The sequence below is a fragment of the Canis lupus genome, chromosome 15 (genome assembly GCF_011100685.1).
Source record: "Canis lupus familiaris isolate Mischka breed German Shepherd chromosome 15, alternate assembly UU_Cfam_GSD_1.0, whole genome shotgun sequence".
In the NCBI taxonomy this organism is placed as follows: Eukaryota; Metazoa; Chordata; class Mammalia; order Carnivora; family Canidae; genus Canis; species Canis lupus.
In genome coordinates this window covers 9,793,572-10,081,929 of record NC_049236.1, presented here as the reverse complement: position 1 = coordinate 10,081,929, position 288,358 = coordinate 9,793,572, and the positions used below count along the sequence as shown (strand labels likewise).

The following is a 288,358-nucleotide window of genomic DNA, read 5'->3' as shown; positions in this document are numbered from 1 at the left end:
ATTTATTTATTCATGAGACAGAGAGAGAGGCGGAGAGACAGGCAGAGGGAGAAGCAGGCTCCCTGAAGGGAGCCCTATATGGGACTCTCCCAGGACCCCAGGATCACGACCTGAGCCAAAGGCAGATGTTCAACAACTGAGCCACCCAGGTGTCCCCCACACCAGCAATTTTAATGCACAGTATGCAGTGAATGAAAAAGACTTACTAAAACCAGTAATACATATATAAGCACTAGTGGTTTTTAATCTCCCCACAGATAACATTATTCCTCTAAGCTGATGAAATACTAAAACTCAGCAATATTGATGTGTGTATACACACATATGTATGTGTATGTAAACTATTTTATTTCTTTTTTTGTATTTTTTTTTATTGGAGTTCGATTTTAGGCATATAACATATCCATTTCATGTAAGTCTCTTGCTGTGGTTTGGTCTTCTTCTTTCATTTGGGACATATTCGTCTGTCTCCTCATTTTGTCTAACATTCTGTGTTTCTCTTTGTTAGAAAAGTCAGGTATCTCTTGCTATTGAAAGTAATGGGCTTATAAAGAAAAGGTCCTTTGGTGTCCTACAGTGCAGTATCCTCTGTTCACCAGGACCTGGTTCTTCAGAATGTCCCCTCTGTGTGTTGCATGTGCCCTACTGTTGAGTCCTGGCCACTTTTTCCTTCAGTCCAGTCATCCTCCTCCAGTCCAGCCTTCTGTGGCTGGTAGGGGGGAGTGTTTGATCCACAGCCAGAGTAGTGTACCATTTTAACAAGGTACACTCAGGTCTACTTTTGAAATGAGACTTTCTGAAGCTCTTGGGAGCAGGGCTGTATGGATAGGGCACACAATTTTAACAAAATAGGTCTCAGTCATCCACAAGGCCCACTGACCTGGGAACTGCAGTCTTGGCAAGGTTTGCTCCAATCTTCTGAGGGAGGGGTGCAGCTGCAGGACCTGGATTGAAGCAAATATGACTGAAAAGGGTACATCTGCCATAGCTTGGGGTGGGGGGACATGCTGGGGAGAGGAGGAGTTTGTTGTCAGAAATTCAGATAGTGAATGTTGGCACTTTGCTGGTCCTTGCAGTGGCTACGTGTTTACACTGGGGATTGGGAGAGGGAAATGGTGCCTGTTCCTGGGGAAGTCCCTCAGGGAACCCTGCCCCTCAGGCTGAGCTTTTAAGTGTGTAAATAATTCTACCTCCCATGTGCCCCAGGTGGTTTTCAAACTGCTACTTCTATGTTGTATCTCTGAGGGCTGTTTAATCATGCTATCTCTTTAAGGGCAGGGACTCATCTTTCTATATCCTTCTGGGCTCTCCTGGAGGTTAGCCCTCTGATTTTTAAAATTCCAGGCTTTAAAGTCTCCCTGGTTGTAAGCACTCATGAGATTTGACCCTTCTAATTTTCTTTTTCTTAAAGATTTATTTATTCATCCGAGAGAGAGAGAGAGAGAGAGTAAGGGGAGAGACAGAGGGAACAAATCTCAAGCAGACTCCATGCTGAGTGCAGAGCCCAATGTAGGACTCAACCTCACAACCCATGAGAATATGACCTAAGTCGAAACCAAGAGTTGGACATTTAATCTACTGAGCCACCCAGGTGCCCCCACCCTTCTAATTTTGAAAGCCAAAAGTTTTAGGGAGTTGTCTTCCCCTCTTCTCAGTGTGATAACTTGTTTCTCTTCCTTCTCCACATTACAGCTTCCTCCTGCCTTGGGTCCATTTGGCTCTCTGTCCAGTTCACTACCTACTGCGTCTGCCCTTCCTATCCTCTTCAATGTGGCTTCTTCACTATCTTTAGTTGTGGAGGTGTTCTGGCAGTTCAGGTCAGTTTCTGGGCTGTTTACACTGATGTGTTACCTAGTTGTATCCATGGAATGAGGTGAGTTTAGGGTCTTCTTATTCAGCCATCTTGGTCCCCCTCCTCTCTGATTTGGCATTTTAAAGGGTATTTTGAATACTTTCAACTTTTGGCTCAAGTCTACCTTTAAATACAATTATTTCCTCTCCCATCCACCATTAAGATAGAATTCAATGGTATCTTTACCTCCTCCCTTCTAAGAGTTTTTATTTAATTTGTTAATTTTTTGTGTGTGAAACATTTTTTTTTCTCCTAAGGCATTATTTTCTAAACAGAACTCACAGTATTCATTTATTAATGTAATAGTAGTATTTGTTTAAAGTGCTTACCAATTGGAACTGGAAATGTGTATTATTTTTTAGATACTCATTGTGTTCACTTTTGGCATGACTCTGGTGGTATGTAGACGCTATCTTCATTCAGGTTAATATGAATAATAATGAACAAATGAATGTTAAAATAATAGTTATTTTAATTAATACCTATCAGATAATACATATTAAAATGCTTCCAGGTAAAAGACTATGAGACATGATTGCTATACTCAAGAGACATAGAAATAATATTTAAAATGAATGTGCACAAGCTAATAAAACTTTTGCAAAAGAAACTACTATTTTGCTGCTGTTGTCATTAAGAGGAAAAAAAATACATTTTATATTTCCCAGGATTATCCTTATACAAACACAGTATATAAAGACTTGAAGGGAATAGGAAGGAAAGGAAAATATTTGTTGAGTTAGGGTTTACTGATTGTTTTTATTTAATAACATTTTAGAGTTTAATTAGAAGTAAACATTATTAAACTCTATTTATAAGTCAAGTCAAAAATCAATCTTTATTTTGCCATATCAAAGAGAGGAAAACTTCAAGACTTTTAAGAATATTGAAAATAACAGAAAACAAAATCCTAGAGTGCGTAGGTGGCTCAGTCAGTTAAGCATCTACCTTCAGCTCAGATCATGATCCCAGAGTCTTGGGATTGAGTCTCACATCAGGCTCCCTGGAGCCTGCTTCTCCATCCCCAACTGCTCACGCTCTCTCTCTTGCACTCTCTCTCTCAAATAAATTAATTAAATCTTTATTTAAAAAAACAAAAATCTTAAAAATATTCTTAAAAAAACATTTCAAACTGTTATTTTAATCAAAGAAACTGTTGATCTTCCTTAGGAGTGGGAAGGAAGCAAAGGATTTGAATAAAAGCACTCTGATTAGTCCAAAAAGGATTTAGATATTTAAAAATTCTATATGTTTTTATGACCTTTTGATTTATTTAGTCTTATGTTTCTTGGCATCATTGAAACTTCCATAGCTGGTCTTCATAAGAGGCATGTGTCTACATTAATAGAAGAAAGAAACATGTGTTAGAGAGCTGTCTCATTAATTTTCTATTTTTATTTTTTTATAAAGTTTTTTTTAAGAATTTATTTATTTATTCATGAAAGACACAGAGAGAGAGAGTCAGAGACACAGGCAGAGGGAGAAGCAGTCTCCCTGCGGGGGAGCCTGATGTGGGACTTGATCCCGGGACTCTGGGATCGCGCCCTGGGCCGAAAGTGGGCGCTAAACCACTGAGCCACCCTGGTTGCCCAATTTTCTATTTTTTAAAAAAGATTTATTTATTTATTTTTAGAGAGAGAGCATGAGAGCATGGGAGTGGCAGAGGGAGAGGGAGAGAGAGAGAACCCAAAGCAGACTCCCCACTGAGCACAGAGTCTGACTTGGGGCCTGATCCCACAACCCCAAGATTATGATGCAAGCCAAAACCAAGAGTTAGACACTTAATCAACTGAGTCATTCAAGCACCCCTTAATTTTTTATTTTGAATACTTTTTAAGAATGCTATTAATCCTTTTTTTCTTTATTCAACAACTTTTGAGAGAAATTTTGCAATTTCTCAGGTTAAAATAGTGTCTTGGAACTAGGGAAGTTTAAATTGTGTAACAATGGGATCCCTGGGTGGCGCAGCGGTTTAGCGCCTGCCTTTGGCCCAGGGTGCGATCCTGGAGACCCGGGATCGAATCCCACATCGGGCTCCTGGTGCATGGAGCCTGCTTCTCCCTCTGCCTGTGTCTCTGCCTCTCTCTCTCTCTCTCTCTCTCTCTCTCTATCATAAATAAATAAATAAATAAATTTTAAAAAATAAATAAAAAAATAAATTGTGTAACAATGTCAGGTTTTCAGAATCTTATTCAAAAACCTTCTGCTGAGACCCAAGGAAGAAAGGGACAAGAGTGACAAACTCAAACACAGAGGAGAATCAGCTACTGTTGAATCTCCTAAGATCTTTATTGACCCAGAAACTTGGTCACTGTCCTTAGTCACAAAAACTGACGGAGATGCCCCTTTCATTTTGGCATTCCTTTGCCTCAGGTGGGAACTTCCAGGACTACCCCTGCTGTGCATTTAAGGAAGTAAGGAGGGAAAGAGTTTGGCAGGGGTTGGGAGATGGAGACATGGATTATACTGTTCTAGTTTCTCCTGGTATGATGCTGCAGTGAGGACCTACCTGGAAAGGGAGATGAAAATCCCCTTGCTCAAATAAGGAGGAATGTAGATATAGTAAATGTGTTTCTATGTGACTGCCAAGCCCTTTGCCTTTTCTTTGAAATCACTTTCTTCCAGCTTCAACCCTTACTGTAGGAATACATGACTGTACTAGGTGGCCCCACCCTCAGCAGCTTTTGACTACAGCAGAATGGCTCAGAGTTCACACCTGGTCCAAGTTGAGTCAATTCTTTTCCTCTTAGAAATTTCAAATTGGTATTCAAAGGTGATGGGATTCAACTGGGGACACCAGGGGGTTGTCTGAATGCACTCCAGAATGGGAGGGTTGCTGGGCATTTTCAGGATGTTTGTATGACGGTGAGGGCTGATCATGACCATTTAAAGCCAGGCATTCTGAGTTTGAATTCTATCTCTGTCTGTTACTCAATGTGTAACATCAGGTACATTAATCTCCCCAAGGTTACATTTCTAAATAAGAAGATTCAGTTAAGAGTACTTACCTTGCAGCACTGATATGAAGGTTAAATGAGATAAATGGTGTAAAATCAATATGGCTGGTTGTGGGCAATGTTTTTGTAATGAAATTGAATAAAATAGAAAATAGCAGGCTATGATTTGACACATAGGTAGGACACATGGTAAGGGTCAGTATTATTTTATGAAATTTTTCTTTCAGATATGTATGTATATAAGCATGTGTGTGAACTGGATCACACTGTGGAAGGTATTTCTTACTATAGGTTGTGGTAATCTTTTTCAATTTAAAACTAGTGTTGCTCAATATGTGATCTAGAGACACCTAATTCGGAATTAACTGAATGTCTGTTAAAAATATAGATTCTTGAATTCCACTTCCCAGAATCAGAATTTCTGAGGGCAGAGTCCAAGAATCTACGTTTCAGCTACTTTCCCAGGTATGTTTTATACATACTAAAATTTGAGTACCAGAGCTTTAAATCTATAGAAAGTATTCAAATGCTAGAGATTATTATATAATTAAGCTCATTCATTCATTCAAACACTATTTATAAAACCTAACTGTGCTGGGAACTCTATGAGGGGCCTCAAGGAGAAGGCAGTTAATCTCTTTTAAGTAATGTTGCATCTGTCAACATAGGGTTCTAGTATTTTGGTTGTTTAGATATATATTGTTGCGTTTGACTTCTTGTTTACAAAAGACAACTAACTCTAAGGCAGGAACTTCAACCACTACACCTCAGAAAGGTGATGAGACATTTCCTCTATTTCCCCAGCGTGTATTTGGGGAAGCACTACCAAAGCCACAGTATGGTTGAAAAAATTGTAATCGAGGGGGTCCCTGGGTGGCTCAGTGGTTTGGTGCCTGCCTTTGGCCCAGAGCGGGATCCTGAAGTCCCGGGATTGAGTCCCGCGTCAGGCTCCTGACATCCATGTCAGGAGCCTGATTCTCCTTCTGCCTGTGTCTCTGCCTCTCTCTCTATCATGAATAAATAAATAAATCTTTTTAAAAAATTGTAATCGATAGTCAAACGTGGATTAGAATTCACATACACTAAAACCTGCTACCCAAAATGTTGTCAATGGACCAGAGGCACTGGCATCACCTGAAAGTTTGTTAGAAATGCAGAATCAGGGGTGCTTGGGTGGCTCAGTTGATTGAGTTCCTTTCTCTGGCTCAGGTTATGGTCCTGGGTTCCTGGGATCAAGCCTCGCATCAGGCTCCCTGATCTTCAGAAGAGACATACTTTTCCCTCTGCCTTCTGTGTGGCTTGTGTTCATGCACTCTCTCTGCCTCTGTCAAATAAATAAATCTTTTAAAAAAAGGAAATGCGGGGATCCCTGGGTGGCGCAGTGGTTTGGCACCTGCCTTCGGCCCAGGGCACGATCCTGGGGACCCGGGATTGAATCCCACGTCGGGCTCCCGGTGCATGGAGCCTGCTTCTCCCTCTGCCTATGTCTCTGCCTCTCTCTCTCTCTCTCTCTGTGACTATCATAAATAAATAAATAAATAAATAAATAAATAAATAAATAAATAAATAAATAATAAATAAAAATAAAAGGAAATGCAGAATCACAGGCCCAACCCAGACTTACATTAATAATTGGGAAGCATAGTTAAAGGAAACATGTAATCAGTTAGCTAACTTTTGTTAGTAACTTCATGCAAAGGGAACAATTTCCTAAATAATTATTTAAGGGACACCCACTGCCACATCAGCACAAACATTGGTATTTTGTAGGTATTGTTAACTGACTATAAAATCATATAATCATTGTAGAAATTTTTAAAAATTCAGGAAGCGGGGAATTTATCAACAAAAGACATATTCATAATTCCATTCTCTTTTCTTAAATAAAACATAAAATATACATATTTTACAAAGTTAGAATTATACCATATATACAAGATTTATATTTTATTCTTCATTTGATAGCTACATCTGTGGAGAACATAGCATAACATATAAAGTTGTCAAACAACTCATTCAGCTGTTCACCTGAAACTAATGGAACATTATGTTTAATTGACTACAGGTCAATTAAAATAAAATCTTTTGAGGCACCTGGGTGGCACATTCAGCTTGATTCTGGGTTTCAGCTCAGGTCGAGATCTCAAGAGTCCTGAGATCGAACCTTGTGGTGGGCTCTGTGCTCAGCTTAGAATCTGCTTGAGATTCTCTCTCTCTCCCTCCCTCTGTTCTCACTCTCTCTCCAAAATAAATAAATATTTTTAAGAATCATTTTAATTTAAAAAATCAGGATGTTAATATAGTTAGAATTCCCTTGCTATAGACAAAATGATGAAGGTAGGCTGGACATAAATGTGACATCCAATTTTTTTTAAAGACTTTATTTATTCATGATAGACATAGGGAGAGAGAGAGAGGCAGGGGCACAGGCAGAGGGAGAAGCAGGCTCCATGCAGGGAGCCCGACATGGGACTTGATACCGGGACTCCAGGATCGTGCCCTGGGCCAAAGGTAGGCGCTAAACCGCTGTGCCACCCAGGGATCCCCCATGACATCCAATTCTAAAATACCTCTTCTTTTTTTTTTAAGATTTATTTATTTATTTGTGATAGACATAGAGAAAGAGAGAGAGAGAGAGAGAGAGAGGCAGAGACACAGGAGGAGGGAGAAGCAGGCTCCACGCCGGGAGCCCGATGCGGGACTCGATTCCGGGACCCCAGGATTGCGCCCTGGGCCAAAGGCAGGCGCCAAACCACTGAGCCACCCAGGGATCCCCTAAAATACTTCTTTAAAAGGGCCTTAGATATTATTTTGTTTAAAATTATTAGTTATAATCGGAGAAATTTAAACCCATGAAGCAAAAGTGAGTCACCAAAGATAATTTGCCTAGGAAAACAAATTTATTGAGTTTTTTTTTTTGGGGGGGGGGCCAAGGCCAGATGGAGGAGGAGTGGGGTGACAACCCACCCACCCCACCAACTTACCCGGATTACTTTTTTTTTTTTTTTTCCGGATTACTTTCAAACCATCCCAAAAACCTACGAATCTGACCCGAGATTTTTTTTTTTAATTTTTATTTATTTATGATAGTCACACACACACAGAGAGAGAGGCAGAGACACAGGCAGAGGGAGAAGCAGGCTCCATACACCGGGAGCCCGATGTGGGATTCGATCCCGGGTCTCCAGGATCGCGCCCTGGGCCAAAGGCAGGCGCCAAACCGCTGCGCCACCCAGGGATCCCCTGACCCGAGATTTAAAGAGAGAACAGCTAGACGCTCCAGAGGGAAGGGTGTTGGCTTCTAACAAGGTAGGAAGGCAGAAACAAGGTAGGAAGGCAGAAAAAAATACAACAATATAACTGGGGATCCCTGGGTGGCGCAGCGGTTTGGTGCCTGCCTTTGGTCCAGGGCGCGATCCTGGAGACCCGGGATCGAATCCCACATCGGGCTCCCGGTGCATGGAGCCTGCTTCTCCCTCTGCCTGTGTCTCTGCCTCTCTGTGACTATCATGAATGAATAAATAAATAAAATCTTAAAAAAATATATGTATATAACGGAACGGAATCGAGTGGGGGAGGGAGTGGGGGAGGGGCCGCTCGGAGCCCGGCTGAGGGGGCGGAGCCCCGGGACAGGAGAGCCCCGCCCCCGAGAAGCTGGAACTTTCAAAACCCGCACCGGATTCCCCACCCCTCCCCGCCCCCCGGGAAGGGCGCTCAGCAGGGAACCCGGCAGCACGGGAGGGGGGGGGGGCTCCGTCTCCCGGGGTCACTAGGAGAGGAGGGGCGCTGGGGCAGAGCCTCCCACACCTCGGCCGAGCTCCGTAAAGGGCTGAGAGCCCCGGCGGGGCCTCGGGGAAAAGCCCCAAAGTGGGTCGGGGGGCTCCGGGCAGAGGGGGCTGCGCCCTGCTGCCTTCAGAGCCGCGGCCCCGAGAGCGCAATTCCAGTGGCGCAGGCCCGGGACCCCAGGGGCACACAGCCCCGGACCCTGCGCTCCCCCTGGGACGGGGACGGGCGGGGCGGGGAGGGCCCAGGACAGCGAGGACGCTCCTGCCCCCGGGCACCCCCAGCTGTGCAGGTCAGCGCCCCCGCCGCGAGCACCCAGGGCAGTGCGGACTGGGAGCTACGGTGGTTACTGGGGGAGCTGACTCACGGCCGGAGACCTGCCCCGGCCAGTGGTGGTGTTTCTCCTGGTGTCACCCTGTGCCTGGGAGAGGTGGGGCCACCAGGGAACAGGGGCCTCAGGGGGTCAACAGCCCCCACTGAGACCGGCACCCGGCGGTGGCGGGGGGGGGGGGGGAAGCTCCCCCAGGTGCACACGCCTGAGAATCAGCACAGCAGCCCCCCACACACACACACACACCAGCTGGAAGGACAGGGGAAGAGCAAGCACCTGACCAAGCAGCACTGGAAAGCTCCAGGGGAAGTCGAGGGATTTACAGTATATTGAACCAGAGGGTCCACTCCTGTATTTTTTTCCCTTTTTCCAGTACAACTCGTTTTTATATCAGACTGTAAATTTCCAATTTTTTTTCTTTTCTATACCTTAACTATATCTTACCACCTCTTCATTTTTAATATTCTTCCTTTTTGACTTTCATGTTTCTACAATTACAGGCCCTAGATATATTTTCCACTTCTAGATTCCCTTCAGCATACTCAACTTAATTTGGGGAGATATACAAGATCTGTTTTTCTTGTTTTGTGTTGTTTTCTCTGCCTCATTTTGTTTTACAATGGTGGAAGTTTAATACATGACCAGCATGCACCCAGAACCAAATGATATACTGTGCTGGTTCATTCTGTGAGACTCCTCATTCCCATTCTTCCCCCCTCTTCTATCTCATTATGTTTTGGTGGTCAATGTTGGGGCCCTCTACAAGTATTCTCGTTTTTGTTTTTTTTTTTTTAATTTCTGGTTTACATAAATTTCAGACTGAGCATCATCTAACACACAGAACTTAGTATACTCAAAAACAAGAGGATCAGCCTCTAGGACCCCTCAGGAGGACTACATTTTCCCTCCACTACAACTTCATCACTACCACCATCTCCCAGTCCCCCCCCTTTTTTTTTCTTTCATTTTTTTCTATCTTCTTTGGGATTCTTGACTTTTATTTTTTACTACTTTGTTTTAAAACTTGTTTTTCAGTTTTCAGCTCCTTTTGTTTTATTTCGTTCTGATCTTTGTTTTCAATTTCTGGTCGCTAACCTCATCAGAATCATCTAGGGTGAAATTGAAATTTTTAGGTCATGGTTGATATTCTTAACTCAACCCACTCATACAGCCACTCTGCACTGAGAAAAATGACTAGAAAGAACTCACCACAAAAGAAAGAATCAGAAACAGTACTCTCTGCCACAGAGTTACAGAATTTGGATTACAATTCCATGTCAGAAAGCCAATTCAGAAGCACAGTTATAAAGCTACTGGTGGCTCTGGAAAAAAAAAAGCATTAAGGAATCAAGAGACTTCATGACTGCAGAATTTAGATCTAATCAGGCAGAAATTAAAAATCAATTAAATGAGATGCAATCCAAACTGTAGGTCCTAACAATGAGGGTTAATGAGGTAGAAGAAAGAGTGAGTGACATAGAAGACAAGTTGATGGCAAGGAAGGAAGCTGAGGAAAAAAGAGAAAAACAATTAAAAGACCATGAAGAAATTTTAAGGGAAATAAATGACCGCCTCAAAAGGAAAAATCTATGTTTAATTGGGGTTCCAGAGAGCATTGACAGGGATAGAGGGCCAGAAAGCATATTTGAACAAATCGTAGCTGAGAACTTCCCTAATTTGGGGAGGGAAATAGGCATTCAGATCAGGAGATAGAGAGATCCCCTCCTAAAATCAATAAAAACTGTTCAACACCTCAACATTTAATAGTGAAACTTTCAAATTCCAAAGATAAAGAGAAGATCCTTAAAGCAGCAAGAGACAAGAGATCCCTAACTTATATGGGGAGAAATATTAGATTAACAGCAGATCTATCCACAAAGACCTGGCAGGCCAGAAAGGGGTAGCAGGATATATTCAGGGTCCTAAAGGAGAAGAACATACAGCCAAGAATACTCTATCCAGCAAGGCTCTCATTCAGAATAGAAGGAGAGATAAAGAGCTTCCAAGATAGGCAGAAACTGAAAGAGTATGTGATCACCAAACCAGCTCTGCAAGAAATATTAAGGGGACCCTGTAAAAGAAAGAGGAAGCCCAAAGAAATAATCTACAAAAACAGGGTCTGAGTAGGTATTATGATGACACTACATTCGTATCTTTCAATAGTAATTCTGAACATGAATGGGTTAAATGATCCCATCAAAAGATGCAGGGCTTCAGACTGGATAAAAAAGTGAGACCCATCTATTTGCTGTCTACAAGAGACTCATTTGAGACCTAAGGACACCTACAGCCTGAAAATGAAAGGTTGAAGAACCATTTACCATTCAAATGGCCCTCAAAAGAAAGCTGGGGTAGCAATCCACATATCAGATAAATTAAAGTTTATGCCAAAGACTGTAGTAAGAGATGAAGAGGGTCACTATATCATACTTAAAGGGTCTATCCAACAAGAGGACCTAACAATCATGAATATTTATGCCCCTAATGTGGGACCTGCCAAGTATATCAATCAATTAATAACCAAAGTAAAGACATACTTAGATAGTAATACACTAATAGTAGGAGACGTCAACACCGCACTTTCTGCAAATGATAGATGTTCTAAGCACAACATCTCCAAAGAAACAAGAGCTTTAAATGATACACTGGAACAGATGGATTTTACAGATATATTCAGAACTTTGCATCCAATTGCAACTAAAAACACATTCTTCTCAAGTGCACATGGAACTTTCTCCAGAATGGACCACCTACTGGGTCACAAATCAGATCTCAACTGATACCAAAAGATTGAGATTGTCAGTTTATAGCAGTAATGTCCACAATAGCCAAACTGTGGAAGGAGTCTTGGTGTCCATCAAAAGATGAATGGATAAAGAAGATGTGATCTATGTATACAATAGAATATTACTCAGCCATTAGAAACGACAAATACCCATCATTTGCTTTGATGTGGATGGAACTGGAGGGTATTATGCTGAGTGAAATAAGTCAATTGGAGAAGGACAAACATTATATGGTCTCATTTTTGAAATATAAAAATAAATGAAAGGGAAAGGAGAGAAAATGAGTGCAAATACCAGTGAGGATGACAAAACATGACAGACACCTAACTCTGGGAAGCGAAGAAGGGGTAGTGGAAAGGGAGGTGGGCGGGAAGTTGGGGTGACTGGGTGATTGGCACTGAGGGGGGCACTTGGTGGGAATGAGCAGTGGGTGTTATGCTACATGTTGGCAAATTGAACTCCAATTAAAAAAATTTTTAAAAAAGATTGGGATTGTCCCCTGCATATTTTCAGACCATAATGCTTTGAAACTTGAATTCAATCATAAGAAGAAATTTTGAAGAAATTCAAACATGTGGAGGTTAAAGAGCATCCTGCTAAAAGATGAATGGGTCAACCAGGAAATTAGAGAAGAATTAGATTCATGAAAACTAATGAAAATGAAGATACAACCATTCAAAATCTTTGGGATACAGCAAAAGCAGGCCTAAGAGGGAAATATATTGCAATACAAGCATCCCTCAAAATATCGGAAAAAAACCCTCAAATACACAAGCTAATCTCACACCTAAAGAAACTGGAGAAAGAACAGCAAATAAAACCTACACCAAGAAGAATAAGAGAGTTAATAAAGATCCGAGCAGAACTTAATGAAATAGAGACCAGAAGAACTGTAGAACAGGTCAACAAAACCAGGAGTTGGTTCTTTGAAGAATTAATAAGATAGATAAACCATTAGCCAGCCTTATTAAAAAGAAAAAAGACTCAAATTAATAAAATCACGAATGCAAATGGAGAGATCACACAAATGCCAAGGAAATACAAGTGATTTTAAAAACCTATTATGAGCAGCTATATGCCAATAAATTAGGCAATCTAGAAGAAATGGACGCAGTTCTGGAAAACCACAAAGTACCAAAACTGGAACAGGAAGAAGTAGAAAACCTGAACAGGCCAATAACCAGGGAGGAAATTGAAGCAGTCATCAAAAACCTACCAAGACACAAAGTCCAGGGCCAGATGGCTACCCAGGGGAATTCTATCAAACGTTTAAACAAGAAACAATACCTAGTCTACTAAAGCTGTTCCAAAAGATAGAAAGGGACGGGATACTTCCAAACTCCTTTTATGAGGCCAGCATCACCTTAATTCCAAAACCAGACAAAGACCCCACCAAAAAGGAGAATAATGGACCAATATCCCTGATGAACACTGATGCAAAAATTCTCAAAAGATATTAGCCAATAGGATCCAATAGTACATTAAGGAGATGATTCACCATGACCAAGTGGGATTTATCCCTGGGATGCAAGGCTGCTTCAACACTCGTAAAACAATCAATGTGATAGATCATATCAACAAGAGAAAAAACAAGAACCATATGATCCACTCAATAGATGCAGAGAAAGCATTTGACAAAATATAGCATCCATTCCTGATCAAAACTCTTGAGAGTGTAGGGATAGAGGGAACATTCCTCAGCATCTTAAAAAGCCATGTACGAAAAGCCCACAGCAAATATCATTCTCAATGGGGAAACACTGAGCCTTTCCCCTAAGATCAGGAACACGACAGGAATGTCCACTGTCACCACTGCTATTCAGCATAGTACTAGAAGTCCTAGCCTCAGCAATCAGGCAACAAAAAGAAATAAAAGGCATTCAAATGGGCAAAGAAGTCAAACTCTCCCTCTTTGCAAATGACATGATATCGTACATAGAAAACCCAAAGGACTCCACTCCAATATTGCTAGAACTCATACAGCAATTCGGCAGTGTGGCAGGATACAAAATCAATCCCATTTACAACTGCACCCAAAAGCATAAGATACCTAGGAATAAACCTAACCAAAGAGGTAAAGGATCTATACCCTAAAAACTACAGAACACTTTTGAAAGAAATTGAGGAAGACACAAAGAAATGGAAAAATATTCCATGCTCATGGATTGGAAGAATTAATATTGTGAAAATGTCAATGCTACCCAGGCAAATTACACATTTAATGGAATCCGTATCAAAGTACCATGGACTTTCTTCAGAGAGTTGGAACAAATTCTTAAGATTTGTGTGGAATCAAAAAAGACCCCAAATAGCCAGGGGAATATTGAGAAAATAAAACCAGAGCCGGGGCCATCACAATGTCAGATTTCAAGTTGTACTACAAAGCTGTGATCATCAAGCCAGTGTGGTACGGGCACAAACAGAGACACATAGATCAACGGAACAGAATAGCGAATCCAGAAATGGGCCCTCAACTCCATGGTCAACTAATATTCGACAAAGCAGCAAAGACTATCCACTGGATAAGGACAGTCTGTTCAATAAATGGAGCTGGGAACATTGGACAGCCACATGCAGAAAAATGAAACTAGACCATTCTCTTACACCAGACACAAAGATAAACTCAAAATGGATGAAAGATCTAAATGTGAGACAAGAATCCATCAAAATCCTAGAGGAGAACACAGGCAACACCCTTTTCGAACTTGGCCACAGCAACTTCTTGCAAGATACATCTACAAAGGCAAGGGAAACAAAAGCAAAAATGAACTATTGGGACTTCATCAAGATAAAAAGCTTCTGCACAGCAAAGGATACAGTCAACAAAACTAAAAGACAACCTACAGAATGGGAGAAGATATTTGCAAATGACGTATCAGATCAAGGGCTAGTATCCAAGATCTATAAAGAACTTATTAAACTCAACAGCAAAGAAACAAACAATCCAAGCACGAAATGGGCAAAAGTCATGAACAGAAATGTCACCAAAGAAGACATAGGCATGGCCAACAACATGAGAAAATGCTCCGTGTCACTTGGCATCAGGGAAATACAATCAAAACCACAGTGAGATACCACCTCACACCAGTGAGAATGGGGAAAATTAACAAGACAGGAAACAACAAATGTTGGAGAGGATGTGGAGAAAGGGGACCCCTCTTGTACTGTTGGTGGGAATGTGAACTGGTGCAGCCACTCTGGAAAACTGTGTGGAGGTTCCTCAAAGAGTTAAAAATAGATCTGCCCTACCACTCAGGAATTGCACTGCTGGGGATTTACCCCAAAGATACAGATGCAGTGAAAGACCGAGACACCTGCACCCCAATGTTTATAGCAGCAATGTCCACAATAGCCAAACTGTGGAAGGAGCCTCGGTGTCCATCGAAAGATGAATGGATAGAGAAGCTGTGGTCTATATATACAGTGGAATATTACTCAGTCACTAGAAACGATGAATACCCACCATTTGCTTCGAAGTGGATGGAACTGGAGGGTATTATGCTGAGTGAAGTAAGTCAATCAGAGAAGGACAAACATATGGTTTCATTCATTCAGGGAATATAAGAAATAGTGAAAGAGACTACAGGGGAAAGGAGAGAAAATGAGTGGGAAATATCAGTGAGGGTGACAAAACATGAGAGACTCCTAACCTGGGAAATGAACAAGGGCTAGTGGAAGGGGAGGTGGTCAGGGGGATGGGGTGACTGGGTGATGGGCACTGAGGGGGGCACTTGATGGGATGAGCGCTGGGTGTTATATGTTGGTAAATCAAACTCTAATTAAAAAATATACAAAAAAAGGAAAACAAATTTATTGACTGAACTATTATGTATCAAGATCTTTGGGAGGGTGGCCAACTAACTGGTTTGCCTGGAACTGTGGGGTTTTAAGAGGCATGGAACTTTTAGTGCTAACACTGTAATGGTCCCAGGCAAACCTGGATGTTTGGTCACCTAAGTGCTATACATTAGAGACATAACAGTTTATGGGATCTGGCCTCTGCTCAAGTTGGAGACACCTTTTTGAACATATCACTACAATATGGTATGTTAAGCACCAGAAGAGCATCCAGACTGAATGAAGCAAAACTCTGAAGCCTCTAGTATAAGAAAGGAGTCAACCAGATAAGAGTACTAGGAATGAGGCAGTTTGGAAAGCATTCTAGTCTGAAGAATCACTACAATAAAAGATACAGTAGTGAAAAATAACACTAACAATTTACTGACAATTTACTGTGCCAGGCACTATGCTATTGATTATGTCCTTCAATACAACCCCATAAGGTTGGATTTGTCATATGAGTGATGAAGGGTTTCAAGCAGGAGACTGTGTACTTTAAAGATAAAGGATCCCCCTGGTAGTATGTAAAGTGATTTAAAAATAGGTCCACTACATGTATGCTATTTTGAAATACCTTTAACTTTACATCATCTCTCAAATTCAGTCTTGTAAGAGGGATTCCAGTTTCCCAGTACAGTTTAAAATCAAATATGTCCAATACCTTAGCTCTTCTATTCCACTTCTTCTATTCCTTTATCTTTTATTGGCTTTCTACCATGTACAAAATTCAGTAAGAAAAAAAAATTCAGTAAGGAAATTCTATTAGGTTTTGTAACATGGGCTCCCTCTGTTGACTGTGTAGCAATAAAACAGCAACCCTTTGACATCCAGAAGAAACAAATGCTTTGGATCTTTACAGTAATTCTTTTTTGTTTTTAGGAAAACCAGAGGTCTTTGCTCCTAAATTAAAATAATTTATAAAAGTGCATATGTGACCCAGCTTTTGAGTACTTTAAGTTTTAACCAAAGAAATATTTTTATACTTGTAGACATCATTTTCATTGCTATGTTCCATTTCTTCATCAAAGAGCCATTTACATTCATTAAGCTGGACAGCTGTTTGAATTTCATAATACAATTATCCAGACTTTCCTTTCCTATCATGCCCACAGTCATACAAATGAACTTTATTATTATAAAGTTCCCTTTGGTCTAGTGAGAGAGACCTCTGAGGCAATACCTCTCAGTTGAAGCACAGATCACAAGTATAATTACAATAGTACAACATGCCAGAAAGCAGAAGGATATATTAAATATGAATGAGAAAGGGACCCTGGGTGACTCAGTTGGTTGATTCTGACTCCTGATTTCAGCTCAAGTCATGATCTTAGTGTAGTTAGATTGGGCCCCTCGTGGGCACCGTGCTCTCTCTCCCTCTGTCCAACCCCCCACTCTAAATAAATAAACAAATAAGCAAACAAATAAATAAATAAATACATTTTAAAATAGTGAATATGATAGAATTCAAGCAGATATTTTGGAAAGGATACTGTTTGACCTGAAAAGGACCTAAGCTCCATGACGGCAGGATTTTTCCTGGTTTGTTCACTGCTGTATCCTAAGCTCCTACAACTGTGACTGGCTTAATAGATAGCTACTGAATACATCAGTTGATTTTGAAGTCAGTAAGGATTTTATTGAAAGAAAAAGACAGGGGAAAAGATTATTTTTTGAAAAGGCTTATACTCAAAACCATGGAAATTGTTACCTTTTGCTTAACCTGTCTAAACCCTTCCCCTGGCTCTCCATTATCTCTAAATACTGTCCCCATCCACTTCCCCCATTTTATCTATGTATCCCATCTCAAGCCATTAGAGTAGACAGGTGTCTGGTGTGGAACCAGACATTCTGCATGTCATCTATGTGTTTAAGAAATTAAAGATACAAAATATTATGTTATGTATGAATTGCTCATATACCGGCTAATATAAAATATAATGTAGGTTACTAATGAACATACTGATCTCTATATATGTGTTTCAAATTGGGACCATTCAGTTTAAAGTAATAGAAAATCCAATTCAAATGGGCTTAACTAATGAAAGGATTTATTGGTAATTACAACTGAAATCAAGTAATTGGGCAGGCTTCAGTGCAGTTCAATCAGGCCTTCTCCTCAAATGTTCTTCAGTTGTTTCATTCCCAACTTCCTATGTATGTAGCTTGTGAAGTCCTTGGACTGGGATCCCCCCATGGACACAAGTCCCGCAGCTAGCAGAAAGATTATATGCTTTTTGTATTTACATGCAGGGAGAGAGAGCATGGTTTCTCAAAACCAGTGAGTAAAAGTCCCAAACTTGACTATACTATTCCTGAAGTATCTTCTGTAGCCAGAGGACTGCCAGATTTGATTGATTTGTACCTCATTTACCAGAACAAATTGCCATGTCAAGGGGCATAAGGCTATTCTACTTGGTTACTGCCAGTCAGAGGCTACCTCTAGAGCTGGGGTTGGAGTCAATCACACCAGGTGAGAGGAATAGCTCTCAAAGGAAAATATATATATACATATAGTTAGGAAGGGAGAGAGAAGGTAAATGCTAGATAGGCAACTAACGAACCCCTAATAAATATGACTTTTTCAATTGGCAAATATATTTCAAATGTTAGTATTTTTGTTGAGGTCACCAGAATTCCTGCTAGCTGTAAAATTATGAAGTTTTGAGTTTCTTTTACCATTGGCTCATCACCTATTCAGCTCTCTTTCCCTGGGAACCCCCTTTTGCCTTCCAAATTCTTATTGACCTTTAGGGACTACTCTTACCTGGGAAGGCTTCCTTGACTCTCAATCTGGTTAAGCACCTGCACAGGGATCTCACAGCCCCCTGGTTTTCCCCCAGGGCAGCATGTGACATACTTAGATGTGTTTATCTGTTTCCATGTTGGCTTTCCCACAGGCAAGGGGCTCCTGAAGGACAGGTGATCAGATGCTTTGGCTGGAATAACGAAACCTAATGCAAACTGACTTACACAATAACTTACTATTTCTCAAAATAGAAGTATTGCTCTATGAGTAGGGCAATCTCCAGGATTGGTTGATACAATGGCTCAACAGTGTCATCAACAGCCCATGTTCTTTCCATCTCTCTGACATCTTCAGTGTTGACTTTATCCTTAGGCTGCTAACAAAGTGGCTACAAAAGTTTCAGGCATCACATAATCCAGAGAAAAAAGAGGAACTATCCTATTCTTTGGAATAAGAAAACAGTTTCCATAAGCTTCCCTGAAGGCTTTCCCTCATCTACTTGGTCATCTCTAAACTGGTCAGTGGTAAGAGGAATAAATAGTATTACCACAAAGAGTTTTAGGATAATCAAAGTAGAGTAGAAATTGATAATTGTTTATGCTAGTTACTTCAATAAGGTTTCTGACATTCTTTGGCTCTGTGCATCTGTCTTTGTGACTCCATTTCCCACCGTGCCCTGAAATTCAATACCATAGTCATAGGGCCCTATCCTTACCCTGACCTCCTATATTTCCATCTCACTGTCTTTAGTACTTCAACACCAACAATCCTTCAGTCCCACAGGGATATATATTCCACTGATGATGCTACCACCTTTTTACTGTCTCTTGCCCCCTTCATGTCCTTACTTCCCTTCCTACTCAGCTTAAATGTCATGGTAAATCATTATAAGCACTCCTTTGCTCATATTCGACTCCTTTGCCACCCTTCATTTCATGATACTCTTTTTTAAATTTTTTTATTTTTTAATTTTTTTTTAAATTTTTATTTAAGTAATCTCTACACCCTATGTGGGGCTCAAACCCATGACCCAAGATCAAGAGTCGCAGGCTCCTCTGACTCAGCCAGGCACCCATATAAGATTTTTTGGTAAGAATGCAACCCTGTTCGTGTCCAACTCTGAGTTTATTCTGTGCACCAAGACCCCTGAGTATGACTGGAAGAAAAAATACACACAACAATGTTAATTAGTCTTACTCTACTCTTTTTTTTTTTAAGATTTTATTTATTTATTCATGAGAGACACACAGAGAGAGGCAGAGACATAGGCAGAGGGAGAAGCAGGCTCCCTGCAGGATCATGCCCTGAGCACAAGGCAGATGCTCAACCACTCAGCCACCCAGATGTCCCAGTCTTCCTCTACTCTTAATGGATCTTTACCGCTGAATAGTAAAGCTGCTCAGCAATCACAATACATCTCATTAGTCCAAGTTGTCTTTCATTCTTCTAGATGATTTCCTGTTAGATCTCCCATCTTCTAAAACCTCCAGTACCTCCTTTCAGTGCTTGCTTTTGGCTGCTTACTCTGCTTCTCATTTTACTGAGAAAACAAAGGCAACTAGAAGAGGACCTCGTTAGGTTCCTACCAGCCCACCTAGCTGCCTAGTTGCATTTGTGCCCATACCCTCTGTTTTCTCTGTTAACGTAGTCACAATCCATGAAACTAGCAGACCAATCCCTCTTTTTGGACAGTAGATCCCATCCCTTTTCACTAACTCAGGATATTGCCCCAGAAATTCTCCCATTCTCTATCCTGCATCACCAATATTTTTCATTTCTACTAAATCAGTGGTTCTCAATCACAGGTGGTTTTTGCCTGCTCCCCTCCCTCTACCTTCCAGGGAACATTCAGTGATATTTAGACACCCTTATAGTTACCACAACTTGGAAGGTTGGGCAGGGAGCCCTGTCATCTAGTGGATAAAATGTCAGGGATGTTTCTAAACATCTTATACTGTGAAGGACAGCACAAAACATTCTGCCAAAAATATCAATGGTGCCCAAATTGAGAAATCCTGAACTAGATCATCCTACCAGCACACACACAAATGCTAGTATTGCTCCCTTAAAAACTACTCTCTCCTGACTTCATATTCCCTTCCAACTTCACCCCTATTTCCTGCTCCCCTTTACTGCAAATGGTTCCAGAAACACTTCCTTCATTTGGTTCCTAGAAACTACATTCTTCTGATTTCATTTCTAATTTTAATAATTCATTCTAGTCTCCTTTTCTAGTGTCTCATGTTCTAACTTCTAAATGTTGGAGTGCCCAGATCTCAGTCCTTGGACTTTTTTCTTCTATATACTCACTTCCTTAGTTGCATCATGTGGCTTCAAATACCTATATGTTGATGAATCCCAAATTTTTATCTCTAGCCTGGACCTCTCCCCTAAACTCCAGATTCATATATCCAATTACCTATTCATCATCTCTACCTGAATATTTAATATGTATATAAAGCTTGGCATGTCTGAACTGAGCTCTAGATCTTTCACTGAAAGCCTGCTTCTTAGTCTTATTCATCAAAGTAAGGTAAAATTCCATTCTTCCATTTCCTTAGGGTAAAACCTTGGCGTCATCCTTGACTCCACTCTTTCACACTCCAATATGATCCATTATCAAACTTACCAAGTGTACCTTTAAAACAGTATATCCAGAATCAGACCACTTACTACCTCTGCTGCTCTCTTCGTGATCCTACCCTTCATCGTCTCTCCCTTGGATTACTGCAATAACCTCCTAGTTGGTCTCCCTACTTCCACTCTTCCACCTTATCATCAACACTGCAACCAGAATGAAAATTTGAAATCATAGATTATATCACTTCTTCGTTAGAAACCCTCCAATGGCTACCCATCTTTCTCAGAATAAAAGTCAAAATTCTTATAATCCTTACTCTGCCCCAGTTACACTGGCCTCTTTGCTGTTCCTGGATCATATCAAACAACACTCTAGCCTCACAGCCTTTGTACTTGCTCTACTCTTTACCTAGAATGCTCTCGTTTTTGTGAAAATGCAAGGTCTTTGCTCAAAATCATCTTCCTAGAGGGGACTTTCCTGACTTCTCCATCTCACTGATACTTCCTGTCTCCCTTCCCTGCTTTATTTTTCTTCCTGGTTCTTATCCATCTAAAATATATTTTTTACATATTTATTTGTCTGTCTCCCCTTACAAGAATGTAAGCTCCAAAACATAAGACATGTCTGTTTTGTTTACTGTCATATCTGTCAATATCTGTCATATTGCCTAAAACAATGTCTCACACATAGTAGGTTCCCCATACCTATTTGTAGAAAGAATGAAGCATCCACATTGAGCAGGGATAGACTGTGTCTGACTCTTACCTGAATCCCAGATGCCCAATAGAGGGACAGAATAGGAACTAGTAAAATAAGTGAATTTTCATTGTTGCTTGAATAGCTGTGACTGTCATGTATCCCAGTGCTTTCTTGATTCAAGTGATAACAGTTTCTGTTCTCTCTTCATCCTCAAATTTTCCTGTGAGGAGACAATCAATGATCTCCCTGGGCACTCTTCTTAAGTTACTTAGTACCTCGGATCTCTCTGTTCCCTTTTTCCTTTTCTTGGAACTTTTACCTTGAGACTCTATACCCCAGCCAAGCCCTAGGTATATATAACACCATCATTTCTGTGGGCTCCATTTCTGTAACATCTGCAAGTTTCCACCTAATTGTACTTGCCTGGCATCTTTATCAGACTGATTTCTCCTTCAGGGCAAAGATGATATTCAACTTTTCTGTGTGCCTAGTGCTTGGTAGGGGGTCCAGAACATTGTAGGCACTTTACAAATGGCACTTGGACCAAACCCCTATCTATTTTCTGTCATTTTATAGTCCTTATTCTCTCCATACTTCGATGTAGCCACCATAGTACCTTAATAAATTTATTAGTAGACATGTCTCTGTGGTGTTGTGATGAAGAGGATAGGCTTTGGAATTCAGAGTCTTGGCTCCATATCTTACAGGTTATATAACTTTGGGCAAGACAATCTCTCTAGCTCCTCTTTCACTATTGGTAAAATGAAATAATAATGCTATAGAAATTGTGGTGAAGATTAAATTCAATAGTGTACACTAAGCCCTACTACTCTGGTTCATAATAGCTCAATGAATGATAACACTAATATTTTCTAGTCAACCACAACAATAAGAATAATACCACTATGAATATCTTGATAATCAGGGACTATATTTCCAGCAATCTAGAGGATATGGACCTTGTGATGGAGGAAAATGATGAGAGATGGGGCTGGGGATGCAGTTGGAGCCACATTGGGAAGGGTTAAGGAGGTTAGCCTTTATTCTACAGAAAGTGAAGAATAATGAAAGAGTCATATAACATCTAAAATAAAGAGCAAGCTACTGATGATGATATTTATGAGTACCAAATGAGGAGGGCCAAGAGAGCTACATGGGACCGTGCTAACAACTCATTGAACTTTGTGGTGACTGACATCAGAAATACATTCAGGCTATAGTTACATGATGTCAGATTTTCAGATGAAAACAGAAAACTTTACTCAAACATCTGATTGTTTAGTCTACCCAACATCAAAAACCTGGCTGTTCTGAGACTTTCAGATGTTTGGCTGAATGGCTTAGTTTTTCTCTTCATCTAAGGGGTCTGGTAGACACAATCACTATGATTTTTGTCAGCTTCAGGCTTGTGGGTTTTTTATTTTTAATTATAAAACAGCTTTATGACAACATAAAAGGAATTTAAAAAATTTTTCCCTAATTCTACCTCTCTAAAACAACTGGTTTTATTTTTGCATATTCTCTGTAAAATCTCTATAAAATATAAAGTTTACATTGCTTACCAACAATGAACATATGTTTGTGTCCTTTTCTTTGCACTCAGTGTTATAACATTTAAATTTTAACAAAAGTTGTATTTTAAAATAATTACTATATAATATTATCAACTGTGTGTTAGATGTGTAAGACATACTAAATTTTAATATCCTAAGATTGTTGGAAATTTTTGTTGCCTCTAATTTTCATTAAAATGAATAACATTTTGTTTATTGATTATTTCCCTCTAAATAATTCATAGGATAGCCAGTTACAGGTCAAAGTGTTTTTTGTTCCAATATAGATTTCTATATTCTAAATGAATTATATGAATTCATATTGATAATAATGAATGAATTCCCTGTTTCAGCACAATCTTATCAACATTGATGTTATGATTTCAGTGTTTTTATTTTGGTCAGTTGAACAGTTCTAGTATAATAATATATAATAATATATAGTATGTTACATATATGTAATATATATGTTTTATACATATTATATGTATATATTATACTCCAGATATATGCTTATCTTCCCTCTTCTCCAAAAACATCAATGAAATGAGAACAAATGATTATTTTAACACTATCAACTCATGAGAAAAGAGAATGCAGGAGAAGTCAGTAGACACATTTTTAGAAGATAGAAAAGTTGGTAGAGTTGAGAAAGCTGAAGTATATGCTGAGGGGAGATTCTAGTTGAAAGCTATAGAAACTAATAAGGATAATAATAATATATTATTCTATATCTTAGTAGCCATCAGGCATTGTACTAAGCATTTTACATTTATAAACTCATTTAAGGGATCCCTGGGTGGCGCAGCGGTTTGGCGCCTGCCTTTGGCCTAGGGCACGATCCTGGAGACCCAGGATCGAATCCCATGTCGGGCTCCCCGTGCATGGAGCCTGCTTCTCCCTCTGCCTGTGTCTCTGCCTCTCTCTCTCTCACTGTGTGCCTATCATAAATAAATTTTAAAAAAAAATTTAAAAAAAATAAAAAATAAACTCATTTAATTTTCACAACATCCTTTGAGGAAGGTACTATTATTTTCACCATTTTACAAATGAGGAAATTGAAGAATGAGGTCAAATAATTTGGGCAAGGTCAAAAAGCCAAGTTTCAAGCCCAGGCTATCTGGGTTAAAAGTCCATTCCCTTAATGACTATGCTTTACTGCCATTTGAGAAAGGCTCAGTAATTTGAAGCACAGGGTATTGTGGAAGACAAGAACGAGGTGTAGATATTAGTTGAATGTCTGTGTAGAAAGAACTTAGACTTGGAACCAACTCATCCAACCATAGTGTATCTCCCTATCCTGGCAGGTGACCAGAGATTTGATCTATGGAAAAATTGCATGGGTAAAGCCAAAGAGAAATTAGGCACTTAGCAGGGGGAGAGAAATGCCAACAGAAGACATTAAGTGAATGCACACTCACTTAATGGTAAGACTTTGGGCCTCTTGTCCTCTCAACTTAGAATACTTGGTCGCCAGGCAGCCATACCTGCCTCTGCTACTCAAGGGAAGAATCTGGAGAAACTGACCAGCTTCAGAAGAAAGAACTCCAAATACCGATATTTTGAGGTTCCCATCGAAATACTCAGGTAACCTCCCTATTACCCTATAGTGAAGCCACCAGTTGACAATCCCCATCTACTCACACAGAGCTTCCAATTAATTTTTTTAGTACCTCACTACTAAATATGAAGTGCTACAAAATTTTACCAAATATTTGAAGAAAGCCTTCAAAATGGGAGAAGCCAAAAGAAATCAAGAAATGGAACTCAAAGAAAACAGACAAACTAGGGAGCAGAAGAAAAAATTTTAAACGATCACTATATTTAGAGAGCAAGAATAAATATTATACTCATGAAACAAGAATAGGATGCTTTCTTAAGAAAAAAAGGAATAAAAAGAGAAAAAAGAACTCATGAAAATTAAAAACATGAAAGCAGAAAACTTTAAGAATCAATAGAAGAGTTGATCTTCTCATTCCCCCAAAACAGAACAGAAAGACAAGCAACTCAATAATAAAAGAGATAAGAAAACTGGAAGATAAATTCAGGAGATCCAAAAATCTAAACAATGTAAGTTTCAAAAAGAAAAAGTAGGGGCACCTGGGTGGCTCAGTGGTTGAGTGTCTCCCTTAGGCTCAGGTTGTAATCCCGGGGTCCTAGGATTGGGTCCGCCTATGTCTCTGCTTCCTTCTGCCTATATGTCTGCTTCTCTCTGTGTGCGTCTCATGAATAAATAAATAAAAATAAAATAAAAAAGGAAAAAATAAAGAGACAAAGAAAAAGAAATTATTAAAGAAAGAATACAAGAAAAAATTTCCAGAACTTGAAGAATACATGTTTTTAGTTTGAAAGATATATTAAAGGCTGAGCACAATAAATTTAAAAAAAAAAGTATCAAGGTACATCCTTAAGAAATTTCAGGATACTGGAAGATAAAGTATGCTTAAGCTTCCAGGGCAAAATGATAGTATCCTACAAAGTATATAGAGAGAACCCAAAGGACATTAAATGTCTCAACAACAAAAAATAGAAACCAGAATAGAAAGTAGTAATGCCGTAGAAGTTCTGTGTCAAAATAATTTCCACACTAGAATTCTATATGCTGAGAATTGCCCATCAAGCAGGAAGGTAAAATTAAGGCATACTGAGACTTTCAAAGTTTCCTCTTTTTCAGGAAACTATTAATAGGATATGTGCCACCAAAATGAGGGATAGAAAGAGAAAGAAACATGGAATTGGTTTAAAAAAAAAAAAAAAGTGCATCTACCACAAGAGAGTGGCAAAGAAAATTCTCTGTTGACAGTGAAGGAGAATGCTAGGATGGCAACTGTTTAGTATGTTTGAAGATTGGAACAGGAGAATAGAGGGCTCCAGGATGTGTATCTTCAGGAAAATAAATGGAACAGATAAATTATCTGATATATTTGATAGTGTAGAAAATAGTGACCTAGAGAACAAAGCACAGGAAAAGATAAAATGATTAATATTTCCAGTAAGAAAAGTGTACAAGAAAGGAAACGTAATTATAGTACAGTGCTTAGCTTGGCAGTAAACAATACTTAAAATAATTCAAAGAGTGAATTTTTATTTAGTCAAAAATTATATTTTATCTACATTAGAGAGAGGAAATAAGGGCAGCCCGGGTAGCTCAGCGGTTTAGCGCCACCTTCAGCCCAGAGCGTGATCCTGGAGACCCAGGATCAAGTCCCCGGGATCAAGTCGTGCATCTGGCTCCCTGCATGAGCCTGCTTCTCCCTCTGCCTGTGTCTCTGCTGCTCTCTCTCTCTCTCTCTCAATCTTTGTCTCTCATAAATAAATAAATAAATAAATCTTTAAAAAAAAAGAGAGAGAGAGAGGAAATAAGGGCCTAGAGTGATGAAAGGGGGCTGACTCCTCACTTTTCACAATAGGAATTCAAAAGATAATGTCTAAAGTTGATAAATCAAAAAGAATCAGTATAAGCATATTATCTTTTAGTGGAAGTAAATACCAGAATAAATAGCTAAAAGAGTTTGGGGAAGAGGCTTGAGGTTAAGGATGGGAGGAGATGGAGATCACAGTTTTTCACCATAAGTCTGATAGTATTTTTTGGCTTTATAAATAATGTGAATGCATTATTTTGATTATTTTTTAAGTTTTAAAATAATTTTTTTGATGATATTTCATTTGCATTTGGATTTAACTGAAGATTTTTATCATGTGTTTATGTGCTGACTGCCAGTTACTTAACAAGCATTTATGTGTTAGGTGTTTTGCTTGACCCTGGAGATAAATAAAAGAGCAAAATTAAATCTGTACCTTTAAGAAGTTCATAATACAGGTGAGAGAGAAAGATAAATCACATAGTTATTAAACAGATGACAGGTGCTATAAGAGAGAAATACGGAGGGTAGTAGAGGAGCAAAGAGACATACATATCTGGCTTTGCCGTGGGAGGGGTGGGTCTGAGTCCATCATAGAGGAGAATAATTGAAGGGAGGGCTTTCTAGGCAAGTGGGATTGATGTGAAAAGAGTTGGAGGTGTCAGCAAGTTTCCTTTGTCATGTTTGTTAAGGCAGGACGTGCAGAATGCAGGATTTGCCTCAGCCTTTGTTCAATTTTATTTAGGTCGGGTCAACTTTTGTGGCCTTCTGTGGACATTTTAAAATCCAGGAATATGCCTGTTAAAATGCAGCTGGGGTTCTGTCTTTGAGGTAGAAATAATGCCAATAACTAGATGGAAAGGCCAAAGTGTTCAAACTCTTCTTAGATCTGTGTCCTTTAATGGCCTCAGTGTGTTTGATTCATCTGCCCTGTGTGGGGGACCATTGAAATGTAGGTTATGAAAATAAGCTTTTTATCCAAGCCTCTCCAAGCAAAACACAGGACACATTTAATCAGCTTTCAAAATTATGCCCAGTAGGAACTAGCTATTAGCTATGAAAACAAGCACTAGCCTACCTATTGCTAATTTCCCTTTCCCCCATCCCCACTACCACCATCCTAGCTCAGGCCTCATGTCAGACATTATAACTGAGTCCTGACTACTTTTCTCGATGCCTCCAGTCTCTTCTATTCAATCCATTTCCCCTTGCAACCAGATTGCTCTTTCTAAAATACAAACCTAACTGTGGTACTCCTTTGATTTAAAAAAATTTTTTAAAAGGGACACCTGTTGTGGCTCAGTGGTTGGGTGCCTTTGGCTCAGGGTGTGATCCCCAGGGTCCAGGATTGAGTCCCACATCAGGCTCCCTGCATGGAGCCTGCTTCTCCCTCTGCCTATGTCTCTGCCCCTCTGTGTCTCTCATGAATAAACAAATAAAATCTTTTTTAAAAATTTTAATAAAAATTTTTTAAAAGAGAGAGAGAAAGAAAAGAAAAGCAACTGCAATGCCTCCCCATGGCCTAGAGGATTAAGCCCTTTGTCTAGCATTCCAGGTCTTCTATTACATGACCCCAAACTATATTTCTAGCACCTTCACCTAACCATTCTTTCATTCTCCCTCTACTTCCTACTACACACACACACATAGGCATCTTTCTTTAAATTTCAGCTTCTCTGAAATGTTATTCTTAGAATGCAAGGAACTTTCCTGCCAACAAACATTTGCATCAAGCATTTGCATTTGTTTTCCTCCCTTAAATCCCCTTTGGCCTGAAAATCTCCTTATCTCAAGACCCAGTTTAAAGGCAGCCTGGGTGGCTCAGCGGGTTAGCGCCACCTTCAGCCCAGGGCACAATCTTGGAGACCCAGGATCCTCCAGAATCGAGTCCCACACAGGGCTCCCTGCATGGAGCCTGCTTCTCCCTCTGCCTGTGTCTGTGCCTCTCTCTGTGTGTCTCTCATGAATAAATAAATAAAATCTTAAAAAAAAAAAAAAAAGAACAATGTCAGGAGAATAGTTAGAGCTCAATGAATATTAGGTCTGCTTTAAAATAGCAATAAATGATAGATAAATAAATGGCACCTGGGTGGTTCATTTGGTTAAGTGATCAATTTTTTTTTTTTATTATTTATGATAGTCACAGAGAGAGAGAGAGAGAGAGAGAGAGGCAGAGACACAGGCAGAGGGAGAAGCAGGCTCCATGCACCGGGAGCCCGACGTGAGATTCGATCCCGGGTCTTTAGGATCACGCCGTGGGCCAAAGGCAGGCGCTAAACCACTGCGCCACCCAGGGATCCCAAGTGATCAACTTTTGATTTCGGTTCAGGTCATGATCTCAACCAGCAGGAGTGGGGCTCTGTGGTCAGCATGGAATCTGCTTGAGATTCTTTCCCTCCCCTGCCCTCACTGTTTCTTTCTCTCAAAACAAACAAACAAACAAACAAGATGTCCTCTTTTCTGAGAGGCTTTACTCATTTCTCCAAGGAAAATTGATATTTCTTCTATTTCTCTAGGAAAATATGAATTGCTTATGATATTTACTTTCACATCTCTCCTAATTTATACAATTTCATAGAAAATGTTCAAAGTGATTTTTTAAAAAATAGAGTTATATTCTATTCTCTTCTGAAGTTTTTGAAAATGTAGTTTCAGAGCTATTAGCTATTCCAATCCTGGATCAGCCACCCACTAATTATGTGATCTTGGACAGGTAACAAAACCTCAGTTTCTATATCTATGAAAAGAGGAATAATATCTTTTATCTTACTGAGGATTCTGTGTTAATTTTCCTTTCAAGGTCTCCTAGGGTCTGCAGATAAAGCCTAAAACACCTGGCCAGGCACATAAAGCTCTTTACCACCTGGCCCTGTGTATCTTTCCAGCTTCATCTCCCCTACTGTCTCTTGTACTTGCTACATCAACAATTCTGAATTTCTTGCAATTTCCTACACTGTTCAGATTTTGAGTTTTTGCACATGCTGTTCATTCTGTCTAGAGTGTCCTTCTTTCACTTCTACTTACTCAGTTCTTTTTTCATCCTTCAAAACTCATTAAAATACTTATTGAGTACCTAATTATATATAGTCTATATTCCTCTGATCATTCAACAATGTCTAAATGCCATCTGGAATAGTACAAACACCTTTAGCTACATCAGAACTGAAAATCAGAACCATTAAAAAACAAAAAAACAAAAAAACAAAAAAAAAAACAGAACCATTAAGTCTTTGAGTTCACCTAACCTAGCCCAACATGGCCCAAACTGAAGAAATAGTTCTAGAGAGGAAAATTGACCCAAAGTCATGGAGATCTCAGTTATCAACTATTGTGTAACAAACTATCCCAAAGTTTGGTGGCTTAGATCAACAACTGTTTTATTATTTCTCACAATTTGTGAGTCAGGAATCCAGTCAGGACTAGGTTAGTTGGTTCTTTTGCTCCACATGGAGTCAGTTGAAGTCACTCAAAGGTATTCATTTGGCTTTACAAGCCTTGCCAAGAATGGCTAGAAAGCTGGCTTCATGTGGGCCCTTCTCACCCTAAAGAGAGTCTCTGTGATCTCTCCAGCAGGGTACATTTTGGCTCAGGGCTCAAAGAGACAATGTTCCCTAGAGACAGGAAGTGGAAGTTATCAATCTCCTAAAACTTGGGCTAGGAAACTAGCACAGTGTCATTTCTACAGTATTCTCTTGCTTAGAACAATCTAGAGCCCACCCAGACTCTGGAGGAAGAGACATACCACTTGACAATTGTAAGATGATCAAAGAATTTACCATCTTTAATCTTTCACCATCTGCCCTCTGACTACAAATTACATTCTTCCCACATGCAAAATATATTCATCTCCTCCAAGTCCCCCAACTCCCCCCCCCCCAAAAAAAAAAAAAAAAAAACCAGCCTGTTATAGCATCAGACTCTGGACTAAAGTCTGTGAGTTTATTATCTAAATAAATTCCAGGTGTGGATGAAGTTCCCCAGGTGTAGTTCCTAAACTGTAGCTTCTTGAGCATTGTTCCTTTCAAACTGAAGATCTCTGAACTAAAGAGATAAAGTTATCTTCCCCTTACACACCCAACTACAATGGCGACAGGCATAAAATAAGTGAATGTACACTCCAGTTCAAAAGAGGGTGGTGGTGGTGGTGGGTGGGGGAATGGAAGCACATAGCAGTCACTGGTGCAAAGAAATTCTGAAATCTAGCCAGGCACATGTTGCCAGTTCCTTCACTAAAGCCTGGTTCTGCTCCCTGGGAATGAGAGTGTCTGTGACTTTTGGTCTTGCCCTCTGAGTCATCCCTCTTTTTTTCCATAATAAATAGCCCATTTTTGTAGTTGAGTAGTCTTCTCAGCCTGCTCTCTGCCCACAGCAGATCGAAAGTCCGAAGACCTCTTCATTTTGTGTTGTCTCTGTCAGTTTCAGGCCGCTAATGTAATCCTTTTAAAATTCAGGGAGTTTCCTGTGTATCAAATTATAATCTACTCCATTATCTAGAAAACACACCCACAAATCTCCTTTAGAGAGCCTTTCTTGACCTTGGGTGCTCTGTGAAGCTGCTGTGGAATGATACCCTCAAGACTCAGAAAACCTATTGTTTAACATTGAGGATCAATGAGGCACAGCATTAAGATTCTTAATTAATTCTTAATTCTTTCTTGCCCCTATGAATAATTTCAAAAGGATCTATGAGATCCAGCCTTAAATCTTTCTGAGGTCTTAACAAAAGATTTTACAGTTGCACCCTTGATTTGTTTTTACCCCGTGACCTTATTTTGCTGACAACACCTTAGATTTGACCTGTAACAAGAGGCCATCTATTCCTTTGAGATCCTTGTGCTGGAAATTGGCTAGAAATACTACCCTGGGCACTTCTTTAGTTTACCTCTCTCTTCTCATATGTTATCATAGATAGCTAGAAAAAAAGCTAGTTGATCCTTTGTACATTCTGCCTGACAAATGCCCAGTCAGATCCCTCACATTCATCAACTATCTATTTTCCATGTTACCATAAATGACCATTTGCCAAGCCTTCTTCCAGCTTCTGGTCAGTTTCTAGACTGTTCTGCAAGTCTTTACCAACAGTCTTTTCCAGGCCATTCCAAATTTCATTAACAGACTTCAAGGCCCTTCAAGTCTCCACCTAGTCTCAAAGTCAATATCAAATGTCTTAGGTTTTGTGTTGTACTCCATTTCCAGGTGTCAGCTTCTGTTCTGATTATCAGTTGTTGCACTTAGTAGCTTTTTTTTTTAAATAAAAAGTCATTGTGTATCTTAGTGTTGTGGATCATAAGCTTGGATGACTGATTGATTGATTGATTGATTCTTCTCCACATGGAGTTAAATGGAGTCAGTGTATGGTATTCAGGTGGCAGTTTAGCTAGTCTGGAGGATCCCAGATAGCTTCATTCACATGACTGAGACATTGGCAGGGACAACTGGAAGGCTGGATTCAGCTAAGCCCATTTCCCTCACACAGAAGCTGGGGTCATTCAGGCCCTTCTCTGTGCATTTTAGTCTCAAAGCCTGTCCATGAGGTGCCTCCAGAAGGATGTCAAACATCTCACCTAACATCCAAGGGCTCCAAGGGGCAATATACTAAAGGATAGGAAATGAACACTTCCAGTTTTTTAAGTCCCACGCTTGGAAACTGGCAGTGTCATTTCTGGGATATTTTAATTGTTAAAGCAGTACCAGAGACTGCTCAGATTCAGGAGGAAAGGACATAGACTCCATCTCTTTATAGGAGGAGCTTCAAAATATCTGTGGCCATATTTAATCTGCCACATAAAGAAAGTTAACAGTAAAGCCAAGAGTTGAAACCAGATCTTCTGCCTCAGATGTATGCATGAGTAATTATAGCATTCATTCTATTCATGATTCAACAGACATTTCTGGAATAGCCCTGTCTGCTAGGCATCATGTTAGATGCTAAGACTGGATATAAACATAAAAACATATTCTGGGATAGCCCGTAGTCTAATAAAGTCAGTAGACAGGTTCACAGATCATGCTACATGCTAATATAGAAGTATGCCAAATGCTGGGGGAACACAAAAGAGCGAGGAAATATCTGCACTGGGGAAGAGGGTGTCTCAGGCGGGCTTCCTAAAGAAATGACCTTAGAGCTGAGTTTTAAAAGCTGAAGAGAATTTGCTGAGGAGACAATGAAAGAGTTTCTAGGCATAGGTCAAGGGGAGGCAGGGTGAGAAAGCATGGTATGTTTGGGAAACACTGAGTTCACAAGGTGAAATACAAACCACTCAAATCATTTAATGTCTTTTCCTAAGGCAGTGAGAGAGATATAAGGAGAAAGAGATTGGAGACTTCAACTTAATATTTTTCCAAATGATGAGTCTTAGAGTTGTGATTCCAAAGCTTTTCTTTGTTTCAATATACAAGCCTCCCACCTCCATTTCTTCATTAAATCATGGCAGTAGGTTTAGAAGAAAGTAGGTCAGTTAGTGTTCTATATTTACATCCAGCATTTAAGCTTATTTTAGCATGTGTACAAGTCTGGGTAACAGCCTATATGTGATGAATACTAATCACATGTCTTTTCATGTGGTTATTTGAAAACTATACTTTGAGCCTGACCTTACTACTTGCTTAGAGTAGAATTGATGTGGTACAACTAAGAGGTTATTTGGTCTGGCATCAGACTCCAGCACACTAAGTCAGTGGCCCATTCCACTACCTATCGTTTATGATACCTTTGTGAAAATTAGAAAAAAGTATATCTTCTGGGCAGATACAGTCCTACATCAGGTTTCAGTGGCTCAGAACGTAGAGTAAGGTCTGAATTTTAGTTGCCACTTGTTTCCTGGCCTAAGCTCTATTGTGACATGTACAAGATGTGAAACTCTATATTCCAGCCTTGCTTATTATTGGTGTTCCTTTGTTAAATTCAGAACAGAGACTGTGGACACATAGAGAAGCTAGTTCCTATTTCTTTCTCCCCACATCCCTTGATTCTAATGTATCATGTGACTTTACTATTCAAACACTAAGCAATCATCCTCCTTCTCTGTGCTTATTTTCCTCTCTGAAATCTCTAAGGACTGTTCCTTCCCAGCCTGGAATATATAGCTCCATTTGTCAGGAATAAGTTTGGCAAGTATAATATTTATCCATACTTTCACCTGCTTCAGAAAAAGAATTTTTAAAGTTTTTTTTTTTTTCCTAGCACAAACCATTTTGAAACACAATGCCAGGAATAAAGGGAAAGGGAGAAAATATTGCCTACAACCTTGTCTCCTATCAGAATATCGTTTCCATTTCTCCACATTACCTTGGTGACCATTGTCTCCAAGTTCCTAAATTCCAAACTCTGTCAACATGCATGTCATATTTCATTGTTTTAATGAGAGAAAACATTTAATTTTCAATATTTTTTACTAACTGGTATTTCCAAAGAATTTTTCATGTTTCATTTATGTATATATTCAACAAATATTTACATAGTTCCTATAATTTGCCAGGCTCTATTTTAGATGCTGAGGACTCATTAATGAAAATGACAAAGCCTTTACCCTATGAACTTAATTCTATTGAGAGAGATATACAATGAACAATACATACATAGTAAAATATCAAGTGCTATAAAGAAAAAGTAAGGCAAGGCACTAGAGAATAATGTAGAGAATGACAATTTTAGAGAATATCTCTTGAAGTGAGTATATGATTATTTAATCATTTTCCTATGATTATATATATATATATATATATATATATATATCCTGGTTTTTAATGTAAAGATATTGTAATCACCATAATTTATTTTTTACAGGGCAAACAGTTACCAAGAGAAGATTCTGGAAAGATGGCAGAGTAGGAAGAGCCAAGATTCTGTCTCCTCACTAAGAGACAACTGCATAGCAGAATCTGTCTCATATAACTATGTATTTGGAACTCTACAGTCTATTGATGCCTAGCTTACAACTTCCAGGGAAAGACCTGGAAGATAAATTGTGGCAAATTTCCATCAATTTCAACTCAGCACAGTAGCAGCTATCCATCCCTGTGCACAACTTCTTGGGGCAGCTTGAGCATAGCTTGTGCAAGCCTGGGTGAACAAAAAAGACCCTGTGCTCCAAGTACTGGGGATCTGTGCTCTGATTGCTGTTTACTGCTTCTGATCACAGAGGCACAGACAAAAAGGTAGGCAGCCATTGTGGTTGCACCTTCCAATTGTTGCAAGCCCCTCCAACTAGTGACTTCCAGGCAATTTAAAGGGCTGGTTCTCCTTTTTTGCTTCCCTTCTCTTCAATTCAATTTTCTTCCCCACACCTCTCCACCAGACAGAATTGAAGGGAAAAATAGACAATTCTACAACATAGTTGAAGACTTCAATACCCTACTCATGATAATGGATAGGACAACCATTCCAGAAGATGACAAGGAAGGAAATAACAGACAAGAGATAAATAAGAAAATAAAGGACTTAACACAATAAACCAACTCCATCTAACAAACATACACAGAACACTCTACCCAACAACAACAATTCTTCTTAAATCCATATGGGACATTTTGTAGGGTAGACCAAATATTAGGCCATAAGATAAGTCTTAATAAATTTAAAAAGATAAATATTATGCAAAGTATCTTCTATGGGGTGAAATTAGAAATAAAAATATATAAATATATATAATATATATAAATATATAAAATATAAATTATATTTTATTTAAAAAAATATAAATATATAAATAAAAATAAACCATATACTAAATAATATAATATAATAACATCACAAAGGAAATTAGAAAATACTTAGAGATGAATGATAACACAATATACCAAAACTTATAGGACTCAGCAATAGCAGTGTTAAGGGGGAAATTTATAGCTATAAACACATTAAAAAACAAGAAAGATCTCAAATCAATAATCTAACTTTACAATTTAAGGAAATAGAAAAAGAAGAACAAACAAACCCAAAGATAACAGAAAGAAGGAAATAACACAGACCACAGATAAATTAGAGAATACAAAAACAATAGAATACAATCAATAAAACCAGAAGTTGCAATGAAACCAGAAGATCAACAAAATTGATAAAATTCTCACTAGATGTCTAAGAAAAAAGAGAGAAGACTCAAATTATTAAAATCAAAAATGAAAGTGGCAACATAACTATTGATTCTACAAAAATAACAAGAATTATGAGAGTACTATTAGCAAGCATATTTCAACAAATTGAATAACCTAGATGAAATGAACAAATTACTAGGGGAAAAAAATCTGAATAGATCTATAACTAGTAAGGAGATTGAATTCACAACCAAAAACTCTCCCAACAAAGAAGGCCCTGGCCTGATGACTTCACTGGTGAATTCTACCAAACATTAAAGAACTAATGCCAATCCTTCGCAAACTTTTGCAAAAAATTGAAGAGGCAATAACAATTCCTAATTCATTCTGTAAGACCAGCATTATTACCCTGATACCAAAATCAGAAAAAGACACTACAAGAAAATTATAGGTCAATTTGTCTTATGAACATTGAATCCTCTACAAAATACCAGCAAATCATATTCAGCAGCATATAAAAGGATTGTACACCAAGATTAAGTGCAATTTATTCTTAGAATATAAGGATTTTTCAATATGCAAAAGCAATCAATGTAATATATCACATTAACAGAATGAAGGGGGAAAAAAACACATAATCATCTCAACTGATAAAGAAAAAGCATTTGACAAAATTCAACAAACACTCATGATAAAAGCATTCTGAAAACTAGGAATAGTAGGAAATGACCTCAACATAATAAAAGTCATATGTGGAAAACCCACAACAAATATCATATTCAATAGTAAAAGACTGAAATCTTTTCCTCTGAAGTCAGGAAAAGGTAAGGATGCCCACTTTCACCACTTCTATTCAAAATAGTGCCGGAAGTTCTAGCCAGAGCAATTAGGCAAGAAAAAGAAAGACATCCAAATTAAATAGAATGAAGTAAAATTATTTCTATTTGCAGATGATATAATCTTATATTTCAAAAACCCTAAAGATTCCACACAAAAAAGCCCCTATTAGAACTAATTAATAAATTCAGCAAGGTAGCAGGAAACAAAGTCAACACAAAAATCAGTTGCATTTTTATATACAGTTCATCCTTGAACAACATGGGTTTGAACCGAGTGTGTCCATTTATGTATGGATCTTTTACAGTACAATATTTTCAATATTTATTTTCTCTTCCTTATGATTTTTTAAATAATACTTTGTTTTCTCTAGCTTACTTGATTGTAAAAATACAGTATACAATACATATAGCATACAAAATATGTGTTAATTGACTATTTTATTGGGAAGGCTTCTGATCAGTAGCTACTATTAGTAGTTAAATTTGGAAAGGAGTCAAAGTTATATATGCATTTTCAACTGCACAGGGTCAGCAACCCTAACACCTGTGCTATTCAGAGGTCAACTGCATTAATGATAAAGAAGTTGAAAAAGAAATTGCAAAACCAATTTTTTTTTACAACAGCATAAAAAGAATAAAATACATAGGAATTAACCAGGGAGATGAAAAACTAGTACATGAACCTTTTAAAACATTGCTGAAAAAATTTAAAAAGACATAAACAAATGGAAATATATCATATTTATGGAATGGAAGATTTAGTATTGTTAAAATATCCATATTACCCAAAGCAAACTACAGAGTCAATGCAAACCCTATCAAAATCCCAACTACAGTTTTTTATAGAAATATGAAAAGAAATTTTAAAATTCATATGGAATCACAAGGGACCCCAAATAGCTAAAACAATCTCACAAAAGAGGAACTGGGGATCTCACATTTCCTGGTTTCAATGCTTACTATAAATCTATAAAAATTAAAACAGTGTGGTATTGGCATAAAGACAGACATATAGACGAATGGAATAGAATAGATATCCCAGAAATAAAGCCCTACATAATATGATCAAATGATTTTGACACCATTCAATGGGAATGGACAGTCTTTTCAAGAAATGGTGCTGGGAAAAATGGATATACAAAAGCAAAATAATGTATTTGGACCTTTAGCTGACACCATATTTTTTAAAACTAACTCAAAATGGATCAAAGACCTAAATTAATAAACCTCTTGAAAGAAAACAGGATACAACTTCACAACATTGGGCTCAGCAATGGTATCTTAGCTATGACACTAAGTACAGACAATAAAAGAAAAAATGGACAAGTAGGATTTCATGAAAACTAAAATATTTTTACATCAGAAGACACTATCAACAACATAAAAGGAAAACTATAGAATGGGAAAAATATTTGCAAATCATGTAGCTGATAAGGGATTAATAATCAGAATATATGGAGAACTTCCAAAACTCAACAACAAAAACAAAACAATCTAATATTGAAAAATAGGCAAAGGACTTGGATAGACATTTCTCCAAAGAAAATACAGGAATGGCCAATAAGCACATGAAATGTTCAGCATCACTGATCATTAGGGAAATGCAAATCAAAGCTACAATGAGATATCACAACACTTTTTAGGATGGCTACTATCAGGAAAACAGAAAATAAGTGCTGGCAATGATGAGGAGAAACTGGAACCCTTATGTACAGCAATAACTGGAGAGTTATTGTTTAATAGGTATAGAGTTTTGACTTTACAAGATAAAAGATTTAAGAGGGTGGATTGTGGTGATGGCTGTAAAACAATGTGACTGTGTTGAATACCACTGAAGTGTACACTTAAAAATGGTTAAAATGGTAGATTTCATGTTACATGAATTTTAACATAATTCTAAAAAGAACACAGGAGTTAATGGAAATGGATTGTGTTGGTGATTGCACAGTATCATGAATGTATTTAATAACCACTGAACCGTATACTTAAAAATGGTTAGGATAGTAAATTTTATGTATATTTTACCACAATAAAAAAATTGGAAAAAATATTACAAAGAACCTAGATATGTTCTATCTGCAGTTTCCCAATGTGTCATGACATTTCTGTCTACTGTGCCTTCTTCTAAGCATTCCTTTCTGAGGAATTCCTTTCTTGAGTCCTTGTCTTCAGTCCTCCCCTGCTGCTCCTAGCCATGCTACAAAGCTCAAGTGTCAAGAAGACTTTTTAACCTTCCTTGGCCAAGGTTTCCATAAAATGTAACGTGCATATAAATCTGAGGATCATGGTAAAATGTACATTCTCATATACTCAGTCTTAGGTAGGGGCTGAGACTTTGCATTTCTAATAAGCTCCTAGGTGAATTAGGTAGTGGTGATCCATGGACAAAATTTGAGTAGGAAGGCTTTAGACTAGTAATTCTCAAGCTTCTTGTCTTAGGAGCCTTGCATGCTCTTAAAAATTATTAAAGACTCCAATGAGCTTTCATTTATATAAATTATATCTATCAATATATATCAAGTTAGAAAATAAGCACACCTGGGTGGCTCAGGCAGTTGAGTGTCTGCCTTCAGCTCAGGTCATGAGGTCCAGGATCTGGGATTGAGCCCCATGTAAGTCTCCCAGCTCAGCGGGGAGCCTGTTTCTTCCTTTCCCACTCCCCCTACTTGTGCTCTCTCTGTCTCTCTCTCTCAAATGAATAAATAAAAAATATTTAGAAAAAATAAAAAAGAAAAGAAAACTCAGGGGCACCTGAGTGGCTCAGTGGGTAAGGTGTCTGCCTTCAGTTCAGGTTATGATACTGGGTTCCTGGAATTAGGCCCTGTGTCAGACTCCCTTCTCAACAAGAAGTCTGCTTCTTCCTTTTTTGCTCCCCTTGCTTGTGTTCTCTCTGTGTGTGTGTGTGTCTCTCTCTGTTAATTAAATAAATAAAATCTTTTTAAAAACTGAGAAATATTTTTAAAAATTTCATTTAAAAATAATAATATTGGGGCACCTGAGTGGCTCAGTTGGTTAAGTGTCTGCCTTCAGGTCAGATCATGATCCCAGGTTACTGGGATCAAGCCCACATCGGGCTCCCTGCTGAGCAGGGAGTCTATTTCTCCCTCTCTTACTTCCCCTGCTTGTGCTCTCTCTCTCTCTCCCTGTCAATTAAATAAATAAAATCTTTTTTAAAAATGATAACAATAACAGTATTAAGCCCTTATATGCTAGCATAAATAATATATTTTATGTTTGCCATATCTCCTTAATATCTGGTTCCACTCTATAATAAATGAACAAATCTAGCAGGCTTAAAATCTGTAAGGTTATAAGCTGAACTCAATGGCACCATCAATCAACTGGATATAATGGATATCTATAGACTACTTTATCCAACAACACTAGATTATACACTCTTCTCAAGCTCACAGGAAACATTTACCAAGACAGACCACATTCTGGGCTATAAAACATGTCTTGCCAAATTTAAAACATTAGAAATCATACAATGTCTGCTCTAGGCCACAAGAGAAGTAAACTAGAAATCGATAACAGAAAGATAGCTAGAAAATCCCAAAATACTTAGTGATTAAACAACACACTTCTAACACATGGGTCAAAGAAGACATTTCTAAAGAAATTAAACAATATTTTGTACTAAATGAAAAAGAAAAGAAAATTTAACAAAATTTGTTTGGATACAGCAAAAGCAGTGCTTAGAGGGAAATTTATAGCATTGAATGCCTATATTAGAAAAGAAGAAAGATCTAAAAATCAACCATCTAAACCTCCATTTTAGGAAACTAGAAAAAGAAAGAGCAAATTAAATTCAAAGTAAGCAGAAAAGGAATAATAAAAATTAGAGCAGAAATCAATGAAATTAAAAACAGGAAATCAATAGAGAAAATCAATTAAACCAAAAGCTGGTTCTTTGAAAAGATCAATAAAATCAACAAGCCTCTAGCCAGGCGAAGTTAAAAAAGGAGAAGACACAAATTCCTAACATCAGAAATGAAAGAAAGGACATCACTGCAGATCCCTTTGAACAATTCTATGCCCATGAATTTGATAGTGTAGGTGAAATCAACCAGTTTCTTGACTCCATTTGCCACACAATTCACACCAGAAGAAATAGACAATATGAAAAACCTCATTAAAGAAATTGAATCAAAAAACAATAACGTTCCAAAACAGAAAGCACCAGGACCAGGTAGGCATACTACCAAATTGGTGAAATCTACCAAACATTTAAGGAAGAAATTATGCCAAGTCTCTACAATTTCCTTCAGAACATAGCAGAGGGAATACTTCCTAACCTGATTGTCCATTTTTATGGAGAGGCAAAAGACTCAGAGTAAACAACAGATAATTGAAGAAAAAAAAGTTGGAGGACTGATGCTACCCTACTTCAAGACTTACTACAAGGCTATGGTAATCAAGACAGTATGGTTTTGGCAGAAGAATGGACAAATAGATCAATAGTACAGAATAGAGAGCCCAGATAGTCCCACACAAATATAGTCAACTGATTTTCAACAAAGAAGCAAAGGTAAATAATACAATGGAGAAAAGATAGTCTTTTCAACAAATGTACTAGACTAGAATGGCTACACAGCCACGTGCAAAAAAATGAATCTAGACACAGACCTTATACCCTTCACAAAAGTTAACTCAAAATGGATCACATCTAAATGTAAAATGCAAATATATAAAACCCCTAAAAGATAGCGCAGAAGAAAACCTACATGACTTTTTAGGTTTTGCAATGACTTTAGATACAATGCATGGTACAATACATGAAAGAAAATAGATAAGTTGAATTCATTAAATTAAAAAATTTCTGCTGTATGAAAGACAGTGTCAAGCAGATGAAAAGATAAGCCACAGACTTGAAGGAAATGTTGCAAAAGACATATCTGATAAAGGACTGTTCTCTAAGATGTATAAGGAACTCTAAAAACTCAACAACAATATAAACAACCCTCTTTAAAAAAACAAAAAAAAAATCTCACCAATTAAGACATACAGATGGCAAATAAGCATAGGAAAGGAAAATTTCAGATAAATGGAAATTAAAAAGAATGAGTTACCACTATACACCTGTTAGTATGGCCAAAACCCAGAATACTGATAACACCAAATTCTGGTGAGGATATGGAGAAACAGGAGCTCTCATTCATTGCTGGAGGAGATGCAAAACAGTACAGCCACTTTGGAAGACAACTTGGTAGTTTCTTTACAAAATTAAACATATTCTTAACATACAATCCAGCAGTTGCGCTCTTTGATATTTGCCAAAATTAGTTGAAAACTTATGTCTACAAAACAAAAAAACTTGCAAACACACTTTTGTGGGAATGTACAATGGTATATTTGCTGTGAAAAACACTATGGCAATTCCTCAAAAAATTAAACATAGAATTACCATGTGATCCAGCAGTTCCACTTCCAGGTATATGACTAAAGAATTGAAATCAGAGTCTCAAAGAAATATTTGTATGCCCATGTTCAGAGCAGCACAATTCATAATAGCTAGAACTTGGACGACACTTGTGCCCATCAATGGATGAATGGACAAGTAAAATGTGGTATACACACACACAATGGAATATTATTTGGCTTAAGGAGGGAGGAAATTCTGCAATATGTTACAATATGGATGCACCTTAAAGCCAGTTGCAGAAGGACAAATACTGTGAGATACTTAGTCAAAAATCACAGAGAAGGGATCCCTGGGTGGCTCAGCAGTTTGGCGCTTGCCTTTGGCCCAGGGCGTGATCCTGGAGTCCTGGGATGGAGTCCCATGTCAGGCTCCAGGCATGGAGCCTGCTTCTCCCTCTGCCCCCCTCACCATGTCTATCATGAATAAATAAAAAAAAAAAAAATCACAGAGACAGAAAGAAAATGGTGGTTGCCAGTGGCTGGAGAGAGAGAAGAATGGGCATTATTGTTTATTAATGGATAGTTTGGGTTTTACAAAATGAATAAAAATCTGGAGACAGATGATGGTGATGGTTGCACAATATTATGAATGTTTTTAATTCCACTGAAATGTGAAAATGTTTAAGGTGAGGGACTTGTGGATGGCTCAGTCAGTTAGGCATCTGACTCTTGATCTCAGCTTAGGTCTTGATCTCATGGTCGTGGGTTCAAGCCCTATGTTGGGCCCCATGTTGGGCTCCATGCTGGGCATGGAGCCTACTTTAAAAAATGGTTAAAGTGGCAAATATTATGTTAAGTGTATTTTACCACAGTAAAAAAAATTGGGGGAAAAAACCTCTGTGTGTGGATGTTTATAGCAGTTTTATTCATAATTGCCAAAATTTGGAAGCAATTAAAATGTCCTTCAGTGTAAACTGTGGGACATTCAGAGAATGGAATATTATTTAGTGCTAAAATGAAATGAATTATCAAGTCGTGGACAAACATGAAAGAACCTTAACTGCATATTACTAAGTAAGAGAAGACAATCTGAAAAGGCTCTACCCTGAATGGTTTCAACTACATGACATTTTAAAGAAGGTAAAACTATGGAGACAGTAAAGAATCAGTATCAGTGGTTGCCAGTGGCAAGAGAGGGATGCATAGGTGGAGCACAGATTTTTAGGTCAGTGAAACTATTCTGTATGATGCCAAAATGGTGGATACACTCCATTATAAATTTGTCCAATGGGCAGCCTGGGTGGCTTAGCGGTTTGAGCACTTGCCTTTGGCCCAGGTCGTGACCCTGGAGTCCTGGGATTGAGTCCCACATTAGGTTCCCTGCATGGAGCCTGCTTCTCCCTGCACCTGTGTCTCTGCCTCTCTCTCTCTCTTTCTCTCTCTCTCTATCATGAATAAATAAATATTTTTAAAAAATAAATAAATTTGTCCAAGCCCATAGAATGTACAACAGCAAAAGTGAACCCTAACATAAGCAAGGATTTTGTAGGTTAGTAATGGGTCATTATAGGCTCATCAATTGTAACAAATGTACCACTCTGGTGCAGGATGTTGTTAATGGGGGAGGCTATGCATGCATAGGCGTGGGCTTTATATAGTAAATCTTTGTACCTTCTGCTCAATATTGATGTGAACCTAAAACTTGTCTAAAAAATAAAATATATTTTTAAAAAAATCTAGTCCAATAGAAGATATCAGACTATCATATCTCCTTCTGCATTAGATCTCCTGCTGCTAGAGAAAACCAGAGCCAGACAGAAGAAGTAGTGAAGGCAAATTTTATTCAGGAGCTGTTGCAATAGGGAAAGGGAGAGCTCACTGTAGAACTGGACTCTATTCTGAATACAAAAAAGACAAGCATGGATTTATGGGCAAGGAACAGGGTGGGATAAATGGATAGAAAATTGCTAAGAAGAAACATCAGGGCTAAGGAGAATTCCGGCTAAACCTCCTTGATAGGATTTTTGCTGAAGGCAGGCTAAGGTGGTCAGATGCAAGACAGGGGTTAAAGTGACTCAGATAGATTCTTGCTAAAACTGGAATATGGGGGCCAATGACAGAACCCAAGTTTAGGGCCTTGAGGAATTTAGAGGAGCTTGACTAGAGTTAGGAGTTCTTGTCACTGCAATAGTCCTGGTTACTACTTTCTATTTTAAATTATATTTGTCATTAGGTCACACTCTGGTCTATAGGGCACTACCCAAGGGCTGCTTTCTAAAGCTGGGCTAGGAAGAAGGATCCTCAAATGGCTACTTCCTTACATGTAGACACCAAAGGCATTCAAGATGTCTTCCCTCATTCCCTTGTTTTTAAACACGGAGAAATACCAGGATGAAAAATGTTGTAGTCCTTTCTCACACCTAACAAAGGTGACTGGTATATGATTCAAATCCTGGCTTTAGCCCTAAATAGCTATGTGAATCCATATTTCCATTCTTGCAAAACAGAAATACCAATGTACACCTTTCTGGGCTCTTATATGTCTGGCTCAGGCTAATAAATGTCAGCTATGACTACATATCTAAAATTGTGTTAAACAATTCAAATTAATATATAGTTGTATATAATAATAATAGATCCCATTTATTTTCTACTGTTACATATTTTTCAACGAAGTGAAACCAAGGATAACTACATGAGGAAAAAAAATTTTTTTAAGATTTTACTTATTTATTCATGAGAGAAGACAGAGAGAGGCAAAGACAGAGGCAAAGGGAGAAGCAGGCTCCATGCAGGGAGCCTGATGTGGGACTCGATCCCAGGACTCCAGGATTACACCCTGGGCCAAAGGCAGGCGCTAAACTGCTGTGCCACCCAGGGATCCCTGAGGAAAGTGGTTTTTAAAGAGGGTCCTAAATGATGGCTACAATTCAACAGAAGAGAACAGCATGGCAAAAGATCAGAGGTGGAAGAGCATAGTGAAAATTGAGGGCATAGCAAGCAGCATTAAGATGGCTGGAATGTAGGATGTGGGGTTGGAGTTGGAGTCATATGGGACATAAAGGTGGGACCCAAATGGTGCAAGGCCTTAATGCCATGCTACATCTCTGAACCACAAGTCTATGAATGCTCTCTGGTCACATTTTTCATGGCTGTAGTGTGGAGAATAGATTGATAGTACAGAAGCAAAGGCTTCATTGAGAAGCTATTGCAAGAGTTCAGAGGAGACAGGGAAAATGGAAATGGGGGGGAAAGAGGCAAATGCCTGAAATTTTTTTCCCAGAGAATCCAATGATTTTACTTTTCAAGCTAGAGTATTAAGTAATGATTCTTGGGAATGTATGAAAGATTCCAATACAAACATGGGATTAGGGAATCCCATATTTAGGTGGAGCTATCAATGGGAAGGAAGGTAAGTCTTGAGGAAGACAGGATGCAGCAAAACGGTTCTATTTAATATGGGATATGAGGACATTTAAGTAAGTGATTTTGTAGAATAGGGACTCCAAAGCTAGAGTACTCATGCCCATACTAGTTTAGAATCCTACCTCCAAGAATCATTTCTGATCCTCACCCACATGGTCTAAACAGTCTCCTTAGGGCTCTGCAAAAACTTTTGGTGGTGGAGGGGAGTAGGGACTCACTGTTTACTGGTCTCCCCAGCTGGACTCTGGGCTCCATCCGGGACAAAGCAGATCCGGTAAAAGAGCTTCCCTAGTGCCTAGCATGTGGTCTTGCGAGGGAAGAAAAAGAATCAGTGACTGGTGAATAAAAGAAAGAGAGTCAAGACCCGCTTCTTGTCCTCTGGGAGCATTCTCATCTTTCTTATTTCCTTCCTTTGCACATATTGCTTCTCGGGCTCTTTGTTCACTCAACCAAGAGGGCCTACTGTCCCTTAGGCAGCACCCAGGCCGTGCACAGAGGAGGGACAGATGATTCGGCTCGATCAGGCTGTGATGGGGAGAAGCTCAGGGACGAAGGGCATGGAGAAGGCCACCAGTCCAGACTGGAGGGTTAGAGGAAACGAAGTTGAATTTAGGAAGGACAACTGGGAATAACGGTTAGCCTGATGGGGGGTAGGAGGTCTGGCGTGAAGGCGAAGCGCGCGTAGGTCGGAGAAGCAGTTCGGGTGAAGGCCTCAGCCGGAGGGAACAGTCTTCTAAGAGAACCCGAGGTACTTTAGACAGCCCGCAGTTAGATATCTGAGGGGACAATGCTGCTAATGAGATTGGGGAAGTAGATCTGTAAACCGTTTAAGAATACTCCTAACGGTTTGGGTAAGCCAGTGAAGGTCTTAAATGGGGGGTCAATTTATGTTTTAAAAAGATCGCGCAGCTGTGTGAACGGTGGCCCGGCTCACGGGCGAGCTTGGACTTTATTCTGAAGGGAGAACGGGGAAGAAGCCTCCCTAACATTTCAACCCGGGAGCGACCCGTTGGGAGGAGGGTTTGCGAGCACATCACCCGGCCGGCGGCGGGCAGGAGGCTGCCTGAGGCGCGCCCGAGGGAGCAGGGACCCGCGGGAGGGAGCCCGCAGGGCGGCTTCCGAGGCCCGGCCCCGCCGCCAGGGCCCCGGGAACAGCCGCCGGGCGGGAGGGGGCGCGGCCGCGGCCGGAGACGCCCAGGGCTCGGGCGCCGGGGGCGGGCCCGGGGCACGCACGGCGCGTGACGCACGGCCGCGGCCCGCCTCGTTCTGGCCGCCGCCGCCGCTCTGAGGCGGAGTAGGATGAGGCCCGCGGCCGCGGCTCCGGCGTCGGCGGGGGCAGCAGCCGCTGAGGCAGCAGCTGGGGCAGCCGCGGCAGCCGCGCCCCCCGCCCCTGACCCGCGTTAGGCCCGGCAGCTCGGTGGCCGCCGCCGCCCCGCGGGGGGGCGGGGTGGGGAAGGGCTCCGTCTCCCCGCCCCCCCCCCCCAGTGCCGCCTCGCAGGAGGCGCCCGCCGCGACCCCAGCGGAGCCCAGCCTTGAGCCCCCGGGCCGGGGCCTGGCATGAGCAGCCCTCCGGCGGCGCCGGGGCGCGGGGGAGCCGCCGCCTGAGCCCGGCCTGCCGCCGACCCCGCCTCGCTGGCCCGGCGCGTGCGAACGGCCCGCCGCTGCTTCTGCCTCCTCCGGATCACACCTCGTAGCCTCGGAAGATGGGGAACTGCCTCAAGTCCCCCACCTCGGATGACATCTCCCTGCTTCACGAGTCCCAGTCCGACCGCGCTAGTTTCGGCGAGGGGACGGAACCGGACCAGGAGCCGCCGCCGCCATATCAGGTAGGGGAGGCTGTGTGTTGGGGAGGAGCGGGGCGAGGCGGCCCGAGCGGGGGGTGGGGGGGCGTCGGGGCCGGAGGGGAGCGGGGGAGCCGAGGGGGGCCGAGGGGCCGGGGGGGCGCCGAGGGGCTGTCACCGCCCCGGCCTCGCCGGGCCCGGCCTGGGGGGCGGCGGCCCTAGGGCGGGGACTGAAGGTGATCGCCGCCCCTCCCGGGGTAAGGGGGACCCTTCACCTCCCATCAGGAACGGCGTGGGGACGGCCCTCTCTGTCCTTGAGTTCTGGGATCCGAGTGGTGACAGTATCCTCCTCGCTTGTGGAATTTGGGGATGACCTCGTTCCGCCTTTATGTCTAAAGCGTGGAGTCTGGTATGAGATGTGGGGGACGTTTCCTCATCGCGCCGCCGCCTGGACTGTGGGTTCTGGGTAGGTCGTTGCCCCCCACCTCCTCGTCATGTGTGGCCATCCGCTCCCCCACCCCTCCCTGTACCCTGTGCGTTAATTGGATCTGGTAGGTGCTCATTTCTCCTACATGAGAAAAGATCAAGTGGTGATTTTAGTGCTGGCGACATCAGGAGTTACTTGTTTATACATATGTGTGTGTGTATGTATTAATTTTGATCCCTCCTCCTCTCGCTCCACCCTATGACACACCTTTTAAACGCGCTGATTCAATAAAACTTGAGTATCTTGAACTTTGGAAACCTTTAAACCTGACTTGAATATCTTCTGTTACTCGTGGTTCTCACTTCGTATCAAAGACTTGCTCCTAAACAGTTTCATCGCTTTTTGTACAGCAATCCGTCCTATATATGTTTACAGTTAATAAAAAAGCTAAGATCTCTTGAACTCCAAATAGATAATGTAGATCTTATTTAGAATATATAAAAACCTTTTCTCTACTTTTCAATTTTGAATGATATTGGTTAGCTTTTTTTCCAGAGGGGTTTAAATAGTTAAATGCCTTAATTTTTTAGCTGAAGGGGGTTTAGTTTTCTAACCGGGCAGTCTCCTTTGTTGTTTCATGTGGTGACATCATTATCTAGTGTTATTCTTCTCTCATTCCTGTGTAAACCAGTGTCTCATCACACCAGAAAAACCTGATCACATATCCTGGTTTTGTGAATAAAACCCTCAGGGTCCTTTCATATATATATGCCAATAAAGTCCAGTCTTAATCGTGGCATACAGAAGCCTCCATGGTTTATCTTTCACATTCTGTATTTCAGGCCTGCCAAATACATCAGTTCACATCTCTGCCTTTGCTCCAGTTGCTCCCTCTGCTAGGATCCCTTCCCCCAAGGTCAGCAAGGTGAACATCTAATCCTCTTTAAAGACTCAGCTCTCCTGTCACCACTCTCCCAGGTCTCTACCTTCCCCTCCCTCCCTCTGTGAATCCATCCCTCAGTTGTTTGTGTAGCACCCTCCACCCCCCCACCCCCATTCCATAAGCAGCACAAACAACACTTGGGGTGTTAATATCTTTGTTTTGTTAGATGTAGGTTTCATCCTTATGGCATTTCCTTCTGCCTCCAGTGTAAGCTGCTGGCAGGTAGGGACCCTTATGTCACCTGCTATGCTGTTACATCCCCAGCATCTGGCTCATAGTAAATATTCAGTAACTTGTGGGATAAGTGAAGACTAAGCTCTTAAGAACAAGGACTGTATCCTCAATGTTTCATGAAATTACTGGCACTTAAAAAAAAAAAAGAAATTACTGGCACTTAAGCATTTAAATGTTGAATGAATTAATGAATTTGAATTCAGTACCTTGTGTGGTAAGTTTACACACCTGTTTCTTCCAGAGAGTGTCACAGGGAAGTCTTTTCATCTTTTTGAATCTTTGAAGCAAGTAAATTGTTTATATTTCACTTTTCATTTCCCTCAAATACTATAGGACAATGTGCTTATTTTAGCTTCCTGAGCAAATTTTTGTAGAGGTATGATTTTTATTTCAAAATCTCCTTCCATACTCCCTAATCCCTTTCCAGGCAAATTAAATATCCTGAGTTCATGGCCCTTTTTCTCTTACCCGCACGGTAATACAGTGTTAAGGATAACTTAATTTTTAGGAATTGTATTTGGTTTTTCCAGGAGAACTAGGTGATAGATTTTTTTTTAAATCATGAAGGAACATGTTATTTGTGACAGCAGGAGTTTTTGTGGTTGCCCTTTTTTGAAGTGAGTGACCCAGATACTGATGCAAATTTCGTATCAATTGAAATAAAACTTTAATGGGAGCATAAAGAAACTTTTGTAGAAAAAGCTTTGTCCCCTCCCAAAGGAAATAAGATTTTTAGGAATGGTTAATTTAAATGATCTGAGAAACACCAGTCCAAACACCAGTCCAAGAAATGATTTATATTTTCAGTGGACAGAAGTAACATTTTTTCTTCAAAAATAGTATATAATTAAAAGAGCTACAAGAATAGCATATTTCTTGAAAGAATAGTCTCAGCTGCAATAGGATCTTTAAAAATCTTTAAAGCTGATTATAGAGGAACACAGTATTTTTCTGTAGTGGGTGGTTAAAAGATGTCCTTTTTGTGTTGCACGGTGTAGGCTAATGCTAAGAGCTCTACTTAGTAAATTTCTAGGTTATTTCCTATTAGCAGGACCTGACAGATGTATTTAATTTATGTTTAAAAAGTAAACTCTATGCCATTATAGTGAAAGTTTATAGGAAGTACCTGTTTATTTCCTGTGTTTAGTTAGTATTCTAACTGGTCTCACTGTATTCACCCTTGCCTTCCCTACAGTCTGTTCTTAACCCAGCAGTCAGTTATTCTGGTAAAACAAATCATGTCTCAAAAAAATAACAACTACAAATCATGTCTCTTGGTGCAACCTTATGTGGATCTCCATTTCATTCACAGTAAAAGGCAAATCCCTCTGTGTCCATAAGCCCTACGTTATCTGTATATCCCCAACACATATCTCTCTTGATGCTGACTTCTTACTAGTTTTCCCCCTGCTGACATCCCTTTAGCTTCTTTGGCCTACTTGTTCCTAGGATACTCCAGGACCTTTTCCCTCATTGTTTTTATGCCTGGAGTGCTCTTCTCCAGGTATTTGCATTGCTGATTCCCTCACCTCCTTCAGGTCTTTACTCAAAGGACACCTTCATAAACACTTTCTGAACACCCCATTTAAAATTACAACCTGCTTCAACACCCTGGAATTCATTCTCTCATTCTGTTTTTTTTCCCCGTAACTTTTATCACTTTCTACCACACTGTCTTTATTTTGTTTATTGCTTATCTGTCTTCTCCCACTAAGGCTAAATAAACTCCTTGAGGAAAGGAGGTTTTTTTTAATGGTTGAACAGTGCCTGGCACATATTAGATAATCAATTATTGGTTGAATGAATGGATTTCTTTTAAATGAATTAATATTTTGAGGCCAGTGCTATTTAATATCTTGTAAGAACTGCACATTCCAAGTGCCTTTTTTCCTCTTTGTGGGTCCTTTTTAAGGAATCAATCCTACAAGTCAAATTTTAGCAATCAGGAATTGGTTTAAAATATAAAATAATTTAGGGTATTTAAAATATATACAGTATATATTCTGTAATGTTTATTTTATGGGAAAATAAATCTTTGTCCATAAAGAAATGGGAGGGAAGAGGTTAGAGCTTTTCTTGAATTATAAGGTAAAAACAAAGAAATTGGCATACCCTCTACTCTGTCCTTCCTGAATATTTCAAAAGAATGCAAAGGAAATCTGCCCATCAAGGTCAGTCTTAGGTTGTGAGAGGGTAGGTAAATCATGAAAGGCTGGAGGATGAAGGTGGTCCATAAGAGGAAAGGCCAGCTGGTAGCCCAGTGTTGAAAGGAATATTTGAACAGGTTGAAGTACCTGCATGAAGTACTGTTACTCTAAAACACCAGGCACCCTCATTTGTCGTATGCTAATTCAAGAGTAGCACTTTGTTAAAAAGAAGTTAATATTCACTGAACAACAAAAGCCACTTTACAGTATTTCTGTCTGAATACTGTGATATCTATATAAATACAAAGATTGGTATCAGTTTTGCAGCAGTTACACAGTTTGAGATTGATCTCTTCTGTCCTCTACTTTGAGATTAATTCATTTGGAATTTTTAAATCAGAAGAAAGTAAGTTAATAGAGCAGTAAGTACAAGCGTACCTCTGGTTTTGGGGTCAGATGGATCTGAGTTCAAATCCTAATTGTCACTTACTTGTAAAATATGAAGAGAGTTTATCAGATTATGTTGTGTTTTGAGGAACTTTTCACGAATGACAACATTTTGGATATTTCAAGTGGTGACTGAATAAAGCTTCAAGATACTTTTATAAAAAAGACTTGGTTTCCTATAAGAACTCAGTATTCATCCTCCTTTAAAAATCTAAAAATACTTATTTTTGACTATTTAAGGCTGTAATATATTACCTTGTTTTTCTGATAATGTGAAATTAAATTCAGGTATTTGAAAATTTTTTATGTATTACATTTTCTCTACCTTTTTGGAAATTCAATCTGTATTTCACATATCTTAATTTTATTAAATTTAACTTTAAAAAGTTTCCTTTGTGTGAAATTTTATTTTATTTTATCCCTGCCTCTTCAAGTTGTCTTTTAAGGTGCAGATCAAATCCAAAGTCTTAAAGCATCCCTTGACCATTTTTGTTTGTAATATTTATCTAGAAATCATATATTGCTTGATTAGTTAATTAGCTCTTAGTACTTTAATAATGGTTATTTTTCCAGATTACAGTTTCTTTAAAAATGAAAATGATGTGGGGGCCCTTCGGTAGCACAGTCGCTTGAGCGTCCAGCTCTTCCTACTCAGGTCATGATCTCAGGATCATGGGATGGAGCCCCACAATGGACTATGTACTTGGTGAGGAATCTGCTTCGTTCTCTTCCTCTCCCTTTGCCACCTGCCTCCCCTCCCCGCTCGTGCACATGCACTCTTTCTCTCTCATAAATAAATCTTTCTAAAAAAATGAATGATATGTTAAGATTTTTAAAATCTCTCAGTGGAGTGGAATGGCTTCCTACACATTGTAGTGCCTTAGAACTCTGCGTTCTCCCTCTTATACTGTAACCACCATGATTGAAGTCCTCGCTACCTCTCATGGTAACCTAATTGATGTATCCTCTTCCCCATTCATTTCATTCTTCAATGCTAGATAAATCTCCAGATCATATACCTTGCCTCTTAATCCTTAATGATTCTTAATGACTTATTACTGAAGATCTCGGTGTTAGCAACCAGATTCATGATCTAGCTCCTTATAGTTTTCCAGCTTTTTGTAGTCTCATATACAATTTATACTCTAATCAGACTGAACAGTTTGCTATAATTCTATATATGCCTTCTGCTTTCCAGCCGCTACCTGTGTTCTGTTTCCATTGCCCAGAATTCTCTTCCCTTAGTTGTTCCCAGTATGTTATAGCTTTCAAGGTCCAGCTCATATGCCATGAGTCCTTTACTGATCTCCCTAATGTAAATAACAGCTTTATCTGAACTCCTTTAGCACTTTGTTTACCATTCTTAGGACAGACACTTTACCCTTTTTTGATTTTCAATTATTCATACAATGCCATATCTCCTGCTGGCCTCCTACTCTAGCACTCTTTGCATTGTTAGAACTACGCTTTTCACATAGCAGGCACTCAAATACTTGAATAAATGTGGAAATCAGTTAATTGCATTTTTCTGTAAGAGTATGAAATTTTATGGTTTTACTTCTATCTAAATTATTCTCAGAATCCTGTGCTTTGGCGTTTATAACATAAAGGATTCTATTTTTCTTTCCCACATTAACTGTTTTATCTGACTTCATTTTTGTTCTATCACTTGTAATTTATAAAGTGTGTGAGCTGTTTCATTTGAGTTTGGTTTGTGTTCTGTGTAGTTCAACTTGGTTTGATCTTTTTTTTTGAAGATACTTGCTTATTTGTCACCATTGTTGCAGGCGTTTTATTTATGCCTAAAACCCATTCTAGATGTCCTTTAATTAAGGCTGATTCTTTACCATTAAGAATGTATGTACCTTTAAGAGTAGGGCAGTCTGTGTGTCAGTGTTTAATTCTAGAGCTAATTATAGAGTAACTTGAGAAGATAGGGGTAATGAGTTACTCAGTGCATAAGATCTGAGAAGTTGACTTCCTTAAAATATTTTTTAGATAATACTTTCTAGAAATGTCTATATTATAAAATTTCAATCTATTAAAAGTTTAATATAAAATTATAATATAATAATGATTCTTTTATAAAGATCTTAATTTTATGTCTTCTAAACAGAAAAACTGTCACAGAATGACCAGTATAGGTTCTCTCTGACTTTTCTTCAATTTGTGCCACTTTTTCTCTTTTGTCTTCTGTCTTTACTGTGTCTTAGCCAAGTTAAATTCTATAAGGAGGATAATTGTAAATACAATTAAAATTAGATGTTATATTTGTCATCTTGTGTGGAGCCATTTCTGAATATAATTATCTTCCATGTATAACCTCCCCTAAAGCAAAGAGTTAGGGATGATGTATTTCTGTCCTGTATTCAAATAAGTCATTAAAAAACAGGCTGTAAGAAATAATTTAGAAGTTGATTCTGTACCAGTAACTTAAAAACATTTTTTTTTAATTTTATCTATTCATGAGAGATAGAGACAGAGAGAGAAGCAGAGGGAGAAGCAGGCTCCACGTAGGGAGCCTGACTGAGACTGATATGGGACTCAATCCTGGGTCTCCAGGATCACGCCCTGGATTGAAGGCGGCACTAAACCGCTGAGCCACCCAGGCTGCCCCTTTACCAGTAACTTTTAATGCTGAATATAATGTTTATGATAGTGTGCTCAGAGTTCAGGATTTTTGCAGTTTTGATATAGATGAAATGGTGGTGCTAAAGACTTGGAGTGCAAGTGGAAGTGAAAGATACGAGGAAAAGCTGGCTAATTGACAGCCAAAGTGTGCTTTTAATGGCAAGAGATTGCTACATGCAATCAAAAAGTAAAGTAGTAAGGGAGAACTAAATATGTTCTGCTCCTGGATGACCTGTCTGACCTTGTGACTTGGATACTCAGTTTGGCTTATGGGATGTGGCTTTTGAAGTCTTAGAGTTCCTTATTTTCACTGATCAAAAATACTTTTGAGTTCAACTTAATATGAATACACATATACCTATCTTTTAATTAAATAGCCAACCTGGAGCATGCTCCCAGAGGCCAGTTGAGTAATTATCTTGTTACTTAATCTAGAGAGCTTGCAGTAAAGTAACTAAGGGATAGAGTGTGGGAATGAAGAAAGCAATCCTCCAGATATATTTAATTTATTAAAATTTTTCTGAATTCTTATGAAAATGGCTCTAAGAAGAGTGAGACTTTTATTACTGACGCAACTAGTTCAAATTGCATGTAATTTTGTATAAGTTTAATTCTTATTTGTGGGGAAAAAGCAGTTTATCATAAACTGAGTAAGACTTTAAGGATAGAGACCAGGACACCCCATTACCAGTTTCTTCTCTCAGTCAGCAAATTTATCTTAGGCACCAAGGGGAAAGGAAAATGAACCCTTTACCCCTAAGGAGCTACCATTTTAGTTAAGGAGTTGAGATTCATGTATATACATAGAGTATTCGGTATGAAAGTATATAATAAAAAAAAAAGTATATAAACAAGTATTAAATTGCTGTAGACTTTGAGGTTGGGATCAATTTGTGACAGGACACAGAATCACAAATTTACTTTTTTAGCTTCTGAAGACTTTAAGTGAAGTCTTACATGAATGTGTAAGAAATGGAATAAAAGCAAAAGAGCTGCCATGATTAAACTATGGGTGGGAGAACTTGGAGCCAGTAGGTGATGAACATGAATTTAGAGAGATGTATGATCTGATACATTAAAATGTGTGTTTGTGTGTGTAAATAAACCTTTGAAGGTACAATGAAGAGTGTATCTTTAATAGTATAACTAACAGTATTATAACTAACAGTATTAACTATATATCCCAGTGAACTTTTTTACATATTATAATCACCATCAAGATATGGCTTGTTTCCAGGGATCCCTGGGTGGCGCAGCAGTTTAGTGCCTGCCTTTGGCCCAGGGCACGATCCTGGAGACCCGGGATCGAATCCCACGTCGGGCTCCCTGCATGGAGCCTGCTTCTCCCTCTGCCTGTGTCTCTGCCTCTCTCTCTCTCTCTCTCTCTCTCTCTGTGACTATCATGAATAAATAAACAAAATCTTAAAAAAAAAAAAAAAAGATATGGCTTGTTTCCAACACCCAAAAGTCTCCCTCATATATCCTCCAACCGTCAATACCCCTTCCCCAAAGATAACCACTATTCTGACCTCTTATCAGTATATATTTGTTTTGCCTAGTTTTGAACTTAAATAGAATAGTTCAGTATTGTGAAATTCATTTGTTTTATGTAGTTATATTGATTTCACTGCTGTACAGTATTGTATAAATAGACATTTTTACATTTATTTTTCAGTCTATTCTACTGTTGATATATATTTGGGTTCTGAGCTTTTGGCTGTATTAATCTTTTGTGACCATTCTTTTTATGTACGTAATGTACATGCTTATTTGGGGTACATAGTTTGTCCCACAACATTTTGTTACATAAATTTTTGAAAAGAAAGTTGACAGAAAATCCATATTCCTATGACTTAGATTCTGTACATTTTGTATTTAACACATCTTAATCAGTCCATCTTATTTGTGATGCATTTCAAGATCAAACAGTTTTTTCAGTGATTCCATCAACTTACACTTCTATCAGCTTTGTATGAGAGTTCTGTTTGTTCTGCGTCCATACTAACACCAGGTATTATCCATCTATTTTATTTTAGGTATTTCAATAAGTGTGTAGAAGTCTTTAGTTGGTTTTAACTTGCATTTCCCGAATGAGAAATGCATACCAATATGCATAGTACTATGTGGTCTTTTGGAACGGACCTCTTAACATCACTTAACATCAAGTTTTTAGGATTCATCTATGTTGTAGCGTGTATTAGGACTTCATTCCTTTTTATTGTGAAATATTCCATTGTATGAATCTACCACATTTTATTTAGCTATTGTTCAGTTAACGAACATCTGGGTTTCTATTTTTTGGCTGTTAGAATGCTGCTATAAACATTTGTATATAGGTTTTTATATGGATGTGTTTTCATTTCTCTGTTAATACACCTACCAGTGGAATTGGCATGTTGTATAATTCCACATGTAATCTTTTGAGGAACTACCAGACCATTTCCAAAGCACTTTTACACTCCCACCGAACAGTACACAGTAGTTCCAATTTCTGCACATTGTTACCAGAACTTGTCTTTTTTATTATAGCTGTGTTGTTGGCTGTAAAGTGGTATCTCATTGTGGTTTTGATTGCATTTCCCTAAAGGCTAATAATGTTGAGCATCTTTTCATGTGCTTGATGGCCATTTGTGTATCTTTTGACAAGTATCTATTCAGATCCTTTGCCTATTTTTTATTGGGCTGTCTTTATTATTGAGTTGCATGAGTTCTTTATATATTCTAGTCCCTTGTAAGGTGAATGATTTGCAAAACTTTTCTCCCATTTTGTGGATTGGTTTTTTCACTTTTTCAGTGGTATTTGAAGCACAAAAGTTACTAATTTTATGAAGTCCAATTTTTTCTTTTGTCATTTGAGTTTTGATGTTGTGTCTAAAAGTTTTTCCTGACCCACAAAGATTTACTCTTAGCTTTATTTATGGTTCTCACATTTTATTTATTTTTAAAAAGATTTTATTTATTCATGAGAAGTAGAGAGGCAGAGACACAGGCAGAGGGAGAAGCAAGCTCCCTTTGGGGAGCCTGATGCAGGACTAGATCCCAGAACCCTGGGGTCATGCCCCTAGCCAAAGACAGACACTCAACCACTGAGCCATTCAGGTGCTCCTGGTTCTCATATTTTAGATATAGATCCATTTTGAGTTAATTTTTATGTAAGGAAGGCCTGAATTTATTCTTTTGCGAGTGGCTATCCTGTTACAGGACTATTTGTTAATAAAAGTATTCTTCCCCGTGGCCTATATATACAATGGAATATTACTCAGCCATTAGAAATGACAAATAAAAAAAAAAAAAAAAAAAAGAAAAGAAAAATACCCACCATTTGCTTCACGTAGAGGGACCTGGAGGGTATTATGCTGAGTGAAATAAGTCAATTGGGAAAGGACAAACATTATATGGTCTCATTCATTTGAATATAAAAATTAGTGAAAGGGAATAAAGAGAAAGAGAAAATGAGTGAAAATATCAATGAGGGTGACAAAACATGAGAGACACCTAACTCTGGGAAACGAACAAGGGGTAGTGGAAGGGGAAGTGGGCGGGGGGTTGGGGTGACTGGGTGATGGACAATGAGGGGGGCACTTGGCGGGATGAGCACTGGGTGTTATGCTATATGTTGGCAAATTGAACTCCAATAAAATTTTTTTTAAAAAACTATTCTTCCCCCATTGTCTTGGCATTCTTGCCCAAAATCAATCATAAATGCAAGGGTTTATTTCTGGACTCTTCAGTTTTGTTCCATTAATTTTTATATCTATTCTTAATGCACCAACACTGAAATAAGTTTCGAAATCAGAAGTGTAAATTCTTAGCTCAACAGTGTTTTAGCTATTCTTAGTCCCTTTTAATTCCATATGAATTTTAGGGTCAGCTGTTCACTTCTGTATATAAGCCACCTGGGATTTTGTGACCACTTGAGCTTTTTTTTTTTTTTTTTTTAATGAACCCACATCAAAACATCATCATCCTGAAGTCCGTAGTTTATATTAGGGTACACTGTGAATGAAGATATGAGATAGATCCACCATTATATCATCCATCATTCGGAATAGTTTCCCTGAACTAAAAATCCTCTGCTTTTTACCTATTCATCCCTCCCTCCTAACCCGGGCAACTACTGATCCTTTTATTTTTATTTTTTATTTTTTTTCTACTGATCCTTTTAATGTCACCAGAGCTTTGTCTTTTCCAGAATGTCATATAGTTGGAATCAGATCACATGGGACCTTTACAGATTTTCTTTCAATTAGTAATATACAATTAAGGTTCCTCCATGTCTACCCATGGTGTGAAATGAAAGCTCATTTCTTTTTGGCACTGAATAGTATTCTATTGTCTTATTGTACCACAGTTTATCCTTTCACCTACTAAAGGACCTCTTGGTTGCTTCCAGATTTGGGCACTTACGAATAAAGCTGCCCTGAACATCCACATGTAGGTATTTGGGTGGACATACGGTTTCAAGTCATTTAGGTAAATGCCATGGAACACAATTGCTGGATCGTATGTGGTAAGTGTATGTTTAGTTTTGTAGGAACTGTCAAATTGTCTTGTACTGACACTGCCACATTATATTCCCACTAGCAATAAGATTTCCTGTTGCTCCACATTTGATAATTGTCAGTGTTTTGGATTTTCCCATTCTAATAGGTATATAGTGGTGTTTTTGTTATGTGTTTAAAAAAAAAGATTTTATTTTTTATTTTTTTGTTTTTAAAGATTTTAGTTATTCATGAGAGACAGAGAGGCAGAGACAGAGGCAGAGGGAGAAGCAGGCTCCATGTGGGAAGCCAGATGCAGTACTCGATCCCAGAACCCTGGGATCATGACCTGAGCCAAAGACAGATGACGCTCAACCACTGAGCCACCCAGGTGCTCCTGTTTTGTTTGTGTTAATTTGCAGTGCTTCTCAGTGTCATCCCCCTCACCCTTAGGTGGGACAGGATGGCAAGAGGGAGCTGAGGTTGGATATTTCCCTTCCTCCATGTGGTAGTAGGCTGGAGGCAGCTGGGTTTGAGTATTTTCGTTTGTTCAGATAGTTTAGGCTCTGATAAAACCTGTGCAGGTTGTCTGAGGTTTCTCCTGAGTGCAGGCCTTGTTAAGAAGAATAGAATGCTCTGGTGTATATCAAAATGGTCCTTTTCCCTCCTTCCCCATTAGAAGTGTGAGGGGATTTTTCTCTTGATATTTACTGTGAGGACCTGGTAGAGCTGTTGACATGGAGGTGGAGCAGAGTTGACATGGAGGTGGAGCAGAGTTTCGCTCAGCCTTGTCCACACTGACCCTTCAGCAGTCTGTCAGTTACAGTTCAGATTTTCCTGCCCCAGCCCTGGTTCTGCTCATGGGTTTCAGCTCTGGTAAGTTTTGATTTTCTGTATCCACTTGTCTGTCTCTCCCAGTTTTCAGGTCAGCAGTTTGCCCTGTGGCCTCACCGCTCTGGCAGAAGCGTTGTCGATTTTTAAGTTTGTTCAACTTTTTTTTTGTTAGAGTGGAGTGACAGTTTGTAAGCTCCTTACATGCCAGACCAGAAACTAGAAATTCTTAATTTTCATAATTCTATGAAAGTATTTATATCTTCTAGATGAAGAAACAGCCTTATTAGCAGCAGAGCCAGGCAGCTGTGAGATTCGAGTTTTTAGGCAGAGGCAATTGTACAGCAAAGGAATAGTGGAAGATTGAAAATGTAATATTTTACATTTGTCATATTTTACAAAATGTAACATTTTGGCTCAAAGACAGTCATAGGAACATGGGAGTCCATTTCTAGTGGAGTTAATCTGTTGGGAGAATGGGGTATTGGAATGAAGTGGCTTTAACAGTGATAATTGAAGTGATGAGACTCCTTTATAATGAACTGGGTCTTCTAAAAATATTTCATAAATCATATAAAGGTAGGTTTCATATAGCACAGCAGTGTTCTGCTAAATTGACAGAAATACTCCTGTGCTTAACATCTATTTTGTCATTTAAGGATAAGCAGCCCTGCCACCTCAGTGCAATATTAAAGGTAGCAAAGTGTGTTCTGGTGTTTACATGTCTTTTCTATCAATTGGTGATTTTTCTTCCTGTCTAACTTTTGGTAACCAAATCATTATAAGAAATATTTATCATTAATTGATTTTAAGCCACTAGCTTCTATCTATTAACTAAGCCTATTTTGTTTAGCATTATGTCCATTAGTCATTTGTATCCTGGTTTTTATTGTGGTATTTTTAAAATAGGGAAGTAATAGAAGTAGATTTATAATAGCAAAGTAGGCTCTGAAGCTATAAGAACTGGTAAGTAGTCCATTCAGGATAATGGAGGAGCAAGGAGGTCCAGAAAACAGGTCTCTAAAAAAAAAAAAAAAGTAAAAAAGGAGATGGGGTAGTAAAATCACACAAGGGAATATAATGGATCCAATTGTAGAAAGTATAATTGCAGTTGGATTTAAATGATATTTACCAGTTTAGACAGAGACTTATTTTGGATAAGTTTGGAGTAGAAAACCTTCTAAAATATATTACACATTTTTAGCATTTTTGCCAACATTTTTTGTTCCAATATACTTACCAAAGGTAGTAACAGTGTCTTACCAAGACTAATTCTCAACCCAGTCCTTTTTCAGACTTCACAACCTTCCCCTTTCATTGTCACTACTTCCCCATAAATCACTGAAATACTGACTTCTTAGCAGACTTTCAGCTCATTTTATTGATTCAAAATTATTAGATTAGTTTATTATACCCTGGAAATAATAGAAAGGTACCTCCAAAGTCTTGAATTATGTAGGACTATTTGTTATTGGGTGAAGCTATTCTAATTTTAATTCTTGTACCTGCTTATATCATTTTCTTTTCCCACTGTCAGATTGTTCTTCATCTGCTGTTAATACATCTGACCTTGCTGTGCCTCTCACTCTGCATTTTGGAAAACCAGATAATCAGGCTTGTCATATTTCCTGCCAATACAACCCAAATGCAGTACCTGTGACTAAAGCAACATTTTTGTGAATAAAGTATTTTGGGATTTGGATACATGGCACCTTTTTTAAAAAAAAATTATTTTTAAAGTTTCCTTGGCTCAGATTTGCTTAAGTAAATAAAGTCAATTTTACCATGTATTATGAGAGAAAAACTGAAAAGGAAGAAATCCTTACTATTGAGGTAAGCTTATCAGTGTTTCATTTTTCACATATGCCTCTCTCTTCTCCCCAAAGGTCCTTCATTATCTGGAATTTTCTCTCCCTAGATTTTATTTCTCAATGTTTAGTTTCTAAACTAAATTTTCTTCTAATCTACACTAAACTACATCTAAGCTCAGTGTAATCTTTAAACTGAATACTTACCATTAGGTCCACAGATCCCTATAAGGCCATGGATAGAACTGCATTTTAAGATAACTGATGTCCTTGGTAATTTTATATGTTCATTCAAAAACATTATCTGAGAAGTGGTCCATAAGTTTTACCAGATTGCCAAAGGTTTCTGTGCCACAAAGACCGTTAAGAATCCCTAAGAGGCAGTCTCTAGTTGCAGATCATGAGCTCTATCACTGTTGCCAGAAGCCACAAAGCCTTTGGGGTTTGAGCCACAGAGTTCTGATAGGTGTGTGGTACAGGAGTTCGGTTAAATTTTGTTGTTGCAACACTATTAGGTAAATTGTCACATCTCATTTATGAAATAAGGCCATTTTAAAATGGCTGAAATTCTGAAATCTATTAAATTAACTTGAAGTATAATTTCTTAAGTCATAGATGAAAAAATTTTATATCACAAGGAAAATGGCAGTATCATAATTTCAAAAAAAATTGCCAAGACTATAGGCTTTCAAACATTTCTTGGCACCTCACAAAAAGTACATTTTTACACCACACTTATGTTCATAAAAACAGAGACAAGTTTCATAAAACAGTGTTGACCCTTGCATATATTCTGTATGTTTTATTTTGTAAAAAGTCTTTGGCCATTTAGAAAACATTCCAAGATGTAGAGCCAAAAAGATAAGATTGTGAGATACATTAAAATATTTTGTATGTCCCACATCTCAAGATCTCTTAGGGATTCAAGCTTGCCTGTCTGTAGAGCAGCATTTTAGAGAAATGGGTACATGTTTGCACCCAGGGACTCGACATTAAGCTGCTTGGCGCTGGGTCCTTTACATTTATTCTCTTAAGGATTTTGGACCTTATCCTAGAGAAGTGGAAAGCTAGCTACTAAAGGATTTTAAATGGGGATATGAGTGGGGTGATTATGTAAATTAGAATTGACATTTGAAAGATCTGAGAACAAATTGGAAGGGGATAGTAGTCAAGGGAAGACTAGTAGTTAGGAAGCCCCTGTATTACCTGATTTGTCGGCGATAGAGATGAAGAGATGGCGATAGAGATGAAGAGTTAGAAGCGAATCCTGTTATTAAAAAAAAAAAAAACAATTTAGTAATGGATTATAAGAAAAGAATGTATCTCTAAGATATTAGGATATAGAAAGAGCAAGAATAGGATATATTGGGAGAAGACTGGTTGTGAAGTGGTACAGGAATAGGGCAATGATGGGATATGGAATTGAAGGTGGATGAATTTGTTTTATTTATTTATTTTTTTTAATTTTTTATTTATTTATGATAGGCACACAGTGAGAGAGAGAGAGAGAGGCAGAGACACAGGCAGAGGGAGAAGCAGGCTCCATGCACCGGGAGCCCGACGTGGGATTCGATCCCGGGTCTCCAGGATCGCGCCCTGGGCCAAAGGCAGGCGCCAAACCGCTGCGCCACCCAGGGATCCCGGATGAATTTGTTTTAATGAGAAGGACCTGATCATGTTTATAAGCTGAGAAGGATCTAGTAAAGGTTGAATAGGGAAAGCAGCAAAGTTTTCTGAGAAGGTGGAGGCAGATAGAATCCGTATAAAGATCAAAAAATTGGCCTAGGGACGCCTGGGTGGCTCAGCGGTTAAGCGTCTGCCTTCAGCTCAGGGTGTGATCTTGGAGTCTGGGGATCAAGTCCCGCATCGGGCTCCTTGCATGGAGCCTGCTTCTCCCTCTGCCTCTCTCTCTCTCTGTGTCTCTCATGAATAAATAAGTAAAATCTTAAAAATTAAAAAAAAGAAAGAAAAATTGGCCTATATGAAAGAAAACAATTTTTTTAATTAAAATTTGTAATTATAATCTGTTTTAATAATTAAGTGATCCATTCATGTAGTCTCTATTAGAGTACAGATGAAACATCTTATTTCTGTTTTGTAGCCATTCAACTCAATATCCCATAGGCAACTAATGTTTACATTTTTGTGGATCCAGAAGATTTTATACACAAGCAAGCAAATACAGATAGTCCTTCATGACCCCTTTATACAAAAAGGCCACTACACACAATTCTGTACCTTTTTTCATCTGTCAATAGATGAAAAGCTTTATTCTTCCCTGGGGCTGAATATTATTTAACCAGTTCCCTATTTGATGGGCATTTAGGTGGTTATTGTACTTTTGCTAGCACCTCTATTTAGCAAGATGGAAGACTAACTGGAGATAGGTACACAGGCGGGCAGGGGTGTAAGTTGACTCTGCAACATCTAAGGGACCTGAATGATTTGAGTGAAGAATGAGGTCGTTTTGGGGACCAGCAGTTAGAAATGGAATATTTAGGGTAAAGGAACTGTGTGGAGATTTTTATTCGGTTAAATGAGCAAGAATTCATTTAGGGAAATCTGATCCAGTCATGGAGGTGAGGAGTTACTGGACCAGAGTTGGAGACAACCACCAGGAAAATTTTTGAAACTACATGTTTTGTCAGTTGAAAGTCACTTTCAGAAGTTACCTTTTAATTTTTATTTAAAAATTTTATTTATTCATGAGAGACACAGAGAGAGCCAGAGATATACAAAGAGGGAGAAGCAGGCTCTGGAGCCTGCGAGATCATGCCCTGAGTGCAAGGCAGATGCTCAACCACTGAGCCACCCAGGTGTTCCTAGAAGTTACCTTCTAATAGAGAATTAAGACTACTTTTGGTAGCCTCAAACTGGGAACTCTCCATTCAAAGTTAAATGGATCTAGCCCATCTTGAGGGCAAGAACTGTTTTGGGTTTAGAAACTATAAGACATAGGGGCACTTGGGTGGCTCAGTGGTTGAGCGTCTGCCTTTAGTGGAGGTCATGATCCTGGGGTCAAGTCCCCCATTGGACTTCCGCACGGAGCCTGCTTCTCTCTCTGCCTATGTCTCTTATGAGTAAATAAAATCTTAAAAAATAAGACATTACTGCCTAATTTGCAAAGAATTTCAGTTTTCTACGGTTTTTGAGTTCTAGACTTGTAATTTTTTTTAAGATTTTTTTTTTTTTTTTTTTTTTTTTTTGAGACACACACACACACAGAGAGAGAGAGGCAGAGACACAGGCAGAGGGAGAAGCAGGCCCCACGCAGGGAGCCCGACGTGGGACTCGATCCCAGGTCTCCAGGATCATGGTCTGGGCCAAAGGCGGCGGCGCCAAACCGCTAAGCCCCCGGGGCTGCCCTAGACTTGTAATTTTAATCTAAAATAGAAACATTGATTAAGCCTAAGTTATTTGCAGAGTGACTGAAGCACCTTCAAAGCAGTTAGAATTTTTTAAACAACTTCAAAAAAAAAAAAATAAAAAAAAAATAAACAACTTCAGGGTATCTGTGATGTCACTCACTGGTGGATACCAAGTATAAGATAAAAATATGAAACAGTACAAAATCATAGGCATGGTGCTAGAGAAAGAATTGAAGTGGGAGAGATAACTTGGTTAGAGTTGAGAGGGCTTCCTCAGTGTTCAGTTCTCAAATCAAGACTTCCTTACCCCTCTATTTGATTTTTTCCCTTCTCTTCCTTCAAATAGTTTTTCTATGGCAACCATCCTTAAGTCTGTTTCTTGACCCTTTAATAAGTCTTGAGAAACTGTAAACCACAAATCCTCTGTAGAAAGGTGCACAGAATTTGCATATTAGGGAATGTATTTACTTCCTTAAGCCCTGGATCTCAGATGAACAACCTCTGGTCTGTTACATCAAACTTCTAGCTTCTTTCATTGTCTCTTCAATATATCCTGTCTACTGTCAAAATATAGCCTTTATGTTATACCTCTTGCTTGATTCTCAGTGCCTGCAATTTAATATAAAGACTAAATATTTAAGAACATTGGATGTCCTCTACTTTGGGGATTTGAATGGATGCGGCAAGGTCACAGCTCTTTTATAACACTGAACCAGATTTTCCTGACTTATGGTACACAGCATGTTCTATCATTGGATTTCATTACATAATTCTAAACCAAGAGTGGTTTGTGTACTTTAAAAACATTTTTGAACTTTGTTAACAATCCCTTTTCTTTTGTAGTTTTTTATTTTAAGTGTAAAAACCAAAGTTAATTTGCACTGATTTGTATACCTTTGTATCCCAGGATGCATCGTTGAAACCAAGTATTGTTTAGGTAATAACTAATACCTTACATGCAAGGAATGCTCAAATATATATATTTGACTGATTCACTATTTATATCTTAAAAATGGAGTTAATACATGCTACAATGCAGATGAACATTGACTACATTATACTAAGTGAAGGAAGCCAGAGGTAAAAAAAGGTCACATATTCTATGATTTCATTTATATGAAATAGAGTAGGCAAGTTCATAGTAGCAGATGGTGGCCAGAGGCTGGGGAGAAGGGAGGATGGGTGGTACTACTTAATGGGTACAAAGTTTTATTTGGGAGTGATTATTTTGTATTTTGATAGTAGGTAGTATTTTGGTAGTAGGTAGAGGTAGTGGATGCACAACAGTGTGAATGTACTAACAGTCACTGAATTGTTTTTTTTTTTTAATTGGTTAATTTAAGGTTACGTGAATTCATCTCAATTTATAAAAAGTGGAATTAGACTCTGTATACAAGTCATATTCTTAGCAGAATTAAATATACATTGTGAGTTGTCTGTATTTTGCTTTCATTTTCTTTTCTGCTTAAAAATTGGATTTTTAAAAACTTTAAAAATGTATTTAAATAATCCCTACACCCCAATGCAGGGCTCAAACTCATGACTCTGAGATCAAGAATTGCATGTTCCCCTGACTGAACCAGCTGGGTGCCCCTATAAATTAGATTTTTTAACAATAACTTTTAGCTATTAGTGATACCAACTTTATATAAAGTTTTTATAACTGCAGGTTAAATATTACATAGAAATAAAAACTCATTTTCAGTACTCTAATGCAACCACAGTTAACATTTCAATGTATATTAGTTTTTTTTCAAATGCAGATACTTTTAAATGTACACTTAATGGCACTCTATTTTTGCATCCTTTTACTTTTTTCTTAATATCACTCTATAAGCATTTTCTCATGTTGACACAGTCTTTAGAACTCTGGTATTTATTTATTTATTTATTTATTTATTTATTTATTTATTTATTTAGTGTATTTTTATATTGGAGTTCGATTTGCCAACATATAGCATAACACCCAGTGCTCATCCCGTCAAGTGCCCCCGTCAGTGCCCATCACCCAGTCCCCCCTTTCTACTAACCCTTGTTCGTTTCCCAGAGTTAGGTGTCTCTCGTGTGGTTTTTAAAAGCTATTAAATATTAAGTCTATATTGACCTGTACATTTGGATTCTTTATGAGGTGATTTTCTTGATTCCTGATGATAAAGATGGAGATGGTGGGATGTGTTTCTCATGTAGAAATTATGGAAAATTAATGTGCTGTCAGTTTCAGTTAGAAAATAACTTGTAAATAGCTGGTCATCTCTGTTTATATCGCTGAATAACCTTAGAACGACTTCACATTTGGGTTCTAAGAATAATCTAGTAATCTCTAGTAATCCTAACTTCATATTTCTATTGAGGTCAGGCTAGGAATTTTTTTTTGAGGTACATTACCAAGAAGACTTAAGCACCCTGTATTCCATTTTCCGCTAATCTGTTTCTCTTGCTAGTTAAAGCAATTTCCTGATGGCTTGGTTATGGAATTGAACTTGAAGAATCTAAAGATGAAACCTGCTTTTCCACTGTCAGACTTGTAGATGCTGACACTTGATATTTCATAGTCTCAACATTGAGATCCAGAGCATTCTCTGTAACTGTCTAAAGCAAATAGTTTTAAGACAGCTATGATTGTTCTTGTTTCCTGTGTTAGGATATATTACATGAAACACATATGAACAATTAGAAGGCAAGTATTAGGGATATGATATTGAATAATGCATTAGAAAGTAGAAACCACCTATGTAGAAACTGCAGCAACTGATACAACTAGAGGATGTAGAAAATATGCTTGGTCGGACTAATTTTAGGCATCCTTAAGACACCCTGGTTCCTTCAGATAAACAGTCTTTTAAGATTCTTATTCCTTTCACCCTTGCCCCAGAATACTTCACTAGGCTTCTAGGAAAAATCTCACATTAAAATGTAGGTCTTTTCAAGTTTCAGCAAATGGTGTTGGGACGCCTACATGTCCACATAAAATGTAGTTGACCCCTTTCTCACACCATATACAAATATTAACTTTCTCACACCATATACAAATATTAATATTGTTCATGTACCTAAACATAAGAGCTAAATCTGCACAACTTTTAGAAAACAAAGGAGTATGTCTTCATGACGTTGGCTTAAGTAAAGCCTTCTTACGTGCTTAAAAATGTCTTTGGGTGTGACCCAAAGACACATAAGATGAATATCATCAGAATTTAAAACTTGTGATTCAGAGGATACCATCAGGAAAGTGAAAAGATGGCCCATAGAATGCAAGAAAATATTTGCAAATCATTTATCTGATAAGGGACTGATGTCCAAGATACATAAAGAGCTCCTATAACTCAAACAACCCAATTTCAAAAAGGGTAAAGGATCTGAATTGACATTTCTTCTAAGAAGATAATGGCTGGTCAGCACATGAAAAGATGCTTAACATCATTTGCTATCAAGAAAGTAAAAACCACTAGGGTGGCTATAATAACAACAACGAAAAAACGAAAACAAGATTTAGTAATGATGTGGAGAAATTGGAACTCATACAGTACTGGTGGGAATGTAAAATGGTAGAAGTACTTTGTTTTTTGTTGTTGTTTTTAAGTTTTTAAATCGGAATTCCAGTATAAGTGCTTTGGAAAAAAATTTGGCAGTTCCTCAAAAGATTGAATGTAGATAGTTGTCATGTGGCCCAGCAATTCTCCTAGGTGTATACCCAAGAGACATGAAAACATAACCACACAGAAACTTGTACACAAATGTTCATAGCAGTATATTCGTAGTAGCTAAAAAGTGGGAATAACCCAGATGCTAATAAATGGCCAAATTATATAATTGGTTGAGAGTACATTCGGCAAAATACTGCTCAGTAATAAAAAGGAATGAGGTTCTGATATATGGTACAACATGGGTAAATGTTAAAAACATGCTAAGTTTTAGGCCTCCAAAGACCATGTTAGTAGGATTCCATTTATATGAAATGCCCAGAGTAGGTAAATCTTTAGAGACAGAAAGCAGATTAGTGGTTGCTTAGGGCTGGGGAATTTAGGGGAAAATGATGAATGACTGCTAATAGGTATGCGATTTCATTTGGGGATGATGAAAATGTTCTGAAATTGTGAATTTCACATAACTGAACATACTAAAACCATTTAATTATATGCTTTATATGAGTTCGTTATGTGAATTATAGCTCAGTAAGTGTTATATTAAATGTAGGCCTTTTATCTTGCAGTGGTACTGTATTTCCTCAATGCTGAGACACCTGGCTGGCTTAATTAGAGGAGCATGTGGCTCTTTATCTTGGGGTCATAAGCCCCACGTTGGGTGTAGATTACTTAAATTAAAAAACATTTAAAACTTTTCAATGCTTTTTGAAATCAGAATGTGTATTCTAGTTGATGTATACATTTAATTCTAAGCCTTAAAAACTTAGAATCCAAGAAATATTACCTCTTAAAGAATTCTGCAGCATTCTTACAACTGAAGTTTAGTAGTCTTTGGAGGAAATTCATTTTTATTGATACTAGCCCTGGTCCTTTAAAAAAGAAGGATAAGGGTATCTGTTAGAGAACTTAGTGCAGTAAATGCAATAGCAGACTTCCTGAGCTACAAAGCCAACTTTGGCTGCTACAGACTTACTCTTTTTTGGAATTAATAGATTTTAAAGTTCTCATCTTTTAACTCCTTAAAGGCTATGCATATTCTCTCTTTGTTTCGCAAAGAATTCTTGGGCATATTACTCTTAGCTTTCAAATAGGAGTCTTGTATTTGCACCTGCCACTTAAGAAAGAATGACAGTTACTGAAATGTTTATTCTTATTCATTGAACTGATAAAATTCAAAGGTAGAATGCTTGAATGAGAAATTCTAGTATTTTTTGGTTGTAGCAAAGAAATGGTTCCAACAATAACTTAGGCGCTAAGTCAGGGCAATAGCTCTTGGCCCACAACCTCACTGGATATCTGCCCCACTGGTACAAAATTGTCAATAACTGGGTGTCATTTCCCCTCTAGAAACCAGTTTGCTTGATGAGAAGAAGAAGGTAGCCCTAATCTAGGAAAGAAAATGGTGGTGATTTTACAAGACTCTTATTAGACAATTAGAGGAAAGATGCTGCATTTTAATGATATATAAAATCAAATGGGTTAGAAGCAGAAAGCTTGTCAGGGAACCAAGGCATCCCCTCTCCCATTTCTTTTATCCAGGGATTTCAGGGGTTTTAATTTATAGGCTCTATTAATGTCTGCTTCACTCAGCATTTCTAATCTGGGTTTAATACCATGTCTTCCTATAACTGCAGTTTTTACATGCTTCTTATTTGCTCCTCAGTGACCTTTCAGGTCAGTTGATTGAGTTTTCCAATTCTGACCGAAGAAAGAACTGGATTGGTTCACCCTCTTTTTACCAGTCAGGCAGTGTCTTTAAATGTTGGCTAGCCTATGGGGCCTTTCGAATATATGCCTGTTCCAGAAGTTGCCAGGTCATGGGCAATTGAGAGTGTGGAGCTCTGGTTGAGGTGGCTGTCTTCCTCACTTGTTTACTATCTTGGGATCCCCCTACTATAGGGGTTTTAGGTTTCAGAAGGACAGAGACCTTACCTGGTTACTACCATAATCTCCTTTACCTGAAACAGCATCTGAAAAGTGGTTGGGTGTTAAGAAATACTGACTTGATGCCTGGGCTCAAAATGTGACCTTGGTTTCATTTGTCTTGAGCTTTAAATGAATTATCTAATGATGTAATAATGCTTACCAACCCTCCCCCAATTAGGATATGGTAAATAACCCTGGATAATAAGTGCTCAGTGAATATTTATGTAGTGAATGAAGTCATACTTTTCATTTTAAAAAAAATTAGCAAACATGGGGCGCCAGAGTGTCCAATTCTTGATTTTGGCTCAGGTCATGATCTCAGGTCCTGAGATCAAGCCTCTCATGGGGCTCCATGCTCAGCAGGGAGTCTGCTTCTCCCTCTCCCTTTCCCTCTCAAATCTTTTTTAAAAAAAAATACAAATCCTTAAAAAAGTAAACAAGCAAACAGATGCCATACTACCTCCATGGAAGCAATGTTTTTTTCCCATGCAGACTACTCTAGTTTGTATACTTTCTCAACAAATATGACATCATTTGTCAGTATCAAAGTGGGATGCTGTCTCTTTTCTCCTCTATATGTATAGTTATCTTTTATGGTTCAGGAATTACATTAATGCTAATCTTTGAGGATTTTGTTTATTTGGCTGGTTGGTTGTTTGGTTTGGGGTTTTTTGGGTCATGATTCACTGAACATCAGAGAATGTGCATTGAGACTGTCCATTCCAAATCCTCCATTTTATGGCCTTAAACTTCAGTCTGGCAAATTCAGGGAAAACATTCCCAGTAGGAGACTGCAGCTGGGGAGGGGGTGGTGCCAGCAGCAGCTTGTGAGGCTGTAAGGAGAAAATCAGAAGAGCTGACTCTTACTTCCTACTGGAGGAAAGGATACAGCTTTTGGTGACATTTCTTTAAATGCTCTGCATTTAAAGAATGCGCTGCATTCTTTAGCAGTGACTTTATTTTTCCTTTACCACAAACCAGACTTGTACTATTTCCAGCCTCAGCACATTATTTAGGCACTTACCCACTGCATTGTTTTAGTTTCTGAAAATTATATCATATTCTCTAAATTGGGTCCAAATTTTAATGCACTGCCTTTCAAACAAATAGGTTTACACTTTGGCAGGTTTCTGTCTTTCTTGGTTTGTATTCTAAGATTAGGGCCCTTTATATTTTTCACAGCATTCATCGTTTTATAGATGCTTCATTATATATTAACAAACAACTGGAATGCTTCAGAGTTTTCTCATCAGAAGGTCAGACCTTGCTTTTTTATGTGACTGACCCTGTATTTTCTCCTTGCTCTGCCTCAGCTTATTTTGTAATCCTTTGTTCCTTTTCTGTTCTACTCCCTTCTGTGATGCTGAATTTTTCCTAACACTTTATTTTTCTTTATTGCAAATGTTTTTTGGCTTCTCATTTTGTTTTTGTTTCATGAAGATTTAGAGAATTAAAGCATTAAGAAAGCATATAATGTTTAAGTTTATTTGAAATATACTATGAATTCCTCCTTTCTCAAAATTTAAACTCACAGGGCATGTACATGTGTCTCCTATCAACATTGAGGAAATGGTAATTAAGATTATAAGACATTAGGGATCCCTGGGTGGCGCAGCGGTTTGGCGCCTGCCTTTGGCCTAGGGCGCGATCCTGGAGACCGAGGATCGATTCCCACGTCGGGCTCCCGGTGCATGGAGCCTGCTTCTCTCTGCCTGTGTCTCTGCCTCTCTTTCTCTCTCTGTGACTATCATAAATAAATAAAAATTAAAAAAAAAAAAGATTATAAGACATTAAAGTAGATGATGGAGATAAAGGAAAGGAGGGGAAGTCAGAGGAATCAGGAAGGCCCAGATATTGAGTCCTTGTGTTGGTAGGTACTTTATTTACATTTTCTTAGTTATTCCTTACAGTACTCTTTAAGATAGGTATTCTATTGATTTTTCTGAGGAGAAAATTTAGGCCTACAGGTACTGACTAACTTGCCTAGGGTTGCATACCTGATAAGTGCCAAAGCTGAGATCACATGAGATGTCTATGTTCTTTTCCACTGTACTTCTCTGTCATTAACCTATAGTAGGCATATAAATTCTGAGTTTCAGAATGATTGTGGAAGTAGAGATAATTAGTTTGGTTTTGAACGTATTGAAGTTCCTGAGATAGACAACAAACAGGTATTGTCATTTAGAGAAGGAAGGTTGGTTATAATTTACATTGAGTTTTCTTTTTTACTGTGTAACCCAATCATTGGCAGTTTTTTCATAGCAAGTTTACAAAATCCTGGTATGAATATATGACATGGATTCGTGGATTACAGGAGCATGAGTGCTTTATCATTCAGCTATCCAGTGATGTTTATCCAATCACTGCAATGTATCAAATACTGAATAAATAGTATACACTGCTGAGCAAAATAGACATAGGTCCCTCCTTATCCAGCTTATAGTCTAGTAATGAGGAAATATAATAGTTATGCAGATAATCACACCTTTTTAGGGGAAGCACAGAATACCTCATGAATTGTATCATAGTCAGAGGTGAGGGAAGCCAATTGAACCACCCTTGAAGGTGCCAGTATTTATATTACTTAGTTTAGTGATTTAGATTTTCATAAACTGATTCATAGTATTTTTGTAGTAAGTGTCCTTGTGCACTGGAAATGATTAATTTGCAAACATTTTCAATAGGTATTCAAAATCATATTTAAGTTTCACATTTGGGATTGAAAGTAGGTACTATTGTTATTCTTAATATACTTAGCAAAAAAACCTGTATAATTCCAATAGTATGGCATGTACACTAAATTTATCAAGTATTTAACAATTGGCTAGGGGTTCCAGGAAATGTAAAGAAAAATGGAAAACAAAATCCCCAGAGTAAATTAATGGGTGACAGTTTTTAGCTATTAGTACATACGGTTTTTAATAGACCTTTTATTCATCTGCTGTTTCAATGAGAAACAAAAAATTCTTAATGTGTCTCTTACAGTCTGGTGGGGAAGACAAATTATAACTAAATGTAAAATTACAACTATGACATGCTATGAAGAAAAGTTACCTGGTGTATAAAAGCCTGTAATAAAGGAGAATGGTTAGTTAGGAGAGGTTTCTCAGATACTAGAAAGATGTTGCATTGAGTGCTAAAGGAAGAAAAGGCATTATTTAGCAGAGTGGTGATGGAGGAAAGTGTTTTGTAGATAGTATAGCAGGCACTGTGACTTCCTATAGGAGTGGAGCTAGAAAGCCCGGAGTTGTTAGATACGGAAGGAGGGCAGGTAACCAGATAGTGCTGGGCTTTGGAAGTCTTATTAAGGACTTTGGCCTCCATCCTAACCAATGGAAAGCTATTGAATGAAACGGTTTTAGGTATGTGTGAGGAGGACATAGAATGGAATCTGTTTTGAGAGGAATGTCCTAGAGAACAAATTGAGATTTTGCTAGCTAATATTGTTCACCAGGGATGAAATGGGAGCTTACACTAGATATTGGCAATGAATACAGAAAGAAATAAACAGATTCTGTATTTCAGAGGCAAATTAACTTGCTAGAACTTGGTGGAAGAGTAGGGGGGATGGGGAGGTGCCAAGGATGTCTGTCTTACTGAACTGGAAAGATGGTTCTGTCATTCATAAGGAAGCCAAAAAGAGGACCAGAGTTTGGAGAGGAGTTCATTTTTGGACATGTTGAGTTTGAGGCACTTTGAGGACATCTGAGTTGGAACTGTCAAGTAAAACCTGGAATTTAAAAGGGAGATTTAGACTGGAATATAAATTTGTGAATCATTTATATCTAATTTTTGTTGTCAGTATGGACATAGTTGTGAAGGTGAAGAGTATAGGACAGGAGAAGAGGCCAGGATAAAACCAGTCACGTTAGTGATTCCAAATGCAGTCACATTCTGAGATATTGGGCATTAGGACTTCAACATATGAATTTTAGGGGACACAGTTCAGCCCAAAACATCTTTATCTCAAAAGTATTTTTCTGTATGCTAAGGAATATTCAAAATAATAGTTCCTGTATGCTAAGTAATATTCAAAATAAAAGTTCCTTACAGGGGTCCTTTAAAATTTAAGAAAAGCAATAAAACACAAGTACTGTGTAACCACCATTGTCAAAACACACCTTTTTCACAAAGGAGAATTTTTTTTCTACAAAGAATTTCTAATGTGCATGGCCAAATAAACTGAAAACAAAAGGAGTCAATGTGAGAACTATCCATCACTATGGACATTATCTAGATTATTCTTTGAGTATTAGGAGTACTCATAGCATTTAGCATATAGTTGTAATCATAGCTCTAATTTATTATGGCAAAAGAATACAAATCAAAATCATCCAAGGAAAAAGGTGCATTAGTCCATAGGAAATAGGCACAGCCTTCCAATAATCCTCTAGTGGAGTCACACAGGATACACTTAATTTCCCCAGCATTGAATTGTGCCAGTAGTTGTGAAGGGTTGTCTACTAGGGGAGCCCAAAATACTGAGTAGACACCCACTGCCTAGTACATACCAAAATTCCAGATTCCCAGGAGGGAAGCAGGTGTTTGGCATAAACCATACTGTTTACACAATGTTTAGGTGCAATGATCCATCAATTAGGGAGTGGTGAGAACTGTCCCAGAATCCAAATCTTTTAAAAATTGCTGTTCTTTATATCCATGTCTTGTCTTCTATTCAGTGTCTTCTAGCTGACATTAGAAGATTCCATTTTGCCACCTAGAAAAATACCATTGGATCTCTAGTCTGTAAACAGTAACTCATAAAAGCCATTTTAACAGGTATGATGGAAATTAAAGTTAGGTGTATGTGTTACAAAGGGTGAGGCCATAACCATCTTTAAAATACCAGCAGTTCTTAGTCATTTCCTTCCTTTTGTGGCTTTCTGAAAAGTTGTAGTAAATTGAAATTAGAGTGTTGAATCATTTTAAATATCTCAGTGGTGCTTTGAGAGTTCCTCTGGTTTAACAAAAAATACCAAAGAAAATACATCCATAATATGTATAATTAAAAGATAGTGTTATTTTAATATCTATTGTTTCTTCATAAAGTAGAGCTTGTTTTCTGTTTCTTCTGTATACATATGAACCAGAAGACCAAGGAAATGTAGCCTCTTAAAGTACATGGTTAGAGATTATTTCTAAACAATTTAAAACAATTCTTTGTAGTATGTTCAGGGATTTTGGAGACCCTTATTACTCACAATCTTTTACCAATGTGACTTCATTTGTGTTCTCTTGTGCCAGACTAGTCAACTGGACTGGGACTGAGAATCAGGATAGCTTAGCCTGGAAGTGGTAATCCAAGGGTTGAAAAATTAAGAGCTGGCAGGGGTCCTAACAGAGGTCAAAGAATTTGTATTCAGGGACAAGCCAGAGAGCCAGGACTAAAGCCAGGGATAATAGCTGTTAGCTTAAGTCTGCAAACCAGAGTCATTGGTGGTGGTGGGAAAACAAATGGTTAGAATGACTTAGAAATGTTGACATTTATAAAGCTAAAAGCTATTTGTTATCTTATGATTGGATCATCACCCTCTAAAGTGCTATTACCTTTATTCAAAGATATTGAGACTATTAAATATATTAACAGTCCCCATAGTAACAGATTTTAGTCTTACAATTTTTCAGACAAAATCCATATTCTTGTATAGCAGTGTTTTAAAAACTGTTCCATTGATTTTTCTAAATTAGCAAAACATGCCCCAGGTAGATGATGGAATGAGGATACTCACCCCTGTAGGTCACATTCCATCTCAGCCTCATTCCACTAGAGCAATTAAATAAATTACAATTAAATATTGTAATTATAAATAAGATTACTCAGAACAAGATCTATTGCTCAAAAAAACCCCATTGGATTAGTAGGCCATGCTACCTTTTTAGACTAGTTTAAGAAAGTGACATCAGAGAACAGAAATCCCAAAGTAAGCATATAGAGAAACAGTCCTCTAGTAGCAGCAGAATTTGAACTCTCAACCTTATAGTAAGAACTACCTGAAGTAGCCCTCAGGAGTTTCAGTCAAAGAATAGATGGGCAGCTATGATTAGACTTTGGAGTTTAACTACTAGTAGTAATAGAATCTATTTTACAGGGTCAGTTTAAAGATGGATTTGATATTCTTTGAAATTCTTAAATTCTAGTAGTCACTGAAATTATAAAAGCTTTATTACAGATGAAAAACCCTTAAAGGAACCACATGAGATATATGCCTTGTTTTGTGGCTCTCTTAAAATGTCATTTCAGTGTACTATTCTTCAAAGTAATGTAAGCGGACACAAGCCAAATTAACCCACGGAGTTTTCCTTGCTCTCTGGCAACGAGTAATGCTGTAGTAGAAATTACTGACTTAAAAGGGGAGACCAGAATTCTGATTGTAATATTGTCAGTAATTATGTGACTATAGGCAAGTTTAGGCATATAAGATGAGAGTTGACCTTAGATGAATTCTAAGATTGCTATTTGAAACCTTTTACTTATCTCTGCATAGTCCAATCCATTTCTTCTTTTTCAGAGCTAAATTTTATTTCAATATCAGCTTTGAGGTGTAACTGACATGTTAAGATTATAAATCCAATCCATTTCTTAAATATTGGAATGTTGTTCCATAGTCCTATAATAGTAGAGCTGCACTAGCAATAGCTAACATTTATTTGAGCTTTTTTGAAAGTTTTGTTTGAGAGAGAGAATGATGAGGGCAGGAGTGGGGAGGAGCAAATGGAGAGGGGCAAGCAGACTCCCATAACCCTGAAATCATGACCTGAGCTGAAATCAAGAGTCATTTAACTGACAAGCCACCCAGACATCCCTAAATGATGCTTTTTTATGTGTATCTTGTATTACACCAGGGACAACACTTAGACTTCTCAAGTTATTCTTACATCATGAAGAAACTCAGGCTCAGAGGTTAAAAAAATGTGTTCGGGTTTTTTTTTAATTATTTAAAGTAGGCTCAACATGGGGCTCAAATTCATGACCCTAAGATCAAGAACCACGTGCTCTATGAACTCAGCTAAGTGCCATGTTTACAGGACCTTATAGCTAGTAAGTTGCAGAGTTTTATTTTTAACCATGAAACTTTTCTATATTGAATGTTTGCCTACTAGGTTAAACACTTGGAAGTTTTTTTTTTTTTTTTTTTTTAAACTTGGAAGTATTTAAACCAAAGACGCACCGGTCGTATTTGATCATTATTAACCAAAGGGTTGTAAAACTTTTATATGCAGTATAAAACCTGCCTTTAAATTCAGTTATTAGTTTCAGAGATAGAGTTCAGTGATTTATCAGTCTTATATAATAACCAATGCTCATTACATTACATGCCTTCCTTAATGTCCATCACCCAGATACCTCATCCCTACACCTCCTCCCCTCCAGTGACCCTGTTTGTTTCCTATGATTCTCTTATGGCTTGTTTCCTGCTTTGTTTTGTTTTGTTTTTAATTTAAAGATTTATTTATTCATGAGAGACAGAGAGAGGCAGAGATAGAAGAAGCAGGCCCCATGCAAGGGCTCAATGTGGGACTCAATCCCAGGACTCCAGGATCATGCCCTGAGCCAAAGGCAGATGCTCAACCACTGAGCCACCCAGGCGTCCCACCCTCTTTGTTTATATCTTATTATATTTTCCCCTCCCTTCCTTTATCTTCATTTTTTGTTTCTTAAATTCCATATATGAGTGAGATCATATGAAAATTCTTTGTCTTATTTCACTTAGCATAATACCCTCTAGTTCCATCCACGTCATTGCAAATGCCAAGATTTTTTTTGATGGCTAAGTAGTATTCCTGTGTGTGTGTAATGAATATTTAAAGTCTTATGTTGATCTGCCTTATTATTTTTTTAAAAAGATTTTATTTATTCATGAGACACACACAGAGAGGCAGAGACAGGCAGAGGGAAAAGCAGGCAGTTCTCATGGCAAACCTGATGTAGGATTTGATCCCAGGAACCTGGAATGGCGACCTGAGCTAAAGGCAGATGCTCAACCACTGACCCACCCAGGCGTCCCTATTGATCTCCCTTTAAAGTCTAACTATTGCCAAAGGAGTATTTACAAATAAGGCTATAGTTTAAGGGGACATAGTGGTATGTGGAAAACTCTTTTCTTCCTTGAATATTCAGTATTTAAGACTAACTTATATGTATCTGAGACTTTCCCGTAAAATTTCTCTTCAGAAAGGATATTTATACTTGAGCCCTTAAGTTTCTCATTATGGGTGCTCTTGATTATTTTATTTTTGACCACAAAAGCCATTAGTTCAAAGCAGCCTCAATTGATGTTTTGGATGATTATGGAAGTCATTTCACAGAATTTTTTTTTTTTTTAGCTTAACACAGATTTAGCAGTTATTCCTGGAGGCATAATCTCACAATTGCGAATATTGGCTGTCCTCAAACAAGTGCTTACGTTGCAGAGATGAGGAGTGATCCTACAGGATGAGTGGAAATACCATTTTCTAAAGTAATGTGTGAATTGGTAGTTGTGAAGTTCTTTATATTCAGTAGAGATGTTCTCTGGAACATCATTTTAAGTGGCTCAAAAATTGTGGTTCTAGCCACAATGAAATCATTAGGTTACAGATGCATGATCTTCCTCATAGTTCATTGAGGTCTTTTCTCAAATGTCTCATCAGACGTTTGCTGTGAGCATCCTATCTAAAGTAGCATCCTGGGGCTCCTGGGTGGCTCAGTTGGTTGAGCATCTGACTCTTGGTTTTGTCTTAGGTTGTGATCGCATGGTTGTTGGATTGAGTCCTGTGTCAGGTTCAGTGGACAGTCTGCTTGAGATTCTCTCCCTCCATCCCTCCTCCTACTCATGGGACTTGCATGCACACTTGCTCTCTCTTTCTCTAAAATAAATCCTAGGGATCCCTGGGTGGCGCAACGGTTTAGCGCCTGCCTTTGGCCCAGGGCGCGATCCTGGAGACCCGGGATCGAATCCCACGTCGGGCTCCTGGTGCATGGAGCCTGCTTCTCCTTCTGCCTATGTCTCTGCCTCTCTCTCTCTCTCTGTATGTGTGACTATCATAAATAAATAAAAATTTAAAAAAAAAAAATAAATAAAATAAAATAAAATAAATCCTAAAGTAGCATCCTCCATTACCTGGCACATAAGATATTCAGTATCTGTTAAAAGAATGTATAAATAATATGAATAGAATTATTTCATGAATGTGAATAGATAAAACAATGTTTAAATTAATTTTGTATGTACTAATATATGCAAGTAAATTATAAGTAGATATTTGGCTATTTTACTTACATCTTCTAAACTTAGGTTTTCCATTTGGGAAGAAGGGTAGCCTCGTTTGGCTCAGTTGTCATATCCAAATACTTATTCAAAAGCTTAAGAAATTTCGTGAAAATTTATTGCAATAATAATCCAGCCTTTCTAAATAAATAATAATTTTAAGGTTGCTGTCTATATGGAAAGAATTTACAAATAAGATCTGTAATGACCAGTTTTAATGTAAATAATGGTATACTGAGACTACAAAACTCCATTGAATACAGAATATAGCCTAGAATATTGAAGTCTATTAATTATATATATTGTGTATTGTTCCTGTTGTACAAATAAATATATTTATTTGCACATCAAGAATGATATTAGTTATGTAGCCTTCATGTGGAAATACTTCACAATATTCCAACACAAAATGCGAGTTTTTCAGTAAAGATTTTATCTTTGAAAAGTTAGTCCAAATATGCTAAAGTTAAGGCAGAGTAAAACAATCTCCTACCTCTCCAAGGTCCCCCTCCTACCCACTAAGCCAAAAAATAAGAAACAAGAAAAACATTACCCCCAAAAAACAGATGTTTAAAAAATAATCATTTTCTCTGTGTTTTAAAATTTAGGAACAAGTTCCAGTTCCAGTCTATCATCCAACACCAAGCCAGACTCGCCTAGCAACTCAGCTGACTGAAGAGGAACAAATTAGGATAGCTCAAAGAATAGGCCTTATACAACATCTGCCTAAAGGAGTTTATGACCCTGGAAGGGATGGATCAGAAAAAAAGATCCGGGAGTAAGTTTTAATTTATACATGTTTCAAAGGTCCATCTCCAGAATTTTGCTTTTGAAAAATACTCTCCTGGATTTTAGAAGTTAGATATTTAAGATAATCATTTCAAGCAAGAGAATGTTGAGTTACAGTAATTAAGAATTTTCGGTAAAAAGATAGCTAAGAAATGGTATGAATTCTGACCATATTATATGTTGTCTGTGTCCACTTGGATGACAGTTGATGTCAGTTAAAATGATTCATGTGTGATTGTGCTGGTGGCCTTGTCAGTTAGGAAAGCAATTTGGCAATATGTCAAGGACCTTCTCAGATCTATACTGTTTGAGACCGTCAGCTCTAGAGATCTGTCCTAAAGTGTGTACCTCAGTCCAACTCCTAGTGCTTTATATACAAAGATATTCACCATGGTTTTACTTAAGAGTAGAAGTATAGTTAATCGTGGCATAGGAAAACTTTGGTAGATTATGCAGTATTAAAATTGTTAAGGAGTTTTAGTGACAATGAGGAAAATCTTAAATCCTTTTTTAATTTGAGGAATAATTTTATTAAGCCTGATGAGTTGAATATCAAATTTTACTTCTGGGAAGTTTTTGTCCTCAGATCTCATTACTGTCTAAGAATCCCTAATGAGTACTTCTTATAGGTTGAGAATGATCTTGCCAACAAAGACATACTCTACTATACTATGTTGATGCTTAGTTGTTTTGACTCATAGCACGATTTAGTGCTAGTACTTAAGAACCTGTCTTGAATACGGACTTCTGAAATCCTACAGCACTGGGTTCCTTCTTAAACCTGTAGGAAAAAATGCCGTGAATCTGAAACTAGGGTTAATGAAGAGATCTTTAGCTACAGCAGCTCAGTTAAGTAGGCTAAAATTAGTGATGGTTTTTTACATAGTTATTAAAATGAAAACTGTCTTACTCCTGGGTGTACATTAAAAACTGAGTTCATGTAAACAGAGTTGATCTGATGGCTTCCTACCTGAAGCATCACATTCTTTGGGTGTCTTGTATAATATGTAGCTATTTTACAAGTGCAGTTCTAGGAATGGACCTGATCCCCACGTGGCCCATTTCTCTTTGCTCTGTTGATAGCTCTCAAACCCATGAATTTCCAGCGGATCAAAATGAGAGATTGCTGATGGATTAATGCTTATTAGGAAAAATCAGTTTGCATGCTTTGGTAGGATGACAAGCAAGCCATTTTCATCTGTTCGGATTAACAGTCTTTGTAATGGGATTTTAAAGAGTATTCTAGATACATCACTTCTCTAAAAAATGCTTTCTGATTTCTCTCTCCCTCACCCCCAACAGGTGTGTTATCTGTATGATGGACTTTGTTTATGGGGACCCAATTCGATTTCTGCCGTGCATGCACATCTATCACCTGGACTGTATAGATGACTGGTTGATGAGATCCTTCACGTGCCCCTCTTGCATGGAGCCAGTTGATGCAGCACTGCTTTCGTCCTACGAGACTAATTGAGCCAGGGTCTCTGGTCTGACTTCAAGTGAACCATCATTTTTTGGTGGTTTTGATCTTTTGTCACTGAGCCCAAAGAGTCAGGGATTAGGAATTAAGATCATGCACAAAAGTTTCCTAAAAATTCCTGAATGGCTGCAGATGTTGGGGAAAAAAATATGTGATATTTTAGAAACTTAGGGGGAAAAGTAGGATGGTATTTTTATGTAAAGCCTTGACCCAGTGTTTAAAAATATAATTGTATTTAGATCTTGTTATGCTCCAGTACATAGGAATTGTGTAAAGTGTTACAGCAGCTGTATATGTTTAAATTGTGTGTGTTGAAGATTAGGAAAAAGATAGTGGTTGTTTTTCCTAAATGAAATAACTCTCTTTTTCCCCCCCACCCAAATTCTTTTCTGAAGTTGCTGGCATTTGGGTCAAGGTTTTATTAAAAGCTACATTTTATAACACTGGCACAAAAAAAAAGTAGTTTTAAGCTTGTTTGCACAGTTCTTTTTTTCCATTGGAAATGGAATTCATTGCCTTAGGTCTTTTTAAATAGTGTATTATTATCGTTGGGGCTGGCTCTATGCTTGAAAACCAGTTTATTTATAACCTGTTATAAGTGCTATATCTGTTTGCAGTTAGGAAATGCAGAATTCAAAGTGATCTCCTAGCTTGTAAGCAAACTGAGATGCACTATCCCTTTTCTATAAACACTGAGTTAATGTCAAGAAACCAACTCTAGTAAAGTGGGGTTTACTGTTACCCTTTCCTGTGTGTTTTATCTAATTACTTTGGTTGTTAATATGGTAATAATTAAAAGTCAAGGTAAATTTTAAATATTAAGATTTCTGATTTATGGAGCTTGAATTATGCCACCATGCTTATGTAAAATGAAAGTGGCACCATGGTGAAACTGAGAAAAGTTGCTCAGTTCTAACAGTTTTGATTTATTCTTTCTTGCGACCTCCTTCCCTTATTGTCTTGAACCATAGCAAAAGGATACTGCATCTCTTATTATTGTAGTGCTGAGGTTATTGAAGTTATATAAAACACATCTCAGTCTGTTTCTTTGAAAGGAAAAGTCCTGCTGGCTGACAAGTCTAAGCAGGGAGAATTAAGATAAACGTATTCATGTTTTGCACACAAACGCAGAATTTGTATAACCATATGACTTCATAGTTGTGATCTCAAAGAGGGAATTTCTCCTTTATCTTTCTTGCAGTTAATGTAAGAACACTCTGAATCTCTAAGCTTCTGAAGTGTTAGAGGTGTTAGAGGTATAGATGGTTTAGTAAAGATGTAGTTTGTAATGTTTTATCCATTTAGCATGTGTTTATTTTTCCTTATGTACTCAGAGGTGACTTATTTGTTCAGCTCAGTGATATTATACAGCTAAGTATATCATTCATTAGCAAAAGGAGAAGCAATCTCAATCTAACATCAGAAATGTTTATTTAATATTGAGTTGAATATTTGACTCTAACACTTTTCTACATACAAAACACAAGTATCTTGAGGGTTCTTCAAAATTGCATTGTAGAGGAATTCAGTATGTCATAAATACTTAAAGATTTGACACTAGACTGTAGTATCCATATGTTGGTTAATTTTCTTATGAGCCCCATGATGGAAAGACTTAAAGATGAATTTGAGAAAAACTGAAAATTAGATTATCAGGTTCTGTTAAATTGTTACATGTATCTTGCTTAAGTTTTTGTTCATTAATTTATATCCACTCAATTACATAAAGCAAATTTGGAGGAAACACCTGAAGTTGTGCAATATTTTCATAGATATTACTTTTTTTATCCTTGTGTTTTCTACTTATACATGTCTGACTTTCCTTTTTTCTAGATTGTTAAAATTGGTAAGTGAACTTTTAAAAACTAATGTTGCTGTTAGTCTTTATTGCAAGGCTTCTTTCACAGAAGTTTGGCAGTAATAGTGAAGGAACTAGAATTGAGCTGAAAAAAAATTTTTAAGGTACTTTGTATTCTTTAATTTTGATTTCCATACACCATGTTAAGAACTATCAATTTTGGCTTTTACTAAGTTAAATAAAGTTATAATACAGTTGTAAAGGGCTACAGTTAGAGTTGTTTACGTAAGAATATTCCCCAAATTATCTAATCCTTTCTTTTAAATGGTGTATAATTTTAATCTCTAAGTTTATAAACTTGGGAAGTATTTTTTATGTGGCATTTAATACCATCTAATCATAAATTTAGAAGCTTGATAGCTTCAGATTTTCTGAAGCCAAATAATAGGTGCAACATTTCGATTTAGGGAAGATGCATTCAAGGTTGGCTATAGGATTTGAAATGTCTGAAAAGCCTGACCAGGAAAAAGTAAAAGAAATCTTAAGTGTAAACCTAGAAGTTAGTTGAAATACTTCGGTTCACAAAAACCTTTTCAATTCTGAGTGTTCTTTATAGAGAATGTCTTAAACCAGGAAAAGATTTCCTCCTGTTGGTGTCCCCTACATAAGCCCGTATGATTTTACAGAGTACGGTGAGCATTGGGCTAACTTTCTTTGCACACAAAGCCTGGTCATAAGGAAGCACATATTTTACAAAGGAATAATAGTCAAAAGCAGACCTGCCTAGATTTCTGAGACTGAAATGGTAAGCAGTGAAGAAGGTAAGTTTCTTTGGCATGATTCAGAAATGTAAGCAGTTTGGTGGTTACCTCCGCTCAAAGGCATCGCCTAGCATTGTCTCAGAGCCAGCCGATTGCACGGCAGCCACTATAGTAGCCTCAGCTAATTTCATAAGCCTTTAATTTTGAAATTAGTGAACATGAGAACAGTGGGATTGGGTAGTATCTCAAGTACTTTTAAATTTACTCACTGACTGTAAAGATCATGTGGTCTTTTCCTGGATGGATGAAAGAGAAGCTAGTTTATAATCCATCCTGTACCCTCTCCGCAGCTCCCCTGCTCTAATGCTACACTGCGCTATGCGTTCAGTGTAGCTCCATCATGGGAAGTATGGGCAGAAGAGCCGTCAGCATCCTGAGCTGGCTTTTCCTGACTGTGTTTTTTATTAATCCTTTGAGAACTTAGCTGAATTCCTTCTAATTTCTTCCCTCCTAGTCTCCATTCCTAAATATTTGGCCATTGAGGTCTCGTTTGCATCAATTTCATGCCTCTTCTATTCATGAAGGCTGTGCTGTGTTCCTGCTCTCTTCAGGAATGATCTAATTATAGGCTAGCCTACCTGTTAAGATGGGATCTGCCCATTCATCTCTTTATTTTTTTTTATTTATTTATGATAGACATAGAGAGAGAGAGGCAGAGACACAGGCAGAGGGAGAAGCAGTCTCCATGCTGGGAGCCCAACGCGGGACTCCATCCCGGGACTCCAGGATCGCGCCCTGGGCCAAAGGCAGGCGCGAAACCGCTGAGCCACCCAGGGATCCCCCATTCATCTCTTTAAATACATTGTTTTCCTTAAAGATATACACAAAACATCTTTAGGTGCTCATTAATAAATGCTTGTTATTGAATATAATTACTGATTGACCTATTATTAGATGAGGTTTTCCTGAGAGCCATTACAAGTGGTCTCTGAAAGAATTTTTTTCTCAGTTTTGTGGATGAAAACATGTATTTGCCTATGGCTAGGCAGTGATTTAATACAATCCAGATTTATGGCTTTCGTGTGTGGTAATCAAATGAAACATAAGGATTTAATAGAGTAACGGTAAACGTTTGATTGTATAATATAAACATCTTAAAAATAGTACTTTTTCTAAGTGGTTTGAAAGATATACGAAGTTAATTCTATGTATTTAGGGAAAGTTAAAGCCAACTTAAGTTGGCTATTAATTAGCTCTGCACATAAAGTATTTTTACTAGAGAGAAATACCTTTTTTTCTTCTAAGCTCCTAAGAGCTAAATTACAACACATTAAGGTTTATATTAAAATGACACATTAATAAATGGATGAGGCACATGTATTTTGGCAATGTTAATTTTTAAATATAGTTTGTAATTTGTTTTCTGAGAGCCTGTGGATCTAAAAACATCCCACACAAAAAAGATTAGCCCAGTTAATTCTACCCAGTTTATAAATTTATAATTTTATAAATTACATAGTGGTAGTTTAAAAAATAACAGCATGACTGGGTGCTCCTTGATTCAGAGGTTGATTGTCCAGGTATGAGTATTGCTTTTCTATTTTGGCTATTTCCTTGCTCTTTAGCTTGGAAACAGAATCCATGAGTCCCTTTACAACCCATTTCCTAATCCATAAAATTTTGTTAGGGGCTTCAGCAAAACTGTACAAAAGGGATTTGGATTTATCTATGTTTTAATTGTCCACATTGTTCTTGTCCGTATTAGCACTCTGTGCAATAGTCTTTGGTCAGAGCAACAGCTGGATCCACCTGTTTAATGTTGTTGATCAACTAAAACCATTTACTGTTTTCATAAAGTTTTTAAGACAACTTCAGGAGAGAGAACTTTCTTTTACATTTTTTTTCTTGAGAAAAACTACTTTCCACTGGAAGACGGTCTTCTTTAAATGCCTCCACAGAAAGTTTTTTTCTCTGCATATGAATGAAGCAGCATTATCAAGGTATAGACTCGAAGCATCTAAAACTGATCCTGATCAAAGGAGGAGCAGCATCAGTGCTTGTAGACTCCGGATTTCTTGGCCCTGAGAAAAGTTGAAACAAGGTAGCTGAGGGTTTACCTCCAGAGTCTGGTCCTAGTGGTGAACCCTGTGAGATTCGGTTGCTTTGCAAAAGTAATGAGCCCAGCTTCCTGGGGAAGGCCTCCTAATGGTTCCCCTCGCCATTTAGGATCCAAAGGCAAGTCTTGGACAACGTGTGAATCGGGAAGCCAGGATCATGCGTCAGGGTCAGGATCGGACACCGAGATTGGCCTCCAGCACGGTCCATTCAGGAGGTGTGGAAATAGGTCACATCTGCCAGTTCCAGAGCCATGCCACAGGATTTCTGCTGTGTGAGCTATTAGCCAGCACCTTTCCCATCCGCAGTAGTGGCCCAGAGGTCAGTATAAGTCAGATTCAACTTTAAGTTGATAATTTTACCAGCAGTTCAGCAAAGTGTGGCTTTAGAATTCAGGTGCCCAGCTTTAAATCTCTGCTGCATGATAGCTGTGTGATCTTAGGCAAGTTCTTTACCCTTTGTCTCCATTTCTCATGTGTATTAGTCCCTACTTCATAGAGTGGTTACGAGAATGACATGTAAAGTGCTTACACTAGCAACAGGTAAATAGCGAGCACTTAATATTAGCCATTATTTTTCAAAACACCCAGAGCATATGGAATCTGGTGTTCTGAACAATTTGCTAATGATATGAGGAAAAATAAAACCCAATCCAGTCATTAGTGAGGTGTTACCTGTGATGTGTCTGATTAAACTCGAATGTCAGCTTGTAGAAGTCCATAGCAACCTTTCGTAACTGTCCTCCCAAGGGAACGGCTGTTCTATTTTGTCACTTAACAGTTGGCTTTATAGAGTAAAAGCAATTCATACATTGCTCATTTGGAAATGGATTTTTCAAGCTGCCAAATGGGTTTCCTTGTTTGTGGACCTAACCTGTTCAGCAGTGATGAACTTTGTACTAGATTTCAAGAGCTGTGCTAACCTAAGCAAAAAAGCATTTTCCAACCTTGGAAAAGCTACATCTGAGGTAGGTGTGTATGAGAAGTTCCCATTTTTGCTTGGTTTTCAGAATCCAAGCACCTCTCATTTATTAGTGAATTAGTATGATGGTGCTAACATAAGGAAACAGTTGTTAGGCTTTCAATTTGAAGCAAAGAAAAAGACTGTCTTGTCCTCAGCATCTTAGAATAAACAAACTTGGGAGTAACTCCAGAGAAAAGTCTGATTTTTTTTTTCTTCATGATTCTAACACTCAGCTGGCAGAGGCTTTCTGAAAACCTCCTGGTGCCATTCAGTTGCTGGAACTCCTCCACCTGGGTCTCAGCCAAGTCTTGTGTTGGCATTGGCCTTTTAGGGTCCCGGCTTTGCTGTCAGGTTATGACTTTCTGCCACGAATGACAAAAGCTGTCTTGGAAGCACTCCCATTCCGACTTGAGATAAGGAATTGGGAATCCTGCCAACACACGGGAGAGCTGATAGGGGCCAGCACAGTGCTGGAAGCCGCCCTGCCAGTCCGAGGCCCGTGCCCATGAGAGGCGGAGGTAGACTTTCCATGGCCAGGGCCTGTGTAGATCGTGTTACGTAGTCACTGCTTCCGAACAGCGGAGCTCCTCTGTGTATCAGGATTTAGCCTTTCCCCAAATGAAGATGTTGGCTCTCCCGTGCTGGGCTACTGTCGAGGCCCACGAGAAAGCCTTCTGTTTCTCGCAGAGTCGCTTAGGGATACCAGGCTTTGGCAGCAGGTAGGGAGGTACATAGCCTTACCTCATTTTGGATGTGAAAATCCAGAAACATGGGACCAGAGTCACACTCAGAACCATTGACAGCAGGAAAGAGCCTTAATCTAGTGCAAATTACTAATCTTTTGAGAGTCCATGACTTTTCCAAGGTCACTCTGAAAATTAGTAACAAAATGGGGACTCGAATTCAGGTCTCCTTACTTCGAGGCCAGAATTCTCCACCTGGAAGCTAGCTGCCTCTCCCGGGTACATGTGCTAGAAAGCTCTGCACTATTAGAGACATAACAACTAGAAGTGGCTCAAAGGAGATAGAAGCAGCCCAGGACAGAATATTCACTTTCAAAGTTTCTGAACAAAGATAATGGTGGTAGACACCTGACATTTTCACCCAACTTCATAAACATGTTTTTAATAGATGTCTTCAGCCGCAGGTGGCATAAAGGAGCCCAAACCCACTAACTTCTCTTACCAGCCAGACTGTGGCCACAGCAGCAGACAGAGGTCAGGTGACCTCGGCTCATTAATGAAGCCCAGCAGGAAATCGGTAATAACATTGACAAGGAAACCATCCTGGCATACATTTTTTTTAAGTGCCTAAAATGAATGTTTAAGTTTTTTGTTAACTGCAATTTTACAAACTGTGCTTGGTATCTTGTGACCAGCGTGCTGTTATCTATCTGCAGCGGTAGGTACTAGCGTTCCTGTATGTGAAGGAACCATGAAAGGCCACCCTCCTCCAGTAGCCTGGTTCTAGTCACTGCTGTCACCCTCCCTGCCTGACAACCTAGGCTCAGGCTGCCCTGGAGAGCAAGCTTGCAAAGGACTTGCTCTTGGTGGCGAGCATTCTGTGTCTAGATCTAACAAAATGAGAAATTTTTTTTCATAGCATTTCTGCTCTGACAGTACTAAGTGCAAAACGATCTTGAATGAGGGTTTTGTTTTCCTAATGAGAGTTTGCTTTACTTAAAACCTATGACTTCATTCGGTATTAGTCACAGAAGGCTGCTTGCCTGTGTTAATAGATTAACCTCCCCAGCCCATGGCAGATGTTCATAGGTGTTGGCTAAAAGTCCAGAATTCCAGAAGATTAGGAAGTTGTCTGTGGTTCTTCCCTTACAGAAATTGCATTCATCTCTGAGGAGACACATTTCACAGATGAGTATTTTTACTGTGTACATGATTTTCTTCCTCCAGGGAAATGGTGAAGTTGAAGTATGCCGTCCTTAGCTGGGCATATGGTCACTGAACTGGAGCTCTCACTGTAACAGCCCTGGAGCTTGCAAATTCAGATGCTTTGAGAGCCCAGAAGGAGAATATGGGAGTTTAAAGCAGCCTCTACTCAGCTCTGATTGTTGCCTTGTTCTATAGGGATGTTGCCAGGTTGGATTTTCTTTTTAAATAAGAGGCCAGAAACCAGATTTGTTGCGATCTCCCCATCTTTAAATGTCAGTAACTTATTTTAAAACATTTAAGGCATCATGTTGTCTAAATAAAACATACCTGGGCCATATGGCTTCTGATCCAGACTCTGCCTTGCCCAAGAATTCAAGCAACACATACTCTACTGAAATAGATGTTGCGTGATCTCTTAAGTGTGTGAGTTTTATTACTTAAATATCTTTTCTCTTAACTGAAAAATCTAAAACATACACAACAGGCCAAGAATATAACCATTCTAAGAAAAATGCTGTCAGGAAATAAATGTACCTCATAGTAAAGCACAGAGGATTTTTGTTTTGTGACTTATTCCCAGCTGGTTCCCGTGGGCACAGTGAGGATGCAGACTGGTGTTGAGACCCTCCCCCACGACGTCTTGGCTTTGGTGCAGAAAGAGCCACAAAGCTCCCGTTCCGTCAGGCCTCAGCAACTCTCAGTCCTTATTAATGAAGATTGATTTTTTTTTTCCTGTAGATAGACTCACAGGTCTTTTTAGTGAAATAATACTCATCTGATTTTTTTTTTAATTAGAAAGTTACTAAGGGAGTGAAAATGAAGTGTAAGAAGTAAGGTGTAGGTGCCTGTGCAACCTCTTGCCCAGCACTCAGAAGCCTTGATGGGGTCTTTGGCCTTGGAAGCTGAGACACTGCTGAATTTTGAAAAAGCATCATCTGTAGATTTACCTTCAGATCAGTATGGGTTGAAACAAAGATTTACAGTTTTTCTTTTAAGCCAACTGTGATCCCATTAATATATTTCTAAGGAAAATGTAAACTGTTCATACATTCTCTTAAACATCACAGTGAAAAACAAGTACCCGTATGTGTGACAGGGCAGGCCGAGGGCCCCACCCACTCTCCTTGAAGGCCCTTGGCCGCACTGGTGAGAATGCCGGCTTCCCTTCCGAGTGGATACCTATGTCGCGCTGTCCCGCTGGAGCACCGGTGGGCCCCAAAGGCAGGGCGGGGGGTGGGGGGATCTTTTTGAAATGTTTCCAGGAGCTCTGTCCGTGTCTCTGTCTTCCAGCCTGGGAGGGAGTGCTGTATAAAACTACAAAGACACTGAGCCCGTGGATCTGGTGCCATTCTCTAGGGAAGACTTGGCTTGGAGTACGGCTGCCTGGATTCTAAAATGTGTCCTTGACTCCATGGAGTAATTCTTGTAGTTTTGCCTGGAAAAAAGCAAAGAATCAGACCTGTAAGGCTGCCCTGGGAAGTGTTCTTCCTTCAGTCTGAGCTGCAGGAGGCTACCAGGCCAAGGAGGCTCTCTGTCCGAAGAGGTGGGCCCTGCCCAGTGTGGACTCACAGATCCCACACAGTGCCCTCACCCTGGTAGGTACCCTTGAACTACTCCACGCCTGCTGAGTCCCCAGGCCTGACAGAATTATTTTAAGAGAGAAATCCATGGGGCCAGAAGGTGGCAGACCTGGGTCTTCTACTAGCTCTGCAGTTGGGCCTGTGGTGCGACCCTGGGTAATTCATTCCCTATTTCTGGGATCCCGATCCTTGCGGGGTTCCCAGGGACCAGGCCTGGCCTCTGGACTCCCATAATGCCCTTACCAGCACCCTCCCTGCTGCCTCTGCTCCTGTCTCCTGAGCTTGGGGGGAACAAAGGAGAGACCAGTGCTACCCACGCCTTACTTGGCAGTTTCCAAGAGTTTGACAGCCTCTTCGTTTCTGCCTTGCTCCATAAACAGTAGGGCCAGCTCCAGCAGGGCGTTTGGGATCAAGTAGTGGTCATATTTAATCTTCTTTTCACTGTAGGACAGAGAAGAATATGGCTTATAGGCCCTGCTCTTGGATATCCTTCGGGTTCGTCCTGAGCCCTCTCCGCGTGGAAAGATCTGATCCGGGCCCTCATGCACGTCTCCCTGACAATGAAGCCTAGTTGGGGGAGACTCTTAGCCGTAGAAAGGTTTATGATCGCCAGCAGGGCTTTCCAGTCCTCTGCACCTAGGGCCCCAACAACTTCTGGCTTGTGCCTGTCCTTTGCCCATGCCCACCTTTGTCCCCGACCCCCCTGGTCCAGGGGAAATGGTTTACGAAATTAGGAAGTCTCCTGTCTCCAGGCTGGCTCTTCTGACCCATCCTCCAAGCTGCCCCAGAGGTCACCTTTTAAAACCCAAATCTGCCCTGTGAAGTATTCTTCTCGGATCTTCTGTCTACAGGATAAAGTTCGGCCATATAAGCAAAACATCCATCCCTTCTCCGTCTAGTCCCCCTTACTTCCTCTGTAACCCTGTCCCTCTGTAACTTCACCCAGGCAGGGAAGGACTTAATCACTGTTACCCCGACCTTCCGTGTTTTCCTTGTGCCCAGGTACCTACTCAAAACTCCTGCTTTCCTTTCTCTGCCTAATAAACTTCCCAGTTGAGATGGCCTCCCTGGGAAGCCTTATCTCGCAGTATGTTTAGGTCCCTCCTCAGGGCACTGCTTGCCTCAAGCACAGTCTTGATCATACCAGATGGAGTTCCTAAAGCTTCTGCCTATAATGCTTGTGCTCCTCAAGGGCGGAGTTGAGTTACAAACTCTAGGGGGCACCATTCCCCTGAAAGTTCAGTGTTGGACTCCTGTGGTTGGCCGGGCTGGTGGCCCCAGGGAATGGGATCCGATGATCTTGCCCAGTAAGGACCCTGGCGTAGAACAGACACTAGTACAAGTGCAGTGAGGGGGGTGGGCTAGGGTCAAGCACTGGAGCGCTCGTGAGGGAGGAGAACCCAGCCAGTTCTATCCAGGAGACCCGGGCCCAGCAGTAGGCCGGCCACCCGGGCTGGGAGCAGCCACCTAGGCACTTACTTGGAAGAGATGCTCCTGAAATTCTCCTCAGCTTCCTGGACACGGCCCAGGTATTTCAGGCAGAGGCCTTTCAGCAACTTCACCAAGCACTCATCATCCACTGAGTACTCATTCTCTGAGAATAGGGGAGTGAGGGAAGAAGGCAGGCTCGTTTATTTCTGCGACAGTTACTCGCAGAGCCCCTACTCTGCTGGGCCCTGGGGACAGAGTGGTAACTGACCCATAGTCACTGTCCTCAGGAAGTTCATAACTGGGAAGGAAAAACAGATACTGACACAGTGACAATGTAGTGAGATCAGGATTGACGTGGGAGCCCAGGGGCTGTGGGAGCCCAGAAGAGGCCTTAACCCTACCTGGGGGACAAGGGACAATGAGGAGAAATGCCACTGAAACTCAGTCTAGAAAGGCAAAGGACCATTAACCAGGGTAGAGAAGGACATTTTTGGTAGAGGGAACCTGTAACTGTAAAGACCTGTGATGTGACTCAGCCTGGCAGGTTCAAGGGCCCGGGGGTGGTCACCTGGGCCCTTCTCCAGCATCTCTTCAGCCTTGGTGATAATCCCAAGGATCCTGTCCGTGAGTTCCGGCTGCTTCCCGATCACAGCGTAGCCGTTCCAAATGTACATCATTTCCTGAGGGCAAGGGAGGAAGTCAGTCCAAAGGTTTCCTCCCCAGTAGGGTCTCAGTTTCCCCAGTTGTAAAATGTGTAGCTCAGATCAGAGGATCACTAAAGGCCCTTCTGGCTCTTAAGACTGTGTCACCTTGTCTCTCTTCCCCCGAGGCACTGGGCTTGAAGGGCCATCATGAAAATTGCAACACACATCCTGATACCTTTCTTGGCTTTGGCTGCCAGGAATATCAGAATACTAAGTTGGATGTTTATTTATAATTCCATTAGCATTTCCTAAACTATGGAACCAGGTCATAGATGTGAAAGTGATTTGTATACAAAAAGTTCTAAAAACATGTTACAGCTTTGGTTCTTGTTATGTTCTAGGGAGGAAACTTAAGTTTAGAACCAGTATTCCTCTAATGGTATATATGGTCCCAAGGTAGCAAATGTTCCTGCAAAAAAATAGGTGTCTGTGGCTCAAAAGGTTAGGGGAAAAAATCATTTTCAGCTTATTCTTGGAGACTTACTATACATATTATCATATAAGGCTCCAAAAGATCCACAGTATATCAACTTTGTTTAGGCTGGTCTGTCCCAAATATATTTAATCACAGACTGTTTTAGGCATAAAAAGCATTTTGCAGATTATAGTTTGGGAAATTCTCTCCTGAATTTTTGGTATAGTCACTTGTTGCCCTTTCATCCCCCATATGATAATAGTTTTATTGTACGTTTTATTTTTTTTATTGTACATTTTAAAGTTTCAAAATTGGTTCAGAAATACATAAATTCTATATTAATCAAATTTTTTTATTTATAAATATTTAACATTTTATCAGCTAAGTCTCATACTGCTGTATGAAACAGGCAAGGTATATATTACCCCTGATTTTACATTAAGAGAAGGGGAACCCTATCGAAGGTCATAGTTGGTGAACAGTGGGGCCAGGACCAGAAAAAAACAGTGCCTTTCTACTTTTTTGGCTACCTTAGTATTTGAATAACAGACTTAACAAGCTAGAAACTTCTCTAATTCCTGCTAAAATCATGAGTGGAATTAGCATCATTCAGAATCTGGGCTCTAAAACCATTCTAGGTTTAAAATCTAACAAGTCACTAGCTGTGTGATCCAGAGGAGTTATTTCATCTACTTATATCTTACCTATTTCTTAGATATTTTATCTTCCTGCTTATCTCTTATGCCTTCTTACCCCATCTGTAAAATCAGGATACACCAACATCTACACAGGGTGGTTGTGAGGATCAAATGAAGCAATGGGTATAAAGAACACAGCCCGTGCCCAATAACACTGTTAGCTATTATAGACTTGAACAGAACACGGTCCTGGGCCTTAGGAGAACGTGGTCCAGTGAGGGGGACAGTGTAAACCATTAAAATATGGCAGGACTAAAACAGATGTGTGGGAACATAAACAGCTGAGTGATGCCTTTGCCCGGGCACTTTCACCTCGAAGCATCTGAAGCCTGCCTCCCTGTCTCCCCACCGCCACCGGACCAGTACTTTAATCAAGCAGGGCCTGGCTCAGACTCATTTGTGTGCTTCTGTCACAGTGCTAGGTAAACTGTGAAACCCTTTCCAGAGCCCTGAGGCATGAAGGTCTTTCTCCCCGCAACCACTTCCCCCTGGCCCTCGCAGTATCTCTGGCTTTCAGTAACCCCCACAATCCCAAACAAGCGCAGGGACAGTCTAGACCCTCCTACCCACCAGAGCAGGAATTGGCAAAGAGACTGGTTTGGGAGAGAGGTAGCGTCTGGATTTCCGGATGGCAAACTTCTCTGTGGGTAGAGATTTCCCAGCAATCTTGAGCTTCAGGGCAGGCACTGCTCTGTGAAAGAGATGAGGGGAAGAAAAACCTAGGGAGGCCGGCTCTCCAGCTTGGCTCCTCTCGGGGCCTCAGTTTCCCCAGTTTATATGAGGCACTGTGTTGGACTACAGCATAGCCTGGAGCTCTGGCCTTCCACCGCAGGCCCTGCCTCCAGACGTGACCACTTCTAAGGCTGGGTAAGAGGCCTCCTCCACACCCACTGGCAAAGGTGAGAATGTCAGCAAACGTCGCAGGCCTGCTTTGCTAGTTGTCTTGCTTCCAAGACAAGCCTCATTTCCAGAAGGCTCAGCAGAAGTCTGACCCCAGTTTCATATGGGAGATTAACACCCAGAGGAAGGGAAGGAGCTGCCTAAGACCACACGGCTCAAACCTTTAACTTGCCACGTGAGTTGTGGCCGTCTCAGCTGTTTCCACGGGCAGAGTAAAATGCATGCAGCTAGGCAAGCTCCCACATCTGGAGCCTCACTCACCCAGCTCCATCCCACCCTGAGATCTGCACACACTGGGTGTGGCTGGGACCCTCAGGCCTGAGCCTTCCAGGCCCAGGAAACAGCTGGGTCTGGTTGTGAGGTTCCTTGCCAAACATCTCCCTTGCTTATTCACCGGAACCTCTCTGGACGCCAGTTTTCTCATCTCTGAATTGGATCTGATGATATGAATGGGGGCAGGATTTGTCACCCCAAAATATGCCTCTTTGGCATAAGGATTATTTTAAGCTGATTAAGAAACAGCAGATATAGAAAAAGCTCTGAAAACCTAATAGAAGCTGAGCTTTCCTAAGACAATTATAAGAGACCTCCCATTTATCAGGGTGTCTCCTCTGTGTCTGGAAGAAGATGAGAAGCCCCAGAAACTCTTTTCAAAGGAAAAGGCTGAGACTTAAATCCGCAGAAGCACCTTACCCTCCTTTACCTGCTTTGCCTGAAAACCTCCCGTAACAGGCTCCCCCACCCCAAACATTTTTTATCTTTAGGGATGGTATTTAAGGTGATGGCCTGGGCCATTTCAGTTGCTCAGTTTTCCTGAGTCTCTCCCATGTATACAGGAAGTACACATGTTACTAAACTCTGGTTTATTTTTCTCCTGTTAATCTTTTATTAGGGGTTGGGGAGTGTCTCAGCCAGTCTCTAGCCAAGAAACTAAAAATGTAAAGGGAAAATTATCCTTCCTCCCCCCAGAGACTTAGCCTCCAGGCTTTCTGGAAGAACTGAGATGAAGTAGAGGTGCTTGGTAAATGAGACACACTAGGATGTGACAGCACTAGTGGGAAGCGCAGGGTTCCCAGCTGGGCACAGCCCTCCTGACCAGAAGGCCCAAGGCTCCCCGTGAGCCTGCTGAGGCTGAGCCCTGCCCAGACCCTTCGCCAGAAGGCAAACGGCAGTACAGATAAGAATGAAAACAGCGGTGCCATTTCGTGGCTCCAGGCCCTACACCAGGCTCTTGCAGGTTCTATTTGATTCACAAAACAACCCTGCAAGGCATAGGTGGTTATTCCCATTTCATAGCTGCTGAAATTGCTCACAGAGACACAACTAAGAAATGGCAGAGGCTAGATGTGATCTTGTGGGACTCCATTTGGTTCCCTACAGTGCTTCTCCCGGCTGGTGGGAACTCAGCAGGAGGGACCTCTCTGCACCTCAGTGTCCACATCTATCCCACTGACCAGAAGAAAGGCTCAGTGGGAAGGATGCTGACAAACCACTTTCATGGGGCGGAGGGGCTCTGAACAGCCTGAACGGGCTGGAACAAGCAGCAGGAGGTGGGGTGATGCTAGGGCATGAGGCTGTGGGGCCATCCTGGGGGAGAGTCCCGCAGCTCAGAGCCCGGGGAGTTAAGAAGCCCACCACCTCCCTCCCCGCCCAAAGCTCAGGGTGGCCGTGGGTGGCTGTGGGCAGACGTGGCTGCGGCCTAGGACCCACCTGAACAACTCCACTTCATCATCCCCGAACGGCTTGTAATCCTCCTTTCCAAACATGCTGAGGTAGGCGGCCTTCATGTAGATGTAGGTGGCCTGTGCACGGCAGAGCAACAGCACAATGACAACATGTAAGCCGCCCACCCTCCGGACCTCTCGAGGCCAGCCCCACAGCCGAGCCCCAGGGCAGAGACTGAAGCAGCGGGGCTCCCCGAGGACTTGAGCTGGGAGCCTGCCCACGAGGGGCTCGGGTCGAGGCTCCCCACCTACAGGGCGTGCTCAGCCAGGGGGCGCGGGAGGACCGGGCAGTAAGGGCTTCTGGGACGCACCCCCTTCAGACTAGACCCAATGGGAAGATTCAGAGAGCTGAGGAAGAACTTTCCAGACAAGAAACAGGCTGAGCAAAGCCGGAGGCACCAACGTGGGTCTAAGAAGGTGACAAGCGGGCAGCATAAAGTGCGGACGGCCTGAGAGAGCAGAGGCCAGAAGAGCGGCAGGGCCCTGGGGTGACCCCTCCCCACAAGCCGGGTCGCGGCCAGGGCCAGAAGGACATATGCGTCGCCTGCTTGCAGGAGCAGAGCTGCAGGGGGCCCGGGGTTTGGGGGCTTCAGGGGCCTGGCCCTCGGACCACGGGCAGCGGAGGAGGCGGCGCTTCTCGGACACCTGTCCCCCAGGCACATCACCCCCCTTCCCCCGCGGATGCCGACATGCCATCTGCACGCGGGGCAGCCCTCCCCCCCCACCCCCCCCCCTCGTGCTGGCTGCTGGTCTCCTTCGCCCTCTCCCGCTCCGCTCCTGCCGCGCTCCTGCCCAGCCAGCCACTTCCGCACCATCCTGGGCTTTTTTGAACAGAGGACGGGGAAGGAGCGGCAGAGCCCGCGCTGAGCGCGGCGCCAACGTGCACTCACACCCCCGGGGGCCCTGAGACGGTGACCAGAGCCAAACCCAAGCGTCGGATGCAAGCTGGGGAGCTGCCCAGGGGCCACCCTGATCTCATGTCAGCTCATGTCAGCTCGTGTCTGGAATCCTCGCAGCCTTCACGTTTAGCAACCCAGAGGCCCTGGAGGCGCCGTAGGCCCCGCCTGTCTCCGCGCCACCTGGGCGTCCTGTCGCCCATCACTGCTCCGGGCTGCACTGGCCTCTCAGCTGTTCCCCAAATCCGTGGGATGCGCGGCTTCTGTCCCCCCCAACTGCGGCCTCAGCGTCCTGGGCCTGGAAGGCTCTGCGCTGAGGCAGTGCCCGGTGGCCAAGTGCTACAGGGGAGGATTGAAGGAGGCCCCAGGAGTTGGGGGATACCCCCCACTTCACAGGAAGCACTTCTGAAGAGGTGATGGGGGGGTGACCACCTCCAAGTCACAGTGAGTGGAGGCAGAATGTAGTCACAGGCAGACCTCCTGACACCTGCGAGGCCTGGCCCTGCCCCAGCAGCTGTGAGCTACCCTGTCCTCCCTTCCCAGCTGCCGCTCCAGCTCCCAACCAGGTCCCCTGAGGCCGTGGGCCCCGCTGGGGGTGGGAGGTGAAGAGGGATGAACTCCAGCGCGGGGCTGCCTCTGAGGGAGCACCTTCCACAGCAGGGTGGTCTCAGGGCAAGAGGAGCCTCCTCAGTGGGGCTTATGGGACGAGGGACAAGCAAAGGCCTCTGCCTCTGAGTCACAAGGAAGGGTCTTCAGATCCAGGGTCTGCCACCGACAGCTGCGTGGCCCAGGAAAGCTACATACCCTCTCTTGGCCTCCCTCTTCGGGCGTGGAGGGGAGGCAAGTGCTGGGCCCACAGTAGCCTGCCCCAACCCAAAGAACTCCCCTGCAGCTTGGGCCCCAGGAAGGGTTCTGAAAAGGTGGGGGAGGGGCGAGAAATTGGGACTCAGAGACACCCAGACACTCGCTGTGCACACCGGCCAATACCGCCCTGGACACCCCTGCCAATCTCTCCAATCCTGAGTAGTCTTGGTTCAAATTCTGGGCTATCTCACCACGAAAATGGCCGTTACTCCTCTCACCACTCACCACGAGGTGGGAAGTTTTCACGTACTTTGGGCATCTGCTTTGCTCCACTTTGCCTTCATGGCTTCTCTTTAATGGCTCCCCCACCAACCAACACTTTTTCTGGGAACATCACCTCATTTTTTCCCGGAGAACCACCTCTCTCCTACGCTTGATCCCTGAGGAGTTTTCCTGCCCCTGGTTCCAAGCACTGACATGGGATCTATGCCAGACCAGGCAGCCTCGACTGTGTGACTGTGGCTGAAGCCAAAAGGAAGATGTGAGTCCATGGCCATGTCTGTCACAAGGAGAAAACCTGCCTGCACTGCACAGAGCAGAACACGCCATGATGACACCATTTGAAATTCCTGGATCCAGCCTATCTGAAATCGGTGGGGCCTAGAATTTTTCAGTTCTGTGAACCTTTTGTGTTTTCAACCTGCATAGTCCAGTACCGTGGCCACTACCCCTGTGTGACTTTTTAAATTTAAATCTGAACTAATTAGAATTAAAATTGAAAGTACTGTTTCCAGTTGGACTGGCGCACCGCAGGGCTCCTCACACCCCTGTAGCTGGTGGCCGCCTTCACCAGAACAATGCTCTATGGTCAGCGCTCACCTGGGCACCTGGGCATGTTTCTGTTCCCTGGGATGAAAAACCCTGACTAATACCCTGTAGTTTTAAACTTTGCCCGCTCCTCACGGTCTGTGGTTCCCACCAACCCCAAGTCCTATTAGAACTTAGGGTTTCCTTTCAATTTCAGCTTGAGTCACCTGCTCTCAGTTGGGGGTGTGGCCCTGGGTCTGGGGCTCATGGCCAGGTGGCCCAGCACTAGGTGTCAGCCCACCTTGGACCAGGAGTTCTCCTTGCTGAGCAGGTCCGCGTAGAAGTAGGCCATCTTCCACTGGCCCTTGTAGGTGAAGCACCACATCAGCTCCCAGTAGCACATGTGGTGGAACTGCTTCCAGTGCTGCTGGGCCTCGCAGCACTCCTCGAACCGCCGGATGGCCTGCGGGCACCTGCCAGTCAGCCCCCAGCGCCACCCCCACCCCGCGAGGCACGGAGGGAGGGGGGCAAGGGGACGGGGTCCTGGCTCCGCTCCTGTCCCACCCGCCGCATGCCACTCCTAGGCCCTGCGCCCAGCCCCTGCCCCTCGGTGGGATGCTAGTCTTTGAGCACAAAATGAAAGGGCGGGAGAGGCTGGCGTCAGAGCGACTGGCGTCTGCCTCAGCGCCACCTCCAGAGCCCCAGGAGCTCCCGGGCATCTGTCCTGCCGCCGCGGCCCCGGAACCCCAGCCCACAGGCCCCCCGGGGACGCCGCCGCGCTCTGAACCTCCGGTGGCCCCCGAGCCCAGCAAGGCGCCAACCTCACCGGCGGGCCCCGCCGCTGCGCCCACGGTGCCGGTCCCTGGGCGTCCGCAGCTCGCACTCCCGCGGGGCCTCCACCTGCCTGCCGGCGCGCCCGCCGCAAGCGCCACCTCCTCCCTCCTCCCAGCACACGGTCTCCTTCAGAACGGCTCCCACCTCCCCGAATGTGCCCGCCGGCCCGTCCACTCGGTGGTCCGGGAGGCCCGGGGGCCCCGCACCACTCACTGTGTCAACATTGCCTTTAATGGCTTCAATCCGCCCTGCGAAGAACAGGAAGATGGCGCCCTGCGGAGACACGCGGGCAGGCGGCGGGGCTGGGCTCCGGGGGCGGGGCTCCAGGGGGCGGGGCTAGGGGCGGGGCTCCAGGGGGCGGGGGGCGGGGCTAGGGGCGGGGCTGCGCGCTGGGCAGGGGGCGGAGCGGAGCTCCAGGGGCGGGGCTCGGGCGGGGCTCAGGCGGGGCTCGGGCGGGGCTCACCTTAGGGTACCGCTTCAGGTAGGGCTGCAAGAGCTTCTCCGCTTCTTCCACGTTCACGTGGCCGGTGCCTGAGGGAGGCGAGGCCACGACACACGTCCCACCACTGGCTCCCGTCACCACCCTGGCCGGGGCTCCTCATTTCCTCTCCGTGAAACGGGAGGATGATTCTTCTACGCCCGGGGCCGGGGGGGGGGGGGGGGGGGGGGTTAGGTGGGAGGGTGCGGACGAGGCCCGCCGGGGTGGGGGCTCAATAACCAAGGCCCACACCTGCCGGGGTGGGGCCCAGACCCCCGGGGCCGCCTGCAGGGTCCTCGCTCCCCTACAGGGCGGGCGCGGCCGCCCCCACGTCACCCATGAGGAAACTGAGGCAGGCGGCCGGCACCCGGTGAGGCCGGGCCGAGGAGGGGCAGGCGTGCGGGTGGCCGGGTGGCCGCTCCCCTGGGCCTCCTACCGAGCACGAAGGTGAGGAAAGTGTGGTAGCAGAGCAGCAGCAGGACGCAGAGCACGGCGCGGAAGCTGTGCCCCGACGCGCCCTCCTCCAGCTGCAGCAGCCCGTAGTCCTGGGGGGAGAGGCGCACAGGCTGAGGGGGCGCAGGGGACCCTGCCGCGCGCCCCCATGATGGGGGACGGGGGGACGGAGGCCCGGGGTAGTCCTGGGTCTGGGGGGCAGAAGCAGATAACCCTAACCAGACTTACCTGGGAAGGCTTCCTGGAGGAGAAGGATCCAGAGCCTGGCTCTGGAGAGGCCCCATGCTCCCTGTATCCCTGCCCACGCTCCCTGCCCCAGTCTGTCCTCTGGGGCATTGTCCTTCCTTTTAATGGACAAATCTGACCTACGTCACCCCTGCCTCGAACCCTCCACAGCTTCCTTCGCTTTCAGGACAAAGATGAAGCCAGCGGATTCGCCCACTCGGGCCTTGCCACCGCGGCTCGGCGCCAGGCAGGCCACCCTGTCCCTGTCATCCTCCTGAAATCCTTCTCAGGACTCAAGGGCCTTCTCAAGAAAAAACTAAGAAGGGCCTTCAGAGCCTCTAGCCGGTGTTTCCCTGGACCTGGACCAAGACTGTGCGGGGCGGAGGTGGGGGGAGGGGGGCTTTCATGCTCGGCCCTCGGCTGCCTGGGACCCAGGGGAGGCCCCGGTCCTGCACTGGAGCCCCTTCACCACCACGGCCTAGCCACCTCTGCCCACGGGAAAACGGCCTTGCAGGCCGCCCTGCCTGCTTTCTCGAGCTGATGGCTAGGATTATGTTCTTATCCTGCCAATTAACATGGGTGTTCTAGGTGTTTTCTTTAGATAAACTTAAGTAAAAAATAGGCACCGTTTTGGGGAAAAGTAATACATAAATAATAACATAGAGGTCCGCAGACATAGCAAAAATCAGGAAAAGGCCAGAGGAAGTTTAAGCTTGAGAAACACTGATCAGTCTAAAAAAGTTAGTAAGGCCCTTGTTTCACCCAAAAAAGGTCCAGAGGAGGAGATGAGGCTGGACTGACCCAGGACTCCTGACCCCCAGGCCACTGTTCCCTCCAGCACAGGGGCTGCCTCCCCTGGGGAGCTCTCCCTGACTTGCTACCTAGTACTCAGGGTCCTGCCTTTGGCAAAGCCTCTGGATGCTTGAGTCCTCTGGCTTCTGCCCTCAAGGCCTGATGCTTCTCTTAGGCAACTCCCAGGCAAGAAAATGGTCCCCAGGGAAAGAACCTGCCCAAGGTCTCCTAAAGGGAGGAGGACCAGGTTCCTGACACGTGTGAGGCTCAGAGAACAGGACTCCAGGCTGCTGCTCGAAGCGACCCTTCACAGCCACCCTTACCCTAAGGGCCTCTTCACCCTATGTGGGGGGCTGGGCGGGGATCGATGGCCCGTTTGATTGGAGAGAAGACTGAGTCAGGGAGGCCTGGGCCTTGAGCAGAGCCGCACACTGACACAGGCTCGGCAGCCTCCCATCCCTGAGCCAGTCAGGAGTCCCAGAAGGCAGGTGGTTACCTTGTTCCCTGAAAACCCCACGAACTCCAGCAGCCGCAGAATCCTGGTAGGAAGCATGGACAGCGTCTGCAGGAACAGAGGCAGCAGGGCACGTGGAGGGGTGAGAACTGTCCCTTCCACTCCCCAAACCCCCAGAGTCCCAGGGTAATGCTGGGGGGCAGGACCTATCTCCAGAAAGCCCACAAGGAGGCCTGAGGTTTCCCACAGAGCCAACTTCCCCCAACAGAGAAGCATCTCAGTGTGACGACCAGGAGCAAACTGTATCTAAATCCTAATCTCACTTGTCTGCTGGGTCACGCTGGGCAAGCTACATAGCCTCTCTTTGCCTCAGTTTCCTCATCTGGGAGTAATACTAGCCCCTACCTCCTAGGGGTACTGTGAGGATAGATCAAATCAATACATGTACAGCACATAATAGGTCTGCACACAACAGCTATTGTTGTCACACTGGACCCTTGCTCTGTCATCACACTTGATCCTTAGAACAGTCCTGCAAAGAAAGATTACTGCCCCCTTTGACAGATGAAAAAAGTCGGGCAGAGATAAGTGACAGGACATGTCACTTATTATGAGAGGGGGAGCCAGTTCTGAAACCCAGACAGCCAGGCTCTGACGCTAAAGCACCTGATGACACTTCTGCACTCTGTACCTCTCAGCATTCGGGCCCAGGTCACTGTTCCCATTTTACATACAAGGAAACTGGAACCCAGAATGGGGCATGGACGTGGTTCCAAAGCTCTCAGACAGGCTTTGCCCAGAGAGAAGACTCGGATAGGGCTCTGGGCACCCAGGGCCAGGAGCCTAAATTGTTGATGAGCCACTCCTCCTCCCAGGAATAGGCCTCAGAGCCTCCCCACCTAGCTCACACTCTTCCTTCTGCCTTGAATGCCCTTCCCTGCCTACAGATCCTCCAAGATCCAGCTCAAACATTTCCCACTCCATGAAACCTTCCCCACCTCCCCCAGGAAGGGGTCCTGGCTTTCCATTTCTGTGGGCTGCCCACTGCTTCCAGGCCCTTCCCTCTCCCTGCCACTGGTCACTATTTAACCAACCACCAGTTCTCCAGGGTAGAGAAGGCCCTGATTTATCGTGTTTGTCTTTTTCTGGTCCTATAAATAACACCCCCATGGTACATTTCAAGCTCTCAACTTGACTTGGGAAGAAATGCACAGAGGGACTGTGAAGCCAGTACCCCCCTGCCCCGCAGCCCAGCTCTGAGCATCCTAGGCTGGCAGCCTGTCTGCTTTACTGCTGGGTCCCCGGGCAGCGTGGGGCCCAGCACCACAGGCCAGCAGAGCTCGCACGTTGAGGGATGCCCACTCACCAGGTTGAAGGCTCCCACACCGAGCTTCACGCCTCCTTCGAAGTGTCTGTGGTTCTCTCCCTTGCAGTACTGTGAGGACTGGACAAGATTGTCCAGCTCCCTGTGCAGAGAGGTAGAGTCTTGTTGCAGCCCCAGAGCAGGGGGGCTGGGTCTCATTCCAGCTGGGGCTGAGCTTGCCCCCCACGCCTAGCTGGTCTCAGAAACCCCTAGACTGATAACAGTTCTGGCAATCCAGAGAGCGGATACCCGAGGACTTCTTAGTCCCGTCCACATAACAACCTACTCCTGAATGTCAGCCTTATGAGCCCCAGCACACCTGCCCTGCCCAATGTCTAGGCATTTGCACATGCTCTGCATTCTCTCTAGAACAGTTTCTTTGGCACTACTGACATTTTAGGCTGGATAAATTCTTCATTCAGGTGGAAGTGGGGGGCTGTCTGCATACTGTGGGATGCTTAGGAGCATCTCTGGCCTCCACCCACTAGATGCCAGGAGCAACCTCTCCCAAGGTTGTCACTACCCAATATCTCCCAATATTGCCAAATGTCCCAATGAAAAGCCACTGGGCAAACTCCAACACCCTGTCTTTCAAGAAGTCTACCTGGGGCCTCTTGGTTGAAATCCAACCCTCAAAAAAAAAAAAAAAAAAAAAAAAAGAAAGAAAAAAGAAATCCAACTCTCTTTTTTCCTGGTCATCAGTTGCACAGAATCTGTATTCCAGCCCACCTGGGGCAGAACAGAGGCTTTAAAGATGTGCCTGCCTCCTTCCTGGGGCCATGGGCATCTTGAGGGCTTTCAGTCAGCAAATGCAGACAGGCCTCTCTGTGCCAGGCCTGGAAAGGAGCTTGGGCTCCCATGCTGCTGCCCTCACAGCTCTCCCACTCTAGGGGACAGACCCCCATCAAGTCACTGGGAGGGTAAGAGAGGCCTCAAAGGAGAAGACTCCTGGGGCCTGACCTAGTCTGGGGTTCAGGGAAGATCTCCCTGAGAAGCTGACATTTGAGCTGAGACTCTAGGGATGAGGAGGGTTGGCCTGGCATAGAGAGTGTTCCTGGCAGAGGCACAGCATGTCCCAAAGCAGCATTGAGCTTGGCCTTTTTGAAGAACTGGAAGCAAGACCCAACTGGCTGAGGCAGAGCGGGGTGGAAGATACTGTGAGGAGGGCAGGAGGAGCTCCCAGAATGACTCAGCAATGACCTGGGACTAAGAGCAAGAGGAGCAGTGGGAACTGGTAGGGGGTGACCTGACAAGGTTTGTGCTCCGGCAGCTGGAGGGGGCTGGAGGGGACTGCAGGGGACAGCACGAGGCCAGCACAGACCCACAGGTAATGTGGTGTCCACGGGCCGCGTGCTGGTTCTGCCCCAGCAGTGCCCTGACTCGAACTCACAATATCTCTGGAGGGAAACAGGCACATCAGATGCGGAAAATAAGATGATACATAGTATCAAGTCAATTCAAGTCAACTTTTAACAGAAAATGAGTTTTAATGCCAAACTTGAAGGAAGACACTGGCTTTCAAAGCTTTTGTGATTATTGGAATTGCAGATAAGGACTGTGGTGCCATGTTAAGCAGAAGTGTTCAGACTGAGTCTTATTTCCTTCATCCAAAAACAAGGCCTTTGGCTGGCCCAGTGCTGAGATGGCGGGGAAATGGCGTGGCCCTCGGAGGGTGTAAGCATGTGTGGATGCCATCCCTGTGCGCTGGCCCTTCCCCCAGGGAGCATGTTGTGGGGGATGTGGCATTGGATTGGGCCTTACCAGATGCATGGGGGTCTGCCGCTGTGCCTGCCTCCTAGCCCCCACCACACCAAGCTGACTATGCAGAATGTGCCTTCTTTTCCCCTGTTTGGGGCCCGGCATAGACTCTAGGGAACCAAATGAACAGATAAACCCAGAAAACCAGGGGAGTAATATCCTGGAAAACTGAGGACCTGAAGGTACAGAATCTGCCTGAGGCCGCATGGCATTCTCGGCTTCCAGCCTCCAGTAAGGCTCTCAACCCTCCACAAAGTAGCCTGGGGGGGGGGAGGGCGGGGGGCGGGGCACAGGATGCTAGGTGCTGCGACCCCAGGCCCCCCGAGCCAGGCCCACTCACTTGTAGGTCTGGTAGCTGTTTCGAACTTTGATGCCACCCTTGATGAAGCTCACCATGTTCTCGTCCTGCGGGAGGGAGAGATGCTAAGAGACAGGCCTGGGTGGGGAGCCACAGGCTGGAGAGGGATCATACAAGGCTCCCGGCCTGGCCTGCCCCACCTTGGGCCCAGCTCTAGAAGGAGTCCTGGGTGGGGATGGAGTCAGGGGTTAGACAAACCAGGCCTCCCTAACCCTTGGGACTCGAGATAAGGGTTTCCGTGCCAAATGAGACTTCCAAAATGCCCAGGCCTCGATCCCAGCTTCACAGGTACCTATGCTAAGTCCTTGTAGAAGGGCCTGGAGGAGGTGCTCCCCTAGGTGAAGTAACTGTGCGAAAGCAAGAGGGATGCTCCTGTTTTGGAACTTTTGTGTTTTTTTACAACAAGCAGCTATTTATCACATTTGTAATTTAAAGCACCAATTTCGGGCACCTGGGTGGCTCTGTCGATATCTGCCTTCAGCTCAAGTCCTGATCCCAGAGTCCTGGGATGGAGCGCCACAGCAGGCTCCCTGCTCAGTGGGCATGGAACTACATAGCCCACCTAGGGTTCCATTCCTGGGGCTCTACCCAAGAGAAACGGATGAACACGGGGTGCGGAATCCCCCTCAAGAATGTTCACAGCAAAAAAAAAAAAAAAAAAAATGTTCACAGCACCAGTGTCTATAGCAGCCAACCAGAAACAACCCAAATGCCCTTCTGCAGGAGGATGGATGAATGAACTGCTATATTCATGGAAGGGAATATTATACAACCACATAAGGTTGGGTAAAGAAAGCAAGCCCCACACAGCTCGAGGCTTAAGAAGCTTGAAGCCAACTGACACATAACAATATGCTGCTCAGACGGGACGAGGAAGCTGAGAAAACTATTTTTTAAAAAATAGGGTGATGAGACAACTGGGTGGCTCAGCAGTTGAGTGTCTGCCTTTAGCTCAAGGCATGATCCCGGATTCCCAAGTTCAAGTCCCACATCAGGCTCCCTGCATGCAGCCTGCTTCTCTGTCTGACTGTGTCTCTGCCTCTCTCTCTCTGTCTCTCATGAATAAATAAATAAAATCTTAAAAAAAAAAAAAAAAGGGTGAGGGATGATAGAACTGTAGGCAGTGGGTTCCCCACGAAGGGAGGCAGGGGACAGGGTGGGGAGGAGCCCGGAGGGCCAGGAGACTTGCTAACAATGCTCTGTTCTCTGGTTAGGTGGGGGTACTTGTGGGCGCTGTTCACTATGCGTGCTAGACACGCAGATACATAAAAGGCCACTCACAGTGCAGTTATTAAGAGTGATCCTAATGAGAATTGGGAGTAATCCAATTCTAATTACCCGAGGTACAAAAAGATAAGAACGACAGCTAACAAAAATAAATAGTACCCCAATAATAACATTCAATATGCATATTTACATGATGACTGTATATTATAAGCCAGGCTTGCAGGTGAAACCACGAGGTGATGGTTCCTGGAATTACCACTGTGTGGTGAGGAGCACAGATTCCAAATTGACCTGCGTTCAAATCCCAGCTCTGCCAGCCGCTGATCAGATGACCCTGTGAAAGTGGCTTCTCCTCTCTAATCCTCCCCTTTGCAGGCCTGTGAGGTGAAGCTTTAATAATCTATGTAAATTTATGTAAAACACAAACATGCAAAGTGTGTGAGGTACGTAAAACCACTTAGCCAAATGTACACACAAGGCCTGGGAGGTCGCAGACGCGCATTTGATCCATTCAAACTTGCTTGTTGAATGAATCAAGCGTAGAGCAGGCTTCGTGCTAATGCCTGTCACCCCGCATGCCCTTGGGAGGAAAACGGCGGTCATGCGGGGATGCGCATCCTACTAGCAGACCGGGCATGCGTGGCACACGTGCCCAGCGTGGAGGGGGTAAAGCCCGTCACTGCTGCCACTGAGCTGGGCCAGGGCGGGGAGCGCTGGGGCCACTGAGCCTCAGTCCTCCCTGAACCACAGGGAGCCCTCTGGCTTGGAGATGGGGCCTGATGCGCAATCCCAGCTGCGTCCTGGGAGAGGGGTCCTACCTGCAGGAAGGTCAGAGCTGCTCTCTGCAGCAGGCACTCTGCATAGCACACCTCAGCGTGGATTTCCTCTGCAAGGAGAAAACCAGAGCCTCCTGGGACGCTTGGGCAGGCAGCATGGACCAAATCCTCCCCACCCCACTTCCCAGACGGCAAAGGGAATCAGAATCAGTGGGGTTGAGGGGCCATCAGAGGCCGCACCTTCCGTGAACTGGTCCATAGTGGGGCGGTGCACCAGGTTGCTGAAGGAATCTGTTACAGAGGACTTCTTCCGGTGCCTGAAGAGGAAAGAGGGGGCCTCCAGTCATTGGGTGAGTGTGAGCCAGGAGCCCGGGGTGTGGGTGGGGGAGCGGGTGGGGGTGAGGGTGGGGGGGCGGGTCAGGGTGCAGGTGGGGGTGGGGGTGTGAGAGTGGGTTAGGGTGCAGTGGTGGAGCAGGTTGGGGTGTGGGTGGGGGAGCAGGTCGGGGTGGGGGTGCAGGAGCAAGTGGGGGAGTGGGTCGGGGTATGGGTGGGAATGGGGGTGGGGCAGCGGGTGGGGATGCGAGTGGGGGTGCAGGCTCAGGCGCATCTCCCACCCTTCCCATGGGGCTCCACATGCACGGACCTGGCAAGCACCCCGGGTCAGGGTGGAGCCCCGCCCCACCTTCCCCTGCCCCAGCCAGTGTCCCCTGAGGACCCGCTGCAGCAACGCCTCCTCCAGAAAACCTGTCCTGCTCCTCCGGCAAGACCCCCGCCACCCCCGCAGCCCCGGGGGGCTGGCCTAAGCCCTGGGCCCACCTGCACCCGAACCCCGAGGGCGCACCCATTCATCGCCTCATCTGTGCAGGCGTGCGAGCAGCTTATGTGAGCGGACACCAGTCGGGTGCTGGGCCGCGACCCAGGCTTCCTGCAGCCCCGCGCAGGCCCTGCCCTTACACCCACTTCATATACGAAGAGCGGAGAGTGCAGGGAGACACTTGCCCGAGATCAGAGCATCGTGTGACAGGGCCAGCGCCCGCCGCCACAGAATTAGGCCTGGTCCCTGGAAGTGGCTGAGAGCCTGGCTCAGACAGGGCCCCCGGGGCAGAGCTGACAGGGACAGGTCCTCGCAGCCATCTTTAACATCTTTAACTGGTATTTCAGGCACTGGGATAGGCCGAGGTCACAAGAGGAGGGGCCTTACCCCCTTCACCCCTGCCCAGCGGCCCTGACCTCTGACACAGCGTCTGCGCCTCCTTCATCATGTTGCCAGCCAGCAGGATGTCCTGAGGGTCAAAAGTCATCATGGCCTGCATCTCCAGGATGGTGGCATACGTCAGTGAGTGGTACATGCTCTCCTTGGTTCTGCCGGAGAGAAGGGACGTGAGAGCACCCCCAGTGCCACAGAGGCAGCACCCCCGTAACCTCTCGAGGGGACGGGAAAGGGTCCCCCTCCCAAGCTCTGACCCTTCCACTGCTGCTCCAAAGGCCTCGGACCCCAGCTCTGCTCCTTCCTGCTGAGTGGCACCAAGTGACTTTCCAACTCTGGGCCTCACTCTCTCATCCACTCTGCAGGGATGGCAGCAAGGCTGTCATGAGGCCCCTAGAAGGGCCTTAGCAGGATGTTGGCCTGAGGGGTGCCGCTAGCCCCCTGGGACCGCCTCCTGCCCCACCTCCCGGGGAAGAGCCCAAATCCATCTGTCCTCAAGCTCCCCTTCCCCACCCTGTCCCCGGCCTTGCCCCACCTCCTTCGGTGGCCTCACTGGCCGCACCCCCCCTCCCCCCCTCCCCATCCCACCCTCTGCCTAGGCTACAGTCCTGTATGCCCCCCTCCTATATGCTCCCAGGGGGTTTCACACCCCCTGGGGGAGTGCCTGGGCCCAAGGCTCCACACAGCACAGGTCCCACCCACCTCTCCAGCCCCGCCTGCTTGTCACTTCTGCTTCTGCCCTGACACCTGATCCAGGTCAAGACGGTACCTCTTGTCACACTGAGACACATGCTCTCAAGAAACTCCCATACTTTCCCTCCCCTTGGCCTTTGCCCATGCTGTTCCCCCAACTTGAAATGCCCTTGCCCTGCTCCCACAGCCCCAACATATCTTGTCAAGGCCCGAGCTGCCTCCAAGACACATGTCCTGCTGAAATTGATACCAGCAAAGGCCCCGCGCCCTCCTCGCACTGAGCCACAGGCCCAAGGACCGAGGCCATGTGGGCGCTGCCGTCCTCAGCACCAGCGCCGGAGGCCTGGAGCCAGCCTCACTCGGGAAGCCTCTTGCTCCTGCCATCCTGCTGCTCCCCCATCCAGGCCTCTCAACCGAAAAGTATATGGGTATGTGGTTGGGTGGGGGGAGGTGGGGGGCAGGGGGTGGTGTTCAGTCTAACAAATGGAAAGAGAAGCAGGCAAGGAGGGACAAGAAACATGCAGGTCGTCCTCTGCACTTGGGCAAGTCACGACGTGCCTGGGCCTTGACTTATACTTCTGCAAAGTGGGGACAATAATGCTGACCTGCCCAGGCCCCTGAGGGACTGGCTGGGGATCACTCTTGCTGGTCACACAGTAGGTGCAACAGCAATTTTCACTCCCGCAGGACGGCAGGACACCCCCTCGTTAATTATTTACAAAACTTCTCAGGGCAGGGCTTATGCTGAGCTTCAGGGGAAAGAGATAACTAAGGTTTACAAACTGTCCTATTGTCAAATCATGTGACTTTACCCATTTCCATGCCTTTCTCATTCATAAAACTCTCTGTAAAATTAAAGACCTTTTGTAAATTGTTTTTTAATTTCTGGGTGACCCTCCTCCCTGGTGCTATTATCCTGCGGAGTCAAAGGTTTTAAAGGAAACCAAAGGCTGGTCCACCCTTCATCAGTCCTGGCAGCTGTCAGGACACCTCCTGGGTCTTCATCAAAACTTTGCCTTGTGGAAAGGAGGCCACAGCCTGAAGTGGGGACAGAACTCAGGCGTCAGAGTCCATGAAACAGGCTGAAACCGTGGTTGCCAGTGACCAGCTGTGCGATCCTGGTGAAGGTGAAACCTCTCTGAGCCTCAAGTCCTTCCTCTGTAAAATGGATACAATAATCCTCCTCACCCAGGACTCTGAGTGGCTTAAATAGCACAGCCCGGCCAGGGCCACATGGCTGGTGCTCAATAAATGCAATTCCTTCTGTGTCTGCCAGGGTCAAGGGTCACTGCCCTGAATACACTCTCTCCCTCAGGAGAGGTTCCCTGGCAGTATCCAGACCCCCCCCCCCCAGTCCCCGCACCAGTTAATCACCTCCCGTTCCAGGGTTCCAGGTCTCTCCAGTTCTCAAGCCCCTGCCCCTCTTTTCCTCACACCAGGGAGGCTGGAGGCTCAGCCTCACTCCCCCAGGCTGGTGCTAGGCCCAGGAGGGACAGCCCTGCCTGGGCAGCTGGCAGGCAAAGAGGGATTTCTAGTTTGAGGCCCAATGCCCCAACATGCACCTGCAGCTGGGAATCCTGGCTTCTCCCCAGCCCACCACTGGAAGCCCCTCAACCACGTTCTGGACTGAGACGTGTGGTAAAGCCTGCATCGGAGCTAGCGCCAGTCTGGTTCCAGACCACGGCAATAAAGTGCATATTGCAATGTAGCAAGTCAAGTGAATTTCTGGTCTCCCTATGCACACAGAAGTGAAGTCTAATTAAGTCTGCAATAGCATTATGTCCAGAGTGTACAACAGCATTATGTCTAAAAAACTACATACCTTAATTAAAAGATACTTTACTGCTACAAAATGCTAACCGTCACCTGACATTTCAGGGAGCTGATCTTTTTGCTGGTGAAGGATCCTGCCTTGATGTCCGTGGCTGCTGACTGATGGGGTGGCAGTCACAGGAGGATGGGTTAGCTGTGGCAATTTCTTAATGTAAGACAACAACCAAGTTTTCTCCACTGATGGCCTCCTGCTTTCATAAACAATTTCTCTGTAGCATGTGATGCTGCTTGACAGCATCTTACCCACAGAACTTCTTTCAGAATCGGAGTCAATCTTCTCAAATGCTGCTTCTGCTTTATCAAATAAGTTTATGTAATATGCCAAATCCTTTGTTGTAATTTCAACAATCTTCACAACATCTTCACCAGGAGTAGGTTCCATCTCAAGAAACCACCTTCTTTGGGACGCCTGGGTGGCTTGGTTGGTTAAGCGTCTGCCGTGGGCTCAGGTCCTGATCCCATGCTGGGCTCCCTGCTCAGTGGAGTTTTCTTCTCCCTCTCCCTCTCCCTGTGTCCCGCTCCCTGCTCATGCTCTCTCTCTCTCTCAAATAAATAAAATCTTAAAAAAAAAAAAAAAAAAGAAAAGGAACCACCTTTCTTGCTCATCCATAGATGCAACTTCTCATCCACTCAAGTTTTATCCTGAGATGGCAGCCGTGCAGTCACATCTCCAGGCTCTACTTCTGATTCTCTTGCTCCTTCCACCCCATCTGCAGTTATTTCCTCCCCTGAAGTCTTGTTTTTTGTTTTTTGTTTTTTTAAGATTTATTTATTTATTCATTCAGAGAGAGCGAGAGAGAGGCAGAGACACAGGCAGAGGGAGAAGCAGGCTCCATGCAGGAAGCCCAATGTGGGACTCGATCCCGGGTCTCCAGGATCACACCCCGGGCTGCAGGCGGCACTAAACCGCTGTGCCACCAGGGCTACCCATCTCCTGAAGTCTTGAACCACTCAAAGTCATCCATGAGGGTTGGAATCAATTTCTTCCAAACTTCGGCTGATGTTGATACTGTGACCTCTTCCCATGAATCGCAAAGTTCTTACTAGCATCTAGCATGGTGAGTACCTTCTAGAATTTCAATTTACTTTGCCCAGATCCATCAGAGAAATCACTCTCGATGGCAGCTATAGCTTTATGGAACAGACTTCTTAAGTGACAAGACTTGAAAGTCAAAGTGACTCTTTGAACCCATAGGACACAGAATGGATATTGTGTTGTTAGCAGACATGAAAACAACATTCATCTCACTGCAACTCCATCAGAGCTCTTGGGTGACCAGATGCACTGTCAATGAGCGGGAGTATTTTGAAAGGAATCTTTTTTTCTGAGCAGTGGGTCTTAACACTGGGCTTAAAATATTCAGTAAACCATGTTGTAACAGGCATGCTTTGTTGTTCAACTTAAAGAGCACAGGGAGAAGAGATTTAGCGTAATTCTTAAGAGCCCTAGGATTCTCCGAGTGGTAAAGGAGCACGGGCTTCACCCTGAAGTCCCCAGCTGCATTAGCTCCTGACGAGAGAGCCAGCCTGTCCTTGTAAGCTTTAAGCCAGGCACCGATCCCCCCTCTAGCTGTGAAGTCCTAGATGGCATCTTCTTCTACTATAAGGCCATTTCATCAACGCTGAAAATCTGTTGTTTAGGGCAGCCACCTTCATTAACGATCTGAGCCAGAGTTTCTGGTTAACCTGCTGCAGTTTCTACCAGCACTTGCTGCTTCACCTTCTATGTTATGGAGATGGCTTCTTTCCTTCAACCTCAGGAACCCACCTCTGATAGCTTCCAGCTTTTCTGCTGCAGCTCCTGACCTCTCTCAGCCTCACAGAATTGGAGAGAGCTAGGGCGTTGCTCTGGATTGGGTTTTAGCGTAAGGCAAGGTTGTGGCTGATTTGATCTTCTATCCAGCCCACTCACGCTTTCTCTGTATCAGTAATAAGGCTGTTTTACTTTCTAATCATTTGTGTGTTCACTGGGGTAGCACTCTTAATTTCCTTCAGGAACTTTGCCTTTGCCTTCACAAGTTGGCTGTTTGGTGCAAGAGGCCTACCTTCCAGCCTATCTTGGGTTTTGATTTAAAAGCCTTCCTTGCAGGCAGCCCCGGTGTGGCGCAGTGGTTTAGCACCGCCTACAGCCCAGGGCATGATCCTGGAGTCCCATGTCGGGCTCCCTGAATGGAGCCTGTTTCTCCCTCTTCCTTTGTCTCTGCCTCTCTCTCTCTCTCCTCTCTGTGTATTCTCATGAATAAATAAATAAAATCTTAAAAAAAAAAAAAAAAAGCCTTCCTCACTAAGGTTGGTCATTTCTAGCTTTTGATTTAAAGAGAGAGACGTGCAACTCTTCCTCTCACTTGAACACTCAGGGGCCACAGCAGGGTATTAATTGGCCTAATTTTAATATTGTTGTCTCTCAGGGAATAGGCCCAAGGAGACGGAGAGAGAGGGTGGAACAGCTGGTCAATGGACCAGTCAGAATGCACACATTTACTGATTAAGTTCGTTGCCTTACATGGTGGCAGCCAGAAACAATTACAATAGTAACATCAAAGATCACTGATCACAGATCACCGTAACAAAAATAATACTAATGGGAAAGTTTGAGATATTGCAAGGATTACCAAAATGTGAAACAAAGTGAGTAAAGGTTGGAAAAATGGTGCCAAGAGACTTGCGTGATGCAGGGTTGACATAAACCTTTGATTTATAACAAATGCAGTATCTGTGAAGTGCAATGTGGTAAGCCCGTAGACAGGTAGAACAACTCTCCAAACCTCAGACACCTCAAGGTTAACTTACAACCCACAAGTTCTTGTTTGCTTATACAATCTTGACCCCTGAGAGTAAGAGTCCCCTCACCTCTGAGGCAAACTCAGCTCTGGGACAGGATGCCCACTGGCATCCTACCTTCTAGGCCCAGACCAGCTGTCAAGTTGGGGAGGGCACTGGAAGAGCCATCAGAGGGCAGGGTGTTGGGACTTGGGACTCCTTGGCCATGTGGAGGTCACCTGAGCCTAGTGGCCTCCAGCCCTTCCCTCCTTTACCAGCAGCATAGTAAAATAAACTAGAAGTTACTCAAAGAAGTGACAAAGACAGAAAACAAATGCTCAGGCTGGGGGGATGAGGGGTGGAATTTGATGAGCCCGTTATTCCCTGAGGGCAAAGTATGGAGAACAATGAAATGAGACACTGCATGCACAAGGAGGAATGTGAATGAAACTGGACCTCAACATCTTTTGTAGCTTCGATGGCTATAAATGAGGAGAGGCAGCTATTTTTTAGCAAGAATTATTTCCCCTAGACAAGTGGTTCTTAATAAAGATGGAGAGAGATTTTTCCTGTCCCCCTTCCCCCCAGCATCTGGCAATAACTTGAAAGAATTTTTGGTTGTCAAAATGGGGATGTGGGTGGGGAGTGTGCTAACACCATCTACTGTTTGGAGAGAACTCTCTTAAACTGAAAGACAAAGGAAGGATTCTTTTCTGGAATGGGACAGGGGCTAAGATAAGGAAGGAGCAGCTTCACTGCCTTAAGCATGAAGTTAAAAGGTAGTCTCATGGGAAGACTGGTGTCTTGGTACTGCCTCCTTTGGGGCAAGCATTTCCTCTCTGCCGCCCCCACCCCCACCCCCAGTTGTGGGACTCCTGGTAGAGTGCCCTCTTGAGGTCAGGGAGGGTGAGGCAGCCCCTCAATACAAGGGGACAAGGAGGCTGTGAAGAGAGGGTGTGCAAGAGTGCAGAGAGGTGGCAGGGAGGGGTCTGCTTAGTTATAGGTAATGACCAGAAGGGAAGTGGAGCTGAGGAGCCTTCTAAAAATACTTGGAGGGGAACCCAGATGTTCAGGGATGGAACAGGGTGAAGCATGGCCTACCTCACTCCTGCTGCAGAGCTGCCCCGGCCCCACCTCAAACCCAGACCCCCTAAGAGGCTGAGGATGAGGTTTCAGGCCTGCTGCAGAGGGATCATCATAAGACTCATGCTGGAATCCACACCATCCCCCAGAGGCTGGGCCACTGACCCCAGACAGGAGAAATTGAACAGGTCAGGCTTGGAAACTTGGGGAAAGCAGTTCCCCTGACTCAGCATTTGCTTTCCCGGGGAACCTGAAGGAACCAGATGAGGCAGAGGACAACCACAACCTAGAACTAAAAAGAAGGGGTTAGGCAAGTAGGCACCAGACATGATTAGCCTCTTGGCCCCTCACCCCTATCCCAATCCCAGAATTCAGGCAGCCAGAGGTTCTGTGACCGTGGTGAGGAACAGAGGAATATTCCTTGGAGAAGCTGACATCTGGAGACAGGTCATCCAAAAGCCAATCCCACCAATTACAAGGCCAAGCATCCAGGTGCCTCCCTTCTGCTCATTCTGTCCCTAAGCAGGTTCTTCTGTGCCACCTTTCTTGCCCACCTCCCCCCACATCCAGAAACCAAACCCATCAACTACAAGGCCGAGAACTTGCTCTTAAATATAACCAGACAACCAGGGGCCATCAGGTACTGGAGGAAAGCCCCCACCAGAAGATCCCCCCATTACACAGAAGAAGGGAACCTGGAGAAAGCCAAGAGTAATGCAGGAGAAAAAATGTTTAAGAGACAACATCCTGTGATAATAACAAATATTTACTAGCATGCTTACTGTATGCCAGGCCCTATCCTAAGGACTCCCATATTTCAAAAGTAGACATAAAGAACAGGGTACATCCATAAGCCAAAAATAAGATGTTTTAGGGATAAGAAGAACATTCAGAGAACAAGGAGCATGAGGAAATTAATCATATGATCACAGAGGAAAAGAAAATAGAAGGATCTCTTCTAACTCAATAGAAGGATTTCATGATAAGGTTGAAGAAATTTCCCCCAAATAAGAGAAAACAAAAAGAGAAAGAAATACAAAATTGGAGGTAAGTCAGGAGGCTTAGAAGAGGACTGATCCAGGAGGTCCAGTGTTTGACTTAAAGAAAACCTGGGAAAGGGAGACAGAACATGGAAGGGTCATGCAAGAGAATATCCTAGAACCAAAAGGCACTCTCCAAATAAAAGACCTATATTTCAGCACATCATTGTGAAGTTTCAGATTTGTGAGAACAAAAGAAAGGATTTTAAACATTTCTAGAGAAGAAAAAATGATCACATGCAATGTTAGAAGAAAGTAGGGTTCCCACGGCTACAGTAGATGCTAGAAAACAGGGATGCAATGCCTTTGAAATTCTGAGGGGGAAAATTACATTTATGCAACTCCTTCCTTGGAAGTTTCTGGAGGACATGCTTTGGTAAAATAAGAGAGGATGCCAGAAAAAACCCAGGTCAAGGAAAAAAGAGAGAAGGAAAGGGAGTTCCAGGAGACAGAAGGGAGGTGGCCGGTAGACACATCCGTCTTCCAGAGGAAAGGTTTCCAGGAAAAAGGTTATAAACACTTCAGGATAAATGTATAGCACATTAGGCAAAAGAAGACAATTATTAATTTCAGAAAGGGAATGTAGTCTACAATGTGTGACTTGTCTTTGCAATGAGCATCAGTTATCTAATTATAACAACGTAAATGTTACTGATTTAGCCAGATACTGTGATACAATCGTGAGAGGAAGATGAAGGAAGGGAAGTAGGGCAGGGAGATAAGAAAGCTAAATTCTTGTCTACCAGTAGATGTTTAAAAGTAAAAGGTGGGGATCTCTGGGTGGCTCAGCGGTTTAGCGCCTGCCTTTGGCCCAGGGCATGATCCTGGAGACCCGGGATCGAGTCCCACTTCGGGCCCCCTGCACGGAGCTGCTTCTCCCTCTGCCTGTGTCTCTGCCTCTCTCTCTCCCTCTCTCTGTGTCTCTCATGAATAAATAAATAAAATCTTTAAAAAATAAATAAATAAAAGTAAAAGGTTAAAAAAAATAAAAAGAATTTTGTGGTGTATGAATTCTATTTCATATTGCCTTTAAAAAACTGAAAAAAAATGATAAAGGAAGAGCGGTATAAGAATATTATTTAGAAATAAGGCAGTAAACACTGGAAGCAATGGCTAAATGACTAACCAACACTACTACCCTAAAGGGCTTGAGTAAAGGCAATTCAAATCTTTAGTCTTTTGGGGAAAAATGAGGAAAAGCAGCTGTGTTAGAGCTGACAGGGGAGAAACCCCAACGGATTCAGTGGGAACAAGAAATCAAAGTAGAAAAGGCCACAAGAGCCTAAAAGGAAGGAAGTCACAGTGACCTCGGGGAGGGCCTGGCTTCCCAGGACTATAGAGTGGGGAGCCTGGGCCCCTGCTTTTATGGGACTCTCAGGGGTCACGGCGACCCAGGAGGCTGAGGACAGTCAGTTACATGGGGTTCCTCTTACACAAGACCTCTGGTTCTCCATGACCAGACACCCCCATCCCGACACTCCGGAGTGTGTGTATGTGTGCAGTGAACACACACACGCCCTGGGCCCCACCTCAACCTGGGCTTAAGCCTCACCTGGGCTTGAGGTAGCTGAGTGCTTCCGAGAACTGGTTGGTGAGGAAGAGGTCCAGGGCGATCATGCACTGGTCCAGGGCCTCATGGAGGCTGCTCACAGAAGTCCTGCTGGGAGAGACGCACAGTGACCAGGAGACCTCACGCCCCGCTCAGGGCTGGGACAGAGCCCCACAGGGCCCAGGCGGCCTCCCTGTGGGCCATGGGGGCTTATCATGAGCTTGTCCAGGCTGTACTGGGACACAAAGACAATTTGGTCCCCCTCTCAATGTTCCTAAAGGTGGGAGGAGAGTAGAATGGGGGTGTCATCTGAGATCTGGGGGAGAGGGTTGGGGGGGAGCAGAGGATGGAGGGCGAGGAAGTCTCAGGAACAAACTGATCTTACCTCTCACAAGGATAAAGGGAGTCTTTATGGCCTTTCTGACCCATCGGGCTTCTCTGCCCCCCCAGGGGGGCACAGCCCACCCACTAAATCCCACTTCAGTCCTTTTCCTCCTCCTGCTTCTCCAGGACTTCTCCTGCCCTCCTCGGGCCTGCACTCTAGAACCCCAGAAACCCTGTCACAATGGACTGTAGCGTGCAGCAGAGCCATAAGGGCTGTCCAGGGCCCTTCCTCAACAGTCCCCTTCCCAACAGCACTTCCAGTACACCTGACCCTTATGCCTTAGCACCCTCACGTTCACACACACACACATACTCACACACACAATTTTTTATTTTTATTTTTGCTTATTTTGTGCTTATTGCCTGTCCCCCTCCACTAAACAGGAGCTTCCTGAGGGCAGGAATCCCTGTTTTGTTCCTTGCTGTATCCCCATCATCTAGGATCTGGTACAAAGTGGGCTTTTGATAAGCATCTGTTAGTGAATGGATAAAAAAAAAAATGACTGAAGGAGGAGTCTCAGGTTGGGAGAACAAATCCCTGACCTTTATAGGTCTCAGCTTCCCCATCTGAAAAACTAATCTTTTAAGTTAGGAGACCTCAAAAGTCCTATCTTGAGGATGGTCTCGAGGATGTCTCTTCTCAAGGAGTCTCTTTTGAGTGAGAGAAGGTTCCAAAAGGGGCCTTGACGACCTCACTGGAAGGAGTCCCTTTCCCCCAAACAGTTAAGAGAGAGTCCCTCTCCACCAGGTCAAGGTCTGCACATCCCTTCAGGCCCAGCTCTAATGTGTCATCCATGACGCAGCAGCGCATCTTCCCGGCAGATTGAAATGAGTGTCTTGTTCAAAACCGCACTCTTGTTCCTTCTCCCCCAGTCTTTGCCATCTTAATGAATGACACCCCTCTGCTCAGTTTGTCAGGCCAGAAGTCTGGCAGTCAGCCATGCTCCCTGCCTCTCCGGGCCTCCCCGGCCAGGCCTCACCGAGCCCGAGCGGCTGGGCCTCCTGGGCACCTCTCAACCCTGGCTCTTCTGTGCCCAGCAAGCCCAAGGGCTGGCCGCCATCACCCTCACCCCGGGTCAATGGAAGATGCCCCTCCTGCCCTTGCCCCTCCTACCCCTCCTGTCTCTCTCTCTCTCTCTCTCTCTCTCTCTCTGTTGGACTATTTTGCTCAGTATTTCAAGTCTCTTCCCTCTCTTTGTTGCCATCTCTTTCACCCTGTTAGATTCTGAGTAATTTTTTCGGGTCTTCCATTCCACAAATTCTCTGGAGGCATGTCTGATCTGCCTCTCTTCCCGTCTACTGAGTTTTTAATTTTAAGGATCATATTTTGCATTTTCAGAAATTCCACTTGCTTCCTTTTGAAATCGTCTTGGTTGTTTGGGGCAGCATTTTGTTCCCTGCTTATTTGTTTCAAGTCCATCTTTGATTTTCTTTACATGTTTTTAAGATACTTCTATTCTAGATCCCATAATTCTAGCATCTAAGACTCTCAGAGAAACAAATCCTGTTGTTTCTTAATTTGGGGATCTACTGCTCACAATGACTTCTTTCCTTGTGTGTTTTGTAATTTTACCATGAGCTCCTTTTCGGCTGATCCCAAAGGCATCTTAGGAGAAGGATCTGTTTCTCCAGAGAGGATTTTCCTTTACTTTGGCCAGATTCCCTGGGGCACTACCATTCCATGATACTTAAGTTACTCTTTTAGGTTAGTATTTCCAGGACCACAAAGGGAGTATGTCTTCAAACCCAAAATTTGTGTGACAGCAGATTCATATTTATAATTTTCTCTACCAGACCTGTCATCCCCCTTTGTGGGAGGGTGGCTATTTCTTTCTGGTCAATGACCCTATTCACTCAGGAGGAAGCCCCTTGAAGGTCCTAGATTCACATGGTGGTGGCAGGGGAGCTAGGTTTCAACTCCTCACACTGCCACTGGGTAGGCCCAAGTCCTTACTTCTCATGCCTTGAGTGGTCATTAAAACTCAAGGTTCTAGATTTCTGGAATTTGTCAATACCTTCACATTGCTGTGGCTTCATGTCACTTACCAGCCTGATTTCAGCTTCCTTTTTATTCTTGGCTTGAGAGGATTTCTGTTCAGGAATGTATTTTAAAGGATGTCTAGAGTAACCCATCAGCCTCTAAGTGGTTTTTATAAGGGAGAATGCTGGAAGCTTTATTCCCTCTAACCCATCCTTCTCATAACAGCCAAAGTTTTCTGTTTAAAACCCAAATTTGAGGGGGATCCCTGGGTGGCTCGGCGGTTTAGCGTCGCCTTCAGCCTAGGGCATGATCCTGGAGTCCCAGGATCAAGTCCCGCATCAGGCTCCCTGCATGGAGCCTGCTTCTCCCTCTGCCTGTGTCTCTGCCCCCTCTCTCTCTCTCTCTGTCTCTTGTGAATAAATAAATAAAATCTTAAAAAAAAAAAAAAAAAAAAAACAAATTTGACCATGTCACTTCTGAACTTGAAGTCCTCCACTGGCTTCCCATGACTCTAGGATAAAGACTGAGTTTCTTTCCTGAAAAGGCCCCACCAGACGCAGCCCCCGCCCCTTTCTTCCTGAGACGGGCACAGAAGCCTCCTCGGTGCGCACGGCTTAGCCCAGTGCCTGGTGTTCAGTCCACTCGTGTTGGATGAATCGGGGAAGAGGCAGCGAGCACCTGCCACTCTGGGTGTTCAACTGGTCCTCTCTCCTTGAGCGCTCACGAAGCCTGTGAGGTAGGATTGTTACCCCGACTCTAGACGAGCCACAGAGGACAGGTGACGAGGCCAGGCGTGGGTTCTAACCAAGTGTCTGCCTGAGCCAGTGCCCACCCATCAGCCCCAGGAAGTCAAGCCCACGGTCCTGGCTTATGACCACCTCTGAACAGCTCCGGAGCCGAGAACCTGCCTCCCACTCCTGCATACACCTCACCACCACCACCACCACCTCCCATCAAGAAAGAGTTTCCGTCTGCTTCCTCTACATGGAGAGCTACACAGACAGACGGACATACAGCACAGAGGTGCATTCCCTCCCTGGCAGCTCCAGCACCTCCTCTGCTTCACTGTAGTGAGGGGGCCCTGATGTGACCTCACCAGACTGGGAGCTGCTTTGGGGCAGCTACAAATGCCCATGAGTCTCTGGTTCTGGCCCAGACCTGGCCCTGCCCTTGAAGAGTTCACGGTCTACAGAAGTGACAGCCAAAGTTATCAAGGCAGCGATCATGGGGCTCACTGAAGGCTGTAAGGAGGCCCAGAAGTGGACACGGGCACTCGAGGAAGCTTTCTGGAAAAGATGGCACTGAACCAAGGACAAGATGGAGAAAGAAGCCCAAGAAGGGGAAAAAGCTGAGCAAAGAGCTAGAGTCATGATACCATCGTGACAAGGAGGCTCTGGAAGGCCTGCGAAAGGGAGGGGGGGTGGTGTGTCCCGGCTGACTGGGGAGCTCAGGAAGGCTCAGGACGGTGGCTCCATTTGACTTAATGAAGGCATCAATAAGCACCCCTTCACCACCGCCGCCCCGAGGTATACTTCAAGTTCTCCACTGATGCCTGCCTTATTTCCCTCAGTCCTCCCACCAACCCAGAGGCAGGCCTGCTTATCTGCACCTGCCAGATGAGGAGATAAAGACGGTGAAGACAGGAGCCTCATCTTCTCCACCCAGGAAGCTGGGGAGAAGACAGAAATGCTTTCTAAAAAGGCAACCTCCCCAGACCTTTCTCTTCCCTCAGCTGACTGAGGTCCCCACATCTCTGCAGGCTGTCCCATGTCTTCAAGGCCTTTTTGCTCCAAGCCACATTCCCCAGCTCCTGAGGGGCCGATGGCGGCTTTCCCCTGTACCTTGGAGAACGCAAGGCACAGGGGTGCCGCTGCTGGATGGAGCATGGGGCGCCGCTGCTGGATGGAGCATGGGGCATGCAGCAGGGCCGGTGCCTGAGGCTTTGGCATCCTGGTGGGGGAGGGTTGAGGCCGGAGTGAGAAGGGAGCTGGAGGTGGGGAGGGGGTGTCAGGCGGCCTGGCATTACACCACTCCCCCTTCCCCTGCCCCTTCCCGGCTTAAGTCTGCCCGGAAGCTGCCACCCTGACACCTGAAGCACAGAGCTGGATGGAGCAGGGGACCTCTCCCTCCCTACTGGGGCAAGAGGCAGTGCAAAGTCACTCAGGGAGCCGACTGCAGCCAGAGTTGGCTTTTCTTCCCTGCTTCACCATTCAGGACTTAGTCAGGGGCATGGGGGGGAGCCGTCCATGGGGCCCTATCGCAAAGTGAAGTCTCTAAACTGCACATGTGACTGTGACTCTCCTCCCAGAGAATCCGTTCGCTGTGAATAAAGTCAGTACAATGTGACAGGGCCTCGAGCAGCATGGCCTTCAAGAGTTTTGAAAGCATGTAACCCTGGTCTCAGACTTCAGCTCAGCAATTACTTGTTTGAGAAACTTGGGAGGGTTCTTTAAACTCTATGAGCTTTAGGGTCCTCATCAATAAAATGAGAATGGCAGTCCCTACCTCCGGGGGTTGTTGAGAAGAATGACTGGACCATGTAGAGCCCAGGAAGAAGTACTGGGGAAAGGTCAGCCATTGCTACTTATTTTTCTACCAGTCTGTGTTTCCATCATGTCTGGAGCAACACTGCTTTCATAGAAAAACTAAATAACTTTAAAACATTGAACATACATATCCCATGACCCACCAATTCCACTCCCATGGGGCAACTGGGAAGAAAACTCACATATGCACAAAGGATGACCTTATGAGAATAGTTACTGTTTGAACAGCAAGCCTCTAGGAACCACCTCAATGTCCATCAAGAAGGCCAGAAGCCACTGGTGGCTTAGCAGTTGTGCCGCCTTCAGCCCAGGGTGTGATCCTAGAGACCCGGGATGGAATCCCATGTCAGGCTCCCTGCATGGAGCTTGCTTCTCTCTCTCTCTCTCTCTCTCTCTCTCTCTCTCTATCTCTGTGTCTCTAATAAATAAAAAATCTTAAAAAAAAAAAAAAAGAAGGCCAGTAAATAAATAAACGGGGGACCCTACATCAGGGGCACATCCTACATCAGGGAACGTGGGGACCAGAGCTGTAAGGATCAAGAAGGCTACATCTCAGAAACCTGAAGCTCGGTGAGAAAAAGCAAACTGCGAAATGATTCATGCTGTACGACTCCGTTTATATAAAAATTTTAAAGTGAGAACAAGCTACATTTTTTTAGACTTTTACACACTCCGCAAAAGAATAAAACCGAGAATGACAAAAAGCAATAATATTGTAATAGTGTTGCCAGATGACATATGGCAGCTACACTGGGAGCACAGCTTAACATAGAGAAGTTGAACCACTATGCTGTACACTTGAACCTAAGGTAACTGTTGTGTGTCAACTAGACTCAAATAAAAACATTTTTAAATTAAAATGCAAATGGCAAGATCACAATTCAGGATGGCGATTATCTCTGGAGAGGGATGAGGGGAGGGTCTGCAGAGGCTCCAAAAGTCTCTTTAATTTATTTTTTAACATAAAGAAGAATATGAAATAAGTGGACACAAGATTAACATTTGAAAAAACTGGGCATGGAGTTCATTTTATTATTTGCTATATTTTCCTGAAGGCTTAAAATATTTCATATTTCTTAAAATGGTGGAGATTTAAAGTCTGGTTTGTTTACCACGGACCCTCATATCCTGGGCTGGGCCCAGAGCAGGCCTTGGGAATGTTCACTGAGTGACTGAATGAGTGTCTATGGTGAAGGTGGAACTGCTTTGACTCTCCTCTGCTCAGACCCCACCAGGATGGCACTGACCAGGGACAGGGACAGATGGACCTGTGTGGCATCAAAGAAGAGGGGGGCCTGAAAGGCATGTGGTGGGAGGAGGGATGGTCCTAGGAGGAAGGTCCAGCAGTGCTAGAAGACTGAGCTCACTGCCCCGGAGGCCCACGGAGGAGCCAGAGGGGCCTGGAGTTGTAGAGAAGACTCAGGGGAGGACATGAGCGTGCAAGGAAGAGGGATGCATGTGGCTTCTAGCCTGGGAATTAGGATTCTTTGCTAGGTGCCCTGTTCCTGCCTGCCTTCTCTCCTGGAAGCTTCTTTCCTGGGCCCAATGGGGTGGTGCTTAGTCAGGGCTGGGCAGAAAGGACCTAAGCAGGCTCCGGATTTACAGACTTCAGCTCAGAGCAGGAAGGGAGCAGCCAGGCCTGGCCTCCCTGTGTTTTCCAAAGGAGGGACCAGAAGTCTAGGGAGGATAAAGGGTATGGCCAAAACCACACAACAAACAGGGCAAAACTCACCAGGCGACCCTCCCTCGGGCCAGAGGGTCCCTCAGTGACCCAATTCTAAGCCTTCACCCAGGATGCCCGCCCAGGCCCAGTGGAGGCCTCCATCCAGGCTGGCACCCTGGCAGTCCCGGCTCACGTGCCCGCCCTGAGGCCCTTGGCAAACATTGTCCCTGGTGGTGAGGCCCCAGGTAGGGCGGACACCTGCAGCTCACCTGAGCCGGGAAAGGGCTGGCACTGCTACAGGGCAGCGTAGGGATTCTCCAGGGCTGGGGGGGGGGGGGGGGGGGGCAGGAGGACCATATGGGCGAGACAACACCCACCTTTACCACCACTTCCTGCTGCGCCCACTGGGACAGCTGATCCTATCTCAGCCTCTTAACTCCTTCAGACCCCGGAAGAGGAGGCGGCACGGCCCCGGGGTTGGGATGGGGGGCTCTGGGGTCAGGGAGCGGGTCCTCACCCCGGCCCGGGTAAGGAAAGGAAAGGCAAGTCACCACGGAGGAGCCGTGCCTCCGTTTCCCCGCCTGTGACAGCGGAATCACCGGGCCCACCCACAGGTGCACACGCCACGCGGGGAGGGCGGCGGCTCTGACGTGGCCGCTACTACAGCTCCGTGAGAAAGTTGGGACCCGGGGGTGGGGGGGGGGGGGAGTGACCGCCCCAGGCCCCGGCGCCCCCGCCGCCGCGGCGGCCCGGAGGGGAGGGAGAGGGGGGAGGGGGCCGGAGCCGCAGTGCGGCCGGAGGCGCCGGGGAGGCCGGGCCCGAACCCCCACCCCCCTCCCCGGGGCCGCACCCCGCACCTCCCCTCCCCGGCCCCGGGCCCGCACCCCCTCCCCGGGCCCCACACCCCGCACCTCCTCCCCCCCCCGGGCCGCGCACCCCGCACCTCCCCTCCCCGGCCCCGCACCCCCACCCCCCTCCCCCGGGCCCGCACCCCCTCCCCGGGCCCCACACCCCGCACCTCCTCCCCCCCCCGGGCCGCGCACCCCGCACCTCCCCTCCCCGGCCCCGCACCCCCACCCCCCTCCCTGGCCCCGCACCCCGCTCCTCGGGCCCCCGCATCCCGCGCACTTACCCCGCGGGCAGGGGGTCCTCGGCGCCGGGCGAGCTCATCGCGGGGGGAGGGGGAAGCGCGCCCCTGCCGCTCGTCAGCCGCGGCCCAGGTGCTGCCGGAACCCCGAGCCGGGCGCTGGGCGGGGGAGGGGAGGGAGGGAGGGAGGGAGGGAGGGCAGGGGAGGGGCGCGCCGGGCGGGGAGGCCGGGGGTGGGGGGGGCTCCGGGCGGGGGAGAGGAGGGGAGGGCAGGGGAGGGGCACGCCGGGCGGGGAGGGCGGGGGTGCGGGGGGGGGGCTCCGGGAGGGGGAGGGGAGGGCAGGGGAGGGGCGCGCCAGGCGGGGAGGCGGGGGCGGGGGGTGCGGGGTGGAGCGCAGGGGAGAGGAGGGCAGGGGCGCGCAGGGCGGGGGTGGGCGGGGCCGCGGAGGGCGGGGCGCCCGGGCGGGGGGGGGCGGGCCTCGGCAGGCGCCCCCAGCCCTCGGCTCTCCCCGCCGCGCGCCGCGGGCCGCAGCCGCTCTGCCCTCCAAGCCCCCTGCGCGGCGAGGAGGTTCCTAGAGCTGGGTCCGCGGTGGCCCCGCCGGCCGGGCCCCGACGCCCCGCCCCTTCTCAGTGCTCCCCGCGGCCCCGGGCCACGCTCGCCCTCCCGCCCCCGAGCTGCCATTTCACAGACAGGGCAGGTGAGGCGCGGATGGACGCGACCGGCCCGAGTGCCCTCCCCTCACAGGGGGCGAGGCGTGGCCGTGCCCCCCCGACCCCGTGTGTCCCCCGTGCCCCGCCCGCGTCCCCCCGGCGCAGGGAGCCGCCCCGCCCCGGGCCCCGAGGCGCCGTCCGGCCGGCAGAGCCCACCTGGCCTCCGGGAAGGCGCCGTCGGGCGGCGCAGAGGGAAGCGGCCGCCACCTCCAGGCCCGCTGCCGCGGACCGTGACTCATCAAGCACGTGGCCGCCCTCGGGAGCGTCCCCGCCGCCGGCGGGGCGGAGGGCGGCCGTGGGGAGGAGCGCGGCGGGCGGGCAAGGCGGCGCGGGGCCCTCCGGGGTCCTCCGGGGCCCCCCACGGTCGGGCCCCCGCGGTCGGGCCCCCACGTCAGCGCCCAAGGCCGCCGGGGGCCACACGCAGGCCGCGGAGAGCCGCGGAGAGCCGCGGAGGGCTTCCCGGAGAAGGCGGCGCCGACCTGAGCGGCGGTGGGAGTGGGTCCCGATGGGAGAGCAGCAGGGCCGAGGTCCGCTGGCCTCGGGGAGCCCCGAATGAGGCTGGGCGCCTCTCAAGTCCCCGGGCACTCCCACATACTCGCCCTCCACCTGGGACACACCTTCCTCCCTTGTCACTTACCATTCACCCATTTAGTCAGGGTTCTATCCAGAAGCTTACAATCGGAAGCCTTCTTTTTCCAAAAAAGAATACAAATCTACCAATATAAAAGTGCCAGAGTGCCGCAGGCCCCGCGGGCCCCGGGGCAGCGCGGCTACAGGTAGACCCTTACTGGATTTGGCCTGTATTCAGAGCCTGACCTATGCCAACTACTCACCCTGCAGGGTTCCGTTCAGATGCCACCTCTTCCAGAAAGCCCTCCCTCCCTGGCTGGGTCAGGGGCTTCCTGGACACACACGGACCCCCGACCTACCCTCGTCACCCTGGGCCGACGCCATCCACGTGTGACGGTGGTGGAGTGAGTGTGTACGCGATTGCCTCTGCCCACAGGCTGGGAACTCTCGGGGTCGGGCCTGGTCAGACATCTCTGTGTCTGATTGATCGCCAGACTCCCACACTTGGCCTAGCACTTACCCTTTCCCTCCGAGGTCATGATTATAATGATGACTGATATCCGCTGAAGGCTTATTACAGACAACACATGGCAAGTGTAGGCCATGGACTATCTCATTTAATGCTCGCTTTTAACTACCTCTCCGAGCCTCAGTTTCCTCATCGGTAAAATGGAAATCCTGCCGGCCTCAAAGGATTAAGAATTCCTGTGACTGAAATGCCCGGCATAGCAGCTAGCACGTGGCACGGCGCTGTGCAGTGCCCCGGCGGTGCTGCTGGTGACGTAGGTGCTATTATTCTCCCCTTTTATACTGAAAACTGAAGCTCAGCAAGGTAAGCGGCCCAGCTGCCCCTGGAGCCAGAACTGTCCCCACACAGCAGTGGCAATGATGCTGGCACCACTCACCTGATGAGTCAGAGCAGCAGAGTGGTCCACCCTTCAGGAGGGCGCCACCCAGGCAGCTCCCAGCCCCCAGGAGCTCTGGCCCCAGTCTGACACCAGGGAGCCTAGGAGTCACCATTATTTCTGCCTCCTGACCCAGGTGACTCAGCTCAAGTCACCGGCGCGTTTCCACTGCAAGCTGATAGCCAGGCTTTGGGGACCAGGAGACCATCCTGCGTCCGGGGTTCCCTCCTCCTCTGCTGGAGGAGCTTCCTGGTGCCTCGTGCCTGGAAGTGGCCAGGCCTGCTTCCTCTCATCCTCTCCCCAACCTGCAAGCACAAATCGCTGGGCTCACCACACCCGATGGCCCTGAGAACCTCCCTGGGCTACTTTGACTTGTACCGTCTCTCAGCTTAGCAAGGCCCTCAAGAAATATCTGGTTAGTGAAACCTCTTCAGGGTGGTCCTAAAAGCTCCACAGTGGCTTTATCTCCCATCCAACAGCTTAGAAAACTGAGGCTTGGACCAAGTGTGACTTGGACTCAGGTCTTGACTTCTTATCCTATGGGAAAAGTGTCTGGAAAAGGGGGGTGGGTCACAGAAATGGGGGCATGAGCATGTGAAAAGTGATGTCATTGTTGTAGAAAGAGCTTAGGTTGTGGAGCGAGCTCTGCCTTTACCTCGCTGACCCTGTCTTCCCATCTGTAAACCTGGGGTAACAGTGCCGGCCTCCCAGGGATGCTGTAAGGCTGACTGAGCATTACCCGGGGTGCCCCTTCCCCCTGCACCCCTTCCGACCCCCTGGGTCTTTCCCTGGCAGGAGGCCCCTCCCCCACCCACTAGCTCTCTCTACCAGCCCAGAACTAGGCAGCTGGCCCCAGAGACCCCCACCCCCCCCACCAACCCAGCTGGGCTGCAGACTGTACAGTGAATTTTCTTAAAGTGGGTGAGCCCCACCCAGCAGATTGCAGGCTTGGGCAGGTTAATAATTCACAATCAACAGGCCCATCAACAAAGGGCCCTTGAACAGGCCTGTGACAGTCACAGTTCTGAAATATTCCATGGCAGGGGCTCTTAGGGAAGACCTAGGCCTACTTGTTGGGCCAGCCTCCTCCCTCCCCCCGAACTCTGACCCCCACTAGCTGTGGAACCTTGGGCAAGTTACTGCCTCACTCTGGCCCTTAGTTCCTCCTCCCCATAAAAAGGGGGAGAGAACCTGGTCCAGGAGCTCAAGGCCCTTCCTTACTCCAAAGTGCTTGGTTCTGGGATCTGAGCTCTTCTACCAAAGCCTGGTCTCCCAGAGCTGCTGAGAGTGGATCTAAGGAGGGAGCCCAAGTCAAGCACAAGAGACCAAGAACACTCCTGATTGAATGAAAGAGGCAGAGCTCTAGTGAGGTGTTTCAGGCATTGAGGGGCGTCCTGTCGGGGGTTAGAACTCGGGCTGCAGGGTCAGGAAGACCCGGCCGGGCTCGTGGCCCCTCCACATCCTGACTGTGCAGCCCCAAGCGAATCCCCCGATGAGCTGGAGGCAGGGCAGGCAGTGGTTCGGAGAGCAGGTCAGTGCCCAGCGCTGACACCCTGGATCGGTGACTTCAGCCCTGAGAGGGGATGACGATGGCACCAACATCACCGGGCTGTTGCAGGGATTAGATGAGGTAACGGGGGTAACGCACGTGGCACAGGGCCCCACCATTGGCCTTTGAGCTTTGGTTCCCTCGCCTGTAAAGCTGGGATAACAGGACAGCTGTGGACTTTGAGTAGATGGACCATGCAAGGCTGTCCAGGGAAGAGGGACGCCTCCTGAGAGGTGCGCGCAGACCTGGCTGGGGCCACAAGGACACCCCCAGTCACCTGCCACATACCCTACAGTGGGGTGCTGCCTTCCAGGCTGCCACGGAGAGGGGAAAGCAGCACCAGCTTTCACAAGGGCAACTGGAATTTTGGATTGAAAACCTGAGAAAGGGATCCCTGGGTGGCGCAGCGGTTTGGCGCCTGCCTTTGGCCCAGGGCGCGATCCTGGAGACCCGGGATCGAATCCCACGTCGGGCTCCCGGTTCATGGAGCCTGCTTCTCCCTCTGCCTGTGTCTCTGCCTCTCTCTCTGCCTCTCTCTCTCTCTGTGTGACTATCATAAGTAAATAAAAAAAAAATTAAAAAAAAAAAGAAAAAAGAAAACCTGAGAAAGGGGCAGCCTGGGTGGCTCAGAGGTTTAGCGCCGCCTTCAGCCCAGGGCCTGGTCCTAGAGACCCGGGATCGAGTCCCATGTCGGGGCTCCCTGCATGGGGCCTGCTTCTCCCTCTGCCTGTGTCTCTGCACCCCTCTCTCTCTCTCTGTCTCTCATGAATGAATAAATAAAATCTTAAAAAAAAAAAAGAAAACCCGAGAAAGGTGACCCAGTGACACCAAGGCAACAGATGTGTCTTAAGAAATAGTCTTTATGTCTCAAGAAACAGACATAAAGATTTCTGGTACAAAGATGTTCATCAGTGTTTTCTATGATAAGGATACAGCTGGTAACAACCCTAAATACCAACCAATAAAGATTTCAGTGAATTACAGTAAATTTGTAGGGTAAAATATTCTGCAGATATTTAAATTATGTTTATAGAGAATTTCTTTGCCTTGCCCAAATTACTACATTGTTTCCCGGGTAGTTTCTCTGCCCCAGCCCCTGGCCTCTTATTGTCTTCTCCACACAGAACCAGACCCGTTTGATCTGATCATATCACTTGTCTGTTCAAAACCCCACACTGGCTCCCCATATTGTTCAGTGCAAAAGCTTCAGTCTTCACATGGCCTCAAGGCCCCGAATGACCTGTACCCCTATCTGTCTCTCTGACATCATCTCTCTTCACTCTTTCTCATATTCAGTCACTCTGGCCTCCTTGCTTTTTTTCCAAAAATGCCAGGCACGCTCTCACCTCAGGCCCTTTGCATTTGCTATTCCTTCTACCTGGAATGCTCCTCCTGCAGATATTCACATGATTACTCTTCCAGCAAAGAGCTTCAGATCTCAGCTCAAATGTCACCTTCCCCACGAGGCCTTCCTGACCATTCTATTTAAAATGGAACCTTTCCCCTCATGCTTCCTATTCCTTTATGCTGCATTATTTTTTCCGTAGCATTTGTTATCTTACCTCCTGAATATTTTTTTATTTATTTTCTGTCTCTACCTATTAAATTCTACACTCCACACAGAGGAGGGATTCTTTTTCCAGTTTTGTTCTCTAATATACTTGCAGTGCCCAGAACAGTGCCTGGCACCCAGTTGGCACCCACTCATTAACTGTTGCATAAATGAGTTTTCTGGAAGGTGGGAAAATATTTAAAAAGAACCCCCCCCCCCCCCGTGTGTATGTATTTGAGAAAGCACAAGGAGGCTCCGTTTCCTCATCTGTTAGAATCAGAGACAATAAGACAATACGGGGTCAGAGTCGAGGTGGATGGAAGGTGATGATGCACAGCCAAGGGCAGAGGTCACTGTTATCAGATCACTGGGGCAACAGGGTGGCCAGGGGTGGGAGGTAGAGGCCGGGGCCTCGTTCAGAGGGTCCAGAGAGAGGCTGGGCATGGAGGGAGCAGTGGCAGGCCAAGGAGAAGTGGGTCACTTTGGGTGCTGAGCAGTGCACGGAGCCTGTGGGGAGATCAGCCCTGTCCGACCGGCGGTCCTGTGCTCAGGGACGGTGCCGGGTGTGCCGTTCAGCCACACAGGTGTAAAGGAACCACCTACCCACCCATTTCCCTGGAAAGACAGCAGAGTTGCCTTCAATCTGAGACTCAGATGCTCTGTATGGGGGAGGGTACTTGCCAGGGCAAGCTCTTAGAGGGAGGGAGTAAGAGGGACCCCCTGAGGCTGTGGGAGGGAACGAGTGGGGACAAACCTTATCCCATGGCAGGGGGACGCCACAAGGTATGGAGCATCTGGTCAGGGTTACCTGGATAGGGCACCGATGTCCCCCTCACTGTCCTAATATAATTGTCTTCCTGGGGTGCATGGGGGCAATTCCAGCCACTTAGTAGGGTAGGGGAAGGATTTTACCTAAATACAATAGACTTCTGAACTGCCATTTTCATCTGAACCAGAAAGAAAGGAAGTTGTGGGAAGACATACTCTGGGCCCTCCCAGCTGCAGAAGTTCTGAAGCTAGGCTCCTTCCAGGGGGGCTGACAGGCTCAGCAAGGGGCCACAGAATCCTGTAAATCTGTTGCTCATTCCCTGCTTCCTAAGGTGTTTTAAAAGATCCAGCAATTGCATCAGTGGGTATTTACCCCACAGATACAGACATAGTGAAACGCCAGGACATCTGCACCCCAATGTTTATAGCAACCATGTCCACAGTAGCCAAGCTGTGGAAGGAGCCTCGGTGTCCCCCGGCAGATGACCAGATAGAGAAGATGTGGTCTATGTATACAGTGGAATATCACTCGGCCTTTAGAGAGGACGAACACCCACCATCTGCTCCGACGTGGATGGAATTGGAGGGTATTATGCGGAGTGAAGTAAGTCAATAGGAAAAGGACAATCATCATATGGTTTCACTCATATGGGGAATATAAGAAATAGTGAAACAGACTATGAGGGAAAGGAGGGGAACTGAGAGGGAAAAAATACAGAGGGAGTCAGAACAAGAAAGACTCCTAACTCTGGGAAACGAACAAAGGGTTGTGGAAGGGGAGGTGGGCAGGGGGTTGGGGTGACTGGGTGACAGGGACTGAGGGGGGGGCACTTGATAGGATGAGCACTGGGTATTACACTATATATTGGCAAACTGAATTTAAATTAAATTTTTAAAAAGTTACAGACTGGTTTGGGTCAAGCTGGAGAGGAATTAGAAGAGCCTGTGCCACCCTTGGGATGGGGGATGGGGTGATAAAGTGAAGAGCTTCAGGGACCACTGCCCCATAAGCAACCCCCTCCTCCCAGGCCAGTGTGGTGCTGGTGCTCTGGCTGAGAATGGCTGGCAAAGTCATAACTGCAGGAGGGGGCCTCATGGGACTAGTTCCCGGCTCCCAGGTGTCAAGAGCAATGGAAGACCCTCAGAGGGATGGGCTGGAGTGCTCCAAGTAAATCATATTTTGGGTACTTCGTGAAGCTGTGATTTTAAGTCCTGCTCATTGGCCATATTTACCTTATGACATCACACCGACCCCACAACTTCTTTGTAGGGGTCCCCCTTCTCCTTCTCTCCTGTCCAGCCCCATTGGCTGAATGGTAGGTGTCTCTTATTTGGCTCCGCCTCTCAGGGCACAGTGACTGAAGGAAAGGTCAACTAGAATATTTCCGTGAGCTTTTTCAAGCTAGACTGGTGGAGAAGCCCCTTCCTCTTCTGGCCTGGAGGACTAATGACAATAATCAGTGACACTCCTTGGTTACACCATGTGTTAGGCACTGTCCTCAGTGCTTTGCATAAACGGAGTCACATAATCCTCACCTCAACCCTGGGAGGCAAGTCCTAACGTCACCCTCATTTTACAGGTGAGGAAAACGAGGTATAGAGAAGTTAAATAACCCGTCCGCAGTCACACGGCCAGAAAGTCCCAGAGTCTGGGGCCAGCATCCGCCTGGGGCTCCAGGGCCCTGCTCCAGGTGGAAGCTGCTGGCCGCGGAGCCCCCCGGAGGGGGAGCAGGGCCGCAGGCAGGCGTCAGGCCGGGAGCCCCCCGGCAGGGGGAAGCTGAGTGGAGAAGCAGACCTTCCCAGGGGAAGGCTGAGCGCCTGAGGTCAGGGGTTTGGGGGTAAGTGAGGACCTGGCGGCCAGGGAGCTGCCCCTGCAGCCTGCATAACCGATTCCAGCTGACCTCACGGCAGGGCTATCCCGGGCCTCCGGGCCTCCCACCGGCACCTCTCAGACCCCGCGGCTGCTCAGGGGACGCAGGGAGGGCAGACGCCTGGGACCTGAGCTTCAAGATCTCAGGACCCTGTCTCATGACTCCCCAGTGCCTTCATTCATGGAATCTGAGAATCTTCAAGGCGAACTCAGCACTGGCCTCGGGTCCAGATCCCCTCCCAAGAAAGGGACCCCAGAGCCACCCCAGGATTCCAGTCCCCAAATGTGAGACTGTCGACCTGGAGGCCCTGAGGGCTCCTGGGGCTCGGGGCAGGGATTCTGCTGGGCTGCCCGGGCCCTGGCTCCGGGCTGGGCCCTCCACTCTGAGAGCCCCCCCCGCCGCAGCCCTGCGCCCCGTCCTGTGCCCAAAGCCACCCGGCAGCGGCCTCTGCCGCTGGTGCGCCTCCCCAGGAGCCGTGAGTGGCCGGCGGCAGGAAGGGCTGTCCCGCGGCAAGAGGTGCCATCAGCCCCCTCTCCGGCACTGGCTGCGCGTGCTGCCGCCTGGAACCCCAGCTCCCACCTCGGCGCCCGCACCTTTGAGGCCCCGCTGCTCAAGGGGTCACCTTGGTTACCTGCGACCGCGCCAGGAGGAAGTGAACTCCGGCTCCCTGAGGCCCAGCGGGGTCGCCCGTCCTCATCCAAACCGAAGCCCCCCAGCCGCGCCTCGGCGAAGCCTTTCCTTCCTGGGGCAGCAGGTCATGGCCGCAGACCGTCTCCCGACGCCCCTGTGGGCTGCGACCTGCTGGCCCTGCTGGCCGCCGGCCCAGGCGCCTCAGGGACCCCTCAAGTCACATTTGGACGTGAGCTCCGTCCCTCCGGGAGAGATCGACCTTACGGCCCAGCACGTGGCTCTACCGCGAGCTTCCCGCAGCGCCGCCGCTTTGCCCCCCAGTGTCCGGCCACCGCGCAGGTCCCCAAGCGCCCCAGCGCGGTGCTGCCCACCAGTGCTTGCCGGGGCCCAACGAGCACCACGAGGCCGAGCAAAGGTGCCGAAAGCGCCCCGGGTCTGGCTCAAGGATGGGGTCAGAAAGGCCCTGTAAGGGAGGTCGCCTAAGGTCGCCCCTTAAGGACGGGACTGTCGGAGCAGAGGACGGCGCCCAGGCCGGGCAGCCCGAGCAGCCTGGCCCGTGGTGCGAGCCCTGCAAGCCCTCGACCGTGGGGTGAGGGCCGAGGCTGGTTGCAGCGACTCTCCCCAAGAACCCTGAACTTTAATCTCCAGGCGACAGAGAGCCGTGGAAGTTTTAAAACAGAAAAATGACACTGTCTGGCTTGTGCTTTAGAAAAGATCATCTATGGGTACGTGGAAAGGAGCGGACTGGAGGCGCCGGGAGAGTGGGGGGCTGCTGCGGGCGTCCGCGGGGGAACCAACAGCTTTGGGAGAAAATCGCCAGGACTTGGAGATGAGGGAGGGAGGAGAGAGGGTGACTCCCAGCTCTGGGCTGGAGCAACACGGTGGATGACTGCCGCTCACCGATATGGGAACACAAGAGGAGGAACGGGTTTGGGGCGAAGATGCGAACTGTGATTGGGGCTTGCAGAGGTCGAGGAGCTCAGAGCAGAGTCGTGGGAGCGGGGAGGGCGCTCGGGCTGCTCTTCTCCAGGGACGGACGGCGGGGAACCGTCTGGAGAGGAAGGGAGTGGGGGCGTCTGGGCTCAGAGAGGTAAGGACGGTCACCCGTGCCTCCGGGGAGGCCTCTGGAGATACCGACCCTGGGGAGGCGGGGCGTGCAAGCAACGCACAGGAGCCTCGACATCCCCCGCGGACTGATTTCGGAGGAGCTCGGGCCACACGGCTCAACCCGGACCCCGCCGCCGCCCCAGAGGTGCGCCACCCATGGAGGGGCGGGTGCGGAGCGGCTGCGACTGGGGTGGGGGTGGGGGTGGGGGTGGGGGTCCGCGTCCCCAGGCCCAGCCCCGCCCCGGGCGGCGACACGCGAGCAGCGGGCACGGGGCGCAGGAACGGTACCCCGCGCTGCTCTCCCGCCGGGTGCCTGCGGTCGCTCTTCCCGGAGGCCAACCTCTCCCAGGCGGTCAGGAACGCCACGGACGCGGCCCGGGCTCCGACGGGGTCGCGGGCGGCCCCTCGCGGCGGCCCCTGCACCCGCGGGCTGGCGGGACCGGCGGCTCCTCCCCGCCGCGGCCGGGCGCCTCCCTGCCTGCCGGGGACGCCGGTGTCCCCGGAGCGGACCTGGGGTGCCCAGAGCCGTCAAAACCCTCCAGTAGTCCCCAGGAGCAGCTGAGGCCCAGGACGTCCAGGGATGGGCCCCAAGAGCTCACGGGGAGCGGGGGCAGCCCCAAGATCTCCCCCAGGCCCCTGCAGCCCCTCCTAAAGCCGGTCCTGCGCACCGAGCAGGGCTGGCGGTGTCCCCCCCGCCCCCGCCCCCGTGTCCTCGGCCGGAGTTCAGAACCTGCCCGCGCCCGGAGTGGGGCCCGGGCCGCAGGAAGCAGCGCTGGGGGCAGAGGCTGCTGACAGGCAAGGCCCCCGAGGCAGGAGGCTCCGTAGGAGGCCCAGCCCAGGTCCGGGGGATGGAGGGATTCAGGGGTCCCTGGAGGCTTTGATCAGTAGGGGGAGGGATGGAGAGCGGGGGATCTCCGTCCCCTTTGGGGCTGGCTCTGTGCCTTCCCCTTTGGGGCTGACTCTGTATCCAAGGCACTTGTGCAACACAAACCCGGAGTCTACGAAATGGTGACCGATTCTGACATTCTCGAACGTGCCAAGCCCTAAGCCAGGTGTTTGACCCAGATTCTCCTCACATTCCATCTTATGGAGTATTGGGTGAACCTGGGGCCCTGGGGCGGGGAGGCTGACGTCCCCACACCCAGGCTGCCGCCCTGGGCTGCTCTGCAGGCGGGCTGGGCGCGGAGGGCAGGGGCTTCAAGGGCTTTCTGGGCAGCTTCTCTACAAGCTCCTTGGCAGGCAGCAGAGAAGATAGCACCTTTCCCCCTTTCTCTGCGGACTCACGTCATGGGCTGGGCAGATCAACAAGGGCCAGAGAATGCTGCTGGTCTGACCACAACGCTGGAGCTTCCAGATCTGGAAATTCCAGTTACCTGCACCTAGGGACCCAAATCCCTCAGCCTCAGAGCCCTGTCCAGCTTGGCAGCACTGGGCACTGCCCAAGCCAACTTCTTCCTGGGATCAGGGGCATGACACCACAGGGCCTCAGAAGCCTGGCCTCCTCCAGCCCAGAGCCCAGGCAAGTCCCACCTGGATGTGAAGTCCCATGCAGCCTCTGAACCCACAGCCAACACTACTTCCTCCAAGAATCCCTCTGGTATCTCCCCAGTGGGGGAATCTTTCCTTTTCAGAGATTACATTTGTATCTCTTTCACAGCATTTAGCACTGCACACTTTTTAATCCTTAGTTATCACTGACCAGCCTCACTTCAGATTTCTACCTGTGAATGTGTCGCATCCGTCTTCCATGGAGTCTGGCGCCCCTGCTATCCCAGTAGGTACTCAGGGCAGAGTAAATGAAGAAGGAACTACTATTTATCCTCTTCACGTTTTCCTCCATCATCTTCTTCATCTTGATCGTCACCCCATCGTTTGTCTAGAACTATGTTAGGCATTATTTTAAACTTTTCAGGTGTACCAGCTCATTTCATCCTCAGAACAATCCAATCCGGGCAGCCCCAGTGGCTCAGCAGTTTGGCCCCACCTTCAGCCCTGGGTGTGATCCTGGAGACCCAAGAACAAGTCCCACATCAGGCTCCCTGCATGGAGTCTGCTTCTCTCTCTACCTCTCTCTCTCTCTCTCTCTCTGTGTGTCTCTCATGAATAAATAAATAAAATCTTAAAAAAAAAAAAGAACAATCCAATCTTATCCGGTATTTCCTTTTACAATTCCAATTTTTATAGTTGAGGAAATGAGGCAGAGGACTAAGTAATTTGCACAAGGTCACAAAGGCCAGAAGCAGACTGAGCAACCTACCACAAGCAGTCACCCTCAAGTCTGTATCATAGCTCTAGCCCAGCGTGCCTGCTAGACAAGCTCTTAGAATGCACACGGTATCTCTGAATCACTTTCCCGAAGCTTATCTTTTTTTTGAATCAACCCCAAGGTAGAGCGGGTGTTATTCTTCCCCTTGCTCTCCAGCCAGGCTGCCCAGTTAGAATCTGGGCTTCACCACTTGACAGATGCATGTGACCTCAGACAAGTTACTTAACCTCTCTCTGCTTCAGAGTTCTCATCTGAAATGGGAGTTACATAAAATGGGGAAAAGAAAAACCCCTAGCACAAGGGTTGTTGGGAGGACTAAATGAGTGAATTCAAAACACATGTGATAGTTTTATTCAGAATCCGTGAGGAAGGAAGGCTTATCAATAAACTTTTTCTTTAAATTCAGTTAGCCAACATATGGTACATCACTGGTTTCAGATTAAATTTTTAAGGTGATTGAAGTTTATTCTCTTTAACCATGGTTACACACTTTCCCAAAATGTATTACTACCTTTTCTGTCTTCTAAACACAGACACAACAGCCCTTACTTAGCGATTACCCGCCATGTCACGGTGGATACGAATGAAGACTTCGTATCCACCATCTTTAATCCTCACAACCACCATGTGAAGGAACTGTTCTCTGAGAGGTTAAGAGATGCACTCATAGTCATACGGCAGGTAGGAAGGCCAGAATTTAGATGCATGTTCATAAGACTCTGAAATCTGGGTTCTTTTTACAAGGCCAGGAACCTTCTCAGGAAACTGAGATGAATCAGGGTTTTGAGAACAGCAGTTCCTGCTAAGGGCCCAGGTTTACCACATGTGATCTCCACTGTTACTTAGGCCCAAAGGGCTGCCTTTAAGGCCAGGTATACAAAAGGCAGGCTGCTGGTGGAAGAGCAGGTCTCAGAGCCAGGGCGCCTGGCCTAGAACCTGGCTTGGTCTCTACGGGGGTCGGGGGTGGGATTGGGGATGTCTTTGATAAGTCATTTCCATTTTTCTATAAACTCAAGTTTTCTAACTGTTAAAAGTGTTGTGAGGATTAAATAGGATGATGTATATGAAGAGCCTTAGTGCCAGGCTCAGAGATGCTCCTTAGTGTCCGCTACTTTTCCTCACCTCCTCTTTTCCTTTCCACAAAATAACTCAGTCCTCTCAAGCTGGGACTCCGGAGGAAACAGGAGAGGCTGAAACTAAGCTTGGGCAGGTCTTAGGCAGCTGAATATATTCTATATATACTTATTGGGGTGGGGAAGAAAAATAGGTGGGGTGTTTCTGCAAAGACACAGCTTCTCCTCCATAAGGCAATCTTATATGTTATTAACTTGGATACATAACATTAAGAGCCACCTACATCTCTTATTTGAAAAGGGATATTGGAAAAAAAGTGGCTTTTAAACATTTTATCCTGTGACCCAGTACATGCTCAAAAACAAATTCTATTTCACCATTTTTTACAATGCTGAAAAACTTACAAATGAAGTTTAAGATTAGCTTCAAAATAACATGAGAGGGAAGTTGGCAGGAATATAGATAAAATTAGACCGGATATTAATTGGCAATTACTGAAGGTGATAATTGGGCCATGGGAGTTCTTTCTACTACTGTTTACATTTTTTCCTTGCCAGTTGATTCACTAAACTGATTTCCCAACCCAACTAATGTATTACTGTTTGAAAAACATCAAGTTAGAGAGTATAAAATTAAGCACATTTCAAAAGCATTCCATTACTTCATAATCTAATTGGAGGTACCTTTATTTCCTTCAAGTAGCGTTTTCTCAAGATTTCTTTAAGCGGGTAAAAACAGTTTACACCCTCAAGCCATTACCGAATAAATACCAATCAGAAATTAAGGTTATGAAGGAAAAGCCTTTTAAGGGTTTAAGGTTTTAACCTGAGTGTGGTGGGAATCAATGTCCTGTTATACTGTCGGAATGGTAGGGGCTAGTTTTGATTCTAGATGAATCTGACTGCAACATGGAGAATGGTTTGGAAGCAGAGGGAAAAACAGAGACTGGTGGCAAGGAGATTAGGAAGCTTTGGCAAAGTTTACAAGAGAGATGATGAAGACATGAACCGGGGCAGTGGCACTAGGGATGGAGAGGATAGATTCGAGAGATATTTAAAAGGCAGAATTGTTCGGGCATGTTGATGGTTTGGAGGAGGATGGGTCAGCGAGAAGGCTGGGCATATATACACTCAATAAATAGTATGATCAATGAAAAGGGTGGAATCAAAGCCTGGGGGCTGAGATGCTTCACTAAGAACTCAAATTGGGGAAAGTCAGCCTCAGGAGGAGTTAAACTAGAGAGTCCACAAAGGATGAAAGCAAAGATATACAAAGTCACCCTAAAGAGATGCTGGCTCTAGCTACCCAACCAGCCAAACCAGACTGTAACTTGGTTAAATACATCAATCTAAAGACCATGTTCATCAGAGGGCCAGGCAGCCCTGGCTGCAGAGAGAGAGGAGCTTAAGAGGCAGGAGGCATCCAGACACCACCGGCAAGGGAGGAGTCCAGTTCAACCAACTGTGGGTGTTCTAGGCCCTGTGGCCAATGTTGCTGGAAGTTGACGTTCTGGTCCTTACATCAGTCCCTATAATGGAAGCTCTCAGTTTTACTGATGAAAAGTCAGGTTTCTAAACTTGAAGGGCAGACCTGGGGCCAGGCTGAATTCACTAAGCAATAAATACTCACAGAGGCCTCCTGGGAGGCTGTCTGCTGGCCTCTCCCAGTCAACAGAGCCCTGCCATCAAACGGTGTGGACTTGTGAGAGCTATGCTTTTTCAAAATTTTGAGTGACAATCTATGTTTCTATTAATGCTAGAAGTAGAATACTGTGTCCTGGGGGCACCTCCTCTGGGAAGCCTTCCCCAATCTGGGCTAGAACTATTCTCTCCTTCCTCTGGGTGTCCAGCATTCCTACCATAACCCTCAGCACGCAGTATTGTGGCATTAGCTGAGGGGAGGTGTTTATCCCTCCTACTGTATCACCACCGATGGCAAGGCCCTCATAAAGTCTTCTCTGTCCTTAGCCACGCACAGTGCCTAGAACACAATACATCTGAGCAAATGGGAAATGGAATGACAGTGATTTCCTCACATTTCCAACACTCAGACATATAGGGATTTCTGCCAGTAAGAGGTATACTATAGATCTATGCCTCAAAAGTATCCTAAGTTTTTTCAATATAAGAATTATTGAACATGGATTCTGGAGTCAGAAGGCTTGAATCCTTGGGTTTGAATCCTCCCCTGGATACTCTGTAGTTCTGGATCATGGGCAAGTTATTTAACCTTTTTATACCTCATCTTTAAACTGGAAATAACAGCACCTAACTTAAAGAATTATCGGTTTCACATGGTGCTGGCACACAGTGTTATTAGCTTCCAATTATTATTTTTAAATAACTCTATAAGAAAGATTGGAAGTGCTTTACATTATGAAACAGAATCCACAGGTCAAGCATACAATGACAAGTTGCACGCATGGCAAACTAAATGAGTAGATTTAATAACATTTGCAGAACAGAGACTTGAAAGTTAGCCTCTACTCCAGTGGTTCTTCTGAGTTTAGTTCCAAGCCGGCAGCTTTAGTATCATCTGGGAACTTGTTAGAAATTCAAATTCTTGGGTCCCACTCTAGACCTACTGAAATTAGAAACTCTGGGATGGGGTCCAATCTGTAATTTAACAAGCTCTCCAGGTGATCCTGGTACTTGAAGTTTGCGAGCCACACCTTTCCACCGAACATCAACCTCTAATTGTCCTAAATCAGTTCCGTCTCTCAGACCTCAGCCACAGCCACATTTTTAGCTCCTTACCATCTCACCTGAATGAATCCAACAGCCTTCACCAGCTCTTCCTGCCTGGTTTCCCCTAAAGCAATCCTCTAAATCACTACCATTAAGAACTTTCTTACATACAAACACAAATACTTCACTCTTTTGCCCACAGACCTAAACTCTAGTCACAGAAAATTACTTCCATACTTGCTGCTTGCTAGTACACTGTCCTGTGTCCTAACCCTTTATACATAGTCATGTCCTCTGCCCAGAATGCCGTCCCTTCATCTGTGCAGCAAACTCTTCAACTCTTTGCCTACCTTCTTATTTGCCAGAGCTTTGCCAGCACTGATAAATTATTTTTCATTTTTGTGACCTTTGTGATTTTCAATTTTGTATTTATTTTTAATTTTTTAATAACTTATTATTTTAATTATTATTTTAATAATAAACTTATTTTTTATTGGTGTTCAATTTGCCAACATACAGAATAACACCCAGTGCTCATCCGTCAAGTGCCCCCCTCAGTGCCCGTCACCCATTCACCCCCACCCCCCGCCCTCCTCCCCTTCTACCACCCCTAGTTCATTTCCCAGAGTTAGGAGTCATTATGTTCTGTCTCCCTTTCTGATATTTCCTACCCATTTCTTCTCCCTTCCCTTCTATTCCCTTTCACTATTATTTATATTCCCCAAATGAATGAGACCATATAATGTTTGTCCTTCTCCGACTGACTTATTTCACTCAGCATAATACCCTCCAGTTCCATCCACGTTGAAGCAAATGGTGGGTATTTGTCATTTCTAATGGCTGAGTAATATTCCATTGTATACATAAACCACATCTTCTTTTTTTTTATTTTTTTTATTTTTTAAAGATTTTATTTATTTATTCATGAGAGGTGCACAGAGAGAGGCAGAGTCACAAAGGGAGAAGCAGGCTCCTCACAGGGAGCCCGATGTGGGACTCGATCCCAGGACCTCCGGATCATGCCCCGAGTCAAAGGCAGACACTCAACCGCTGAGCCACCCAGGTGTCCCTTCAAATTTCTATTTAATGAAAGCAACATTGGCCATCTCCCCTATGTACTTACTTATCACTTATGGTAATACTAATAATTAACAATAGTTGAATGCTTTCATGTGTCACAAACTATTCTAAATCCTTGTAAAGATTACATTGGAGAATGAATTAGAAAATGTTTTATAAGATGCCATGTGCTATGTAGAAGTCTGTTTCATTAATCAAAAGCAGAGATTACATGGGTTATTCTATTTATGGTATTTCTCCTCTGGCTTCTCATCTTTAACAGAAATAGCAGGTAGTGGTTAAAACTGGAGTCAGCTTCCTGAATTCAAAGTGGCCAGCTCCGCCCCTTACTAGCTACAGAACTACAGCTTAGTTAGGGCACCTCTTCTGTAAAATGGAGACAATGATGATTATTATTATATATATACTTTAGAGTTACTGCTGTTGTGAGGATTAAATGTACTAATGTATGTAAAGCAAAAGGATCCTGCCTGGAGCTTGACATTATTTGTTATTATTTATCATATCTTATTCCTAACATTTCCCAGGAGCAAATTTTTTTCACACGAGATGAGACAAAGCATGGTAAACTGGAAAGAGTATCATGTTTTAGAATCAGAGAGACCAGAGTTCAATTCCTGGCAAATCTACTTATTAGCCATATGATCTGAAGAACATTAATTTTTTTGAGCTTTAGTTTACCCATTTCAAAATAAAGGCTAATAATAGTATTACTCAGGGTTGTTGTAAAGATTAAACAAGAAAACACACATAAAGTGCTTCGTTTAGTGCCTCACCCATGTATTCAATAACGAGTAGCTTTTTTTCTTTTTTTTTGAGACCTCATTAGTTTATTATAAAAGAGAAATGGAAATTATTTCCATTTCCAGGTGAAAGATTTCAGAATTTCAGTGAAATGGGCAGCTTTCTTCACATGAAAATCAGTTCAATACATACATACAATTTAGTCTACATACTTTCCGAGAATGTCATCATCACTAAAGAGATAATCCTTGTCATGCAGAATTGCTCTGGTGCCTCCATATTCTGGGAGAAGAACTTTATCTCCAACTTTCATACTAACTAGTTGAATCTCTCCACTTTTCCTTTAGAGCCTGATCCAACAGCTACTACTGTTACTTGCAATACTTTTCCTTGAGATTTTTCTGGAAGCATGATACCTCCTTGTGGTTACAGTTTTGGCTGCACTCCTTTCAACTAGAACTTGGTCAAAGAAGGAAAGAAGCTTTCTAAATGGCCTGTCCTGCCATACTCTGCTCTCGCGCTGCCACAAGGAAACCAATAGCTATTTTCACTATTAATAATAACACAGCTGACTTTATTTAATTAAAATAGGTAATATTAAAAAGCTGCCAAAATCAAATCCTTCGAATGATCCTGTTATGATATTCATTAGATGACGACAATAAGGCTTAGGGAAGTTAAGTAAGTTTCTCAAAGTCCTCTTTCTCAAAAATGGTAGACTAGGGATTCTATCCCAGGACTAAAGCATTTTTTATACTGTGGTGCCCTCCTAGGGTCCATGTCACAAATCCTCACTCAACAAATATGTACAAACCATTTATGTTTCAGGCACTGTGGTCACTATGCACATACATTTTCTATTTTTCTTTTACAGAAATGGGACATGAGAACTAAAAATAACAGTTAACATTTATTATTTATTCTACACCAGGCACTGTCTCAAGCACTTTACACATATTAATCTGTGCTGACTGTAGAGGTACCCCTCCTTGGACACAGCACGCACATAACAGAGAACTGCAAAACTCCATTTAAAATAGGATGTATAGATAGTATGCTTTATTATTTAAAGTTTATTGTTCTTATAATTACAGGCTACAGTTAAGAAGTCTAAAACAGAGAAAATTCTATAAAGAGAGCCCAACTAAACTTGAACGAGTCTGTAGAAGATGGTTAAAACTTTGTAAGTACTGCCACTGAGCTCTCGGGAATACTTGTCTGTCCTTTTAAATAAAGCACAGGCTCTGCAGCCAGTCAATGACGTAAAATGTAATCACAGATGACTCTGAAACATTCATCCTACATAAGTGAGCATGGAGAGAGAGTGAGAGAGAGAGCGAGAGAGTGAGAGAGATTTATATAATATATACATACTTTAATATTATATTGGTCCACTGAGTATACATATTTTAACAAAAGATAAGAATCTGTGTAATCCAGTTAAACATACATAAGATTAGGGTACACTTATTACATTGTTTATAAGTTACAGATATTTAATATTTTCCAGAGTGGTTTTTTTAATTAAAAAAAATATTTTAAAAGCATTTCAAACATCTATTCATTTTCCCAGTGCAAAAGAAGTTATTCAAGTCAACTTACCTTTATCCTGAAGTGTAAGGGGAAGGAAACAAAACCCGACACCACTACTACCTATCACAGCTCCCAACACTACCTTCTCGATCAACTTCAGCAGTATATCCTTAGGCCACTGGATTAGTTTATCAAAATTAAAGCCTTATGATTATGATTCAGCCCTTGCTTCACATGTATGACTTTTATGCTGAAATGTTTCAATTTATAAAAATAGAAAAAAGTTAGTTATGCAGGAACGTGGTGGTGTGAGTTTGCTTTAAACTGCAGCAGTCCAATCGTGTGTGGAGAGGAAAAAAAGCACCATTTCAAGATGAAATGAATTCGATATTTTGGAATTTATTCATAGGCTAGGCAGTAAGTTACTTTGATTAACACAGATCAATACCATCTTGACTTGGTGACCACAGAGACTTTTAATTAGTTTGTAGGTGCATTTTTCTTTATCTTGGTATTCAATAATACATTATCTAAGTCAGTAACTGATCTTAAAAGAAAACTAAGGTTATTCCACAACTTATAGCCTATATCACAGTCTACTTCAAATTCAGCTTGTCTGCTAGGTCAGTTTTACAGAAGACAGGCTTTTAATACATGAAGAGCTTTGACAATCTGATAGGTCTCTTCTCTTCCAAATTAAAAAAACCAAGATTTTTTTTATTAGCCTGCCAATTTTATAGGTAAAAATCAGGAAGGGGATAAACTGTTTTATATCATAAAGATGGACAAAAATCAATAATATGATGTAATACATGTCACTTTGCTTATTTGTATTCGGTGAAAGTTTTTACATTTCAAGTAAGTGAGCCTTCATTAAAGAAAACAAAAAAATATATACAAAAGTTTAGAGTACCTTCCAGTTCTCACTTGCTAAAGTTTCTTCTGCAAAGTACAAAAATAAACCTACCATGAACTAAAGGGGATAGACAGTGCCATAGCAATAGTAGAACGGCTGCCATGTTAAGACTTTTGCTTACCTTATACTGATGGATATATGTTAGGTGATATATTTTTTCCACTGTCTAGCACTTAAACTTATGGAGAGGTATCTGTTCATCTAAAATTCTTCAAATCCAGAGAAATTTTTTTAAAAAATATATTTCACATATGAGGCTTTAACATTTTTATTTAGGAAAAGATTGAGTCTGAAGCTATCATGGTTCAACCTTAATGCATCCCTTTTTCAATAGTGGAGTCAGTTTATGCAAAGTATTTTTCCTTGTCTATAAAAAACAAATTGAACAGTATTTTAATTATAAGGAAATATAAACATACATTTTAAACTAGCCAATTTGCAGTATCATAAAAGAAATAGGACGTTCTTTCCCTTCCCCTCCCCCAACCATTCAAATCAGAGAAGAATACTGGCAAACTTTAAGAAACCCACTGGCTATCATCAGAGTAACTACAGAACAAGGGGTAGCACAGGGATGAAACTATTTCTCTATATTCCAGAAGGCAGAAGCTTGGGTACTCTAGCTTTACAAGTAAAAGTAGCACAGGCAGGCAAAAGCTCACAGTAAATGCACATCAGAACAGGAGCCTGGGTGAAGTTGTCTGACTGGGTTACTGCTTTTACGGGTGGAGGGGTGGGGGAAGACAAATCTGAAATGGAGTAAGAAACAAAAACAAAAAAAACAAAAACAAACTTTTGTCACATTTATAGGAATCTCAAACCTTTTATATTCCCATGCTCATAGGTAGTTTTGATACACACTGTAAAGAGCTTCAGTATTCAGGAAGAAGAATATTGTATGGTTGACAAAGGACAGGAAAATTCTTCATGCTTCTGAGATCTCAGATTTGCTGAGTGCAATAGCCAGTTCTAAATCTTCCTGCTCTTGCTGATTTAGTCGGGCAAGCCTCTGCTCTTCCTCTCTCTCACTTTCCCTCTTGGCCCATTCAATCATATCTTCTTCAGAGGGATACTGCCATTTAAAAGATGGATGAACAAAGAAGTAAGTTAAAGAGTAAAACAAATAAAAAAGCAAGTAAGTAGAACTGTTGTTACAAAGGACAGTCACTACTTGTTTCACTAAAGAATGCTGGGAATAGTCTTGTTACCTGTTAAATTTTTTCCCCCTGAAAACACATTTAGTTTTACCAGTTATTAAATGGAGTTTAATTTTTTAAATTATTGTAGTCTACTGATAGAAAGTCTATACATAAATATTGAACCACTTTTTAAAAGTAGAAATGCTTAAGGTGAACTAGGATATTTACAAACAGGAGTGCTAGCCTTTTATTCTAATGCAAAATGTTACTTCAACTTCAGGAAGCATCCTCACATGATCAATCATTTCAACTTAATTCCACTGGTGATTTCCTATCTTATCCTTGCTCTCAGGTACAGAAAAACTAAGGAGCAAAGAATGTGCTGATTTTGTTATACATAAAACCATATGCTTAACATTAACAAAACCTTACATCTTAACATTAGGTCAGGGAAATATTTTTATCTCCCTAAAACAGCAACATTGGCAGATACTAAATTAATAAATTTTACTTGGTTTGAAGCCCTGTCATATGGAGGAATACCATAACAGGATGAAAGGAAAGAAACTGTCAGGCTTTTGAAAATAGTAGTTTTCCCCCCAGTAATTAGAGGGACTTTAAAACTTACAACACTTAACAAAACTTTCATAATGAAAAAAGGGAGGCAGGCATTTTTATTATGAGTTGCTTTATATTACACTATGTTGAAACTTTTACGTATGAAATAAACAAAATGCTTCTGCTTTGTTCAAGACTTACTCCAACAAGATTTTGACTTGCTGAAATTGTATTTAACATATTAAGTACCAGAGACAGACCGTTACTTTATATTAAATATAGAGGATTATAATCTCCTAGAGAGAGCAATTCTGGATTCTTTGCTTGAAACAACTCAAACTCTACCAAAAGCTAAGTCAGTAGAATTCTGACATTCCATTTTCCAGTATTCAAAATATTATTCCTATTCTACTCTGCACATTCAGAAGCTGCCAATGGAACTTACAGTATGGACTCAAAAGTTGGAAAAATAAACAAACAAACAAACAAATAAATAAAGCAAGCCAGCCTCATTTTTATCTGAACGATGGACTATATATATCACTGCTTTAAGTCTCTCTAGAGCGACACCTCCATAGTTGGTTGCCCCATTTCTGTGATCTTTTGGCCCTATCTATGTGTTATCCCAGCACCTTTCCATTGTTTCTACTGGTGTGCCTCTGGAAGAATGCAGAGTAAATACGGAAGGTTAATGAATTAGAACTGTCCAAATAAAGACTGTTTAGCTCTTGACAACTGTATTTATTTCATAAAATCGACATTTATATCTTAAAAACACTACTATATAAAAACCAGAGTTTCGCTTTTCAAAGAATCCCTGGCTTTATCCTCTCATATAATAATAGTTGCTGGCAGGTCTCTAGAAATCGTCAAAACTTTATACACAAACACACATACACAGTTACAAATACACAAGCTCATTATTGCCATTATTTATCCAGTGGGCAGACAGCAAATGATTCTCTAATGGTCCATTATCCATAACAATTTGCAAAACAGTAACTGTCAAGATTTTATTTATATTGTTTACTAAGACTAAAGGGAGGGTTTGCAAAACAAGTGGTATACATCAACAAAGACTAAGACTACTAAAACCCTTTGTGCAATGGAACAATGTTAGAATCCTCAAAACAGAATCAAACAGAAATTTTGGTTGGGGGAGGAATATAGATCATTTTTAGTATGTTGGTAAATTTAGTTAAAATGATGCAAATTTGGCAGACTCCAAAGTAATCACTGAAAACTCTTTAAACTGTAAATGGAAAGATTTTTCCCCCAAACAGCCCATTCACAGTACTTACAGCACTGAAGTTAGCAAAATTGCTTGGGTCAGCCTCTTTATTGGTAGTGGTAGTAGTAGTAGTAGTAGAAGTGAATGAATCGCAAAACATATCAGGATCTTTTTCTTTGGGGCTATCATTGTCTGGGAAAGGCTGAAATGGATCATTCAGTTTAAAAGGATCAGAAGAATCCAATTTGTTGATGGGTCTTTTCCCTGGATCAAAATCATTACAATTAACAAGCAAATATGGCAAACAAACACACAAGACCATGAACACGCAGAGAATTAAAGAACTGGGAGTGGGGGAATGGAGGTAAGGGCCTAAAAGTACGTTCTTAAAGTATGGTCTTAAATGACTACACAAATGGTCTGTCCTCAAATTTTTCACATAATCTCTCAAATACATTGCAGCTCTATGTAGCTAAATGAAAAAATAGCAAAAGGGAATGGAACGGGCCAGGAATCATATTTATACCCAGAGTGTAAACCTTGTCTTCCCCAAAGCAGCATGTTCTCAAAGAGAGAGAGAGAGGAAAGGATGAAACAGGATGAGGATGACAGAAAGACAGAAATGGCCTCTGCTGTTGTAATCTCAGCCTGATAACAACTAACTACTAGAGGCAATAGGAACAAATGACCTTTGAAAAATGACCATATTCTTCTGATTTTTCTCAGAAAAATCTCTGGGTTACTGCTTTTACGGGATCTACATGTGACACCTGGGAACACAATGAAAACTTATCTTGGAAAACCTCACTTACTTTTTTGCCATCTACAATATTTCAAATTGAAGAATAGAGAATGTTTTGAAGCTCGGGGCCTAAATCTTTGTGGTTGTGGATAAACTAATCTTTGACCAAACAACAGTACTGTTGCTGAACTCATTTTGAAACAAGTTCTCCAATTTTAAAGTCTTAAACTTACTTGAAGGAAAATTATAATTACGGGTGTTAAAATATTTTCAAATATGTACTTCTCCTAAAATGTGTTAAACTGGTAATAGCAATCATAACAGAGTCTTTCCATGAGTATAACATCTTACAAAAGATGTTCATATCTCATATCTTACTAGATCCTTCCAACATTCCTGGGAAGGTAGGCAAATTAGTTACTGCCACCATCTAACAGCTCAGACAGCTGAGGCTCAGGCATACGAAATTACACACTGAAGATCACAGAGCTAGTCTGAGGACATCCAGAATTAGCACCCAGATCTTTAAGCTCCCAGTCCACTGCTCTCTCCAACAAACCATCCTTTTTGCCTTGATACTTCGATAGTGATACATGCTTACTTTGCTGAAGATCCTTAGATCTATTTAATACAGTAGTATACTATTTTACTTAGGATTTAAAAAATAACTTTGCTATTGCCATCCTACAGGTATAAAACTTAAATGAGCAAATTGACTCACTTTTTTCTTGTTTTTTTAAAAAAAATTAATTCCAGTACAGTTAACATACAGTGTTATATTAGTTCCTGAGGTGCAATATAGTGATTCAACAATTCTGTACATTACTTATCATAAGTGTACTCTTAATACTCTTCACCTATTTCATCCATCTCCCCACCCACGTCCCTTCTGGTAACCACCATTCTGTTTTCTATGGTCAGTTTGTCTATTTTTTTCCCCTTTATCCATTTGTTTTGTTTCTTAAATTCCACATGAGTGAAATCATATGGTATTCACCTTTCTCTGACTTATTTCACTTAGCATTATACTCTCTAGATCTATCCATGTTATTGTAAATGGCAAGATCTCACTCTTTTTATTTATATTCCACGGTGTGTGTATATATACATACATATATGTATATATATATACAACTGTGTGTGTGTGTATATATATGTATATACACCCATCGTTTATCTTTCTTTGTTCTTCTATTGATGGACACTTACTACGGTTGCTTCCATAATTTGGCTATTATAAATTTTTATTTTATTTTATTTTATTTTATTTTATTTTATTTTATTTTATTTTATTTATTTATGATAGTCTCTCTCTCACACACACACACACACACACACACACAGAGAGAGAGAGAGAGAGAGGCAGAGACACAGGCAGAGGGAGAAGCAGGCTCCATGCACTGGGAGCCCGACGTGGGATTCGATCCCGGGTCTCCAGGATCGCGCCCTGGGCCAAAGGCAGGCGCTAAACCGCTGCGCCACCCAGGGATCCCTGGCTATTATAAATAATGCTGCCATAAACATTGGGTGTGTGTATCCCTTAGTATTTTTGTATTCTTTGGGTAAATATCCAATAGTGAAATTGCTGGATCCTAGAACAGTTCTATTTTTAACTTTCTGAGGAAACTCCATTCTGTTTTCCAGACTGGCCACACCAGTTTGCATTCCCACAAGTGCACGAGGGTTCCTTTTTCCCCACAAACTCACCAATACTTGTTATTTCTTGAGTTTTTAGTTTTAACTATTCTGAGAGTTGTGAGGTGATATCTCATTGTAGTTTGGGATTTGCCGTTCCCTGATATGTAACGTTGACCATCTTTTCATGTGTCTGTTGGCCATCTGTATGCTTTTTCTGAAAAATGTCTGTTCACGTCTTCTGCCCACATTTTAGTTGGATTGCTTGTTGACTCATTTGTTTTTTAATATATTTGACAACCTTAGCCTCTAGCAATATAAGATATAAGCTACTTTTCCTTAAAAGATAGAAATCACTTAATTTGTTTACCTGATTTTTCAACACATAATTGAATATTAAAAACTGTACACTTTAAGTCAAAAAAGACAAAAATAATCAGCCCAAGAAATACCATATGCAGGTTATTGTGAAAGGCAAGCATAAAAATCTGTAACTACTGTGGCTTAAAAGGAATTACCAAGGAATCGTTACCAAGGAATGATACATGATTATTAAAATAAGCATGTACCAGATGCGTCTTCTCATATAACAGCCTAAGAAGCACTACACCTACTTAGGGGATTGCCTTGTTAGCCATTTCTCATCAACTTTATTATCTTTGTTAAAAACAAAACAGTAAAAACATTAAGATTTGTTCCTGGACCAAAAAAAAAATTACTTTTATAAAATAAAGGAGTCTCTTATTGAGTGAAGTAAAATATTATTTTCCTTAAAGAAAAACAATACATTCCTTTAAACCACTATGTTGCTGAATTCTGGATATCAAAAAGGCCATACATTTTCACATAAAAGGATTTAAGGAAGACTTCACATTGAGCAGTAAAAGAAGGAGACTTCAAATTAATCTCTTCTTACAGAAATTAATTTAATTAAAGCACCAAAGTGAAGGAAACTGGTGCAAATGGTAATCAGTGAGTTTCCAAAAAGCAAGCCATTTCACTGATACTGTCCTCTTTCCATTTACTGCCTCTCTAAAATGATTTAAAAAGAAATGAGCTCTTGCCAGAAAAGTAGTTCACATTACAGATGCTGGCTTTCTAGGTACATGTCTGTAATTCTGTACTGAGGTCAGAATAGATGACAATAGCAGGCTTCTGCCATGTTTTCTGACTTGTTTTGTTTAAAGCCCATCATCTACGTCAATAAGGCCCACACCAGTATTTTTCAGGAAGAAAAAAGCATCTCCTAATACACCAAAAAGTTGATACATTAGGAAATATACCAACTCTCATACCAGGTGGTGGTGGACAGGGTCTTGTTGGAGTTCCAATCTTTGGTGGCAGTGCTGGGGGTACATCTTCACCTTTGACCGATACTTCCTCAAGCACATTTTTTTTAATGGCCACATTGTTGACAGAGCTCAATGTGGCTGAATTAAAGGGATCTTCGTTATTGACCTTTGTTTGAAAAGAAATGTTTATACATGGTTATATAAATTATACCAACCAAAATATATATGGTCATGTAACATTTAGAAGAATGATCTTCAGTATTATGCAGCTTTATTTCAATTCTGACAACAATGACATGTTAACCTCTGCATTCAGGGCCAAAAGGGAGAAATTTTTTAAAAAACTGTTCTACATGAATAGTGATTATAACATCACTATTGATGTTTGATATGATCATACCAAACAAAGCTAAAACATACCAAAACAAGCCAACTCTGGATTAAAAGTTTTTCAAACCTCAGGCAATACAAAACCACCTGAGGCCTATTTTAAAGGGATGATATATTTTTCCTCAGACGAGTATCTGATCCAAATGATAAAGGAAAAAATACTGATTCCACACTTCCCAATGCACTTAAATAGAGGAAAGACCTAATAATGGCAAAGAAAGTGGCATCTTGAAAAACATTAAAGACAACGTGAAAGTCAATTTTTAAAAGCAAATTGATCCCATGGAACATCAAGTCTTAATGTGGATCTGAAGGCCCTGCCTTTCTAATAATGAAAGATTCACTTTTGTATAATGAATCAGACATTAATGATTTTAGATCTCTTTAGGCCAACAATTTCTACAGTACTACTTATATTGTGGACTGGACGTAATTCTGTATTGTGGGGAGCTAGACACTGTGTTGTAGGATGTTTAATAGCACCCCTGGTCTCTATCTACTAGATAAGAATAGACCCCTTCCCAGTTGTGACAACCAAAAATGTCTCTAGACAATGCCAAATAATTGAGGATGAGGGGGAGCGAGGGGAATAACATACAGCTGAGAACTGATGATGTAGACAATTTCACATATACTAAAATTTTACTATTTTGGCCTGAATCAATTCTAGAGCGATACTGGAAAATAGACAGTGGACATACAGAGCTGGACTATGTGTATTAATTATCCTAATACTAACCCTAACAGCTTCAAAACATAAAATGAAGTAACCAATGCAGAGAAGGTGGCATGAGTGCCCAAATTTTACAACTATTGACCCAGACAGTCAATAGGGGAAAAATTAGTTCAACTGGAAGAAATACAAAGGCAGAAGACTCTAAAAATGAAGTTGTTGAGCTAACCTGTCAGCAGAAAATTGTAATTACCTGTACCATAGACATAAGTCTTTATGTATAGAAATATGTCTACTTTAATTACAACTTAACTATCATTTCTATCTGAAATCAACATTTACGTTAATTTATTGAAATCAAGTTGCAATGTCTGTGAGGAGGTCACATAATTGGAAGAAAGGATTGCTCCAGTGGTGGAAATACATTTTTTACTTTCCCACTAATCATTGCAGATTACCTTTGACAATGTGCTGAAATCAGCAAATCCATCCTCAAATGATTCACTTCCAAAAACAGAAGCAAAGGGATCTGTGGCTAAAATGAATAAAGAAAATCAATGCAACAGGACAGAAATATATCAAAATTTCATGTCCTTTTTTGGTTATTAACATTCAGACCGATGAAAAGTATCAAACCCTAAATATCAGTTCCTGAATTTATGAGTTAATCCACGAAGACAGTGAACAAATTGATACCTCTCCTGCAACACACATAATACATTCTTTTGTATATATCAACTGATGAATTATTTCACATCAAAAACAAGAAAATTAACTCTAGATTTAAGGCTTTGGAATAAATGTCAAATAATATAGTTACCATGCACTTAAAGTATATCTAATAAAGCCATCAAAAAGTCAGAAAAGCTAGATTCCATTAATTCCACATTAACATACTTATCCTCCAGGGTGCATTTTATTATTTTTTTATTATTATTATTTTTTCAGGGTGCATTTTAAATGTGAATTCATCCATGAGCCTGGGATAATCTCTAATTGTCACAGCAAGAAGTGATTTCTTCTGTGAGGCAGTGACTGCATTCTAGTTTGTACTATGGTTATCTGTGATTGATATATCACCATTATGATAGATCACCATTATGAAATTGTAAAGTCCTTAAAACAGTGAAGAAGGCTTATCTGATGAAGAATAAATGGTCAAAAACATTTCTTGAATATCAGATCTAAGAAAATACAGTTCCTACCCCCAAAACCTCACAGTCTAATGAGAGACATGTAAAAAACAACAAAACAATCTTAAATGAGCTATTAGAGAGGTATGAAAACCCTGTAGTAGGAGTCATTAACTGGGAGAATCAGGAAAAGTATCAAAGAAGCTATTACATTTGGCCTTTGAAATAAGGAATAGATCAAGGTGAGAAAGATAAAGACATTCCAGGCAGAGGGAAGAGTAATTGCAAAAGCAATTATTTATTTAACCTACTCCCAGACATGAGAAGTTATCTGATCCATCACAGAACAAATGGATTAACATTTTTGGCTGGAACGAACGGATCTACTTTGAGATAGGTTTCACCTATTCAGACATAAAGGCTACCAATAAAGCCAAAGAATATTTATAGGAATTGTTACTTGATTTAGGAAAACAGAAACAAAGGAAGAAAGAGAAAGAGAACTGCAAGAGACAGGGTAAGACAGGGCAGACACACTGAAAAATTTTCCTCATTCTCCCTCAAATCTTCATCTTTACATTAAATCGGTTTTATCTTTTTATTTTTATTTTTAAAAATATTTTATTTATTTATTCACGAGAGACACACAGAAAGGAAGCAGAGACACAGGCAGAGGAAGAAGGAGGCTCCACGCAGGGAGCCCAATGTGGGACTCAATCCCCGGACTCCAGGATCAGGCCCTGGGCCAAAGGCAGGCTAAACTGCTGAGCCACCCAGGGATCCCCTCAAATCGGTTTTAAAACAAGTGTGCCCATATAGCCATTTAAATGTGTAAAGTAGGTCTTTACTTCTAAAAATCAGTATACCACGGGCATAAGCTGAAGAGAGGCAAGAAGGTATATATTACTTTTGCTTGCTTTGTTACCAAGACAGTCATGAGTTGGAGGAAGTAAAGAGGGTGGGAAGAAGGATAAAGAAAATTAGTCCTTTAGAGATACACCTGAAGAGAACAACTCTGAGCCTGAAGAGGATGCTGAAAGTACAGAGTTACAGGAAATTCTATAGCTTTAGCCATAAAAGATGCTTTTATATAACTATATATCTAAGTCCCACAGCCTGGGGCCCAGTCTAGTCATGAGTGTTGTTTTTCAGGCTTTCTTTTCTTTCTCCTTCTCTGTTATTCTTGATGCCACAGCAGTTGAGGCACAACCAGGGTGCAGATGCTCTCCTGATTAGTAGAAAGGTGATGAGGGAAAAGGAGTTGGCTCTTTTCACTAGAGGGAACTAAAAAATCTGCTTCATGGTGTTTCTCTGCCACAGCTTTTATAAGAAGTCATAACACATATGTCAACAGTGTGGAGTTAGGTCAAGTTTCACTAAAATATTATGAAGTGTACACTGTGAAAGACATTAATAAAATACACATCTGTATATAAAAAATATGCTGCTTGTGGTTTTACTAGAGTTTTTCTATACTTTATTCATTAGAATAAACAACCTATTCGGCATTGGTCCAAACACTGGTGAATGTGTCCTGGATGAATGACAAAGCACTTTTGTCCAAATTGGAGAATTAAGACTTTGGCAACAATTTCCTCAGATATTGATCATGACTGATATGAAGTAGAGTTCTGTCCAGAAACTGGAAAGACTCACTGAGTATGAACTTATCCAGACCATGTGCTGAGGAGTCCCAGAAATATCTAGAGAGGAATAAGCAGGTGGCTTTCTTCCTCTTGATCACATGGGAGCTATAGACCATCAGAATGAGGCTTTAAATACAAATGTGATGTCACGGACACCTTCTTCTTCCCAAGAATAAAGGTAATTAACACTTTGGAAAATTACATAAAAGTGTAATTTTTAAAATCACCTATAATTTCATTATCAGAAATAACCCTTATCAATTATTTTAGCATGCTTCTTTTAACAGCATTTTTCCTGGTATTTTTTTTCCCTTTAAAGCTACATTTTACACATATCACTTTTTATTCCTACCTTGATTTAATTCATTGCATTCATGAGTACTTTATATATTTGTTTCTTGCCTATCTTTCCCATTTAAGCCCTATAAAGACAAGAACTTTGCTTTGTGCTATACTGTATCTTAAAGGCCTAGAAAAAGGTCTGGTAATAGAAGATGCTCATATTCATTGAAAATGGTGCGAGAAAAGGGGGAAAGAAATTGTCTACTTATTAAGGATCTTCCAAACAGGTATCATAATATTTCTTAGCATAACCAGCTGACCAACAAGGATTAAAGGAAGCCAGTTTTAAGGCTCACAAATAATAACCAACAACAGGTATCTACCAGAGAATCCTGGGAAAAAGAAGAAAATGTTTTTCTCCATGACCCACTCACAAGCCATCAGATAAAGTTCAAACTCACAGAAAACCTTTAAGAGATACTCATGAATAATCTGAGGTATTGGTCATTAATAAAGAATCCATTTTCTCAAGCTAGTCTCCAAATCATTCACTCACTCACTCACTCACTCACCCACTCATCCATCAAATTTACTAATTATCAAGGCTAGGTACTAGAGATTTAAAGGAGAATAAGACACAACACTTACCTTCAAGGAACTCATGATTCAACTGAGTAATATATATATGTATGTATATTTATAAAATATATATACATATATACATATATATAATATATACATATATACATATATATAATATATACTTATATATAACATATACATATATATATATATATGTATACAACTGCTACACAGCAATAAATGTTAAAGTTCAAAGACAGTAAAGGAGAAGCAACAGCTAGTTTATGAGAAAGAGGCCAAGAAGACTTTCCAAAAAAGGTTTTACTTTCTTTTACTTATGGACAGAAAGGAGGTGGAGAAAAAAGAGACATATACACACTACACCAAATATACAAATACACACCCGCTCATGCACACACATTTTTCCGTGCAAAAAATAAGTGGCCTTGAAGAGACAGTCATTGTCTGTGGTTTGTGGAAACAGAGAAAATTAGAGACGAAACATGAAAGAAAGCAGACGCTAAGAATAATAAAACATTTGAACATCCATGTGCTTAGCCTGAGTCATTGCCTGTAAAAAATGAAGACCTACTTGGCATTTTACTACCTTTAGAGTCAAAGATGCTCTGGGGAGACCACAAATTCCATTCTATATCCTCAGGATGCTATAAGGTTTTAAATAAGAGTTGGAAAGATTCTGCACTTCCTCAGTTAGTGGTAAAATAATCCACGCAAAAAATCTTCTGGCACAAGAACTAATCTCATCTATAATGAAGTGGAAAAAACTTTTAAAAGACAAAATAAAATATATGTAGAAACTGAGTAACCTGCATTTGCTTTCTTTAGTATTCTTTTAGTCTACGATGTGTCTACGCACAAGGAGTAAATGCTAGAAAGACCCTACTATGAGTCAAAATATTAGAAATAGCTGAAGTCCATCTCTATCATAATCACTAAATTTTAGTAATAGAAGTGATTTATCATTTAATTTTTAAGAACAAAAACTTAACCTTAGGTTTTTAGTTTATTTTTGAAAGGTTATCTTTTTTCTGTTCTGTGAGATTAATCTTTTTTTTTTTTTTTTTTTTTTTTTTCCTGGCTAACCACTGTATTTCTTGATGAAAAAGAACAGGAATATAGGGGTATGAGTAAAGAGGGCAGAAGTCCTGTTTGTGACCTTAGGAATATAATACCATCTCTCTAAATCTCAGTGATTTCCAGAGGTTGGGATTTTATTTTTATTAAACTAAATAAATACATTAAAAAAACAACATATGTACATAAATCAGTGGGAGGAGGGGAAGGAGACAGATTTACTTAGGTTAAAAAAAAACTTAAAAAAAAAGAGTACAGGGGATCCCTGGGTGGCGCAGCGGTTTGGCGCCTGCCTTTGGCTCAGGGCGTGATCCTGGAGACCCGGGATCGAATCCCACGTCAGGCTCCCGGTGCATGGAGCCTGCTTCTCCCTCTGCCTGTGTCTCTGCCTCTCTCTCTCTCTCTCTCTCTGTGTGTGACTATCATAAATAAATAAAAATTTAAAAAAAAAAAAAAAAAAAAGAGTACATTGTTCATTTCACAAACAAAAGGATTTAAAAACTAAAAATAAGAGAAAATAATCTTAGACTGAAAGAATCCTTTCCAGGAAAAGAGAGCTGGCAACAATTCTCATTCTCATTCTCTCTCTCCCATCCCTATTTGACTTGGAACTATCAAAGAGTATATTATAAGTGACATTAACCAGGATTTAAAACCATTAAACTAAAAAGTAGTAGTGGTAATAGTAATAGCAGCTACCATTTACTGCAATAGGTAACACAATAAATACTTTAACATAGATTATGTCATTTCATCTACCCAACAAACCCATGAAGTATAATTATTAACCTCATTTTATTGTTTAGGAAATGGAGCCTAAGAAAACCTAAGGAATTAGCAATTTTACCTGAGTAAATTCAGGCAGTTGGCCTCAAGCACCGATGTCCTAATAATGACAACCTCCTCTAGGCTGTTTATGTTCCAACCAATTCAAAATCTTATGATAATGTAGTAGTTGGAAACAAATCATTTATTCATTTCTTCAGCATTCAACTAATGAGACTCTGCTATGTCCCAGAAGCTTTGTGGTGGGAAAGTAGGGCTACAACTTAGGATGACTCCCAAATCTATGCTTGGGCAACTGCGTAGATGGTAATATCATTAACAGAGATGGGATATCCAGAAGATGTTTAGTATTGTTTAAACTTCCTAAGGTGGCAACTTTACTTTCAGATATACACCTGTGACACATGAAGTAAAAGACCATTAAATATATATAAATATAATATAGATACTATATTAAACATTATATTAACTAATATAAATAATATATACATAACAAAAGTATACCCACACATATGTGTGGAACACAGGGCTCGCGACTTTGATTTGTGGTTAGTAACATGATCAGATGTTAAGAAAGACAATTCTGACAGTCATGTAGATGATGGATTGGCAGGTAAAGAAATGAAGGCAATTTAACATCACAGTTCAGGTAAAACAAAATGAGGGTCCAAACGAGGCTGAGCAAAAGGAGAAACAATCAGGGTCTGCTTGGGGGTAAAACAACAGGACTTGGCAATGTATTGGAGATGAGGAATGAGAAGTCTAAGATAACTAAGAGTATCATTACTATAGAAAGTAGAAATACTATTACATTACTAATTGTATACTAATACTAATCGGAAAAGATGATTATTTCAATTTTAAGTATTGTTGCACTTGGCACCTAAGGGGAAATATCCAGCAGGTAACTTGAAGGTAATGGAGGCTCAGGAGAGAGTTCCACACTGGAAGACTAAATCTAGGAGCCATTAGGAAACAGGACAGAACTGGACATGACCACCGTAAGAAGTGTGTACTGTGAGAACAGCAGAAGCACCAGGCTCAAACATAACTAAAAAGATAACCTCTACTCTTCAGTTTTTTCTCCAGGACACTGAGATTATTCTCTTGCTCTCATTTTGAATAAAGGAGTCATCTGTCCCAGATACCTTCTGAGAGCAAGCTGTCCCGAGGGAACAGAGATCAGGGCAACAGGAAAATCTTTTAGTTGTATTAGATCAGAAGTTCTTAAGGTGTGGCCCATGGAGCCCAGAGGTCCCCAAGACCTCTTTAGGGAGATCTGTACGGTTAAAACTATTTTCAGAATATGAAGATGTTATTTATATTTGTGTTGATATTTGCAACAACGTAGATAAATCTGCTGGTGTCTTAATGGGTATCAAGGCAGTAGCATCAAACTGGTTGGTAACCATTAAATCTCTCACCATCACAAACTTGGGGGGGGGGGAAGGGCAGTTGTGCTTAAAAATATCTGTCCTTGATGAATAATAAAAATTATTAAGTTTTAATAAATCATGATCCTTAGGTACATATATTCTTTTTTTAAGATTTATTTATTTATTTGAGAGAGAATGAGAATCTCAAGCAGACTGTGCTGAGTGCAGAGCCCCACTCAGGGCTCAGTCTCACGACTCTGAGGATGAAGACCTGAGCCAAAACCAAGAGTTGGATGCTTTACTAATTGAGCCACCCAGGTGCCCTTTGGTATACAGCTTTTTAAAATTCTGAGTAAAGGGGGTCCCAGGGTGGCTCAGTGGTTTAGTGCCTGCCTTCAGCTCTGGAGTGATCCTGGAGTCCCGGGATTGAGTCCCACATCAGGCTCCCTGTGGAGCCTGCTTCTCCCTCTGCCTGTCTCTGTGTCTCTCATGAATAAATAAAATCTTAAAAAATAATAAATAAATAAAATTCTGAGAAACAAGATCAGAAATACACACAAGGCACCTCTGCTGAGTACAAAGTATGATGGTTATCTGGAGGAAAAGCACTTGTATGATGGTGTGAGAAACAAGTTGAACTAGCTGATTTTTTCATGGAATGCCCTTTTCAAAACTTGAAAGAAATAACAGATAAACAGATTTGTGTATTTGGTGGCATTTCTTCCAAAATAAATAGTGAGGATATCACTTTAAGGAAAACAACTGACAGCATTTGTTGCAGATGATAAAAATTCAAGCTTTCAAGTGAAAATGAGAATCTTAGAAAGCTCTATCTGCCCCATAATCTTAACATTATACCAATACTTAAAGACTCTGATAAGATGAATGGTAATATTAATAAGTATAATTTAAAAAATATTTACAATGAAATGTGTCAGCATTTGGAAGATATGTATAACTTAGTGAACCAATATTTCCCAAGTGATCAATGCAAGTTACAAAATCATATATAGGTAAAAAAATTCAAAGTGTAAGAAAAGAGCGCAGCCCCGGTGGCTCAGTGGTTTAGCGCCGCCTTCAGCCCAGGGCATGATCCTAGAGATCCGGAATCGAGTCCCTCATCAGGCTCCCTGCATGGAGCCTGCTTCTCCCTCTGCCTGTGTCTCTGCCTCTCTCTCTCTCTGTCTCTGTGTTCATGAATAAATAAAATCTTTAAAAAACAAAAAAAAAGTATAAGAAAGACCAATGGATTTTAATGTAACAGAGCATGAAAAGGATATTGATATGGTTTCATGTACCACATTGCAACTAACATTAAAGAAACTAAAATATGTTGAAATCTGGTATAGTATCCAAGAAGAATATCCATAATTACCTAAAAAGGTTATTGAAATATCCCTCCTTTTTCCAACTACATATCTGCGTGCAAGCAGATCTTTTTCATCTCACATACTTCAAGCAAAACAATATAGTGCAGCAGATAGAATGCAGAAGTAGATATGAGAATCCAGCTGTCTTCTGTTAAGGCAGACATTTAAAGGGCTTTGCAAAAATGTATGAACAATGATACTTTTGTCACAATTTTCTTTTGGTTTGGAGTTATTTTTCTTAAAGATATATGTTATTTATATTAATATGTAATGGGTTTATTATTATTGCTTTTAAATGACTTAGAATTTTTTTTTTTTTTTTTTTTTATGATAGTCACAGAGAGAGAGAGAGAGGCAGAGACACAGGCAGAGGGAGAAGCAGGCTCCATGCACCGGGAGCCTGATGTGGGATTCGATCCCGGGTCTCCAGGATCGCGCCCTGGGCCAAAGGCAGGCGCCAAACCGCTGCGCCACCCAGGGATCCCGACTTAGAATTTTTTTAATCTCTCAGTTTCAATTTCTAATATAGTAGATACTGATAGATATAACCCATATAAACAAAAGCTCTTTGAGAGTCTTCATTAACTTTTAAAAATGTAAAGGGGTCCTCAGACCAAAAAGCTGCTATACATAATGATTTCTAAAGGTTACTGCTTATGATTATTTCAAATAACCTATTTTTGAAATACTTTTTTTTGTTGTTGTTGAAACAAGGGCATGGAAAGGTTGAAGTCTGGAATTATCTCCATCTACTCCCAAGAATCTTTCATGGATTTTCTACAAGTTTCTTACTAAAATGCTTTAATTTTTTTTAACATTTTTCATCTGATTATATTCCCTGTGTTCCCAGAACCCTTTTATAACATTTGGGTTCCCAAGGATTTCTTTTCTTTTTTTTTTCATTTACATAGTAGATAAGTAAGTAAAGAGGCAGGATAACACAGAGGAAAATCAATGGGCATGGATTGAGAAGCAAACTGATATGTGGCTGGGGCTTAGCTTTTCCTTCCATATATTAGGAAATCAGGCTTGATAATAGTTTTCAAATCTTAAATGAAATTCCAAAATATGAAACAAATAAATGGGGTTTTAAAAATTAACTCTAAAATAATTTTAAGATTTATTTATTAGAGAGACTAGGGGGGAAGGGGCAGAGGGAAAGGAGAGAGAGAGAGAATCCTCAAGCAGATTCCTTCTGCTGAACTCGGGAGCCCAACACACAGAGCTCAATTCCTGGACCCTGATATCATGACCTGAATTGAAACCAAGAGCTAGCTGCCCAAATGACTGAGCCACCTAAGCTCAACTCTAAAATCATTTTAAGTTCAAATCTATAATTTTACTTATCACAATGACAGTGAAAACCAAGAAACAATTTTGATTAACACAAATGTTTAAAGTCAGGAGTTGAACTTATTTCTATAGTTGGTTTTAGTTGCTCTATTTGAAAAACAATTCACCCCCCCAAAAAAAATAGAAAGAAAGAAAGAAAGAAAGAAAGAAAGAAAGAAAGAAAGAAAGAAAAACAAACAATTCACCCAAGAAGTAGTTATATAAATTTTTAAATAAGAGTCTTGCAATCTCAAAGTAATTTAAAATAATTTTTATCCAGAGGTTTGCACAAAAACCACTTAACCTGATAGTACTTTAAAGCACAAATGCACTATGTTAATATGGTTTGTAACATTTATGAATGCATATATTTAATTAACTTGCAGTTCTTAAAAATTAAAGCACTTAAAAATATGAAACAATAATTTGCCAAATCTCTGATGACCTCTTTGGAGGCTAGTTTTGTGAAAAATTCTATGAAAACTCTGGCCCATAGCATGTCTAAGATTCCTACCAGCTGTAACAAAGGCAGCAATGTTAAGTTTGACAGGAAAAAAATCTGTGGCATTACCTCACTACCATTTTAATATTGTCAGGATTGGATATGAAGATAAGGCAGAGGCACCATAATAAAGTGGCTAATAAAATGAGCTCTGAAGTAAGACATGGACTGAACACTGAGCATGGCAACAACTACTGCAGCCTTGGGCAAATTGCTTGATCTAAGCCTCATTTTCCTCATCCTTAAAATGAGAATAGTACCTGTCCCTATAACCACTGCAAAGATTAAATGAGGAAAATGCAAAAAACAAAGTTTAGATGACCTTATGTGTATGGAAAAAAGAAGAAAAGAAAAGAAAAGAAAAGAAAAGAAAAGTTAAGTTCAGATCTCTGGTATTTTGGAGTCTGTGGAAGGTCTATGCAACTGAGTCCAACACAACTAATATGTAGCCCACTCAACTCAAAAGAATTTTGGCGGGGGAGGGGTGCCTGGGTGGCTCAGTTGGTTGAGTGACTGACTCTTGGTTTCAGCTCAGGTCATGATCTCAAGGTCATGAGATCCAGCCCTATATGGGGCTCTGCACTCAGCAGGGAGTCCATTTGAAGAGTCTCTTCCTCTGCTCCTCCCCCCAACCTGTGCTTGTGCAAGCACGCTTTCTAATAAATAAATAAATCTTAAAAAAAAAAGTTTTTGGTTCTAAGATTCTCATTCAAATCAACACATAAGCTAGATGGAAGACCAGAAAGATATAAGTTCTCATTTGTATGTAAGGATGGTTTATTTTTTTTTTTTAATTTTTTAAATTTTTTTTTTAAACTTTTTTTTTTTTTAATTTTTATTTATTTATTCATGATAGTCACAGAGAGAGAGAGAGAGGCAGAGACATAGGCAGCGGGAGAAGCAGGATCCATGCACCGGGAGCCCGACGTGGGACTCGATCCCGGGTCTCCAGGATCGCGCCCTGGGCCAAAGGCAGGCGCCAAACCGCTGCGCCACCCAGGGATCCCCTGTAAGGATGGTTTAACTACAAAAATCATCAATATAATACATCCCATTAAGAATAAAGAAAAAAGGGATCCCTGGGTGGCGCAGTGGTTTGGCGCCTGCCTTTGGCCCAGGGCGCGATCCTGGAGACCCGGGATCGAATCCCACGTCGGGCTCCCGGTGCATGGAGCCTGCTTCTCCCTCTGCCTGTGTCTCTGCTTCTCTCTCTCTCTCTCTCTCTCTGTCTGTCTCTCATGAATAAATAAATAAAATCTTAAAAAAAAAAAAAAAGAATAAAGAAAAAACCCCATATGATCCTCTTAATTGATGCAGAAAAAACATGGGACAAAACTCAACATCCTTTCATGATAAAAAACACTTGGCAAACTAGAAAAAAGAAGAAAACTACTTCAACATAGTAAAGGCCATATATGAAAAGCCAACAGTGAACATCATATTTAATGGTGAGAGATTGAAATTTTTTTTCTATCAGTAACAAGACAAGGACGCCCACTTTTACCACTTCAATTCATCAGAGAAGTCCTAGCCAGAGCAACTAGGCAAGGAAAAAAAAAAGGCATCTAAATTGGAAAGAAAGAAGTAAAATTATCTCTGTTGCATACAACATGATCTCATTGTAGAAAACTATAAAATTCCACAAAAAAGCCTGTTTAGAATAAAATGAATTCAGTAAAGTAACAGGATACAAAAAATCAATGCACAAAAATCCATAGTATTTCTATATACTAATAATGAACAATCTGAAAAGGAAATTAAGAAAACAAATTCACTTACAATACCATGAAAAAAGAATAAAATACTCAGGAATTAACCAAGGAAGGCATGTATGCTGACAACTACAAAACATTCTGAAAGAAATTAAAAAGATACAATTAAATGGGAAGATACCCCACTTATGGATTGGAAAATGTTAAGATGTTAATACTAACCAAAGCAATCTACAGATTCAAAGCAATCCCTATCAAAATCCCAATGGCTTATTTTTTTTTTTTTTTTGCAGAAATAGAAAATTCATCCTAAAATTCATATGTAATCTCAAGGGAACCCCAACAGCCAAAACAATCTTGAAAAAGAGTAACAAGGTTATAGGTATCAAAGTTACTGATTTCAAAATCTATTGTAAAGTTACAGTAACCAAACAGTGTGGTACTGGCATTAAGACAGATATTTACACCAGTGGAATAGAAGAGAGAGTCCAGAAATAAACCCTTGCGTATATAGTCAAATGATTTTCTACAAGGATGCCAAGATCACTCAGTGGGGAAAAGTCAAGTCCTTTCAACAAATGGTGCTGGGAAAACTGAAAATCCACTCTAAAAGATGAAGTTGGATTCTTACTTTACAACAAATACAAATATTAACTCAAAATGCATCACAGACCTAAATGTAAGACCTAAAGCTATAAAATTCTTAGAAGAAGGAAACAGGGAACTTTTATGACATTGGATTTACTTATATTTTTTTGGAATGACTCTAAAAAGCACAGGCAAAAAAAAGAAAAAGTAGATAAGATGGACTCACTGAAATTAAAGTTTTGTGTATCAATGAACAGTATCAACAGAATGAAAAGGCAACAATGGAAGAAAATATTTGCAAATCATACATTTCATAAGGGGTTAATATTCAGAGCAAATAAAGAAACCCTACAACTCAACAACAAAAAAGTAAACAACTGATTGAAAAATGGGCAAAGTATTAAATATTTCTCCAAAGAAGATACATGGCCAGTAAGCATATGAAAAGATGCTCATATGAAACATCACTTAGTCATTAGGGAAATGCAAATCAAATCAGTAAGATGCCACTTCACACCTGTTAAAGTGACTATTATCAAAAAACCAGAAAGTAGTAAGTGCTGGCGATGATATAGAGAAATTAGAACCCTTGTCCAGGGGATCCCTGGGTGGCTCAGCGGTTTGGAGCCTGCCTTCAGCCCAGGGCATGATTCTGGAGTCCCAGGATCGAGTCCCGCGTTGGGCTCCCTGCATGGAGCCTGCTTCTCCCTCTGCCTGTGTCTTTGCCTCTCTCTGTGTGTCTCTCATGAATAAATAAATACAATCTTAAAAAAAAAAAAAAGAACCCTTGTCCACTACTGGTGGGAATGTAAAATGGGATGGCTGCTCTGGAAAACAGTATGGTGGTTTCTCAAAAAATTAAAAATAGAATTGTCATATGATTCAACAATTCCACTTCTGGGTATAGATCCCAAAAGAACTGAAACCAGGGACGTGAACAGGTATCTGTACACTAATATACATTATTCACAAAAGCCAAAAATGTGGAAACAACCTGAACATTTACTGATGGAGAAATAAACAAAATGTGGTATATACATACAACAATAGAGTAATATTCAGTCTTAAAAAGGAAGGATATTCTGATACATGCTACAATATGGATGAATCTTGAGGACATAATTCCATGTAAAATAAGCCAGTCACAAAATCAAAAATACTATACGATTCCACTTATGAGGCATGCAGAGAATTCAGATTCATAAACACAAAAAGTAAATGGTGGTTGCCAGGCACTAGTGGGAGGTGGTAATGAAGAGTTCTTATTTAATAGATACAGAGTTTCCATTTCAAAAGAAAAAGTTCTGAAGATGAAGGTTGTGATGGTTGCACAACAGTGTGATGGTACTTAATACCAATGAATTATATACTTAAAAATGATTAAAATGGTAAATGTTATGTACACCTCAGCACAAAAAGAACCCATTATCAGGAAAACGTTGTTAAACAATCCCTTGCCCCCCATTCCCATCCTATATGATCTGTGAGAAGAGTAACTGATTTATCCATTCAGTAACATTATGGCCCAGGCACAGTTTAAGGTTCTCCGGATACACCAGTGAATACAAAGATCCAAATTCCTTGGAGCTTAAAATCTAGTGGCAGGAGGAGGAGAAAGATGAGAAAGAAAAAAAAAAGGTAATTTATATAGCTTGTGGAAAAGTAGTAAGCCATAATGAAAGATTAGAGAATAGTAAGGGAGGAGTGCTGGGCTAGGCGGTGGTACTTATAAATGTTAAACAGGATGGCCACAATGTGCCCACTGACAAGGTGACATATGGCAAAAATTTATTAAAGGTAATGTAGATCATCATGTGGATATATAGGCAAAAATCATCCCAGGAATAAGGAACAGCTAAAGGCAAAGGGCCTAAGAAATTGGCCTGTTGTTTGAGCAACACCAAGAATGCCAGCATTGCTGGAGCAGAGTGAGTAAAGGGAATAATGATAAAGAATATTGTTAGGAAAGTATAGGCCATTGTAAATCTTTTGCTGGATATAATCTGAAGGAAGAGCCAGTAGGATTCCTTGGCAGATTAGGGATAAAGAGATGAAGAACCAAGGATAACTCTTAAGGTTTTAGGTCTTGGCAACATTAAAGATGAAATTACCATGAGTTGAGATGGGGTAAGCTACAAGAGAAGCAGGTTGGGAGTGGAAGACTAGATGTTCTTTGTTAGCTCTATCAGATATTCAAGTAGAGATATTAGTAGGTAGTTAGAAATAGGAGTTTAGAGTTCAGGAAAAAAAGATGTGGCTAGTGATCTAAATCAACAAATATACAGTATGTGAAGCCATGAAATCAGGTAAGATCCCCAAAGGAACACACAGAGATAAGAAAAGAGGTCCATGGGATCCCTGGGTGGCGCAGCGGTTTAGCGCCTGCCTTTGGCCCAGGGCGCGATCCTGGAGACCCGGGATCGAATCCCACATCGGGCTCCCAGTGCATGGAGCCTGCTTCTCCCTCTGCCTATGTCTCTGCCTCTCTCTCTCTGTGGGACTATAATAAATAAATAAATAAATAAAAATAAATAAATAAATAAATAAATAAATAAATAAATAAATAAATAAGAAAAGAGGTCCAGAGTCTAAGACCTAGAGTAGTACAACATAAAAAATTTGGGGGAGAAAGAAAAAATAAGCAAAAGAGACAGAAGGAACGACCAAAGAGGTCAGTGGAAAACCAGAGACCTCATCTGAATGTGGGTTCACTTATTATTCTTTTTTAACCTTGTGAAATGGTTTCATTTCTCCATGTTTTGATTTTCCTTGTCTGTCCAATAAACATAATACCAATTACCTCATATAGTTGCTGTGAGATTTAAGGGAGACCAAGCATGGGAAAATGGTTAGCACATGTAATGCTGTAACTGCAACAGTGCAATAAATGGTATCTATTATTATGATGATGATTAACAACAATGAATGTTGGTTCCCTTCCAGACTATTATAATCATTTATTCTAACACTTTTAGAAAATTAGTAAGGAAGTGGAACTGAAAGAGAAGACCAAGACCAATTAATATTTAATCTATGACATTAGCTTTAACCTTATGATTTCTCTATCTATAAATAAGCTTCACCAAAATATCTGTTTTTCTTGGAAAGCCCAATGTCCATGGGCTGATGAATGGATAAAGAAGATATGGTATATATGTACAATGGAATGTTACTCAGCTATCAAAAATAATGAAATCCTGCCATTTGCAATGATATGGACAAAGCTAGAGTGTATTATGCTAAGTGAAACAAATCGGTCAGAGAAAGAAAAACACCATATAATTTCACTCATATGTGGATGTTTTTTTTTAAGATTTTATTTATTTATGCATGAGAGACAGAGAGAGACAGAGAGAGAGAGAGAGAGGCAGAGACACAGGTAGAAGGAGAAGCAGGCTCCACGCAAGGAGCCCGATGTGGGACTTGATCCTGGGACTCCAGGATCATGCCCTGGGCCGAAGGCAGGCGCAAACCTGCTGAGCCACTCAGGGATCCCCTGATATGTGGAACTTAAGAAAGAAAACTGATGAACCTATGAGAAGGAGGCAAAGAAAAAAAGGAGAGAAAGAAACAAACCATAAGGGACTCCTGAGTTGATGAAGGGAGGGGGTGGGGGATGGGCTAGAAGAGTGATGGGTATTAAGGAGAGCACTTGTGATGAGTACTGGGTGTTGTTTGTAAGTGATGAATCACTGAATTCTACTCTAAAACTAATACTGCACTGTATGTAACTAACAGAATTTAAAAATGTATATATCCATTTTTCCTTGAACATGCCCTGCCTCCATTCCTTGCTCATATTGCTCTTTTCGCTTTATATACTCTTTCTATCTACTTACTAAAATCCTAGCCCACTCTTTCAAAGTACACCACAAAGGCTACCTTCTGCTTTGAAGCCATTCATAACTTACCCTACATGGAGATGATCTCCCTTTCTTTTCCTTTAAATTTTTGCCACTTTAATGAACTTCCATGGCACTTACTATTGCAGTCAAGACTTAATTACAGTTGACCCTTGAACAACAATGGGTTTGAAGTATGTGGATTCACTTATATGCAGATTTTTCTCAATAAATGCAGTACAGTACTGTCAATGTATTTTCCTTATGATTTTCTCAATAATGTTTTCTTTTCTCTAGCTTTATTGTAAGAATACATATACAAAATATGTGCTAATAGACTGTTTATGCTATTGGTAAGGCTGCCAGTCAACAGAATGCTATGAGTAAAGGTTTTGCAGAGTAAAAGGTTTATGCAGACTTACAACTGCAGGTGAGGAGAGGATCAGCATCCCTAACCCTCATATTGTTCAAGAGTCACCTATATAAATATATTAACTTTTCATTTTACCTTCTTAGGTTATCCTTTTTTTTTTTTTTTTTTTAAGATTTTGTTTATTTATTCATGAGAGAGACACAGAGAGAGAGGCAGAGACACAGGCAGAGAGAGAAGCAGGCTCCATGCAGGGAGCTGATGTGGGACCTGATCCCGGGACTCCAGGATCATGCCCTGGGCTGAAGGCAGGTGCCAAACCGCTGAGCCACCCAGGGATCCCCTAGGTTATCCTTTCTAATCATACAATATCCCTAGCAATATATTAATTCATCAGTTTGATAATGAGAGTCTAAAGAAAGCACATGTATTTTTAAAATATATTAATTTAACACTATTAACTACGATATGCCTTTTAGAAACCTTATTGCTGTTATTCTAAGTTTTGGCTTATATCAATACCCAGCACCTACATTACATCTTGTTTTCTACATATCTGCTTTTTTTTTTTTAAAGATTTTATTTATTTATTCATGATAGTCACACAGAGAGAGAGAGGCAGAGACACAGGCAGAGGGAGAAGCAGGCTCCATGCACCGGGAGCCCGACGTGGGATTCGATCCCGGGTCTCCAGGATCGCGCCCTGGGCCAAAGGCAGGCGCCAAACCGCTGCGCCACCCAGGGATCCCTACATATCTGCTTTTTATATTCAATTCCTTTTTGTTACTCATGCTGGAAGTTAAATTTTTTTTTTTAAGATTTTATTTATTTATTCATGAGAGACACAGAAAAAGAGGCAGAGACATAGGCAGAGGGAGAAGCAGGCTCCCTACGGGAAGCCCAATGTGGGACTCAGTCCCAGGACCCTGGAATCACACCCTGAGCCAAAGGCAGACACTCAACCACTGAGCCACCCAGGTGAACTGAAAGTTAAATTTCAACCTGAAAATAATGTACACTGCTAAATCTCATCTTGTCTTAATTTGTACAATACCAGAAATTGTGAATGCATTTCTACTAATCTTTCTTTATGCTCATAATCCTCAACTTATCACATCAGCAAATTTGTGTACTGAATAACTCACCTTATTTTTATCTGGAAAAATAAGGAATCCTATTCAGCATGATACTTGAGGTATTTACATGTTTGAGTCCACTTTCCTTTAATTCCCTGCTCTCCTACACAATAGTTGATCTGTTTTATTTTTAAATGAACAGTGACAAAGTTACAGAAGCTTTTAGACTGCCAGACTTAGGTTTGAATCTTGGCTTCACCTGGTTCAACTCTAGTAAAATGTATAATCTTGATCAAGTTACTTAAAGTTCTGGTCTTCACTTTCCTGATCTTTAAAATGGAAATATCACTTAAAAGGATAAATGGAAAATTAGATGCCATAAATACAGCATGAAGATTGGATAGTAACATTTCCCTTTTCTCTGTATTATTAAAAGATTTTACCCACTATTTGTAAAGCTATGATCATTACATACTGGAAGCAATTAATTTTTAAGTTTAGGCCAAGATCCAAATGAGTCATTGCTGACTTTGAAATTGCCAAACACTGTCTTTTATTGGTTTTACTGGCTAGAGTACATATTTTAGTAAGATTTTTTTTTAATTAAGTATAGCTGACATACAATGTTATATATTAGTTTCAGGTGTACAACATAATGTTTGGCAAGTTTACACGTTATGCTATGCTCACTGTGAGCATAGCTACCTTCTGTTACTGTATAACACTATTTTATAATACCGCTGGCTATATTTTCTATGCTGTACATTTTATTCCCATGATTTATTTATTCCATAACTGGAAGCTTGTCTCCCACTTCCCTCTAGTAATAACATAAATAAATAATAAATGAGATAAATGAATAAGAAGAGTAGAAAGTGATATGCTCACACTTGTCATCATTACTACTGGTAGATTACGACCGGCTATAACCATGCAATAGTTTTAAAGCCTTACATAAGTAAGTAGGACAGATATATTTGGAGACCCCCCCCCCCCCCAAAAAAAAAGCCTAAAGAAAATGGTACTATTTACTGTTCAAAGAAATTGATCAATTATTTCCTTACCTGAATCACTTGCTGCAACAACAACTGTTCCACCAGGAGCAAAAGGATCATTGTGCTTCAATGTTTCTACCTAAACAAATAACACAAAATCATGACTAAGAGAGGCAATGTTTCCTAGCTGAAACCTCATGGTCACACCAAAAAAAAAAAAAAAAAAAAAAAAAATTCTTTACAAGCTCTTAATTAAGAAATACACGCCACTAAAAATATTAGTATATGTTGTCGAAGCCAGAACAAGAAGCCATTAAAAATAAATAGATAGATAGATAGATAGATAGAAAGAAAGAAAGAAAGAAAGAAAGAAAGAAAGAAAGAAAGAAAGAAAGAAAGAAATACAAAGTATTAGGAATGTTTCCCCTTACTGATTTACAATTTCTTAAACTGAAATGACGCAAAATTTTCTAAGCTTTTATTGAATAATATAATATCCATTCAAAATGGTATATGAAACGTGCGGTTTAACAAGTAACTATCAAATGAACACCTATGTAAAAACTGCAAACACCTGAGAAGTCTTCATGTGTCCCTCTCCCAAGCACAATCTTATCCCTCCTCTGTAGAGATAATTATTACCCTGACTTTGGTGGCATTCATCTCTTTTCTTCATTATGTTGCTAATAGTACAAATATACACTATTTTAACTTTTTATACTGAAGTCATTTTAGATGTCTAAAACAGTTGTAAAGAAAATACAGAGAGTTCCCATATGTCTTTCACCCAGATTCCTCTGATGTTAGTACTTCATATAATCATGGTACATCTATTAAAACTAAGGATTTAACACTGGTACAAAACTATAAACTATAGACTTTATTTGGATTTCACCAGCTTTTCCATTAAGGTCCTTCTCCTATTCCAGGATGACATGTTGCATTTACGATGTATACTATTCTAACTCTTAAATATTCTAGTACTTAATATCAGAAAATGCTAGATTTATTTTGTAATTGTTATCTAAAAATAATTCTAGCATTCTGCCCAGCAGAGGAATACATACATGTGCTCCCAAGGTAGGGCAGGGAGAGGAAGGAATGAAGGGAGGGGGTAAAGGAGGGAGACCAGAGAGAGGGAGCTCTGCTAGAAAGATCTTGCTACTTTGAATAACTAGCCATGTAAGAATCTGGACCAGGTCGCAAGGGTGAGTGGCTACAGAGTGAGGACTTTACCATAAGTCAGGGATTCCTGCTTTAGAACTGCTTTCCTAACTTATTTTGGTTTTTAATCATAGTCAAACAAATGACATATTTAGGAAGAAAAGTGAACCTTCTCTTTCTGGCATTAAGGCCCTGTTAAGAGGCCAATGAAAGCCTTAGCAGACAGGTGAAAGGGACATTAGAAGGGTTTAGGAACATTTATTTCCGCTGACTCATAGCTATCAATGTCATCTGTATTACAGGCTCTATTTCTAATCATTAAGAAACTGGTTATTACAATTGACTGTCAAAGGATATCGCAGAGCTCAAATGATACATTTCCAAATAAAACAAATGTATTTGAAAAGGGAAAAGTATTGCTAACCAGGACTTGCAGTACATTCTCCCTTTATAAAAGAGAATCCATTTAAACTACTAGCAGAAAGAAGTAATTAACGCTAATGAAATTTTTAGAACTGAAGATGATAGTACTTATTTTAACTGATGCCAATGATATTATTATAAAACTAGCATACTAGCTTATATTCTAATTATATCTGCTGAATGAATAAAGAGCAATCAAAGAAAAACATTAATGTGGTCTGTAATGCCAGGTAACTTTGCATGGTTCCTAATACTACAGTCAAAATACCAGTGTGAGAGATAGTCACTGACATAAGTTACCAATTATTTTGCTTTCTTTCTTGAATTTCACAGGGAAAAAAAATCTAACAGGCCTGATTTTTAACAAAAGCTTATAGATTTTATTAGCCATCACAGAAGGAAATAGAAAAGTAGGCCTACATGAGTGTCAGGTTTAATTTCTATTCCTTCCTCATATACCACCTAAGAGGCACCTAAGAGGCCATTGAGACAGCAAGGGGGACAGGATGGACTGCGTAGCCTATGAAGGAAAAAGAGGCCATTAAAACTCTCTTTATGCTATGTTCAGTTTGATAATTAGGCAATTTAGTACACAGAAGTAATTTTCACAACTACGATTCAGATGGTATTTTTTAGAAATAATGTACCAACATCCTCCTACAAGGTCACCAAATTTATCACTGAAATTTCCTTCTACATCAGCCATCTACCCCTCACTTTGACTGTATGACTTAGTACCTACACAATGCCACCAGACACTAGCTAGGAGAGTAAGAAATGGCAGTTATTTTGTTTTGCTTTGGTTTTTTAAATTATGTCCCTCTGAGAGCAGAGATTAGCCTTGAGGGAATAGAAAAGACTTCTGGGGAGATTCAGATCTAGAAACATAATCAGAGGCCTGTTTGAAAAGAAGAAAAATTACAAAACACAAGGGCTCCGTAGTCGGGAAGAATTAAGTTTAAATCTTAGACTACAGGGGTGAAGACCTTAGATTTTGGTCAGATAGACCAAGGTTTGGACTCAGTTCTACCACTTACTATCACTTAACCTCTTTAAGCCTCATTTACTTTATCTTAAAAAAGAGGATAGAAACATGAGCTCATAGGAATAGTGTGAAGATTAAATGGGCAACACATGAACAGAACTTAGCCCCATAACTTAGGTATAGGAAGAGGTGAGATAAACATAGCTATTAATATATTGCCAACTTGGTTTTCTGTTCTGTTTTTAATTTTGAAAACAAGAGCAGTCAGCAAGGGCAATCCTGCTTTCACAAACTGGTGAGGAAAGAGAAAAAGTAAATACAACAAATGGTGGAAATTTTTCAAAAGGCAAGAGGAACAGGAGAAACTCGTTTTATTTTTTAAATTAGGAAGAGCTACTTTGGGTGTTTTGTTTTTTTGTTTTGTTTTTTTTTGGTTTCTTGCTCTTTAATGATAATAGCGAAGCATCAGAGACTAGAATAAAGTAAAAGGAAAAGAAATAATTCAGGTTACAGCCAATTTTAGAAGAATTTGGCAAATCGGTCCATACTGCAAACTAAGTATTGTAGAAAAATAGTATCCAGTAGCCTGTGGAAACCACAAATATTTAGTTACAAAGGCACTTCCTCACTTTTACACCAATGGAAAATACTAGTTGTTGGCCAAATAGTTCTTTAATTGCTTTCTTTCTTTTTTTTTTTTTTAGTTTCTTACTGCACTCAGTAAAGAATATCAAAATCTACTAACTTTAATAGAATCAATTACTCTTTTAAGAGAATATTCTTTTTTTTTTTTTTCCCTATCCATGATAGTCACACACACACACACACACACAGAGAGGCAGAGACACAGGCAGAGGGAGAAGCAGGCTCCATGCACCGGGAGCCCGACGTGGGACTCGATCCCGGGTCTCCAGGACCGCGCCCTGGGCCAAAGGCAGGCGCCAAACCACTGCGCCACCCAGGGATCCCTTAAGAGAATATTCTTAATCTAAGATAATTGGAAGACAAAATTTTTGCTTCAAATGCCTGTCAACCAACTGTTCTTTTTTGGGTCTGTTTTACTTATAGATGTGAAACATCCTGCTTAAAAGAATAAACCTTCAAATAAAAAATAAAAACAAAAAAATTCCAAAACCATTCATAATTACTGAAATTGGGTAATGGATACATGGAGGTTTCTTAAAATATTTCATTATATTACTCTATTTTGAGTATGTTTAAATACCCATAATATAAAGATTTTTTTATAGCCTCCAGATGTAAGCACTTAGCTGTATGACCTTGGTTACTTCCCAGTCCCAGTGTCCTTATTGTTAAAATAGGGCTACCAACATCTACCTTGCAAGGTTGTAAAGATTACAAAAGCCTAACAGTGGGAATTTGTATTTCTTTACAAGACTTACATGTATGTGTTACAAAATATGTATAAAATGTGTCTATAAAATAATATAAATGATTTAATCTTCTAAAACATTAATATTATTTTTAGGTTAATTTTCATTATTTCAATAATGCATACTACATGTTTCTGAAAAGCTTTAAGACTGGTTTTTGGATTTCCAATAATTTATTTTAAATATCCCAAATGGAATAATATTTGATCTTTATTAAGGATGGACTTGATTTTCAGATAAAATTAGTTATTCCAGCCAATTATAGGGGGTGATAACACTGTGAAATGCCAGTCTGAACCAAAAACTAGATGAATTGGATGAGATTGAAATTTTAATAGCCCATCAGAATTAATCTAAAAGAGGATCCTTTCATCACTGTATATTCCAAGAAACTCACTTAGGACGCTTGTTATTTAACAGTTTTTATCCCTCCCACTTACCGATGTATTACTGCTATTGCTGGCTGCACTGAAAGGGTCAGTACTTGAAGTGGCAAAGGGATCAGTAGAAGACTGCTTGAAGAAACAGTCAGATGCAAATGGATCTGAACCTTTGAAAGGATCACCTCCAAATGGATCTAAGAAAATATAGCACATATATGAAAGACTAAAAACTACTACACCAAATTTACTATCACCTGAAAGTATAATTGTCTTAATTAAAAGACATCTTGAACTTCTGCAGGATCTAAATGAGGTGCTTTGCATTACGATTATTGATCATAAAAAATATACAGCTGCACCTAAAATAACTTTAATTAATATTCTTTTTCCTACTTGTTCATCATTCACCCAGAACACATCAATAATTCCAATATTTATTAAACAAGGATTACCTGTATGCTAGGTTTAAATAATTCCTCTAGCTGATGATTCTAATTCTAGGGAAGGAGGAATCACAAATTCCTTTGTGATTTTATTAAAAATAGTCTTTCACCTAACTAAGTTATTTGGAACAGGTCTGGGAAGCATAACAAATGGACGCAAGATTTGCTTTATTCTAGTGTAAAATCCCAGGAAAAGAATGTCTTATAAAGCCTGACATTTAGTAATTCTTTAAGAGGTTCCCTTTTCCCCCATTCATACATTGCATTCTTAGAAAACAAAATGCTCTGAACACTGTAGTAGCATAGATCGTTATACTCATCTAGTCTTCGGCTAACAAGGAGAAATCAGTCTAAGGATTATTAAAAGTATCAAAATATAAACACTAATGTCATTTTTTAAAAAGTAAAGCTAATAGTTCACTAAGCAAATTCACAAGAATCTATCACTTTGTCTCTGAAAATGCCAGGCACATACAACATTTTAATGGGGCCTTTATATCAGTTTTAAAAACTGAATAAAAAGGAAGTCCACTTCCTTTAACTATCTAACTTTGATCTCTCATTTCTAAATACAATATAGGTTTATAATTGAGCAGAATCAAATTACAGCTAAGTTGGATTTCAATGATATACTTACCAATTTTTCCAAAAGGATCATCTTTGAAAGGATCACCTGTGATAAGTAGAAATCACAGTAACAATATTTACTGTTGTGAGACTGTTATTTAAAGGTAACTTTAAACAAGAGCAGTTTCTTTCTTTTTTTTTTTTTAATTTAATTTTATTTTATTCATTTATGATAGGCACACAGTGAGAGAGAGAGAGAGGCAGAGACACAGGCAGAGGGAGAAGCAGGCTCCATGCACTGGGAGCCCGACGTGGGACTCGATCCCGGGTCTCCAGGATCGCGCCCTGGGCCAAAGGCAGGCGCCAAACCGCTGCGCCACCCAGGGACCCCACAAGAGCAGTTTCTTAAAGCAAAATCTGTTTCATTAACTCTACCTCAAAGTAGATAAAACACTAAATGCCATGCACCTTTAGGAAACATTTAAAATAATAAAGAGTTAAGGCATAACACCAAGATACCTCACAAATGAAGCAAATTTTAATCGGAGCCAACTTTACTTATCCTTTGATCACAAGATGAGGTTACAGATAGAAGGGAACAGACAGGCACAACAGCAATAACTCTATTAAAAAAATACTCTTCGCAAGAATACTGAATGGGAATTACCATCACCACTATAGAAACAAAGACACTGAGCTCTTTACTACAGTATAAAATAATTCTAGAACTAAAGAGTCCAGAAATAAATCCTTACATTTACAGTCATTGATTTTTGACAAGAATGCCAAGATAATTAATTCCACAGGGAAAACATAATCTTTTCAAGAATAAAGAATAAAGCTAGGGATCCCTGGGTGGCGCAGCGGTTTGGCGCCTGCCTTTGGCCCAGGGCGCGATCCTGGAGACCTGGGATCGAATCCCACGTCGGGCTCCTGGTACATGGAGCCTGCTTCTCCCTCTGCCTATGTCTCTGCCTCTCTCTCTCTCTCTGTGTGTGACTATCATAAATAAAATTTAAAAAATTAAAAAAAAATAAAGCTAGACCCCCATCTCATACTGTATTCTAAAATTAACTAAAAATGGATCAAAGATCTAAATATAATAGCTAAAATTATAAAACTCTTAGAAGAAAATCTAAGAGTAAATCTTCATGATTTTTGGCTCTTAGACACGACATCAAAAACACAAGTGACTAAATACAGATAAATTGGACTTCATCAAAATTAAGACAACGCAAAATACATGAAAACATTTGCAAATCAAATATTTGATAAGGGACTTATATTCAGAATATGTGAAGAACTCTTACAAGTTGACAGTAAAAAGACTAGCAATAAAAATGGGCAAATTATTTGAATAAATATTTCTCCAAAGAAGGAATACAAATGACCAATCAGCACATGGAAAGACGGTCCACAGAAGATATTTGCAAATGATATATCCAATAAGGGGTTAGTATCCAAAATATATAAAGAACTTGTAGAACTCAACACCCAAAAACCAAATAATCCAATTAAAAAGTGGGCAGGATCTCCTGGGTGGCTCAGTCGGTTAAGCATTTGACTTTGGCTCAGGTCATGATCTCAGGGTCCTGAGATCAAGGTCCACATCAGACTCCATGCTCAACTGGGGAGTCTGCTTGTCCCTCTGACCCTGCTCATACTCTCTCTCAAATAAATAAAATCTTAAAAAAAAAAAAAGTGGGCAAATGACACGAATAGACATCTTTCCAAAGACGATGTACAGATGTTCAACATCACTCATCATCAGGGAAATGCATACCAAAACTACAATGAGATACCACCTCACACCTGTCAGAATGGCTAAACTCAACAGCAGAAGAAACAACAGGTATTGACGAGGATGTGGAGAAAGGGGAACCCTCTTGCACTGTGGGTGGGAATGCAAACTGGTGTGGCCAGTCTGGAAACCAGTATGGAGGTTCTTCAAAAAATTAAAAATAAAACTACCCTAGGACCCAGCAATTGCATCAATGGTATTTACCCAAAGAATACAAAAATACTAATTTAAAGGGATACATGCACTCCAATGTTTACAGCAGCATTACCTACAATAGCCAAATTAATGGAAACAGACCAAATGTTCATCAACTGATGAATGGATACCAAAGACATGGGGTGTGTGTGTGCGCGCACACACACACATGTGCATGTAGTGGAATGTTACTCAGCCAACAAAAAAGAATGAAATCTTCTCATTTGCAACAACAAATGAGCTAGAGTATTATGCTAAGAAAATAAGTCAGAGAAAGAAATACTATATGACTTCACTCATAAGTGCAATTTAAGAAACAAACAAACAAAAAAAGACCATGGGGGGAAAAAAGGCAAGCCAAGAAACATAGTCTTAACTATAGAGAATACACTAATGATAACAAGAGAGGAGTTCTCCTGGGTGGGGGAGAAAACATGGGTTAAATGTGTGATGGGGATTAAGGAGGGCATTTGTTGTCCTGAGCACCAGGTGTTGTATGTAAGTGATGATTCACTAAATTCTACACCTGAAACTAATATTATATTGTATGTTAACTAACGGGAATTTATTTTTTTAAAGATTTTATATTTTTTTAAATTAAATTTTTGTTCTAGACTTTATTTTTAAAGATTTTATTTTTTCATGAGAGACACACAGAGAGAGACAGACAGACAGAGACACAGGCAGAGGGAGAAGCAGGCTCCATGTAGGGTGCCCGGTGTGGGACTTGATCCCAGGTCCCTGATCACACCCTGGGCTGAAGGTGGCGCTAAACCGCTGAGCCACCTGGGCTGCCCAAGATTTTATTTATTTATTCATGAGAGACACACACACAGAGAAAGAGAGAGGGAGAGACACAGGCAGAGGGAGAAGCAGGCTCCATGTAGGGAGCCTAATGTGGGACTTGATCCTGGGACTCCAGGATCACTCCCTGGGCCGAAGACAGGCGTTAAACTGCTGAGCCACCAGGGATCCCCAACTAACTGGAAGTTAAATAAAACCTTGGAGGAAAAAAAAAAATAAAACTGTTGTAAAATGACCTATCAATTTCAATAAACTGACTTGGAAATAAATAAAATGCAAAAAGAGCTTTGACTCCAGTGGTATTTAACATAGTTTACATGGACACCAGGTATTTCAATTTATTAAACTTTTATTTCTTCAATAACAATATAGGCACCATAAGGGCAGGGATCAGGCTTCTAACTGCTATTGATTCCACCGTTTAAAAGCATGATGTGGGGATCCCTGGGTGGCTCAGCGGTTTAGCGCCAGCCTTCGACCCAGGACATGATCCTGGAGTCCCAGGAACGAGTCCCGTGTCGGGAACCCTGCATGGAGCCTGCTTCTCCCTCTGCCTGTGTCTCTGCCTCTCTCTCTGTTTCTCATGAATAAATAAATAAAATCTTTAAAAAATAAATAAAAGCATGATGTTGGCACATTAGTAAAAAATCGCTGGTTGACCTAAGAGTACTTAATCTCCTCTCCTGGTCCATAATATCTCTTTCTTTTGGTCCTTATTCTGAACAAGAAACATGCTCTTAATCAGGGGCTCCTCAGACATAATCAGTGGCTTAGTCCTAGAAGTGAGTTAGTTGCTTGAAGAGGACAAATACCAGCAAATATAACATATCACATCTCTACATCCTCCACTTTTGTTGTAACAAGTAGGATCTCAAAACTGAAGCCCTCATTCTTATATCGTTACATTAAAAAGACTTTTTTGGTAAATCCATAATATAAGAAGAGTACTTACTGCCAACAAAAGGATCAGACTGGAAAAAATCCAAGTTTGTGTCTGCAACTGGATCTGTCAGTGAACTGGATTCTGCATTAAATGGATCGCCCTAAAAATAATTTTAAATTAAAAAGTATTCTTTTAGGAACCAGTTTTAAGATTTTGAAATAAAATGCTTTGAAAAATATCAATGGATGGTAATACAACAAATATTTCTGTAGTCATAAAGCTCACTTAATACATTTTTCTTTCCTTAGTTTAAAACAGTGTGTAGCCCATCTAGGGAAACCAGTAATGAGAACATATACATACACACACAAATATATATATATGTATATATATATAAAATTATTTTTACCTCTTTTGAATGTCTGTCAGTATTAAATTCAGGACAAACTTTCTCATTAACAGCTGTAGTCGCCACTTCATTATCATCAGGCACACCAGAAGGCAGTATTTCAGGACTACTTCTTACCTACAAAATATTAATGCTACATGGACTAAACTATGTATTTTCTACTCAGCAGAGGAAACTGACAAAGGATAACCAAAAATTACTAAAAAACAAAAGACAAGCAGAATGTATTCATTAAATGAGTTCTCTTAAAATCTTTCTTTGGAAAATGGTATCATCAAGCATCAAAGTCACTCAGGCCACAAAATTTAACCACTTAACCACTTCCCTTTGGTCATCTCCCACCTAGCCTCCAAGTCTTGCTGTTTTACCTCCCACCTCCTCCTCAAATCCATTCCTCTCCATCTTCACTGTCACTATCATCCATTTATAGTATCATCATTCTGATCCAGCTTAACCTTCCAACTGCCTTCTTGCCTCCAACATGTGCCCTTTCAAATGACCCTTTTTAGAGTAGCTAAAGGAATAGATCTAAAATACGAATCTGAAAAAAAATAAAATAAAATAAAAAAATACTAATCTGATCAGGACTGTTTGGTTAAAGGTCCTTCAATGGCTTCCCACGGCTTTCTGGATTTAGATCAGTAGGAAACAGGGCTTAAGAAGTGACAGGGAAGGGCAGCCCGGGGGGCTCAGTGGTTTAGTGCCGCCTTTGGCCCAGGGCGTGATCCTGGAGACCCGGGATCGAGTCTCACATTGAGCTCCCTGCAAGGAGCCTGCTTCTCCCTCTGCCTGTGTCTCTGCCTTTCTCTCTGTCTCTGTCTCTCATGAATAAATGAATAAAATCTTAAAAAAAAAAAAAAAGAGTTTTAAGAAGTGACAGGGAAAATCTCCATATCACCCTATGTCTTTGAAGGATAACCTTTTGATTGCAATGCCTAAATAAAAACCAAGTCTGTTAATTTTATGTCTTTAATGTATTTCAAACTTGTATTCTTGTCATCATCCCTCCCATTACTGCTTAAGTTTAGGCTAAAACCATCTCACATAGACCATTCCAACAGTCTCTTAACATATCTCTGCATGTTCAGTCCCACTCTCAAATCCATTTTCTACATTTTTCTAAAAGGTAAGTGCAATTATGTCACGTCTTGCTTAAATTCTTCAATGGTTACTCAGTGCAGTAAGATAAATCCTCCAATGCTTCAAGATGAACCCTCTTGCCCTTTTTGACCTAAAAGTGGTCACTTTTATCCAGGTGCAATGCACATCATAATCACCCATGGAATTTTTTTGTAAAAATATATGTACCTGGCACCATCCCAGAAACTCTAGTTCAGCAAGTTTGCAGTGGGGTACAGACATCTATATTTTAAGTAAGAGATAATGCAGGGAGCCACTATAAGAGAGCCTCATCTCCTATCAATACTTTCCCCACCATCACAAGATATCCTTTGAGAATTTCTTCTGACTCTGTGCAGCATGTTTCTCTCATCTCATACCTATGTAAATACTGTTTTCTCTGCCAGGAATACACCATCTTCTTCTTTGCTTAACACTTCTTACTGTGAAGCTCACCTATAAAGCTTTCTCTATAAAATCTTGAGCCTCCTCCAAGCTGTCCTACCTGAATATCTCATGCTTCCATGATCAGAGCCCTTTAACATAGTATAGTGTTACAACTGCTAAACTGTATGCTGCTTAAAGGCAGAGTTACAGTCTTTTGTCTCTGCAGCTCTCATATATAAGAGCAGCACTGCTGCACACAGCTGGTACTTTCTAAATAACTGGAAGATAAGTGTCCTCAACATTATGAAATAGTTATTCTCAGTGTTGGGTGAGAATACTTTAAAAAAATGTTTTAAAAAGTTACTATCTATAGAGCTACTGTTTTGAAAACATGCTTTATATAATAGATTAGTCAAAATTAACTTTTACATTAGTTCAAAGTACTGGAACTGTTGGATCAGTACCTACTCTCTGCCTCTGAAAACAAAACAAAACGCAACTGTCCTCAGATGAGGCATGATTCTATATTTATATTAAGTATGACATCAACAAAAACTTTGATCTGTATCAGTTTTTTTTTTCTGAAGTTGATTATGAAGATTATAGAACTACTAGACTCACTGGAGACTCCTGGTGTATGGGCTCTGACTCCAAGTTGCCTTGGCCTTCAGCATGCTCATTAAGGTTAGCTGTTTCACTGCTGCTGGTGCTGAGGCTGCAATAATCTGTAGCACCATTTACAAGAATGCTGTGTGGGCTACTGCACCAATTTAATTGATTATTATGGCTTTCCAGCTCTTTCATTTCCATCAGTTTCATTTGCATCTGTCAACACAAAGTAGAAATACAAAACAGAATTTATTACTAGAAAGACACAAAAAATTTAAATAGCTACATCCCTAGGTTTGGTCAATGATAAATTTGCTTCCATTAGGGAAAATACTCTGGGAATGCAGCATGATTTAGAGAGATTTCAGTAATCCATCTCCATGAGTTCTCTTGAAATTCCAGTATATATGGATTCACTTTTGTACATCTTTTGAAAGCTTCAAGAATTTTGATTCAATTATCCATATTTTGGTGTCCTTTTGGTATAACTAGAAAAAGGGTCAGCATATTGGGAAAAAGACAGCAAAGTAACAGAACAAGGGAAGATTTTGTGATGAAGTTTTGGGGGGCAAAAAGGAAGCTGAGGGAGAGCACACAACATTTTGGAGCTATCTATACTCCTACTGGGAAGGAGAAGAGTGAAGACTAAGGCAAAATGAGCTACTGTCCTATGCTCTGGTATTATTTATTAATGGGCTAGAGTCCTAGGAAGTGGTAAATCTAAGCTATTCCAAATATATTAAATAAAGGACAAAGTAGTTTGGATTTCAGTATCCAAGTGACTTTATATTCCTGGAACAACGGTAGGACAGAGAGGCAGAATTCAATAAACTGTAATATATATTAAAAGAAAAATGCTGGGGCCAGAGGCTGGGGAAAGATGATGCTTATTCATACTAACATCTATAATAAAAAAAATAAATTAGTAAATATCTCAAAGAAATTGAAGAGAGGGAAAAATCAAAATATGCTTTTAGTGAAAGGCGTAATGAATGAAATTTTACTGAATAGTTCCCATTTTTCATAAAATACATTTTTTTATATTACATGCTGTATTTTTTGTTTTTAGCAAATATAAATATTTCCTACTGACATTTCATGAATCAAGACTCAGTGCCTCTGGGGATCCCTGGGTGGCGCAGCGGTTTAGCGCCTGCCTTTGGCCCAGGACGTGATCCTGGAGACCCAGGATCAAATCCCACATCGGGCTCCCAATGCATGGAGCCTGCTTCTCCCTCTGCCTAAGTCTCTACCTCTCTCTCTCTCTCTCTGTGACTATCATAAATAAATAAAAATTAAAAAAAAAAAGACTCAGTGCCTCTAATCTTATTTTCTGCATGAGGTTTTTAGGTTGCTCATTTTGGAATCTGTTATTTACCACAGATCTTTCCAGGGTCATAACCTGGGAAAAGAACACTATATTGGACTGGGAAAACAGACGTCAATTGAGCTCTGTCACCTTTCAGTTAAGTGACCTTAGTCGAAGTAACTTCTTCAAGCCTTCATTTCTTAATCCTAAAGTAAGAACTATCTCCACAGATGATTAAATGAAGCAAAGATATATTTGAAAGAATTCTGTAAAATGTAAATGTCTGTGCGTAAATAATGGACAATGTGCATAAAAGTGCCTAGCACACTAGCATTTTCTCACCATAATACGAATTAAGTTTCCCTGTTTTTTTTCCACTAATTCACTCCATTTTTAAAAAGTTAAAAACATTGAGCTCTTTGAGAGTAGGGACCATAACTTTTGCTATCACCTTTGTATCTCCAACATCTAGCACAATGATGTAAGTGTACTGTAAGCGTGTAATTTAGGTTCAAACCGTGGATATCAGTAAGCATATGTGTCTATCAAATTGCATTGTATTTAGAATTTAAACTAATAATCCAAAATGTTACACATTTGTAACACACAGCATATGCCTTGTATATTCCCAGTGCTATTGAGTTGTGGTTTATAAACTTTTTTTTTTTACTTTAATCTATAGAAAGAAGAAGATTTTACTTCCTAACCCAGTAAATATATGTATTTATTTGAACAGGTCTCTCTGTGTATATATACATACATAAACATATATATGTAATGCAGACACATTCATCCATATGTATAATTTACATGCACACATGCACATACAGCTGTGAAAGTTTCATGAATCCTTAAATAATCCTTATAATTTTATAATATAATCCTTATAATCTTTATGTATCTTTATTCCATGTAATGCGTGCTTATATTTCCTATTCTGTCTTATTGCATTCTATTTTATTTTTTGTATATAAAGTATGTCTTTATTTTTTCTAAATAAAAACAACCTATATAGGTATACGTAGGAATGCGCAGGCACACAGACAGGTACACCCTGTGCAGACAGAACAGGTCCCATGCTCCAAACACTGTTCTACTCCAGGAGCTGGAATTAGCAGATGTCTCTTTTTCTTTATTTCTTTATTTTTTTTTATGGAAGAAAATTAGATTATCTTTATTTCTTGTATCGGTTTTACAAATAATATTCTTTGATTCTACTCAAAAGTGTTGATATTAATGGAAAAAAACATGAGCAAAACAAGACTTTTCACTTTCTATTTTAAAAATGTACATAGTGTAGTACTCCATCATTAACAATAGTTAATTTAATTTTTTATACATTAAAAACTTGGAATGTGTATTAGGAAACAAATGTGCACGTATAAAATGGGTTTATGTTACATGGAGAAAATAATTTTATGTTTTATGGATCAGGCAGTTTTTCTCACTGAGTTGGGCACAATCACTAACTCTACAGGTCAGGGAGGTTTTTTCTGTGGGGGCCAGAGGCAGAGCTCTCCTCTAGTCCATTTGCTTCAGGGCTGCCCAATATCTCCTCTCTATTTTATTTTATTTTATTTTATTTTTTATTTTTATTTTTTTTTAATTTTTTATTTATTTATGATAGTCACACAGAGAGAGAGAGAGAGAGAGGCAGAGGGAGAAGCAGGCTCCATGCACTGGGAGCCCGACGTGGGATTCGATACCGGGTCTCCAGGATCACGCCCTGGGCCAAAGGCAGGCGCCAAACCGCTGCGCCACCCAGGGATCCCATCCTCTCTATTTTATAGTCATGTTCCTTCTGACTTTTTCTTGTCCCTGACTGAAACTACTGAAGCTCACAAAATGGATTCAACACCTGATTTCAGGCTGCATTTGAAGAGCAATAAGACTATGTCTACAAGATGATGACCAGTATGTCAAGTTGGGTTAGCTCAAGGAATCCCAAATAAAGAATACTTTGGTGATCAGGAGCACCAAAGACTCAAAAGTTCTGAACACTCCAGAACACTCCTGTCTTAACTTCATTTTTTAAAAATGCTTTTATCATGACCATTAAATCAATTTCAATATCCACTATACCTTTTCAGTCTACAATTTAAAACCTTAACACTAATAACCATCATATAGATGAAACACTGTATGGAAATACTTGCCTATCAAAGAGTACTATTTAAGACAATTTATTCCTTTAAGTTACTTTTGAGATAATAATATCTTGAACAAAACTAGGCTTTCCTGTGTCTGGCTCTCTCACGTACCTGTCACTTAGCCTGTCTTCTTCCTTGGTCTCTGCATAAACTTAGAGGATACAGAAAAAAAAAAAAAATCATACAACTAACACAAGCTCTTTGCAAACTGTGCAAGAGAAATGCAATAAACTATCAGAATGCCAGTAATACTTGGATAAAAACAGCAAATATTGTGTAAGTAAGATACATAGAATTAAAGCCAAAGGTTCTTTGCTTTTTCCTACCATAAATACAAAGAAGTAAAAATGAAAATTTAGCAAGTCAGAAATTTTTCCTCAGTTCTCCCTTTTAACAGAAAAGCTACAGTTTAGCTTTAAAGAGCAATTAAAGTCTCAGGATAATTTTATATTTGCATAATTGTATATTTATAAAGTACTGGATTTTCATTTTTTATAGGCCCATGGGAAACTGCTGCCCTCTGTGGGAAAGACACACAAGTCACTAAGTCAAATATAAGAAATTGGTATGTTTATTTTAATTTTTTTTATTTTTTATTTATTTTTCAAAAATACTCTACACCCAACGTAGGGAATGAACTTACAATTATGACCCGAAGATCAAGAGTCACAATGCCCTACCAAATGAGCCAGCCAGGTGCTCCCTGGTATGTTTGTTCTTAAGGTATGAAGATCAGTTTGCAAGGATATAATTCCTTCCATAAGTACCTAATATCATCTGGCACACTTGGTAGTATAGTTTGCTGAAATTATTTTCCTTGTTCAGAAACAGTGTCTTCTTTTCTCAGTGATAATTTTTTTTTCTCAGTGATAATTTGTAATATCCAGAGTCCTTTCTACTTTTCTCATTTATGTTCCTTCCTTTGAAATAACTTCTCTTTCAAAAAACTCAAAGAAAAGAAAATGAAAAAACAAGCCAGAGACTGGGAGAAATTACTTGCAAATCAAATATTCTGGTAAAGAACTTATATCCAGAATTTTTAACTAGTAATAATTGTGCCTCAGGTAAACCTCATTGGCTATGACACTGCCACTGCGCAAAGCTATCCAGAATTTTTTAAACTCTTATTTATTTATTTATTTATTTATTTATTTATTTATTTATTCATTCATGAGAGACAGAGAGAGAGAGAGAGAGAGGCAGAGACACAGGCAGAGGGAGAAGCAGGCTCCATGCAGGGAGCCCGACATGGTACTCGACCCCAGGTCTCCAAGATCAAGCCCTAAGCCAAAGGCAGGTGCCAAACCACTGAGCCACCCAGGAATCCCCTAAACTCTTGTAATTTAATAATAATTAGACAATCTAATTTTTACTTAAAGATTTTTTTTATTTATTCATGAAAGACAGAGAGAGAGAGAGGCAGAGGCATAGCAGAGGGAGAAGTAGGCTCCCTGTGGGAAACCCAATGTGGGACTCGATCCCGAACCCTGGGATCATGCCTTGAGTCAAAGGATATAAAGGATATCCAAAAGGATATACAAATGGCTAATAAGCACATGAAAAGATACTCAACATCACTAGTCATTAAAAAAATATAAATTAGAGGGATGCTCGGGTGGCTCAGTGGTTGAGCGTCTGCCTTCGACTCAGGGCCTGATACCAGGTTAATTGGATCGAGTCCCACATCGGGTTCCCCACAGGGAGCCTGCTTCTCCCCCTGCCTATGTCTCTGCCATTCTTTGTGTCTCTCACGAATAAATAAATAAAATCTTAAAAAAAAAAGAAAAATATAAATTAGAAACTATGAGATACCACTTCATACCTACTAGGATGACTAAAATCAGTTAAGTAGACAGTAAAAGTCTCAGTAAGGGGATCCCTGGGTGGCGCAGCGGTTTAGCGCCTGCCTTTGGCCCAGGGTGCGATCCTGGAGACCCGGGATCGAATCCCACGTCGGGCTCCCGGTGCATGGAGCCTGCTTCTCCCTCTGCCTGTGTCTCTGCCTCTCTCTCTCTCTCTCTCTCTCTCTCTCTCTCTCCGTGACTATCATAAATAAATAAAAATTAAAAAAAAAAAAAAGTCTCAGTAAGACTGGAGAAACTGGAACCCTCATATATTATTACTGGGAATGTGAATGGTAGTGACTTTGGAAAACTTTGGCAATTTAAAGTTAAAAAAAATTTAAACATAATTTCACAATATAACCAACTATTCCATACCTAAGAGAAATGAAAACATATCCACACAAATAATTGTTTGCAAATGTTCATAGCAGCATTATTCGTAACAGCCAACAAGTAGAAAGAATCAAATGCCCATTAATCAGTGAATGGATAAACAAAATACTTTATACAATGAAATAATAATGTTGAAACATGCTACAACACAAATGAGCCTCAAAAACACTATGCTTGTGAAGGAAACCACATGAAAAAAGATAATGTATATAATGTTTGATTTCATCTACTTGAAATGCTCAGAAAAGGCAAACCTTTAGAATCAGAAAGCAGTAGTACTTACCTAGGGGTAGAAGCAGGGACTCACTACAAATGGGTGCAAGGGATCTTTTTAGGAGTGATAGAAATGTTCTAAAATTGGATTGTGATGTTTGAACAATTCTAAATTTATTGAAAATCACTGAACTGTATTATTAAAAACCTGTAGGGCAGCCCCGGTGGCGCAGCGGTTTAGCGCCGCCTGCAGCCCAGGGTGTGATCCTGGAGACCTGGGATCCAGTCCCACATCAGCTCCTTGCATGGAGCCTGCTTCTCCCTCTGCCTGTGTCTCTGCCTCTCTCTCTCTCTCTGTGTGTGTCTCTCATGAATAAATAAAATCTTAAAAAATAATAAAATAAAATAAAACCTGTAAATTTTATGGTATGTAAATTATACCTCAAAAAAAAAAAAACTCAAAGAAGAAAATAATTTTAAAGAATATTCATTCAGCTGATAGCATTCCCACTAGAATAGCCTTCTTTCAGGTTACCTGTTCATTGAGTATAAATAAGACCTAGACCTGGGCAGCCCGGGTGGCTCAGCGATTTAGCACTGCCTTCAGCCCAGGCCCTGATCCTGGAGACCCGATCGAGTCCCACGTGGGGCTTCCTGCGTGGAACCTGCTTCTGCCTCTGTCTGTGTCTCTGCCTCGTTCTCTCTCTCTTTCTCTCTCTCATGAATAAATAAATAAAAATCTTTAAAAAAATATATAAAAAAGACCTAGACTAAAAAGCTCAGTATGATGGGGGAGACAGACACATAAACAAATATGCAGGGAAAAATGTTACTATTTCTGTAAAAGGAGAGACCAATAGAGGCAGGGTTCAGAAAATGCTATAAAGAAATAAGCTATGTCTTGCAAGATAAGTGAGTAGGTATTTACCTGTCAGACAAGAGAGGGGAAGGAGGCCTATCAATGGATAGGACTTCATTATACATAATAATTAACTGAGGACACTGGACTACATGTTAGAAAATCTGGATTCTAGGTTCTGGCTCTTTTTTTTTTTTAGATTTTTTTTTTATTATTATTTATTCATAGAGACAGAGAAAGAGAGGCAGAGACACAGGCAGAGGGAGAAGCAGGCATCATACAGAGAGCCTGATGTGGGACTTGATCCAGGGTCTCCAGGATCACGCCCTGGCCTGCAGGCGGCGCTGGGGCTGCCCGGTTCCGGCTCTTTTAAAGGCAATGTAACCACAGGCAAGTTACTTAATCTTTCTTGGCTTCAGTTTGTTCAAATTCAAAATGAAAAGAATGAGCTATATGATCTCTCTTCTCATAACTAACCATCTTACTATCATTCTATAAAATATTATTCTTCATTTAGGGAAGCCTAGAAATAACAAAGCAGGAGATCTATACTCTGGACCCACACAACACGACATGTTTATCTATATAAAAAAACAATTTCCTAATTAAAATAATAAAGGTCTCGGGATCCCTGGGTGGCGCAGCGGTTTGGCGCCTGCCTTTGGCCCAGGGCGCGCTCCTGGAGACCCGGGATCGAATCCCACGTCGGGCTCCCGGTGCATGGAGCCTGCTTCTCCCTCTGCCTGTGTCTCTGCGCCTCTCTCTCTCTCTCTGTGACTATCATAAATAAATAAAAATTTAAAAAAAAAAAAAAAAAAAAAAAAAAAAATAAAGGTCTCCAAATAAACAAAACTGGTTTTAAGATTAGAATCACAAAAGGGAAGGTGCGAGGTTATTATTTATAAAAATAAGCAACATTTGGAGCATTTATGTACCAAACACTATGCTAAACTGTCTCACAGTGTTTAATCCTTTACATTTCATTTAATCCTTACAGCAGACCTAAAAAGTAGAGGGATTGTTAATTCTTCAATTTTAAAGATGAGGCATTTGATACTAAGATGATTCAGGCAGTAAGTGGAAGAGCTAGCACTTAAGCCTAAACCATACATCTACAAAACCTGCACCCTTAGCCATGACTCTTATGATAATAATGAGATATACAAGATGTATGACAATTTTAACTTAGAACAGGCAACAAGAAACTTACTTGTATAAAATGAATGAAAAATGAATAACAGATGAGGCAGAAGGAAAAGGAACACAAGTTGAGAAAGTATTATTTGCTAAAAGGACATGGTGAGGCAGGCCCCATTTGAGCATATTTCTCATTGCCACAAAGACTTACTGAACTTATTTCCTGTTGTGAATCTTGCAGGTGCTGCTGAAGAGGCCCCAGCTGAGCCTTGCCTGACTCCACACTCTCCTCCAATTCTGCTGTTTCTTGCTGTAGGCGACTCAGCTCTTCCCTAGCTTTGGCCAGCTCTTCCTCATAAGTAGAGATCTGTGATTCTTGACTAGTTAATTCAGCTTTCAGGGATGAGATCTGTAACATGGGAGTGAATGAAAAGAAAGTGGGATTAAAAAAAAAGAGTTGTCATTAAAATGTTCCATAATGCAAACACATTTATTTATTCAGTTTACTCTTTTGGTGTTTTTTGAAGTATATACTTTTGATAGAAAAGGGCAATTAGGAAATGAATAGAGGGGACTTGAAGGCATAGGTACCACACTTTCAGCTAAAATTTGAAAAAGTACTGCACTAAGTGCCCTCTTTCCCCTAAAGAGGGCCTGCAATTTCCAGATGAACAGTGCTCCAACTCCTTCATGTGCCACAAGTATTGACTAGATTGCCACCTAACAACCACAGCAGCAATACAACAAGCAAAGAATGTTTCCATCTTATGCTAGGAAAAGCAACTAAGGTACAGATACAGGCTGCATGGAATGGCCAGACTTTACCAGCTGGGCCTCCTCAGCACATTTCTTTCTAACTTCCTTCAGTTGCTCCTCCAGCTGGGACTTCTGTTCATCCAGTCCATCAAGGAGTTCCTGTACTTGCTGTTTCTGGGCCTGTAGTTTTTGCAGATTAGTATTCTCCCTTTGAACTTCATCTTGCAGATCCTGAAATAGAAGAAAATCAACATATTTATTATTTTTGGAGAGAGGGGATGTTTAAGGATGTTTAAAAGCCTATATTAAGGGAAAATAAAGTCTTGTCTTTCTAAATATATTGGTGTTGGTAGATTGGAGGAATCCTAGCTAGCTTTAAATACTGTCTTTACTTCAGGATTTCTTCCCTAGACTCCAAATTTTAAAATCCAATTTGCTTACTCAAATCTGTCCTTGGATGTCTAATGAGCTTCTCAAACATGTCAAAAACAGAACTCCTGGCATCCCCCCCCCCCCCACCAAATCTGCTTTATCCTCAATCTTCCCTCTCTCAGTTTCCCTGGCCAAAAAATCCGGCATCTTCTTTGACCGACTCTTCTCTTTCTTTCACATCTCATCTTCAATCCGTCAGCAAATCTTATTGCTTCTTCCTTCAAAATACATTCAAAATCTGACCACTTTTCCCCAACCTTGGGGTCCAAGTCACTGTTCTCTCTCTCCTGGATTGCTGCCTTCTAACTGGTTTCCCTGCTCCTACAGAGGCTACCTACATTTTATTTTCAGCACAGCAGCCACTGTTAAAAACATGTGTCAGATGAGTCACTCAAAACTCTGCACTGACTCCCCATCTCCCTTACTGTAAAAACTGAAGTCCACAGAGGGGCCCTGCACCTCCCAACTTCACTTCCTACTGTGCTCTCCCTTGCTCAGCCACTCTGGCCTCACTGCTGCTCCTCAAACATGCCAGACAGGCTCCTTTCTCAGGATCTTCCTTCTTCCTAGAAAGTTCTTCCCCAAGGTAACCATACAGCTTAATGTCTCATTTCTTTCAAGTCTTTGCTCAGCTATAGAACCTTCTCAGTGAGGCCTTCCTCATCAGCACCAGCATCACCAGTACCATTACCACCACTTCCCTCCCCTAAGTCTCCTTCATATATAGCAGTAATTTTATTCATTGTCTAGAACAGCTTGAGATAAACCTACCATATGACTGACCCATTTAATGTATACAATTCATTGGCTTTTAGTATCTTTATAGAGTTATGCAATCATCACAATTTTTTTAGATTTTCAATCACCCCAAAAAGAAACCCCTACCCACTAATAAGTCACTATTTCCCTCCCAATCACCCCAGCCCGAGGCAACTATCAATCTACTTTCTATCTCAATAAGCTCTGTCTGTTTTGTATAGTTAATATAAGTGAAATCATATAACATCTGTTTTTTTTTGTAATTGGCTTGTGACTTAACATGTTTTCAAGGCTCATCTGTACTGGTATAAAATAATTATTTTAAACAGCTTCATTGAGATTTGATTTATATACCATAAAATTTGCCCACTGTAAGTATACAACTAAGTTTTAGTAAATATACAATTTGCCAACCATCATAACTCAGTTTCACAACACTTCCATCTTCTTTATTTTATTTTAAAGATTTATTTTTATTTATTTACGATAGACATAGAGAGAGAGAGGCAGAGACATAGGGAGAGGGAGAAGCAGGCTCCATGCCGGGAGCCCGACATGGGACTCGATCCCGGGACTCCAGGATTGCGCCCTGGGCCAAAGGCAGGCACGAAACAGCTGAGCCACCCAGGGATCCCCAACATTTCCATCTTCTAAAAGTTCCCTCAAACTCCTTTGCAGTCAATTCTCATTCCCATTTCAAGCCCCAGACAACTGATGATCTGTCACTATAGTTTTTGCCTTTTGTAGAAATTTCATATAAATGGAATCATATAATATGTAATCTATTGCATCTGGCTTCTTACACCCAGTATAGTACTTTTGACATTTGCCTGAGTTGTTGCATATATAGGTATTTATTCCTTTTTCTTGCTGAATATTATTTCATTGTATGGATATACATTTGATGAACTTTTAGATTGCTCCCAGTTTTTGGCTATTATGAATAATAGAGTATACAATTTATTTATTTTGTTCATAGTCTATGTCCTTTGACTACCATGTAAGCTCCATGAGTCTGGAGATATTTGTGAATTTTGTTCACTGCTATATTCCCAGTTCCCAGTATACATAGAAGTACTCCATAAATATTTAATGAATGATGAATTATATCATTAAGATGTCAATTCATTCCTAATTAATTTATATATTCCAATGAAAACCCTAACAAGGTTTTGCAAAGAGCCTGACAAGGTGGTTCTAAAACACATTTGAAATAAAAAAGAAAAAGAAACAGCATAATAAAATGTAAAAGGACTTAACCTACTAGGTATTATGAATTATTGGAAAACTAAAATAATTAAGACAGTTTGGTGTTGATCTAAGGATAGACAAACACATCAAAAGAACAGAAAAGAAAATTTAGACATAGATCTGGCATACATAGAAATAATGATGTGAAAACATGACATTAAAATTGACTGGAAGGAAAAAAAGACTAAATGTTCAGTAAGTACACTGGACATATCCAAAAGGTAAAAAATAAAATGAAGTCTCTAAATCACACCAAATGGAAAAATAAATTCCAGGTATACTAAATGTGAAAGGCCAAGACCTTAAAATATATGGAAGATAAAAAATTTTTAAATGTATGGAAGAAAATATAGATCTCAGCATAGAAAAGAATTTCCTAAAGATAAATCATTTTGAAAATGCTATGTGTTTATTTATTTATGTGTCATACTTTATGCTTAATGATAAAGCCTACAGAAACTAAAAAATTACAATGGAAAATCTCTGTACCCTCTGCTTAATTTTGCTATAAACCTAAAACTGCTCTTTAAAAAAATCTATTTAAAAAATATATAAAGGACACCTTGGGAGATAGATGAAAGCAGCCACTGCCATTATCATTACCACCACGAAACAGAGCAGCCATGATGGCCTAATTTATAGGTCCTCTAACATTTGGGGTTCTTCACATGGCCACAGAAAATCATTTGAGTGACTATTTTCCCAATTCTTTGCAGAATGGTACAATACTAGAACCATTGTAGATACACAGGAGAGAGATTAATTCACTGTATATAAAGGTTTCCAAAGGGAATTAGGACTTAATTCTCTCTAGGAACCACAAATTAGGAAGAAGGGATTGATAACTCTAAGGTACGTCTCAGCAGAAGGTGGGCAGATATCTCAAAAAGGGTGAAAGAAAACTCTGAACACAAATTTCTAAAATAATGATATCTTTTTAGTAACATACCATTCAAAGATCTCATCAATCATTCATCAGAATAAGAGTCTAAGAACAAAACAAAAACTTGGAAGGTCTCTGAATTACTGCATGATTTATACAAAACAAGGACTTCTACAATAGCCCTTACAATGTGCTAGGTATTGTTCCACACTCTTTACACACATTAACTCATTTATAATTCTATATGACAAATCTATGAAGTAGGTACTATTGTTATTCACATTTTACAGATAAGAAAATTGAAGACACAGATGGGCAAGTACTTGTCCAAAGTTACAGTTAGCAGGTGATGGATTCAAACTAGGTTCTGATTCCAGTCTGAGTCCTTAATCACTAAGCTATGCACAGTGTCTATAGACTAAATGTCTCACAAATATGCTATTTTTTTCAAATATATGTAGATGCTTCTGTGATTAAATAAGACACTGAATAATGCCTTTAATAACTTTCACTTACATTTTCTCAACCATCTGATTAATTTAAAAGTGCAATTACTACCATGCTGCTTTCTTTATAAATTCCTTTAAAAGGGCCCACACAACGGATGATCGTGAAAGACTCTTCTTGCGTGGACATTCCATGTGATTATAGATTCATAAAGGTAAGCTCCACTAGTACTTTATCATTAATTTGCCAGCATGCCTAATTTTTTTTAATCCCTAAATTTTCAACCTTGCCTATACTATTAACTGATCCATACTCAAAGATCTAGTTTTAGATATGCACCTGGGATTGGCTCTTAATAAATACATATCAGTTTTCATTGTCCCATTTCTTGATTAACACTTTGTTTTTTCTGTCTTTGTTTCTTCCGATCCTAAATGTCCAACTTTCTTTAAAAACCAAAACCAAAACAACTCATTGTAAAGGAGGGTTCTTTAGTTATTCTGCAAAAATATATAATGGCTCCTTCTTATCTGTAGGATAAAGTAAAACTGCCTACAAGATACATCAGAACCTTCAATTCTGGGCCCCATGTTATCCTTCCTCTTCTATTACCCTCTTTTCCTTATATTCACTTGTGCCCCTGCCTCAATAAACCATCTTTCTCCAAGAGACAATATATACTTCAATGTCCTTGTGCCTTTCCAAAGCCATTTCCTCTGCCTTAGATGTCCTTCCACACCATTGTTACCTGGAAACACTATTCATTCTTCAAAGCCCAGCCAAATTTAATCTCTTCTGACTTACCTTGAGCTTCTTTTACCTGTGCTCTTATAGCAGTTCATACCAACCTCTATTATCACACTTACTACACTGGATTATAGTTACCTCTAAACAATAAACTGCTGAAGGACAGAGCCAATGTCTCATCTTTCTTTGAGGTTCCACAATCTAGTACAATGCCCAACACATTCCAGAGGATTAATTAAACAATGATGTGTAACTATCACAAAGTTTCTATACCTGTGAAAAACAACTGGAATATGTTCCTGAGGTTGACAGAAAGAAAGGATTTTATGTTCTTTTACCATTTTGTGAAAAGCTTCACTCTGCACTTGAACTATAAATATTAATAGTAGCCTCAAACTAATCTATGATAAGTGAATGCTTTTTGTTAAATTATTATTATTATTATTTTTTTTTTTTTGCTTTTTGTTAAATTAAAATAATACCTAAATTTCCACACTGGTTCAATATTTTTATAGTCTATAGACCAAGACTGAGCTGACATTTAAAATTTCCATTATATGGAAATAATCTTTACTGCTTTAGGACATTACTGTGGCATATACCTTTCTTGTGTTTTTAAGCTTATATATTTGTGTTTTTTACATAATAATATTATCACTATTCTTACTCTTCAGGGAAGTGAGTAACAGCTTCACTGTAACACAGTAACTGGGAAAACTACAGTGGTTTGAAATTTTCTTATAGGTAAACTGTAAAATATTTTTTTAAATGTCACCTACCGCTCAAGTAATTTTGTTGGTTTGGGAATATAATCCATCATAAATACCTTACTTTGGTTATAAAGTTATTATATAGTTTATGTATTTTGATATGCTGTGGAAATATTTTTTCTTTCCCTTTAATTAAAATGTTCAGAGATGGGGGGGATCCCTGAGTGGCGCAGCGGTTTAGCGCCTGCCTTTGGCCCAGGGCACGATCCTGGAGACCCTGGATCGAATCCCACGTCGGGCTCCCGGTGCATGGAGCCTGTTTCTCCCTCTGCCTGTGTCTCTGCCTTTCTCTCTCTCACTGTGTGCCTATCATAAATAAATAAAAATTTAAAAAAAATAAAAAAATAAAAAAAATAAAATGTTCAGAGATGGGAAAAGGAAAAAATATCTGTTACCTATTCTCATCCTCATATACTCTAGTCTGATTTCCCACTATCTCCCAAACTTCCCCCCACCAAAAAAATCTTGGACTTCATCTCTAGTCTTGACAAACAGACGTAATTTGGATGTCTCTACTTTTACTGTAAATCTAATTAAAAATAAATTTACCTTAAAAAGGTCACATGACATATGAAAATGTCCAGGGACACCTAGGTGGTCAGTCAGTTAAGCAGGTGACTCTTGATTTGGGTTCAGGTTGTGATCTCAGGGTCATGAGATTGAGCCTCGCGTTGGGCTCTGCACTCAATGTGGAGGCTGCTTGAGACAGAACTCCCTCTCACTCTGCCTATCCCCTCTCCCTTCTCTAAATAAATAAAATCTTAAAAAAAGAAAATGTCTAGGACATAATGCTAATTTTTTAAAGCTGAATATGAAACATGTATAGTCACAGATTAATATAAAGCCATTTATGTACACTAAAAAATATATAGCAAAATGTTAACGATGGCTTTCTCTAGAATGTTAAATCATAGGGTTTTTCTTTTATACTTTTCTATATTTTACAAGATTACTATGGACCTAAATTACTTTTATAATCTCAAAATGTCAAGTTTGCAGTTTTTTAAGTATCACATACCTCTGGAGGTTTCATACCAATATAAAAATATTCAGATGTGATGGAATTTTTATGTAAGAACTACCAATAGTAGGAATAATGGTGGTTTCCTTTAATAACTGAACCATTTTTCAAAACTAGTATTTTTAGTGAGCCACTTTAAGTACACCCTTAGAAGATAAGTTTGGGCAAAAGGAAAGAGAATAAACAAGCCAATATAATATTTACTCATTCTTGACCTTTCTTTTCCACAGAGCAAACAAATTCACTCAAATTTACCAGCCTCACTTGTTAACTGCAGTAAAACTCCACATAGTAACACAAAAGTATAGGCCTCAAGGGAAAGATTACTGAGAAAATACCTCACATTAATGATATATTCTAAGCTGGTTAGATGTCCATATTAAAACTAATTATAATTAATGTTTCTTCACATCTATTTCTTTTTTTTGTAAGATTTTATTAATGTATATAATTGAGACAGAGCAAAGGGAGAGGGACAAGCAGGCTCCATGCCCAATGCAGAGCCCAACAGAAGGCTTGATCTCACGACCCTGAGATCACGACCTGAGCCAAAATCAAGAGTCAGATGCTTAACAGACTGAGCCACTCAGGGACCCCATCTTCATGTCTATTTCTTTTTTTTTTAAAGATTTTATTTACTTACTCATGAGAGACACTGAAAGAGAGGTAGAGACATAGGCAGAGTTGGAGAAACAGGCTCCCCATTGGGAGCCTGATGCAGGACTTGATCCCAGGACACCCGGATCACAACCTGAGCCAAAGGCAGATGCTCAACCACTGAGCTCACCCAGGTGTCCCTTCATGTTTATATCTAAATATGATAAAAGATCATCTCTTTAAAAATCCCAACACTAATCCATACATAAAAGGGTCTACTTTTTGAGTAAGCAAACTTAAAGTTATTAAATTGCACATAATAGAAATGAACCGATGCAAAATTCAAGAATCAAATTTCGCCACAAAATTATCTGTAAGGCTACCACCACTGCAGTGCAATTTCCCCATCAACATAGATATTCAGATATACTTGGTTATTTTATTTTTGGTATAGATTTGCTTATCCTGAGACTAACTGAAGTCAACAGATGCACATCTCCCTCTGCCCACCTCCCCAAACCCCCTGCCCTGCCCTTGACCAGGGCAATAAGCAGTCTCTCCTAGCAAACAGTATCTTCCACTAAACTAGGATAATTGTCTCAACCTTAAAGTAGTGTTTGGGAAAATCCTCTTCTGATTCAGTGCAAAACTGCAGCACTATCAAATGCCATCCCATCAAGTGACTAAAGGACATTTGCAGAAGCCTTCCTAGTTATGCTCTACTTTCCATGGTCATGCTCTATTTGCCTATCTGTGCCATCAACAGAACAAAGAAGGATAGCAGCAATTAGAGACTGACAAGAGTGGAGTGAACAAAACTACAGTAACATAGTGCCAAGGTCTATTTTAGAAAAATACCAAAGCAACCACATCCAAGGTTCCTCATCAGGGAATGAAGGGATCCTTGAGCTAGTATCTTGGCTTTATTTAAAAAGAACTTTCAAGGAAAATGTCCTATTTTCTAGAAATCACACAAGTTAATGAAAATGATAAACTCATCCCCATCCTTCCACACTTCATAAAGTGCTACAGATATAGTGAAAATAGAATTTAAAAAACACATAAAAATTCTTAGCTATATTAAGAGTAAAAATTTATTTTAGCAATCCAAGTCAGTTGTACAACTGAAGAAATAATGTAAGTATTAAATCTAAGAACTAACAACATGAATACATTTGCATCTGTTTCATATAAAATAGAGAAAAAATTAACAAAAAACCCCACTAACTTATGAACAAATACTTACTTAAAAGCCCCAAAGCATATATACAGACATGTACTTATACTAGTGTATCTATACCTTAAGAATTATGAAGAAGAAGAACATGGGGAATTTTAAGTATTTTGGTAATCTTATAAAAATACTATTTAATTGATTTTTAAAATTCTGCAGACTAATCCCAAACTAGAAATAATCAGGTACATTCATTATGTTGGCCTAAATCTCAAAATGGAAGTTACAAGAGTATCTTAATATAAAAAAAAGTATCAACTGTAGAGCAAGATGTTTAGGTCAAAGAACAGAAAGGAAGTCTATTAAACTAGGTGGGTGTTAGAAAACCTCGCCAACAGCTTGCCTTTATTTCCCAATCATATGCTTCCCAGCATGTTCTAAGAGCATTATCGCTACGAAAAGAATGTTGAGCTCATGTATCTAATTTTACTTCTACCCAAAATAAGTCCTCTCTCTTCATCTAAGGAAAAAAAAAAAAAAAAAAAAAACAACCTAAGTGATTAAAATGAAAAAAACAAAAAGGACAATTACTATGAATTACTGAACCTTTACTGATGAAGTATAAATAAGTGGAAGCTTCTTTTGCATCAGAGTAGCATGAACAAGTAAGAACTTTATGGAAAATTTTGACTCTATGATACCTATCATGCTCCCAATCCTTTCTGTGTAGGGTTTCTGGGTATGTCTTGTTCTATTTTTAATGTCATGCATAAAACTAAAGTTTATTCATTTCTGTTATCAACAGCTTCCTTAAATTTATCTCCAACTAATAATATATTATGAAAAATAGTGAAAGAAATGTTCTAAGGTACAGTTTCTTAGCTTAAGGAGTTTACAATAGATGCTGGAAGATACTGGAATCATGCACACTACACCAGCACAAGAAGGTCCAGCACATACTGGACATACCATCCAAGTAAATACACTCCTCTGGGAATTCCAACAAAGGAAAGACTGATAAGAGTCAGAGAAGGCAAAGTTTTATTCAGAGAAATGGTGGGAATTGAGCTGGGCTTTAAGGCTTGGGCAGAATTCACATAGGCAGGGAGGTAGGGAGCATTCTGGATCACAAGGCCAAAAGATATAAGGGGTAGGAATAAGAGACTGTATATGGCACACAGCTCAGAGGCAAACAATAAAAAAACAAGTAGTACAAGAGGAGGATTTGGATCTTATCTTTGTTTCTCCCTCCAATATACCCATGAGATATGACATCCTCCCATCACTAACTGCGGCAGTGGGCAGCAGTAAAGATTTTCACATCTGAGAGTTATGATACTAAAATTGGTTTAGGAAGAAAGGCATAAAGAGGATGAGCAAGAAGAGCCTTATGATCTGATTTCAAAATTTCAAATGTTAGGTAATAAGGGTGGCGATAATAACAAAGGAAACACTGAGAGAAATAGGAAAGTCCAAAATTGAAGCCAATTTTTTTCAACAAAATGAGACTCATTTTAGACACATTGACTTTGAAATGACAAACACCAAAATGTAGTCTAACTGGAGATGTGAGACTAGAGAGCAGTGCACTTGATAAATATTTGGGAGTCACCAGCATATGGGTAACAGGGGTATGGCAAAGGAAGGAAACAAGGTGGAGGCATGTATCAGTCAATCCAGGGGAAAGGTAACAAAAGCAAAGGATCAGACAGGCAGAAGAATATATGAAAGAACACAATTCAAGAAAGCAGTGACCAGGACGCCTGGGTGGCTCAGTGGTTGAGCGTCTGCCTTTGGCTCAGGGCATGATCCCCAGGTCCTGGGATTGAGTCCCACATCAGACTCCTGCACAGAGCCTGCTTCTCCCTCTGCCTATGTCTCTGCCTCTCTCTGTGTGTCTTTCATGAATAAACAAAATCTTAAAAAGAAAAAAAAAAAGCAGGAACTAATGTAGGAAAGACCAATGGATCTGGCCTGAACAAAATTATTGGTTCTGGGAAGAAAAATTAAAGTGAAGTGGTATGGGTAAACAGCACACTAAAGACAATTACTTGAAAGGATATGATGAGGAAAAAATGGCCACATAAAGCAAAAAAGCAAAAAAAAAAAAAAAACAAGCTGGTAGCTAACATGGTAGCAATAACCGAAAACAAAACAAAACAAAACAAACACAAAAAAGGTATTTTCAAATTGGTGAGTCCTGTGTGCAGACAGCCCTCAGTGAAGACAGAAGTCAGAGAAGGAAGAGCTTGACAATGAAGGGAGGATAGGTAATAAAGAGATGACGGTAGGTATAGAATTCTACTACTAATCAGAACATTTACTGAACTTTAACCTGGTACTCTGTGAGGCACTGAAACTGCATTATCTCATTTTATTCCTACAGCAACTCTAAGTATTTGGTATTTTTATTATCCCATGTTACAGAATAGAAAACTAATGTGTAGAGTGGTTGCTTACTTAGCATTACAAACCTAGGAAGAGTCAGAACCAGAAACTGAATTCTGTTTTTTTTTTTTTAAGATTTTATTTATTCCTTTATTTATGAGAGAGAGAAAGAGAGAGAGAGAGAGAGAGAGAGAGGCAGAGACACAACCAGAGGGAGAAGCAGGCTCCTTGTAGGGAGCCCGACATAGGACTCAATCCCGGGTCTCCAGGATCATGCCCTAGGCCAAACGCAGTGCTAAACCGCTGAACCACCTGGGCTGCCCCAGAAACTGAATTCAAGTTTGTCTGATACCAAGCTGTTTCTACAAATTTCTATGCAACACTGAAGAAAGCACACAGGAGAATAAATTCCTAATTTGTTAACTACTCAGAAGAAAAACTTTCTTAAAAATTGTACATAGGCAGTTTAAGGTAGTAAGAATGTGGGGTCTGCCTTCTCCACTTAACTACCAAAAGCCCAAACCATATACCTTTGAGACAGAATGGCCTTTTATAGCTTTTTCTCCTTGGATCAGTTGGGGCCTAATTTCTCCACAGAAGCTGAACTAGCAGGGACGCCCTGGTGGCTCAGCGGTTGAGCGTCTGCCTTTGGCTCAGGGCGTGATCCCAGGATCCGGGATCAAGTCCCACATGGGGCTCCTTGCAGGAAGCCTGCTTCTCCATCTGCCTGTGTCTCTGCCTCTCTCCCTGTGTCTCTCATGAATAAGTAAGTAAAATCTTAAAAAAAAAAAAAAAAGTTGAACTAGCAGTGTACCTCATACACGTTAACATTTCAAGGAAAAAAAAAAACCTGAAGTTAATTGCTGGTTTGGTTTTCAAGGAAAAAAAAATCTTGAACTATAAACTTTCAAGATGCTAGTTCATAGGAATATAAATAGGAAACAAAAATTTAGAAATTAATTATGTAGATTTTTAAATTAATCTGTATTAGGAAGACTACAGAGACACAAAACAAAAAAGAACGTCTTTTAGCACTTTGGTTACCTCTAAAATTTGGGTTCTGTGCTCCAGAACAAATAATGAATTTACTAATACAAAGCTTTTATTCAATGTTCTTTTGCCAAGGAACTTATGTTCAAACATTACAACTTGGTCTGTACTAAGTATGCTCCAAGATGCCTTTTATTTATAGTACCTGATGCAGAAAAATTAAATAGACTCCCTCTGCTAATTATATATTTTGAATTTAGCAAAGCTTAGGATTTAAGCTGGATTTAAGGATATACCTTACCATCACCACCAAGTGAAAAAGGACAGAAAAATCATGAAGGAATTTTGACTGATAACAAAACTTCTAAAATTATAAGAAATCAAATATTCAAGGACAGCCCATTTAGCCTGAAAGGAACAATATAAATTTCAGGGTTGTTCCAAACCAGCCTTTTAAATTCACATTCTTAAAAAAATAAATAAATAAATAAATAAATAAATAAATTCACATTCTTAAAAGATACAGAATGGAAAAACCAACAGGTAGATGTACACAAATAACAAAATACTGTCCATCGTAAAAACCTTCATACTTCAAAACACTATCTGGCTAAATTTAGAAGCTGTCCAGTATTCTATTAGTAACTGTATCTATCACTTCAGATTGAAGAAACTTCTATAGATTATTTTATCTTCCATTCTAATGCTATTTTCAGCAATCACTGCTTAAAGTCTGAGTCTCTTTTGCATTTCCTAAGAAGCTCAAAAACCGCAGAAAAATAATGTAATTGAAGTAACTACCCCCCATCTCACTATCACAAAGGGGAATATATTTATTAGCAATGATTTCTTGACTTTTCCATCACCATTAGGAAAATTCCAATATATATAATAAATGTAGTGATCTAATAAAAAAAAACCAACTTGTAACAAGAAGTCTCTTTGGCTTCTTTCTCAATTTCCTAGTAAATCATTCTACCCAGGCACAGTCCACCTCATAGACAATCTCTAGTGTATGTCCTACATTAAAAAAAAACAATGGATCTACCAATTTAGACCTTTCATTCATTTAAAAGTATCAGCACAAGCAGGGAAATCCAGCATACAAGTAATATGTTTTAAAAGGCCCATTTATGAGCTTTTATTGGCAACTGATAGCAGTGTTTCTATATCCAATCTCCTGTATATGCTGGTATAACATTCAGGAAACAGTGCCCCAATAACATGGTCACATGCATTGTATACTGCTCTAAATGCAACACTGCCCAATTTTCTATATTTTTGTTTGAAATGCCCATTTTTGTATCATTTCTCAATCAGAAACTGAGGCTTTATTACCTTTTCTATTTGTAAAATGAAGGTACTTATTAATGCAGCACCTAATGAAAATGAATTAAATCTCTTTAATGCTAAAGTTTAAGATATCCTGGCTACTAAGCAACTTACAAAATGCTATTTTAAATAGTTTCATATCATTTCCTATCCTATCAATATTAGGAGAAACAGCTGTTTAAAAATACTAGGTATCCTAGCTAACAAAATTTCACATTCATAAAAAGCAATTTGTTTTTGATGAAGATGGTGGTGGTGATGATGATCTCATTCATTTAATTTTATTTTTGTAATAATATTTACGTATTAGTCATTCAAACTTACCTTTAATGATATAATATGTAGGTAAATATTATCTTAAAAATACTTTCAAAACTAGAAATTTATGCTAAAAAATACTGCTTTCTCATTGCAGTATAATCTTTGCAGGCCAAAATTCAGAGAAAAACTATCATTTTGGAAAAAGCAAATATTTATATGACATAAATAACAGGTATTCCCTTGACCTACTCATCAATACCACAACCATCAAATAGTAAAAAACCTCATACATTTAAAATGAATCCTTCTAAATCAGAAACAGAATACTGAATTTTACAGTTCATTTACCTGAACCTCGCTTGTCCTCTGTTTAATAGTATCTTCTTTCTCCTTAAGGTCCTGTTCCACATTATTCTTTTCCCTAGAAGACCAGCAAACAATGCAAGAATATTTGAGAACATCAGCTACAGCTGGTATGGTTATCCATCCTCCTAATCCTGAATCGCTTTTTAAATACATAGTGAAACATTCAATTTTTAAGTGAAGGGCAGATTTTTCCACCCTCTTTTAATTATTTATGGAATAGAAATCAATATAAGCTCTGTTTGTAAAAAAAAAAAAAAAAATTGCTTTCTCACTAAAATGTGGTGAAAAGAGAATAGATTAAAAAAGGAAGAGGAGAAAAATAATCAATGAAACACTCAGGTTTCACTGATGTCACTGTTGCTATGGAAATGATGTCCAATGAAAACTGCTGGTGAAAAAAAGGAGGGGTTGCATCAGCTCTGTAAGTTTAACCCTTAAGTACCACTGTCAAATCAGATGAAAATGGCTAATAGAAATAGTCAACAATATTAAGGAAAAGGACATTTACTGAAGTGTTAATTTCCCCTTAAGTCACTGGTGTGTACCAATTTTAGAATGAAACAACATAGAGGAAATGGGTAAGACTGTCAATATAACAGTCCATTTGCTCTATCAAATACTGCTCTGCTCAAAAAAGCTATTTTAGGACCACTTATCAATTCCAGTTGATTAAATACATAAAACAATGTATATAACTAAATTAAAAAAAGGAATCACATTAGCATTTATCTCTTTCTATACTCTTCAGATCAAACATACTGGGATCCACTTGTATTCTGAGATACCATTATCTAAATTCTTATATGCTTCCATCAGAGCTAGATTCCTAATGAATGAGACCTAAACAACCTTAGACTCAGAATTATGATACAAAGCTATTTCTTTTGATGTAATAAATTTAACTGCTCATACACACACACTGACTTGCTCCCTTCATTTTTTCCTTTCTTTTCTACAAAATGAGAGAAAAATCCATAGAATTCTACAGCAATACATTTTTGGGTGAGGGTAAAGGTAAAAGTGGGCAACATGAAAAAGGGAGGATGGCATCCAAGTAGTCTTCCAGACTAGCACTGCAGAGTTTCTCCTTAGAGCTTCAAGACTATTATTTCAGTTTCGTTCCAGATAACACCCAAACATAAGCTCAGGCTCCATTAAGCTGTAGTATAAAGGAAAGTGGGGAAATTATACCAGAGGAGATACTGAGGGGACAACTTAATGCTACATTTATATTTCTCCCCTATTTGAGGTGATATTTTAAATGCAGACAAAAATCAACTGTTTTGTTGGATATTCAGGCACAGTGTTAAGATTTGTCAGAGAGGAAAAAAAGCACAAGAATAAAAGCTATTTGTATACTGTTAAAACACTTGAGATGGCCAAGGAGCTCACTACCCATTTGTCAGGTGGGTCGCACCATGGGTCATGATGTCATGGAGATCTTAAACAGTCCCTTACCATGTGAATCATTGTTGCAGCCCATTCCCCCCCAATACCTCAATCCACTTATTATGCAAAGGTCATTCCCCATTCCAACCTTTATAAAATGAGGTAAAATCAAAAAATAGAAATCACAGGAAGAAAAATCTAAATATACCACACAAATTCTGCAAGCTCAATCCTCTTTTCCTTTCTTCCTTATGTGAGCAGAAGAGTGTTTTCATTCCTGGTGCAGCATGTCAGAACTAGCCCCCTCCCCCAATCCCAAACTCTCAGAGGTATTCCACACAGGGTCAGTATCAATTCTGCCCCTTGTTTCTGACAGTAGCTAATAACAAAAATAGAAAACAACACATAGTATCACAGATCAGCACTGAACGCACTAAGGGGCATGTTTGTATTCAGTTCTTTCTGCTTGTCTGTTAACTGCTGTTACTGACAGTGCCTGCTCAAAGATCAAGTGTGCAGGCAGGAAAACAGGGCTGAAAGAAAGCAGTGAGCTGACAATGCAGCCAAGACAGAATAAGAGAGGGGGAAAAAAAAAAAAGGAAGTTCACTTGGTGAAAAAGGAAAACAGATTACAAAGGACTGTCAACTCTAGCCAGCAAATAGGGTCTATGTTTGTGTAAAATGGAGGAAGCACAGAAGGTACAGATTCCTCTTCATCATTTTGGGTGTGGGAGTGAGGGTAGCAGTAGTGATATCTCCAAACATATCCTAAAGACCATTTCCAAGTAAAAAGAAAATGAAATCCTCAGGCATTAATTCTCATAGTACTGAGATCAATTAAATTTCACTTTCTATCCACTTTTATCTAGTAAAATTCTGGCCTCATAATAATTCCTTTATAATCAAAACCAAGTAGTATAAGATATATTACTAAAGAGAAATGTAAAAAAAATCATCAGTTATATTACCTTCTATTAAAACCATCACAATTGAAAACCTGTCCCTGTCCTATAAATTAGACTAAAAAATCAAATTATTTTCTCATTAACTTAGATTATAATTTTAGGGATGCCAAGTTGTTATGTTGTGATATTCCGCATTCTTTTTTTTTTTTTTTTCTTTTTAAATTTAAATACAATTAGCCAGGGGCACCTGGGTGGCTCAGTTGGCTGGCTAAGTGTCTGCCTTTGGCTCAGGTCATGATCCCAGGGTCCTGAGATGGAGCCTGCATTGGGCTCCCTGCTGGGCAGGGAGTCTGCTTCTGCCTCTCCTCTCCACTTGTGCTGTCACCATCTCTGCCTCTCTCTCTCTCTCTCAAATAAATAAATAAAATCTTAAAAAAAAATACAATAAGCCAATATGTAACACATCATTAGTTTCAGATGTAGAGTCCAGAGACACTTAACCTCTATAGCTAGTCTTCTCATTTCGGGCAAGTAAGAATAATTAAATACATTTACACGCACTAATGCTTAGGTGCAAGAAAATGGGACTTGGGTCATAGAGCTTACATTCTCCTTTCTTTCAAATAACAAATTTTTCTACAGATTACGGTTGAATAACTATTACAAAGCATTCTGTTTAACATTAATTCAAAAACTTAATTCCTCGTGTGACAAGATTCTGTGTCACAATAAAAAATATTTATATGCAGTTTCTTAAGGAGCCCATCAATATATATGGATATGACATATTTAAGATAAATTTCAAAAATAAGTGTGTAAGTAAGCATTTTGCCCAAAGCACTACTCATTTTGGATGACAGAAAAAACTACTGCCTTCAGCTTAGTAACTTCCAAAAGGGAAAAGTAATGATCTTACACCTTCTATCTTAGACTATCTCTGCAACCCTATTCACTCCCAAGATGCTAGCACATCCTAAAGAATCTACAAATACCAAAGCCATAAAGAAAGGCCAGGGATAGAGCTCCTTGGTTTCCAAAAGCTGCTGGTTTTTGGTGGAACCTAGTATGTGAACCAGCAAGAAAAGCAAACCCCAACCTACGCTTTCAGAAACCTAACGTAGATAACTGCATAAACTTACTATAACTAGTCAAAGCTATTCACAAGGACAGTCAGCCCCAGGGACTCTGAGTCCACACAGTTTGCCTTCATTTCCCCAGGCTGTTCATGGCAAAAGGGGAGTGAGCCATCTGTCTTAATTTTGATACAATACCAACATTGTCAGAGAAACAGGATTAAGTCACCTTCAAAGCCCTTCCCAGAAACAGAGTTTTAAGGTTTTTTTCTGAATATAAATATTCTATTTTCCAACCAGAGAGCAATAAAAAGAGAAACTAGTGAGAAACTAAAAACCCATCTTAAGATTTGCGAGGTAAAATGTACAAGATGTCATGTAATTAGGAAAAAAGCAGGCTTTGAGCCTATGCTGTGCTTGCTTTTTACTGATAAAATTAACATTACTGGGATCCCTGGGTGGCGCAGCGGTTTAGTGCCTGCCTTTGGCCCAGGGCGCGATCCTGGAGACCCGGGATCGAATCCCACGTCGGGCTCCCGGTGCATGGAGCCTGCTTCTCCCTCTGCCTGTGTCTCTGCCTCTCTCTCTCTCTCTCTGTGACTATCATAAATAAATAAAAAATTAAAAAAAAATTAACATTACTTAGAATTTTAAATAAAACTGATGGAGTAATTTTTAAAATTTGTTAAAGGGAATTATGGGTTGCATTAAAATTTAGAAAACATTGGCCCAATGTATAGAATATATAATGTAATTACCAAAATTCCTGCACCAAAATCTTGCCTAATATTCAAATAACTACTCTCTACCTTTAAAAACTCATTATATGGTCTTCAAAGCATAAGATTTGGTGTAAAACAGCCCAGAATTCAAATACTGGCTCCATCACAGGGCATCTTACTTAAATCACTGTAGTAGCAACTATTTGTTCTGCTGACCCTCCCTTCTCCTAGGACGCAGAAATCCTTCTTTTAGGAGACTGCTCCTTTCTTTCTCCCTTACCTATTACCTTTTTGCCTGAATAGTTCAAGTAGAAGATGCCATCTTTTCACAGATTCAACCTCTCTGAGCAATGATTGGCCAGAGACTGGCTCCTGACCAAAGCTTAACCAGTCACATTATACCAACTCACCATCAATTAATTCAAGAACAGACCCATGACCAAAGCCAAGGCAGTCAGGATCTTTATCTAGGATGCCTTTATTCAGAACTAATAGAAACTATTACTACCACTATCATATCTACTACAACTATCATTACAACAACTAGTACTACCTACTACTATTAATAATTATAATTATGGAAACTAGCATTTATTAAACTTACTACATAATAAGTGCTTACTACATAATTGGTGCTATACATTCTTAGGAAGAATTGTTCCTGTGAAATAGTGAAGATGGGCAAATGCGAGTCCTGGTGCTGAGGACATTTGCTGTCTTTGCCTAATAAATAGTAAAATTTTCACATAAAAAGCTGAAGTGAAAGGCAGGCAAATAGAGAATCCTGGTAAGCCTTATGCTCTGGCTCCTTTCACCCTTTGTGATGGTTAACTATGCATTAACTTGGCTAGGCCATGGTACTCACAGATTTGGTTAAACACTAGTAAGGATGTTGCTGTGGAGATATTTTTTTAAAAGATTTATTTATTGGGATGCCTGGGTGGCTCAGCAGTTGAGCATCTGTCTTTGGCTCAGGGCATGATCCCGGGTTTCCAGAATTGAGTCCCATATCAGGGTTCCCACATGGAGCCTGCTTCTCCCTCTGCCTGTGTCTCTGCCTCTCTCTCTCTGTCTTTCATGAATAAATAAAATCTTTAATAAATAAATGAATAAATAAATAAGAGACTTATTTATTTACAACTGGGGGAGGGGCAGAGGGAGAGAATCTTCAAGCAGACTCCCCACTGAGCGCGGAGCCTGACAGGGGGCTTGATCCACCAACCTCTGAGATCATGACCTGAACCAAAACGAAGAGCTCAACCAACTGAGCCACCCCAGCTCCCTACTGCAGAGGTATTTTTTAGATGAAATTATATTTAAATCAGTAGACTTTGAGTAAATTACCCAACATAGTATGAATGGGCTTCACCAAGTCAGTTTAAGGCCTTAAGAGAAAAAAACGGAGGTTCCCCCAAGGAAGAGAGAATTCTACCTCCAAACTATTGTTGGACTTTAACCTCAACATCAACTCTTCCTGGAGACTTCAACCTACTGGCCTTTCCTATACAGTTCAGACTTGCCAGTTCCCACAACTCTGTGAGTTAATTCCTTAAAATAAACTGAATATAGTATAGTATCTACATATCATATATGTGGGGTTTGCAGAGAGGAGTGACAAAGAAAATACACAACAAAACTCAATAATATATCCCTATGCAACTTTAATACCTACCTTGTGATTCAACAAATACTGAATCTTACTATGTACTTGTCACTGTGCTACACTTTAGGGCTACAGAAAACAATGGGACAAGTACCTGCCATTAAGAAACTCAGAATTCAGTGTATATGAAGGGTTTGGCAGTAAACCATAAGAAGATAATCACAATGCAGTATACTGGGTGCTAGAACGTTAAGCACAAGATGCTGTGGGAATACAGAAAATGGGCACCTGATTCTCCCTGGAAAGGGTCAGAAAAGACTTGCTTGGTATTAGTGAAGGAAGGATCATTAACTGCAAAATAAGCTGTGCAGATGGTAACTGGTATGTTTATCAACAGAAATTATCCCAGCCTAGGCATGCTTTGTGAAGGAGGTCAGACTTCAGCTAAGCCTTGAAGTAAACAATGAATATTGGTTAGAAAAATGGCATTTCAAAAGGAGGGAGAGCTTATGCAAGAAAGCATAAGCTTTCTTTGACAAAAGATGTCAGCAAAATGGCAGACTTCTAGGTAGTCTAAGAAGAAACTTCACAAATTTGATAAAATGTATCAATCTACAATCCAAGAAGCTCAACAAATTCCAGCAGGAAAACCCACACTGAGATACATTATAATGAAACTGTTAAAAGACAGAATCTTAAAAGCAGTAGTAAAGACATACAAGATTTCTCAGCAGAAACCTTGAAGGACAGAAGGCAGATGGGCACTGAGGCGGGCATTTGATGGGATGAGCACTGGGTGTTATTCTGTATGTTGGCAAATTGAACACCAATAAAAAATAAATTTATTATAATAAATAAATAAATAAATAAATAAATAAACAAACAAACAAACAAACAAATAAATAAAAGAAGCCATCCCCCAAAAGCCTAAATATTCTCTAATTCAATGTATCCAATGTACAGAAACAGGAAAAAACTGATCTATAATATTAGAAGTTGTGCTTTGGGGGAGGTTATAATTGGAAGGGGGCAAGAAGAATCTTGTTTCTTGATTAGGTTCTGATTACATGGCATGCTTGGTTTGTGAAGATTTCTCAAACTATGCACTCATGATTTTTTAACTTTTCTATGTTGTATTTCAGTAAAATTGTCTTCTCCCCCCCCCCCCCAAAAAAAGAAGGCAATGGGATAATATATATATAGTGCTGAAAACAAAACAAAACAAAAAAAACTAAAGTGCTAAAAACACGAGCTGACAAAACTATCCTTCCAAAATGAGAAGTTAATAAAGACATACCGCCTTTTAATACAAAGGGAGTCCCTAAAGGTTTCTGAGCTGTGCTTTTTTGAACTCTGAACGGGATCATTTAGCAACACACTTCTTTTCTAACTTCTGCTCTGTAGAAGAAGAGAGGAAGTAGAGGCTCTTATTGCTCAGAAAGCTGATAACAATTGCTAGAAAGGCAATGTAACATCTGTCCTGACTTGGAATTCAAACCAGTCTGAAAGTTAGACAGCCTTTCACTCTAAGAATCAGTGATTTGATCAAAATTTGAGCTACAGTTTGAGAGTAAAGACATTGATTTGTACCTTTAAGTAATTTAATTTCTCTAGAAGTTGCCTTCTATAATAGAATCTTATTATTTCAATCTTTCAACAGTTATCGAATATCTACTAAATGCCAAACAAGATTGAAGTTGGGCTCCTACCTATAGTTTGCTGAGGAAACACAGCCATTAATCATAAAACAGACAAACGTTGTAACAGTTCAAGTACATATGGTACCGTGGGAATTACTAAAGTTTTTAATTCTGAGAGGCTGACTGTTGTAATGAGTTTTAGTTTTTAAAAATAAGTCCAGGAATATATTTATGGTCATAAATTACTGAAAGGAAACCCTAGCTGGAGTCAGGAAAAACACCAACTTTGGGGCGTTGCTCACATGACCACTGCCCCGTCAGCAGCAGAATCCAAAACTTGATAATTCATTTTTAAAAGGACAAATAGGACAGCCTTGGGTGGCTCAGCGGTTTAGTGCTGCCTTCAGCCCAGGGCATGATCCTGGAGACCAGGGATCAAGTCCCACTTCGGGCTCCCTGCATGGAGCCTGCTTCTCCCTCTGCCCCTCTCTGTCTCTCTCTCTCTCGCATAAATAAATAAAAATCTTTAAACAAATAAATAAATAAAAATTAAAGGAGAAATAAAAGCTTATTTTTGCAAAACTCCCAAAATTAATTTATTCCACTCATCTGACAGGACAAAAGATGAAAAAAGGTAAAGAAATGTAAAACAAGGCCTTAGTTTTCCTAACTATAAAACAGTGACAATAAAGATAAGGAGGACTGATTTATATTGCATCTGGAAAGACATCAGCACAATGCTGACACAGTGCTCGTAAATGTCAGTTGTTATTATTATTACTGTTATACTATTTACTAGTACAAAAGTACAATATTTACTAGCTTTTTGGTTTTTTAAAATATTTTATTTAAATTCAATTTGCCAACATATAGTACAACACCTAGTTGTATTCATCCCATCATGTGCCCTCCTTAATGCCCGTCACCCAGTAACCCTACCCGCCCACCCACCTCCCCTTCTTCAACCCTCTGTTTCCCAGGAGTCCCTCATGGTTTATCTTCCTCTCTAATTTTTCCCCACTCAGTCTCCCTCCTTTCCTTTATAGTCCCTTTCACTATTTCTTATATTCCACATATGAGTGAGACCATATGACAATTGTCTTTCTTCAATTGACTTATTTCGCTCAGCATTAAGAATACTCTCCAGTTCCATCGACATAAAAGTAAATGGTAGGTATTCATACTTTCTGATGGCTGAGTAATTTTAACTGGTTTTTTGAAAGTTGCAATCAAGCATCCAGAATGATGGCATTTAGGACCTAACTATGTGGGTAGAGACTGACTCCTAAATCCTTCAGGAGCTGAAATTTCTTGGTAGATATTTTTGTTTCCCAAAGACAGATTTTAACACATCTTAAAAATTATTGCTCTCTTAAAAAGAGCCCCTAAATAAGCTATCAGTGCCACAAAATAATGAAAGCAAATGTAATTTTTACAGAATATAACTGATTGAGACCACAGCTATCCAACAGAAATGCAAGTCACATATGTAATTTTAAATGATCTAAATGCCATATATTAAAAAGTAAAAACAAAGAAGCGAAATTTATTATAATGTTTTATTTAACCCAGTATAGCCAAAACATTTACATTCTTTTTTGAAATCCAGTATATTTTATACTAACATCACATCTTAATTTGGATTTGCCATATTTCAAGTGCTCAATAGCCAGATGTAGCTAGTGGCTACTGTATTAGCACAGGTTCAAACTTTCGCAGGGAGGGTATCAAATAAGGGAAGTCTCCCTAAATAAAGATTTTAAATGCTGAGCCACGCATTCTGTGTGAAAATTTAGATAAACTCCTTATTACCAAACAAAAGCACACAACAACCTAGAACTTCAGTTATTCAATCAGTAACACCACTGTTGAGGTAGTCATGATTGAGGTCTAATAGTATCATGGATCTTTACATGGCTAGAAACAGGTCAGACTGGATCATATAAGCAAAAGAACTCCAGATTCTATAGTATAAGCTATGCTCTCTTCAGAGCTAATGGTTTCTAATGGTTGTGAACTGACCTAACCAAAACATAAATTTTAAAAAAATTCAAATTGTATGTTAATGCCGCTTTAAATACATTTTTTAAAAATCAGTTCTTAAATATGTTGAGCTAGAGATCTATATATTTAGAAACACAAATGCTGGCTGCCTGTGTACATAGTTCCAGTAGCTCTTTAGCCAGGGAAAGAAAGCTACTCCAACCAATGTTTGCTGAGCGTCTATTTAGTAAATGCTGTGCTCTGAATGCTGAGCTCGGTATTGGGGATGATGATGATGATGACGACGACGACTATAAACACATACTGAGAATTTATCATGTTCCAAGAAAGATATTAAACATTTTACATGGTATTAGTCATATTTCCATCTCACAGATGAAGAAACTGAGGCACAGAGTGTTAAGTTACTTGGCTAAGTCATGTCAGGAGCCAAACTAAGCACTCTGTGAGAAAGCCATGCTCTGAAATAATATACTATATTGCCTCATCAGAAATAAGAGACAGTCTGTGCTATCCTACATAGCTCAGAATTTATCAGAGGAAGAAATATAATTCAGAACTGTAAGCATTCTGAGAGAAGGAAACGAATGCTCTCTGAGCTGAGGTAGATACCAAAGGAAAGCTTCTTAGAAAAGAAGATTTGTCTATTCTTCATCTGAAAAATCAGGATAAAACTTCTTACCCTTCAGTGATGTTGCAAGAATTCAATAAGAGAAATTATATAAAGCAGACATAGCACAATATCTAATAATTATTATTGTAATTATCTATCCTGTTTACTGGCCCAAGACCAGGATAACAAACTGGCCTGACAGGATGTAGCTTTTACTTCCTGATGTTCTTGCTAAAAGGACAGAGAGAGGAAGGAAGTAGAAGCTGATAGAAGACAAATAAATATTAACTCCTGCCTCAGCACAATTTACCACCACTATGCTATCTTAGTGACTGAAGCAAGTTTTGACTTTTCACTGTCAAGAATTTCTCTACTTGAGACACTTTACTTTCAGAGCAAGAATGGATCCATGGATAGTTTTTAAGTGTCTGGGAACCCCTGAAATAAATGCAAAATGTGTACATGGACACATATGTTCTTTTTGAGGGGGAGGGATAGAGTCTAAAAGCCTTCATCAGATTCTCAGAGGAAATCCCTGACACAAAAAACAAGTTGTCAAAATATGAAAAATCAGCCCACTATCCTTAATGTCCCTGTGAGGATTAAAAACCCTCTCGTCTATAAAATCCTCTCGTACAGTCTTCAAAATAAGCTATTCTTCAAAAGATCTTTGTCTTTTCATCCTTTAATACACAGCTTCTAGTCTGTCATAAACTTGGCAGGAATTAAGTCTGGGAAATATTCTAATATTTATAACATACTTTGATTCATTCATTCAACCAACTAACCTATACTGAGATTCTGTGGTGTCAGGCACTCTATGCGTTATCTTCTAGACCTATCCAAGTGAATAAAGCATAGCCCCTGCCTTAAAGGAGTTCAAATTAAAATAAAGACCAGAATAAAATATGGTGAATACTATTACAAAGGAATAAAGTTACTAGGAGTAGAAAGAAAAAAGCAATTAGCAAATCAAGATTTCAGTAAAAGTTTGACAAAGCAGACAATATTTAAGCTGGGTCTTAAAGCACAAGTAAAAGCTTACAAAGTAAAAGGTATGCTCAGGCAAAGGGGAACAATAGGATGACAAGCACAGAAGAATAAAAATGTGTGGCATGCTGTCCAGAGAGGTGCACCCACCACATGGCTTGAGAAGAGGGATAAAACCAAAACAAGAGCACTATTCTCAATACTGAGAGTACAAAAGCAAACATGGCATCTGCTCTCAAGGAGCTTGACAGTGCTCTAGAAGAAAAGGATTCTACTTTATTGTGGGAGGTGGCTAAGACAAAAGAATGCTCAGGATGCCAAAGGAAAACCATGAAAGAAGAGCCTTTATATCATCTCAGAAAAGTGAGCTGGATCCAGTTGGGGATAGGAAGTCACTAAGGAATCTGAGTTGTATTTTATACATCAGTTGGAGGTGCAAAGGAAAGGAGAGACTCAAAGTGCAGAGTCAATTAGGAGGTTACAACAGTAATCCAGAGAAGAGATAAAGGGTTAGTAAAACTAAGAAAGAAATAATAATAGTACACAGGACAGATTTCAACAATACTGAAAATTATTTTCTCATCTATTAAATAAGTTAGGCATTAGCTTATAGAGCAGTGAGTATGCAAATAGTCCTTATGCTTAAGAAGTACATAGGCTAGTGAGAGACCAAATAAAAGATGATTATAATAAAGGATAGTAAATGTTACTACTGTAAATATTAAAACTATATAAAATTTGATACGTATGAAAGTTAGGAGGTAAACAAATCAGAGAAGGCTCCCCCTTCCAAAGGAAGTGATGCCTAAGGTGAGGTTTGAAAGATCAGGAGGAGGTGATCAGGCAAAGGAGATGGAAAGGTAGGAATGATTTCAAGAAACATTTCAAAGATAGAATACAGATAAAAGAAAAATCTCAGATTTCTAGCCTGAGTGACTAGATGAATGGTCACATCACTAAGAAATGCAAATAAATGAGACAAGGATAGCGGTAAGAAGACTGGGAAGTCATGTCTACTGGACATTCTCTAGAAGACAAATGAAGAATATAAATATAGGTCTTGGGCTGAGGTAAGAAATCCAGATATTTAAAAAGATTATGATATAACTATGTTTTAAGTTAATGATCTTTTTATTGGACAGAAAAACTAGCATTTACAACTTGGAATGGACATAAAGTGTAATTTCTTAAACAACAATGTTGATGGTTGTAAAGTCCACAGCCACAGCCTAACCTGCTGGCTCCCATGTCATGGCTCAGAAGGTTTTAAAAATACAGAGTCCAAAGATGCTCCCTTGGTAAAGGTTTCTTTTTAAAAATGTGTGTGAATGGTGAGAGCCTGACACCCATTTCACTCAAGTACCATGTGGATAATGCTAAACCAATACATACAGCATGCCACCAGGATGTGTGTCATCAGCATGGGTCAAGGCATATCCAAGTACAAGAGGGGCTATAGCCATCTAGATAGTTTATCCTTCACCCATTCTTTTTGCACAGCATCCTGAGGTAAACCAATGTTAAGTGTTTGTTTTAAGTAAACCAGTTATGACAATTTATACTAACAAACTGAACTAGAAGCTACTTGAATAGGTTTTAAATTTGTTTTTTCATTTTTTGTTTTTAATATAAATGTTCAAATGTGCTCAATTGTCAAGTTGTATGTATGAAAAACTGGCCAGCCCAAACAGTATATTAATCATTAGGAAATGGAACTGCAAGAAGTCTTGATCATTAAGGTAGTAAAAGTACTTATATTATTAAACTTATATTATAAAAGTGATGCATAGCTTGATCTTTAAGGGACAAGACCACAAGGCAATGCATGCAGATTTTGTGTGTATGCATAGAACGCACTTCTGACATTGTTTTGCTAAATAAAAACAGAATGAGTAAATAAAGGGGTTTTTTTTTTTGCTCTTTTTGTTTTGTTTTGTTTCTTGGGTAAGGGGTAAATAAAAGATTCAGTCTTATTCCTCTGGGGAAGGGGGAAGGAGTTTAAAGTAGGTCATTCTGCAGTATTACCGGTACAAATTCTTCATAGTTGACTTGTCCATCTCTACCAATATCCGCTTGTCTGATCATTTCAACTACTATTTCATCTGTTAGTTTCTCTAAGTTTGTCATAACATGACATAGTTCTGCCACACTGATTAACCACTGTCATCCTTGTCAAAGACTCATTGTAATGCCTCACCAATTTCTTCTTCATTGTATCTTTCATTTTTGTAGCCATCATAGTCCAAAATTCTGGGAAGTCAACAGTGCCATTACCATCATATCCTGAAATCTGGCTTCTGTTGGGTTCTGACCCAGTGACCTCATGACAGTCCCAAATTCCTTTGTTGTGATAGTGCCATCTCCAGCTGGAGAAAGCTTCCCTAAACTCAGCAATCTGTTCATGGGTCAGCTGACCAGACATGGGGCAAACGAAGGCAGACAGAGCAGAGGGAGTGAGGGTGGCTGCACCAGTGCAGGGGCTGGAACAGCAGATGGAAGTACCTCTTCTGCTGCTGCTGCTGCAGCAGCAGCAGTTTGATGCATGCTCAGTGATGTGTCACTGCCATCCTGACTATAAAGAACAGCACTGCACCCTCAAAGCTCCCAGCACCACTTACAACTATTGCTTTTCCTTCTTTAATTTAAAAATATCATGCAAATTTAACCTGAATGACATAATTAAATTTCTATATAGAAAATGTTGAAGGATTATTAAAAATTTAAGGAATGACAAAAACACATCCTGCTTCAAGCTCTCAATCTCTTAAATATTTTCAATTAGAAAACTTCATGAACCACAGATAGAAACATCTCATTTTCTGACTCATAACAAAGAATATTCTTTACCCAACTAATTTTGAGGTTATAGATTATTCTAAGATTATAAATATTATTCTAAGAAACAGATTCTTTTCTTCATTATGCTTTTCTGTATTTTCCAAATGTTTACAAGTATGCACTATAACCATCATTATGGAAAAATAAATTTGTAAAGCACTATATTCATTATAATTCCATATTATGTATTATTTATTTGCAGGTTTAGTCCCTGGACTGAAATTAAATATTTTCATCTAAAAAGCAACAAATAAGAAGCAATTTTCTCAGACAGCAATTTAGTAAAAACCATAAGCAAATTCTGTTTAAATTATTTTTCCTGTTTTATAGTTATATTCATTGTATCCTGATATATTAAAAATAATCTAAAGGCTGAAGAGTAATACTATGGCACAGAAAAATATTGCTATTCACAATAACAAAAACCAAGATTTATAATGTAGTATCTTGAAGAGTGGGTGATATAGTGACCTAACACAACCAGTTACAAAAGTTATTTTAACAACCATAATTTTACCATGGGTTGATGAGTATCATTATGACATTACTGGAGCTGACAGATGATAGAAGTTTGTCTACACTGTAGACTTCACCTAAAATAAAAGCCTAGGGAAAATATTTTTACAAATGCCAAATCATGTATATGTGTTTTACACATTTATACAGTGTGACTACAACCTAAAACCTAACAAGGTTTTAGAGCTCTATGATTTTCTTAATAAGACATATAGTCACAAAATGTTAGATATGTTTTTATGTTTCAGTTGTGATTCACTATAGAAGACTATCACTAGTATAACTTAATATTATGGTTATTAGAAGTTAGTGAAAGCTCAGTTTACCAAATGTAATTAATATTAGAAATGTCTGCACTGGCAAGAATACCCTATGTATGATGCTCTACTTTCTAATAAAGCTCACTACAAAAACATTTCATATGTTAATTACTGATAAAGTCAAGAGAGTCCTAGCATATTGGGGCCCTAGCATATTGCGGCATATCTACAAGAGGCACAGAAGACAAGTATTTTCAAATCTAGCTATTATTCAATTTTTGTTACACATAAGGCAAGCAAAAATGTTAGTGGGCTATTTATAGACCCTAAGAAAATGAAAAGTCCACACATCATTATAGACTCAATAAATGTTTACTTCTTTTATTCTGAACCAAAGTAAAAAATGTTTAAGTCTTAATGAGAGGCAGACATATAATAGAAAGAATGCAGAACTACGACTTAACACAACTTGACTTGGGGTGCCACCCAGCACTGTTGCTGATTTGATGTGTGACTTTGAATTTTTTTCATGAGTAAGGAAAAAAATTGGACTATAAAATTCCCAAGGGTTTTGTTTCTGTTTTTGTTTTTCACTTTCTGGGATTCGAAGAGTAGAGGCTTTATATAAATAGGCAAAGGGCAATTTTTGAGCAGGAAATAAGAATATGACAGAACTTAGATAACCTCAAAACTAAATAAAACAAAAAACAACAGAAAACACAAAAAACCTACACAATGACATTTAAAAAGGGGCTCAGACTTATGTTTCTAGAATGTCAAGTCATACTGTTTAAAGAGACAGATGATACCAAGGCTAATCACTGAAAATACTGTGGATTTGAAGCTGTGTGGCCTTCAGCAGACATTGACTTCCCCAGAATTCATTTCTCCTTCTGGCATAATTTTCATGTCAGGATACCCATTCCTCTATGTGGTCCTGGTAGCCAACTACCCTCTCACCACTCCCATGACTGAGTTCATGGCAAATTAATAAATTATACATACCTGGCTCCTGTTTCAGAGACAGGCATGGCCCTAAGCAAGTATGATCACATGGAATCTTAGGGATTTTGCAGAAAAGAGGTACTGCATTAGATTTGAATTTACAAATACACGAGGCTACGTGTGCTACTGCTCTTTTGGCAATATAATGGGAAATTCCACATGAGAATGGAACAACCCAGTGGAACTGCATACAAGAAATTGAGCAAGAAAACAAATTATATCATTTAAGCCCCATTATGAAGCTATTCCTTAAAACACCCCTACCTCTAAGAGGCCTTAGTTTCACAAGTCAATAAATTCACTCCCACTTAAATTAGCCAGGGTTGAATTGTTTCTTGCAAGTAAAAAATCATAACAACTAAGTTTCTCCATACAATTTTAAAGTAGCCCATGAATGAGGAAAGATCATTCCCTATTTCTTGCCATATGGTCCAGATAAATCATTTAACTATTCTCTTATGTCTCAATACTAACACTAAAATATCAGCCATTATCTGCTTCAAAATGCTATGAATGTTAAAAACAAAACCAAAAAAAAAAAAAAAAAAGGTTTGTGTAAATACAAAGTGATTATATTATGTAAATCCAAAACCTTGCAGATGGAAAAATGGTCCCATTTTTACAAAAGTAATTTCAGGAGGTCATTTTTACAGTATTACCATAAAGTTTCCAGGGAACAAGGGAATTAAAGAAATATCAATAGTACCTGCTGTATTTAGATTCAAATCCAATTGTATTTAAGTCTGTTCTACATAGTACCTATGTATGAGAGAGAAGATTCAACTCTAAATCAAGTAGTCTGGAGATCAGATATTAGTTCTACTGCTATCAAGTTTGTATGACTGGGCAAAATAACCTCTCTCTGCACCTGAACTCCTTACCTGTAAACTAGAAACAATAAAATCTACTCAAGTTGTAAGGTTTCTGTAAGAAGCAAATAAGATAACAATTATGAAAGCTCTCAGAATTGGTATATGCATTTAACATTCCTTCCACAAAATGTATTATATAATGTTTTCTAATATGCTATTCAAATATCCAAAGCTGGAGGAAAACTATAATCCATTCATTCTAAGATACACATTTTTTTTGCTCCCTAAAAGTTAGATAGTATTTATAGCTGATGCCACTGTTTATTTGGCAGTGATTTTTTTTCTTTGTTTAGTGGTACATAAGAAAATAGTGCATCCTGCAACTAAAGGTTGCCTTAGATTTGATGAAATAGGGTACACTGGAATAAAAAACGAAATAGGGTCACAGATTACCAATTCAAGGGTATTTAAAGAAAGTAGCATTTACCAAGATACATGTTAGAAACAGAAATGTGTGTGTGTATATGTATATAGTCAGCTGTAATTTTACTTTACATACCTCTGTAGGTCAACTATTTCATTGTTAAGGGTATCTAGCTCCTTAATAGCAGAGAAATCTGCAACAGGACTTGATCCTATGATGTTCTAAAAACAAAAAGTTCACAATTATAACATTATTACTATAAAATTATATATGGTGAAGCATTGAAAATGTTCAAAAGCACGACATGAATATAGACTACTACATATTTTACAGTATTACTAATATTTTTAATTTGTTTAAGAAAATCATATCTAGTGTAATCTTATAGATACACACACACACAGTTATAAACTGAGACATTTTCGCTTAAGTTCTCTAAAAGCTGTTGCTCTATAATAGGTATCACCACTTCAGATCCCAAAGTCTTTGTCACTTGATCCTAGCACCTGTTTAAAACCTTGAAGTAAAGCAGATATCAGATTTATAAACTAATTCCTCCATTAGAGAATACATTTCTTGGGGAGATGGATGGTGACTTATTTGTACTTGTGTCATCCAGCACAAAGTAAGTAAACAAATTTTCGCTGAATCTCAGAATCATAATGGTAAGTTGATTTTATTCAATTTAACATTTACTTCTGTTAAACAATTTTAGTGCCTACCCTATTTAAAGTAAAACCAACTGCTCAACATGTTACATAGTAAATATTAATATCAGCAAATATGAAACTGTCTTCATATGACATCCTTTACATATAGTTTTCTTTCAATAATGAAAGTGTCAAAATTGGGTCTCCAAAAGGTACCTGTAATTAGAAAATCTAGCTGGGTTTATCCTGGGCTCTGCCATTTTACTAGCTGCATGATCTTCACTGTAAAGTAGGGAAATAATCTCTGCCCTGTCCACTTTAAAAATTAAATGAAATAAATAAGGTAAGTCACTCTAAAACTTCATAACATTTTATAAATGTAAAGCATTATTACAATTAATTTCCTCAACAGAATATCCTCTTAAGATAGATGACCTCCCAATGAATTGCTTCCACCCTGGCTCACAATGGTTTGTGAACCATTTCTGGTACTTAATACATCTGGGTGAAGTCAGGGTAAGAAGATAACTGCTCCTTCAGACACCTGACCTACACCCAATGCTACCATGAGATTGACAAATAACAGAATAACCACCATTAGGAAATACTAAAATTGAGGCCTCAACATGTAAAACTAAGACATACTGAGGACTTTATTAGCAGATCATAAAAGTTATGATATATATTTTTATATCATAAAAATTATTAATACTTATGTTGCTATGAACTTAATTCATGTTACCAACTTGGACAACAGAAGAGGATACCTATAAGTTCACAATATCCCATCTCCTCACATGTATATGATGATTTATAATTTACTACACTTTCAAATCCATCAATCAAGTCTCAAAACTAATCTGAAAACTGGGTTGTAGGTATGCCAGATAATATTATTAACCCCATTTTAGAACTAAGGAACCAGGCATAATTGACTTGCTTAAAATTGAACCCAGGCAATAGGAAATATTGATTAGGAGACCTCTGATTAAATTCAAATGTATTTCACATTATGCCTCTTGGCACTTGCATATTAAGATATTTAGGTAAATGAACCATCACCCTAAAGCCAACTTGAGAAACAGGTACGTCAATAAAGTTTGGCAAATAATTCTCTCCATATTTCTTCAGACACACTGCATTATTAGTCCTCAGATGTTCTGTTTTGGCTATGCATACCCAAATTCAACTATTAGGATTTAATTAATGCTAGTCTTAATTTTATATTAACTACAAATTTTTATCAAATACACCTCTTACTGTTTTACTGTGTTTCACTAATACACAGACCCTTATCATCCTAAATTATATCAGAAATTTTAAAGTGGATTTCTGAATGTGACAGGTATTCTTAGGATTTCAAGTCTGTCTAAACTTGATTTATGAACTAAGCCTGGCCGAATAGTTTGACAGTTGAACAAAATGAAAAATTAGCACTTGGTCTCACTTTTATCACCAAGAGTAACTTATATCACCTAACTGCTACTGAGAAATTTGCTATGAAAGGTGCAAGTATACCAAGAAACTCATGACTTTCACACCTCTTCTGTCACTCTAACTCAAAAAAAGTGACTCAGAGTTGATAGTCTTCCACTATTAAAAATATCAAATAAGAAGAGTGAGGCAAGTAAGTTTAACCTCAAACAAGTTAGAAGGTGATACCACAGATGACTCTAAAAGGAAGATTAGTGTACTACAGTTGGTATAGCTTGTGTCACTCCTCAAATTGCTAATTTGGAAATTAAACTCTCATTCTAAAGTTATAAAATGGCATGCAACCAAAAAACATGGAAAAAGTTCAGCTAACAGTATATAAAGTATAAGAAAGGCATATGGAGAAAAATATAGCATGTCCCTTTTTTCAAAATATTTCCTCTCGCCCTGCTTTTGTGCATTACACAGAAATTCCACTTTGGTAATTTTAAGTGGATCAAAGAGCCTAAGGAAAGCAAGCTAAAATGCACACAAGGACCAAGTGACAGACGTAACAAAATCATGTTGTTTAGGTATTTTCTCTGCATCAACTTTGCCACTTAACAAGCCTCTAATTTCAAAATTATAAGCCAAAAACTAATGCAAAAAAAGGCATAAAGTAAAGCTCTAACCTTGAGAGAGCAGAGTTAAGAAACTGACAGTACAAGAAAGGCGAAAGCAGAGTGCTGCAGAATGGAAAAAACAGTCTAAACTAGAAAAAACACAGAAAGGAAAGCAATATTCAAAAAAAAGATTAGTAAAAGCTGCAAAAAAAATGCAGTTCTAAAAAAATAGATTATAAAAAGAGATTATTTGAAAAATAAACCAAATGCAAATTTTTAATATTTAAGGTTAAAAATGTTGGTTAATAGATAAGACAATAATGATTTAAAAATCCCATTTTAATGTATAATATTGATATCTGACATAAATAGCCAAAAGTGTCTATGCTCTGGTGAACGGACTTCAGACAAATCTATTAAAAACATCCGTAGGCAGATGTAAATAAGAGTGTCTACTAATGTTTTAGAGACTTTGCATAACAAACAATTTGCTTCTGTTGTATCTATAGTTTGTACTGGTGGAAGACTTAGTATAACATGAAGGTGGCAAGGGGAAAAAAAAAAAGTCTGTAAAGGTGAAAACAAAAAAGGATGGAACAGCTGAGACAGAGATACAGCAGAGAGCACACATACAAATTTCTAACTTTTATCTTTCTGGGTGGCATCACTTTTAGCTTTCACTACAACTTAGGGGACCCAAGTCCTATGTCACAAGAAATCTCAAAAAATGAGATTTCTTCACAAAATGCCCCCCCCCCCAAACTCACTAAACCGATAACCAAATATTTATGTTATTAAAAAATAAGGACAAAAACTCTTATAAGCAACTTCTATCCTGGTGGTTGTAAATTTCCATTTAGTTGACTTGGAAAAAAATTAATTTTCACTTTTATTAGGTTAAAATGGGATTTTTTTAAACTTATGTGACAAAATTAATACAGAACCAAAATATTCTACTGACATTTTTTTAAAGATGTTATTTATTTATTCATGAGACACAGAAAGAGAGAGAGAGGCAGAGACACAGGCAGAGGGAGAAGCAGGCTCCACGCAGGGAGCCTGATGTGGTACTCGATCCCAGGTCTCCAGGATCAGGCCCTGGGCTGAAGGCAGTGCTAAACTGCTGAGCCACCCAGGATGCCCCTCTACTGACATTTTAAAGACAACTCTCCTTACACCACACATTTCACAACTTCTATTATAACTAACTCTGAAGAATCACCACAGCAATTATTTTATAGGTCATAAGATATTAAAAGAAACAAGGTATGCATTTTTAAAGGAAAATAGCCACTAGACAATGTAAGTCCTTTTGAAGCTTTATTAAGACCAAGATGTTGTAAATATACTATGCTAGGAAGGATGTGTAGAGGCGGGGAGAAAAATCAAGGCACAGCATGGCTACAACAATGTAGTTTTGAAAATTCCCACTGCTGGCCAGAAACCAAAAGTAGCTAAAACCTGCTTCTAGCTGTTCAGATATGAAATTTGGCCACATGCTCAGGAAAAGAAGGTCATTTATGTGGCAAAACCATACAGATTTCTTCTCAAAATGATGTTTTTGTTTATATATAAAATTGACACCAAGCAATCATAATCTCCTAGATTTTATTTTCAAATTTGTATTGTTAAAAAAAAAACAAATTTGTATTAAGAGTGAATCATCAAATGCAATACAATAATTTAATTCCTATAGATTTCATTTAAATTTTATACCTCATTCACAAAAATTCACAAGTCCAAATGGGGGGGAAGACCATATTTTTCCAATTTTTAGACTGGAAAATATGGTTGCCATATGTGTAATGAATGCTGGGGTAAACGAGCTGCAGCCCAAGGATGTCATACAAGGCATCTGAACATATTTATAGACACAAACTAAACCACAAACAGTATACTGCTCTGCTCCTAGCCAGATACATTTTCTCCACTGCTTCAAACAAATCAAGTCTGTCATCTAACACAGCACTTGTTTTTTTCTGTTAACACATTTGGGTTTTCCTTACCTTTTGTAAATTGGCCCTGTCTGATGGTGGAACCATCTCAGGAGTAAGAATGTGAGGAGGATCAATGCCCTTTATTAACTTTTGATTGATTAAGTGAAAAGCCAAGGCAAACTGATCTTTTGAAAGCTTCCCACAGTCTTTTGTGTCACATAATGTCCTGTACAAATAAACAAAAAGAACAGAATATAAGTGCTATAACTACCATTCTAAAAATCCAGGGAAAAAGTAATAGGACTAGGTAGCTTTTTAAAAATAATCAGTTGAATTAAAAAAGAAACTCAAACTTCTGTGTGTGTGGCCTGCCTAAAACTTAAAGTCAAATGTCAGAAAAGAGAGATTAGCTAAAATGGTTTTTTAAAAAGATAAAGAGAATATTCACCTTAGTGCTAAGCAGAGGTCTCAGATCTATCTGGGTTTGCTTTGTATTTTCTTACCGATTTCTAGAAACACTACAGAGCAAGAGTTGTGGTGGGCCAGAGAATCTTAACGTTCTCAACACTAAAAGATGTTAAAAATGAAACCTAAGTTTCAACAAATTTGGTTCATTAGTGGCATTAGAATGATTCTAAAACAAGCAAAAATTTCCACACTGGCTTGCTTCCTGCAACTCTTGGGAGTAGGCGGATATAAGGATCACCAAGTCAAAGCAGAAACAACAGCTGCAAATGGAGATCACATGTGAAGAGAAGGCAGCAAATCTGGAAAGCTTTACAAAATCACTTGAAGAGAAACAGAGAATATTTTATCCTATTTTCTTTTCCTTTCTCTCTCTCTCTCTCTCTCTCACCCTCTTCTTCTCTCTCTTTTTAGAGGTCAACTTTCTGAAGTCCTGATCTATTACATTCACTGAAAGCTAATGTGGCCTGATGAACAGACTATCAGTAAGGTGTCAAAGAAACCCTGAATTCCAACTTCTCTACTTATTTCTTCTTGTGACCTTGAACAAATTTTTTTTCATCTCTTCAAGCTTTAGTTTCTTCAATGATAAAGTGGAGATAACACATATTCTGCAAGGTTACAGTGAGAATTAAAGGTAAAGTACATAAAAAGTCTGGGCATAATGTCAAGCCCATGATGGCTGCCATTTATTGAGCACACTGCCTGGCCTAGGCACTTGAAAGTGGCAGCTATTATTAGTTATATATATTTAAACTTTCCCCCTCTTGAGTTCTTGTTCCTCTTAAGGCAGACCTACTGTCCTCATTTGTTCTTTTCTAAGTTTCTCTTTGCAGCTGTGTGGTTCCACATCTGACGTTTGCTGCCCCCTGAAAACCTCAACATAACCTCTGGTATAGTCAGGTGAACTGGCAACAGGCACACTATAAATTTTCGTATGCACAGTCTCATTTAACATGACATGCACTAAAGACACTCAAGGTTGTCTTTTTTAAGGATCAAGTGTGTAATTTCTCTGAAAAGGTATAAAAGTATACATATGCCCTACAGAATTATATGAGCACACCTTGAAGATACTATTTTGTATGTTGTTTAAATTTCAGATTTTTGCATTCTCCCTTAAAACTAAGTTTAATTGATATAAACTGCTGCATTTTAACATTTTAATAATCACTGACACTGTCAATCTTATAAAACAGGTAATCCATTCTCAAGCTTTTGTCCACTATTCAGAAGAAATCCTCATATTTAAATTTTCTCTACAAAGAATTATGAAACAAAATTGTCCAACAAATGCTTAAAAATAAGAATGCACAAAACGCAACTTACACAAAGCTGTATTTCTTTTCTAAATCAATTTAAATAAAATCTTACCAAATATGGGCCAGTAAGGTAGAAGGTAAACCTGTCTTCAGGAAGATTTCACGGACTTCCAATCCAGACACAAATCCATCCATATCTTTATCAGTTTTCAAGAAGATCTCATCATATTTAGCCTTTTCTGCAGGGGATACAACCCACTACAGGGGGGCAAAAAAAAATATATATATATATATATAGTATTTCCATCAGAATGAATAAGACTTTGAAGTGTCATTCCTTCAACCCAAGATAGTATTTGTCAAAATTCTTAGCAATTCCACCCCATTAGATGTAGCAATAGTGTACCATTCCATCACACCCTAATCAAAATGCTATGGTGAAGAAAAAATTACAGAAAAATATAGAGCAGTTGGGACTATATTTATAGATGCCCATTTCACTTTTTTCCTTTTAGGTAATGAGTAAATTCAAGCATAGTTAACTCTTGATTTTTGAATGACCACATTAATAGAGGTAACTGGGAAAGTTGATACAAACAAAATATTTAGATAATTCTCAATCCCCATTTTTATAGTTTCATTCAGCTTTCTTAGCTGTAGCTGAACTGGCTGATTTGCATATCCTGTCATTATTCTCCTTTACTCAGCCTGACAAGCAGCAGGCTGGAGGGGGAAAAAAGGCCCTAGATAACCACAAATTGGATAATTTGATCCCAAAGAATCAAGAGTTAACTGGGGATTAAAAAAACAGTAACATCTATTAACTATGCCTGGGCAAGCATGCCAGATTAGCATGGATTATCTTCTGTCTCCGACTCTAATTCTAGGTAGATCAAGGCAAAGCCAATAAAAAATCCAGATGATCTAAGTAAGGCAAAATGCAAGAGGGTTATATGTCATCTCTGGGACATCGTATTATGCAGGTTCAACCAGAGGGTGCTATAAATCTTTGATCCCTTTGATTGCTCTTTCTGTCTTCATCAAGCAATCAACTATTAAATGCCATGCACTTAAAAAAAAAAGTCCTTTAACACTGATAGATCTATACCTGTCTTAATGGTGCTTTGGTAGGTAAAATGCCTACAGGTGGTAAGGAGTGGTAAGGTTCCTTGGCTGATGCTGAAGAGGGGATCAACCGCACAGAGCCTGATATACTGACCGTTTTTCTCTTAGAAGGTGGCACCAAGGCAGGAGGCAAGGACATTGGCACAGGTTCTTTCTCCAACGCACAGTATACCAAAAACATGGCCTTCAAGAGAGATGAACCAGGGTCACATATATTAAAATCATTTAACAACATCTACCCACTGAATTGATCATTGTTCAACAACAAAGCAGCTTTGAGCTGTCTGAAATTCTTTTTTTTTTTTTAAGAAATTAGGCTGGAAATGAAAGAAAGAGGAAAAGAGAGAGACGAAAGGAAGAAAGGAGAAAAGGAAATAAATCAAAGCTAAGCAACTTTTAGGAAGATACCCAAAGTAGCAAAAACTCAGATACACACTATTCAACTAAAGTTCTTGCAATGTCAAAAGCAAACAATCTGGGGAAAAGATATTTGCAAAGAAAGAGCTAATCTTCCTAAAAAGAATCCTTAGAAATTAACATAAGAAAAAAAAAGCCAAAATTCAATAGGAAAATAGGTAAATAGTAAGAACAGATATTTTACTGAAAAGTAAATACTACAGATGGCCTATCCTTCAACATACAAAAATATGCTCACTTTCACAAGAAAATTTCAAATTAAAAGTATATTAAAGTCCCATTTTCCACTAACTGGTAAAAATCCAAATTTCATAACGTACATTGTTAACTAGACTAGGGATCCTCAGACACTCTTTAGTGGAAGCTCAAACTGGTACCAAGCCTAAGAAGGGCAAATTGGTAACAACTACCAAATTTATTTACTTCTCCCTTTGGTTCATCAATCCCCCATCTGGGAATCTATCCTCAGAATTACCTGCCCATAAAAAAACACTGTATTGAAAACGACTGTTAATCACAGAATTATTTGTAGCAGCACCCAAGTACTCAACAACCAAAGACTGGTTTAAAAAAATTATGGTACAAAAAAAAAAAAAAATTATGGTACAGCTATACAATAAAATACTATGAAACCAAAACCAAAACCAACAAACAAAAAATAGTTGGAAACATTCTCTCTCTTAACTATAGTACTTTCACAAATATACACAATTATCAAAACGCATCAAATTATATACTTAAATTGATTGCAACTCACTGTATGTAAAGTAGTCCTCACTCTAGCTGACTTGGGGAAAAAAAAAGAAAAAGAAATGTACAGCTTTCTATGTGAAAAGGTATCCCAGTGTTAATATGTATAGTGTGTTATCTTTTGCAGTAAGGAAGTAATAATGATTCCTATGTGCTTATATTTGCTTTTTTAAACTCTAGAAGAATGAACAAGAAACTAAGAAAAGTGGTTGGTTACACAGTAAGTATAAATGGAGCACTGAGGGCAAGGATGGAACTGAGATTTTTTTTTCCACTGAATATTTTTTTTTGTTAAGATTTTATTTATTTATTTGACAGAAAGAGAGAGCACAAGCAGGGTGAGTGGCAGGCAGAGGGAGAGGGAGAAGTATGCTTCCCGTTAAGCAGGAACCCCTCAGTGGGGCTCGATCCCAGGACCTCTGAGATCATCACCTGAGCTGAAGGCAGCCGTTAACCAACTGAGCCACTCAACTGCCCCTCCACTGAATATCTTCATCTATTGTACTGACTTCTGAACCATGCAAATATACTACCTATTAAACATTATTTTTAATTATTAAATACATAAAGCATTTGCACAAAGTACATTACATATACAATGCAGGATATTCCCTTCATTTTAAAGAATTCAAGATACCTTCAAGACTTTGAAAAGATAGTTTCCATGACAATCTTCAAGAATTTAAAACTGCTCAAAGCAACTTGGTACCTCCAAAAAGATTCCAACAGCAACTGAGAGGAAGCTTAAGTACTTCTTATTTTTCTTTCCCTGAAAATGACATTCTCCCCCTAAAAATGTTTGCTTCCAATTCTAAGTTTATTTACAGGGCTTTCGAATCAGTGTTTATTCAGTACCTAATACAACAACACTGACCCATAATTTCTGTGATTACAAATATCATTTTATGTACGAAGAAACTGAAGCTCAAAGATGCTAAGTATCTTGCCTGTTATCTTTTTAAGAAGTGATAGTATAGGGTTCAAAGACCTGGCTATAAGCTCTTATTTTTCTCTAGGAGTACACATATAATTTTACAAGACCATGTTCTCCTCTACGTGGAATAAAACTAACCTTTTACTCAATGGGACCCAAATTGTAGCAGGTATCAGAATTACCTGGACAATATTATAAAGTGCAGATTTCTAGGCTCCACTCCCAGAATTCTTGAATCATTAAGTCTGGGTTGGGCCTTATAGTTTATATTTCTAAGAAGTCTCCAAAGATGCTGATGCTCTTTGTCCTGGACCATATTTAACCATTTGGCCCAAACCAAGAATTCTCCTCTCCCCATTTACTAGTCAACTTGAAGAACTTAATTTAGTTTTAGAAACACATAAACTTTATTATCTTCAAAAGCCTGAAACTCCAGAGTGAAAAATATCTGGATAGCATATAATTTCAACCAAATTCATGATATAGGCAATATTATGAAGTTGGCACTGAGCTAAAAGAAGTGACTAACATGCACATTAAAGGTCAGCATTCCTCTCACTGCAGATGGGAGTCATTTCCTGGAAAAGAAGACACCAGAAGCAAAAGAGCTATGTCAGCTATCTGCTGCCAACAGACAACACATTTTTTGAAAGTTAAAAAAAAAAAAATTTTTTTTAAAGTATCATTATTTCATGTTGCCTTGAAAATAGTTTCCCTGACAAAACTGAAGCCAAAAATTTTTCTACCAAATAAAACAGAAAAAAGTGAACAGTATACTGTTGGGTTGTAATTTTTTTTAAAATTATATTGTACTTTATCCTAATCAAAGCCTGCCACTGAAACAAATACAGCAATTAAATGAAATGAAGCACCATAGTTGAAAGAAAGAAAAAAAAAAAAAAAAAAGTAAAGTCTGGCAAAAACAAGCCTAAGCTTTCTCCGTGATAGCAGGGAAAGAGGGGATTTAGTTTACTATTGCAGTCAATTACCAGTAGCTGCTCACTTTTATTCTCTTTGCTTTTAGGGAGTATTTCTCAGTTTAGTGGCCATCAGAATCTCGGGGAGGCCTTTTTTACCCTACCCCAGAGATTCTGATTTAGTTGGTCTGGGCTTATACCTAGGAATCTGCATTTCTAATACGTTCTCTGGTAATATTGATGTTGCTGATAGAAGACAAATACTTTGAGAACCAGTATTTTAGGAGTTTCCTTAAGAGTTTTATTTGCTCATTCATCTACTTAATCACTTGAACTGCCAGTTTTAATTTCTTAAAATAGCATTCTGGGATTAAAAAAATATCAGGCATTTCTTATATATTCCAAGTAATACAATGAAATTTGATGACATTTTCTTCATCAATTTAATTCAACAAAATATGTACTGAGAAATTTCTAGCCACCAGGCACTGTGCTAGGCACTAGAAATACAAAACTAAAAAGACCTTACCACCTCAAAAGAAGCAGCAAACATGTAACAAGTTAATTTCAGTACAATGTGAACATGTTAACACAAATATAGTTAATAAACCTCAAAGTGCCAAAAACTCTTCACATGAGGATCCAACAAATGCTACTGACAAAAATTTAGACCATTTACTTAACAGAAAAATCTAAAGGCCTAATAAGAATGTAAAAACCAGTACAAATGATTACTTTGTATTCTGTCAAAGTAAAAATGGCATGAGTCTGCCTCTCCAAAGAAAAGAATGGAAAAGAGGAAAATAGTAACTTTATAGTGAAGAAATCTGGCAAATGCCAGCTTTACCAAGTGATGAAGATTAACATCACCAGTAATGGCATATAGACATCATTTATCCCCTGATAAATGTGATGAGAAAGGCATTTCACATCTGTGGTATTCTTTCCAGAAACCTATATCCCCACTCTATCCATGAGAAAAACACCAGACAAACCTAGATTGGCAGACATTCTACAGAATACCTGGCTAGTGCTCCTTGATAATGCCAAAGTCATAGTGAAGCAAGACAGAAAAACTATTACATACTAAGGAGACATCAGGGAAATGCAAATCAAAACCCACAATGATATATCACCTTACACCTGTCAGAATAGCCAGAATCAGAAAGACAAGAAATAACAAGGGTAAGCAAGGATGTGGAGAAAAAGGAATCCTTCTGCACTATCGGTGGGAATGTAAATTGGTACAATCACTATAGAAAACAGTATGGAAGTTTCTCAAAAACTTAACAATGGAAATACCATATGATCCAGTAATTTCACTATTGGGTATTTACCCAAAGAAAACAAAAACTCTAATTCAAAAAAATGTATGCACCTCCATGTTTACTACAGCATTATTTGCAATAGCAAAGATATGGAAACATCCCAAGTGTCCATTGATAAATGAAGCAATAAAGAGAGATGTGGTGTACACACATACAGAGGAACATTGCTCAGCCATAAAAAAAGAATACAATCTTGCCATTTGCAACAAAATGGATGGGCCTAGAGAATATAATGCTAAGTGAAGTCAGACAGACAAACAGAGAAGACAAATACCATGATTTCATTCACATGTAGAATCTAAGAAATAAACAAGCAAAGAAAGACACAAACAAACAAGTTAACAGACTCTTAAATACAGAGAACAAACTGGTGGTTGCCAGAAAGGAGGTGGCAGGAATGCGTGAAATAGATAAAGATTAAAAAGTACAAACTTCCAGTTATAAAATAAGAGATGAAAAGCATGGCATAGGGAATATAGGCAATAAGATTGTAATGACATTGTTTGGTAACAGTAACTACACTTATCGTGGTTATTGTGGTTACTGAGGAATGTACAGAATTGTTGAATCATTATGTTGTATACCGGAAAGTAATACAACACTGTTAATCATATTATCTCAATTATAAAAAAGTTACTTGCCCCATTCATTAAGAAAAAAGATGGAAAAATATTTATCAGGCAAAGTCCATCAAAAGAATGCTAGTGAGATCACTGATAATGGCAAAACCACAAGGAAAATCCTAGAATTAAAAGAACTAAATTAACTGAGAAAAGTCTAGAATTTTAGTTAACAAAAAATATTCTAAAATTTTCTGTGGTTAGGAGGTGAAAAAGGAAGTGAAAATAATTTAAAGGACTTGTTTTACTGGAGTAAAGGTTAACTTACTTTCAGCTGCTGGAGAAAGAAGTATGATTAAGTACAGGGATAAGTGTTATTAACCATTAATGGAACAGATATTAAAACAGAATTTACACTTAAATAAGAGGGGAAAACTCAATGAATCACTACTTGATAACTAGCAACAATAGGAACAGGAAAAAGAGAAAATAATGTAAAATACATAAGGTAGAGGGAATAAAATCAGTATCTGCACCATCATCTTAAAAGACAAAAACTGTCAAATTAGGGAAAAACTGAAACACAGGAATAAGCTGTATCCAAGAGATAAATTTAAACATAAATATCAGGTAGGGACACCTGGGTGGCTCAATGATTGTCTGCCTTTGGCTCAGGGTGTGATCCGAGTCCTGGGATTGAGTCCCACATCGGGCTCCCCACAGGAGCCTGCTTCTCCCTCTGTCTATGTCTCTGCCTCTCTCTCTCTCTCTGTGCTTCTCATGAATAAATAAATAAATACTAAAAAAGAAAAGAAAAGAAAAGAAATATCAGATGATCCAGACTTTAAAAAAGAACAGAGGCAGTATATATATCATATGAGGGGTGCCTGGGTGGCTCAGTTGGTTAAACATCCGACTCTTGATTTTGATTCAGGTCATGATCTTAGGGTCGTGGGATTGAGCCCCGTCAGGTTCCACGCTCAGCAGGGAGTCTGCTTGAGATTCTCTCTCCTTTCCCTCCCTCTTTACCCCTCCCCCCTTGCTCACATGTACATGTGTGCTCACTCTATCAAGCAAATAATCTTTAAAAAATACATCACATGGGGCAGCCCCAGTGGCTCAGTGGTATAGCGCCTGCCTTTGGCCCAGGGCCTGATCCTGGAGACCCGGGATCGAGTCCCACGTCCAGCTCCCTGCATGGAGCCTGCTTCTCCTCTACCGGTGTTTCTGCCTCTCTGTGTGTGTGTGTGTCTGTCATGAATAAATAAATAAAATCTTAAAAAAAAAAATACATCACATGAGCCGAAATCTAAAATTAAAGTCACTAAGCATGATAAAGTTGGAAAGAATTTCTGAGGAATGCTCATAGAAAGAAATCAAATGTGCAAAGTGGTTAAAATTATTAAATCTAGGAGAAGACATATAGATGTTCATTTTTTTTTAAGTTGTAACTTCCCATAAATGCGTCGTTCATTCTTAAACTATTCTTTCAATAAAGGTTTACTTTTATTAAAAAAAAAAAGAGTAGGTTACCTAGCAAAAGGCTTCAGAGCACATAAGATAAATTGTGTTTAATCACTTACCTTAGCACATACTACTGTTAATCAAATGAGGATAATACTATTCTCCACCTACTTTAACTATACTTATACAAATCCTTCCTTGAAATTTTTAATTTTTGTCTTCACAGTCTTTCAAAGTACATCATCAGCCAAACCTCTTCAATATAACCACTTTCTTTCCCCCAAAACACTGAATCAACCGTTAATAGTTAGTTGAGATAACTTCTGTCACCATTTGTGAGGGGGTACCCCCTGCCATTTCCCAACTATCACCCAAATTAAAATTAAAAATGCTAGGGACCTAAGACCATCAACTCAAGTCACTTTAAGTTTCCATTTCTGGAAAAAAAAAAAAAAAGGTTTCCATTTCTGTATTTTTTTTTCAAATGTAATAATACTTATTCTTCCTATTTTAGTTGATTCCTAGAATATAAACAATAAAGTTTATGAAAGGACAAAAAAAGAAAAATAAGGCTAAATGGAAACTGAAATATAATCAATAAAATTGATATAATGAATTTATATAGGTCTAATATCTTCTGAGCAGAAAAGCTGATACATCCAGGGAACATATAAGAGGTCATGAACTTGGCAACAAAGAAAATCTTATGAAATTTTTTAAGTAAAGATTTTAAAGATCACATTCTCTAACCATAATCAAATCAAGCTAAAAGTATATACAAAGGTAACTAAAAACCAAACTTAACTACTTTGAAATTAGGAAACATATTCCTAAACAGATGATTTAAAAAAGCTAAAAATTATCTAAAAAGTAGTAAAAAGAATACTTTGTATCAGTATCTATGGAATCCAGCTAAACTTGTACTCAAGAGAAAATATGTACTTTAAGTTTTTTCAATATTAAAGATGATAAAAAAAATAAAGGGATTTAGTACTCATTTTCAAGAAAATATTTTTTAAAAGGTAAACCAAAAGAAACTAGGAAGAAGTCATTAAGATAAAAGCTGAAAAAATGAAAAAGTCAAAACATAATAGAAAGGATAATTATATCCAAAAGATGGCTCTTTTTAAAGATTTATAAACTAGATAAAATTCAATTAAACAAAAGATGAGAGGGAGCAAAAAAATAAGATTTGGAATGAAAGAGTAGCACAACCACAGCCCAGAAGAGATTAAAAGAATAAGGCAAATCTCCCACAACAAATTTGGAAAGTCAAGCAGACAATTTCTCAGCAAAATAAAGACAGAAAATCTGAACAGATTAATTTCCAAGTAAGAGATTCAAAGGGGGATTAGAGATTTACTATTCATAAGCTCACAGCAGAGTTGTATCTAACTTTTAAGGAAGAGATGAAGAATACAACTCTATTTGGAATTAACTTCCAATTTCCAAAGATGACATATCTTCAGATAAGATGTCAAAACTTTCTCACTCTATAAAGTAAAACTACAATGTTATCCATGTTTTCCTTTAATAAAATAAATGTGAAAATCTGGGGATATATCTGAAGTAAAATTATTCCATAGCAGAAAGAAGCTACTTTTATTACTTAAAAGAGATGTCTGGTAAAGATCGATACCACTCAGCATCTTTACAATACATTATCCAAAGTATATAATCCTATGTACATTAAAGTCAAATAAAATGAAGACAGTAAGACCATACATTTTCTACTATCTGTTTCTTTAAAAATATTTATTGACTACCTGTATACTCTAGACAAAAATACTCATACCAACAACCTTAGGAAAATACAGTTTTCCTCTGAGGAGAAACTAAACAAGGAAATTTTTGCTTGAGAAAACCATTAAGATGTTTAAGATTTTAAGAGCATTAGGTTACTTACAACTGCAAACTCATCTCTGTCAAGCATTCCATCATGGTCAATGTCACTCAACTCCCAAACCTTAAAAAGAAAGGAATCAACAAAGATTAAAGCTCTTTCACTTCATATGCTACCTGTAAACACCAAATACAATAAATGCAAGGAAATCTTTCATCTAAACATTAAAATATAAAATAAATAAATAAACATTAAAATATCTACTTCTTGGAGAAATTTCACTTATGCTGAACATTTTATTACATCACTCATATGCTATATTAACATTAACATTATTGTAAAAAGAAGGAATAATTCTTAATACAAGTGTTTTTTAATAAAAGTTTCTTACAAAATTTTAAAGAAAATATTTTGTTTCTATCCAGTAAGAAAACTATGTATACAGCACTTTAAACAGCTACAATGCTTTTTCACAAACATCATCTGTTAACTCATGCAACAACTCCATGTGGTACTATCAACCCACTTTTAGACCTGAGGTGATATGACTTAAGATCATGCAACCATTATTAAGTCACAGAATCAGTTCTCAACATGAAGATTTCCAACTAAGTCCATTATTGTTTTCCATACACTACAGAATCTCTGATCAACTAAAATATATGTCCAGTGAATACTGTGTTATTATTAACCAGCTAATGTCCAGGGCTTACAAAGAAAAAATAAATCTAAAAGGCCCTAGTAGATTTGGTTTAAATACAGAGTAGATTCCATACCTTTGGATCAGCTATAAAACTATGTTAAATCCTTGAAAAGAAGATATTTAAGTCTTTCAACAAAATTTTACTGGGAGTAAAATTTACTTTAGTAAGAGACTGGAGTGGAGATAAGCAAGTGTTTGGTCACTAAATGTCTTCAAGGAATTTGGACTTTATCTTAAATGCAATGAGAAGCTACTAAGAGGGTTAAGTTTAAGTCAAAATAACAGGATTATATTTATAGTTTAGAAATCTCACACTGACCACACAGTAGAGAAATGATTAACGAGAAATAGTACTGAAAAATGGCTTTTAAATTAACATTTACTGAGCTAACCTATACAACACTGATCCAGTAGTACTCCTACAGGTGGTATGGTAGTAAGTCATTATCACCATCAGCATCGTGGCATCTAGCATTAAAGAATATGTACCAAGCACTGTGCTACATACATAATCACATTTAATCCTTACAACCCTATAAATGGAATCATGCTCATCTTAAAGATTAAAAAAAATGATACATGGTTTTCTGATGATTAACTCAAGGTCACACGTCTAAGAAATGGTGCAGCCAGATTTAACCCTCTGTATTCTGGCCAAGCAAGGGATTAAAGATTTCCAACTAAGTCCATTATTGTTTTCCATACAATACAGACTCTCTGGAGGTTTAATGAGAGTAGATGAGGTTTGAAATCCAAAGAGGCATAGAGATAAATCACTATGGAAAATAGCCCAAGAGTAGGGAAAGCCCTGCTGAAGTTGGTGATCATAAAATTATGATGATACCAATATCTTATTAGATTCTCAGTAGTCCACATGCAACCACAGAGAAGGCACATAATTAGCTTCGTGCAAAGTCAGATTTTCAACAGGTCAGAAGAAAGGTTAGAAAATATGGTAACGGGAGCTAAAGATACCAAATGAAACTGTGGACCAAGTTGGATGAGGAAAAAATAAATAAATTTGAAAAATGGAGAAAGTAAAGGACTCTGAGACTTAAAAGTCTTGTGAAGTCAAAGAATTAGTCTTACAAGTATTTATGAAAGAGATCTATAAAGATGGTAAGTTCTATTTAGAGAGTTAATGATTTCAGAGATGAAACTATTCCTTATAGCAGGGCCCCATCATACAGCCATGAAGTAGGCAATAGATATAAAATACTGATGGTCTCCAGAAATTAAATCAAGGAACTGGGAAGTCAGAACATACAGTTCAAATAAAAAGGACCTGCTCAAAGGGCTTACATATATAACTAATTTCAAGTACTCATATTTTAGAGGGAATATCAAATAAAATTAATTGGCAATAATTTTACATATTAAAGCAGATCACAGAAAAATTCTATAACATCAAAATAAAATCTGTGTAATCTTTGACAATGAGCTGTAAGTGCCCCTGATAAAGACAAAAATAAGATACATAAAAATTACATTTAGAATTTAATAATATCTTACTCTTCCAAGGATATCCACAGGTAACTTAGAGTTGAGCAATACTGGTTTCACTTTATCACCAGATAGAAATCCATTCACTGGGCTTAAACTATCAAAAATTGCATCATATTTGGCCTTATCTTCAGACTATAATATTAAAAAGATCACAAGTTAATCAGTGGTGAAAAGCATTTAAACTGCAGTTATAAAAATCAAATCCTCAAAGAATAGGCAATATATATATTTTTTAAGATATATTTATTTGTTTGTTTATTTATTTATTTATTTATGATACACACACACACACACACACAGAGAGAGAGAGAGAGAGAGAGAGAGAGAGACACAGGCAGAGGGAGAAGCAGGCTCCATGCTGGGAGCCCAATGTAAGACTCGATCCCGGGACTCCAGGATCGCGCCCCGGGCCAAAAGCAGGCACCAAACCGCTGAACCACCCAGGGATCCCCTAGGCAATATATTCTTTTTTTTTTTTAATTTTTATTTATTTATGATAGTCACACACACACACACACACACACACACACACACACAGAGAGGCAGAGACATAGGCAGAGCAGAGGGAGAAGCAGGCTCCATGCACCGGGAGCCCGATGTGGGATTCGATCCCGGGTCTCCAGGATAGCGCCCTGGGCCAAAGGCAGGTGCTAAACCGCTGCGCCACCCAGGGATCCCTAGGCAATATATTCTTAAAAATTATTTTTAAAACATTTTTTGCTTTCATCAAAATATATTATAAATAACAATCTAAAAGTTACTCAAGAGTCCAGTATCCCTTCCATTCCTTTTGTAGCTGCAATACTATGTTTGCTTTTCTACTATTAGCTTAATCAAGTAATAGGAAGGGCTCTGAGAGGAGCATCTAGTCCAACCTTCTCACTGAAATCCATAGCAAGGAAATAACTTGTGAGAACACACAAGCTAGTTAGTGACATTCTACGACCTTCTCAACATGGTATTAAGTCATATTTCAAACTCAGATTTAAAAAAAAAAATAACCACCATAGGACTAAACACCTAGTTTCTCCCATTTTTTCCAAAGCAAGATTTTCTTTTCTTATCGATAATAGGACATCCCTAAAATCCTGGAAAGTTATCTGTATAACATAAAAAACTACTGTTCATGGAGCACATGGGTGGCTCAGTTGGTGGAGAGTCAGACTCTTGATTTGGGTTCAGGTCACGATCTCAGAGTTGTGAGATGGAGCCCATGTCGAGCCCTGAGTTGAGCTCTGCACTCAGCAGGCAATCTGCTTGAGATTCTCTCCCTCTGACTCTCCCCATACTTGTGTGTGTGTGTGTGTGTGTGTGCGCACGCGCACGTGTGTGTACACCCTCTTTCTCTCTAAAATAAATAAATAAATCTTTAAAAAAATTAGCAGTCATGATTTTCCCAGTCAAAGCCAGGTTCCTATACTTTTTTAAATTAGTTAATAACACACAGGCATATATGGACATAGAAACCAAGTGACTTTCGAACAAAACTATACATATTTATTAAAAGCCATTTGATCTGCTATATCCTAGTCCTAATATTATTTAGATACTATGATTTTTAAAATCTGATAAATTTTTAAAAGCTGATAAGATTTTATTTATTTTTTAGCTTTTATTTATTTATTTGAGAGAGAGTGAGAGAGAGAACAAGTGTAGTGAGGAGCAGAGGGAGAAGCAGGCTCACCACTAAGCAAGGAGCCTGATGGGCTTGATCCCAGGAATCCAGGATCATGACCTGAGCCAAAGGCAGACACTCAATCGAGCCACCCAGGTACCTGATAACATTTTTTATTTATTTTTAAATATTTATTTTTATTTATTTATGATAGACAGAGAGAGAGGCAGAGACACAGGCAGAGGGAGAAGCAGGCTCCATGCCGGGAGCCTGACACGGGACTCGATCCCGGGACTCCAGGATCGCTCCCCGGCTAAAGGCAGGTGTGAAAACCGCTGAGCCACCCAGGGATCCCCCCGATAACATTTTTTAAATTGGAGACATAACTAGCATGATGTCTCCAATAGATATAATGCAAAATATCCACTTCAGAAAAAGATTTCATACAAAATTGTTTGTTTTAGAGCCATAAAGAGAATTATCTGGTTAACCAGAATTTTCAAACAGGAAATAATACCAGTAGGGTAAACTACCTATTCATAAAATATTTTCATTAATATAGGAATATGACATCACCATTTTTAGTTTATACTATAAAATAAATGCATTTAAGCCATACTAACTGTTCAAAATGATTGATAGAATAGTAAGATCTCTCAAAAGATTTCTAGTACCAGTATTTCCCCTACAGTAAAAAAATGAAAATCCCATGCAGGTTACAATAGATTTTGGTAGTAGTGGGAGAGGATTAAATGGCTAGGAAGCAAAGCAATGTGTAAGGAAAAAGTAGTTACAAAGTTTACTTACTTTTACAGCCCATGGGAGCTCAGCTATAGAAGTTCCACTGATGAGCAAAGGACTACTGGTATCATGCTAAAAAAAACAAAAAATAAATAAATAAAAAAATAGAGCACATGAAGAGCTGAAAACCTCACATCAATAAACAACAAGAAAAAGGTCTTTGGATTTAAATACATTCATACAAAATACGGAACTCAATGCACACAAGACACTATTTTACATTGACTCTATTAGACTTTCATCTAAATACAAATGAAACAAAAACTGAGTTATGAGTTAGCTGCATAAATGATATTAGAGCACTAACTGAAACATTTAGTGTTATAGAAGAAATCTTATTACAACTGATATCAAGATAAAGATATCTGAATGTAACAGAAATATTTGTGGCCCTGTTAACTGATGACTTTTTCCTAACACTATTTAAGGAAAGTAAACTGGGACAAGAACCCAACTTAAGATTTCTTAAGTTACAAGAACATGAACCTATTAACAGCACACCCAAGTTGTTATATTTATCTCCTTTTAGAGACAGATGGATATAGTAGAAACATTTTTATAATAATATAGTTAGAAAACAAATCCCTAAATTAACCCTCTGATTCCCTACCTAAACTTACACATGCAGAAATTCTCAAAACTGAAGTTAAATTCATAATACTCAGAGCAAATACTTTTAAAGTTTTAAATTTAAAAACAAGAGCCACAGTGCCTGGGTGGCTCATTCAGTTACGCATCTACCTTCAGCTTTGGTCATGATCTCAGGGTCCTGGGAATGAGAGCCCCAAGTGAGGTTCCCTTGCTTAGCAAGGAGTCTGCTTCTCCCTCTCTCTCTAACTCTCTCCCTCGTTTGTGCACACACTCTCTCTCATATAAATAAATAAAATCTAAAACAAACAAAAAATAAGTAAGAGCCATGAAACTTCTAGAAAAGGGGGTAGGGTAGGGAGGACCAGCCCTATTAGACATACAAACAAATTACCAAATATGATAATTAAAACAATGTTAGGTGAGCATATGAATAAACAGATCAATGGGTAAAAACAAAAAAATCCAGAAAGGAACTAAAAATACATGGCTGAGGTGGCATTCCAAATCAGTAAGGAAAAGACTGGTTATTTTATAAAGTGGCCATCCCGGGAAAATCATCAATTTGAACCCATACTCATACTTAGTATCAAGACTAACATAAATGTGAAAAAAATAAACTATTAAAAAATTAAATCCTAGTAACTCATTAAAAAAATCACTTCTTTATGAAAAAAATCACTACGATTTCAAGACAAATGACAAACTAGGAAAATATATGTGTGTGTGTATATAGTATATATACATAACCTCTAGAATTCAATTTTTAAAATGATCAATAACCTAAGAAAGATGGGAAAAGCTTTAAACAGACATTTCACATAAAGGTAATGAAAATGACTTATAAGCATGAGAAAAACTACTCAAACTCACTCTGTAAAACCAAATGGACAAATTAAAACTACACTCAACATTCCATTTGTCACCTCTCAAATTAACAACAGAATGTTAGCAAAAGAGCACGTGACCAACTGATGGTGGGTTTGTGAACGAGTACAACCACTACGGAACACAAATTGATATTACATATGAAAACTCCACAAATGCACAAACTTCTGAAAGAGCAATTCCACTTCTGAGAATATGCACATATAAATATATTTTTGTACATGTAAAATGACATATATCCAAGGTTATTATTCATTGCAGCATTTTTTAATAATAAAAGATTAAAAACAAGCTAAAAGCCTATCAATAGGAAGGTAAATAAATTATGGTAGAGAGGAAGTATGGAGGGGATAGGTTAAATGGGTGACAGGAATTAAGGAGTGCACTCGCTGTGATGAGCACTGGGTGTTGTAGGCAAGTAACAAATCACTCTATTGTACACCTGAAACTAATATAACACTGTATGTTAATTAACTGGAGTTTAAATAAAAAATTTAAAAACTTTTATGTAAATAGAAGCAAGGAAATACTATACAGCTATTAAAAAGAATAAATACGCTTTTATGTAAAGATCTCTAAAACATATTATTTAAAAAGGTATAGAATTGTGTTTATTAATTGTACACTACAATCAATGTAAAATGAGGAAGTGGGTATTTATATTTCTTTAAATACACATATAATGCGACGCCTGGGTGGCTGAGCGGTTAGGTGTCTGCCTTTGGCTTAGGGTGTGATCCCAGAGTCCTAGGATTGAGTCCCACATTAGGCTTCCTGCAGAGAGTCTGCTTCCCTCTGCCTGTTTCTCTGCCTCTCTCTCTCTGTGTCTCATGAATAAATAAAATCTTTAAAAAATAAATTAAAAAATAAGTAAATACACATATAGTAACTCTGGAAGAATATACAAGAAACTAATAACAACAGTAGCCATTAAGAAAGAAAATCAGGTAGCTGAGTGATAGGGGTTAGGGAAATTATTTTTTAATATAGCAATTTTAATTTTTAAATCATGTTGTACCATTTTAAAAATTAAGTACAATTTAAACTTAAGATCATTTCTTACAAATCTTGGTGGAGGAACAGCCAGGTTCAAGCTACTCAGAGAAACCTCTAATCCATTCTGGGCACATGCCACAAGTCGCAAAGCAACAAAGAATTCCTGAGAAAGAGAAGCATGAAGTTAAGTACATTAATTATCTATCTACCTATCTATCCATCCAACCACACTTACAATCTGAAAATATAAAACAATTCATAATTACTCCAAGATCTTAATGTAGCAACAAATATAATAGCACATTTGCCTGAAAACACTTGCTGTAAAATTCAGAAGATATCTATGTACAAAGATGTTCCTAACATTATAAATAGCAAAAGGTGTTAATATAAATGGGAAAATATTTAAATAAACTGTGATAATACAGGTAGTAGAAATTATACAAGATTAATACATTCTTCAAAGAACATTTGATGAACATTTAACATTTGATGTTAAAAATGATTTTTATCATTTAAGTGAGGAAAAGAGTCTGGAAAAAACCCCAGAAGAAAATAACAACTGAATGTTATCAAAAGTCATCTCTGGATTTAAGATGATAAATTTTGAAACTGGACCAATCATTCAAGTGATTCAACCACTGCTATTCCAGGAAAGCTACAGAGAATATAGAGCTACTGTGCAGCATCTAAAACAATTACATAACTGCTTCACTTCAAAATACTTGTAAATCTCTCCCAAAGGTCCTTGGATTTTTGGCCTTTTAAGTCTCAGTGCAAAATTTAATAAATAAATGCAGAGATGCTGAAGCAACTGGTTTTTGGTCTGGGAATAAACACAACAAAAGCCTTTACTCCAGTTTTAATCACTTTCAACTTAGTATCGTTGCTGATGCAATCAACCCTTCACCACTTTTCTCAAACCTCCTATTCTCACCAATACCATTCTTACCCAATTCTTACCTATTCTTAGAACCTTGCAGGTTGTCTGCTTTATGTAACACCTTGCCTTCACTCACAAATTTCTTAAAAAGGTGATATTTCAAGATCTCCCCTTCTCTTTTCATTCATTCCATAAGCTTTTATGCAATCCCACTTGAACTTCCACCATTAGCTAGAGAAACCACTGCCTATGTCACAAATAACTTCTTAGCTACCAAATACAATAGCCTCAACAAAACAAAACACAAAAAACTTCACCTCGTTCTGCTTGTTCTTTTGGCAGTCTGGACAGTATGATAACTCCCAGAAACTCTCCTCCACCAACATAGCTTCATAAAACTCTCCTACTTTTCCTCTGACCTTTCAAATCTCAGAGTCAATGCCTCCCCCAACCTTTAAATACTGGTATTTTGGGGGCACCTGGGTGGCTCAGTCGATTAAGCACCTGCCTCTGGCATCAGGTCATGATCCCAGAGTCCTGGGTTAGAGCCTTACATCAGGCTCCCTCCTCGGTGGGGAATCTGCTTCTCCCTCTCTCTCTGCCCCTCCTCCCTCATATGCATGCATGTGTACTCTCTCTAATAAATAAGATCTTTAAAAAATAAATAAAAATAAATGCTGGTATTCTAAGTCCTCCAAAATCAACCTTTTTTACTTTCTCATGTTATAAGAGATTCAATTACTCTTAGGTAATCAGGTCCCCTCCCATAGTATGGACAGGCTCTGAAGTGAAATAGTCTTGCATTAAATTCTAGTTCTGCCACTTAAAGTTGTGAGGCCATGGACAAGTTAAATAAAATTTTTCTAATACCTTTGCCATGTATTATGAGGTACAAAATAAAAACCATACTATAAGAACGAAAACACCTACTGTCATTTTTGGCACATAGAAACTCAATAAATATTGGTTTTTTCCCTTTGTTTCATGTTAATTCAAAAATCTACTTCTCTCATGCAAACATCAAAGTTTAAACTGCAGATCCACAAATCCAGCCACTTGGATATATATAACAAAGACAACTCAACTCAACATCCGAAGTTCAGTAATATCAGAGTGAAGAAAACACTATAAACTGTAAATATAAACTATATAAACTCCTGAAGACAGGGACCATATCTGTCTTGTTCACGCCTGCATTTCCAAAGCCTGACTCAAAACAGGTATTCAACAAATATTTGCTGACTGAGCGCACAGTACTCTGGCTGCCCATATGAAGCTAGTTTTCCTATGTCTCCAACGTACCAATTAGCCCTTCTGCCCAGAGGCTCTATTGGGGACTATAATCTAGCCCTAGAATCTTAATTAAGAGACTTGATATTCGTACTCTCTCATCTAAATTTCCCACCCCTTTTTGGAGTTTGATGCTGCTTCAGCTGTTCCCATATAGGGGAACTAATTTTGAGTAGCAGTGCTCAGCCAATGTATCAGCATGCAGCAAGCTTTAATTCAGTGCTGTGGAATCTACCCATCTCCAGTCCTGAAATCTATCCCTAACAAGCTAAATTTCAAAGTATACTGATGGTGTCCAATATTCATAATCACTTTCATATATTTCTAGTCTAGGGTTTACTCATGGCCTGTAAACCATTTTTTGGTTTATATGCCAAAAGTAAGACCTAGACAGAATACTCACAAGTAAGTATATTGTACAAGGTACCAAAGGTAGCGATATTAGGAGGTAGGGCCTTTGAGACATGCTTAAGGCATCAGAATGGGGGCCTCATGGGATTAATGCTTTAAAAAAGAGGGTCCAGGGATCCCTGGGTGGCGCAGCAGTTTAGCGCCTGCCTTTGGCCCAGGGCGTGATCCTGGAGACCCGGGATCGAATCCCATGTCGGGCTCCCGGTGCATGGAGCCTGCTTCTCCCTCTGCCTGTGTCTCTGCCTCTCTCTCTCTCTGTGTGTGACTATCATAAATAAATAAAAATTAAAAAAAAAAAATTAAAAAGAAAAAATAAAAAAGAGGGTCCAGAAAGATCCCTAGCCCCTTCTGCCATGGAAGGATACAACAAGAGGTCTGTGACAAAGAAGATAGTCCTCACCCAAACATGCTGGCAGCCTGGTCTTGTGTTTCAAGCCTCCAGAACTGTGAGCAATACATTTCTGCTATTTATAAGCCATCCAGTCTATATTATCATGTTAGAGAAGCCCCAACAGGCTACGACATTCCAGGAGAACAATGTTACCAAATTAACACTAACATTTGGGAATCAGTTACTTTAATGTCTATGGAATTGGAAATATTTTCCAATATACTGTTATAACACTTTCCCTTGGAAAACCTAATATTGGCAAAAAACCAATTCCTAGTTTAAAACTAGAAAAAATCCTTGTTATTTTTTATTCTGAAGCACTCAAAAACTTTTTCATATGAATCTCGGAATCTTACTTGTTTGTTCAGGATTCCTTTGCCATTTGTGTCAGCTAAATCCCAAATCTGAAATTCAGAAAAAAAAAGTCAATCTGTTTTTTAAACAAAAATCATCTTAAAGATAACTTAAATCCCTGCAATTTACAACTTCATTCTCTTTGGTCATCAGATTTAAGAATCACAGAATTAAAAGTGGGAAGAAACCTTGAAGGTCATTTAGTGCAACCCTACACAAAGATACTATGGCCCAGTGAGATACTTAACTCAAGAACATTCAAGGCATCAAGAAAAGAACTGAAATGCAGGTTCTTTTTTTTTTTTTTTTTAATTTATTTTTTATTGGTGTTCAATTTACTAACATACAGAATAACCCCCAGTGCCCGTCACCCATTCACTCCCACCCCCCGCCCTCCTCCCCTTCTACCACCCCTAGTTCGTTTCCCAGAGTTAGCAGTCTTTACGTTCTGTCTCCCTTTCTGATATTTCCCACACATTTCTTCCCCCTTCCCTTATATTCCCTTTCACTATTATTTATATTCCCCAAATGAATGAGAACATATAATGTTTGTCCTTCTCCGACTGGCTTACTTCACTCAGCATAATACCCTCCAGTTCCATCCACGTTGAAGCAAATGGTGGGTATTTGTCATTTCTAATAGCTGAGTAATATTCCATTGTATACATAAACCACATCTTCTTTATCCATTCATCTTCTAACTTCCAAGTCCAATGCCCTTTTCATTAACCCAGGTTCTAACTCCAAATTCAATGCTCTTTCTACTAGAACATACTACCTTGATTTTAGGTCCATATTAAGATGATATTCTTCCTTACAGGCAAGCTGAAATAGTTCATGTTTATTTGTGAATAATTAATATCAGTATCATGTATAAGGATTCACCAGGAGATCTAGCAGGAGAGGGACTTTCCACTTCTTTGTGCTCTTTTCTAAGCCTCTCATCCCCAACTCTATTCACCACAAATTAAACACAGTTAGAGACAGTTATAGTACAGGAAACAAAGATAGAGCCAACTCTCTGAGTGGGTGGCAAGGTTCCCAGTCTGCACTGTTTCTCCCTCAATACCCAAATGTACTATTCCTTCCTCATTTCATCCTACTAAAAAGTAATTGGTTTTCTAAAAATCCGAAAAACCCCTTACTTTTCAAAAGAGTAAATCACTGCACCACAAATTCCCTCCATTGCATTCCTATAACTGCTTCAATGATTCAGTTCTAAGTTTTTTGATGGTATCTTTCTAAATTTGCATCCAATTTATTTATACTAAATATTCATTATAGTCTAATTAAAATGAATAAATATTACCTTTCCAAGTATCAAGTCTGGAAGCCCTGATCTTTTCAGGAAAACAGCAGCATCAGAAGCCAACACCCTTCCAGTATTGCCTGTATCAACCTGAAAAGATTTAAACCATAAGTTGCTGACAACCATAGAGACAAAGTTATCATTTTACCTGCCTTCCTCCCTGTGACTTGGAAACTGACTTTTTTAAAGGGGACAGGAATCCTTTGACTAACAAAGGCCAAGAAAGGGCAGCATTTCCTGGAGAGAACTTCTGACAAATGGGAGTACCTGTAGATCTGGGGCTTTTTTTCAAACATTTTTAAATCATTAACTTCTGCTTTTATATTTATTCTTAGAAACTGTAACACCTAAAAAAAAAAAAAAAAAAAAAAAAAAAAGGTCAAAGGAGTATTAGCTCTAAAACCAGCAGTGATTCCATAATAAACTTAAGGAAATATTTTTTAAATTCTTAAGTTCCTAAAGAGCATTAACAGATATGCATCAAAAAAAAACAAAAAAACAGATACACATCATTTTAATTGATAGGAACTTTCCGTTAAAACAGAATGTCACAGGGGCAGCCCCAGTGGCTCAGCGGCTTAGCGCCGCCTACAGCTCAGGGAGTGATCCTGGAGACCCGGGATCGAGTCCCACGTCGGGCTCCCTGCATGGAGCCTGCTTCTCCCTCTGCCTGTGTCTCTGCCTCTCTCTCTCTTCTGTGTGTATTCTCATGAATAAATAAATAAAATCTTTAAAAATAAAAATAAAAATAAAACAGAATGTCACAAAGAGCAGAAAAACAGCTCAAAAAAAAAAAAAAAAGATTTTCACTTCTGTAAAGATTTCCTGAAGTAAAATTCTGTTTATAAAAATGAAAAGTAAATTTTTAAAAAGTCATGGAAAAGTAACACGAAACAAGGATATTTTTGAGCTAGCTGTTTTTCCAGTTTAGTTAAAAGATTAAGATTGTTGTAAACATATACAAAGCATTCCAGACAGGCCAATCCCAGCAAAGACGCAAAAGAGAAATCCTTTCTTTCAAGTGCTTGAATGTGGAATAAATCACTCAGAAAAAAAAAAAAGAGAGAGAGAGAGAGAGAGAGAAAAGAAAAGAAAAAAAATTGCCAAAAAAAAATTGCCCAATTCAAATTTTGGGTAACAAAGAAGTACAGAAATATTAACAAACCTGCCTCTAAAAATCTCCAGGACTCCTACTTTGCCTGCTCCCTGACTGCAGGGAGAAGGGAATATCTATTCCTAGCAGGGGAAACACTGATCAAACTTTTATGAAATATTTATGTATCATATTCCAATTTGACTATCTTCCTTTCTTTTGGTTACTATAATAAATTAAACACAGCCATTTAGTTTCTGTCACATACAAGAGTTCCTGTTGTACTGTGACACTTGCCCTGCCATAAGCTATAGGCTAGAACTTTGTTTTCATCAAAGATAAACAGTCTCAGAGCCTCACGGAAAGAACTATCCCATATAATCTGAATTATTAACACTTCAAAATACAGACTTTTTAATAAAGACTTCTGAGCTGACATCACTTTAGACAAGTCTCAGTCTATACTACTGGACTAAGTCAGAAGATCCAGAACTGTGCAGTCCAGAATTAGATACATTTCATGAAAGCAGACTCCTGACCCAAGCAAGGGAAGAAGAATTAATTACACATGACTTAATGAACTGCTGGGGAATATTTAATTATGGTTATTAACTTGGAATACTGTTGGTATTATTGTTAATATTCTGTTTTCTAATGGATATGTGGAAAAGCCCTTTCTATTTTCTCCTTATATTGATTTAGTAGGCTCTGCTTTTATAAACTGAAATAGTTTTCAATGGTATCTGATTTTCACTGACCTCAGAACTCAAAAACAAATCTTTCAATGGAATGTTCTTATTTTTATGGCAATATATAGTTATTAACACGTTAAATAATTTTTTCTTTTTATCAGGATATAGTTGAGTGGCTTATGTGAGAATAATGATCTTTTATTCAAAAAGAACAAGCCACTATTAAGGAAAAAGGACTGACTTAAGCAGAGACAATGTCTAGAAAGCCCTCCCAGTTTTCTGCAACCCAGTTTATAAGGTCCCAGTCTCAGAGACAGTAAAGCAAGGTCACTTAGCAGGCTAGGAACCTCAACAGACAGGGAAATCTCAAAATGAGATAAATTCATTCAAATTCATATGTACTGCAGATGAAATATGGGGGAAAGAATTTCTAAGATTTGGGCCCTAGTCTCAAGATAGAGGAAAAACAGCAAAGGCTTTAAAAAGTACAATCCAAGATTCTTTAGGAATAGAAGTTAAATTATAGAAAACATAGCAATGCAATGATTCCTACCCATACCAATAAATGAATTTTGTCTCATGGAGAATATAAATCTCTACAACTCATATTCTCATTTTTACATCTTACTGGTTCTCCCAGTAATTAATTGAGGTAAATAAAATCCTTGACACACATGCATTTCCTACTTGTATTTCTATGAGAATCATAGTTTTAACTTTGCGAAAATTAAACTTTAATAAGTATTTTTATAAGATTTTATTTATTTGAGAGAGAATGAGCATGCACATAAGAGAAAGAGCAAGAGTGGAAAGGGACACAGGGTGGGAGAGAGGAGGGGGTAAGGGGAATCCAACAACCCTGAGATGGTGACCTGAGCTTAAATCAAGAGTTGGTTGCTTAACCAACTGAGCCATCAAGGTGCCCCTAAACTTTAATAAGTCTTAAAAACAACAGAAAAGTCATTTCTATTTGGCTATAATTAATTTCTATATTTATATCTGCATGAATATATTTAATATTATATGGATTTTATAACCTAAATCTAATAGTACACATTATATGGATAGATAGACATTTAAGACAATTAAGTGTTTGGGCTTAATTATCTCTTTTCTTCATTTTTCTGATAGCTTGTCAAAAGTATTAAGCACTCAAAACAAAAGGTTAAAGCACAGGAAATTGAAAACAAGACACATCAAATGTGTTCGGCTGGCTGGTAACCTGCAAATATACAATCAAGAGTTGAAAAAACATTTTTAAATTCAATTTTATATTCAAAGAAACAAAAATCTTACCTGTCTGTAGTATTTTTCATATACAGGATTCCCACTTGATAACTAAAATAAACAAACAATTAGAAATTAAATACTAATCAATCATCTGTATATTTGCATTCATTCAATAGAAATTTGTGAAACAAAGATGAGTAAGAGTAAAATATCCTTATTTCAAAAAGTTTGGCTTAGTTTCTTTTAAGGAGGAAGGGAAAGTGGATAAAGGCAGCCATATGGATTATTAAGAATCAAGTAGAAAAAAATAGAACAAGAATTTATTTTTATTTTCTAGAACAAGAATTTTAAAATTACTTTTGTCATCAAAACTTTTTTTTCCGGGATCCCTGGGTGGCGCAGCGGTTTGGCGCCTACCTTTGGCCCAGGGCGCGATCCTGGAGACCTGGGATCGAATCCCACATCAGGCTCCCGGTGCATGGAGCCTGCTTCTCCCTCTGCCTGTGTCTCTGCCTCTCTCTCTCTCTGTGACTATCAAAAATAAATAAAAATTAAAAAAAAAACTTTTTTTCCTCATGCAAAATTTTACCAAGAAACCCAATATATAGACAGTTGAAAGTCCAAAAGCCTTCAGCATTCATCTTCTACCTAAGTGTCCAAGGTCCCTATGAATACAACTCAAAACCATTTTGATAAAATAATCAAGTGAATATACAAGCTGATATACAAAAAGATATTTATATCATCTTATCTGAAATGCTTGTAGGCAAGGAGTTCATACCACAGTTTAAAGGGTTCCCTGGACAGCTAATGAACAGATTTACTATCTCATCTGAAAGGCAGCATAGGAATATTAATGTCTGAAGGCTCAAGTTCACCTGTACATGAATGTGTAAGAGTGTTCTAGAACCAGGAAGGAAATCCAAGAAGACTTCAAGGAAGTGACATCAGTGCAGGCATTTGAAGTATGGATGAGAAGGGGAGAGGCGGAGTCTACATAGAGGTAAGAGCATGCACAAAGGCCTGCAATCAACAGAAAGCTCAGTTAATGTTTGAAAAGAGTAAGTTCTGGGGATCCCTGGGTGGCGCAGCGGTTTAGCGCCTGCCTTTGGCCCAGGGTGCGATCCTGGAGACCCGGGATCGAATCCCACATCGGGCTCCCGGTGCATGGAGCCTGCTTCTCCCTCTGCCTATGTCTCTGCCTCTCTCTCTCTCTCTCTCTCTCTGTGTGACCATCATAAATAAATAAAAATCAAAAAAAAAAAAAGAAAAAGAAAAGAGTAAATTCTGAATGGTATCAGGAATTGGAAAGAAGATTGTGAAGTTTTGTAAAAGGCAACTTAAGGGATTCACATGCCACAGTAAAAGTAAAGAAATTGAGAATAGACAAAGAGGACAGATTCATAAGTTATTAACATAGTATTAGGTCTCGGTGATTATTTGTGAAGAGGGAAAATAGGACGGAAAGTAGAAGCTACTCAGGAAATAATTTTAATGGACCCAATAGAGGACCTGAACACTGGCAATGGCAGAAAAGAAGGGTATGGTCTGAACAAATGTTTGTAAAATGGATTTGACAGCACTTATTAAGTAGATGAGAGGGGCAAGAAAGGCTTAGTTAGAAATACAAACAAGAAAAAAATCTTCAAGCATCAAGGTTGGGCCTATAGCCTTAATGGGTATAAAACTAGATTAGGAAATCAACATTTAGGACACCTGGGTGGCTCAGTCAGTTAAGCACGGGCTTCATCCAATCAGATGAAGATCTTAAGAGAAAAGACTGAAGTCCCCTGAGGAAGAAGAAATCTTGCCTCCAGAAAGCCTTTAGATTCAGGAGCAACATCAGCTCACCCCTGGGTCCCCAGTCTGCTGGCCTGCAGATTTAGGACTTGCCAGCATCCACAATCACATAAGCCAATTCCTTAAAATCAGTGTATGTGAATGTGTGTGTATGTCTATCCTGTTGGTCCTGTTTCTCTGGAAAACCCAGTTTTTTTCTGTTTTTTTGTTTTTTTTGTTTTTTTTGTTTTTTTGCGAACCTAAGGGAAATTTTATTTACTCTTCTTAAAGTAGTCTAGTTTAAAAACCAGAGGTTATGTGAGAGGAAAGAACACAAAATCTTCCCCAGACAGATATACAGAAGGGGGGCAGTAGGGCTTCAGGTCAGATCTTCTCCATCTTGGAAATGAGGTCCTCACAGATTCGGATTAATTCTTCATTTTCCTTAGTCTTCTGCTCTACTGTCTTCTCCAGTGACTGGATGCGCATCTGCTCCTTCCTCAGGCTGGCCTGGAAGGCCAAGGCCTCCGCTTGGGCCTTGCCGCGCACCTGAGCGATCTCCTCACTGGCCAGCTTGAGCTTCTCTTCTGCGTGGGCCTTCAGGGCCTGGTACCACTGGCCCTCCTTCTCAATCCTCACTATGTAATCCTCAACACACTTCTTCAGAGATTCTTCATTCGTGTGATACCCCTGGATCACTTCCTTCTGTTTCTCAAACCGCTTGAAGAGGTCAGAGAAAGACTTTTCCATGGAGCTCAGGTATGCAGCCAACTGGTCTTTTTCCTTTAGAATCTTCTGGATTATGTTAATACCTAATCTCAGAGAGGTTATTTATCCAAGCTGTTAAATGGCAAATACTGTTTTTAATTTATTTTTTATTGGTGTTCAATTTGCCACATATAGAATAACACCCAGTGCTCATCCCATCAAGTGCGCCCCTCAGTGCCCGTCACCCAGTCACCCCCACCCCCCACCTACCTCCCTTTCTATACCCCTTGTTCATTTCCCAGAGTTAGGAGTCTCTCATGTTCTGTCTCCCTTTCTGATATTTCCCACTCATTTTTTCTCCTTTCCCCTTTATTCCCTTTCACTATTTTTTATATTCCCCTAATGAATGAGACCATATAATGTTTGTCTTTCTCCGATTGACTTATTTCACTCAGCATAACACCCTCCAGTTCCATCCATGTCGAAGCAAATGGTGGGTATTTGTCGTTTCTAATGGCTGAGTAATATTCCATTGTATACATATATAAATGGCAAATATTGTGATAATTAATATAAAGACTTAATTTTGTTATAGTATGTTTTAATAATTTTATTTCTGAAAACTGTCTTTGTCTGGAACTACTATACTTACCTATCAATGTAATGAAATCATTTTGATGCCAAAAAATATATCTCAAAAAACTTTCAGAATTTTAAATATTTATAAGTATCCCTTTCATTCTCAAAAATGTCCAAATTTGGTAAAAAATTACATATCCATCCTACTTATAGATAAGGGTGAAAATACTTTGCTAGAGGAAGCAAATAAAATACATTCCATCTATAATGAAGAGTTAAATTATAAAGATAATTCAATTTTTAGTTGAATTTTTAGTGCTGAGGGGGGAGGAATGGGAATCTCATACACAAAAAGAAATTCTGAGCTCCAAATTGTACTTTACTAATCCTCACATTACAGACTCATTGGTTACTACATAAACACATTTGAGAAGGCATTAGCACACTAAAGTGTTCTAAAGTACACCCTGTACTGATTAGTATACTAATACGATACAGCTAAGTGAGAATGGAAAAAGCCATCCAAATTGCCAATTCACTCATCAAGCAAAAAGACCAAAGAGTGTTTTTGGTGTGTCTCGGTAAAAACTTTTTTCCTGAAATATGATCATTTTAAATCAAAAAGAAATCACAGATACACAACACACATAATGAATGCAGAAATAAAAAAATTTAGCATATAGCTAAAATGGTATAAATTATTTTTACATTCTTTGTTGTACTACTCTGTATTCTTTTTTATAAGTATTTTCTATTTTTATAATTAAAATAAAATAATAAAGCTATTTTCAAATTGAGGGAAAATACAAAAATCCCCCAAATATGAAATCCATATTCAAAACTGCATATGAATTTTTAGTATCTAAATTAATTTCTAAAGGAAAACTTTTAAAGTTGTCCAAATAAAAATTTGACCTTTTAAAATTCTAACATTATTTAAAAACAATTATTTATTTATTAGCTATATAATAAATTCATCAGTTGCCACAAAGTAAAATATTCATAAATATAAGAATTCCTTCTAAAGAGTCAGTAGCTATTTATTACTACTCTGAAAAAATGTTAAGTGCTTGTAAATAATAGATGTTAGAAAGCAAATACAGTTTTGTAAAAAAATACTCAAGTTTTGGTATCAGATAGGCCTAGATCCAAAGTCCAATTCTACTACTTCTTAGATGAACCTGAACCACTTATTTCACTTCTTTAAAATCCTGTCTCCTTGGGGAGCCTGGGTAGCTTAGTTAGTTAAGTGTCTTTGGCTCAGGTCATGATCTTAGGGTCCTGGAATCGAGCCTCACACTGGGCTCCCCACTCAGCAGATTGTCTGCTTGTCCCTCTGTCCCTCCTCTTGCTCATGCTCTCTCTCTCAAATAACACAAAATAAAATTAGAAGCCTGTCTCCTTATCTGTAAAGTGCTAGTAATATCTATTTTTCATAAGTCTCATATGGATTAAATTAATTAAAGAGATGGCTGCTTGTTTCCTAATATCCTTTCTTCTTTCTTTAGAACAGTACCCCTAAGCCTTATCTGGACACATGGACACCTAGCTAAAGCTACATTTCCCAGCCTCTCTTACAATCCCAGTTCTCCTCAATGGAATGAGAAAAAAAAAATAATGTGTCCAATCCCAGGTCTATGCACCTACAGGGAAGTCTGGAGAATGTTTTCTACCTCCTAGCCCTTCCTTCCAGCTTGTCAAATACAGGTATGTTGGCAGAATATAGACCAGTTGTCCAGACTAAGATGGAAAACATGGTTGAGAATAAAAGAACAACAGGAGAAAAAGGGCCTAGGTCCCAGACACTATCCTAAAGATGCTATATCTGTCCTATACACTTACCCTACCTGAACAGTTGCTTAAGGGAGATAAACTCTCTCTGTTTAAACCAGTGTGATGGGCAGCCCCGGTGGCGCAGCGGTTTAGCGCCGCCTGCAGCCCAGGGCGTGATCTGGAGACCCTGGATCCAGTCCCACGTCAGGCTCTCTGCATGGAGCCTGCTTCTCCCTCTGCCTGTGTGTCTGCCTCTCTCTCTCTCTCTCTCTCTCTCTCTGCATCTCTATGAATAAATAAATAAAATCTAAATAAAATAAAATAAAATAAAATAAAATAAACCAGTGTGATTTTGGCTTGAACCAATATTCTAACTAGTGCAACAAAGAAAAAGAAAGGAATTGTGGGGCACCTGGGTGGCTCAGTGGTTGAGTGTCTGCCTTTGGCTCAGGTCGTGATCCCAGGGTTCTGGGATTGAGGCCCACATCAGGCTCCCCACAGTGAGCCTGCTTCTTCCTCTGCCTCTCTGTGTCTCTCATGAATAAACAAATAAAATAAAAAAAAAAAAGGAGCTGCTATTTTTATTAAGAAAAAAACCATTTAAAGTATCATAAACTTCAGTAAGAAAAAAGTTACTACAGAAGTATTGCATACTACACCATCCTAAGGTAGGTTGCATTATAATTCTCATCTATTCTCCTCTTTTCAAAGTATCATTAACACCTCTGCCTGTTGCCATGTGACTTGTAGTGCGTCTCTGCAGCAAGTACAACCCTACTGTTGTTGGCCTGGCCATGAGACTTACTTTGGCCAGTGAAATAGAAACTTCCATCTGCAAGTAGAAGCTTTAAGAGCTATGTTTCCACTAACTCTTGCTCTTTTCTCTCTACCAAGAGAACAGTATGTCACAAATAGGGGGTGCTCTTGCAATCTGGATCCTAAAATGAAAAAGAATCATGGAGTAGAACTGTAGTTGATTACTAGGGAACCTATAATGTGAACAATAATTAAACCTCTGTTATTGTAAGCCAATGTTCTGCATTATTTCTTATTGCAACATAATCCAGCAAAACATACAGGTAATCTGACACCAAAGAATACCAGGTAGTAAAAAAAAGAAGAGAAAGAGGAGGAGGAGGAGGTGGTGGAAGAAGAAGAGATGGTGGTCCTGGTTATTAGGGAAATTCATAGGTTAATAAATAAATGTCAAGAATTGCCTCATATGGAATTTTTAGTTTCATTTTTGGGGGTCTCATCATAGGAGACTATGATTCTATAGTGCACAAAATGAACTGAAACTTTAGTGTTATTAGGCTTATTGTAAATAGTTATAGAAGGATGTGGGGGAAAAAAAGGTAAAAATAGAGAAATAACCTCTAAAACATAACGTTTATCTTTTTTCCGTTAATCACAGGGCCACACAATGAAGAGTAACCAGTGAGTAACATGATAAAAAAAAAAAAAAACAGTGTATAAATTAATAAAATGAAGGGAGTAGGTATGATATAAAGAAGTAAGATGAAAAATCTTTGTGATGGAACAGTTATCTTAATTGTTGCTAGTTACATGAATCCACACATGATAAAACCTCATATGCATAAAACTACATACAAATACACACACACGTGTCTATAAAACCAATGACATTTGAATAAGTCCTATGAACTGTGCCAGTGTCAATTTTCTGGTTTTGCTATTGTACTAGAATTATATGAGGTATTACAATTAGGGACAACTGGATAAAGGGTATATGCAACCTCTCTATAGTACTTTTTGCAAATTGCCATGTAAACGTGTTATTGAAGACCACTATGAAATAAAGAGGCAGCAATCCAGACAGGAAGAACACTGTGTATAAAGGCAAACAGATACAGAAGTCTAGGTAATGAAAAGAAGATAATGGGAAAGATTTTATTTTTCTAAATAAACCACCCAAAATTTGTTTTGTTTTGGTCAATCTAAAAATTTAAGAAAACAAGTAACAATTCAGTACTAGTAGACATAGAAAAATAAGTGTTATAAAAAAAATAAATGTTACAATGCACACAATTTTCCAGGTAATTTGCCATACAAGTACTTTTTACATATTAACACACAAAAATTCAGCTTACTAAGAATACAGCCTTCTAATGCTCCATTTTCAAGAGAACTGAGGAACCAGAAGTGGAACTAGCCCTGACATCCTTTCAACTACTCAATCACAACCACAACCACCAATTCCTTTAATGATGGAACAGCAGGTACAAAGGCCAAAGTAATGAATACAATCAGAAAAGCCTATGCATTTATATACATAATTTACTCAATGTGAATGGCTTGCAAAGGAGACTAAATCCTTCTGACACTCTTGTGATGTCTAAAACAGACTTGTATATTTCACAATACAAAGGAAAAAGGATAAAAATGAACAGTAAGCAGAAGAATGAGAAAATAAAAAGGGGCAATTCAAACTGACAAAAGGAAACAGCAATCTGAACATGTCTGAAGCATCAAAAGAACGTCAATAATAATGAAACTCAGGAAGGAAAACAACCCTGAAGCTGAGTAGAGGATGGAGAAAAGCAAGTGCTGTGAGTAGTCCTCACCTTTAAAGCTGATGAGAAGCTTAAGGTAACACAAGCAGGCATCTGGGCAGTTCACTTAGAGAATGCAGTTCACTTAGAGAATGCACAGATTTTGAAAGCTTTCTTAATACGATTCTTGAAGTATTCCTAGGTCTCTGCCTACTATGTTACCAATTTAAAATGGTTTGTTATGGGACAAACATGAGATGTTAGCATATTTGCAGAATGGAGCACTGTAACTTTAAGTATAAGCTGTTTGAGGGGCAAGAGTCCTGTATGGTTTTTGGAACCCTAGGTACCTAAACCTACTGCTCTGTCCCTAGAAGACACCTAGTCATTATTAAATTATTAAATGAGTTGTGACTCCTAGAACTCTAGGAGTATTGTTAAGAAAGCTTTCAAAATCTAGATCTAAGAATAGATTTGCTTTGGAGATTATCAGAAATGAAAGGTAAAGGTATTTCAAGTAAACAAAAGGATTTCAAAAGATGCCATAGCCGTATACTACCGAAAAACAGTGGATGTAAACAAAACATACCAACAACTCAGACCAATAACAAACCAGCTTTTGTTAAATCCAGCCCAACCTGATCAAAAATCTAAGTGGCAGAGTGACAATGAATATAAAGAGTAGCTCTGGTCTCTCCTCAGAAGACAGGAAGCCCTACACATACCAGTCTAGACAGCCCAAAATAAAGAGAAATCACTGGGACAAGCATTATCTTTAAGCATGAATAATATATGAATTATAACAATTCAAGTAAGGAAGAAATGAAACAAAATAACTATCTCCTGTATTTATATGTATAGCACTTTACCTTTTACAAAGGACATTCACAACCTCCTATTTGTACATTAACCCAGGTGATCATATCCATTTCCATTGTTCAATACCACACCTAACGCTGATGATTACCAAACTGCTACCTTTACTTCAGACCCTTTCTCTAACTCCAAACTTTTATATTAACCTTCTACATCTCCACTTGGATATCTCCCAAACATCTGACAGAAAAATAAAAAAATTTTTCTCTAAAACCCACTCTGACATCAGTTCTAAAGAGCAAATTCTGTCCCAACTCACAGACTTTGCAAGTGTCATTCTCTCTTCCTGAAAATCATAGTTGGTATTTTCATTTTCTTTAGGTCTTAGTTTAAATGTTACCTACCCATTCTAAGATTTTTTTTGGATCATTTATGATGTAGGTCCTCTTCTCTTTTATATTCTACCTCAGTCTTGCTTGTTTCTGTTTCCTTCAGAAAGCCCTTACTATGACTTGTTTTAATTTTGCCTGTGTGTGTGTGTGTGTGTGTGTGTGTGTGTTTTACGGCCCTCACATTAAGGTGAGCTCCATTAGAGCAGAAGCCCATATCTATCTTGTTCACCATCATATCCCCAATACCTATCACCGTATCTACATATGAAAACCCTCAATAAATATTAGTTGAATGAATGATTATTAATGAAATTCCTTCTTACAGTAAATTCTCAAATACTGTTGGAAGTATAAATTCATTTATTCAACATTTATTGACAACCTACTACTTGCCAAAGACTGAGGTAGGCACAGTGATACATAGTCCCTACTTATAAGGAGTTTACTGTCTAGTACAGAAAGAAAAAAGTAAGCAAGTCATTTTTTTCCTCAACCTCTACTGAGAATGTTCCCTCCACTTACCAACATGAAATAACACCTGGTCCTGTCCTGAAGAGAAAACCAGACACATCTTTTCTCAAAATATTACCTTCAACCTCCCACTCTCAATGGAACTCAATCTCTTACCTCCCTGACAGCACTCTCAGATGGTCCAGTTTTAACATCCAGCCTATCTCAGGGTCCAGAAATGGGATTAAAATCCCCTTTGATTACCCCCACAGCTTGTCCACATTATGTTACTCAACTTTTTGTTTTAAAAACAAAACAATGGGGGCAGCCCTGGTGGCCCTTCGGTTTAGCACCGCCTTCAGCCCAGGGTGGGATTCTGGAAACCCGGGATCAAGTCCCATATCGGGCTCCCTGCATGGAGTGGAGCCTGCTTCTCCCTCTGCCTGTGTCTCTGCCTCTCTCTATGTCTCTCAAGCATAAATAAATAAAATCTTTAAAATAAATAAATAAATAGTTATAAAATAAAACTTAAAAAAAAAAAAAAACAATGGGTGATGGGCATTATGGAGGGCACTTGTTGGGATGAATACTAGGTGTTATATCCAAGTGATGAATCACTAAATTCTATAGGGGCACCTAGGTGGCTCAGTCAGTTAAATATCCAACTCATGATCTCAGCTCAGGTCTTGACCTCAGAGTTATGAGTTCAAACTCCATGTCAGGCTCCACGCTGGGTGCAGAGCCTACTTAAAAAGTAAATAAATAAAGCTTTACTCTTTTTTTTTTTTTTTTTTAAGCTTTACTCTTTTGAGGCTCTTACCTTTCAACAAAATTACTCTCTTCTTTTCCTTAACACTGGAGTCTTCTGAGAAGGGTGGCAGGATGCGGTAACTGGGTGATGGTACTTAGAAGGGCACATGATGAGAAGAGTACTGGGTGTTTACCATATGTTGGCAAATTGAATTTAAATAAAATATTAAAAAAAAAAAACAAAAAACACTGGTGTCTTCTAACCTGATCTCTCTACCTCATCTAAGGCTTTGGCAACTCACTGTCTTCCTCTCTACTCTGAATCTCATTACCAATGGATGACTATATCATAGATTAAACAACCCATCCAACAACCTGGCTTCTTACCTCCTAGACCTCTTAACTCCAGTATTCACTGCAAAACATGGAGCTATACATATGCTATGGCCCACTCACTATCTTACTCCCATGGTCACATCCTTCCTAGCCCTTCTACCTTGACCAGCACTCGCTCTTCATCCTAAATCATACTTTGAGCATCTTGCTCTCCAAATAGGACTTCTTTCAAGGTATAGTCCTTTGCCTCTATAAGACCTCTTATCCATGGACCCTTTCATTTTGACTTTGAACCACCAGACCCTCTCTTACTATACTTCCCTCCTCATTCAGTTTAGATACAATGATGCACGATTTCGATAATATTCTTGCCAGAAGGGGGGGGGGGAATATTCTTGCCAGTAACCTAAAATCTTACTCCTCTGGTCATTTGGTCACACAAATACAGCAAAATCCCAAACCTGGATGAATCTAACTACCCTCTTTTCTTCGAGGCTGCAGCTGAGAAAGTCACTGAACAGGATTGGTATTACTATAAATTCATGATCACCACACTGGTTTGCTAGAGGTGCCATAAAAATACACCACAAACTAAGCAGCTTAGAACAATAGAAATTTACTAACAATCTGGAGGCCAGAAGTCCAAAATCAAGGGCCCTCTGAAGGGCCAAGCTCCCTCTGAAGGCACTAGGGAAGGATCTGTTCCAGGCCTCTCTCCTACTTCTGGTAGTTTCTTGGCTTGTGGCAACATAACGCCAATCTTCACATAGCATTCTCCTTACATGTCTGTGTCCAAATTTCTGCTTTTGATGAAGACATCACTGTACTGGATTAGTGGCCCACCCTACTCCAGTATGAGTAACTCAACTAACTATCTCAACTAACTATCTCTAGTGACTCTCTCCAAGTCATATTTTAGGAACTCAACATATGAATTTGAGTGGGAGAGAGGCACAAATCGACCCATAACAACCAGTAACTTCAATTCTTTCTGGTAAACCAACTCTTCAACCCATTCTCCATAGCAACTGTTTCAGGGAAAAATAGGAACTTTAGTCGGTCCAATCAGACAAAATCACAGTTCTTTTGTGGGAGCTACCAGAAAAGAGGTTCTCTTGTCCATGTACTAGTAGTTATAAAGTGTATAAAATCCTCTTAGTGGTACACCAAAAAGCTTGCGTAAGACTGGAGCCAAGATATGAAGGAAAAACAGAGGAGTGATATCATTGAGACCTTAACACATGTGAAGCCAGCTCTACTCCCAGACCTATCAAGTACGTAAACTAACATTCCCTTTCCACTTAAGAACTGGCATTCCCTATCACTTGCATAAAACGGTTCTGATATAAGAACAAAAGAACTGGCTAAAAGAGTGAATTTTACATATTTCTTGACTGGTATTCAGAACAATACGGATCAAACAATAAAGCAACAGAAAATCTTTGCTATCCCAATTCTTTTATGCTATAGATCTAACATTTAAAAAATATCCACACAGGGGTGCCTGGGTGGCTTAGTTGGTTGAGTATCGGCTTCAGCTCAGTTCATGATTCCGGAATCCGGGGATCAAGCCCCCACATCAGGCTCCCTGCTTGGTGGGGAGTCTGCTCCTACCTCAACCTCTGCTTTCCCCTGCTTGTTTTCTAGCTCTCTCTCATAAATAAAATATTAAAAAATAAAATAAAATAAAAAATATCCACACAACCTTACTTTGTCTCAAGTATAATTTGAAACACATATCATTTCTTAAATAAACTTAAAGTAAACCAAGAAAATAAACATGTTTGGATGTTTATTGTTTGTTCATTTCTAAAATAGCAAAGAATTTTATAAAAAGAATTTTCATTATTATGACTTACAAAATGGGAGAGAGGGGTAAACCCTCACAGTCTGCCACTGACACCAGTTGGAGAGAATGATTAATAGCCCAGAACTAATAGATTAGTAAAAGTTGGCCTGTAGTAAATGAAGGCAAACAAATATGCTGAAATTTAATACAGACATATGGAGAGTAGCTCTTCAGTAGCTTTGCACAAGTAAAACAAAAAAAAAATTTCACAATTAATGGGGTACCAGAGGCCCAAGAGAATCAGCAATGAAATGTTGTTGCTTTCTAAAAAGGAAGGTAAGGAGCAAAAATCTTTCATAGTTAATGGGATACCAGAGACCCAAAAGAATCAACAATGAAATGCTGCTTTTTAAAAAGGCAAGTCATAAATAAATAAATAAATAAATAAATAAATAAATAAATAAATAAGCAAGCAAGCAAGCAAGTAAGTTAAGGGGCACCTGGCTGGCTGGCTGGCTTAGTAGGAAGAGCATGCCACTCTTGATCTCAGGGCCATTAGTTTGAGCCCGACGCTGGGTGTTAAGCCTACTTAAATAATCAATACATAAATACAAAATTAAAAGATAAGTTAAATTATAAAGTCAGAATTTAAATACCCCACATTTAAAAATCATACATACAGTGTATTATGGCTTCATAATATAACATACATTAAATCCTTATTGAGTATTTCCTATACATTACAAATGAGGAAAATGAGACATTAATAAACTGAGTGACTCAGAGTCATATACCTATTTAAGTGTTGGAACCAGCATTCAAATCCAAGAAGTCTGATTGTAAGACTTTTTGTTCTTAATCATTTGTTTGCTTCAATCATCAGTGTTGTTATTTTCTCCATTATCTTACTAGCTTTTAACATCTATGTTGTTAGTTTCATCATTCTTACCAGCATCCTTCATATGCGGTGTATCATTTGAGCTTCCATAACACTCAGAGAAGTATTACCATGTTCCAATTCTAAGGCACCTTTAGTCATAAGGGCCACCTATTAACACAACTTAATATGAAAATAATTTTTTAAATCTTTTTTATTTTTGAAAGATTTTATCTATTTCTTCATGAGAGACACAGAGAGAGAAGCAGAGACACAGGCAGAGGGAGAAGCAAGCTCCATGCAGGGAGCCCAATGCGAGACTTGATCCCGGAACTCCAGGATCACGACCTGAGCCAAAGACAGCCGCTCAACCACTTGAGCCACCCAGGTGTCCCTAAAATCTTTTTTATTGGGCAGCCTGGGTGGCTCAGCAGTTTAGCGCCACTTTCAGCCCAGGGCATGATCCTGGTTCCCAGGATCGAGTCCCATGTCAGGCTCCCTGCATGGAGCCTGCTTCTCCCTCTGCCTGTGTCTCTGCCTCTCTCTCTCTCTGTCTCTCATGAATAAATAAAGTCTTTAAAAAAAACTTTATTATTAACCCCAAATTACATATATTTATCTGCTTTTATTTCTCTAGTATCACAATCAAACATTAAGTCAAAGCAATGTTTTCTACTTTTCATTGTACAAGTCTTCTTTCTGCCCCCCTGGTTAAATTTATTTCAAAGTATTTTACTCTTTTGATGCTACTACAAATGATATTCTTTTTTTTTTCTTAAAGATTTATTTATCTGAGAGAGAGAGAGAGCATTCATGTGCACATGTGAGAAGCAGAGGGAAAGGGAAAGAATCTCAGGCATTCTCCCCACAGAGCTGAGAGCCAGACTCTGGGTTCAACCTCAGGGTCCATGAGATCAGGACCTGAGCTGAAACCGAGAATCAGCCTCTCAAATGACGGAGAAGCACTCCCAAAACTGCTTTCTTTTTTTTTTTTTTTCTTTTCTTTTCTTTTTTTTTTTTTTTTTTAAAGATTTTATTTATTTATTCATGATAGTTACACAGAGAGAGACAGAGAGGCAGAGACACAGGCAGAGGGAGAAGCAGGCTCCATGCACCAGGAGCCCGACGTGGGATTCGATCCCAGAGCCTCCAGGATCGCGCCCCGGGCCAAAGGCAGGCGCCAAACTGCTGCGCCACCCAGGGATCCCCCAAAACTGCTTTCTTAATTTCCTTTGCAAATTGTTCATTGCTAGTAAAAATTGAAAACTTTTTTTTGTGTTGATTCTGTATCCTGCAACTTTGCCAAATTTGTTTATTAGCTCTACCATTGGTTTTATGGAATCTTTAGGATTTTCTACATTTAAAGTCATGTCAAACTGTATGAAGCCTCCTCATAAAGTTAAAAAACAGAACTACTATATGATCCATTAATCCCACTTCTCAGTGTTTATCCAAAAGAACTGAAATCAGGTTCTCAAAGAGAAATGCACCCCTATGTTCACAGCAGCATGATTCACAATAGCCAAGAACTAGAGAGATACACTTAACTGTGTATCAACAAATGGATAAAGAAAATGTGGTACACATATGATTTCACTCATATGTGGAATTTAAAGAACAAAACAAACCAGCAAAGAAAAAAGACACAGAGACACAGAGACAAAACAAGAAACAGACTCTTAACTACAGAAAACAAACGGGTGGTTACCAGAGGAGAGGTGGGTGGGGGGGTGGTTAAAATAGGTGAAAGGGATTAAGAGTACAATTATGATGAGCACTGAGAAAGTACAGAATTGTTAAATCACTATATTGTACACCTGAAAGTAATATAACACTGTATGTTAACAAAACTGAAATTAAAATTTCAAAACTTAGGGCTCCCTGGGTGGCGCAGCGGTTTGGCGCCTGCCTTTGGCCCAGGGCGTGATCCTGGAGACCCGGGATCGAATCCCACATCGGGCTCCCGGTGCATGGAGCCTGCTTCTCCCTCTGCCTGTGTCTCTGAGCCTCTCTCTCTCTCTCTGTGACTATCATAAATAAATAAAAATTTTAAAAAAAATTTTCAAAACTTAATTTAAAAATAAAGAAAATGTGGTACACATAGAATATTGTTCAGCCATAAAAAAGAAGGAAATCCTGTGCATACTACAACATGAATGAAACTTGAAGACATTCTAAGGGAAATTAAGTCAGTTACAGAAGGACAATACTGCATGATTCCACTTATAATAGGTATCTAAAATAATGAAACTCATAGAGGCAAAAAGAAGCAAAGTTGTTGTCACAGACTGGAGGAAGAGGAAAATGGGGAGTTGCTATACAATGGGAAGAGTTTCAGTAATACAACATGAAAAGGTTCCAGAGATCTGCTGCACACCATTGTGGTTACAGTTAACAATACTGTACTGTTCATTTAAAATTTTATTAAGGGGGTATATCTCATGCTATGTATTACTTATCAGAATAAATTTTTAAAATATCAGGTCATCAACAGAGACAAGTTTATTTTCCTTTCCAAATTGGATACCTTTATTTCTTTATTTCTTTTTTTTTTTTTTTGCCTAATTTTTCTACCTAGAATTTCCAATACTATGTTGAATAGAGATGGTAAAAGCAGACATGTTCATCTTGCTCCCCATCTTTAAAAAAAGCTTTTAGACTTTCAACACTTGGTATGATGCTAGCTGTGGGTTTTTATATATGGCTTTTATCACATTGAGGAAGTTCCCTTCTATTGCTCATTTATTGAGTATTTTCATCATGAAAGGGTGTTGAATTCTGTCAAATGCTTTTTTCTGCATTGAGATGATCATGTGGGGTTTTTTCCCCTTTGTTCTATTAATGTGGTACATTACATTGATTGATTTTCATATGATAAACATCCTTGCATTTCACTGTCTTTTCCTGGGAATAAAATCTGCAAGCCAGGAAATAAAAAGCATCCTTTTTCAGCCAAATGACTGAAACTTTGGAAAAATACTGTCAACTTACCTATACTATAATGTGAAAAGATCTGTTGCCTTTCAATCCTTAGTTTAGTAAAATACTAGCAGAGTGTTATAGTCAGCCACACACATTTCACCAATTTGTCATTTGGCCTACTTAGCACACCCCTCTCTTAAAATGCAAGCATTGCTCGGGGGCTGTCTGCTGATCACTCATGCAGCCTCTACAGAGAATTACCTATACCAGAAACCGTAACTGCTTAACCTCAATCAGGAAAGTACTAGGAATAAGAATTTCTACTGGAATTGCAGGCAGGGATAATTTTGGCACATGAGTATAGAGATAATATCCATCCAGTCTCAATTTCAAGTGTTTTATATAATTACTAGACCATTCATTTCAATTTCTAGTTGAGGAAATACAGTAACTGGCTGGAGCACTTACACGAACAGTTGAGTGGAGAAGATATTGCTTTACGGAAAGCAGCTAGGAAGGCTGAAGATAGCTAAAATGACCTATTATGCTTAAAACTCCCAGTTCAGGATCCATTGAAATATTATACAAATATGCCTTACACTATGTAGTCTGTGTGATTCAGTAGAAGACAATGCATTAACATACTAATATCAGTCATTTCCTATTTACACAACTGCTGATCTATTAATGTGTCATTGTACTAGGCACTCCCGATAGAGAGATGAACAAATAGGACAACTTCTTTGCTCTCCTGTCATTTAGCCTTAAGAGAAAAAAAAAGAGAAAGCAAAATTATAACACAATGGCTAAATACAAAAATGTATTTAATGTGCTAAGCTGACTGCCAGACAAATAGAAAGTATTCAAATAAACTGTATTACTAATGTTATTACCAGGCAGAAACAAAGTACACAGAGAGGGCAGCCCTGGTGGCCCAGCGGTTAGGCCCAGCGGTTTAGCGTTGCCTTCAGCCCGGGGTGTGATCCTGGAGACCCGGGAACAAGTCCCACATCGGGCTCCCTGCATGGAGCCTGCTTCTCCCTCTGCCTGTGTCTCTGTCTCTGTCTCTGTGTGTGTGTGTGTGTGTGTCTGTCATGAATAAATAAAATCTTTAAAAAAACAAAAACAAAGTACAGAGAGAAACATACTGAAGAAATACAAAGTCCAAAATTCATTCATTTAGACATCTATTGTACATCCATATGCCTAGATACTGGGAACACTAAGAAACCATAGTCCCGGACGTTGGAAACTTAAGTCTAGAGGGGAAAAACAGACAACAATCCATTGTGATAAGTGCAACATGAGGGAGTAAACACAGTTGCTATGGAATCAGAGATAACTAAGGGAAGCAGAAGAGGAAAAGTCATGTCTGAATTATTTTTTAACAAATAGAAAAAGCTGAGGAAGTCATTTACAAGTGACACCTAAATTAAATCTTAAAGGAACTAGTCAAGCAACTGTGAAGAGCACTCCTACCTCTATAAAGTAGGCACTCATTCATATCTTACACATAAAGAACCTGAAACACAAGGGGATTAAATGACTTGCCCAAATTCACATAGCTGATATAAATGGCAACACTACAATTCCAAGCCATGCAGTACAATGCCAGAGCTCACTCTTTTAACTACTTGCCCAAAAGCATAGAAAACTGACAACCTCCCTGGGTTGTTTCTACATATGTATAAAAAAAAAAGAAAGAAAGAAAAAGAAAAATACCTAGCATAAACAGTGTTTGTGAATACTACATGCTTCATAGACTTAAAACCCTATGTTACTCATTAGTAGCATTAGTTTTTTCAAAATATGAACTACACTTATCACGCAAAAGGTTAATAAGTAAATCCCCCACCCTCAAGTTTCTGATTCTGATTCAAAGTAGGACTAGATAAGGTCTAAGACTTCCCATTTCTAAGTTCTCAGGTGATATTGATATACAAGTTCTCTCTTAAGAAACCCTGAGCTAGGGCAGCCCTGGTGGCTCAGCGGTTTAGTGCCTGCCTTTGGCCCAGGGCCTGATCCTGGAGACCGGGGATCAAGTCCCACGTTGGGCTCCCTGCATGGAGCCTGCTTCTCCCTCTGCCTGTGTCTCTGCCTCTCTCTTTCTGTGTGTGTCTCTCATGCATAAATAAATAAAATCTTTAAAAAAAAAGAAAAAGAAACCCTGAGCTACATTATCAAAGTGTGACCTAAACCCCTCTCAGGAGGACGCCTGGGTGGCTCAGTGGTTGAGCACCTGCCTTTGGCTCAGGGCATGGTCCCAGAATCCCAGGATCGAGTCCCACATCAAGCTCCCTGCACAGAGCCTGCTTCTCCCTCTGCTTTTCTCTCTTGTGTCTCTCATGAAGAAATGGATAAAATCTTTTTAAAAAATAAAATAAACCCCTCTCAAGACACACCTGGGTGGCTCAGTTGGTTAAATGTCTGCCTTCATTTCAGGTCATGATCTCAGGGTCTTGGGATTGAGCCCCACATCGGGTTCCTTGCTCAGCAGAGAGTCTGCTTCTCCCTCTCTCTCTCAAATAAATACAATCTTTAAAAATAAATAAATAAATAAACCCCTTTCAAACAACACTAGGTTTCCTGAACAATCAATTGCTAAACTAGGCACCTTCAAGGTACTATTTATAAATGTGCCTGCTTTCCCCCAAAGATCAGGGACAAAAGAAGAATGTCCAGTCTCAATACTTCTATTCAACATTGTAGTGGAGGTCTTAACCAGGGAAATTTTTTTTTAAAAGATTTATTTATTCATTCATTCAGAGAGAGTGAAGAGAGAGGCAGAGACACAGGCAGAGGGAGAAGCAGGCTCCATGCAGGAAGCCCGACGTGGGACTCGATCCCGGGTCTCCAGGATCACACCCCAGGCTGCAGGCGGCGCTAAACCGCTGCGCCACAGGGGCTGCCCTTAACCAGGGAAATTAAACAAAAACAATATATAAAAGGCATGCATATTGGAAAGGAAGAGATAAAACTCTCTCTGTCACAGATGACATGATCATAGATGACATGATCTTATACAGTGCATAAAAATTCCTAAGGAATCCACTAAAAAAACTATTAGAATAAATGAGTTCAGTAAGGTTGTAGGATACAAGGTCAATACACAAAAATTAACTGAACTTTACACTTGCAACAAATATATAAATGAAATTAAGAAACCCATTCCATTCAAATAACTAAAGAATAAAATACTTAAGAATAAATTTAACAAATAAGTAAAAAACTTATACTCTAAAAACTACAAGACACCATTGAACAAAATTAAAGATCTATTTAATGGGGAAAAAAATCACGTTAATGAATTGGAAGACCTAACATTAAGATAACTATATTCTCGAAACTAATTTATAGACCCTATGAGAATTCCAAATGACTTCTTTGTAGAAAATGACAAGTCAGTTTTAAAATTCATATGGGATTACAAAGAACCCAGAGTAGCCAAGTATAATCCTGAAAAGAAAAAGCTAGAGGACTAACACTTCCCAATTTCATAACTTACTACAAGCAGACATAAGATAGTGTTTTACTAAACAAGGATAAATGTAAAGAGCAACACAAGAAAAAAAATTTTTTTTAAGATTTTATTTATTTATTCATGAGACACAGAGAGAGAGAGGCAGAGACACAGGCAGAGGGAGAAGCAGGCTCCATGCAGGGAGCCCCATGTGGAACTTGATCCCAGGATCATACCCTGGGCCGAAGGCAGATGCTCAACCACTGAGCCACCCAGGCGTCCCGCAACACAAGAAAATTAAGAATCCAGAAATAACCTCATGCATCTGGGGTCAAATGATTTTTTTGTTGTTGTTGTTAATTTTAGAGAGAGAGATTAGGTGCATGTGGGCGCGCAGGGCTGGGGGCCAGGCAGGGAGGGGAGGTGGAGGGGCAGAGGGAGAGGGAGAGAGAATCTTAAGCTGGCTTCATACCCAGGTGAAGCCCAACACTGGGCTGAGGCTAAATCACAGGACCCTGAGATCATGACCTGAGCCAAAATCAAGAGTTGGGATGCTTAACCAACTGAGCCACCCAGGTGCTCCTGGTCAAATGATTTTTGACAAGATCATTCAGTGTGGAAACAACAGTCTTTTTGACAAACAGTGCTGTGACAACTGGAGAATCAAACTGGAACATTACCTCACACCATGTGAAAACTAACTCAAAACGAATCAAAGACTTAAATGTAAAAGCTTAAATAATAAAACTCTTTGAACATAGGGATAAATCTTCATGACCCAATATTTGCCCAAAAAAACCCTCTTAGATAAAACACCAAAAGCACAAGTAAAAAAAGAAAAAAACTGGACTTCACCAAAATGTGAAAGTTTTACATATCAAAGGACACTATCAAGAGAGTGGAAACACGGGATCCCTGGGTGGCGCAGCGGTTTGGCGCCTGCCTTTGGCCCAGGGCGCGATCCTGGAGACCCGGGATCGAATCCCACGTCAGGCTCCCGGTGCATGGAGCCTGCTTCTCCCTCTGCCTATGTCTCTGCCTCTCTCTCTCTCTCTCTCTCTCTGTATGACTATCATAAATAAAAAAAAAAAAAAAAAAGAGAGTGGAAACACAACCCACAGAATGGGAGAAAATATTTGCAAGTCACAAATCTCACAAGTGACTTGTAACTAGATACATAACAAATTTTTATAACTCAATAATAAAAAGACAACCCAACTGGAAAATGGGCAAAGGACATGAATGAATACTACTCCAAAGAAGATATACAAATGGCTAATAAGTACATGAAAAGATGCTAGAAAACATTTGTGATTAGGGAAATACAAATCAAAACCAAGAGATGCTACTTCACAGCCACCAGGATTCTGGCCACAGCTGGAATTGAACAGTTAACAATTACCAGAGAGGATGCGGCAAAGTCCTTATCCTCATACACAGCCAGTGGGAATGTAAAATGGTGTAGCTGCTTTGGAAAAGTCTGGCAATTTCTCAAACAATTAAACCTGAAATTACTATATGACCTGATAAATATTCACAGAAATAAAAACATACATCCACACAAAATCTTGTACATGAATGTTCAAAGCAGATTATTTACAACAGCCAAAAGGAGAAAACAACTCAAACGTCCTTCAACAGACAAAAAGATAAAGAAAATGTGGTATAGGGGGATCCCTGGGTGGCTCAGAGGTTTGGCACCTCCCTTCGGCTCGGGGTGTGATCCTGGAGTCCCGGGATCGAGTCCCACATCGGGCTCCCTGTGTGGAACCCGCCTCTCCCTCTGCCTCTCTCTCTCTCTCTCATGAATGAATAAATAAAATCTTTAAAAAAAAAAAAAAAGAAAATGTGGTATAAACATTATATGAAATATTGTTCTGCCATAAAAATGAATGAAGTAGGGCAGCCCCGGTGGCACAGCAGTTTAGCACCGCCTGCAGCCCGGGGTGTGATCCTAGAGACCTGGGATCCACTCTCACGTCGGGCTCCCTGCACGGAACTTGCTTCTCCCTCTGCCTGTGACTCTGCCTCTCTCTCGGTCTGAATAAATAAATAAAATCTTAAAAAAAAAAAAAATTGAAAATGAATGAAGTAGGGGTGCCTAAGTGGCTCAGTTGGTTAAGTGTCTGCCTTTGGCTCAGGTCATAACCCCAGAGTCCTGGGATTGAGCTTCACGTTGGGCTCCCTGCTCAATGGGGAGTCTGCTTCTCCCTCTCCCTGTCCCACTCCCCTTCCCCATTGCTCATTTTCTCTTTCAAATAAATAAAATCTTTAAAAAAAATTAATGAAGTACTGGTATTTGCTACAACTTGGATAAACCTCAGAAATACTATGTTAAGTGAAAAACTAGTTAGAAGAGTCCACATGGTACATGATTCCATTCATACAAAATCCAGACTAGGAAAATCTAATTGAGATGGAAAACAGATTAGTGGTTGTTTAGGACTGGGGAAAGAATGGCAGAGAAGAGGATGATACCTAAAGCATACGAGGTTTCTTTCTGAGGTGATTAAACGCTCCAAAACTGACTGTGGTGATGGTTGCACACATCTATAAATAGATTAAAAATCAATGAATTGTACATTTTTTTAAATGGGTAAATTGTATGATATACAGACTATATGTCACTAAGTTAGTTTAAAAGAGTAAATTTAAAAATATTTTTAAAAATTATGTAGGAATCTCAAAGCTTTTTAACAACAATTCTTAAATATTTTATAAATTCAGTACCTCTAGTGCTTTTTAATAGTGCTTGATAGTTCATAATTCTAAATGCAAATATACATCAAAAATACCATTAATTTTCACATATGAAATATTTTTAAACTAGCACTAGAAATAAATTCAGTAAATTTACAATTTCAAAGTATGCTTTTCCTTCTACCTAGCCTCATGATGAAAAACTATAACTGTTACCTAAACAATAATCAATTTTTTTTAAGATTTTATTTATTTATTAGAGAGAGAGAGGCAGAGACACAGGCAGAGGGAGAAGCAAGCTCCATGCAGGGAGGGGGATCTCTGGGTGGCTCAGCAGTTTAGCACCTGCCTTCGGCCTAGGGTGTGATCCTGGAGTCCCGGGATTGAGTCCCACATCAAGCTCCCTGCATGGGGCCTGCTTCTCCCTCTGCCTGTGTCTCTGCTTCTCTCTCTCTCTCTCTCTCTGTATCTCTCGTGAATAAATAAATAAAATCTTTAAAACACAAACAAACAAACTCCATGCAGGGAGCCCGACATGGGACTCGATCCTGGGTCTCCAGGATCACGCCCTGGGCTGAAGGCGGCACTAAACCACTAAGCCACCGGGTCTGCCCAATAATCAATTTTTAAATATTTTTAATATTCATTAAACATATAAATAATGCCGATCATACACTTATTTTTAAAAATGAGTGTTTTAGGAAGTTTTCCTTATAAGAAGTGTATCTGTGGCGCACATGTAAGGTTATAGGAAAATAATTCTTGTCCACCTTAATCTATGAATACTGATACTGGTAAAATTTCTGCACTAAAATAAGGAAGAGGGCAGCCTGGGTGGCTCAGCAGTTTAGTGCCGCCTTCAGTCCAGAGCCTGATCCTGGAGTCCCAGGATCGGGTCCTGCATCGGGCTCCCTGCGTGGAGCCTGCTTCTCCCTCTGCCTGCTTCTCCCTCTGCCTGTGTGTGTGTGTCTCTCTCTGTGTCTCTCATGAATAAATAAATAAAATCTTTTAAAAAATAAATAAATAAAATAAGGAAGAAATTTGTCACATAAAGCTGTGAGGGTATATAAAAGAAAAAAAAAACTGTCAAGCACAGAGACAAACCTGAACATCTCAAGTCTGGCTCAAAGTATAGTCAATACAGTCAAGTTTTTGAACTGTTTGTTCTAAAGTGCAAGATGATCCAGAATCCACCCCTAGGTCTTACAAGGCCCTGCATGAAAGTGTGCTAGAATAAAAAACATAAAACATGGAACAGAATGTAGAGAACAAGACTAAGAATGAAAGCATCCTAGCCTGCAAAGAAGGATGAAAACTATATGCAAACTGAAACCATCTGATCTTCCTCAAGCTACAACTTTTAATGCTAACTTCCCATGCTAAGCAAACTTTACAAACTATAAAGGTGGTTTGAAGCCAAATTAAATATATTCAATTTAATTCCTTCATAATAGTATTTTTAAGATTATTGTTCCTATCTGAGTAAAATACTGCTGTTATCTGCTTTGCCATTCAAGATCTTATAAACATAAATTAAGTAAAAATCACTCAAGTTTAACTTCAAAACTCAAAGGTATATATAGAAAAATAATTCAATTATGTAGTAAGTACCATCTATAACTCTGCAAAAAAGGATTTAGCAAATGGCACATCAAAGGTTATTAACAACAGCATTAATTATAATTGATACATAAATTGCCTATACATAGGGCTTAAGTAAACAATAAAACATCAGATTAATGAATATATTCTAAATACATTAAAAAGATGCTATGGAAATAACATAGAAAAACACTTATAATGTTAAGTTAAAGAAAACAATATAAAATTATATATACATATGTATATACTGTATGTGGTGTGTGGAGAGAGAGCAAGGTTACAACCACATTTTAAGAAACGTGTAAAGAAAAGAAGTAAGGGATGCCTGGGTGGCTCAGTGGTGAGCATCTGCCTTCAGCTCAGGGCGTGAAGTCCAGTGTTCTTCCCACTATATAAAATTTCTCTCAGTATCCCTGGGATAGAAAATTTGATACTTGGGGCACCCAGTGGCTCAGTGGTTGAGCATCTACCTTTGTTTGGCTCAAGTTGTGATCCCGGGGTCCTAGGATAGAGTCCCGCATCAGGCTCCCCAGAGTAAGCCGGCTTTTCCCTTTGCCTATGTCTCTGCCTCTTCCTCTCTCTCTGTGTCTCCCATAAATAAATAAACTCAAAAAAAAAAAAGAAAGAAAACTTGACACTCATAATTTTTTACATACTATTTTAGAGTAGGTCACAGATTCTTTGAAGCCTATCCCCGAAACTCCTCCCTAATGTCTCTGAGTTAAAAATTCTTGTTTTCTTATAGAGGGAAAAAAGCAGAGAATAAATCATTTAAAAATGGATGTTATTTCCCCCAATGTGGACCCTATACACCAAAATACAATTTGACTTGAGTCAAATGTTCCTATAGTTTTATGCTACCCTTTTAAGTACAACTTAAATGTCATCTATGCTATCAATCAACTCAAAAACTAAACTACTACAAAAAGTTCCATCAGAATCACAGGATACTTCACACCACCCCAGGGCCTTACTTCAGTCACCCTTTTTCAAGGTACCTCTCATCCCAGAAAGTCACTGTTACCTCCCTAAAAGACTAAAAGGAATTTCAGTGCATACATGAGTCTAAGCCTTGCTCTCCTCTTATGTCTAAGGCCTAACACAGCGATGACACACAGACGGCATTCAGTAAATGGTTTCTTTTTTCTTTTTTTAAGATTTTATTTATTTATTCATGAGAGACACAGAGAGAGAGAGAGGCAGAGACATAGGCAGAGGGGAAAGCAGGCTCCATACAGGAAGCCTAATGTGGGACTCGATCTCGGATCTCCAGGATCACACCTCAGGCTTCAGGCGGCGCTACCCAGTAAATGGTTTCTGAAATAAGAGATCAACCAGCAATAACAGAAGCATCTTTGGTGCACAGAAGTTTCCAATTTTTCATATATGCCTACTGATATACATGTGCTATACCAAAAGAATACAAGATAAAATGAAGATATCAATAATCCTTGGTATCAATGATCTATGAAAATTCTAAGTACATTTCATAAAAATTAACAGCCCTATAAATAACCAAATCCAGTGATTGTAAACATTTGGCTAGTGCTGGCAGTTGTTCTTGTTATTTTTATTATTAGCTGCTACCATTTAAATTGATCTTGGGGCAGCCTGGGTGGCCCAGCGGTTTGCACCGCCTTCCACCCAAGGCCTGATCCTGGAGATCCGGGCTCGAGTCCCACGTCGGGCTCCCTGCATGGAGTATGCTTCTCCCTCTGCCTGTGTCTCTGCCTCTATGTCTCTCATGAATAAATAAAATCCTTTAATAAATAAATAGACGATTGATTGATCGATTGATCGATCGATAGATCTTAGACATTTATATCCACTATTTCACATAATCTTCACAACAAATCCTGCAAGTTAAGTTTATCCCCTATTTTATAAGCTTAAAAAAAAAAAAAAAGAAAAACAGAGGCTAAGAAACTTGTTACACAATCAAATAAAGGATTTAAGACATTCTCACTGCAAAGCCCAAGATCTCCCATTATTTCACCCCAGCTCTCAGCAATGTTCATTTCTGGAGTGGTGTCAGATATCTTTAAGCCTAGTAGTTCTATGTTTTATTCAATAAAATAGTTTGTCTCTTAGGGAGTATTTTCTGATATGTGGTATCATGGTTAGCAATAAAATACTGAACAAACTCCAAGACGTCCAAGAGAATATTAGCTTGAAAATAAATATTGTACACAAACCAAGACAAGCTTAGGTTTACATTAGTAATAAACTTCTAGGTTGCAAAATGTAATACTACCTTCTATCAAGTCTATAAAAACTCTCCACTATCTGGTATTATAATCACTTTCTAGAGATGTGGTGTAGGCAATGGTAAGTTTTTACATAAAAAGATGTTGCAGCCTAGAACATATGTTCAGTTAAGCAAGCATTAGTACCATAATTAGATCTGTCAGAGCTATTATTCTGCCCTCAAAAATACAAACACATTCATTCAATTGAATGAATCTATCTGTACCATAATAATAATTATTATGAATTGTTTACACTACCTGGCCCACAATTCTGGCTTTACTACCTAGCAGCAGCTTGACTTTGAACAAATTACTTCATCTCTGAGCTTAAATTTCTTTTTGAGAAACAAATAGGGATGATCAAGTTATAAGGACTACTGAAAACTTCCTCAGGTTGTAAAGATTATTAAAAACACTGTCTGACACGTAAGTGCTCAATAAGTATTAATTATTGTTATCCCAATATTGACCTCTTCTCTCCCTCACATACACACATACATGTACCTCACTCTGAATAATTTGTTCCTTTTACATAACAATGAAGGAACATAATATCATGTGAATGTTCATTTTCATACTTGTCTGATTTATTGTCAATGACTGTTTACAGGAAACAGTATAGCGAATGTGTCTAAGAACAGATGTGCCTAGGTTCAAATCTCAAAAATCTGCCACTTACAACACAACCCTAAGTAAGTAATACAGAAGCTTAATTGCTACTTTATTAAAACTATGAAGATTAAGTGAAATGACATATGTAAATTACCTAAAAGTATCTACTGCTTATTGGAGTTTAAGAAACATCACTCCTCTTCTTTCACAATAGTGGTGTGTTTTCCTTCCCATATCTTTATATTAAAACTTAGCCCACTAAGAGAAACCATATACAGAATCAAATTCACAATTTCCAGTTTCTTACCATTTAAGTTTTTTAAGTTCAAAATCCATGCACAATTAGCCATTCATGGCTCATGGCAGGTTTAGGAATAAAAATATGAAGATAAGCTATCCTCCCATGCCTATCCCAGGAAAGCATCTACCTCAGTATCTCCTATATTCCTTCCTGGGTCACTAATTTCAAAGAGTATGTATATAAACCAATGATGCTCAACTGGGGGCAATTTTGTGCTCCAAGAAACATCTGGCAATATCTAGAGATATTTCTGATTATCCCAAATGAGAAAGTGTTACTAGCATATCATGGATAAGGGACCTGTAAAACATCCCGCAGGCACTGGACAGCTGCCCTACACCAAAGAATTACCTGGCCCAAAATGTCAATAGTGCCAAGGCTGAAAAACCATGATCTAAAAAATCCCAAGTATATAGAAGCTTTCTTCCAAAAAAGTATGGTCTTGCCCCATTGTTCTTGGCCAAATTTTTATTTTTATTGAGATAAAACAAGATATAAGCAGTCTGATTATTTCAGATGAGAGACTCTTGATACCATTTAATTCCCATTACAAAATACCCAAACTAAAGGGGCCTTGAGGAAATGAGGCTTACTTTTTTTTGTACATCTATACCATATAAAAAACAAGTTTTTAAAAGAGCTCCAACCTTTAATTTTTAATTGCACTGTCAAATCGTCAAAGCATTATTTATATCACAAAGTTAAGTTCCTTATATCTCACCTCTACCTTTTATACAAAATATCAAAAAGTTCACATTTATGTGACAGGAAAGTACAGTGCATAAGGCCAACTTTTAGCATCATTTTCTGTATCAAGTTGGCAATGAACAAAAGTTTGCAAATATACTGTACTGATGAAGCTATGGAGAAGGAAAAACACACTCAAATTGTTGCTAGTACAACCTTTCCAAATGCAAATTAGCAATATGTATCTAAAAATCCTTTGGCCCAAAAATTATACCTACCAAAAACTAAAGTACACACGCACACCTTTGCACAAAGGTGTGTAAAAGAATATTCACTGCAGCACTCTTAGTAGTAATAGCAAACAATTGGAAGCAACAGAAATGTCCATCATGAGGTAGCTAATTAAATAAATTACAGTATACTCTTATAAAGAAAGATCCTAAAGTTTTGAAAATAATGAGGGAGATCTGTATGTGCTAGTAAAGAATAATGTCTCAGATTAAGCTAAAAAAATAATAATAAGCCATAAAACAATATGCAGCTTACTCAAAAGAAAAATTATGCATATTTACATATAAATCACAGATTATTGCTGGAAATACACACAACAAAGTGGCAAGAATGACCATCTCTAGGAAGGAGACTCAGGGCCTAGAGAAGGAGATTTTCACTGATATTGTTTGAATTTTTTGTTTGTTTGAATTTTTTTTAACATGGGTTTACGCTTTTATTTACTGACTGTAAAACTTAAGTCGCAAATTCTGAGACTTAGTATTCTCTAATTTGAAATAAGAGTAATACCCTCGCTGGTTAGTTATTATGAAAATCAAATGAGAGCATAAAATGTTTCATAAATTATACAGCAGGGATCCCTGGGTGGCGCAGCGGTTTGGCGCCTGCCTTTGGCCCAGGGCACGATCCTGGAGACCCGGGATCGAATCCCACATCAGGCTCCCAGTGCATGGAGCCTGCTTCTCCCTCTGCCTATGTCTCTGCCTCTCTCTCTCTCTCTCTCTCTCTCTCTCTCTCTCTCTGTGACTATGATAAATAAATAAAAATTAAAATAAATAAATAAATAAATAAATAAATAATACAGCAGCACAAAAACTTATAAATTAGTCCTCTGACAATTTTCCAAACCAATTATAACAATAGTTATTATCATTCTTCTGACCAATTTCTCCAAGTGTAAAAATGGGAATTTTTAAGATGAAATGTGAGTGTAAATGCAATCGTAGAACACAGATTCTCACTTTATATATAGTCATTAATTTCAATTTAACAGTAAATATTCAAAAAGAGTTCATATAGAAATGCTAAATCAGCAGATTCCAAAATAAATATGTGCTCACTATCAAAAAGAAAGTAAATAAAGGGGATCCCTGGGTGGCTCAGCAGTTAAGCGCCTGCCTTTGGCCCAGGGCATGATCCTGGAGTCCCGGAATCCAGTCCCACATCGGGCTCCCGGCATGGAGCCTGCCTCTCCCTCCTCCTGTGTCTCTGCCTCTCTCTCTATGTCTATCATAAATAAATAAATCTTTAAAAAAAAAAAAGAAGGTAAATAAAAACTATAACCATGCTATTACAAAAATCTTGATGCTTTTTTTTTCCTGCCAATCTTTTTTCTATGCATGCTCATAGATGCATGGTTAGATCATTCTTCTAAATAAAATGTCTCGGGATCCCTGGGTGGTACAGCGGTCTGGCACCTGCCTTTGGCCCAAGGCGCCATCCTGGAGACCCGGGATCGAATCCCACATCGGGCTTCTGGTGCATGGAGCCTGCTTCTCCCTCTGCCTATGTCTCTGCCTCTCTCTGTCTCTCTGTGTGACTATCATAAATAAATAAAAAATAAAAAAATAAAATGTCTCCACTTTGCTGTAATACAGCATTCAAATTACAATATTCTTCATATTATTATAAGCTCCCAATAAACATAATTTTTAATGAAGGCATAATATTTTATCTTGTTGATGAGAGTTTAACCACTTTAACATGAAATTCCAGCGTAGGAGTTTGCCTAATGAACTCTGCCTGGATTAACTTTTCATGTAGTTCTACAATTTCATTTCTCCAAGTAACCAGATTTTTCTCTTTCTCTCTTTCTCTCTTTTATTCTCTCTCTCACTCATTCTGTTTTCCTCTTCTGGTTTCCATAGTTCCAGTATCATTAAGTGCAAAACTCACAAAGTAAAGAATTGTGTAAGTATGTTTAATTCCTTGAAGAGCAAGTAAAACACCTTAGACCGAGTCCTTAAGTCAGACTATTAGTAAGAGAGGAGATAAAAACTATGGTTCATTACTAAATAAAGATGCTCAATCTTTTCCTACAACTTTTTAGTCCGTTACCATTCTATCCCCAAATACAGTGAAAACAAAGGAATACACTCTTAGGTTACTCCTGGGAGACTCTGTATTGGACAAACCCAACTGTTCCTAATTAATTTTAACTATGACAACTCCTCCCAAATGCTGAACATTCCAAGCCATTTTTGAAAACAGTTGGATATCACTCAAAGAAGGATGGATTTCCTGAGTATACTGGACTGTAATTGCAGGCACAAAAGAAAAATATTATGGTGTCCTTCTCATAGTAGAACTTAATAGTCATGTTAAATACACACACTCTGCTTCTGAGAACATGTAATTTTTATACTGTATCCTGATATTTATTGCCATATTGCTAAACCAGACCACTAAGATGACACATTTATTAACACACATCATGTATTCTTTGATACAACTGAAAATAAACACCACAAACTACAAAATTATGAGGGATTCTTTTTCTCCAATTTCCGAAGTTTCTGTAATACAGTTATATCACTCTTGCAATTAAAAAAGCATTAAAAGGAAAAGTATTCTTGGGGCTCCTGGGTGGCTCAATCAGTCAAGCATCTGCCTTCAGCTCAGGTCAGGATCTCAAGGTCCTTGGATGGGCTGCGTTCCCTGCTCAGCAGGGAGTCTGCTTCTCCCTCTCCCTCTCCTCCCTGCTTGTGCTCTCTCTCATCTCAAATGAGTAAATAAAATCTTTGGGGGAAAAACAGGAAAAGTATTATTCTTATAGCACATAGTGCTTTAGACCATATACTAAGATTTTTTTCACTTAAGTCCCCTTCTAAGGCTTTTTTTTAATTAAAAAAGAATCCTTGCTAAATTACACAAGAAAACTGCAACATAAAGCTGAACTGCTGCTGGAAAATCATTTAAATATTCCTATCACGTCATATTTCAATAAAATAAAACTTTTATCATCATCGAGGACACCACTTCTATACTCACAATAGCATAAAAGACCCTGGAGATTCAGAGGCAAAAGACAGGGCTTCCATCCTCAAAAAGTTTACCATCTAATTAGGACAATAGAGCATTTACTGAAAAAGAGCATCAAAAATACAAGGGAGCACTGGATATGCCAAGTGTCTAGTACAGAGAATAGAGTGAAATAAACAGCTTTTGAAATCCTACAGTCCTTGGTTCAAATCTCAGATCTACTACTTATTAGCTCATAAATTACTTCCCTCATTTGTAAAATGGAGTGTTAAGTTAAATGAAGTAAAATTCCCTGCATACTGTAACACCCTAATATATACAGTAAACGCTCTTTACATATAGTAAGAAAGGCTGAGAGTAGTAGTAGTAGTAAGGATACAGACTTGAAGAAGAAATGGGCCACTGGGAAAGCTTAAAGAGAGAAAGTATTAATATCTTTTTTTTTAATTTTTTATTTATTTATGATAGTCACCCAGAGAGAGAGAGAGGCAGAGGGAGAAGCAGGCTCCATTCAGTGAGCCCGACGTGGGATTCGACCCCGGGTCTCCAGGATCGCGCCCTGGGCCAAAGGCAGGTGCCAAACCGCTGCGCCACCCAGGGATCCCTAATATCTTTTTTGTAATCACCACAAGCAAAAATCACAAGATCTTTCTCATTTAAGTTTTACTTCATATTGATTAAAAGAAAATCGAATGTCTAGCGAAGACAATTGAAATTACAAAACACTAATGCTAGGGTTACCTGGGCAGCTAAGTTGGTAAAGCATCCAACTGTTGATCTCAGCTCAGGTCTCTATATCAGGGTCAGATCGTTAAAGCCCAGTGTTAGGCTCCACATTGGGTGTGGAGCCTACTTGAAATTTTAAAAAGTGAAAAAAAAAAGAAAGAAAGAAAACACTAAGGCTACACAACACTAAAGTACCCCGGTAAAGTCCCACTAGAGCTACAAATCATAAAATATGGTCTATAAAAAAGAAATCTCAATTAGAAAGGGCCTTAGATCAGCTCATTCAAACTCCCCTACAGGAATATAAGTTCTATGTTTTGCCTCCAAGAATTGTTATTTGTTTCTTAACATATCCTTAGTATCTAACACATATTTCCTAGCACACAATGAATGCTCAACAAATATTTGTTGAATGAATATTAAAACTAAGAAAATTGAGGCCTTGGAGATCTAACTCAATTCCATAGAGTTAGCTCTTGGCAGATCTGGGACTGGAACTAAGTTCCATTACTCTAGTATTCTATCCTCTGAAGAAGCTAGAATATGATAATTTAAATAAATTATTTTGGTGGCTGGGGAGCTGGTGGGTTGGTTGTCAGTCAAGGAAAGAGGAAGGAAGGAGTAAATTAAAATGTTTTTCACATTTTCCCCCCAAACTGTCAGTTTTACTGAACTGATAAAGGCAAAAAAAACTATAAACAAGACAATCCTAGCATCGTGCCTAGCACATAATAGGTACTTAACAAATATTTGTTGAATGAAAGAACCTACTCCAAAACTTCATCATTATCCCATGACCAGAGGTAGAAACTCACTTCAGCATCTGTTTAATCTTTTAACTGTCACAGAGCCCTTTAAATTTTTCAGTCATTCAAAAGACAGTGTTTAATCACTTTCTTCCAGATGGGCACTGAGGAAGACAGATGAATTAAAATGTGTCCCTGCCCTGGAGGATTTCTCACTTGAGTATGCCTAAGTGTGTGTGTTTGGGGGTCGGGGGTGGAGTGTGACACAAATAGATCAATAATGAATGTGAAACCAAGTTGCATTGTTACCTTAGTTTATTTGTTTCCAGCAGTTAAAAAAAATAAAAAAAAAAATACACAAGTTTAAAAAGTTTTAAAATGACGAGGCGGCACGTTAGGGTATAGAAAGGTTTAGAAAGGTTCTTTTTCCTGTCCCTTTATATAGAACTTATTGCCTCTAATGTCTTAAAAATATTCTAAATTGGCTTAATTTGAATTATCAATATAAATGAACCATCAATGTACGTTCTCTATGTGAGACACTGAAGGAGAATACTCGTGATTCAGTACTTACTGTGTACATACATGTTCATATTTAAACACACAACCACAACAACCTATTTCAATTATGTAACTATCTATAAAACTGACAAGAGCCTAAAGAAAATGTCCAGAGATGAAGGATGATAAACAGAAATCAGAAACATTAGCCCGGGAGAGAGAATAAAGTACGCAAACAACTCAGAAACAAATCTACAGAAGACTTCAAGAGGGGGAAGCTCCTGCCCGACCCGGCCAGCGCGGCCAGAAAGCAAGGGCCTGCCAACAGCCATGAGACTCCTAAAAAGGGCGACCCAAGAGTCACTGCCGCCACCGCGCACACCTGAATCTCAGGAGGGCCCTTCCAAAGAGGTCCGCCACCAGCCCTCAACCCCACATTCCAAGGATTCTTCCCTGCTACCTGCTTGTCAAAAGAGGGTGAGCGACATCAAGAGAACAGGGAAACCACCAGACGTCACTTAGGAAACAGAATTCCTGCAAACTGAAGTGAGTTACTGGACCTGAGGCACGAGTCTGCGGGTGGCGGCGGGTTCCCCGGAGAGCGGGTGTCGCTCGGGCTCTCGAGTTCACGGCGCCGGGGCAAACACCCCAGAGCCTTCTGCTGCGGCGCGACGACGGCACCGGCCCACGAGAAGCGCGACGGATGTAGGCCAAGGGGACTACAAGGCGGCAGGAGGCAGCGGGCAGCGCGCGGGCTGTGGCAGGCGCTCCGGGCAGGGCGGACCCGCCGAGAAGTGGAAGGCCGGGAGGCTTGGGGTCGGGGCCGGACAAGCGCCGGCCACCTCGGCGGGAGAGCACCGGGGGAAGACCGCGGCCCGCCCTCTCTACGGGGACGGAGGAACGAGGCTCCCAGAGGGAAGCACCGGGCCTAGGCTCTGAGGAACGGGGGAGGCGAGGAAGGGGCCGACCATGGCCCCGCAGGAGGTCATCTCCGGCCGTCCAGCGCCGAGGCCGAGGCGGGCGGAGCCGTCACACCTGTTGATGAGGCGGCGGCTACGCGACGGCCCTCCCCGGCCCGAGGGGGCGGAAGACGACGGAAGCGGAGGTCCAGCCCAGGAGAGCGGGTCGAGGCTTGGCCGAACCCGGAGGGGGCCCAGGCTGGTGCCGAGGGGAGCGCGGGGCTCGACGGAAGCGGCAGACTGCGGCCCCCGTCGGGGGGGGGGGGGGGGGGGGAACGGCCCTGGGCTCCGCGTCGGGAAGGCGACTTTTAACTCGGGAAGCGCCGCGGAGCCCGGGGGCCGCCGCGCGGGGCGAGGCGGCCGGCGCCAGCGCCACGGGAGCCCACCTGGAGCGCTCCTGGCCTGGAAGGAGGAAACTTCTCGGCGGCCGAGGCGGAGCCGCGCGGGGCCACTGCCCACCCGGCACGGGCACGGGCGCCGCGGGCCGCGCGGGGAGCGGGAGCGGGAGCGGGGGCGGGGTCGTGGCGGGGCGGCGCGGCTGCGGGCTCGGACGGCCCCGCAGTACACGCACACTCAGCCTCGCGCCGCCGCTCGCCCCCGCCCGCCCCGGCGGCCGCCCCGCCCGCACCAGAGAAACTACCCGGCCGCCCGCCCGCAGCGCGGTGGGGGAGGGGCCGCCTGGGACAGCGGCCGAGCCGGGCGGGCGGTGTTACCTGTGTCAGGGAGAGCTGGGCCGCCGCAGCCATGGTGCTTCCATCATGCACGGGAGGGGAAGGAAGGACGGGCGGACTGGGGCTCGGGGCGGGAGGAGGCGGAGGGAGCGGGCAGAGGCGAGGCCCGGGCGGCCGGGCGGGCGGGCGTCTCCCCTGTAACTTCGACAACTTCCCTCCTCCCGCCCGCCCGCCCCGCCCCGCCCCGCCCCTCCCGGCCCCGCCCCACCCCGCCCGCCCGCCCGGCGCCAGCGCGGCGGCGCCCAAGTCCTGGCGCCGGATTTCGCGCTGCCGGACAGGAGCCTCCCCCCGGGGCCGCCCAAGAAAACCCGGCGCGGACAGAGAAGTAAGGCGGACGGGCTGCGTAGGCGGAAGAGACCGCAGACAGATTGCCCGGAAAGTTTAGGCAGATCGCCTACGTACTCTAAGCTGCTGCTTCTGAAAAATGGGGGAAATGCTACGCAAAGTCCAGGTTGCTTGTGAAAACGAAATGAGATCGTGATAGAAGTAGCAGTACTTCGTATATGCTAGACTCTGTGCTACACACTATTTTCCAGTTGTATGAGTGGGAGGAACTGAGACACAAATAAGTTATATAAATGAGGAAATAGAAACATAAACAGCTATTTTACCTAAAGTCATACAGCTGATTAGAAAGCCAGGTTAGAATCCAGATCTGCCTCCAAAACCTTTCATTTAACCATGTACGTGATATTGAAAAAGAAGACTTCTAGGTTCTTCCCTCCAGGAGCCAAAATCCAAGTGGGAGGGGCGATAAATAATGTCTTTGCCTGCTTGCTGCTTGCCACACTTACATGGTTTAATAAGAGAGCGCTGGGATCTGCTCAGGCACCTGCAGCACTCCTAATTCCTCCCATAGTCCACCTGGCAAACTTCCAGTTTCTAAAGACATGCTCAAGTATTTTCCCCTTTACAAAGCATCTCCTGATCTCCCCAAGTCAGAGTTACAACTCTTCTTTTTAAATTTCTTCCCTGCTTTATGAAGTCATTGTCACTCAAAGGACCCTTTACATCTGTCTACCCCTCGAGACTGAGAGCTGCTCCATGGCAAGGACTGCTTCTGATGTATTTCTGTATCCTCAAGACCCTAGCATATAGCAGGTACTCAATAAAAGGCGTTAGTTACAATTTGTGTTAAATATAGCGCATCCTACACTATCTCATACTGCCATCTTCAGTTAGAATATACAACAAGTTACTAGAAACCCTGATCTTTAAAGACTTGGCTTATATGCCATCTACTTTAAGAAGCCTTCTAGGAACTTCCATCCCACCTCTTAGTTGTTCTGATGTGGTCCTTCTTATATTCCGCCTGTTTTTAAGAGTTAATTAAGGACTTCTCTGTACCTACCACACTAAAATCCTTGAGGACAGGGGACTGATTCATGACTACATCCCACTCACAGTTTAGTCTACAGCAGAGTAGGCCTCAATAAATGTTTTTGCCTAGAATTGGTCTTCTTTTCTCAGTCATGGTGGCTCCCCACACCAACAAACCAAAACTCTATCAGACCCATGACCTTGTCACCATTATCATAGAAGTCCCATTTAATATACCAGGAGGGCCAGCTGGA

General features: G+C 40.2%; 3 protein-coding genes, 1 long non-coding RNA gene and 2 pseudogenes across 24 annotated transcripts; 1 reads left to right on the top strand and 5 right to left on the bottom strand.

Moving 5' to 3' along the window:
* The first annotated feature begins 46,751 nt into the window (after window positions 1–46,751).
* Window positions 46,752–83,397, top strand: RNF11 (ring finger protein 11). 2 transcript variants are annotated; one of them, XM_038558069.1, is made up of 3 exons: window positions 46,752–46,978; window positions 79,677–79,846; window positions 81,160–83,397. In XM_038558069.1, the coding sequence occupies exons 1-3, from the start codon at window positions 46,856–46,858 to the stop codon at window positions 81,329–81,331; spliced, it is 465 nt and encodes a 154-aa protein (XP_038413997.1). In that variant the 5' UTR covers window positions 46,752–46,855; the 3' UTR covers window positions 81,332–83,397. The 2 variants fall into 2 exon arrangements, with proteins under 2 accessions (XP_038413997.1, XP_038413998.1); XM_038558070.1 differs by lacking the exon at window positions 46,752–46,978 and adding an exon at window positions 60,650–60,907.
* On the bottom strand, window positions 59,896–77,129 carry LOC111098970. 4 transcript variants are annotated; one of them, XR_005370232.1, is made up of 6 exons: window positions 74,332–75,535; window positions 73,418–73,550; window positions 71,818–71,888; window positions 68,679–68,763; window positions 62,089–62,149; window positions 59,896–60,094 (listed from the first exon to the last, which is right to left on the bottom strand). It is a non-coding gene; the product is annotated as an uncharacterized LOC111098970 (long non-coding RNA). The 4 variants fall into 4 exon arrangements; XR_005370231.1 differs by adding an exon at window positions 75,550–77,129 and having other exon boundaries at window positions 71,818–74,537; XR_005370230.1 differs by having other exon boundaries at window positions 71,818–73,550.
* Window positions 83,398–85,274: 1,877 nt separating the features above from the next.
* TTC39A (tetratricopeptide repeat domain 39A) lies at window positions 85,275–126,333 on the bottom strand. Of its 14 annotated transcripts, none has more exons than XM_038558058.1 (19): window positions 126,234–126,333; window positions 117,709–117,813; window positions 108,771–108,902; window positions 107,781–107,857; window positions 107,583–107,650; window positions 106,955–107,164; window positions 105,520–105,584; window positions 103,425–103,524; window positions 102,101–102,166; window positions 100,571–100,679; window positions 100,120–100,187; window positions 99,870–99,929; window positions 99,124–99,285; window positions 96,302–96,393; window positions 94,262–94,382; window positions 92,395–92,554; window positions 91,923–92,037; window positions 90,768–90,884; window positions 85,275–90,298 (listed from the first exon to the last, which is right to left on the bottom strand). In XM_038558058.1, the coding sequence occupies exons 1-19, from the start codon at window positions 126,314–126,316 to the stop codon at window positions 90,178–90,180; spliced, it is 2,031 nt and encodes a 676-aa protein (XP_038413986.1). In that variant the 5' UTR covers window positions 126,317–126,333; the 3' UTR covers window positions 85,275–90,177. The 14 variants fall into 14 exon arrangements, 13 of the variants coding, with proteins under 13 accessions (XP_038413986.1, XP_038413990.1, XP_038413989.1 ...); XM_038558062.1 differs by lacking the exon at window positions 126,234–126,333 and adding an exon at window positions 125,412–125,542; XM_038558061.1 differs by lacking the exon at window positions 126,234–126,333 and adding an exon at window positions 125,412–125,491 and having other exon boundaries at window positions 117,709–117,816.
* A 17,584-nt stretch (window positions 126,334–143,917) lies between these two features.
* Window positions 143,918–286,936, bottom strand: EPS15 (epidermal growth factor receptor pathway substrate 15). Of its 4 annotated transcripts, none has more exons than XM_038558052.1 (25): window positions 286,767–286,935; window positions 252,620–252,661; window positions 249,539–249,628; window positions 248,232–248,279; window positions 244,968–245,063; window positions 242,435–242,500; window positions 240,019–240,144; window positions 237,867–237,926; window positions 229,574–229,774; window positions 228,578–228,723; window positions 226,808–226,964; window positions 222,251–222,336; window positions 205,304–205,376; window positions 191,973–192,134; window positions 191,359–191,556; window positions 183,255–183,458; window positions 181,128–181,244; window positions 180,788–180,878; window positions 177,106–177,141; window positions 176,083–176,219; window positions 171,746–171,815; window positions 153,448–153,524; window positions 151,930–152,092; window positions 148,328–148,521; window positions 143,918–146,401 (listed from the first exon to the last, which is right to left on the bottom strand). In XM_038558052.1, the coding sequence occupies exons 1-25, from the start codon at window positions 286,797–286,799 to the stop codon at window positions 146,255–146,257; spliced, it is 2,820 nt and encodes a 939-aa protein (XP_038413980.1). In that variant the 5' UTR covers window positions 286,800–286,935; the 3' UTR covers window positions 143,918–146,254. The 4 variants fall into 4 exon arrangements, with proteins under 4 accessions (XP_038413980.1, XP_038413981.1, XP_038413982.1 ...); XM_038558053.1 differs by having other exon boundaries at window positions 229,685–229,774; window positions 286,767–286,934; XM_038558054.1 differs by lacking the exon at window positions 183,255–183,458.
* On the bottom strand, window positions 187,690–187,805 carry LOC119869451 (annotated as a pseudogene).
* On the bottom strand, window positions 216,954–218,955 carry LOC119868025 (annotated as a pseudogene).
* Window positions 286,937–288,358: the final 1,422 nt, after the last annotated feature.

Excerpts from the sequence above, each read along its gene's own strand:
- EPS15 (XM_038558052.1), bottom strand. The coding sequence starts at position 286,799 with ATGGCTGCGGCGGCCCAGCTCTCCCTGACACAG. Across the intron at positions 181,245-183,254 it reads CCATACACCAGGAGTCTCCA|GTAAGAAGTAGTCCTGAAAT; the intron begins GTGAGTCTAGTA and ends AATATTTTGTAG. Across the intron at positions 176,220-177,105 it reads TGATCCTTTTGGAAAAATTG|ATCCATTTGGAGGTGATCCT; the intron begins GTAAGTATATCA and ends ATATTTTCTTAG.
- TTC39A (XM_038558058.1), bottom strand. The coding sequence starts at position 126,316 with ATGAGTCACGGTCCGCGGCAGCGGGCCTGGAGGTGGCGGCCGCTTCCC. Across the intron at positions 96,394-99,123 it reads AGGAGAACTCCTGGTCCAAG|GCCACCTACATCTACATGAA; the intron begins GTGGGCTGACAC and ends TGCCGTGCACAG. Across the intron at positions 90,299-90,767 it reads AAACTCTTGGAAACTGCCAA|GCAAAACTACAAGAATTACT; the intron begins GTAAGGCGTGGG and ends GCTTTTTTCCAG.
- RNF11 (XM_038558069.1), top strand. The coding sequence starts at position 46,856 with ATGGGGAACTGCCTCAAGTCCCCCACCTCGGATGACATCTCCCTGCTT. Across the intron at positions 46,979-79,676 it reads AGCCGCCGCCGCCATATCAG|GAACAAGTTCCAGTTCCAGT; the intron begins GTAGGGGAGGCT and ends TTTAAAATTTAG. Across the intron at positions 79,847-81,159 it reads TCAGAAAAAAAGATCCGGGA|GTGTGTTATCTGTATGATGG; the intron begins GTAAGTTTTAAT and ends CACCCCCAACAG.